Source organism: Staurois parvus, unplaced genomic scaffold (assembly GCF_062004578.1).
Source record: "Staurois parvus isolate SC_StPar_1 unplaced genomic scaffold, SC_StPar_1.0 ptg000803l, whole genome shotgun sequence".
In the NCBI taxonomy this organism is placed as follows: Eukaryota; Metazoa; Chordata; class Amphibia; order Anura; family Ranidae; genus Staurois; species Staurois parvus.
The window spans coordinates 23,018-279,540 of NW_028318599.1; the positions used below are offsets into that span (position 1 = coordinate 23,018).

At 45.0% G+C, this 256,523-nt stretch overlaps 4 protein-coding genes across 5 annotated transcripts; 2 read left to right on the forward strand and 2 right to left on the reverse strand.

Annotated features, from left to right (window-relative positions):
- Positions 1-10,790: 10,790 nt before the first annotated feature.
- On the reverse strand, positions 10,791-55,936 carry LOC149444199 (keratin, type II cytoskeletal 8-like). The gene is made up of 9 exons (XM_089654824.1): positions 55,624-55,936; positions 37,763-37,971; positions 34,974-35,034; positions 32,858-32,953; positions 29,724-29,888; positions 28,176-28,301; positions 23,810-24,030; positions 17,515-17,564; positions 10,791-11,208 (listed from the first exon to the last, which is right to left on the reverse strand). The coding sequence occupies exons 1-9, from the start codon at positions 55,909-55,911 to the stop codon at positions 11,066-11,068; spliced, it is 1,359 nt and encodes a 452-aa protein (XP_089510950.1). The 5' UTR covers positions 55,912-55,936; the 3' UTR covers positions 10,791-11,065.
- A 2,822-nt stretch (positions 55,937-58,758) lies between these two features.
- On the forward strand, positions 58,759-92,656 carry LOC149444200 (keratin, type I cytoskeletal 18-like). 2 transcript variants are annotated; one of them, XM_089654826.1, is made up of 8 exons: positions 58,759-59,261; positions 71,208-71,290; positions 71,565-71,721; positions 74,019-74,183; positions 80,889-81,014; positions 87,886-88,106; positions 88,887-88,930; positions 91,859-92,656. In XM_089654826.1, the coding sequence occupies exons 1-7, from the start codon at positions 58,890-58,892 to the stop codon at positions 88,921-88,923; spliced, it is 1,161 nt and encodes a 386-aa protein (XP_089510952.1). In that variant the 5' UTR covers positions 58,759-58,889; the 3' UTR covers positions 88,924-88,930; positions 91,859-92,656. The 2 variants fall into 2 exon arrangements, with proteins under 2 accessions (XP_089510952.1, XP_089510951.1); XM_089654825.1 differs by having other exon boundaries at positions 88,887-88,915.
- Positions 92,657-94,508: 1,852 nt separating this feature from the next.
- On the reverse strand, positions 94,509-147,271 carry ARPC2 (actin related protein 2/3 complex subunit 2). The gene is made up of 10 exons (XM_089654827.1): positions 147,113-147,271; positions 140,807-140,841; positions 134,260-134,372; positions 121,178-121,223; positions 117,413-117,599; positions 115,635-115,728; positions 115,404-115,530; positions 113,711-113,811; positions 105,490-105,590; positions 94,509-94,850 (listed from the first exon to the last, which is right to left on the reverse strand). The coding sequence occupies exons 1-10, from the start codon at positions 147,184-147,186 to the stop codon at positions 94,826-94,828; spliced, it is 903 nt and encodes a 300-aa protein (XP_089510953.1). The 5' UTR covers positions 147,187-147,271; the 3' UTR covers positions 94,509-94,825.
- A 57,646-nt stretch (positions 147,272-204,917) lies between these two features.
- LOC149444202 (C-X-C chemokine receptor type 2-like) lies at positions 204,918-210,165 on the forward strand. Its single transcript, XM_089654828.1, has one exon. The coding sequence runs from the start codon at positions 204,923-204,925 to the stop codon at positions 205,982-205,984; it is 1,062 nt and encodes a 353-aa protein (XP_089510954.1). The 5' UTR covers positions 204,918-204,922; the 3' UTR covers positions 205,985-210,165.
- Positions 210,166-256,523: the final 46,358 nt, after the last annotated feature.

A 256,523-nucleotide genomic window follows, 5' to 3' on the forward strand; every position in this document is an offset into this window, starting at 1 on the left:
CATTAAAAATAAAATTAGTGTATTTGTGTTTGAAAAAAACCCACCAATTTATTCTGTAGGGCCTCTGCTTTAAACAAAATATATAATTTTTGGGGGTTATAAGAAATTTTCTAACGAGAAATACTGATTGTTACATGTAACTAAAAGGAGCCAGAAAAGGCCGGGTCTTCCAGAGGTTGTAGTAAGTGCTTGCTTCCTTTTTTAGAGAAATGTGAATGCCTACAAATTAAATTTTGTTCCCATTGTTCTCTGTTTTTATTCTTTTTATTTATTTATTTTTTTAACATTCCAAAAAATGATGCCTTACGCATTCCCCGACTGAAGATATTCAGAAAGTTTTATACTTATGTTATACTTACTAAAGGCTCATGTACACGGGGTGTTTGAAAAACTTTTCTGACCGATGGAAACTGACTGCAAGAAAACGTAGGTTAAAAACGTCAGTTTAGCCGTGTTTACTTACCGGGTTTATGTGCGTTTAGAAGTGTTTTTAAAAGATAACCTCAGGAGACCCTCAAATTATTATTATTATTATTATACAGAATTTATAAAGCGCCAATAGTTCGCTCAGCGCTGTACATTACAAAGGGGGGCAGAACATGTGACAGAACAACAGCAATACAATGCAAAACATGAGGGGTTCGAGGGCCCTGCTCCTTGGAGCTTACAATCTAGGAGGGAGGGGATGGTGGTACAGGAGGAGATAGCTGTGGGGGGTGGAGTGGTAGGAAGAGTGGAGGAGGTCGGCAAGTTAGCAGGGGGTGGGGTAGGCTTCCCTGAAGAGATGGTTTTCAGGGTGCGCCTAAAGGAGAGGAGAGTAGGTGATAATCTGATGGGTTGGGGCAGGGAGTTCCAGAGGATGGGTGACACCCTGGAGAAGTCCTGGAGGTGGGCATGGGAGGAGGAGACCAGGGAACTAGAGAGAAGGAGGTCTTGTGAGGAGCGGAGTGTGCGTGCTGGGCGGTACTTGGATATTAGGTCAGTGATGTAGTTCGGGGCAGTATGGTGGACAGCTTTGTACGTCAGTGTTAGGATTTTGAATTTGATCCGTTGCGCAATCGGAAGCCAGTGGAGGGATTGGCAGAGGGGGGTGGCGGAGATGGAGCGGTTGGAAAGGTGAATGAGTCTGGCAGCCGTATTCAGGATGGACTGAAGCGGGGATAGCCAGTGGCGAGGCAGGCCAGTGAGGAGGGAGTTGCAGTAGTCGAGTCGTGATATGATGAGGGAGTGGATGAGCTGTTTAGTGGTTTCTGGGGTTAGGAACGTGCGGATTTTGGCGATGTTGCGGAGGTGGAGTCTGCATGAGTTTGTTAAAGATTGGACTTGGGGCTGGAAGGATAGGTTGGAGTCCAGAATGACACCAAGGACTCTGGCCTGCGGGGCGGGTTTGATGGTGGCGTTGTTGGATGTGATGGAGAAATCAATGGGGGGTGGTGTCCGGGCTGGGGGGGAAGACAAGAAACTCGGTTTTGGAGAGGTTCAGTTTAAGGAAGTGGAGCGACATCCAATCTGATATGTCGCTCAGTAGGTGTGTGATTCGGGCTGAGACCGAGGGGGTGAGGTGGGGGGTTGAGAGATAGATTTGTGTGTCGTCGGCATAGAGGTGATAGTTGAAGCCGTGAGAGTGTATGAGTTGGCCAAGGGAGGAGGTGTAGATGGAGAAGAGAAGGGGCCCGAGGACGGAGCCTTGAGGGACCCCAACAGAGAGGGGGAGTGAGGGGGAGGTGGTAGCATTATAGGTAACGCTGAAAGAGCGTTGTGACAGGTAGGATGAGAGCCAGGAGAGAGCAGAATCTCTGAGGCCCAGAATGCACTGAAAAATAGTAAATAATAAACTATTTCAGACATTTTGAGAGAAACAGAGAGAGCAGAAGCAGAGAGCGCTACTTTCTGATGGGTGTTGCAACTGTAGCAAAAGTGGCTCGTAAAACATGCTTGGCGCTGTGGGAGGAGCTACATAGTGCTGTAATGCCTGTAATGCCTCCGGATGCATTCTGGAGTGCACACCACACTCCTTGTGCTTTTTTTGCTGTGTTTCAATGTGTTCCAGTACAGTTCTGTGCCGAAATAATGCAGCGCGTTCTACCATTTTGTCCTGCACGCAAAACCTGAAACTGACTGCACTGGTGTACCGGATCCATTTGAATACATGGAAAAATGCTGTGCGTGGATTTTTTGATGAAGAAAAAAGGGTCTGGACAGCATCTGGATATGGACCAGCCCAAAAATGCTTCTAAAAGCAAACACGCATAAACGCATTTACAAGCGGTTGCCGTTTGAAATACCAGTAAACTCTACTCCTGAACGCAATTTTTGTGCTTTCAAAAAAATGCCTGTAACCTCAAATGTCTGTAAATGACTGTGTGTACATGGACACATAGGAAGACATAAAGGAGAGTTCAGGGGCTGCTGAAAAAAAAACACAGAACTGATCCTAAACTTCAGTGTAGCAGCTGCAGTGTGCATGAGCTCTAAGTAGTATAGCTGGACAACAGTGCCACCTGCTGTTTATTCTCTGCACTGCCCTCTGCTTGTCTATCTTGAATTCTCTTATACTGTACATTCATACACTGTTCAAAAAAATTAAAGGAACACTTTGAAAACCCATCAGATCTCAATAGGGAAAAATCTCCTGCTGGATATCTACATTGATATGGACGGGGTAATGTGTTAGGAACATAAGGATGCCCCATCGTTTGATGGAAATGAAAATGATCGACCTACAGAGGACTGTAGGACTGTAGACATCCCAAAACTCAAAGTGAAAAAATGATGCAGCAGGCGGCTCCATGTTGGTGAAATGTCATTGCAGCAATTCAGAACAGTCCTCAGTAGGTTGTATGGCCCCCACATGCTTGTATGCATGCCTGACAACGTCGGGAGAGGCTCTTAATGGGACTATGATGTCCTGGGGGATTTCCTCCCAGATCTGGACCAGGGCATCACTGAGCTCCTGGACAGTCTGAGGTGCAACCTGGTGGCGTCGGATGGACCGAAACACGATATCCCAGAGGCGTTCTATTTGATTTAGGTCAGGCGAGTGTGGGGACCATTTAATGGTATCAATTCCTTCATCCTCCAGGAACTGCCTGCATACTCCCCCCACATGAGGCCAGGCATTGTTGTGCACCAGGAGGAACCCAGGACCCCCTGCACCAGCGTAGGGTCTGACAATGGGTCCAAGGATTTCATCCTGATACCTAATGGCAGTCAGGGTGCCATTGTCTAGCCTGTAGAGGTCTGTGCGTTCCTCCATGGATATGCTTCCCCAGACCATCACTGACCCACCACCAAAACAGTCATACTGAACGATGTTACAGGCAGCAGAACGTTCTCCACGGCTTCTCCAGACCCTTGCACATCTGTCACATGTGCTCAGGGTGGACCTGCTCTCATCTGTGAAAAGCACAGGGCGCCAGTGGTGGACCTGCCAATTCTGGTGTTCAATGGCAAATGCCAATCCAGCTCTATGGTGCCGGGCAGTGACCACAGGGCCCACTAGAGGACGTCGGGCCCTCAGACCACCCTCATGAAGTCTGTTTCTGATTGTTTGGTCAGAGACATTCCCACCAGTGGCCTGCTGGAGGTCATTTTGTAGGGCTCTGGCAGTGTTCATCCTGTTCCTCCTTGCACAAAGGAGCAGATACCGGTCCTGCTGATGGGTTAAGGACCTTCTACAGCCCTGTCCAGCTCTCCTAGAGTAACTACCTGTCTCCTGGAATCTCCTCCATGCTCTTGTGACTGTGTTGAGAGACACAGCAAACCTTCTGGCAATGGTACGTTATTATTGATGTGCCATCCTGGAGGAGTTGGACTGCCTGTGCAACCTCTGTAGGGTCCAGGTATGGCCTCATGCTACCAGTAGTTACACTGACCCTAGCCAAATGCAAAACTAGTGAAAAACAGTCAGAAACAATGAGTAGGGAAAAAATGTCAGTGGCCTCCACCTGTAAAACCATTCCTGTTTTGGGGGTCATCTCATTATTGCCCATCTAGTGCACCTGTTGTTAATTTCATTAACACCAAAGCATTTGAAACTGATTAACAACCCCCTCTGCTACTTACCTGACCAGATCAATATCCCAGGAGTTTCATTGACTTGATGCTAGACTCTGATTAAAAAGTGTTCATGTAAAATATCCAGAAACTAAATACTTATCAGCAATCAACTTTCTTTCAAACCCAAGACAAAAATCTTAGAAAGTCCATTGATCATTATAACATACAACTAGTTGAGATTAAAAATAAGGCATTTTCAAGAGATGTAACTGCATTTGAAACAGGCAGAGCTTACAAATGGAACACAAATTGTCAGATATAATATGAACCATCCGGGTAATCGCAATGAATCTAATGATGGTAATATATCCGACACTTCCACTTCATCATTTATTGTTTCTTCACAGAATTCCTTTCATTCACAACAGGAATATGGTTATTCTTACAGACCGACACCTCTACCTGCAGTAGGTGATGGCAAAACACTTGGTGAATCATTTAACACCTCTGTTTCTCATTTACCTCCTACCAAGAGGAAACCTGTATTATTATACAGGATTTAAATAGCGCCAACTGTTTGCTCAGAGACAACACAGCAACAATACAGTTCAATACAAGAGGGTTAGGGGGGCCCTGATCCTTGGAACTTACAATCTAAGAGAGAGGGGCTGGTGGTACAAAAGGTAATAACTGTGGGGGATGCACTGGTAGGAGGAATTATTACCTGAGGGCAGGATAGGCTTCCCTGATGAGATAGGTTTTCAGAGATCGCCTAAAAGTGGGCAGAGTAGGCGGTAGTTTGATAGATTGGGGTAGAGAGTTCCAGAAGATGGGGGAGGCTCTGGAGAAGTCCTGGAGATGAGCTTCGGAGGAGGAGACAAGGGAGCTAGAGAGCAGGCGGTCGTGGGAGGAGTGGAGAGGGCGGTTTGGGTGATATTTGGAGACAAGATTGGTGATGTAATTTGGGGCAAAGTTATAAATGGTTTTATATGTTATTGTTAATGTTTTGAATTTTATTCGTTGGGCAATGGGAAGCCAGTGGAGGGATTGGAGAGAGGGATGGGGGACACTGAGTGGAGGCCAGTGGAGGGATTGGAGAGAGGGATGGAGGACACTGAGTGGAGGCCAGTGGAGGGATTGGCAGAGAGAGGTGGAGGACACTGAGTGGAGGCCAGTGGAGGGATTGGCAGAGAGGGATGGAGGACACTGAGTGGAGGCCAGTGGAGGGATTGGCAGAGAGGGGTGGAGGACACTGAGTGGAGGCCAGTGGAGGGATTGGCAGAGAGGGGTGGTGGACACTGAGTAAAGGCCAGTGGAGGGATTGGCAGAGAGGGGTGGCAGATACAGAACGGTTAGTAAGGTGGATGAGTCTGGCAGCAGCATTCATGATAGACTGAAGAGGGGATAGCCTGCGATGAGGTCGGCCAATGAGGAGGGAGTTACAATAGTCAAGGTGAGATATAACCAGGGAGTGAATAAGTTGCTTAGTGGTTTCCGAGGTTAGGAACGGGCGTATCTTGGAGATGTTGCGGAGGTGAAGTCTACAAGTTTTGGACAGTGATTGGATTTGGGGCTGAAAGGACAGATGGGAGTCCAGGATTACACTTAGTACCCTGGCATGAGGGGAGGGACTGATGGTTGTATTATTGTATTGATCTTGATGGAGAAGTCGGGGGGGGGGGCATGGGCTTGAGGGAATACTAGGAGCTCAGTTTTGGAAAGATTGAGTTTGAGGAAGTGGAGTGACATCCATGCCGACATGTCGCTTAGCAGGTTAGCAATGCGAGAGGAGACTGAAGGGGTGATGTGAGGAATAGAAAGATAGATTTGTGTGTCAAGTCCCCCTGGCACTTCCTCACCATCACCATCCACTCTTGACATATCAATCTTACAGATATCACCTTTCCTGAGGCAGAGCTATCAGTTCTACGACTAGGCCTCAATTTTTGTCCATCTACAAATCTAGACCTTTTTGAAGTAATCAAAGACTTACAGTTATTTGCATGGAAATTGAATTTCAAGTCCTTCTATGAAGGGCAACAACAAACTTGGGAAGTGTGTGAATTGACTCTGTATCAAAATTATACTAGAGCTGATTTTAGAGCCCTTAAAACATTGGCATTATTAGAAAATGAAGGTGGCATTTGGAATCAACCGAATGTCCTCCTTCAAACGGATATGGCACTGATAAAATAATCAACGGCACATAAACAATCTATTTTTAAGGAATATAATAACAAATCATGTAAATTTCCAACTTCTAACAACCCCAGGGTTAAATTGTTTTTAAATGTTGTATCTAAAGACATTGAAAAAATTACTGTGGCCTCTAATTTATCAAATCTAACTCATGCCTAACAATGTGCTTTTCACCAACTTCAACAATGAGAAGGGATCGTCATCAAACCCTCAGGTAAGGGAGGCAACATTGTTTTTATGTCAGAAGAACAATACATGTCCATGTGCCAAAATATTTTACAAAATGCAGACTGGTACCATAAAATTGAACCATCTGCTGCTGTCATCTTTCAGAGACAATTTGAAGCTATAATTGATAGAGCACATTCTATTAATCTCATTTCCTAGAAGACGTGCGACTTTCTGAAGGTCAAATTTCCAGTCACTTCCACCTTTTATGCTTTACCTAAGACTCACAAAGATCTGAAAGTGCCACCAAGTAGACCAACGATATCAGGTATTAATTCTCTTACACACAAAGCTAAAATGGTAGATGACTATCTTCGTCCTTATGTGGAATTGCTACCATCATATTGTAAAGATCTATATCATCTCCTAACAATTTTGGACAATTTACATGTTTCTGAACGAACTATTTTGGCCCCGATAGATGTGGAGGCTCTATATTCTAGCATCCCTCACACATCTGGTTTGAATATTACATCTGTCTTCTTGAAAGAAAGGAGCATTGCTTATGATCAGTATAATCTTTTTATTTTGGAACTTTTGGAATTTATTCTGACTCACAATGTGTTTTTAATTGCTGGCTCCCACTACCTCCAGGTGCAGGGGGTTGCGATCGGGAATACGTGTGCCCCATCGTATGCCAACCTGTACCTGTGGGGGGTGGGAGCAATCTATTTTCTCTTCGGATGACTTAATGATATATCTGCACCACATTACCCTGTGGTGCAGGTATATCGATGATATACTTATATTCTGGTCGTGGCCGGAGGCCCTTCTGATTGAATTTGTCGATCGCCTTAACAAGAATGATTTTAATTTAACATTCACCCTCTCTTATCATACACATTCCCTACCAGAGGCGGACTGACAACTCATGGGGCCCCCGGGCAATAAGGGATCATGGGGCCCCTGTGTCCTTGCCCAAACTCAAAAAAGCCTATGAAAAAGGTACCAGGGGCATCTCATGGGGCCCTCTACTGACCCCAGGCCCTCGGCAGGGCCGAGTTTCCAAATGGTCAGTCCACCCCTGTTCCCTACCATTCCTTGACCTCTTAATTATAAATTATTTCCTTTTTTAGGAAACCTATGGCTGGTAACTCTTTTCTGCGTTTTGATAGTGCTCACCCACTTCACCTAATCAAGGGTATCCCGAGAGTCCAGTACATGCAGGTCCGTCGTAATTGTGTGGACCCAGCTAAGTTTAAGCGACAGGCACAACTACTTCAAATGGGGATTTTACAAAGAGGTTATAGTAAAAAATCCCTTAAGAAGGCGTACCAACAGGCGAAAAATAGTCCATGTAAACTATTACTCTTTCAGGGAGGTAATATAACTGATGATGGACTGACAATCTGCCCCATTGTCAAATTTAACAACCAATCAGACAAAATTCAATCGATATTGGACAAACATTGGTACAATCTTACGGATGATCCAGTCATTAGTACATTTATTGATGCCAAACCCTGGCCCCTATTCATCCCCCACCACAGGGAGGTGACTTCGATCGTACCATCCTGCAAGTTGAGGCAAGATGGATTTATCAACTAAAGGCCACCATACTCCCCAGGCTCAATGATACAATCAGCTTTGCTCCATTTCTCTATCTGGACTGAACCATTTTTCATGTTATTTGTGGCCCATCTTTACAGTTTCTCTATCTGGATCAAATTATCCTTCATGTCACCTGCTTTTACATTCATTTATTCTAAAATTTAAATATTACCATAATCGTTATAGATTTTGGCCAAGCCCTACCATGATCATTCTTCCTGTACTCTATAGATATTTCAGAGATACATTACGAATTAGTTTATTTTATGTCTTTTTGTTACATTTTTACATCATTTTTTTGTTATTTAATTTACATTTGGATTTTTGTTCATCCTTCTTCATGGCTTTGAGATCCAGTTTTCGGTGTCCTTTTTTGTGCTGCTGGTTCACGTTCCCCCCTTGCTACCTTGCTTTATTACAAGTTTTTCCACTCTATTTTATCTACCAAGTAGATTGTTTTAGTGATCACCTAGCTCATTCTATTCTTTATTTGTTCATATGCCTGGTATCGACCTCTTTTATGCGATCCATTCTCAATTAGGAGCTTTTTTTTTCCACTGAAGATGTTTTCCTGGGTCCTCTTTGATTACGTAACCGGATATGACTTTGCATCGCGCTTGCACTACTTCTAGTCATGCGCACTGCGACCTGCAACGCCATCTTGGAACCTGGCATGGATCGTTTGGCAGGGAGCGGCCCTCCCACACGCCGTGGATACACCTGTTCCCCATTTGGGGCATGTCTGCAACGTTTGGGTGGCCCCTGGAGTCATTTCCTTATATATATCTGAGGCTTTCTGTTGTTTATTCTTTTCCTCTGGCTTTATGTAGAACCTATTGGCAGTCTGATGTGTGTTTCCAGAAAGAGGTAATGAGGCCATACTTATGGTGTCATTCAGGTCTGTCCAAAGGGGATATAACACCGGTACTAGAATATTGGGTCCTTTTTTTAAATATTTTTTATAGTTATGCAGACTGAATTCCATCCACTACCAGGCATTCCTTTTCTATCTTGGATTATAGTTACCTCCTATTACTACTGTGGGCCCCCGGGGGGGAGCAGATTTGCCCTATCCTTGGACTACAGCCACCTCTTACTACTAGGTAAATTAATTTGGCTGTTAACCAATGGACATATACACTTTTTGTTTCTGGGAGTTCTACCTCGTGACTTTTATTTTACTAGTCTTCAATCATTCTCATTGTTCCTACGCGTTTCGGAGTGATTCCACTCCTTCCTCAGGGAAAAGAGAAAAACTCTGCATATGGATGACATCATCTACAAGATTACACATGTTTGTTTGGAACAGATCTTATATCCACAACAACATTTAGTACCTCGTAATCTGTGGATAAACTTACAATATTGTAAGTATTTTTTTGCACTTTCACATATTGTAAGTATATCTACAGATTACGAGGTACTAAATGTTGTTGTGGATATGAGATCTGTTCCAAACAACTATGTTTAATCTTGTAGATGTCATCCATATGCTGAGTTTTTCTCTTTTCCTGAGGAAGGAGTGGAATCACTCCGAAACGCGTAGGCACAATTAGAATAGTATCTCTGCAGTTTTGTACATCTATGATGATACCGATCTATATTTTTTATGGCCAGTCAAACACAAATACTGGGTATCCTTATCATGTAATTACATATTCTGATTTTGATGCTGTATTATGACTCTGTATGATGTATTGTTTTGTATGTCTATGTGTCAATACTATTTTTTGACAAATAAAAATTTGTACTTTTTGAATACTTTTGGTACTATTTAAGCCTTTAAACCTCCCTAGTGGTCTGATTATGTCATTATTTCTGTGCTCAAAGCGGTACATTTTTTTGCATGGAAATATGAATTTTTTTATTGTAGGCCTGTAATTTTTAGGAATAACTCACTGAAATCTGTCCGAACAAGAATCTAGTAAGTATCCCGGGTAGGATAAATTTGAAACACGAAATCATAAATTATAACATAATAAATAATCATAAAAAATAATAATATAATAATAATAAATTTAATTCAATAACATAATCAAACCAAAAACACTGAAATTTTAAATATAGCGCCAAGTTCGCACATCGCTGAGCAAAGTCGCAGAATCGTTTTCAGTGTCTGATGAGGAATTTCCCCCACGAATCATTATCACTCAATTCTGCAAGTGGTTCTGATTTACTATCGCTGTTCTCTAGCCGGTCTAAAACCGCTTTTGACCTAAAGGGACGCTTTTTGGACGCCATGGACGTTTCTCAGTTTCCAGGCAGAAAGAACAGTAAAAATGCAGGCAGGGTGCTGGACAAAGCACTCGGGACAAAATGTATGTGAAATGGTTTGATACAGGAATGTTATACTATGTGATTTTAGTGTATTTAGTGAATGTCACTTTTTGTCATTTTCAAATTTCCCGCCGTTCCGTCTCCCTGTACGTCCTGACGTCGCAGGGAACGGAACCCGGAAGACAGATGCCGGCATCGGCTGGAGGACATTACAGGGGACACTGCAGGGGGGACATCGCGGGAGCGCAGGACAAGGTAAGTGAAGAACAGATGCCGGAGCAGCGCCGCATGGTAATCCCAATTGTAGCTCGGGGTTACCCCTTTTGGTACTGAAACTTTACCCCGAGCTACACTTGGGAATACCGTCAGGGAGGCTACAGTCCCAGTCCCAGGGGGTCCCTCCTTTTTCCAATGTTGTCTTTGGGATGTTGGCTTATAATCAGGAATTTTCCCTTTCTCCCTTCACTGGGAATATGTAAGGGTTTACAACCACTTTAATGATTCCATACACGAGAGTAAGAGACACAACAACATGAGACATTGTAAAACATTTTTCTCATACAGTTTATTTGCAGGTTACAGATATTGAGCATCAATTAGAAACTGTTAATGGGAATTATTTCAACATAAAACGTAAAGGGTCTGCATTGCTTGTGGCAACAGCTTTTCTTGGAGGAGGACAGAAAAGAAGATCCCCCCCAGTTGATCGGTATGGCAGACGGCAGCATTTCCCCTTTGTGTTAGTTGTCAGCGCAGAAATCAATGTTTTACCCCCCCTCAACACTAGCAGACAAGACAGCTCCGGTCTGGTTCACTCCTCCGAATAGTGACTGGCTTCCGACAATTTCTTACCATCGGTGGTCTCGATAGTTTTAACAAGAACGACTTTCTTTGGGTTGGTTGGTGGTTTGCGGGGCGGAGGAGAGGATTTCATGTCAACGTTCAGGAGATTGGCTGCAGACACAAGTTTGGGCAACGCATGGTAAGACACATCGAGAAAGGCAAGATAAATCATACAATCAGGTCGATTGAACAGAACCACAGCCCAGAGGCCAATGGGATTTATTTAAAGTGTTACTAAACCCACAACAGTAAAATCATTCTGTAGATGCAGTAAAGCATGCTTGTTATACTCACTGTGGAACCTAAGGGGTTAATCCTCCGCATTGTGTAAAAGGGCTGTTTGATCCTGTCTTCTCTGATCCTCCCCTTCTTCTACTTTCCCCAATCCATCTACTGATAATACAGGGCTCTGGGAGTCTATCCGCACATGCTCAATTTAGTGTGTATTGCTAGAGAGTTTTTTTCAACACTGGGCCAATCAGCACTGTCCAGACAGAGGGTCAGGGGTCATGCAGCCTCATAGGACAGTCAGAGCAGAATGAAAACTCCTCCTACAAGCTGTAACCAGTGCTCTGTTGGACACGTATAGAAGTCACAAGATTGCTATATACTGCTGATGAGAAAAAGGTATTTAGTAGTATATATTTACTAAATTAATTACATTTTCATGTTGTGTGTACTGTGGGAGACCATATATAGTGAATGCAGGGTCCGGGGAGACCAGATATAGTGAATGCAGGGTCCGGGGAGACCAAATACAGTGAATGCAGGGTCCGGGGAGACCAGATATAGTGAATGCAGGGTCCGGGGAGACCAGATATAGTGAATGCAGGGTCCAGGGAGACCAGATACAGAGAATGCAGGGTCCGGGAAGACCAGATATAGTGAATGCAGGGTCCGGGGAGAGCGGATATAGTGAATGCGGGGTCTGGGGAGAGCGGATATAGTGAATGCAGGGTCTGGGGAGACCAGATATAGTGAATGCGGGGTCTGGGGAGAGCGGATATAGTGAATGCAGGGTGCGGGGAGACCATATATAGTGAATGCAGGGTCTGGGGAGACCGGATATAGTGAATGCAGGGTCCTGGGAGAGGGGATATAGTGAATGCAGGGTCCGGGGAGACCAGATATAGTGAATGCAGGGTGCGGGGAGACCAGATATAGTGAATGCAGGGTCCAGGGAGACCAGATATAGTGAATGCAGGGTCCTGGGAGAGCGGATATAGTGAATGCAGGGTCTGGGGTTTAGCAACACTTTAAAGCTCAGTTCCCACTTTGTGAAAGGTTTCAGGGATAAAAGGAAGTATGAAAATCATCAAGAAGATCACAATACACAACATTGTAACAATGTAACCGTTCCCATATCCAGGACTTTTCCTGCTATCTCTGTTCTCTGCCCTTTGCTTTCTTCCATCTGCCAAAAAAAAAAAAACACAATGGGGGAGATTTACTAAAACTGGTTCACTCAGAATATGGTGCAGCTGTGCATGGTAGCCAATCAGCTTCTAACTTCACTTTGTTCAATGAAGTTTTGGCAATAAAACCAGGAAGCTGATTGGTTTTTAAACAGAGCTGCACCAGATTTTGCACTCTAAGGTTTTAGTAAACAACCCCCATTGAGGACAATTTACTAAAACCGGAGCAGACAGAATTTGGAGCAGATGTACATAGTAACCAATCAGCTTCCATCTTTAGCTCGTTCAGTAAAACTTTGAAAATGAAAGCTACAAGCTGATTGGTTGTAATGCTCAGCTGCACCAAATACTGACTGCTCCAGTCTTAGTAAATTCCCCTCATTGTCTTCTGATATTTTTTATTAGTTAAAAGCAGACTTGTTTTTACATTATTACTTTTCTCTTGTGGATTACATTTTGTTTCAGTAACGCCTTCTGTTCCTTCACTTCTGTGCTCCCAACCCATTTAAAGCAACCCCCATCCCATCATTTTGTGGGCCCTGCTGGCTATATTTTTTTGGTTTTATCTGGTCCACTTTCTGGGCAGTCCTTACTGATGACATCAGCATCCCTCTCTGCACCAATACAGGATGAATCAAGGGCACCGTGTTGGTGGCAACCCCATGGGGGCAGGGCCCTGACACCTTACACTTACAGTATTGTGCTCAGTTATGCTGGGTGTCATTCAGCTTGGAAGACTGAGGACATCTTGTGGTGGAGAAGAGGAATTGTAGGGAGCAGCTCTGGATTGAGGTGTAAGCTGCTTTTTTTTTTAAATAACTGTTGTAGGACCTGTCAGCCCAGAGTTTGTTTTAAAGCCAAACTTATAACTACAGCCCATAATAAATTATCTTGAAGAGTAAACTGATATATAGAAATAAATAAAAGAATAAGGAATGTAGTGTAATTAGCATATTTGACACCAAAGGCTGCTGTATATGACAAAAGTATTTTCAGTATTAATACTGATATTATGATAATAAAGACCAGAAAAATGCAGACAGAGAATTTCAAATTTTAAATTCTCTTACATTGGGGGTCAAGGGTAAAGTGCCATCTGACATTGTCGGTAGAGGAAGAACTGCCCCCCTCACATTGATGGTCAGGTGACAAGCACTGCACCACCTTACATTAGCAGTCACTGGAGAAGTAGCCTCTTGCATTGGTGATAAGTGGAAAGAATGCTTCTTACATTGGTGATCAGTGGGTAGAATGCCACCTGGAATCTTCTGGACAGCCAGGGACACTAGGAATCTTGAGGTCATTTGGAGTATCCCAGAAAGCCAGGGACCCTAGCAATCTTGGGGACACTCAGAATCTTTCAGAAAGCCACCGACTCTAGGAACCATTGGATCACTTAGAATCTTCTTGGAATGTCAAGGACTCTAGGAACCTTGGGGTCACTTGGAATCTTTCAGAAAGCCAGGAACACTAGGAATCTTGTGGTCCCATGGAATCTCCTGGAAAGCCAAGAATAGTTGAAACTTTGGGGGTCACTCAGAATCCCTCAGAAAGCCAGGGACACTAGGAATCTTAAGGTCATTTGGAATCTCTTGAAAAGCCAGGAACACTAGGAATCCTGGGGTCACTTGGAATCTCTCAGAAAGCCAGGAAAACTAGGAATCCTGGGGTCACTTGGAATCCCTCAGAAAGCAAGGGACACTAGGAATATTAAGATCATTTGGAATCTCTTGGAAAGCCAGGGACACTAGGAATCTTGAGGTCACTTGGAGTCTCTCAGAAACTCAGGGACCCTAGGAATCTTGGGGTCACTCTGAATCTTTCAGAAAGCCAGGGACTCTGGGAACCTTGGGGGTTACTTGGAATCTGCTTGGAAAGCCAAGGACTCTAGGAACCTTGGGGTCACTTGGAATCTTTCAGAAAGCCAGGAACACTAGGAATCTTGGGGTCCCATGGAATCTCCTGGAAAGCCAAGAATAGTTGAAACTTTGGGGGTCACTCAGAATCCCTCAGAAAGCCAGGGACACCAGGAATCTTAAGGTCATTTGGAATCTCTTGAAAAACCAGGAACACTAGGAATCCTGGGGTCACTTGGAATCTCTCAGAAAGACAGGAAAACTAGGAGTCCTGGGGTCACTTGGAATCCCTCAGAAAGCCAGGGACACTAGGAATATTAAGATCATTTGGAATCTCTTGGAAAGCCAGGGACACTAGGAATCTTGAGGTCACTTGGAGTCTTTCAGAAACTCAGGGACCCTAGGAATCTTGGGGTCACTCTGAATGTTTCAGAAAGCCAGGGACTCTGGGAACCTTGGGGGTTACTTGGAATCTTCTTGGAAAGCCAGTGACTCTAGGAACCTTGGGGTCACTTGGAATAGAATTTTCTTGGAATGCCAGGAACTCTAAGAATCTTGGGGTCACTTGGAATCTCTCAGAAAGCTAGGGACACTAGTAATCTTTGGTTCACTTGGAATCTCTTAGAAAGCCAAGGACAGTAGGAACTTTGGGGTCACTCGGAATGGAATCTTCTTGGAAAGCCAGGGACACAAGGAATCTTGGGGTTACTTGCAATCTCTCAGAAAGCCAGGAACACTAGGAATCCTGGGGTCACTTGGAATCTCTTGCAAAGCCAAGGACAGTAGGAACTTTGGGGTCACTCAGGATCCTTTAGAAAGCCGGGGACACTAGGTATCTTGAGATCACATGGAATCTCTCAAAAGGCTGGGGACCCTAAGAACCTTGGAGTTACTTGGAATCTTTTTGGAAAGCCAGGGACTTTAAGAACCCTAGGGTCACTCAGAATGGAATTTTCTTGGAAAGCCAGGAACACTAGAAATCTTGGGGTCACTTGGAGTCTCTCAGAAACCCAGGGACCCTAGGAATCTTAGGGTAACTGAATCTTTCAGAAAGCCAGGGAGTCTAGGAACCTTGGGGTCACTTGGAATCTTCTTGGAAGGCCAGGGACTCTATGAGCCTTGGGTTCACCTGGAATCTTCTTGGAAAGCCAGGGACACTAGAAATCTTGGAGTCACTTGAAATCTTTTGGAAAGCCAGAGACACTAGGAATCTTGGCATCACTTGGAATCTCTCAGAAAGACAGAGACACTAGGAATCTTGGTATCACTAGGAATCTCTTAGAAAGCCAAGAATAGTGGGAACTTTTGGGGTCACTCGGAATCCCTCAGAAGCCCAATGACACCAGGAATCTTAAGGTCTTTTGGAATCTCTTGGAAAGCCAGGGACACTAAAAATCTGAGAGTCAGTCAGAATTTCTTTGTTAAGTCAGAGACACTAGGAAACACTGGGGGACCTGGTGCTAGGAATACTAGCTGTTGCTCTGGCAATGCCTAAGTGAATGAGCCCAGCTTAAATAGAAAGGGAGATGGCCTGGCTGAGCTTGTTGTGTAGCTAATTAAATCAACAGAAATTGAATACCAGTCTTGAACACAAGTTTTATGGAATAACAGGTAACAGCAAAACCTGCAAGTTAAAGCTAAGGAACTAAATGTACCAGCATGCTTTCTGGCCTTTGCGAATAGAGATGCAAGATCAGCAGCAACATGGGAAGTGGGAACCCCTTGAAAGTGGTCCAGATCACTCAAGACACCAAGCTAGGTGAGAACAAAGCCTGGAACAAACTGGCAGAAGTGCCTTGCTGCTGGACTCCACCTATAACTAAGAGATAACTTTTGAGTTGACAAGCCTTTTAATACCTATGTAAATAAATAATGCACGTGTCTAATGTTCTTAGGTTGTTTGTTTAGGGGCTGCATTCAGATTTTATGTGTCCCACACCTTTCTGTATATTGGTTTTAGGTGAGCATGACCTCTGTAAATCTCAATAAATCCGTTTAATAAACCTCACCCATTATTTAATCTGAAAGACAAATACAACAGTTTACACCCAGGAATAAAGAGCCCTAATAAACAGAACTTTGTGTAAACAGGACCTACAAACCTGATTACAGCAATAAATACTGACACATTTGGCATCACTTTGGGATCACAAGTTGACTGTTAAAAAATAATAGTCTGTAGAAATGTGTGTGCTCCACAGTGAGGACTTTATTGTCTACTTCCGGATCTATGGTTGTATGGGAGATAAGAACCGCTTGGACCAACTGATCAGAAAGTTTCCTGATTGAGAAAGCTAGGCACAGTAGGAATCTTGGGGTCTCTTGGAATTGCTTAGAAAGCCAAGAACAGTAGGAATTTTGGGGTCACTCAGAATCCCTCAGAAAGCCAGGGACACTAGGAATCTTAAGATCATTTGGAATCCGCTGGAAAACCAGGGACCTAGGAATCTTCAGGTCTCTTGGAGTCTCTCAGAAAGCTGGGCACCCTAGAAATCTTGAGGTCACTCAGAATCTTTCAGAAAGCCAGAGACACTATGAGCCTTAGGCTCACTTGAAATCTTCTTGGAAAGCCAGGGACACTAGGAATCTTGAGGTCTCTTGGAGTCTCTCAGAAAGCTGGGCACCCTAGGAATCTTGAGGTCACTCAGAATCGCTCAGAAATCCATGGACACTAGGAACCTTGTGGTCACTTGGAATCTTCTTGGAAAGTCAGGGACACTAGTAATCTTAGGGTCATATGGAATCTCTTGCAAAGCCAGGGACACTAGAAATCTTGGGGTCACTCTGAATATCTTGGTCTTTATTGTCTACATCCGGCTCTATGGCTGTATGGGAGGGAGGAGTGGCTCGGACCAACTGAACAAAAAGTCTCCTGATTGATTGTACTGGGGAAAGGTGACATCTCTCAGGGGGCGGAGTTCTGACCCCCCAAGTGCTACAAATTCAGGTTCAGATAAAAGAGGTCACTGTCTTCAGTGAAAGGTGATTTTATAGTGTGAAGGGCAAAACAAACACCAGAAACAAAGACCTGGCTACATAGAAGGAAAGAATTGTACTGGTAGCAAAAGATCATAATAAAAAAAATTAGAAATATACATATATATAAACTTAATATTGAGTTGAATATTTAGAGGTTCAGTACTCACCCAGCTTGTCTATGGCACTATTCTTGGCATTTGAAGGGTGGTTGCTCAGTCTGCAGGGAAGAAATTCATGCTGGTTAAGTAAATAGACAAGTATGCTCTGCCTCTCACCTGCACATGGCGAGAAAAGCCATCTTTAATACCTAAGGTATACCGCCGATCACACCTCCCTACAAGCATGCTGCAGAAAATGCTCTCTCTCTCTTTCTCTCTTTTCCTCTCTCTCTACCTCTCTCTCTCTCTCTTCCCCTCTCTCTATCCCCTCCTCTCTCTCTCTTCCCTCCCCCCTCTCTCTCCCCCCTCTCTTCCTCTCTCTCTCTTCCCCCCTCTCTCTCTGCCCCCCCTCCCCCTCTCTCTCTCCTCCTCTCTGTCTCTTCCCCCCTCTCTTTCTTCCCCGCTCTCTCTCCCCCTCTCTCTTCACCTCTCTCCCTCCCTCTCCCCCCTTCTCTCTTTCCTCTCTCTCTCTCCCAGTTCTCCCCCCCTCTCTTCTCCTCTCGCTCTCTCTCTCCCCCCTCTCTCCCCCTTTCTCTCTCTCTTCCCCCCTCTTTCTCACTCTTCCCCTCTCTCTCTTTCCCCCTCTCTCTTCCCACCCCTCCTCTCTCTTCATCTCTTTCCCTCTCTCTCTCCCCATCTCTCTCTCTCTTCTCCCCCTCTCTCTCGCTCTTACCCCCCTCTCTCTCTTCCCCCCTTTCTTCCCCTCTCTCTCCCCCCTCTCTCTTCCCACCCCTCCTCTCTCTTCACCTCTTTCCCTCTCTCTCCCCATCTCTCTCTCTCTTCTCCCCCCCTCTCTCTCTCTTCCTCTCTCTCTTCCCCTCTCTCTCTTCCCCTCTCTCCCCCCCTCTCCCTCCCTCCCTCTTCCCCTCCCTCTCTCTCCCCCCCTCTCTCTCCCCCTCTCTCTCCCTCTCTCTCTCCCCCCCTCTCTCCCCTCCCTCTCTCTCTTCCCCCCTCTCTCTCCCCCCCTCTCTCTCTCCCCCTCTCTCTCCCTCTCTCTCTCTTTCTCCCCCTGCTGAGTCAAAGCTAGAGCTCTCCAGTCAGTATCCTTTACTGACAGGGCTAAGCAGGCAGTATGGGACCTCTGCAGAGAGACCACTGCTTTCACGTTCAAGAGTTCTTTCTGCAGCATGCTGACAGGGGACAGGCTTTTCTACCCAGGCTGTGGCTGCTTTCTAAAGAAATCCTACTGTAAGGATTTGCACAGCCTCTGTTTTCATGCCCCTAGTAATGTATTTAACAGATTTGACTTGAAGAATGAATTGGGCTTGACACCCTAGTCACACTGATGCCGACTTTGAAATCATATGACTTAGAGTGAAGTCGCACGATTTCAAAGTCGGGTGACATGCCGATCTGAGATTCCACTTGCAAGACATCTGACACAGATGTCTATGCAACTTGCAACAAAAGTCGTGCATGTACTACTTTAGAAATCGGTGCGGCTCTGACCAAGTTGGAACGGCACCGATATGACCGCTGTAATTGCGGACAATAGGGTGCGACTTGCCATGCGATTTTCAAGTCGTATGGCATGCAAATTGCATGCCAAGTCGCACCCAGGATGACCGGGACTTAGGCCTGGATTCAGCTTTGTGAATTGACACAGTAAGCCCAGGTTCACACTAATGCGGCGCGGCATATCGCATGTGATTCGCACAGGAACCGCACTGCATTCCCGTGCAGATCACATGCGATTTGTGTGCGGTGCGATCGGAGCCGTACAGCCATACCAAAAAGGTGCAGGACCCGTTTTTGGTCCACACTAGAATCGGATTGCATGGGTATTCACACCTATGTGATCCGATTCTGCACATCACACTACGTTCTGCGGACCAATTTCGGGGTGTTGTTATCTTAACATACACACTCGCAGCGGTTTGCAAGAACGGGTGCGATTCTGATGCGGTGCGGAATTCACACAGAAAATGTTTCAAATTCCGCACCGCGTCAGTGTGAAGCCGGGCTATAAGTCACATAAGCTTCCCTTTTTCTTAATGTGATAATAAAAGTCCCTTTTTAAATAGAAAAACAAAGTAACAGTCACATCATACTCACCTGCTCTGTGTAATGGTTTTGCACTGAGCAGCCCCAATCCTCCAACTCTTGGGTCCCCACCAGGGGCGGACTGAAAACTCATGGGGCCCCCGGGCAATAGGGGATCATGGGGCCCCTGTGTTCTCACCCAAACTCAAAAAAGCCTATGAAAAAGGTACCAGGGGCATCTCATGGGGCCCCCTACTGACCCCGGGCCCTCGGGCAGTGCCTGAGTTTCCAAATGGTCAGTCCGCCCCTGGTCCCCACTCTGGTGCTCCTGGCTCCTCCCACTATGCTGAGTGCCCCCATAGCAAGCCGCTTGCAATGGGGAACTTGTGTGTGCTCGCTCCTGGGCCTCGCTCTGTGCATCTATAAGACACACAGAGCACAGCTCAGCCCCGCTCCCATGCTCTCTCCTCACTGGCTGTGATTAACAGCAGTAGGAGCCAATGGCTCGTGCAGCTGTGTCTTAACCAATGAGAAGAGAGAGACCCGGGAGAGACACTGCTCCCATGCACAGCGCTGGATCTAGATTGGGCTCAGTTAAGTATTGGGGGGCTGTGGGGGGAGCAGCATAGAATGCACTCTAAAGCGCTGAATTACAGAGGAGGGGCATGACAGAAAAGAGAGGCTTGTATTTAATTATAATAAATATTTATTTCCTAGGCTTGTCAGCACCATCTAGTGGTAATAATACTGTATTTTCCTGAGATACAGCTATCAGAAAAAAATGCAATATTGCCACTAGATGGAGCTGCTGAGCCTAGGAAATAAACGTGTCATGTCAGTGAAGATTCGTTATGCCTGTGTGAACTATTGACACTATTGATATTTCTTATTCAATGACCAATATGTGTGCAATAACTTAGCTCTGAGAAACAATAAGCAGCATTATCCTCCCACAGGACATTCAGTTTTGGCAGTTTATTGTAAGTCAAAATATTAACAGTGGACTTCTCAGTAACTTCACACATCTAGAATAAATTCCTGTCACAATATACAACAACTAATTCATTTTTCAAAAAAGCGCCACCTTTATTTTTGAAAAAAAAAGACCCTGCGCTTCTGTCCAGTGATTTTTGATGGGCTAAGATGATGCCAACATTGTATCTTTGTAGCAAGTCATAGGGTGAGAGGCTGCTGCAGGGGGCTGATCTGTGTCAAATATTTGTGAACCAGGGGCGGACTGACCATTCGATCACTCGGGCACTGCCCGAGGGCCCGGGGTCAGTGGGGGGCCCCATGAGATGCCCGGGGTACCTTTCATTGGCTTTTTCATAGGCTTTTTTGGGTGTGGGCGAGGACACAGGGGCCCCATGATCCCCTATTGCCCGGGGGCCCCATGAGTTGTCAGTCCGCCCCTGTTGTGAACACATTTGTGAACATTGATGATGACCCTGAATGATGCTTTAACAAAGATGTGCCGTACTTCTGGAGAGAAAAGCAGATATAGACACTTTCAGGGGGAGTGCTGTGATCTCTGCGAGATGAAGTGTTACCTCCTCACAATAAATAGTATGATTAAAGTGTTCCTGAACCCACAGCAGTACAATCAGTCTGTATTTGCAGTAAAGCATGCTTGTTATACTCAGTGTGGAACCTAAGGGGTTAATCCTCTGCATTGTGTAAAAAGGATGTCTTCTCTGATCTTCTCCTACTGTCCCCAATCCATTTGCTGATAGTACAGAGCTCTAGGAGTCACTCTGCACATGCTCAATTTGGTGTGTGTCGCTAGACAGTTTTTTTTTAGTCTTAGGAGCAGGGGCGGACTGACAACTCATGGGGCCCCCGGGCAATAGGGGATCATGGGGCCCCTGTGTCCTTGCCCAAACTCAAATAAGCCTATGAAAAAGGTACCAGGGACATCTCATGGGGCCCCCTACTGACCCCGGGCCTCAGGCAGTGCCCGAGTTTCCAAATGGTCAGTCCGCCCCTGCTTGGGAGGGTGCATGTAATCAGCACAGGGCCACTCAGTGTTGTCTAGACAGAGGGTCAGTGGTTCTGCAGCCTCATAGGGGAGAATGAAAACTCCTCCTACAAGCTTTAACCAGCACTTTGCTGGGCACTGATAGAAGTCACAAGACTGTTCTAACTGCTGATGAGAAAAGGTATTTAGCAGTTTATATTTACTAAAATAATTGCATTTTCATGTTCTGTGTACTGTGGGAGACCAAATAGTGATTGCAGGGTGCGGGGAGACCAAATATAGTGAATGCAGGGTCCGGGGAGACCAAATATAGTGAATGCAGGGTCCGGGGACACCAGATATAGTGAATACAGGGACCGGGGAGACCAGATATAGTGAATGCAGGGTCCGGGGAGAGCAGATATGGTGAATGCAGGGTCCAGGGAGAGCAGATATAGTGAATGCAGGGTCCGGGGAGAGCAGATATACTGAATGCAGGGTTCGGGGAGACCAGATATAGTGAATGCAGGGTCCGGGGAGACCAGATATAGTGAATGCAGGGTCCGGGGAGACCAGATATAGTGAATGCAGGGTCCAGGGAGACCAGATATACTGAATGCAGGGTCCAGGGAGACCAAATATAGTGAATGCAGGGTCCGGGGAGACCAGATATAGTGACTGAAGGTCCGGGGAGACCGGATATAGTGAATGCAGGGTCTGGGGAGACCAGATATAGTGAATGCAGGGTCCGGGGAGACCAGATATAGTGAATGCAGGGTCCGGGAAGACCAGATATAGTGAATGCAGAGTCTGGGGAGACCAGATATAGTGAATGCAGGGTCCGGGGAAAGCAGCTTTAGTGAATGCAGGGTTCGGGGAGACTAGATATAGTGAATGTAGGGTCCTGGGGGACCAGATATAGTGAATGCAGGGTATGGGGAGACCAGATATAGTGAATGCAGGGTCTGGGGAGAGCGGATATAGTGAATGCAGGGTCCGGGGAGCAGATATAGTGAATGCAGGGTCTGGGGAGACCGGATATAATGAATGCAGGGTCCAGGGAGACCGGATATAATGAATGCAGGGTCCGGGGAGACCGGATATAGTGAATGCAGGGTCCGGGGAGACCGGATATAGTGAATGCAGGGTCCGGGGCGAGCAGATATAGTGAATGCAGGGTCCGGGAGACCAGATATAGTGAATGCAGGGTCCAGGGAGACCAGATATAGTGAATGCAGGGTCCGGGGAGACCAGATATAGTGAATGCAGGGACCGGGGAGAGCGGATATAGCGAATGCAGGGACCGGGGAGAGTGGATATAGTGAATGCAGGGCCCGGGGAGACCAGATATAGTGAATGCAGGGCCTGGGGAGACCGGATATAGTGAATGCAGGGTCCGGGGAGACCGGATATAGTGAATGCAGGGTCCGGGGAGACCAGATATAGTGAATGCAGGGTCCTGGGAGACCAGATATAGTGAATGCAGGGTCCGAGGAGACCAGATATAGTGAATGCAGGGTCCGGGGAGATCAGATATAGTGAATGCAGGGTCCCAGGAGAGCGGATATAGTGACTGCGGGGTCCGGGGAGAGCGGATATAGTGATTGCGGGGTCCGGGGAGACCGGATATAGTGAATGCAGGGTCCCAGGAGAGCGGATATAGTGAATGCAGGGTCCGGGGAGACCAGATATAGTGAATGCAGGGTCCGGGGAGAGCAGATATAGTGAATGCAGGGTCCGGGGAGACCGGATATAGTGAATGCAGGGTCCGGGGAGACCGGATATAGTGAATGCAGGGTCCTGGGAGACCAGATATAGTGAATGCAGGGTCCGGGGAGACCAGATATAATGAATGCAGGGTCCGGGGAGACCAGATATAGTGAATGCAGGGTCCGGGGTTTAGTAACACTTTAAACATAAAATAAATATCTTTTGGAAGGATTTAATAGTGGTATAGTGATGGGTGATACTTTTTAACCCCTTAACGCCGGTGCCTCCCTGCCCTTTAAGGTGATTCTGATACCAGGATGTGGGCGGGGTTTATGGTTGGCTGTCACAGCAGTCACATGGTTGAAAAGCTCCCAATCACCAGAAGCGATCAGAAGCTTTTCGTTAGGCACTGGTAACTGTGCCGGGCGCAGGCAGGGCGCACGCCCTCGGCACAGGTTTGCTCACATTTTGGTGTGTACCCTCAATGCAAAGTCATGACTTCTGTTGAGACATCCCATAGACGTTCGTTCATTTTCAGCTGTCAGTTTTCAACCCCCATAGGCCGAAATTGGATCTAATAGGGGCAATAAAATAATAAACTAAAAACACAGGATTTCAGTGGGACCGTTCCTTAGTTTGTGGCACGTGGCTCACCTGGTCTCCTCTCCCTCCAGCAGTTTGCGGTAGGTGGCGATTTCGATGTCCAGAGCCAGCTTGGTGTTCATCAGGTCCTGGTACTCTCGCACCTTGCGGGTCATGTCCTGCTTCGCCCTCCTGAGAGCCTCTTCCAGGTCCTGAGCGTGGGACTTGGCGTTCTGGATGGCCTGCTCGCCATTGTCCTCGGCCAGGCTGATGGAGTGCTCTAGATTTGCACGCTAGAAGGAGAAGATCATGACAAGATCCCTTGATGTGGTTTAGAAGAGTAGGCCTGGTTCACATGGGGGGGGGGGGTTAACAACTCTGCCCTGTGTTTACCTGCATGGGGATGCACATGTGTTCCATGCATCCCAGTGCAGGCCATCCCATTCATGTCTACTGGAACAAAGCGGCTGTCACCCAGGAACGTTCGGGGCCGTGCACCCGCACACATGTCATACTAGGGACAGCGGCTCTGTCCGTGCAATTACTGTATCCCAAGAGACGGCTATAGGACTGCATGGAACCCCTGTGCATCCCTGCGCCAGTAAAACACGACCCTGCACGGGACATGGATGTAATCACCCCACCTGAAAAAGTCTGCAAATCTTATATTATGCCAAGTTACTAACATTCAGTCAAACTGCGGCCTTGGGGCTGGATCTTGGGACACTTTTCCTCCCAGTGACACAAGGCACCGTTCTTCCCACTGATACCAATGATGGGGCACTATTCCTCCCACTGACACCAATGATGGGGCACAATTCCTTCCACTGACTCCAATGATGGGGCACCATTCCTCCCACTGATACCAATGATGGGGCACTATTCCTCCCACTGATACCAATGATGGGGCACTAGTCCTCCTATTGATACCAATGATGGGGCACTATTCCTCCCACTGATACCAATGATGGGGCACTATTCCTCCTCCTTGACACCAATGATGGGGCACTATTCCTCCCCCTGATACCAATGATGGAACACTATTCCTCCCACTGATACCAATGATGGGGCACTATTCCTCCCACTGACACCAATGATGGGGCACTATTCCTCCCACTGATACCAATGATGGGGCACTATTCCTCCCACTGATACCAATGATGGGGCACTATTCTTCCCACTGACACCAATGATGGGGCACTATTCCTCCCACTGACACCAATGATGGGGCACAATTCCTTCCACTGACACCAATGATGGGGCACTAGTCCTCCCACTGATACCAATGATGGGGCACTATTCCTCCTATTGATACCAATGATGGGGCACTATTCCTCCCACTGACACCAATGATGGGGCACTATTCCTCCCACTGATACCAATGATGGGGTACTATTCCTCCCACTGATACCAATGATGGGGCACTACTCCCCCCACTGATACCAATGATGGGACACTATTCCTCCCACTGACACCAATGATGGGGCACTATTCCTCCCACTGACACCAATGATGGGGCACTATTCCTCCCACTGATACCAATGATGGGACACTATTCCTTCCACTGATACCAATGATGGGGCACTATTTCTCCCACTGACACCAAGGATGGGGCACTATTCCTCCCACTAATACAATGATGGGGCACTATTCCTCCCACTGACACCAATGATAGAACACTATTCCTCCCCCTGATACCAATGATGGGGCACTATTCCTCCCACTGATACCAATGATGGGGCACTATTCCTCCCACTAATACAATGATGGGGCACTATTCCTCCCACTGACACCAACAATGGGACACTATTCCTCCCACTGACACCAATGATGGGGCACTATTCCTCCCACTGACACCAATGATGGGGCACTATTCCTCCCACTGATACCAATGACGGAGCACTATTCCTCCCACTGATACCAATGATGGGACACTATTCCTCCCACTGATACCAATGATGGGGCACTATTTCTCCCACTGACACCAAGGATGGGGCACTATTCCTTCTACTAATACCAATGATGCAGCACTATTCCTTCTACTGATGCAAAGGATGGGGCACAATACCTCCCACTGACACCAATGATGGCACACTATTCCTCCCACTGACACCAGTGATGGGCACTATTCTTCCCACTGACACCAATGATGGAGCACTATTCCTCCCACTGACACCAAGGATGGGACACTATACTTTACCCTTGAGGGTTAGGGACTGATGTGAATGTACAATATATATGTGTAAAGCGCTGCATACATTGACGGCGCTATATAAGTACCTGAAATAAATAACTAATATTCCTCCCACTGACACCAAGGATGGGGCACTATTCCTCCCACTGACACCAAGGATGGAGCACTATTCCTCCCACTGACACCAAGGATGGAGCACTATTCCTCCCACTGACACCAATGATGGGGCACTATTCCTCCCACTGACACCAATGATGGGGCACTATTCCTCCTACAAACGCCAAGGATGGGGCACTATACCTCCCACTGACACCAATGATGGGGCACTATACCTCCCACTGACACCAGTGATGGGCACTATTCCTCCCACTGACACCAATGAAGGAGCACTATTCTTTCCATTAATACCAATGATGGGGCACTGTTCCTCCCACTGACACCAAGGATGGGTCACTAGTCCTCCCACTGACACCAATGATGGGGCTCTAATCCTTCTAATACCAATGATGGGGCACTATTCTTCCCAATGACAACAATGATGGTGGACTATTCCTCCCACTGACACCAATGAAGGGGCACTGTTCCTCCCACTGACACCAAGGATGGGGCACTATTCCTCCCACTGACACCAATGATGGGGCACTATTCCTTTCAATAATATCAATGATGGGGCACTGTTCCTCCCACTGACACCAAGGATGGGGCACTATTCCTCCCACTGATACCAATGATGGGGTATTTTCTACTCCCACTGGTCCTGGTCAGGCCTCCCTAACATGCGAAGGATAGTAAACTGACCATTTGTTTAGAAAGTTTGGAGACCCCTGGAATAGACCGCTGTATAGAGAGTTGAGGAGCAGAATAAAAAAAGACAATTAAATAATCTTTAAAGAACAAAAAATGAATTGTACCAGCTTACCAAACCCTCCGATGTGGTGGCTGTATTATTTTTCTTTTTTTTTTTTTACACTCTTTTTCCTTCATTTAAACATGGCAATCCTGCCATCAACACACTTCCTATCATAGATTAACAACCATACTGAGCAGTGTTGTCACCCTAGAAAAATGGAGTATGTTAGGACAGTGGTTCCCAACCTGTTTGAGACCAGTCTGGTAAATTCTTCCAAATCCTTCCATGCCCCAATATATTTATACTCATAAAAGTATGAGAATGGGAATGGATGGGGCTGGTGATGTTGTGGTGGAGATGGGGGTTGTCAAGTGTGTTAGGGGACTCTGGAGAAGGCTGGGAAGTATTGTAGGAGGTTGGGGGGGACACTGTGACAAACTGTTACAGTTTGGGGGCCCTATGGAGGTCGGAGGCTGTGCTGCAGGATGGGGGGCACTGTTGGGTTAAGGACTCCTAGGGGGAAACTACGGGAGGTTGGGGTGCACTGTGGGGGCTGAGGGCTGTCAGAGTTGCTAGGGGCACTGTGGGACACTCTTGGACGTTGAGGGGCACTCTGGGGGCTGAGGGCTGTCAGAGGTGCTAGGGGCACTGTGGGACACTCTTGGATGTTGGGGGCACTGTGGGGGCTGAGGGCTGTCAGAGGTGCTAGGGGCACTGTGGGACACTCGTGGAGGTTGGGGGGCACTATGGGGGGTGAGGGCTGTCAGAGTTGCTAGGGGCACTGTGGAACACTCTGGGAGGTTGGGGGGGCACTGTGGGGGCTGGGGGTTTTAGGGAGCCCAGGGACATTGTGGAAGGTTGAGGGGAACTGTGGGCAATAATGGGAGGTTGGGGGCACTGTGGGGGGTGAGGGCTGTCAGAGGTGCTAGGGGCACTGTGGGACACTCTTGGAGGTTTGGGGGCACTGTGGGGGCTGAGGGCTGTCAGAGTTGCTAGGGGCACTGTGGGGGCTAGGGGTTTTAGGGAGCCCGGGGACATTGTGGAAGGTTGAGGGGAACTGTGGGCAATAATGGGAGGTTGGGGGCACCGTGGGAGCTGGGAGGCACCATGGGGGGCTAAAATGATCTGCAGCTGGCTGGAGACCTGGAGGAGGGGAGGCCATGTCTCGGTGGTTGAGGACCACTGTATTGAGGCTACATAAGGCCCCATTCACATTGGCACCGTTAAACAATTTATAATCATTTCGAGGAGATTTCTAAATGATTTTTCAATGGTGTCATTCACGCTGTGCGATCACCTGCGATTATCTGCGGTCAGTTTAGCTGTTTTTACAGAAAATAGAATTGTGTGTTCATGATCCGATTAAACACTCCAAACACCTTTACTGTAAATACCTGATTTTTCAGGGCCTCATTGTCACTGTTGACGCGTTGTATCATGCGGTGTAAATCCGCCAGCTCGTTCTTCAGCGCCTTCAGCTCATCATTGGTGCGTTTAGATTGATTCATCATGTCATCAATCTGAAAAACCAAAACCAAAAATATTATATACCAAATAACACTGGACCTTCCTTTTTTAAAGGATCAGCAGAGCTGGGGGTTACAACTATCAGGGGATCAGCAGAGCTGGAGGTTACTACTGAGCAGGGGATCAGCAGAGCTGGAGGTTACTACTGAGCAGGGGATCAGCAGAGCTGGGAGTCACTACTGAGTGGGAGTTCAGACATAGGTGGGGGTTATTACTGAGTAGAGAATCAGCAAAGCTGAGGGTTACTACTGAGCGGGGAATCATCAGAGCTGAGGGTTACTACTGAGCAAGGATCAGCAGAGCTGGGGATTACTACTGAGCGGTGGATCAGCTGAGCTGAAGGGTCACTACTGAGTGGGGGATCAGCAGAGCTGGGGGTTACTACTGAGCAGGGGAACAGCAGAGCTGGGGGTTACTACTGAGCGGTGGATCAGCTGAGCTGAAGGGTCACTACTGAGTGGGGGATCAGCAGAGCTGGGGGTTACTACTGAGCAGGGGAACAGCAGAGCTTTAGGTTTCTACTAAGAGGGGGATCAGCCAGAGCTGGGGGTCACTACTGAGCAGCGGATCAGCAGAGCTGGGGGTTACTACTGAGAGGGGGATCAGTCAGAGCTGGGGGTTACTAATAAGTGGGGGATCAGCAGAGCTGGGGTTACTACTGAGCGGGGGGATCAGCAGAGCTGGGGTTACTACTGAGCGGGGGGATCAGCAGAGCTGGGGGTTACTACTGAGCGGTGGATCAGCAGAGGTGGGGGTTACTACTGAGCGGGGGATCAGCAGAGATGGAGGTTACTACTGAGTGGGGGATCGTCAGAGCTGGGGGTTACGACTGAGCGGTGGATCAGCAGAGGTGGGGGTTACTACTGAGCGGGGGATCAGCAGAGATGGAGGTAACTACTGAGTGGGGGATCGTCAGAGCTGGGGGTTACTACTGAATGGGTGGATCAGTAGAGCTGGAGGTTACTACTGAGCGGGGGATCATCAGAGCTGGGGGTTACTACTGAGTGGGGGGATCAGTAGAGATGGGGGTACTACTGAGCAGGGGATCTGCTGAACAAGAGTACCAATGAGCTGTGGATCTGCTGAGTGAGGGTACTATAGAGCTGGGGTTAAACTGGGCCCCTTTAAAACAAATAGAAATCAACACACAGAGCATTTACCAAACTTCATTAAGGCTTCAAAAAATAATCACCAAAGCATCACCAAAGCATGCTGAAGCGGTAGGCTCTTTAATGTGCGTTAAATTTGAAGCAAGTGTAAATGAGCCCTTAGAGTAGCGAAAAATAGCCCCCTCTTGTCTCTGGATCTAGCCCTCTCCTCGCCTCTTTAGTTGCCATTTCTTCTATTGCCGCTCGCTGTAAATGTTGAATAATTGAGCATTTCTGGAGCGGGAATCAGCGAGGGGGTGGCAGTACCTTGCTCTTGTACCAGTGCTCGGCCTCCTGGCGGCTCTTCTCCGCCATGGTCTGGTACTGGGCCCGGACATCATCCATAATGTGCTTCATCTCCAGGTCTCGGTTGTTGTCCAGCTCCACGGTCACCTTGTCATTGTGCACCTGGGACTGGAGCTCGTTTATTTCCTAAAAACAAAGAGAACAGCGAGCCAATTGGTGGCCTTGTATTGTGTGTCTGTATATTATTTATTTATTTTAGGTACTTATATATCGCCATCAATTTACACAGCAGTTTACATATATATTGTACATTCACATCTGTCCCTAACCCTCAAGGGGTGTACAATCTAAGGTCCCTAACCCTCAAGGGGCGTACAATCTAAGGTCCCTAACTCACATTCATACATACACATACTAGGGACAATTTAGACAGGAGCCAATTCACCTACCAGCATGTCTTTGGAGTGTGGGAGGAAACCGGAGTACCCAGAGGAAACCCACGCAGGCACAGGGAGAACATGCATGTCCTCTATACATATAAAATGGTATTTTGGATCAGTCATGTGGGCAGGAAATATTGCATACGATTTGTTCATGTTCCGAGGAGCTCCTACAGAACTAGAACCTCTGTTAGGTTTTTATTGTCCTCTCGGTCCCTAATGAGAACTCTTTTAGTTGGTTAAATTCTTGCATTGTGTTAAGCCAGTCTTGTGATCTAGGCACCCCTGCCAGACAGCAACGGAACCTCCACTGCAGTAAAAGCCCAACTCCAGACTTATTTCCTTTGCTCCCAGTGCCGCTTCCCACAACATTATTTTTTTTTATTTGTGTTTTCATACTTAGCTTTCCAGATGTCTCCAGGCAGAAGACAGCTCTCAGTGATGCAGAGAACCCTGTGCACCATTGTATGTATCTAGATGCTCTCCCAAGGGTCGGTCAGAGTTGTTCTGCACTCACAGTAAGCCCTCAGTCCTCCAGGTCATCTGGTTGGGAAGACTGAGGACATCTAGTGGATAATAGCAATTAATGCAAGTTGACAACCCCAGAGAGGGGTTGAGTATTGCAGGCAGAGCACCTGCAGGTTTTTTTTTTTAATGCTTGGGCTTTAAGCAGCTCCGCACTGCCCTATAGCAAAAATACACAAATATAGCATGGGTACGCAAAATCACGTATATATATACCTGATTTTGCCATTCCGCGCCCTCCCCGTGTCGCCATTCACAGCCTTGGCTGTCAATCACGGGGTCCCGGCCGGTGATTCCCAACCAGCACGCGGCCATCTCCGAGTAGTATTACCGACGGAGGAGAGACCTGTATGTAAACAATACAGATCTCTCCCCTGTCAACTCCTGCACACTGCTTTGTATGGCTCTGCATAGCACAGCCATACAAAGCAGTGTGCTTACAGTTTGAAGCACAGCACATAGTGAAACAGCACACAGTTAACCCTTTGATCGCCCCTCATGTTAACCCCTTCCTGCCCAGTGTCATTAGTACAGTGTCAGTGCTTTTTATTAGCACTGATCACTGTATTGGTGTCACTGGGGATGTCAGTGACACCAAGTCAGTTCCCCCCCCCCAGTGTCAGAATGTCCGCCACAGTGCCGCTATAAGTCGCTAATCGCCGTCATTACTAGTAGAAAAAAAAAGTCCAGAATCTATACCGCCATTTGTAAATGCTATAACTTTCACGTAAACCAATTAATTTACACGTATTGGGATTTTTTTTTTTAGCAAAGACACGGAGCAGAATACATTTTGGCCTAAATTTATGACGAAATTAGATTTTTAAAATTTTTTTACTGGACATGTTTAATAGCAAAAAAGTTAAAAATATTGGGTCTTATTTCAAAATTGCTGGTCTTTTTTTTATAGCACAAAAAACTAAAAATGCACAGGTGATCAAATACCACCGAAAGAAAGCTCCATTTGTGGGAAAAAAGGATGTAAATTTCATTTGGATGCAGTGTTGCATGACCGCGCAATTGCCCAACTGTCTGCAGAGTCAATAGCTGAAAACCTCCAAACTTGGTGTGGCCTTCAGATGAGCCCAACAACAGTGCGTAGACAGCTTCATGGAATGGGTTTCCATGGCCGAGCAGCTGCATCCAAGCCTTACATCACCAAGTGCAATGCAAAGCGTCAGATGCCGTGGTGTAAAGCACGCCGCCACTGGACTCTAGAGCAGGGGAGACGTGTTCTCTGGAGTGACTAATCACACTTCTCTGGCAATCCGATGGACGTGTCTGGGTTTGGTGGTTGCCAGGAGAACGGTACTTGCCTGACTGCATTGTGCCAAGTGTAAAGTTTGGTGGAGGGGGGATTATGGTGTGGGGTTGTTTTTCAGGGGTTGGGCTTGGCCCCCTAGTTCCAGTGAAGGGAACACTTAAGGCGTCAGCATACCAAGACATTTTGGACAATTTCATGCTCCCAACTTTTTGGGAAGAGTTTGGGGATGGCCCCTTCCTGTTCCAACATGACTGCCCACCAGTGCACAAAGCAAGGTCCATAAAGACATGGAGGAGCCAGTTTGGGGTGGAGGAACTTGACTGACCTGCACAGAGTCCTGACCTCAACCCCATAGAACACCTTTGGGATGAATTAGAGCGGAAACTGCGAGCCAGGCCTCCTCCCCCGACATCAGTGCCTGACCTGACAAATGTGCTTCTGGAAGAATGGTCCAACCTTCCCATAGACACCCTCCTAAACCTTGTGGATGGCCTTCTCAGAAGAGTTGAAGCTGTTATAGCTGCAAAGGGCGGGGCCAACTCAATACTGAACCCTACGGACTAAGACTGGGGGGCCATTAAAGGTCATGTGCGTGGAAAGGGCGGGGCCAACTCAATATTGAACCCTACGGACTAAGACTGGGGGGCCATTAAAGGTCATGTGCGTGGAAAGGGCGGGGCCAACTCAATATTGAACCCTACGGACTAAGACTGGGGGGCCATTAAAGGTCATGTGCGTGGAAAGGGCGGGGCCAACTCAATATTGAACCCTACAGACTAAGACTGGGGGGCCATTAAAGGTCATGTGTGTGGAAAGGCCGGCGGCCCAATACTTTTGACAATTGAAATCGTTTTTTATCCATAAGTAAAATGGAAAATGTTCTGCATGTGGCCGAGAGCCACCAATCAGAAAAGAGATTCCATTACCTCCTTATAGACCTGCTTTAGATATTCAATTTCATCCGTCAGACTGTCCAGCTTGGACTCATTGTCCACCTTGTTCAGGTAAGTGTCATCGAGATCCTGCCAGACACAGACAAAGAATTCACTTTTACATGATATTACGGAGTATATAGAACCATTCATGTTAGTCCCAGTGACCAAAGGAGCTGACAGTCTAAAGCAGCAATGTTCAAACTACGATCCAATGCAACATTTTATCCAGCCCTCTGATGTAAGGGGGGACTCTGGTGGGGACTCTGATGCAAGGGGGACTCTAATGGGAACTCTGAAGTAAGGGGGAATTCTGATGGGGACCCTGATGTAAGAGGGACTGATAAGGACTCTCATGTAAGGGAGAACTCTGATTTAAGAGGAACTTTCATGGGAACTATGATGTGAGGGTGCTCTGATAGGGAGTCTGATGTAAGGGGGACTCTGATGGCAACTCTGATATAAAGGGGCTCTGGCAGGGACTCTGATGCAAGGGGGTCATTGATGGGGACCCTGATGTAAGGGGGAACTTTGATGTAAGGGGAACTCTGATGAGGACCTTGATGTAAGGGAGGACTCTGATGTAAGGGGAACTCTGATGGGGACCCTGATGTAAGGGGGGGCTCTAATAGGGACTCTGATATAAGGGGGGACTCTGATGGGGACGATGATGTAAACGGGACTCTGACTGTGACCTTGATGTAAGGGGGGCTCTGACAGGGACTCTGATGTGAGGACATTGATGGAGATGCTGAAGTAAGGGGGAACTCTGATGGGGACCCTAATTTAGGGGGGTTCTCATGAGGTCCATGATGTAAGGGGGGACTCTGATGAGGACCCTGATGTAAGGGGGACTCTGACAGGAACCCTATAGTAAGGGGAGACTCAGATAGGACCATTCTGTAAGGGGGCTCTCTGAGCAGGCCCTGATGTAAGGGAGGATTCTCATGAGTCCATGATGTAAGGGGGGATGCTGATGGGGACCCTGATGTAAGGGTGATTCTCATAAGGTCCATGATGTAAGGGGGGACTCTGATGGGGACCCTGATGTAAGGGGTAACTCTCATAAGGTCCATGATGTAAGGGGGAATTCTGACGGGGACCCTGATGTAAGGGGGATTCTCATAAGGTCAATGATGTAAGGGGGGACTCTGATGGGGACCCTCATGTAAGGGGAGACTCAGATAGGACCCTACTGTAAGGGGGAACTCTGATGGGGCCTTGATGTAAGGGGGGATTCTCATGAGTCCATGATGTAAGGGGGGGATGCTGATGGGGACCCTGATGTAAGGGGGATTCTCATAAGGTCCATGATATAAGGGGGGACTCTGATGGGGACCCTGATGTAAGGGGGATTCTCATAAGGTCCATGATATAAGGGGGGACTCTGATGGGGACCCTGATGTAAGGGGGATTCTCATAAGGTCCATGATATAAGGGGGGACTCTGATGGGGACCCTGATGTAAGGGGGATTCTCATAAGGTCCATGATATAAGGGGGGACTCTGATGGGGACCCTGATGTAAGGGGGATTCTCATAAGGTCCATGATGTAAGGGGGGATTCTCATGAGTCCATGATGTAAGGGAGGGATGCTGATGGGGACCCTGATGTAAGGGGTGATTCTCATAAGGTCCATGATGTAAGGGGGGACTCTGATGGGGACCCTGATGTAAGGGGGATTCTCATAAGGTCCATGATATAAGGGGGGCTCTGATGGGGACCCTGATGTGGGGGGAACTCTGATGGGCTCACGTTTATTTGTAATTCTTTTTCTTTGGTTTACTGAAGTTTTTTCTCTGTCACTTTAGTCACATCATCCTCATTAAGGAAAAGCTCTCAGTAATAAATCAATTTTAAAACACATTTTTTTGGTCTGCGAATATTTGTAAAATGCACAAAGTGGCCCCCGTATTGAAAAGTGTGGGGCCCCTGATGAAAAAGGCCAACTGTGCAGAAGCTGGTCATCCTAGTCACATGTTATGGAAGGTGTGAGAAATCTCAGAGATCTCTATAGACAGAGCCCTGGAGGGAACTGAACCAAGGAGCTCAGCGCTGCCAGGCAGCAATGCTGAGAGCGAAGCCCTGGTGTCATGCAGGAGAATACCAACCTTCTTGGTCAATACAAAATCGTTTTCTAATTGGTTCCTTCTGTTAATCTCATCTTCATATCTGCAAAACAGGAGCGGCAGTTATCTGAGGATCACAGTTAGTGTCCTGTCCCGGGGGGGTCACCGAGGACAACAGCTAAAGCTACAAAATACACAAGCGCATGCAACCGTGTCATCATGAATACATCAAGAAACATATGTCCAGGGGCGGACCGACCATTTGGAAACTCAGACACTGCCCGAGGGACCCGGGGTCAGTAGGGGGCCCCATGAGATGCCCCTGGTACCTTTTTCATAGGCTTTTTTGAGTTTGGGCAAGAACCCCTATTGCCTGGGGGCCACATGAGTTGTCAGTCTGCCCCTGCATATGTCACATACAAGCCATGGAAGTACCTGAATGTAACCTGGTATCAGCCTCCTTGTACAGCAGGGCTGCAGCGTGGGAGGAAGAAGCAGTATAAGGAGCCAATCAGCTGGAAAACTGATAGTAGGAGAGAGCAGAGTGACAGAGAAATGAGCTTCTCACTTGCTGCTTCTCCATTCACTGTCCAGTCACGGGCTGGGGCTGAGTTCAGGATGACCTGGGCTCAGAGGTGCTGGTCATCAGACACAGGATATCTAGTGCTAGAAAAAGAGTACTGCAGGGAAAACCTCTGCACGGAAGGTAAATATTTCAGCCAAAGCTGGTTTTATTTGATCTTTTAGCCCCGGTTCACACTGATGCGGTGAGGAATTCGCAGTGAAATTCTCAGTTTTCAGTGTGAATTCCGCACCGCATCACAATCGCACCCACTGGGGGGGGGGGTGGCTAATTGGGCCCAATTTGGACCTTGTCACTTAGGGGTGGACTCACTTTTGTTGCCAGCGGTTTAGACATTACTGGCTGTGTGTTGAGTTATTTTGAGGGGACAGCAAATTTACATGTTATACAAACTGTACACTGACTACGTCACATTGTAGCAAAGTGTCATTTCTTCATTGTTGTCACATGAAAAGATATAATATTTACAAACATGTGAGGGGGGGACTCACTTCTGGGAGATACTGTGTATGTATGTATATGTATATATATATATATATATATATATATACATACATTGTATACAGTCCGGGGGAGGGGTGGACTCACTTCTGGGAGATACTGTATGTACTATTGGAATGTTGAAATATACTGGAAATCTTTTACTAATATTAAAGTGTATAGCCAAAACTTTTTCTTTTTTGTTTTTACGTAGGGAAGGGTCAAAACCCATCAATTGTTTTTGTTTTTTTTGCTTTTTTTTGTCTGTGAGATGTTCGTTTCACTTCATGCATCTAGGATTCATTCTGCTCTCAACTTTGCAGCCACCCATTGAAAGATCAGTTCCCCAGCATTCCTTTAGATGAGCATGTTCCTTCTTGCTGGCCACTGGGTGGTGCAGATTTTGTCCCCTTTCACATGGGCGTTCCCTTTGTCCATTTTTCATCTGTCCATTTACGGATGAAAAACGGACACCAATGTATTTCTATGGATTTGCAGATGTAAACAGATGATCAACTGTTTACATCCGTTAATGTCCGTATCTGTTAACATCCCTTTTTTTTGAACGGAGGAAAACCCTATTTTTCTTTAACCACTAGGAGACCGCCCGCAGTACATATACTGCTACAAGGTGGACTCTGTGTGCAGGATCACGTATTAAATGCGATCCTGCATTTCCGGGTAGGGAGCACGCGAGACACGCGACCGCCCTACCTGTGGCATCGATCAAGGCCACAGGTCCCGGCTGGTGATTACCCAGCGGAGCCCGGCGATTGCTGGCAAACACTGACGGGGAGGAAGGCTGCATTGTTTTCAATACAGCTCTTCTCCCTGTCAATTCCCAGCACACTGTCCCAGATCGCTGATCACAGCCTTCCGGAACAGTGAAGTACACACCCCCTCTCCCTAGTGAAACACTCCCCTCACACAGTTAACCCTTTCATTGCCTCCCAATGTTAACCCCTTCCTCCCCAGTGCCATTAGTACAGTGTCAGTGTTTTTTTTTTGCACTGATCACTGCATTGGTGTCACTGGGGATATCAGTGACCTCAAGTCAGTTCCCCCCCCCAGTGTCAGAATGTACGCCGCAGTCCTGCAGTCCCTCCATAGGTCACTGATCGCCGCCATAGGTCACTGATCGCTGCTATTATTAGTATAAAAAAAAAATCCAGTATCTTTCCCGCCATTTGTAAACGCTATAACTTTCACGTAAACCAATTAATTTACACGTATTGGGGGATTTTCTTAGCAAAGACATGTCGCAGAATACATTTTGGCTGAAATTTATGAAGAAATTTGATTTTTTAAATTTTTTTCCTGGACATGTTTTATAGCAAAAAGTCCAAAATATTGTTTTTTTTCTCAAAATTGTCGGCCTTTTTTTTTTATAGAGCAAAAAATTAAAAAACACACAGGCGAACAAATACCACTGAAATAAAGCCCAATTCGTGGGGGGAAAAAAAGGACATAAATTTCATTTGGGTACAGTGTTGCATGACCGCGCAATTGTCAGTTAAAGTGATGCAGTGTCGTAACACAAACAGCTTCTGTAAAAAAACGGATGTAAATGGACAAAAACATGTAAACGGACAAAACCCAGATTTAAACGGGACATGTAAATGGATGCAAATGAATGTAAACAGACAAAACACAGATGAAAAACGGATGAAAAAATAGATAACAACAGATGTAAACTGATCTGTTTTTTCTTGGAAAAACCATGACTAAACTGATGAAAAAAATATAGAAAGACTAGCACAGCAGTTACCGGCTCTTCAGCTCCTCCACCACAGCCTGCATGTTCTGCAGCTCGGCCTGCAGCTTGTCCTTCTCATGCAGCAATGCGTCTATCTGCTGCTTCAGGTGGTTGCTCGACGCCGACGTCATCTGGTCAATGTTGGACTTGTAGCTGTCTTTGTCCTTCAGCAGCTTCAGCTGAGTCTTCAGGATCTTGTTCTGCCTCTCCAGCTCCCGTACCTAGAAGTAGGCAGATATCAGTTACTAGAATCCCGACGGCTGCAGGACTATTGAAGACTAAGGGGCAGGGGTGGACTGACAACTCATGGGGCCCCCGGGCAATAGGGGATCATGGGGCCCCTGTGTCCTTGCCCAAACTCAAAAAAGCCTATGAAAAAGGTACCAGGGGCTTCTCATGGGGCCCCCTACTGACCCCGGGCCCTCGGGCAGTGCCCGAGTTTCCAAATGGTCAGTCTGCCCCTGCTAGGGGGGCAACTAAAGTCAGAGCAGACCATGCATCTGCTATGGGGCCCAGAGGCACAGCACATTGTGCAGGTGGCAATCGCATTACGCAAATACATAGTTACATAGTTAGTCTGGCTGAAAAAAGACAAAAGTCCATCCAGTTCAACCATAAAAAAAAAAAGTTATAATCCTACACCCACAGTTGATCCAGAGGAAGGCAAAAACTCAGCAAAGCACGATCCAATTTGCTCCTGCTGGGGAAAAAAAAATCCTTCTTGATCCCCCGAAAGGCAATCGGATATTCCCTGGATCAACTTTCCCTATAAATGTTATATCCAGTTATATTCTGTGTATCCAAGAAAGAATCCAGGACTTTCCTACAGCAATCCACTGAGCTGGCCACAACCAACTCTTGAGGGAGTCTATTCCACATTTTCACAGCTCTTACTGTGAAGAAACCTTTCCATGTTTGGAGATTAAATCTCTTTTCCTCCAGACGTAAAGATCGCCCCCTTGTCCTCTGTGATGACCTCAGGGTGAATAGCACAAAAATTACATTTAAAGTAAAAGAACCAAATTACAACCCGGATCTGGTGTGTGGCTCAGGCACAAGTGTTAGAAGACAAGGAAGCAATGGATATATAAAGTGTATCTATGACAAATTATACTGAGACTCCTTTCACACCTATGCATTTTTTAGTGCCTTTTTCTTTTTTGCAGAAACCCATTACAGTCCATTTACCATGGTTTCCTATGGAACACGTTCACATTGATGCTTTTTTGAGCTGCTGCATTTTTGGAAAGGGTCAGGGACTTTTTTAAAAGCAAAAAGCAGCATTTTTGCTACTATAAACCGTATGGAAGAAAAATATATTTGAAATATATTTTAAAAATATTCTTCCCAAATATGTTGACATATATTTGAAATGCTACAATTTTGGCCATAATTCAATATATTTAAAAATATATTTCAATATATATACATACAAAAATGTAGATTTGTATTTTTAAAGACATACAGTATATTTGAAATTTATTTTTAAAAATATTTTTCATTTACTTTGTAATAAAAACTCATTTCAACACGCAGTGTATATATATATAGATATATATATCTATATATATAGATATATATATATCAGGGGCGGACTGACAACTCATGGGGCCCCGGGCAATAGGGGATTATGGGGCCCCCGTGTCCTCGCCCACACCCAAAAAAGCCCATGAAAAGGCCAATGAAAGATACCAGGGGCATCTCATGGGGCCTCCTACTGACCCTGGGCAGTGCACGAGTGGCTAAATGGTCAGTCCGCCCCTGATATATATATACTGCGTGCTGGACAGCACTCAATTGCATCGCAAGTCCTCACTGCAATGTAAAATGTATCCACTAGATGGCACTGAGAATCTTTTTTTTATAATTATGGTTATGCAGGATTCTGAATATTCGGTTTATTTATTGGAAAAAAAGAAGAGACCGCTCAAGATATTAAAAATAAAATACATAGTTACATAGTTAGTCTGGCTGAAAAAAAGACAAAAGTCCATCCAGTTCAACCATTAAAAAAAAAAAAAATGTATAATCCTATACCAGAGGAAGGCAAAAAAATACAATTTGCTTCCTTCCCAAGTCTATTCTGACACTTCTCACATAAATGTAAAAATCAGCTTTTTGGCTAGAAAATTACTTAGAACCCACAAAAATAATATACACTATATTGCCAATAGATTGTAAGCTCCAAGGATCAGGTCCCTCCTATCCCTCTTGTATTGAACTGTATTGTTGCTGTATTGTCTCCCGTTATATTGTAAATCGCGGAGCAAACTGTTGGCACTATATAAATCCTGTATAATAATAATATATAAATCCTGTATAATAATAATATAAATCCTGTATAATAATAATATAAATCCTGTATAACAATAATATAAATCCTGTATAATAATAATAATATATATATAATTCCTGTATAATAATAATAATAGTATTGGTCAGCCGGCCTTTACACACACATGAACTTTAATGGCCCCCCAGTCTTAGTCCGTAGGGTTCAATATTGAGTTGGCCCCGCCCTTTGCAGCTATAACAGCTTCAACTCTTCTGCGAAGGCCGTCCACAAGGTTTAGGAGGGTGTCTATGGGAAGGTTGGACCATTCTTCCAGAAGCACATTTGTCAGGTCAGGCACTGATGTCGGGGGAGGAGGCCTGGATCACAGTCTCCGCTCTAATTCATCCCAAAGGTGTTCTATGGGGTTGAGGTCAGGACTCTGTGCAGGCCAGTCAAGTTCCTCCACCCCAAACTGGCTCCTCCATGTCTTTATGGACCTTGCTTTGTGCACTGGTGCGCAGTCATGTTGGAACAGGAAGGGGCCATCCCCAAACTCTTCCCACAAAGTTGGGAGCATGAAATTGTCCAGAATGTTTTGGTATGCTGACGCCTTAAGAGTTCCCTTCACTGGAACTAGGGGGCCAAGCTCAACCCCTGAAAAACAACCCCACACCAGAGTCCCCCCTCCACCAATATTTACTCTTGGCACAATGCAGTCAGGCAAGTACCGTTCTCCTAGCAACTGCCAATTCCAGACACGTCCATCGGATTGCCAGACAGAAGCATGATTGGTCCCTCCAGAGAACACGTCTCCACTGCTCTAGAGTCCAGTGGCGGCGTGCTTTACACCACGGCATCTGACGCTTTGCATTGCACTTGGTGATGGAAGACTTGGATCCAGCTGCTCGGCCATGGAAACCCATTCCATGAAGCTCTCTACGCACTGTTGTTGGGCTCATCTGAAGGCCACACCAAGTTTGGAGGTCTTCAGCTATTGACTCTGCAGACAGTTGGCGACTTCTGCGCACTGTGCGCTTCAGCATGCACTGACCCCGCTCTGTCATGTGACATGGCCTACCACTTGGTGGCTGAGTTGCTGTTGTTCCCAGTTGCTTCCACTTTGTTATAATCCCACTAACAGTTGAGCGTGGAATATTTAGTAGCCAGGAAATGTCACGGATGGACTTATTGCACAGGTGGCCACCTATCACGGGACCACGCTTGGAGTCACTGAGCTCCTGAGAGCGACCCATTCTTTCACCAATGTTTGTAGAAGCAGTCTGCATGCCTAGGGGCTTGATTGTATACACCTGTGGCCATGGAGGGAATTGGAACACCTGAATCACATGATTGGGAGGGCGGGGACAATACTTTTGGCAATATAGTGTATGTTTTTAAGCAGAGCCATTGGAGAAGAAAATGGTGGGCGTTGCAATTTTTTATGTCACGCGGTCTTTGCGTAGCGGTTTTTCAAACACAATTTTTTGAGCAAAAAATACATTTTAATACCTTTTTATTGCAAAAAAACACAATATGACATCCAATTGTTTGGTAAAGTATAAAAGTGATGTTATGCCAAGTAAATAGATACCTAACACGTCACGTTTTAAAACTGTGCACGCTCGTGGAATGGCGACAAGCTATGGTACTTAAAAATCTCCACGGGCAATGCTTTAAAACCCTTTCTAGGTTACCAGTTTAGAGTTACATGGAGGTCTGGTGCTAGAAATATTGCTCTCGCTATAACGTTTGCAGTGACATCTCACATGTGTGATGTGAACACCATTTACATATGCGTGCACGACCTACATATGCATTCGCCTTTTTTTAAAATCAACTTTATTGCTATCACAAGGAATGAACAACATCCCTTGTGATAGCATGAGCAGTGACAGGTCCCTTTTACTGAGACATCTGGGGTCTATTAGACCCCTCGCCTCTCCTCTGCCTTCAAAATCATCTGGTAATGGCCTGTGTACATGGGACTGAAACAGGAATTGACAAAATATTCATCACTTCCCGTTTCTTAGACCATAGAGATGATCAGGGATGTTCTGCTCCTTGGTCATATCTACGGTCAACCAGCAGAACCACCAGCTTCAGTCCCGGGCTTGCCAGTGGGATAGGAGAGCCCTGGAAGGTAGAAGAAGGCTGCGGGGGAAACCCCCTTCCCCCGCTTGTAAAAGCAATCCAGCGACTAATTAGCCACTAGGATCACTTTTACATTACAGCCCACTGCCTACATGATTCCGGGAGGATGCATGAAGCTGCAGCCATGGCCCCGGTATACCCAGAGGACATAGAAGGACATCCTTTTGGGCGAAGTGGTTTAAAAAAAAAAGCAGCTCTAAAAGTTATACTCACCCGAATGCCGAAGCTGTTACCCTGCAGACTCTCCAGTCCATGCTGCTTGTCTTCTGGTTTGGATGGCGCCCAGCAGCACTCAACTCACTTCCTGTGAGCCCAGAGTGTCACGGCTCCACCCCCAACCCAGACTCATAGGAGAATGCTGCAGAGAGCAACACCGAATTATCACATGGCAATGTCATTCAACATCAGCTCACTATTTAGAGCGGGGTCTCCAAACTTTCTAAATGAAGGGCCAGTTTACTATCCTTCAAACTTTAGGAGGACCGGACTGTGGCCAGCTGGAGTAGAAAATGTCTTGGTGTCAGTGTAGGTTAACAGTGTCCCATCGTTGGTGTCAGTGGGAGGAATAGTGCCCCATCATTGGTGTCAGTGGGAGGAATAATGCACCATCATTGGTTTCAGTGGGAGGAATAGTGTCCCATCGTTGGTGTCAGTGGGAGGAATAGTGCCCCATCGTTGGTGTCAGTGAGAGGAATAGTGCCCCATCGTTGGTGTCAGTGGGAGGAATAGTGCCCCATCGTTGGTGTCAGTGGGAGGAATAGTGCCCCATCGTTGGTGTCAGTGGGAGGAATAGTGCCCCATCGTTGGTGTCAGTGGGAGGAATAGTGCCCCATCGTTGGTGTCAGTGGGAGTAATAGTGCCCCATCATTGGTGTCAGTGGAAGGAATAGTGCCCCATCGTTGGTATCAGTGAGAGGAATAGTGTCCCATCGTTGGTGTCAGTGGGAGGAATAGTGTCCCATCATTGGTGTCAGTGAGAGGAATAGTGCCCCATCATTGGTGTCAGTGGGAGGAATAGTGTCCCATCATTGGTGTCAGTGGGAGGAATAGTGCCCCATCATTGGTGTCAGTGGGAGGAATAGTGCCCCATCATTGGTGTCAGTGGGAGGAATAGTGTCCCATCATTGGTGTCAGTGGGAGGAATAGTGCCCCATCATTGGTGTCAGTGGGAGGAATAGTGCACCATCATTGGTTTCAGTGGGAGGAATAGTGTCCCATCATTGGTGTCAGTGGGAGGAATAGTGTCCCATCATTGGTGTCAGTGGAGGAATAGTGCCCTATCATTGGTATCAGTGGGAGGAATAGTGTCCCATCATTGGTGTCAGTGGGAGGAATAGTGTCCCATCATTGGTGTCAGTGGGAGGAATAGTGCCCCATCATTGGTATCAGTGGGAGGAATAGTGTCCCATCATTGGTGTCAGTGGAAGGAATAGTGCCCCATCATTGGTATCAGTGGGAGGAATAGTGCCCCATCATTGGTATCAGTGGGAGGAATAGTGCCCCATCATTGATGTCAGTGGTAGGAATAGTGCCCCATCATTGGTGTCAGTGGGAGGAACAGTGTCCCATCATTGGTGTCAGTGGGAGGAATAGTGCCCCATTGTTGGTATCAGTGAATGAAATAGTGTCCCAAGGATCCAGATACAAGCAAGCAAAGGGCCACATCTGGCCCCAGAGCCGCAGTTTGGAGATCCACTACTATAGAGGGATATGCTTTGTTCATATCTCATGTCTGAGGTTTACAGCCAATTGAAAGGAATCGAATCCTGTGCAAAAAAGGAGGTTTAGAATTTTTTTTCTCTGAACTGTTGCTGAAATTCAGGAGAATTCTGAATTCTCAGACAAGCTTTATAACTTCAGCACTTTGAACATATTTAAAGAAGGGAAGGAGGCAAATAAACCGGTACAACTTATGTAGGAGGATTAGTTTCATCTCTGTGTATCACTTGAGGCCAGTCACATCACCAGGTATATGTAAGACTTTACAACCACTTTAAATATGTGCATGGAGGGACAGCCATTGTATGCTCAGACTCAGCTTCCTGTTTTGCACACAATTTCACTGAGCTATTGAGAGCTCCCTCTAGTGGTTGTTCTACAAATGTACAAAAACAAGAGCATGGAATTGTAGTCCTTGTAAAAAAAAAAAGAAAAGAAAATCATGTTAAAAATTAAGATACATATTTAAAAAATTACAACAAACTTTTTTTTTAAAAAAAAGGAATGGCGACAAATTGGCAACTTTTATTGAAATTTTCTGATTTGCAGCAACATTTCAGAGAAATAAAGACTTCTAAACCTCCTTTTTCACGTAACAGAATTCCTTTCAGTATGTGCATGGAGCGGCATGCTCAGATTTAGCGTTCTGCTTGGAACACAAGTGATTGCACTGAGACATTGAGGGCTCCCTCTTGTGGCTAAACTGCAAATGTACAATAACAAGAGTATGGAAATGTAAGCCTTGTATAATAATAAAAAAAAAAGGGGGAAGTCCTTGTGCTGGATGCCAGGGATGGGTCCTACAAGGCAGATATATGCCCCCATTATTTGGGGTGTAGTCCCTTTAAAGGGGATGAAAACAAGCACAGTTGAAGCACTCAGGGGTTCTCACCCATACAGGGTGAGTGGTTCCGGGAAGGTCCAATAGGGAGTGAAAGTTGATTTGCCACTTTCCCAGGATTTTTTAAATCCTCATATGTGACCTGGAATTTGGAGCCTTGGAGAGATTTTGGGTGGGAAAGAGTTTCCAACCTTGACTATTATTATTATTATTATTATTACTACGAGTTTATATAGCGCCAAAGGGTTTGCTCAGCGCTGTACAATAGGGGGGGACAATACATGGCACAGTACAACAACAACAAACAACGTACGAGGGGTAAGAGGGCCCTACTCTTACGAGCTTACAATCTAGGAATGGGTATCTTGGTCCTGAAAGGGTTAACCTGCCCGCAAGAGTGGGTCAAAAAGGGCAGGAAACTGCCACGAGGTGTGATGTAGAGCAGAACACACCTATGAGAGGAGCTGTTGGATGACTGAGACACTACTGAGCTAGGGTGAGACTGATGATGTGCCTTAGCACGAAAGGCCTCAGGAGGAACTGACAGCCTGTGACGCCTTATTGCCGCACAGACCACAAGGAGGTCTGGCGGCCATCTCATTCAGGGTCAGTAATCTGTGTTTTTTATGTGATTTTATGTTTGGGCACTTGCCAGCACTGTTACTGAATCACCCTGCACTTAGTCTGTTATTAATAAAGTTCTCTAAGAAATACTGCACTATGGGTACTCTCCTACTCTTTGCCCCTTATTGAGGGGCCAGCAGACACAGCTCCCAACTTTATCCAGAAGAGGGAATCCTTTATCTGGATCCTTTTATCCGGCCGACCCATTCCGATCCTTAGGAGGTTCTGTGAGCCCAGCTGACCATCGCTTGGTAACACCCCTTTCCTGAGGGAGATCGGCATTCTGTGGAATTTAATATACATATGCGCATTTCCTATGCGCGGTCGGTGAGTGCGCATTTCTGCCATTTGTTCCGGATTCTTCATAGCTGTGTCCAATTTTTTGCATTGATCATTTAATGAACATTTTATTACCTATCTTAGATCGAACTTTTTCAGATCAAAATTTTTTTTACATCGAACTTTCTGTGTGTTATTTTTAGCGCTGCACTTTTTATATATTTATTTTTACTTAAGGCTGTTGTGATCTCCTTTAGTGCTATTAGCTGCTTAGTTTACTGTCATAGAAGAAGCGCTCACCACATCTTTTATATTCAGCAAAAACATAGCAAAAGCGCACTACATGCTTTTCTGCAGCGTTTCCATTGAAGTATATAGAAACAAAAAGCAACTTTGTGTGTTCAAAAAGGTCCCTGACCCTTTCCAAGAAACGCAGCGGGTGAAAACGCAGAGATGTGAACGTGTCCCATAGGAAATCATGTTAATTGGACTGTACTGCGTTTCTGCAAAACGCAAAATGATGCATAAAACGCTTAAGTGTGAACCTGGGTTAGCCCCATATACATGCTGAGAATATCAGACGAATGATCGTCCATTTTCTTTCTTTTTTTTTGCATGCTGCCCACATGGAAAAAAATATATTTTAAATATATTTTAAAAAATACATTCTTAATATATTCTTCCCGAATATATTGACATATATTTCAAATACTAAAATTTGTTTCCATATTCAATACATTTCAAAAATATATTTCAATATATTTGTGAATATATTATTAAAAATATATTCAGAACACACGCTGCAATATATATCAAAGTGTCATTTGGAATGCATTTACAAGTATATTTAAAAATCTATGATTAAATGCATTTTTTTTAGATGTTCAAAAATATCTGGAAAACATATTTTAAAAAATATATTTTTAAATATACGCCTTTGGAAAATATATTTTAATGACATTTTTGGAATACGTGTTAAAATACATTCATGTAGGCCAATATATTGTAAATATATGTCACATGTATATAATTTTTTTTTCTAAATATATTGGAAATATATTTCTCTTGCATATGGGTCCAGGGGCGGACTGACCATTTGGAAACTCGGGCACTGCCTGAGGGCCCGGGGTCAGTAGGGGGCCCCATGAGATGCCCCTGGTACCTTTTTTGAGTGTGGGCAAGGACACAGGGGCCCTATGATCCCTATTGCCCGGGGGCCCCATGAGTTGTCGGTCCGCCCCTGGTGGTGTCATATCGATAATGAGGAGGTTACTAAAGTTCCAAAGATTCTCATACGACAGAATAAAAATTGTATGGCCTGGTATCGTACGATAACATTTTTCGTGCTGGTCAAGTTATTTTGGATGATTGCTGCGTACTGACAATCAGATTATCGCACGATCGCTTTGAAAGCGGCATTTTTCATCCGATTTTCTGCTCGTGTGTATGGGGCATTTGACTGATTTGTGTCCTTATCAGATCATTCTGTACACAGGAGTCTCTGCAGGTTTCTGTACACTGAGATCAAATACAAATATACTCAGAGATTATATCAATCCACCAACCCACAGCCAGGGGGGGGGGCGCCATGCCCAGGTGAGCGGGGAGTTGGCACGGCTTGGACAATATTTGGATGGGCACACAATCAGGGAGGTTCCGTGGCCGGGGATTATGCCGGCTGTGTTTGCCGAGAGCTGCGATCACAATGGGCAGATAATGAAATAAGATCGCTCCATTATTTGCCGGATCCGACCTTCGCTTTCCCACCATTATCCTGTGTCCTCCCTCTGCCCAGAGTCCCGCCAATCCCTCTCCTGCGGTTATCGGGTCACACGGGTTCAAACAGCAACACTTGTTCCCAGGTCTGCCGGGAGCCCAGTGCCAGGCTGGGAAGATAAACTGCGACTTTAATTCAATGTATACAAAGTAAACAGACGTTGGAGAAGTTTGTTCAGGGCGAAATATTGGGATGACCGCAATGGTAGGCAGGAGGAGACCAAACCTGGCCCAGGGCTTTGGTGTTCTAAAAGAGGGGCACTAAACTCCAAGAAAATCTATTCCAGTCTGCAGAGGCGTCCCTAGGGTTGGTGTCACCCGGTGTGGTAACACTTGGTGACACCCCCTCTGACGATCCCCGCAGGATGGATGGGATCTGCGGATTGGGGAGCATAATGGATCAGACTCCGATCCGTTATGCTCAATCTGCAGATCCGATCCATCCTGCGGGGATCGCTGGCTTTCTTTACAACTTACCTTTTTGTGGAGCGGGTCCGCTCCAGTTGGTGTCACCTTGTGCGGCGCCCCAACCCCCACCTGCCTCGGGACGCCACTGCCAGTCTGTATTCATAAGGGTCCCTTCCAACGGGCATTCCATTTTTTTTTCTTCAGTTCAGTCATGTTTTTTCAAAGAAAAAACGGATGAGTTTACATTCATTTTTCATTAGTTTACAATGGTTTACATCCGTTTTTCATCTGTTTCCATCTGTTTTTCCATCTGTTTTTTTTTCATCCATTTTACATCCGTTTTTCAGCCATTTACATTGGTTTATATCCATTTTTCATCTGTTTAGATCCATTTACATCCGTTTAGATCTGTTTTCATCTGTTTACATTGGTTTACATCTGTTTTTCATCTGTTTAGATCCGTTTACATCGGTTTTCTCATCCGTTTACATCCGTTTTTTTCATCTGTTTTTTACCTGTTTTTTCATCATTTTTTTCATCTGTTAACATTGTTTTTCATCTGTTTAGATCCATTTTCATACGTTTTCATTCGTTTACATCCATTTTTCATTAGTTTACATTGGTTTACATAAGTTTTCTCATCCGTTTTCATCCGTTTTTTCATCTGTTTTTTATCTGATTTTTCATCCATTTTTTATTTGTTTACATTGTTTTACATCTGTTTTCATCTGTTTGGATCCATTTTCATCCATTTACATTCATTTTTCATTAGTTTACAATGGTTCTCATACATTTACATCCGTTTTTTCATCTGTTTACATCTGTTTTTTCATCCTTTTACATCCGTTTTTCATCTGCTTACATTGGTTTATATCCGTTTTCATCCGTTTACATCCATTTTTCATCTGTTTAGATCTGTATACATCCATTTAGATCCGTTTTCATCCATTTACATTGGTTTACATCCGTTTTTCATCTGTTTAGATCCGTTTTCTCATCCTTTTGCATCTGTTTTCTCATTTGTTTACATCCGTTTTTTCATCTTTTTTTATGTTTTTTCATCCATTTTTCATCTGTTTACATTGTTTTACATCTGTTTTTCATCTGTTTACATCTGTTTACATCCGTTTTTTCATCTGTTTACATGTTTTTTCATCCATTTTTTATCCTTTTACATCCGTTTTTCATCCGCCTACATTGGTTTACATCTGTTTTTCTTTAGTTTACATTGGTTTACATCCATTTTTCATCTGTTTAGATCTGTTTACATCCATTTAGATCCATTTTTTATCCATTTACATTGGTTTACATCCGTTTGTCATCTGTTGAGATCCATTTACATCTGTTTTTTCCATCTATTTTTTCATGTTTTTTTATCTTTTTTTTATCTGTTTTTTTTATCCGTTTTTCATCCATTTACATCCATTTTTCATCCATGTATATTGGTTTGCATCCCTTTTGTCATCCGTTTACATTGGTTTACATCTGTTTTTCATCTGTTTAGATCTGTTTACATCTGTTTAGATCCGCTTTCATCCACTTACAGCCGTTTTTTATATCTGGTTTTTCATCTGTTTTTTCATTTGTTTACATCCGATTTTCATCCATTTACATTGGTTTATATCTGTTTTTCATCCGTTTAGATCCGTTTACATTAGTTTAGATCCGTTTTCATCTATTTACATCCGTTTTTCATCCGTTTACATCCGTTTTTCATCTGGTTACATTTGTTTTCATCCATTTACATTGGTTTACATCCGCTTTTCATCTGTTTAGATCGTTTAGATCCATTTTTATCCATTTGCATCCATTTTTTCATCTGTTTACATACGTTTTTGTCATCTGTTTTTTCATCCTTTTTTTCTTCCACTTACATCCATTTTTCATCCATTTACATTGGTTTACATCCATTCTTCATCAGTTTAGATCCGTTTTCATCCATCTACATCTGTTTTTGGTCCGTTGACATCTGTATTACGTCTGTTCAAAAAAATCGGATGTTAACTGATGCGGACATTAACGGATGTAAAAAAATGTTCATCCGTTTACATCTGCAAGTCCATAGAAATACATAGGGGTCTGTTTTTCATCCGTAAACGGAGAGATGAAAAACAGACATACGGAACGCCCGGGTGAAAAAGGCCTAACTGAGAGAAGTCTCTTCTGTTGCTCTCAGCTTCCTCCAAACCTTCCTGTTAGAAGGTGGCTACATTCATTCTCTATGGTCCCACTGTATGTAGAAATGGAGCCACCCTCTCTTGCTCGCTCCTGAGATGGCCAATGGGATATGCAGTGTGCATAGAGCACTGCCAACGATCACAACTAACATGCACTGATCATTCTAAACAAACGGAAGTGAGAAGGAAAAGGAGAGGCTCGGGAGCTGGTAGAGGATGTTACAAGGAGGTAGCAAAAAACGCAGTCACCCTATGTTCACGCCTAAGCATTTTCCACAGCGTTTTGCAGAAAGGCACTACAGTCCATTTAACATGATTTCCTATGGGACAGGTTCACATCTCCGCGTTTTCACATGGTGCGTTTTTTGAAAAGGGTCAGGGACTTTTTTCAATGCAAAAAGTTGAGTTTTGGCTCTATAGACTTCAATGGAAATGCTGCAGAAAAGCATGTAGTGCGTTTTTGCTGCATTTTTTCCATGTTTTTGATGCGTTTTGCGTTTTAAATCTGCCTAGCAACAAGAACAATTTTAAAAATTAACAAAAAAACACAAAAAATGAAAAACGCATCAAAAATGCGTAATAAACACAGGTGCAAAAACGCAATGCAGAAAAGGCTCAAATGCAATCTGCATAGGCGTGAACCTGGCCTTAGAGTGATTTTATGAAAAATTGACTACAGGGCCATTAAAAGAGAATGTTTTTTTTTCAGAAATCATACTTACCTAGGTGGATGTAGCATCACTCCGATGCTGCCCCTGTCCCCCGCCGGCAATAAGAACTGAGTGATCAAACACAGCTGATCACTCAGTGCTCTGTGAGTGGTGACTGTCAGTCTCTGGCTCTCTGCTCTGCCCCCCCAAGCTGCGGAGGGGGTGGAAGCGACTGGTTCAGACTCTCACTCTCACTTTAATGTCAGGATCTTTCCCCAGTGACGTCAGCCAACAACGGACTTTAGCCCACTGTCGGCTGAAAACGGGTCACAGGAGTACAGAAAGAAAGAAGTGCACTCCTATGATCCACAGGAGAAGAGCATCCAAAGGAGCTTTGGCTGTACTTCTCCTTTAAGTAGTGGATGTGTATGGATTATTTTTAAACCTCTACCACTCTCCTCTCCTCTCATCCTCTGCACTTCTGGAGGACTCCGCTCCTTCCTCTATAACTCTCCTCTCCTCTCATCCTCTGCACTGCTGGAGGACTCCGCTCCTTCCTCTATAACTCTCCTCTCCTGAAATACTCTGCGCTGCTGGAGGACTCCGCTCCTTCCTCTATAACTCTCCTCTCCTGAAATACTCTGCGCTGCTGGAGGACTCTGCTCCTTCCTTTATAACTCTCCTCTCCTGAAATACTCTGTGCTGCTGGAGCACTCCGCTCCGCATCAGATGTCGTGGTATAAAGCACGCCGCCACTGGACTCTAGAGCAGTGGAGACGTGTTCTCTGGAGGGACCAATCACGCTTCTCTGTCTGGTGATCCGATGGACGTGTCTGGGTTTGGCAGTTGCCAGGAGAACGGTACTTGCCTGACTGCATTGTGCCAAGTGTAAGGTTTGGTGGAGGGGGGATTATGGTGTGGGGTTGTTTTTCAGGGGTTGGGCTTGGCCCCCTAGTTCCAGTGAAGGGAACTCTTAAGGCATCAGCATACCAAGACATTTTGGACAATTTCATGCTCCCAACTTTGTGGGAAGAGTTTGGGGATGGTCCCTTCCTGTTCCAACATGACTGCACACCAGTGCACAAAGCAAGGTCCATAAAGACATGGAGGAGCCAGTTTGGGGTGGAGGAACTTGACTGGCCTGCATAGAGTCCTGACCTCAACCCCATAGAACACCTTTGGGATGAATTAGAGCGGAGACTGTGATCCAGGCCCCCTCCCCCGACATCAGTGCCTGACCTGACAAATGTGCTTCTGGAAGAATGGTCCAAGGGCGGGGCCAACTCAATATTGAACCCTATGGACTAAGACTGGGGGGCCATTAAAGGTCATGTGTGTGGAAAGGGCGGGGCCAACTCAATATTGAACCCTACGGACTAAGACTGGGGGCCATTAAAGTTCATGTGTGTGTTGAGCCAATACTTTTGACAATATAGTATATATTGATCCAAGCTGGACCAATGGAATTGTGTAAAAATTTCCATATCTGGAATTCAGCTTTAAAGTCTAACTCCAGACGATTAGTTTTGGATAAAGTCGGGAAGAGTTAAGGTGTCCTTTCCTTTTATTTCTATCTGTGACCACATAGTGGAGATTTCCCTTCACTTCCTGTTTTTGGGACACCCATAAAAGAAATAGGAAGAGAAGGTCAGGCGTTCTAACCCCTCCTCCAATCTAATAATATTGTGATCTTGTCTTTGTCCCCAACTGGAGAAATTGGAGGGTAAAAGAATGATTGATCCATGGGTGTCCCTGTCCACAACATTCAGCTAGACAAAAGTCCCTAAAATAACTGACTTTTCCAAAAGGGGTGAGGTGGAAATTTGTTGGCCAGATAGCTTCTGCATCCAGTTAAATGCAGGCACTGTTCGGGTATTCTGCCTCTACAGCTGGCTATCAGAATACAATAGATTCTTCCATCCATGGTGTTTAGTGAGCTATAAAGCTCACCATACATGTTACAATCTGATTGTACAATCTCATTTAGATCCACCAACAAGTATGTAGTACAAGGACTTGCCTGATTGGATACAAACTGATTAAGGATCAGGTGAGGCCGCCTCCCCCTCCCACCGCACACTCCCTGTCACATGTCCAAGGAGGCTGCAGGACTAGTCATGGAGCATCACGTGAGCTCACTCCTGCGCAGTGGGAAGCTGGCTTTGGCTGCTCAGCAGGGGCATCCCGAGGCAGATGTGGGGGTTGTGCACCACACCGGGTGACACCGGACCCGCTCTATGAAAAGGTAAGTTGTAAAGCAAGCCGACGATCCCAGAAGGATGGATCCGATCCATTACGCTCCCCAATCTGCAGATCCGATCCATCCTGCGGGAATCGTCAGCTTTCTTTACAACTTACCTTTTCGTGGAGCGGGTCCGGTGTCACCCTGTATAGGTTGCATGCTGATGATCCCTGCAGGATGCGGATTGGGGAGCGTAATGGATCGGATCCATCCTTCTGGGATCGTCAGCTTGCTTTACAACTTACCTTTTCATAGAGTGGGTCCGGTGTACAATCTACAATCTAAGGTCCCTAACTCACATTCATACATACGCATACTAGGGACAATTTAGACAGGAGCCAATTCACCTACCAGCATGTCTTTGGAGTGTGAGAGGAAACCAGAGTACCTGGAGAAAACCCACGCAGTCACAGGGAGAACATGCAAACTCCAGGCAGGTGGTTCCGGGGTTGGGATTCGAACCAGTGACCCAAGTACTGCCAGGCGGGAGTGCTAACCATTTAGCCACTGTGCTGCCCATCTGATCCACTCTGCGGGGATCATCAGAGGGGGTGTCACCAAGTGTTATCGCACCGGGTGACACCAACCCTAGGGATGCCCCTGCTCCTCAGTAAAATCCAGCTGCCTCCCATAGCCAAGATGGAGGAGCTGGTGACCCTCAGAGGTTCTGATTTTTAGAAGTCAGCAGCTACAGTATTCGTTGCTGCTGTCTTTTAATTAAAAAAAATATTATAATATAATATTAATATAATATAATATTAATATATGTAATAAATGAATGACATTCGATCTGGAAGGAAAATGGCCTAATGGCATTCGTTTTTTCCCCCATTTACACAGAATATATTGTACATGCAGCTTCACAGGATAAATAACTCTGATAGGTGTTTTATAAATACGTCACTTATAATATTTATTATTGTTATTATTAATATTAGATATTTGCCAAATGGTTTTGTTACCAAAGCTCTTTAGCCAGACAGCCCTAAGCTCCTGTACTTCTGGGCTCCGTAGCCATTGCTTGGTCCTCTCTGGCTAGGGATAGTCCCTTGCCTCAACTTATCCATATACTGTAACATGAGCTGTTCCAACCAGCTGCTGATGGACTCGGCACTTGTCCAGCTAAAATATTGCATAACTCCCATTATTCAGTCCAGCACATATTATTCTCTACCTTCAAGCCTTGATGAAGGGATGTTGTTTGGCCCCAAAGCGTGTTGGCTCATTTTCCTAATTCATATTGGAATACATTTATATCTGGACAATTAATTCTCAGCTTTGAGCTTCAATTTAAGGACCACCAAATCAAAGAAATTCTTTGGCATGGAGAAGGTGCCAGTTCTGAATCCATTCAATCACCACTGCCACTACTATACTAAGAGGATAACTCTGGTGTTTCTTCTTTGGTTTCGGCCAAGGATACAATGTATTCTGTGTTTGGCGTTTCAATCTAAGATGCACCAAACCAAGGAAACGGTGTCAATTCTTTGGCATGGAGAAGCTGCCAGTCCTGAATCCAGATACCCCATCCAGTCACCACCACTCTTTTATTAGGAAGATAACCCTAGGGTTTAGATATTACTTTTATTTGGTTTCAACCAATGTAACAATGTATTCTTGGTGTTGCGGTTCAATCTAAGATTCACCAAACCAAAGAAACAGGGAAAATTCTTTGGCATGGAGAAGCTGTCAGTACAGAATCCAGATACCTCATCCAAACACCACCACCACCCTTTATTAAGAGTAATACTGCATAATTCCCATTATTCAGTCCAGCACATATTATTCTCTACCTTCAAGCCTTGATGAAGGGATGTTGTTTGGCCCAAAAGCGTGTTGGCTCATTTTCCTAATTCATATTGGAATACATTTATATCCGGACAATTAATTCTCAGTTTTGAGCTTCAATTTAAGGACCACCAAACCAAAGAAATTCTTTGGCATGGAGAAGGTGCCAGTTCTGAATCCATCCATTCACCACTGCCACTACTATATTAAGAGGATAACTCTCGCGTTTCTTCTTTGGTTTCGGCCAAGGATACAATGTATTCTGTGTTTGGTGTTTCAATCTAAGATCCACCAAACCAAGGAAAGGTGTCAATTCTTTGGCATGGAGAAGATGCCAGTCCTGAATCCAGATACCCCATCCAGTCACCACCACCACTCTTTTTATTAGGAGGATAACCCTGGGGTTTCTGTGTTACTCTTCTTTGGTTTCAATCAAAGTAACAATTTATTCTTGGTGTTGCGGTTCAATCTAAGATCCACCAAACCAAAGAAACAGGGAAAATTCTTTGGCATGGAGAAGCTGTCAGTCCAGAAACCAGATACCTCATCCAAAAACCACCACCACCCTTTATTAAGAAGATAACCCCAAGGTCCCAGTGCTACTTTTCATTGGTTTGAACCAAAGTTCCAATGTAATGTGACACTCCTACGTTGTCTATGAAGTTGAAAAACTGATTGTTGAGCCCTTTGATCAGTCCGGAATCTAGATACCCCATCCACACACCACCACCACTCCTTTATTAAGAGGGTAACCCTGAGGTTCAAGTGCTACTCTTTTTTTTGGTTTCAACCAAAGTTGCAATTTACTCTCGGTGTGGCAGTTCAATAAAAGATCTACCAGACCAAAGAAACAGGCAAAATTCTTTGGCATGGAGAAGCTGTCAGTCCAGTATCCAGATACCTCATCCAATCACCACCACCAACCATAACCCTAGGGTTCCTACCTTGTCTATGAAGTTGACAAACTGATTGTTGAGTCCTTTGATCTGCTCCTTCTCCTCGTTCCTCATCTGGTGCAGTTTGGGGTCCACCTCCAGGGTGGGCAGGGAGGACAGCAGGAAGGTGCTGGACCCAGGGGTCATTCGAGAAATGTTAAGGCCACTGCTAGCTCTCTGTAGCCCAGGTTGGTAGCCTGTGCTGGCCCGGAATACAGAGGGTCTTCCAGACAAAGAGCCATGGGAGCGGCTGCTGAAGCCCCTGGAGGTGGCATAGCGGTTGTTGTACAGACTCATGGCAGTGGTGGTTGGATGGCAGTCTGTTGGACAAGGATGGAGCACTGCGGCAGTGAGACGTGAAGCTGTGGCTCTGGCCAACCAGGCTCATGTGTCACCTGTTAGTCTTTCCTTCTTGTTTATTGACACAGTATTTGAATAAGTATTCCTCTTATGGAGGCTGGACCGGTTTCTGGCCCCTGTCCCACTCCCAGGTGACACCGCCTTATCAGCAAATATTACTTGTCTACACAGTCCTGGCTTTGGCAGTGCTCCATGGGACTAATATGGACCACCAATGATGACCACCGCCTCCAGTACAAGATCTCAACTGGAAGCACGAGTATAGGAAAAGCTGCTAGATAGAAAGCAAAGTCCCAAAAAAGATTTTGATGCTGCTAAAGTCTAACTCCAGCTTTTGCCTCCCCCAACACTACCTCTGCTTCAATGAAATCCTAAGCAGTGTTGTCAGAACACTACAGACTACAAAACACCTCACACTTATGTTATAGGGATAACGAGAGGAGAAGGTGTTCTGGAAGGTAGGGAGGGCTGACAACACTGCTTGGGATTTCAATGCTGCACTGGCAGCGTTGTCAGCCCCCTACAGGAAGTTAGGAGCTCACAGGATTTCTGGCAGATTAATTTTTATATATATATATATATATATATATATATATATATATATATATACACGGTATTTTTAAAGATACAAGAGGCGGGGATATGTTCAGGTATTGGCGAGATGTACTGCATGTGGTTGTTGCTTGTTTTGACCAGACATACACTTTAACCCCTTGCCGACCATGTAAAACATATATGAGGCAGCAAGAAAAGCAGGCTGTAACACCTTCTGATCATGTGACTACTATCAGAGCCAATCACAGCGGTCACATGATACAGAAGTCATACTGCCTCCTGGATCCTGGTCCGGGATTATCATGTGTATTCTTTCTTGAATTTCGGTGTTCTTTGTGTATTTCTTCCAGATCTGTGCAGTAATCCAGTGTGAGACTTCCTGTAATAAAGAACGCTCACTGCTGCTCTCTCCCCTTGTGCAGGATGACTGGTCTTGTCTCCGACCCCTCCTGTAGTTTTCTATAATGGGTGGAGCCTGCTGGGACACTCCCACTGCTCTGCTGTGTGCACAGGCTATGTACTGCACATTGATGATGTCACTGCTACTTTACAAGGTAATATCTTGATTTGCAAAGGAAGCTGGTGCACACCATAAGGATTTATATCCTTTGTGGCTATTGAGGAGTGCATTTAAATAAAAGTTCTGGTGCCCAGAGTTTGGTTTTAGGATTCTCACTCTACTACTTAAGATACCAAAGACTTTAGGGCACTGTGGATTTATTATGATACATTTAGGATTAGAAAACATTTTTTCTTGCCTTTAAATTTCTCCAAAATTATATGACTATATTTTATAAAGCTGGTTAAAAATTAAAGTGACACTAAACAATACCCTTACCTATATGGAAGAACAATATATTTGAAATATATTTTAAAAATATTCTTCCCAAATATATTGACATATGTTTGAAATGCTACAATTTTGGGCATATTCAATATATTTAAAAAAAATAAAAAAATCAATATATATATATAATTTTTTTTATATATATATACTGTATATTGAAATGCATTTTTTTTTTACAAAATATATGAAAAATATTTTTAAAAATATATTTCAAATATACTGTATGTCTTTAAAAATACAAATCTACATTTTTGGAATCCATTTACAAATATATGTTAAAATTACTTTTTCATATGTTAAAAAAAAATCTGAAAAATATATTTAAAAAATATATATTTTTAAAAATATATTTTTTTTAAATATATTCTTCAGATCTTTTTTAACATATAAAAAAGTCATTTTAACATATATTTTTTACATATATTTGTAAGTGCATTCCAAAAATGTAGATTTGTATGTTTAAACGCATTTCAACATACAGTGTATATATATCTATAATATAATATATTTATTGAACTATATTTTGAAATATATTGAATATAGCCAAAATTGTAGCATTTCCCAAATATATTTGGGAAGAACATTTTTAAACTATATTTCAAATATATTTTTCTTCCATGTGGGTATTCTCCAAAAATAATCCATATACATCTTTTACTTAATGGCCCTGTCATCTATTTTCATGAAATTGTTTCTTACTCTGTTTTTCTGCCTCCTTTGAACTACCGAACCTCTCCCTTTCCCTGTCAATTTCATTTGTCTGCAACAAGCAGTGCTTTATTAGTTGTGGTCATGTGCACTGTTCTATGCACGCTACACATACCACAATCTATCTCAGGAGAGAGCAAAAGAGGGTGCCTACGTTCCTCCCTACCAGGGCGGACTGACCATTTGGAAACTCGGGCACTGCCTGAGGGCCCGGGGTCAGTATGGGACCCCATGAGATACCCCTGGTACCTTTTTCATAGGCTTTTTTGAGTTTGGGCAAGGACACAGGGGCCCCATGATCCCCTATTGCCCGGGAGCCCCATGAGTTGTCAGTCCGCCCCTGCTACCTACAGTGCAACCATAGAGAATGAACATGGCCACCCTCTCTCTATAACAGCTCTATGGAAGGACATGCTGGAGCTTGTAGTTCCCTGCAGTGCCAGGTATTCCGGGATTTGTGGTTCAGGACATGCTTGGTCTATTCCTAACAGAGAGAGGACAGGACATGCTGGGATTTGGATTTCTCTACAGATGGGGGTGTCAGATGGCTAAAATATTTCACATCTCACCTCTACATGGAGGCGGGGTCATACATGAGACAGGCCCGCCCACCCATTCCAATGACAGTATATGTACACAGCACCTGCTGGTATTCAAACACAGGCAGTCATAGCTCTCTGTCCTGCATGCTTCATCTGTTCCAAGTGTCCGTACAAATCCAGGCACACCTGTTCTGTCTGTCTGCGTGTGGGCATTGTCCTGTTACTGTTCATCCCCAGTCCACAGACACCTGAATACACCAGCCATGTCTTTCCAAATGCCTTCAGGTGCCCCCAGTTGGAGGAGCAGTGCCTCCAGCCAAACTGGAGAGTACAGGCTGTCAGGGTCCAGGCTTCAGGCTTTGCGCTCTGGGATGGATCTACCCACCCTAAGGTCCTCCATGGATTCTTCGCTCCTCACCATGCGCTCTGGCATGGACTCTCTAGTCCAGAACAACCACCAGGAAGCCATGCAGGAGCTCAACGAGAGGCTGGCCGGCTACCTCCAACGTGTTCGGGGGTTGGAGGAAGAGAACCACAAGCTGCAAGAGGAGATCGATGAGCTGTCGGCGCAGAAGAGCTCGGTGGCCCGGGACTGGGACACGTACCAGGCACCACTGCAGCAGCTCCGCAAACAGGTAGGACAAAGCCATAAATGTCAAGTTGACCACCAAAAAATTGTCCAGCTCAAATACCTCCCATTCATCCTTCGGTCAGTTGTCCTCCAACAATACGTGCCAGCCACTTTTGGAGAATATTTCATATCTCACTCAATGGAGCAACCCCAATAGCAAAATTAGGGGGCGACACCACATAGATCAACCACTTTCGCTGGTAAGCCGACAGTGGCTTCAGCAAGAATCCCTGCATTTTAGCCACATCCCTTTGACGCGTTTCACCCTGATTGGGCTTAGTCATAGAGATTGACCAGACACAGGATGAAGGGCCCCCATCACTTCTGTTCCCAGCCCGGGCCGATGGATAAATGTCACCAATATAGGTGACTGGCATGGGTGGCATGCTCCAATACCTGTGGGGGACATCAGAAGCTATTTCTGGAGCCAGGTGGGTGAAGCCGTCAAATGATTCCATCTTCCATCCCAAGTAGGTCCCTTTGTGAAAACCATATGACTATTATGGTGCTTCTGTAGGTGGGGTCATGCTCCAATCTACAAGAGTGTGGTTTTACTTGAATCCATTGGAGTGTGGTCTTACTCTATTCCAGGGGTCTCCAAACTTTCGAAACAAAGGGCCAGTGTACTGCCCTTTAAATATTAGGGAGGCTGGACTGTGTTCAGAGGAAGTAGAAAATGCCCTGGCAACGGAGGGAGCAAACAAAGCCATAGGCTTGGTGGTCAGTGGGAGTAAAAAAAATGAAATTATTGGTGTCAGTGGGAGAAATAGTACACCATCTATGGTGTCAGTGGGAGGAATAGTACCCCATTGATGGTGCCTGTGGGAGGAATAGTGCCCTGTCTGTGGTGAAATTGGAAGAAATTGTACCTTATATTAGTGGAAGGAATTGTTTCCCAGGGGCCGGATAAATGTGAGCAAAGGGCCACATCTGGCCCTTGGGCCACAGTTTGGAGACCCCTGCTCTAATCCATGGAAATGTGGTCTTACTCTAATTCATGGAAGTGTGGTCTTACTCTAATCCATGAGAGTGTGGTCTTACTCTAATCCATGCGAGTGTGGTCTTACTCTAATCCATGGGAGTGTGGTTTTACTCTAATCCACGGGAGTGTGGTCTTACTCTAATCCACGGGAGTGTGGTTTTACTCTAATCCACGGGAGTGTGGTCTTACTCTAATCCACGGGAGTGTGGTCTTACTCTAATCCACGGGAGTGTGGTCTTACTCTAATCCACGGGAGTGTGGTCTTACTCTAATCCACGGGAGTGTGGTCTTACTCTAATCCACGGGAGTGTGGTCTTACTCTAATCCACGGGAGTGTGGTCTTACTCTAATCCACGGGAGTGTGGTCTTACTCTAATCCACGGGAGTGTGGTTTTACTCTAATCCACGGGAGTGTGGTTTTACTCTAATCCACGGGAGTGTGGTTTTACTCTAATCCACGGGAGTGTGGTCTTACTCTAATCCACGGGAGTGTGGTCTTACTCTAATCCACGGGAGTGTGGTCTTACTCTAATCCACGGGAGTGTGGTCTTACTCTAATCCATGGGAGTGTGGTCTTACTCTAATCCACGGGAGTGTGGTCTTACTCTAATCCACGGGAGTGTGGTCTTACTCTAATCCACGGGAGTGTGGTCTTACTCTAATCCTTGGGAGTGTGGTCTTACTCTAATCCTTGGGAATGTGGTTTTACTCTAATCCTTGGGAATGTGGTCTTACTCTAATCCTTGGGAGTGTGGTTTTACTGTAATCCACGGGAGTGTGGTTTTACTGTAATCCACGGGAGTATGGTTTTACTGTAATCCACGGGAATGTGGTTTTACTGTAATCCACGGGAGTGTGGTCTTCCTCTAATCCAGAAGTGTGGTTTTACTGTAATCCTTAGGAGTGTGGTTTTACAGTAATCCTTGGGAGTGTGATTTTACTGTAATCCACGGGAGTGTGGTTTTACTGTAATCCACGGGAGTGTGGTTTTACTCTATTCCACAAGAGTGTGGTTTTAGTCTAATCCACGGGAGTGTGGTTTTAGTCTAATCCACGGGAGTGTGGTTTTACTGTAATCCATGGGAGTGTGGTTTTACTGTAATCCACGGGAGTGTGGTTTTACTGTAATCCACGGGAGTGTGGTTTTGCTGTAATCCACGGGAATGTGGTTTTACTGTAATCCACGGGAGTGTGGTCTTCCTCTAATCCAGAAGTGTGGTTTTACTGTAATCCTTGGGAGTGCGGTTTTACTGTAATCCTTGGGAGTGTGGTTTTACTGTAATCCTTGGGAGTGTGGTTTTACTGTAATCCACGGGAGTGTGGTTTTACTGTAATCCACGGGAGTGTGGTTTTACTGTAATCCTTGGGAGTGTGGTTTGACTCTATTCCACAAGAGTGTGGTTTTATTCTAATCCATGGGAATGTGGTTTTACTGTAATCCACGGGAGTGTGGTTTTACTGTAATCCACAAGAGTGTTGTTTTACCCAGATCCAGGAGAAAGTGGTCTTTCTCTAATCCACGAGAACACAGTTTTGCTCCACTCCCTAAGAGTACCATCATAAAAAGAAATAAGGAATGGTAGATCAAACCTACATGAAGAGACGTTTGACCCTTCAGAATGGTTGGGTGGCATGAGAGACCAGACTGGTAATCTGAGGACCTCTCAGGGGTTGAACAGAACATGTACTACTAAGAGAAACAGAACTTTAATGATGGTGACCCATATCATGGGAGAAATATTAGGAAATGCCATATGTAGGGTATGTAAGAGGTCACCTCAATAATTTTTTGGAGGCATAATGACCCCCATTGATGCTGGCTCTGGGGTACAAGAGAGGACCACGTTTGGACGTTTAGCAAATCAAACATAATTTAAATCTAGCTCGTACTTTGCCTGGGCTACACAAAGTAAGATGATCTCCCTCTAGAATACAACACAAGGAATTTATATTCACAATTAATTTCCAGTCAAAATTTTGTATATAGTTTAGGATTGAGCAATGGAGGGTTAGAGCCTCTGTCAGGTTGAATTGCTTCATTGCTGTGGAAGCTACCTACCTACCAATCAGATGCCTTACAGGGACCTCAATAGTGTCATTAATTTGAATTAAAAACGGTCACCTACAGTGAAGGAAATAAGAATTTGATCCCCTGCTGATTTTGAATGTTTGCCCACTCACAAAGAAATGATAGTGTGTTACCAATTGTTTTCTTGGTGACTTGGGTGAGAACCTTCTTCCCTCAGCCAGGGCATTGAAAATGGGTCGTGGATGGGTCAGATGAGACCAAAATCAAGCTCTTTGGCTTCAACTCAACTCGCCGTGTTTGGAGGAGGAGGAATGCTGCCTATGACCCCAAGAACACCATCCCAACTGTGAAACATGGTGGTGGAAACATTCTGCTTTGGGGGTGTTTTTCTGCTAAGGGGACAGGACAACTGCACCGCATCAAAGGGACGATAGACGGGGCAATGTACCGTCAAATCTTGGGTGAGAACCTTCTTCCCTCAGCCAGGGCATTGAAAATGGGTCGTGGATGGGTGTTCCAGCATGACAATGACCCAAAACACACGGCCAAGGCAACAAAGGAGGGGCTCAAGAAGAAGCACATTAAGGTCCTGGAGTGGCCTAGCCAGTCTCCAGACCTTCATCCGATTGAAAATCTGTGGAGGGAGCTGAAAGTTCGAGTTGCCAAACATCAGCCACCAAACCTTAATGACTTGGAGAGAATCTGCCAAGAGGAGTGGGCCAAAATCCCTCCTGAGATGTATGCGAATCTGGGGGCCAACTACAGGAAACATCTGACCTTTGTGACTGCCAACAATTGATTTGCCACCAAGTACTAAGTCATGATTTGTGAAGGGGATCAAATACTTATTTCCCTCATGAACATGCAGATCAGTCATCATTTGTTAGACATGCATTTCTGCTGAATTTTTTGTTGCTATTCTGTCTCTCATGTTCTAATGGCACACCGCCCGCACTGGAAAATGCAATCGTACTGGAAACCTAGGTTCCTGTGCGGGCTGCATATTCAGAAGAAGTGCAGGGATTTCTTCCCTGCGTGTCACGGGGCAAGGGAGTCCATTCAAATGAATGGGCTCTCATGCCCGCACAAAACGCGACCCGCACAGCCGCATATATGGGGTTACTGTGTGCTGTGTTTGTTCTTCACTGTAAGCGAACTGCTTTGTATGGCTGTGCTGTGCAGAGCCATACAAAGCAGTGTGCTGGAGCTGACAGGGGAGAGATCTCTATTGTTTACATACAGTTCTCTCCCCCCATCAGCACTACTCGGCGATCTCCGGGTGCCAGTGAATAATCACCGGCAAGGTCCCGCAAACAGCGGCGCGGATAGGGCGTGCGTACCATACTCGGAAATGCAAAATCCCATGTATATATATGTGATTTTGCGCACCCGTGCCACCCTGTAGCAGTATATCTGCTATAGGGCGGTGGGGAAGCGGTTAATTGTACAACTTGCTGCACGCACAGTAACTCAACTAAGGCTGATGCTGGGATCCCAGGACATTGCCCAAGACACAGCAATATTGGGACATGTGCATTCCAGTGTGTTTTTGGTGTTTTACGGTGCATTTGTTTTGCGTTTTACTGCGTTCCAGTACAGTTCTGTGCAGAAAAAAAATGCCGCCTGTTCTACTTTTTTTTCTGCAACCGGAACGCACTGGAACTACAAGCACTGATGTGAACTATGACACTGACATCCATATCACCTACTTTCTGTGCGTTTTGGATGCAGAAAAGAAGCAACTGAAACGCATGGAGTGTGAACTGGCCCTGAAACAATAACTATCTCCTATATTCTGTAACGTAGATGGTGTCAGGATCCGGGCGGAGGGTATGGAGGAGATTCAGAGGCATCCATTCTATTATAATAACTGGTTTGTCCAGTCGTCTGTTTGCTTTTCTTTTCTGGGATGAAGGATACAAGCGATTCGTATCACAAAGGTGGGAAGAGGTGATCTCAGAGGCAACTCCGGGCAAGGCAGCGAGGGAGGGAGAATGGCACTTTCACTCTATTTATCAATTCCACTTTATTTATTTTTTTGTAAAAAACTTAATTGAATTTTTTTTATCTTTTTAAAGATTGTAACGAGAAAGAAAAACATGAATACAATGAATGTCATCTACATTTAGTTAGTGTTCCTAAACCCTGGACTCTGCATTCACTATATCCGCTCTCCCCGGACCCCGCATTCACTATATCCGCTCTCCCCGGACCCCGCATTCACTATATCTGGTCTCCCCGGACTCTGCATTCACTATATCTGGTCTCCCCGGACCCTGCATTCACTATATCCTCTCTCCCCGGACCCTGCATTCACTATATCCGCTCTCCCCGGACCCTGCATTCACTATATCCGCTCTCCCCGGACCCCGCATTCACTATATCTGCTCTCTCCGGATTCTGCATTCACTATATCTGCTCTCCCCGGACCCTGCATTCACTATATCCGCTCTCCCCGTACCCTGCATTCACTATATCTGGTCTCCCCGAACCCTGCATTCACTATATCTGGTCTCCCCAGACCCTGCATTCACTATATCTGGTCTCCCCGGACCCTGCATTCACTATATCTGGTCTCCCCGGACCCTGCATTCACTATATCTGGTCTCCCCAGACCCTGCATTCACTATATCTGCTTTCCCCGGACCCTGCATTCACTATATCCGGTCTCCCAGGACCCTGCATTCACTATATCTGGTCTCCCCGGACCCTGCATTCACTATATCTAATCTCCCCACACCCTGCATTTACTATATCTGGTCTCCCCGGACCCTGCATTCTCTATATCTAATCTCCCCACACCCTGCATTCACTATATCTGGTCTCCCCGGACCCTGCATTCTCTATATCTGACCTCCCCACACCCTGCATTCACTATATCTGGTCTCCCCGGACCCTGCATTTACTATATCCGCTCTCCCCGGACCCTGCATTCACTTTATCCACTCTCCCCGGACCCTGCATTCACTATATCCGCTCTCCCCGGACCCTGCATTCAATATATAATCTGTCTCCTCGGACCCTGCATTTACTATATCTGCTCTCCCCGGACCCTGCATTCACTATATCTGCTCTCCCCGGACCCTGCATTCACTATATCCGCTCTCCCCAGACCCTGCATTCACTATATCCGCTCTCCCCGGACCCTGCATTCACTATATCCGCTCTCCCCGGACCCTGCATTCACTATATCTGCTCTCCCCGGACCCTTCATTCACTATATCCGTTCTCCCCGGACCCTGCATTCACTATACCTGGTCTCCCCGGACCCTGCATTCACTATATCCGCTCTCCTCGGACCCTGTATTCACTATATCTGGTCTCCCCGGACCCTGCATTCACTATATCTGGTCTCCCCGGACCCTGCATTCACTATATCCGCTTTCCCCAGGCCCTGCATTCACTATATTTGGTCTCCCCGGACCCTTCATTCACTATATCCGCTTTCCCCAGGCCCTGCATTCACTATATTTGGTCTCCCCGGACCCTTCATTCACTATATCCGCTTTCCCCAGGCCCTGCATTCACTATATCTGGTCTCCCACAGTACACAGAACATGGAAATGCAATTATTTTAGTAAATATGAACTGCTAAATACCTTTTCTCATCAGCAGTATATAGCAGTCTTGTGACTTCTATCAGTGTCCGGCAGTGCACTGGTTAAAGCTTGAAGGAGGCATTTTCATTTTGCTCCAGGAGGATGCCGAACCCCTGACCTCTGTCTGGTCAGTGCTGATTGGCGTTGTGCTGATCAAATGCACTCTCACAAGAAAAAAAAAACCTCTCTAGCAATACACACCAAACTGAGTATGTGCAGAGTGACTCCACACGATATGTCTTATAAGGAGATAAGAAGAAAGAGCTGATCAGAGAAGACAGGATCAGAAAGCATTTTTGCACAGTGCGGAGGATTAACCCCTCAGGTTCCACAGTAAGTTACATAGCCTGGCTGAAAAAAGACAAAAATCCATCCAGTTCAACCATAAAAAAAAAAAAGTTATAATCCTATACCCACAGTTGACAGTTGGATTAACTTTACCTATAAATGTTATATCCAGTTATATTCTGTGTATCTAAGAAAGAATCCAGCACTTTCCAACAGCAATCCACTGAGCTGGCCACAACCAACTCTTGAGGGAGTCTATTCCACATTCTCACAGCTCTTACTGTGAAGAAACCTTTCCGTGTTTGGAGATTACATTTCTTTTCCTCCAGATGTAAAGAGCGCCCCCTTGTCCTCTGTGATGACCTCAGGGTGAATAACTCTACACAGAGTTCACTATATGAACCACTGATGTATTTATACATGGAGATCATATCCCCCCTTATGTATTATACATGGAGATCATATCCCCCCTTATGTATTATACATGGAGATCATATCCCCCCTTATGTGTTATACATGGAGATCATATCCCCCTTATGTATTATACACGGAGATCATACCCCCCTTATGTATTATACATGGTGATCATATCCCCCCTTATGTATTATACATGGAGATCATATCCCCCCTTATGTATTATACATGGAGATCATATCCCCCCTTATGTGTTATACATGGAGATCATACCCCCCCTTATGTATTATACATGGAGATCATATCCCCCCTTATGCATTATACATGGAGATCATATCCCCCTTATGTATTATACATGGAGATCATACCCCCCTTATGTATTATACATGGAGATCATATCCCCCCTTATGTATTATACATGGAGATCATATCCCCCCCTTATGTATTATACATGGAGATCATATCCCCCCTTAATCTCCTTTTCTCAAGAGAGAATACATTCAGTTCCTCTAATCTTTCCTCATAGCTGATCTCCTCCATGCCTCTTATCAGTTTGGTTGCCCTTCTCTGTACTTTCTCCAGTTCCCCAATGTTCTTTTTGTGAATTGGTGCCCAAAACTGAACTGCAGTTTCCAGATGAGGTATTACTAAGGATTTGTACCGGGGGGGGGGGGGGATGATATCTCTCTCTCTGGAGTCTATACCTCTTCTAATACAAGAGAGGATTTTGCTCGCTTTAGAACCCGCAACTTGGCATTGCTGCCATTATTAAGCTTGTGATCTACCAGAACCCCCAGATCCTTCTCCACCAATGACCCCCCCCAAATCCTTCTCCATCATTGACCCCCCCCAGTTGTACCCCCCTAGTATGTATGATGCATGCATATACTTAGCCTCCAAGTGCAGAACCTTACATTTATCAACATTAATCCTCATTGGCCACTTAGTACATATAACAAGCATGCTTTACTGTATATACAGACTGATTTTGCTGTTATGGGTTTAGTAACACTTTAAGGGCTAATGTACATATGCATTTGGGACGGGTTCACCATGTACAGTTGTGCTCAAAAGTTTACACTCCCTGGCAGAAATGGTGGAATTTTGACATTAATATTGAAAATATGACAGATCATGCCAAAAAACTGTCTTTTATTTAAGGATAGTGATCATATGAAGCCATTTATTGTCATATAGTTGTTTGGCTTCTTCATTAAACCATAATAACAGAAATCACCCAAATGGCCCCGATCAGAAGTCTCCGCCCCCTGGATCAGAAGTCTCCACCCCCTGGATCAGAAGTCCCCGCCCCCTGAAATGTTTGACCTTGGTACAGACACACAAGGTGACACAAAGGGGTTAAAATGGCAATTAAAGGTTAATTTCCCACATCTGCGGCTTTTTAAATTGCAATTAGTATCTGTGTATAAATAGTCAATGAGTTTGTTAGCTCTCACATGGAAGCACTGAGCAGGCTAGATACTGAGCCATAGGGAGCTAAAAATAACTGTCAAATGACCTGCGTAACAAGGTAATGGCACTTTATAAAGATGGAAAAGGGTTTTAAAAGCTGTCCAAAGCCTCAAATATACCTTTTCAGTACTGTTCAATCACTTATTAAGAAGTGGAAAGTTCATGTATCTCTTGATTCCAAGCCAGGGTCATGTAGACAAAGAAAGTTTGCAGCCACAACTGCCAGAAGAATTGTTTGGGATGCAAATAAAAACCCACAGGTAACCTCAGGAGAAATACAGGCTGCTCCGGAAAAAGATGGTGTGGTTGTTTCAAGGAACATGATATGATGGTACCTGAACAAAAATGAGCTGCATGGTTGAGTTGCCAGAAAAATAGCCTTTACTGAACCAATGCCACAAAAAAGCTCAGTTACAATATGCCTAACAGCACATTGACATGCCTCTTCTGGCTTTTTGTGGCATTGGTGTCTCCTGTCTAAGGAATAAGTGTCAGATCAAAGAGTAGCGACTTTAAGAAGTTAGTCCAACCAGGAGCGGACTGACCATTTGGAAACTCGGGCACTGCCCGAGGGCCCGGGGTCAGTAGGGGGCCCCATGAGATGCCCCTGGTATCTTTTTCATAGGCTTTTTTGAGTTTTGGCAAGGACACAGGGGTCCCATGATCCCCTCTTGCCCAGTGGCCCCATGAGTTGTCAGTCCACCCCTGAGTCCAACCAACATCAGTACTGCAGTTATAGGTGAAGCCTCCTGGGCTGAGTAACCCACTGGCTTCTTATACTGTCTTGCAAAACTTTCATCCTGTTTCTCACCTGGAGTTTTGGGTTTTCCAATCTTTCTGTTACACTGTCCTTAACGTAAAAGTGAAAATAAAAATCTGCCAGGAAGATTGTAATGGGCGCACTTGGTGGAAGGTCAATCACACAGATCTCATCACTAAAAACCATGAGAGATAACTGTCTGGTGGTTGACCTTCTAGGAATGTATGATCATCCAACAAACACGAAAGAGTTTTTAGGGAGTTGACCCTTAAATATTATATGGTAGAAATATCCATAAGTAAAAAAAACTAGTTGGGCAGGTTCGAGAACGCCATCCAATTTCTATTGGTAATCATTGCATCCTAGCCCGACTATCCTCTTCCAGCCTTGTCTTTGTAGAGCCAAACTGGCAAGTTGATGGCACTTGGAAAATGGGATCTCCCAAGGGTGGTCAGATGGTACCTTTAGTCCATCATGGACTCAATGCTGGAGTCAGAACTCCTTTCTCCCAGTACAGGTCTATGCCAATCCAAAAGCAGCTTGAAACAGAACAGATGAAGCTGTCAATTCTGATTGACCTCAGAAGTATTTCAAACTAATGTCAACATGGGCCCTTGGGATGCTTAGCCATCATGAGCAGAGAGCAAAATGATAAGGCAGATAAAGACCAGAGCATTACCTAGGCCAGAGCAACCACTGTCCTATTGGCTGGCATTTTTTGTATTTTAATTACCAATCCTGTTAGCATTCTCTCCTGTAGAGTAAACCCAGATACAATGTCTTCCCCAAAATAAATAACACGCCCACACAAAACAGTTCTGTCATGTGGTGTAGCTCCAGGTCTTCCCACATCTCTTGGCAAGACAAAACCTACCTGACTCCTTTTGTAAGGTCTGGACCAACCTTCCTCAACCCTTTTAACATGGAAGTATCCCTAAATTTAATTTCAGGTCTCAGGGAACTCTGCAAACAATTTATATATCTACATCATCATCATCATCATGGTACATTAGTGTGGTGGTCAGTGGGAATAATGTCCCTTACATTGGTGGTAAGTGGGAAGAATGTCCCTTACATTGGAGGTCAGTGATAAGAACTCATCTCACATCGGAGGCCAGTGGGAAGAATGCCCCTTGCATCGATGGCCAGTGGGAAGAATGCTCCTTACATTGGTGACTAGTTGGAAGCATGCCCCCTACATTGGAGGTCAGTGATGAGAATTTATCTCACATTGGTGGTCGGTGGGATAAATGCTCCTTACATTGGTGGTAAGTGGGAGGAATGCCCCCTACATTGGAGGTCAGCGATAAGAATCCATCTCACAATGGGGGTAAATTGGAAGAAGGTCCCTTAAATTTGTGGCTACTAGGAAGAAATGCCCCTTACATTGGTGATCAGTGGGAAGAATGCTCCTTACATTGGTGATCAGTGAGAAGAATGCTCCTTACATTGGGGGTCAGTGGGAAGAATGCTCCTTACATTGGGGGTCAGTGAGAAGAATGTCCCTTACATTGGTCGTCAGTGGGAAGATTTCCCTAATAGAGATAGGTAAAAATATCATTGATGTCAGTAGTTACATATCATATTGTTCCTTGTTCATTCCTAGCAACCTTTGAAAGCACCCTAGTGTTTCACGGAACCCTGATAGAGAAAGGCTGGTCCAAACAGAAGCTGTGAAGGAAGTTTATACTCAGAGGAGGAATAGAGAATGTGATGCACATAGGTTGCCGAGATCAGGCTAAGCTGACATGAAAGGCAGCTGTAGGTCACTTACTAGGTAGTTGTACATTTTTTGTGTGCTCCCAGAATCACCAATGACTACTTTGAGTGTCTACTTTTGCCCTGGCTTACCAGAATCCACACACTCCATAGTTCCTGGGAATCCTAGGCAAAGGTGTGGCAATAGAACAGTAAATGCTCCACTTACCTTAAAGGTAGGTCTCTGGAGAGTTGGATGGGTTGCTTGATGTACAGCCATTATAGCCAATCATGGAATTTTCAGGGAGATATTAAAAAAGATTGTAGCTTTACTTACTTTCTCAAGGGCGACTGTAGGGTTGAGAGGCTCTCTGAGGTCACACAGCTCTCGCCCTATCAATGGCCTTTAACCCAAGCTGTGTGTGCAATATCAATCAACAGAATGGTTGTTATTTCCTCTGGACTAGCAGGCTCTGATGTTGGATATTATGTACACTCAGGTGTCGGGAGACAGCACAAGGTCAGGCAGTTAGCAATGTAGCAGCTGTCCTACGTCGGAGGACCTCTCAGCCTTAGAGTCGTCCTGAAGTACGGGAAGCTAAAATGGCAAATGATAACCTTCACAATTCTTGATCAGTGACTATTACAATCCTTGCATAGGCTCAGTGGTGACAGGTGCTCTTTAATCAATGCTTCTCTATTTGTAGGCAGAAGATCTGAACATGGACAACGCTAAGCTTCTCCTGCAGATTGACAACGCCAGACTGGCCGCGGATGACTTCAAAGTAAAGTAGGTATTATGTAACCATCAAAAAGTTGCTCCACTCTCCAATTTGAATGTAAATCCTTTTGCTTGCCTTTGACCCCCATTTCACCGTAATAGGGTCTTGTCCCATTTCCTATCGCAGTTCCTGCCTGACAAAAGTATACGGATGTCACCTTGTGGTCAAACATGATATTTACCCCCCCCCCTTCACTCCTCACCCCCTCCTCATCAATAGAGAGGGCACAGTTCTCTATAAGCCTCCCTTGTGTCTCGATATATTAATGGCGTCTGATTGCAGGTTGGAGGCAGAACAAGCCATATGTGATGGGGTCCAAAAGGACACACAAGGCCTCCGCAAGATGATCGATGACACTAATTTCCAACGGATGAAGCTGGAGTCTGAGGTGGAGGCACTGCGAGAGGAGCTGGCCCACCTGACTCGGGATCACAAGGAGGTGAGAAAACAAAAAGTTTTGCAACAATGTATAAATATATATCGTATGCAAACTTTATTTTCCAAATGAAAAAGTAATGCATGACAAAGGATTTCTAGAGAACTGCGGGTTAACTTAGGTCAGTTTTTTTTTTTGCATGCTAGTATCATATCATATTATATCATATCTGCGGAGGGGGTGTGTACTGCACAGGGTGACACCTACCGCATGGGGTGACACCGGACCCGCTCCACGAAAAGGTAAGTTGTAAAGCAAGCCAACGATCCCCGCAGGATGGATCGGATCTGCAGATTGGGGAGCATAATGGATCGGACTCCAATCCATTATGCTCAATCCACAGATCCGATCCATCCTGCGGGGATTGTCAGCATGCAACCTATACGGGGTGAAACCGGACCCGCTCCACAAAAAGGTAAGTTGTAAAGAAAGATGACGATCCCCACAGGATGGATCCTACCGGGTGCCCCCACAGTAAGCAGCTTGCTATGGGGGCACCCGCTGCTCTGCGTGTCCATTCGCACGGTGTGTCCAATCTTCGACTTTAAAATAATCACCACTTGTGCTCCTCCACCTGCCAGCATTCACGCTCACCTTCGCATAAGTGGTGGTTATTTTAAAGTCGAAGATTGGACACACGGAGCAGCGGGTGCCCCCATAGCAAGCTGCTTACTGTGGGGGCACCTGGCAGGAGGGAGGGGCCAGGAGCACCAGTGGAGGACCGGAGAAAAGGAGGATGTTGGTGTGGAGTGGTGATTATTTTAAAGCCGAAGGTCACCAGTGGATTTAGTTGAAGATTGAAGACTTTTTCACAATAGACTATTTGGAACAAAATATTTTTGCTGTTTGCACATTTGTGGCACTTGTATGACTTTTTATCTGTTATAGGTGAGGAACTCAGCCGGGCCAGTGGCGTCCCTAGGCAGGTGCGGGGGGGGGGGGGTGCGCGCTGCATAGGGTGACACCGGACCCGCTCCACGAAAAGGTAAGTTTTAAAGCAAGCCAAGGATGGATTCCGGATCTGCGGATTGGGGAGCATAATGGATCAGAGTCTGATCCATTATGCTCAATCCGCAGATCCGATCCATCCTGCGGGGATCGTCGGAGAGGGTGTCACCAAGTGTTATCGCAGCGGTTGACACCAACTCTAGGGACGCCCCTGCAGCCGGGTGTTTACTATATCCATATAGGCCATTTATTTATGGTTATAGGCATGCACTTTATTACATGTATTTATTGTGACTATTTTATGATTGCCCAGCCGGGTTTTCACTAGAGTTTTCTGATCTTTATATATTCGTTCACTACTAAAGCCTGCCATACACAGGTCGAATTCCGAAATAAATTTCTTTCTAAGAAATTTTGTTCGAATTTCGCACCATTACTGGCTCACAGAAATTGACGATTTTCATGTGACCATCGAATTTAATGCCAGCCATACATGGGTCGAAATTCGACCAATTTTTCATCTGAAAATCGGACTGTTAGTGGGGTCAATGGCACCGGCTGATTTTCCTGGTTTCGGCGATCGGACATGTTGGAAAATTCATGAAAAACAACTGATTTACGACTCAGTGATGGTCAAATCGTACGATCATTTTTCCTAAAAGAATATGCGCATGAGCTGTGACCTGGAAGGAACAGACGTTTTGCCTGTTATATGGGGAGAACTTTATGACTCGGTCGGCCGATTTTCTAAATCATTGATGGCACCATTGGATTACTGAGTGAACAACGTTTTTGATTTTTGGACTAAAAATCATTCGGAATTCGACCCGTGTATGGCCTACATAAGTGATCAGGCATGTTGGAAATTTTTTGATTAACTAACCAGTTTTGAATCAACGATGGGAGAATTGTGCAAGAAATATAAAGCTGTGACCTGGAAAGAAGAGAAAATTCTTGGCCACGAAAATTCTTTTCTGCAGCAACATGAGGACAAATTAAAGGCTTGGTTGGTTGAATTACAAAACGCACAAAATTTCTGATTTTCTAAAGAAAATTCGTTCGGAATTCGACCCGTGTATGGCCTGCATAAGGGGGACGCTCAGCAGGCATTTCCTTTTTTTTTTAATTGATATATTTATCAATTGTTTGTTTCATTCGTACTCACTCATCGCTTTATTTATTATTGCACTTGGATTGTATCTATGAAGTGTAGGGAGAAGCGCAGCAACATTTTATATTTATATAAATGGCAATTAATAATATACATATTATCAAATTTTGGGTGAAATAAGCAATGTTTGTGTATGAGGTTCATGTTGACAATCACCGTCTATCGTTTCCATCTATTGCAGGAAGTAGGCGCTCTTCAGGACCTCATTGCCAACAACAATGTGAAGATAGAGGTGGACGCCCCCAAGAAGCCCGACCTGAACGAGAGCATCGCTCACATCCGCAGCCAGTATGAAAAGATGGCCGAGCAGAATCGCTTGGAGGCAGAAAATGCCTACAAAACTAAAGTAAGAACCCTGCTTGTGTCTGTCATCTCCATGTAGCCAATCACAATGGACATTTCAGAAATTAAAAACAACACTTGAACCCATTCTGCATCTTTCTGGCTTCCCACATGGAAGAAAAATATATTTTAAAAATATTCTTCCCAAATATATTGACATATATTTGAAATACTACAATTTTGGCCATATTCTAAAATATATTTCAATAAATATATATACACTGTATGTTCAAATGCATTTGCATTTTTATTATAAAATATATGATTTTTTTTTTTTTAAATACACACACGCACACACATATATTATATATGTGTGTGTGTATTTTTTAAAAGTAAAAATTCATATATTCTGTGATAAAAATGCATTTCAACATACAGTGTGTGTATATATGTATGTGTATATATATATATATATATATATATATATTGTGGCAGTGCGGTGTCCTGCCACGGTCAAACTCAAGTTGAAAACCCTGGATTCTCAACCAGGCAGGTTGAGGGGCTCCAGAGAGTTAATGTATTGCAGAGGAAACTGACTTTTCGGTTTCCTCATTTATTCAGTAAGTTTGTTTTGGGATCTGGAGCCTGGAGATTTCGAAGAGATCTGGGAGGGATGAAATCTCCAATCCGGGTTCCGTGTTTTGAGAACCCCCAGCACACTGATTGCACAGGTGTGTGCAGGCCTTTTTATAGAGGACTAACCATAGTTCTGGGCTCCACCCCGGCAAACGGAGGCAGATGGGCTACACCTAGGAGAGGTGGAAGCCAAAAGCAGCAAGGGGCTGCTACAGAATAGCTGTGTGCTAAAGGTTCGCTGGGTGCCAAAAGAACCTTTTGGGAAGAGTCTGCAGGAGGCAGACTTAAAACTGCTTGCAAGCCAGGAGGCTGAATACTATTAATTTGCTTGATGATGGATACCCCTGCGTGGGAAGAATTCTTGTTTATTTGAACTTTCTTGTAAATAAAAGTGGGCTAAAAAGGCCCTTAAAGAAAGCGAGTAGCTGTGTGCGTTTAAAAGGCTCTACTACCTTGAAGCGAGTTCCCACATATGGTGGAGGACGCGGGCAGAATTGGAGATCTCAGCGATTGAAGTAAGTTCATCAGTTATATGAACGGTTTGGTGCATAAGTCTGCACTATCTGTGTGTGCAGGTGAGGAGAACCTGCTAAAGAAAAGGACTTTGCCTTAAAGAGACAGTGTTCCATGGTGTTGCTGAACTGTGTAACACACTGCTGTGTGCATGACTGCAAAGATGGGGAGGTCAAAGCAGAAAAAGGAGGCAATGTTTGCTGAAATAAGAGAGAGAGCCCTGTGGCTAGGGAGTTATGTACCGCATGACCCAGCCAAGCCGGGAAATTTAGATGTGGGTGAGTCTGCTGTGGACTGGTGCAAGCGGCACCTGGCAGCATTGAACCAACCTACAGAGGAAAGCAAGCCAACCTTCAGTGCAAGGAGAGATCTGCAGGATGTCCGTACCTGGGAGAGGGGTGTTGTTGCCCCTGGCAACGCTGCTGCAGTTAAACCAGTAGCTGTTGTGAAAAATGTGAATGTGTCACGGCATGAGAGTTGGTCCAGCAGAGAGAAGCCGTGGAAGAGCTCATTGACACTGAGCCTCAGAATATTTGGGTGAATCCCACACCTGGTTACGCTCTGGGAGAGCCCCAGGTTATTGTATTGGGTACCTCCAGCCAAGAGGAAGCCTCTTTAAGAAGCACCACCTCTGAGGCATCAGTAAATGAGTGTCTCCATGTCTCCAGGAAGGTCTTATGTGTGGAATCGGGCTGTCTTTTTATAACAGACCTGCTGAAGGAAATGTTAGCCTTCTGGAGTGTACAGCCGGTGTATACCTTGCTGTCTCTTCCATGTTCAGGAGAGCTGGTACAGTGGAGTCCCGCTAATCGGAGCTTGGTATTACGGGCTATACAAAACAAAGATGGTCAATATAGGAATTCTGTGATACCATCCTTGTTGGTGATAGTGAAAATTGTCTTTCAGTGCATTGCTGGGTTGCTTCATAGCAGTAATCTGTATGAGAGGCACACCAGAGTACTGTTGGACAGGACAGAGGTTTGGGCAGAAGTGCCAGAAGACACATGTATATGTGATGTGGTTGGGGTCGTCTACCCAAGTGCAGAATCATGTAAGGATGGTTTGGCATCAGGACAGTTGCTGGCAGAGTCTTTTGTGACAGTGAAGTCGGTGAATAGTGACGTTTCCATGGGAGATGCCTACTTCACTGTGGGTAATTCCTCTCCAGAAACTGCCCTGCCAATTACTAGTGAACTTAGTTCTGACAAGAGTATTTTGGCTAATGATAAAAAGGGAAATGTGTTGATGAATTTGGATTGTCTGATTACTATGTGTGATAACAAAAAGAAGGGTAGACCTGGTGGTCAAGTTGACATGGTAGCTGGTCGTCCTGAAAGAGGTAATGAGTGCTTAACAGACACAAGGGAGGTTAAGAGTCTAGCACTAGGCCCCCTACAGGATCGGGAAGGTAATTTTGGGAAAGATTTCCAAAGGTCCAGGAAACTCCCAAGTTTTAAGGATGAAAGGTCTAAGGGAACTGGCCCAAAGCTTAACAAGGGGATGTTAAAACTGTTTGATTCCCAAATAAAAGAGCCCACCTCTATTACTAAAGGGTTTAAAAATATAACCCCATCAAAATTAAATAAAGCAAAAAGAGATGATCTAGAGGAATTTGAGGGAGCATGTTGTAATGTTACAGGTACCAGGCATTTAAAGCTTAGGAGTCAACCCCAGGTTACAAAGGGTACTGAGATTTGTAAACCCCCTAGTGGTAAAAGGACTAGCATAGTCTTAAGGAAATTAGAAAGGCCGCGCTTTTGGAAGCACACTCGTAAAAAGGCACGGGGATGTCCTAGAGCCCAAGTAAGGGTAGCAAGAGGAGACAAGGGAAGTCACCTCTTGGGGCAGGGAGTAGTGTCTCCCTTTGAAGAAAACAAAGTCAGCCAGGATTGGACCTCTACAGGTGATAGCCCGCACAGAAGGTCTAAAGCAAGGGTTTTAGGTTTGTGTGTTCCGCCCCCTACGGGGTCAAAACAAAGGGGGGGGATATGTGGCAGTGCGGTGTCCTGCCACGGTCAAACTCAAGTTGAAAACCCTGGATTCTCAACCAGGCAGGTTGAGGGGCTCCAGAGAGTTAATGTATTGCAGAGGAAACTGACTTTTCGGTTTCCTCATTTATTCAGTAAGTTTGTTTTGGGATCTGGAGCCTGGAGATTTCGAAGAGATCTGGGAGGGATGAAATCTCCAATCCGGGGTCCGTGGTTTGAGAACCCCCAGCACACTGATTGCACAGGTGTGTGCAGGCCTTTTTATAGAGGACTAACCATAGTTCTGGGCTCCACCCCGGCAAACGGAGGCAGGTGGGCTACACCTAGGAGAGGTGGAAGCCAAAAGCAGCAAGGGGCTGCTACAGAATAGCTGTGTGCTAAAGGTTCGCTGGGTGCCAAAAGAACCTTTTGGGAAGAGTCTGCAGGAGGCAGACTTAAAACTGCTTGCAAGCCAGGAGGCTGAATACTATTAATTTGCTTGATGATGGATACCCCTGCGTGGGAAGAATTCTTGTTTATTTGAACTTTCTTGTAAATAAAAGTGGGCTAAAAAGGCCCTTAAAGAAAGCGAGTAGCTGTGTGCGTTTAAAAGGCTCTACCACCTTGAAGCGAGTTCCCACAATATATATATATATATATATATATATATATATATATATATATGTATATGTGTGTGTGTATATGTGTATGTGTGTATATATTTCAAAATATATGAGAATTAAAAAAAAAATACGCGCGCACACACACACACACATATATATTCCAAAATATATGAAAAATATTTTTACATTTAAGCTACATTTTTGGAATGCATTTACAACTATATGTAAAAATATATGTTAACATGAATTTTTTATGTTAACAAAAATCTGAACAAAAATCTGAAGAATATATTTAAAAAAATTTTTTATAAAAATATTTTTCATATATTTTGTAATATATAAAAAACGCACTTCAACATGCAACATCATTGGGAGGAATAGTGCCCCATCATTGGTGTCAGTGGGAGGAATAGTGCCCCATCATTGGTGTCAGTGGGAGGAATAGTGCCCCATCATTGGTGTCATTGGGAGGAATAGTGCCCCATCATTGGTATTAGTGGGAGGAATAGTGTCCCATCATTGGTGTCAGTGGGAGGAATAGTGTCCCATCATTGGTGTCAGTGGGAGGAATAGTACCCCATCATTGAAATCAGTGGGAGGAATAGTGCCCATCATTGGTGTCAGTGGGAGGAATAGTGTCCCATCATTGGTGTCAGTGGGAGGAATAGTGCCCCATCATTGAAATCAGTGGGAGGAATAGTGCCCCATCATTGGTGTCAGTGGGAGGAATAGTGCCCCATCATTGAAATCAGTGAGAGGAATAGTGCCCCATCATTGGTGTCAGTTGGAGGAATAGTACCCCATCATTGGTATCAGTGGGAGAAATGGTGACCCTTCATTGGTGTCAGTGGGAGAAATAGTGCCCCATCATTGGTATCAGTGGGAGGAATAGTTCCCTATCATTGGTATCAGTGGGAGGAATAGTGCCCCATCATTGGTGTCAGTGGGAGGAACAGTGCCCCATCATTAGTGTCAGTGGGAGGAATAGTGCCCCATCATTGGTATCAGTAGGAGGAATAGTGTCCCATCATTGGTGTCAGTGGGAGGAGTAGTCCCCCATCATTGGTATATGTGGGAGGAATAGTGCCCCATCATTGGTGTCAGTTGGAGGAATAGTGCCCCATCATTGGTGTCAGTTGGAGGAATAGTGCCCCATCATTGGTGTCAGTGGGAGGAATAGTGCCCCATCATTGAAATCAGTGGGAGGAATAGTGCCCCATCATTGGTGTCAGTTGGAGGAATAGTGCCTCATCATTGGTGTCAGTGGGAGGAATAGTGCCTCATCATTGGTATCAGTGGGAGGAATGGTGACCCTTCATTGGTGTCAGTGGGAGGAATAGTGCCACATCATTGGTATCAGTGGGAGGAATAGTTCCCTATCATTGGTATCAGTGGGAGGAATAGTGCCCCATCATTGGTGTCAGTGGGAGGAATAGTGCCCCATCATTGGTATCAGTAGGAGGAATAGTGCCCCATCATTGGTGTCAGTGGGAGGAATAATCCCCCATCATTGGTATATGTGGGAGGAATAGTGCCCCATCATTAGTGTCAGTGGGAGGAATAGTCCCCTATCATTGGTGTCATTGGTGTAAGGTTCCGATTATGTGATCACTGATTGGCCAACCAGTGATCACATGAATAGTAGTAAGCAAGATGTGACTTCTGACATCATTGCTTACTACTAGTGAAATCTGTGAATGATCACAGAGGTCACCTGGTACAGGGCTATTCACAACAGCCTTGTACCATGTGACAAGCTGTGACCAATCACAGCTCACACAGTATTTCTCAATGGCTGCAAAAATGCAGCCAGAGGAAAGGAGAAATGATTGCTCTTACAGCCTTTATGGGTGTAAAAGCAATCATTGTAAAAAAAAAAAGAAAAATCTTCATCACCCCCCACAAGTAGTACAGTGTCATTATGGTGACACTGTACTGCTAGGGTGATGATATGTTAAAAAAAAAACAAAAAAAAAACATTTAATAATATAAAAAAATAAAATAAAAATGTAAAAAAAAAAAGTTGAAAAGTTATCATTTTTAGTTATAAACTAATTTGGGTTATTTTTTTTTTTACTAAAAAGATAACTGAATAGATTTTGGCCAAGATTTATGATTAAATATTATTTATTTGCAAAATTTTATAACAAAAACACTTTTTTTTTTCAAAAATTTTGGACATTTTCATTTATATAGCAAAAAAAAACAAAAATCCCAGTGTGAATAAATACCACCAAAATAGTTTTATCTGTCTCAAAAAAATGCTAAAAAATTCATATGGGTACAGTGTTGCATGACTGCGCAATTGTCATTCAAAGGGCGACAGCACTGAAAGCTGAAAATTGGCCTGGACAGGAAGGGGGTGAAAGTGTCCGGACATGAAGTGGTTAAAAATGAATGAAATAGAATTTTTGCTCGGTGGTGCTCAGATGCAGTTTAGTGTAGCGTACCCTTAGTAGTTACACATGGCCAGGGCTTTTGCTCCTGATAGGTTTACTTTGAGGGCAAAACAGATTTAAAAATACCTAAAACGTGACCTTTCTGTTTCCATCATCCCCCTGCTGCTGCCTTTCATACTATCAGGGGCGGACTGACAACTCATGGGGTCCCCCGGGCAATAGGGGATCATGGGGCGCCTGTGTCCTTGCCCAAACTCAAAAAAGTCTATGAAAAAGGTACCAGGGGCATCTCATGGGGCCCCCTACTGACCCCGGACCCTCGGGCAGTGCTCGAGTTTCCAAATGGTCAGTCCGCCCCTGCATACTATGACTTGCTACAAAAGTTACAATGTTGAAATTTGTTGATTGGGAAAGAGGAGACTGAGGAAATGCTTCCTCCTGCCTGCAGCAGACTGATGACATCATCCCAGCCTAGGCAAAGTCCCTGGACTGAAGCTCAAGGATGGCTTTTTAATGATAAAAGGTGTACATTTTCAGAAAATTGATACTGTTGCTGTATATTGTGACATGTTAGGAATGTAATTTTTTGGACTCGTAATTACTATAAGGCCGTTTTAACTCCTCCTTTCAGTTTGACGCCTTGTCCCAGGAGGCGAACTCCAACACGAAATCCCTCGAACAGGCCAAGAATGAAGTGGCGGACCTGCGCCGTCAGCTGCAAGCTTTAGAGATGGAACGTCAGACCCTGCAGAAGACGGTTAGAATTGTATTTGTGTTTTCACCCCCTGCAACAAAAATGTCATTTTTGGTCAAATACTCCCTATGAGAAATCATGTCTAAGGGCCGGTCCACACTCCATGCGTTTCAGTCTTCTTTTTTTTCTGCATCCAAAATGCACAGAAAGTAGGTGATACGGCGATCAATGTCATAGTTCACATCATTGTTTGCAGTTCCAGTGCAGGGGCGGACTGACCATTTTGGGTCTCGAGCAGTGCCCGAGGGCCCGGGGTCAGTTGGGAGCCCCATGAGATGCCCCTGGTACCTTTCATAGGCTTTTTTGGGTGTGGTTTGAGTGTGGACGAGGACACAGGGGCCCCATGATCCCCTATTGCCCGGGGGCCCCATGAGTTGTCAGTCCACCCCTGTTCCAGTGCATTCTGGTTGCAGAAGAAAAAGTAGAACAGGCTGCATTTTTCCTGCACAGAACTGCACTGGAACACAGTAAAATGCACCAAAAATGCACCGGAACACCCATGTCCTTGTTACAATTGAAGAAAATGAGAGGGGGGAAAAAATGAACTGGAAAGCATCAAAAACCCACCGGCGTGTCAAAAACGCGTCAAAAATGCACATGCAGAAACGCATCCGGAACGCATCTGGACTGCAATTCTATGGTGTGAACCGGTCCTAAAGGGATGCAGACCCTGCACATTTCTTCACCAATACCCTGCAGGTTCAGCAGCTAACTGATAATTAATCAGTCACTCCCATACAGATTCACTCTGCACATGGACACAGACAAACAAACATCTACTTCTTCAGAATAACAAAAGGTAGGAATCTGCAACAAAGTGTGTAAAAATCCTTGCAGTGTGCATAGATCACCGGGAGGGGAGGGTTTTTTTTCTCAACAAAAGTGGAGTTACTCTTTAAGTTCTAATTCCTACCCTGTCTCTTCTGCTCTTCTTTTTCACTATACCCCCCCCCCCCCCCCTCACTTAGTCATCCCTTTTCAAATTTCTACTTCCTCACATCAATGACCCGCCCACTCCCTCTATATTTTATATATTTGGGACAGACCGCCTGGCACCCTGCTTCGGTCAGAGAACTGCTTCCTGGGACACAGGACCGAGGTATTATAGCTGGGCATTGCACCCAAGTAGTAGACAACACTAGCTTAGGTGCAAAATGGTACTGTTTAGTGAACAGAAATACAGGTTTTTTTTATACACTTCAGGAATAGGGGCAGTCCCCACATGAACAATAAAAATAAATATTACACATTGGGATGAACATCCCACACTGACTGGATAACGAGGATAAGTTGACACAAGACTAATCCCCATCATGTAGGAACCTCCAGGAGGACTAGCCAACAGACAGAAACAATAGGTGACTAAATTAGCTCAATTAACAATGGGACAAAGACACAACAGTAAACGCATTACACATTAATAAACAGATTACAGTAAAAGACTTCAGGATCAGGATGTTTTGAGCTGATTATATTAACATCTTCTTAGGGTCTCTGAGTCTAAGAGGGGGGTTGAAGCAGTCAATGCTGGTTTGGGCACAGAGACCCCAAAAGTTGTATCCTGGTCCTTCTCAGAGTCGATGTGTTTTGGGGAGACATGGACTTAAATACAAAGTAAAATTACAGGCGTACCTCGGTTTACGAATGCCTTGGTTAACCTCCCTGACAGTATTCCCGAGTGTAGCTCGGGGTAAGGTTTCAGCACCAAAAGCGGTAACCCCGAGCTACACTCGGGCTTACCATGTGGCGTTGCTCCGGGATCTGTTCTTCACTTACCTTGTCCTGCGCTCCCGCGATGTCCCTCTTTCAGTGTCCCCTGTAATGTCCTCTGGCGGATGCCGGCATCTGTCATCTGGGTTCCGTCCCCTGTGAGCGTCGGGACGTACGGGGGACGGAACTGGCGAGAAATTTGAAAATGACATAAAGTGACATTCACTAAATACACTAAAATCACATAGTATAACATTCCTGTATCAAACCATTTCACATACATTTTGTCCCGAGTGCTTTGTCCGGCGCCCTGCCTGCATTTTTACTGTTCTTTCTGCCTGGAAACTGAGAAACGTCCATGGCGTCCAAAAAGCGTCCCTTTAGGTCAAAAGCGGTTTTAGACCGGCTAGAGAACAGCGATAGTAAATCAGAACCACTTGCAGAATTGAGTGATAATGATTCGTGGGGGAAATTCCTCATCAGACACTGAAAACGATTCTGCGACTGAGCTCAGCGATGTGCGAACTTGGGGCTCTATTTCACATTTCAGTGTTTTTGGTTTGATTATATTATTGAATTAAATGTATTATTATTATTATATTATTGTTTTTATGATTATTTATTAAATTATAATTTATGATTTCGTGTTTCAAATTTTATCCTCCCCGGGATGTTTACTAGACTCTTGTTCGGACAGATTTCAGTGAGTTATTCCTAAAAATTACAGCCTACAATAAAAAACTACATATTTCCATGCAAAAAATGTACCGCTTTGAGCACAGAAATACTGACATAATCAGATCGCTAGGGAGATTAAACATAATTTTCAGTTTACGAATGAAAATCCATTGAAAATAACGCCTCAGTTTACAAATTTTGTTTCGCAATACGAAGTAAGTTTCCCCAGCATGCATTGTGCCTGGGAGGTTTATAGCGCCAGCTCTATGCCTTTAAAGTTCACTTTATAAAGATTTTTTAACAGATAAGACTTTTGTTTTTACTTTTTTCTGACCTCCGGAACTGATTAATTGGTTTTCAATGCATTTACAAATTTTTTTCGCAATACAAAGCAAGGTTCCCCAGGATGAATTGCGCTCCTGGGAGGTTTATAGCGCCGGCCCCATGCATGCAGGAGTCTGTGAGTAGCACATGGCGTCAAGTGTGGAGGTGTTGTAGTTGTTTTTGCATCGAGTTTTGGACCCAGTCTGGAAATTTTTTATCATGTCCCTGTACAGTATTTATGCCTTTAAAGTGCAAATTTTGAACAGATAAGACTTTATTTTTTACTTTTTTTCTAACCTCCGGAACAAATTAATTGGTTTTCAGTGCATTTACGAATTTGTTTCGCAATACAAAGCAAGTTTCCGCAGGATGAATTGCGCTCCTGGGAGGTTTATAGCGCCGGCCCCGTGCATGCTGGGAGTCTGTGAGTAGCACATGGGGTTGAGTGTGGAGGTGTTGGAACGGTTTTTGCATCAGGTTTTGGACCCAGTCTGGAAATTTTTTATCATGTCCCTGTACAGTAATTATGCCTTTAAAGTGCACTTTATAAAAAATTTTGAACAGATAAGACTTTTTTTTTTTTTACTTTTTTCTAACCTCTGGAACAAATTAATTGGTTTTCAATGCATTTACGAATTTTTTTCGCAATACGAAGTAAGTTTCCACAGGATGAATTGTGCCTGGGAGTTTTATAGCTCCGGCCCCATGCATGCAGGAGTCTGTGGGTAGCACGTGGCGTTGAGTGTGGAGGTGTTGGAGCGGTTTTTGCTTCGAGTTTTGGAGCCATTCTGGAAATTGTTAATCATGTCCCTGTACAGTATTTATGCCTTTAAAGTGCACTTTATAAAGAGTTTTGAACAGATAAAATCCTTTTTTTTTTTTTCTGACCTCCGGAACGGATTAATTGGTTTTCAATGCATTCCTATGGGAAACCGCGTTTTGGTTTACAATTTTTTTGCAATACGCAACATATTGGAGAACACATTAAATTCGTAAACCGAGGTACACCTGTACTCCAAAAGGTCCCCCAGGCATACACCTCCTAAAGAATAGAGCCCCCTCAAACGCCAGGGCCCATAGTCATTAGTCAAGAGGCTAGCCTGCAGTTTCCTCCATGGACCCATTTGGGTCCATCACAATATTTATATGCATTTAGTCCAAGCAGTCACCACACGCCTTGCCCTGCCCTTCCTTAGTACATATGTACCCAACAAAGGGAGGGGATGCCTGAAACTGCTGTATTGTACATTCCTGTGTCCTGGATAATACATTGGTACAAAGACTGAGCAAGAGAGGGTGTGCAGTGACTGCCTGGACAATGCAGGTTATGATTTGTGAGAGATTGGAGCTGCTCTGTCTTCTATCCCTTGTGGGTGGTTTAATGACTACACATGTATACCATCCCTTACTGACTAATACACAGGTGAAACTCGAAAAATTAGAATATCGTGCAAAAGTTCATTTATTTCAGTAATGCAACATAAAAGGTGAAACTAATATATGAGATAGACTCATTACATGCAAAGCAAGATAGTTCAAGCCGTGATTTGTCATAATTGTGATGATTATGGCTTACAGCTCATGAAAACCTCAAATCCACAATCTCAGAAAATGAGAATATTCCATGCAATCAATAAAACACGGATTGTACATAGAACAATATGGGACCTCTGAAAAGTAGAAGCATGCATATGTACTCAGTACTTGGTTTGGGCCCCTTTTGCAGCAATTACTGCCTCAATGCGGCGCGGCATGGAAGCTATCAGCCTGTGGCACTGCTGAGGTGTTATGGAAGACCAGGATGCTTCAATAGCGGCATGCAGCTCTTCTGCATTGTTCGGTCTCATGTCTCTCATCTTTCTCTTGGCAATGCCCCATAGATTCTCTATGGGGTTCAGGTCAGGTGAGTTTGCTGGCCAATCAAGCACAGTAATCCCACGGTCATTGAACCAGGTTTTGGTGCTTTTGGCAGTGTGGGCGGTGCCAAGTCCTGCTGGAAAATGAAGTCAGCATTCCCATAAAGCTCGTCTGTGGAAGGAAGTATGAAGTGCTCCAAAATCAAATGGTAGACGACTGCATTGACCCTGGACTTAATGAAGCACAGTGGACCAACACCAGCAGATGACATGGCTCCCCAAATCAACACAGACTGTGGAAACTTCACACTGGACTTCAAGCATCTTGCAGTGTGTGCCTCTCCATTCTTCCTCCATACTCGGGGTCCTTGTGCCTCTCCATTCTTCCTCCATACTCGGGGTCCTTGTGCCTCTCCATTCTTCCTCCATACTCGGGGTCCTTGTGCCTCTCCATTCTTCCTCCATACTCGGTGTCCTTGTGCCTCTCCATTCTTCCTCCATACTCGGGGTCCTTGGGCCTCTCCATTCTTCCTCCATACTCGGGGTCCTTGTGCCTCTCCATTCTTCCTCCATACTCCGGGTCCTTGTGCCTCTCCATTCTTCCTCCATACTCGAGGTCCTTGGGCCTCTCCATTCTTCCTCCATACTTGAGGTCCTTGGGCCTCTCCATTCTTCCTCCATACTCGGGGTCCTTGGTTTCCAAATGACATGCAAAAGTTGCTCTCATCAGAAAAGAGGACTTTGGACCACTGAGCAACAGATCAGGTCTGTTTTTCTTTAGCCCAGGTAAGACGCTTCTGACGTTTGTTGTTCAGGAGCGTCTTGACAAGAGGAATACGACATTTGAAGCCCATGTCCAGGATCCTTCTGTGTGTGGTGGCTCTTGATGCACTGACTCCAGCCTCAGTCCACTCCTTGTGAAAGTCCCCAACACTTTTGAATGGCCTTTTCCTGACAATCCTCTCCAGGCTGCGGTCATCCCTGCTGCTTGTGCAGCTTTTGCTTCCACACTTTTCCCTTCCACATAACTTTCTATTAATGTGCTTTGATACAGCACTTTGGGAACATCCAACTTCTTTTGCAATTACCTTTTGAGGCTTTCCCTCCTTATAGAGGGTGTCAATGATGGTGTCAGGTCAGCAGTCTTTCCCATGATTGTGATTCCTACTGAACCAGACTGAGAGACCATTTAAAGGCTCAGGAACCCTTTGCAGGTGTTATGGCTTAATTAGCTGATTAGAGTGGGACACTTTGAGCCGAGAATATTCCACCTTTTCACAATATTCTCATTTTCTGAGATTGTGGATTTGGGGTTTTCATGAGCTGTAAGCCATAATCATCACAATGATGACAAATCACGGCTTGAACTATCTTGCTTTGCATGTAATGAGTCTATCTTATATATTAGTCTCGCCTTTTAAGTTGCTGCACTGAAATAAATGAACTTTTGCACAATATTCAAATTTTTTGAGTTTCACCTGTATACTCACCGCCCACTTTATTAGGTCCACTTGTTCAATTGCTTGGTAACACAAATTGCTAATCAGCCAATCACATGGCAGCAACCCAATGCATTTAGGCATCTAGACCTGGTGAAGACGACCTGCTGAACTTCAAACTGAGCACCAGGATGGGGAAGAAAGGGGATTTATGTGACTTTAAATGTGGCATGGTTCTTGGTGCCAGACGGCTGGTCTGAGTATTTAAAAAACTGGCATTTTCACGCACAACCATCTCTAGGGTTTACAGAGAATGGTCCGAAAAAGAGAAAATATTGTTGCGTGGATGAAAATGCCTTGTTGATGTCAGAGGAGAATGGGCAGACTGGTTGCTGCAACATTCAGATGGTAGGGTCAGAATTTGGTGTAAACAACATGAAAGCATGGATCCATCCCGCCTTGTATCCCCGGTTCAGGCTGATGGTGGTGGTGTCATGGTGTGGGGGAAATTTATTGGCACTAGCAAGGTGGACCTTATAAAGTGGCCGGTGAGTGTATATGTATGAAACATCTGTACTTTACCTTAAAATGTTTTATGAATTTCTAGAAAAGGAGCTTATAGTACACATTGAAGTGGAATATTCCTTTAATTTATGTTGGATTCCAGGCTTTAAGGGCCACATTCAGAGCAGAAATATATAATAAATTATATATATATATATATATATATATATATATACATATATACACACATACATATTTGTGTTTCACAAAATCCCGGCCTGAAAGTGGCCCTTGGCAGTGGCCCGGCACCCACGGCTGCCTAATTCTCGATGCCATATTTTCAATCACTCTGATTTCCTCCAGGCGGATTCTCTAGATCACGTCCTGAAAGACACAGAAGATCACTACGCCTCCCAGTTAATGGAACTGAACCGCGTGCTTGCCCGACTCCAAGACGAGCTGGCCGCCTGCCGTTCTGACATAGAGCGCCAAGTTCGAGATTACGATGCCCTGCTGAACTTGAAGTCCAAGCTGGAGAATGAAATTCATGACTACCGAACGTTGCTGGAGGGTGTCACTGACAGGTGAGGCAATGGAGGGTTCCCAGTTTCTGTGGGCACTTTGGGCTGCCATTAACTTTGAAGCCAAAGCAACTTTTTCAAAATTCGTTGCAAACCTAACTCCCTAATCTATGAGTCTCTTGCCATTTACATTATGGCTGCACAATCGGCATGCCTCAGGCACTAGATCTCCCTTCCAGTTCCTGGGGACTGTAGTGGAGGCAACGCAATAAAATGGTGGAGTCCATTTTATGACAGCCTTCCAGTGCTGCCTAGGCTCAGAGTGTGTTAGGGAGTGACACCGTCAAGTGACATCATTGCATCTCATAGCATAGCCCCTAACCTTTGTCCTTTATATCAGCCTTTCTCAACCAGGGTGCCCAGGCACCCTGGGACGCCTTGAGGTTTCTTCAGGGGCGCCTTGGCAAAATGTGTAAAAATTGCCTAAACTAGTATACAGTACAAGCCAGCAGGTTGAACAAGCCGGCCTTTTAGGTACAAAAAGCCACAGGTTTTCATTGCGCACCATTACAACCTTCTTGCCGTCGGCATCCTGACAACCAATGACATCATCATTCGATAAGGAGGATGTCGATTGCCTGCAGTGAAGTCAGAGCCCCTGATCAGGCCATTTTTTTTCCAGTTCAATGACTCAAAGTATTAATATAAGCGATTCATCGCGACAGCCAAATAATTAGCATTTTCAGCAGTAGGTTATCACATTTCATTCTTGGCGAATTTCCTTCCTTTTCTAGCAATGTTCCATTATGAAATATAGAACTTAACAGATATTTTCTATTGCAGAGATGGACCCCAGACCCCAGGACAAGGGGGTAAGTGACCTTTTGGTAAGCTGGAAAAGAAGGTAGTATTCTAAACATGTAAAGCTGTTTGGATCAGTGGTGCACTGAAATTAATATTCTGGACTGAAACCGAAACTTCGGTTAAAAAACAAAAAAAAAATACTTTTTTATATATAAAATTGTATTATATTTGGCTTTTTAATTAATATCATGAATTTAAATTTTAATATGAATTTATTTTCAGCACCTTTTCATCCAATAAGTTGCTTTTTTTTTAAGCTCTGTATTAAAAAGAAAAAAAAATCTCAAGAAAAAATGTATCCCTTTAAATTCAATGTATGTCTTCACACTGGTCTGTTGCGCTTCCCTTCCATGGACATGCACTGGGTCATTGGTATTTATTGATGATGTGACAGAAGCAGCCAGATGAATTCTGTAGTGTTTACAGATATATTGTCAGCCCAGATTCAGCCAAATGCAGCAAAGTTGATTGGATGGCGCTTCACAGTACAGATGGACAATGATCCAAAACACACTGCAAAAGCAACCCAGGAGCTTTTGAAGGAAAAGAAGTGGAATTTTCTGCAATGGCTGAGTCAGTCACCTGATCTCAACCCAATTGAGCATGCATTTCACTTGCTGAAGGTTTGAGGTGATTGTAGCCGTATTAGTGCACTTGCGACAGAAACAATTGAGTACTAACGTGATACTTTTTTTATTTGCACTAACATACAATTTTGAGGACAAGCTTTCGGGGAGTGTCTCCTTCTTCAAGGTCCAAACTGCAACCAAATCAATCCATCAAAAAGCGTCAGACACTCAAAAGGGATCTTCAATATCTCCGGATCATACAGCTGCACCTCTAGTCATGTTGTGTACCTTATCCAGTGCGGAAAATGTAGCAAAGGATCTTATGTAGGCGAAACGGGACAAAAGTTGCAAACAAGGATGAATTTGCACAGACACACCATCAAGGAACATAAAGAAGATGACCTCTGCACACCTGTGGGACACCATTTCACACAACTTGACCACATTATGGAAGACCTCAATATTTTAGTTCTTAAAGAAAATTTCAAATCCATTCTGGAAAGAAAAACTTTTGAACTAAGAATGATAATTCTATTTGACACAAGAGATAACGGCCTTAATTTGGACATGGGATTCCTCACTCATTATCCAACAGTTTTACAACCCCCTCTGTGAGTGTTGTTCTCCCCCCCCCCAATCTTTGCTTTTGCTGTGTCTTATCTCTAGTCTAATCCTAGTCTTATAACCATTGCTATGTACATTTGTCTGTGTGTGCTTCTTGCTGGGTTTTTTTTTTCTTTTTTTTCTCTCCCCCTTTCAACGTCTCTTCTAACATTCTGCTAAAACTTTGAGAAGTAGTACTGCCTGGACCTTGAAGAAGGGGACATACCCCAAAAGCTTGTCCTCAAAATTGTATGTTAGTGCAAATAAAAAAAGGATCACGTCAGTACTCAACTGTTAGGCTGGCCATACACTATACAATTTTCTGTCCAATTTCTGCCCAAATTCTTTTAGATTTACCTTCAACTATGTAATACAAGGGCTTGCCTAACTGTATACAATTGAAAGTTTTGTTTAGGTTTGACCTCGTATTATATGTTTTTTGGTAAATCTAAAGCAAAAATCTCAAGAAAATTGTATAATCTATGGCCAACTTTACTCTCTGAAGGCAAAACTAAAGGCAGAAAGACCCACAAAGAACAACTGAAGACAGCTGCAGTTAGAGCCTGGCAAAGCATTAGAAAGGAGGAAACCCAGTCTTTGGTCATGTCCATGGGTTCCAGACTCCAGGCAAAGCATCAGAAAGGAGGAAACCCAGTCTTTGGTCATGTCCATGGGTTCCAGACTTCAGGCAAAGCATCAGAAAGGAGGAAACCCAGGCTTTGGTCATGTCCATGGGTTCCAGACTTCAGGCAAAGCATCAGAAAGGAGGAAACCCAGTCTTTGGTCATGTCCATGGGTTCCAGACTTCAGGCAAAGCATCAGAAAGGAGGAAACCCAGTCTTTGGTCATGTCCATGGGTTCCAGATTTCAGGCAGTCATTGCCAGTAAAGGATTCTCAACAAAATATTACAAATGAACATTTTATTTATGATTATATTCAATTGTCCAATTACACTTGAGACCCTGAAAATGGAGGGACTGTACATATAAATGGTTGCAGTTCCTAAAATTTGTACTTGATATTTATGTTCAACCCCTTGAGTTAAAGCTGAAAGTCTGCACTTTATAACAGTGCAGTTCCATTCAGGCTACATCCGTTCCATTCCAACAGATCTGGACTTTGGCTGTTCCATTAACAAAAAAAAAAGAAAAAAAAAAGAAAAACCAGACCTGAACTGAAATGAATGTAGGCAGATGTAAACTGATGATCATCCATTTACATCCGCCCACCCATAAACATACATTGTAGGTTTATCTGGATCTGTCTGAAAAACTGACAGACGGATCTAGACTGAGCCCAGGTTCACACTGATGTGGTGCGGAGTTCGCAGCGTTTTCTGTGCGAATTCCGCACCGCAACAGAATCGCAACCCGTTCAAGCAAACCACCGCCGGTGTGTATGTTAACAATGCCCCGAAATCGGTCCGCAAAATGCAGTGCGATGTGCAGAATCAGATCACATAGGAGTGAATACCCATTCGATCTGATTCTAGTGTGGACAAAAGGGTCCTGTATCTTTTTGGTGTGGGTGTGGTGTGATTAGAGCCATACAATATGTATGGCTCCAATTGCGCCGCACACAAATCACATGTGATTTGCACAGGAATGCGATGCGGTTCCTATGCGAATCACATGCGATATACCACACCGCACATATGTGAATTCAGGCTGAACGTCCATGTGAAGAGGCCCTTGGATAGACTCTTAATCGTATTTTGATGTGGTGATAGATTACAGCTACTGAAATGGGAATCCTGACAGCTTCTCTCTGTTCTGCAGCACCGGCGACTGTTCAGAAAGTGAGAACAACCCAGCAAGAGATCATCGATGGGAAAGTTGTGTCCTCATCTTCAAAGGAAGTTGTTAAATAAAACCGTTGTGATGAACGAACGGAACTTCTGTAAATAAAAACTGTGGTGCAATTATTTTTTTTTCTTTTTATTTGGCTTCATGACCTTCTTTGTTAGTTGATTTCTAGCCCACAATAACTCTTGGTTCTTTATTTTGCACAGAGTTGCTACAATACACGAGTAATATTAAAATGTTGTTTATTCAGTTATAAAAAGCCTTTCAGTGCCCCTGTGACATGCTCATAAACAGTACATGTTCTGAACATGTAACAAAACAAGCCCTTATTCACCTCTGTAGCTATAGCCACTGTGAAGGAATTAGTCTTATAAAAAAAAAAAAAAACTTACAATGGGAACACCAAAATCACAACTCCTTTCCGCTTTTACTGTGGCAGCAGAAACTTGGCAGCCTGCTTGTCCTCAGCTGTGAACAATCAGCAAGTGTTTTAAAATGTCAGAAACAGACCTCAATCTTTAATTAAATTGAATTAATGACTTCATGGGACCTGCATCTACAGAGGCCTGTGAGGGCTTGTTTACCATGTATGAACTTGCCACTCTGATACCATTCCAAAGTCACTGCACCCCAAAATTTTCTTGCATACACAACAGATTCCAGCCTCATGGCTCTTCCTCGTGAGCATTGTATCCTATAAAGAGCAGTGAGGCTTGTTGCATCTTTCCTGCTTGTAATGACAATAAAGAGATTGGTGATTCAACCAAGAAACGTTTGGATTGTGAAGATTCTTTGGAGAATATGTATGTCCATACTACGGGCACAGGCAGACTCCAGGAGCCATGCACACCATTGCACCGCTTCAGGTGCATGCGCATACCCTATGTCATATCGGCCCGTTTAGTTGACTAGGCTGCCCTAGAAGAGAAGTTCACCTTTTGGAAAAAAAAAAAAAAAAAAAAATGCACATTTTTTGCAGGTTTAAAAAAAAAAAAAAAAGTGCATTTATTATTTTTGGTTGCAGGAGCCTGTAAAAAATTGCACCATCGATCAGCCGATATCCTGCTGATCTGTCGGTATATCCTGTACGGGCAAGTAGATATACTGACAGGGAGAAACAATGAACTATCACCGCGCTCCACAGCGCCATGATAGTTCATAGAAATACAACTGGTAGTTGTAGGGCAGCACAGTAGCTAAATGGTTAGCCCTTCCGGCTGGCAGTACTCGGGTCGTTGGTTCAAATCCCAACCACAGCACCACCTGCCTGGAGTTTGCATGTTCTCCCTGTGCCTGCGTGAGTTTCCTCCAGGTATTCCGGTTTCCTCCCACATTCCAAAGACATGCTGGTAGGTTAATTGGCCCTAGTATATGAATGTGAGTTAGGGACCTTAGATTGTACGCCCCTTGAGGGTTAGGGACTGATGTGAATGTACAATATATATGGAAAGCGCTGCGTAAATCGACGGCACTATACAGTTGTGTTCAAAATAATAGTGTGTTGAAAAAAGTGAATAAAGCTCCAAATCCTTCTAATAGCTTTTATTTCCATCCACACAAATGCATTGGGAACACGACACATTCTATTCCAAATCAAAACATGAAGAAAAATACATCAAAATTTGTGTTGTTCCTCTAAAAAAAATTGAAGAAAAGTGAATATTAGACGGTTCAAAAAAATCGCAGTGTTTGTATTCTTCTTTACAAACTCAAACATTCACTATATAAACTGAAAAATGTTTGAAGATTTTGCTTTCCTTTGAATGACTTCATGAATATTTGGTTGTAGTCGCACTGTTTCTGAGAACTGCTGTACATCTGTGTTGCATGGAGTCACCCAACTTCTGGCCCCTGTGATCAGGTATTCCAGCCCAGGATGATTGGACCACATTCCACAATTCTTCTCTATTTCTATTAGAGAAAGCTATGCACAGCCAGGCAAAGCAGCGTGCAGGAGCTGACAGAGTAGAGAACCGTTTTGTTTGCAAACGGTTCATCCCACTGTCGGAGATGCTCGGCAATCACTGGGACCTGGTGATTGACAACCGAGGCCATGAATGGCGGCAAGAGTAGGGCGAGCATGCCTCCTATCCGGAAATGCAAAATCACACACACACATACTATAGAATATATATATATATATATATATATATATATATATATATATATATATACACACACACACACACATACATATACACACACACACACATATATACATACACACACACACACACACACACATATATATACACACACACACACACACATATATATATATACACACACACACACACATACATATACACACACACACATATATACATACACACACACACACACATATATATATACACACACACACACACATATATATATATACATACATACACACGATTTTGCGCACCGCTGCCAACCTGTAGCAGTATTTCTGCTGTCGGGTGGTAGTAAAGCAGTTAAATTCCCCCTCTGTGCTTCTGTGGAGTTGGCCATCTTGGTGGGGGCAAGTCTCTGCTTTCTCATGTCAGAGCTGAACCCCCCATAAGTTTAACAAATCAGGTCTATTTCAACTAATCAGGCCTTTTTCTCTCCAATGGCAAAAAAAATAAAAATACAACACAGGAACTGGATAGAAAGATTTATTTAACAATTTGAAAAACATACCATTCTCGATTCTTACAACTGTATGCTCACCAGGACTTTGTCTTTTCGATAAGAAAACAAAAAAATGACAGAAAGCAGGACATGGCGGGAAAAAAATATTGATAAAACAGGAGATAAAAGGTCACCGGTCTGTTTTATTACTTTTCAGTCTTGGCAAAAGCACAGCTTCAAATACATGGAATTTCACGGAATTGTGCCCCAGATTGCACGCCCTAGGGGAACCGTTCCACCCGGGAGTTCTGACGCTTAGGCAGTGAGGAGCGGCTAATCTTGGGGTCAGCGAGCAGCAAATGTCTTCCCCCTGTGAAGAGAGAGAAAAATCAGTTTTGCTTTGCATGAGAAGAAAAAAAAAAAAAGGGGAAGAACAAAGTGGTTTAGCAATTAGCTTTGTACATAGGTCCTGTATTCAATTCCCACCAGGGGCACCACAGAGAGTGAGAAGGTTCTTTCCCCACCTACTGACTTCTATAACCTAAAAGGCTACTTCAATCACAGTAACACAATGAAATGGACAATAAAGAGCCACTTGCTCTCAATTTTGTTTTGTTGTTTTATTAATCACTTGCCTTCCAGAGGATCCCCCCCCCCCCCTTCCTGACCAGGCCATTGTTTGCAATACCACGCTGCGTTAATTTAAAGGACAACCGCGCGGTCATGCAACCCTGCACCCAAATTAAATCTATGTCCTTTTTTTCTCCACAAATAGAACTCTTTCAATGGTATTTGGTCGCCTCTGCGTTTTTTATATTTTTTTGCGCTAGAAACGAAAAAAATACCAAATGAGAAAACAACATTTTGGACTTTTTACTATTAAATATAGCCAGTAATTTTTGGTTTTTTTTTTAAATCTAAATTGTCATAAATTTAGGACAAAATGTATTCTGCTAAAAAAAAAAAAAAAAAAAAAAAAAACACTAAAAAAAAAAATAAAATGTAAATTAACTGGCTAACGTGAAAGTTATAGCGACTACACATGGCGATATATATACTGTATTTTTTATTTATTTTTTTATACTTGTAATAGCGGTGATCAGCGACCTATAGCGGGACTGCAGTGGGCATTCTGACAATGGGGGGGAACTGACTTGGTTTCACTGACATCCCCAGTGACACCAATAAACCCCCCCAGTGCTAATAAAAAAAACACTGAAAAACTTTACTAAATGACACTGGGCAGGAAGGGGTTAATATCTGGGGTGGTCAAAGGGTTAACTGTGTGTGTTTTACAGTGTAAGCACATAGCTTTGTATTGCACAAAGCAGTGTGCAGGAGCTGACTGAATAGAATAAATTCACACGCCTTTAAATTAAAAAGTAAAATATAATACAATTCTATATAAAAAATATAAAAAAAAAAATACATTTTGGTTTTCGGCCAAACGAATCCTGAATTTTCAGTTTCGATCCAAGAATTTTAATTCTGGTGCGCCACTAGCACAAAGAATACAAATCCAATGTGTACACCAAATGTCAGTGCAAACTCAGATGATATTACATACTATCCTCACTGTGCTGTACATAGCCTGTGCCAAGAGCAGAGCTGTGGGAGGGGCCCAGCAGGTCCCACCCACTACAGGCTGCCTGCAGAAAACTACAGTAGTGGGCGGAGACAAGACCAGTCCTCCTGCACAAGAAGAGAGGGCATCAGTGATCAGTCTGTATTACAGGAAGTCTCACACTGGATGACTGCACAGATCTGGAAGAAATACACAGAGCTCACCGAGATTCAAGAAGTACAACTTTAAATATATTAACACGAGCCCGGTAGGATGGGGATTATACAAGAACGACAGTCCCTACTTATCAGGACATTGTATTGCACAGCGGAGTTCTGTGACGTTATTACAGGCAATCACTATCTGGTATTTACCATAAAATGAAATCTGAAATATTACCTGATACCCATTATATGTGTATACACCGTGCCACAACCCCCCCACACCTGGATTGGGACACATACATTGTATGTTTATACAGATATGAGGGAATATTATCAGACACTCCTGTAATATTGTAATGAGGAACTTGCATGTCTAAAAAAACACTAGAAACAAACATTATTAATCATAGATTTACCAAAAGATAACAACTGATGCACCATATCCGTGGTTAACCACTTTACATCTGCCCTATAGCAGATATACACACACACACATTCGCTCCATAGGACGCACCTAGGTTTTAGAGAAGGGAAAAAAAAAAAAAAAAGGATTCTGAACCAATGGACTGCAGACACAGTACAGGGGATGACCAGAGACTGCGGACACAGTACAGGAGATGACCAGAGACTGCGGACATAGTACAGGAGATGACCAGAGACTGCGGACACAGTACAGGAGACGACCAGAGACTGCGGACACAGTACAGGAGACGACCAGAGACTGCGGACACAGTACAGGAGATGACCAGAGACTGCGGACACAGTACAGGAGATGACCAGAGACTGCGGACACAGTACAGGGAATGACCAGAGACTGCGGACACAGTACAGGAGACGACCAGAGACTGCGGACACAGTACAGGAGACGACCAGAGACTGCGGACACAGTACAGGGGATGACCAGAGACTGCGGACACAGTACAGGAGACGACCAGAGACTGCGGACACAGTACAGGGGATGACCAGAGACTGCGGACACAGTACAGGAGATGACCAGAGACTGCGGACACAGTACAGGAGATGACCAGAGACTGCGGACACAGTACAGGAGATGACCAGAGACTGCGGACACAGTACAGGAGATGACCAGAGACTGCGGACACAGTACAGGAGATGACCAGAGACTGCGGACACAGTACAGGAGATGACCAGAGACTGCGGACACAGTACAGGGGATGACCAGAGACTGCGGACACAGTACAGGGGATGACCAGAGACTGCGGACACAGTACAGGAGACGACCAGAGACTGCGGACACAGTACAGGAGACGACCAGAGACTGCGGACACAGTACAGGAGATGACCAGAGACTGCGGACACAGTACAGGAGATGACCAGAGACTGCGGACACAGTACAGGAGATGACCAGAGACTGCGGACACAGTACAGGAGATGACCAGAGACTGCGGACACAGTACAGGGGATGACCAGAGACTGCGGACACAGTACAGGGGATGACCAGAGACTGCGGACACAGTACAGGGGATGACCAGAGACTGCGGACACAGTACAGGGGATGACCAGAGACTGCGGACACAGTACAGGAGACGACCAGAGACTGCGGACACAGTACAGGAGACGACCAGAGACTGCGGACACAGTACAGGAGATGACCAGAGACTGCGGACACAGTACAGGAGATGACCAGAGACTGCGGACACAGTACAGGAGATGACCAGAGACTGCGGACACAGTACAGGAGATGACCAGAGACTGCGGACACAGTACAGGAGATGACCAGAGTTCTTCCAGCAATGCACAGATGTACAGTTTGTGAAAAACAATCTATTGGGGGCAGAAAATACCCGGCCAGCCGTGCTCAGCATCCTCTCTGAAGTCCGGGGGCGGGACTCTCGCTCACATCAGAACTTCTACTACAGCAGATCCCTCTCAAGCTTACAGGCTGTATAGGGTTTGGTCACTGGAGCTTCTGGCCCCGCCCACTCCCTGCTGGCTGGCCCTGTATTCTAACACGGTGGTGGCGACCTAGTCAATAATCAATATATATATATATATATATTTATATTTATTAACCACAAGCCTACAGGGCACTTATACCCCCTTCCTGCCCAGGCCAATTTCCAGCTTTCAGCGCTGTCGCACTTTGAGTGACAATTGCGCGGTCATGCAACACTGTACCCATATGACATTTTTATAATTTTTTTTGTGACAGATAGAACTTTATTTTGGTGGTATTTAATCACTTCTGGGATTTTTTTTTTCTTAAACCAAAAACCACTGAAAATTTTGAAAAACAAAAAAGGTTTTTCTTAGTTTTTGTTATAAAATTTTGTAAATAAGTGATTTTTCTCCTTCACTGATGTGCACTAATGAGGCTGCAGTGATGGGCACTGATGAGGAGGCACTGATGGGCATTGACAGGCACCACTGATGGGCACTGAAAGGCAGCACTGATACAGGGCACTGTTAGGCGGCACTGACTGGCACTGATAGGTAGCACTAATTGGCATTGATAGGTGGCACTGACTGGCACTGATGGGTGACACTGAAAGGCAGCTCAGATGTGCACAGATATGTGGCATCGATGTGGCACTGATGGGCACTGACAGGTGGCACATGGGGCTACACTGATCATCAGTGCCCTGATGATCAGTGTACATGTCCCCTCTGAGGAATGCCAATTATCGGTTCTCCTCTCCTCTGTCAGCGTGACAGCTCAAGAGCAGAGAAATGCCGATAACCGGCATTTCCCTGTTTACATGTGATCAGTTGTGATTGGACACAGCTGATCACATGACCGAGCTGACATCTTCGGCTCTTTCTGTGATCAGTGATCTGCTGTGTCCGAGTGACACAGCACACCACCGATCGCTGCACACTCCCTGAGCCGCGCATGCACGGTGAGAATGGGAGGACGTCATATGACGTCCTCCCAGAACGAGAGAACTGCCTTGCGCCCGTCATATTAATATATGGGGGGCGGGAGGTGGTTAAAGCCAGACACACCTGGAGCAAATTTTGGCTGGTTTAGCAGAGGCCGACTGAATTTTAATCTATGTATGGGCAGGCTGGTTGTACTGATAATCTACTGATAGACTTCTGTACAACCAGCCTGTTGGAAAGTTTGCACACAATCAGCACCGCTGGCTATAGCCAGCAGCGCTGATCAGTGTATTCTGATGGCAGGGAAGTCTCCCTTGCTGTCGGAATACAATAGCACAGCAGGAGGATTCCCCATCCATTTTGAGTGTGTGGATGGGGAAATAGAGCCTTTTTTTTTTTTTTCTTCAACCTTGTTCCAGTTTGCTGAGGTTTGTAGATTTAAAAGGACAAAAAGCTGCGTGATGTTTGTGCATACCATCTACATAATAACTAAGCACACATGAAATATCCCCGACCACAAATATGTGCTGATAAGATCCATATCGCCTTTCACAACAATGACAGAACGCGGCAATCCCTACAGAAACCAATGTTCCCCGTATAGAAACATGTCAGGGTGTAGAATAAAGAAATGTCGTCGGGAGTACAAAGACCTTACAGCCAGTAAAAGTTCATTTTAACCACAGATCAGATCTGGAAACTGTGCAGTTTATACTCCAATGACAATTCTGGCAGAGCAGAGGTAGATGTATGAAACGGTCATATCTGGACACGATGCCCTGTATACGGCCCCTGATATGTAGCCGAGCCCCTTCCTAGTCTGAATAGTTGCAGCACTTAAGAGTTTCGTGGCCAGCTTTGCTGCCAGTCTGGTATTCTGCCAAGCTGGACTTGGTATTTCCTCGCCAATTACAAAGGCAGTGGAAGAAAACAATCCTTAAAGTGATCGTAAAGTTTTTTGTTTTTTTTAAAAAAAAAAAAAAAAAAAAAAAAAAAAAACATGGACACACTTACCTGCTCTGGTTTTGCACAGAGCAGCGCCGATCCTACTGTTCTCGGGTCCCCCACCAGCGCTCCGGGCTCCTCATCTTCTCCATGTGCCACCATAGGAAGTGGCTTCCTATAGTGGCACACAAACTGGCTCGATCCTAAGCCATGCTGTGTGCATCTATAGACAGACACAGAGCAGCTATTCAGGTAGGGGTGTGGGGAACTACAGGACAGATAGGATTCCATGTTGAAAAAATGTGTGCTTGGGTGCTGAAAAACATGCATGCATCTCCAAGATACGCCCGTTCCTAACCCCGGAAACCACTAAGCAACTTATTCACTCCCTTGTTATCTCTCGCCTTGACTATTGTAACTCCCTCCTCATTGGCCGACCTCATCGCAGGCTATCCCCTCTTCAGTCTAACATGAATGCTGCGGCCAGACTCATCCACCTTACTAACCGTTCTGTATCTGCCACCCCTCTCTGCCAATCCCTCCACTGGCCTCCACTCAGTGTCCTCCACCCCTCTCTGCCAATCCCTCCACCCCTCTCTGCCAATCCCTGCACTGGCCTCCAATCAGTGTCCTCCATCCCTCTCTGCCAATCCCTCCACTGGCCTCCACTCAGCGTCCTCCATCCCTCTCTGCCAATCCCTCCACTGACCTCCACTCAGTGTGCTCCACCCCTCTCTGCCAATTCCTCCACTGGCTTCCCATTGCCCAACAAATAAAATTCTAAATATGAACAATCACATATAAAGCCATTTAAACTCTGCCCCAAATTACATAACCGATCCTGTCTCCAAATATCACCCAAACCGCCCTCTCCGCTCCTCACACCACCTTTTGCGCTCTAGCTCCCTTGTCTCCAGGACTTCTCCAGAGCTTCCCACATCCTCTGGAACTCTCTACCCCAATCAAACTATCACCTACTCTGCTCACTTTTAGGCGATCTCTGAAGACCTATATCTTCAGGGAAGCCTATCCTGCCCTCAGCTAATAATGGAATCTTCTACTCTTCCTACCAGTCCATCCCCCACAGTTACTACCTTTTGCACCACTAGCCCCTCCCTCTTAGATTGTAAGCTCCAAGGAGCAGGGCCCTCCTAACCCTCTTGTGTTGAACTGTATTGTTGCTGTATCAGCCAATGAGGAGAAAGAGTCCCTGGAGAGCCGCTACCCTTGTGCACATCGCTGCATTGTAATAGGGACCAGGTTAATATTAGGGGGGCTGCAAAAGGTGCTGAACACAAAGGGGTTTTTACCTTCATGCATAGTTTGCATGAAGGTAAAAAAAAAAAAAAAAAGCTTTGAGCCTTTACAACCACTTCTTTGAATCAGGTAATATATTCCACATGCCTCAAAGTCTTACAGTTCGTAGGACCTTTGCAGAGAGACCACTGCTTCCATACAGAGCAGAGGTCTGACAAACCTGCTGGCAAGTCAGGGCTAGAGCGCCCCAATCAGCAAAGCTCATAAACGGGTGTGTTGGACTCAACTGGAGGAACGGTCACCTTTTTGAATATGAGGGAACCTATTCTGGTGTTTCAGCGATGTGGATTGAGCCTCTTCTGCTTTGATGTGCCTGGAATGTGTAAAGCCCATTTAAACTGAAAGTTTAGTTGGACTTAAAAGGAGGAGTTGAACTTGTTAACCACCTCCCGTCCTCCGGACACAGTGGAACACCGATCGTCGTACGGGACCTCTCTGCGAGGTCCCGATCATGTGATCACTGATTGGCCAATCAGTGATCCCATCAGAGTTGTAAGCAAGATGTCACTTCTGACATCATTGCTTACTACGTGTGAAATCTGTGATCAATCACAGAGGTCACATGGTACAAGGCTATTCACAACAGCTTTGGACCATGTGACAAGCTGTGACCAATCACATCTCTCACAATATTTCTCAACGGCTGCAAGAATGCAGCCAGAGAAGGAGAAATGATTGCTTTTACAGACTTTATGGGTGTAAAAGCAATGTAAAAAAAAAAAAAAACTTAATCACCCCCCCCCCATGGTGACACTGTACTGCTAGGGTGACAGTATGTAAAAAAAAAAAAAAAAAAAAGTTTAAAAATTATAATTTTGGTTATAAACTAATTTGAGTTATTTTTTGTTACTAAAAAGATAAAACGGAATAAATTTTGGCTAAGATTTATGATGAAATACTATTTATTTGAAAATCTTTATAAGAAAAAACACTTTTCTAAATTTTTGGACTTTTTCATTTATATAGCAAAAAAAATAAAAAATCCCAGTGGTGAATAAATACCACCAAAATAAAGCTTTATCTGTCTCAAAAAAAAAGCTAAAAAAATTCATATGGCTACAGTGTTGCATGACCGCGCAATTGTCAAAGTGTGATAGCGCTGAAAGCTGAAAATTGGCCTGGACAAGAAGGGGGTAAAAGTGTCCGGACTGGAAATGGTTAAGTGTTGGTCCTGCCAGGAATATCGTGAACCGATAACGTCCTGTGCTCACCGCCTGTGCTGCACACACTGTTCACAACTATCTGTATGTGAACTACAGAACAGCTCCACCCCCCATGTTATGGATAAGAGAGTGGGAGATGTTCTGTAGTCCTGTCCCAGTGTGAAAACTGTGCTTCTTCATAGATAAAGTACAGTGAGTGAGCATGGTCATCCTAGGACAAGATATGTGTTACCGGCAGGATCACCAGGTGAAAATTAGGCCTGGTTCACTCTAATGCGATGCTAATTCGATCCGATTTCAGCCGCAATTTTGTAGTGCGAGTTTGATGACAGTTCTGTGCGTTTTTCATTCAATTTCGCCTACTCTGTTTTTGATGCAATTTTAGATACTACTACCCTGGGAGGCACTTGAGGGTTAAACAAAAATGAAACCGCTTTCAGAATTGCATACATGTGTAGTTTTGGTTCTTCTTTATTCAAGTGTATAGGGCACAAAAGTACCCTCTTCCAAAATTACACTGTACTCTGCTGCACTGAAAATAAATGTGACCTTCATTGTCATGCGATTCTCTGCAACTCACGCTGCATAACAAATCCCACTAGTGTGAACCAGACCGTAAAACTGAACACAGATAGGAAAATATCATCTAAATCCATTCATTATGTGGATTCTTCTTGAATCTCGGTGAGCTTTGTGTATTTCTTCCAGATCTGTGCAGCAATCCAGAGACTTCACCTCTGCACAGAAGCTTCCTGTTATAAAGACCACTCACTGCTACCTTCTCTATATGCACACAGTCTCTAGTCTTGTCTCCGCCCTCTCCTGTATTTTTCTGCAGGCAGCTTGCAGTGGGTGGAGCCTGCTTGGTTCCTCCCACAGCTCTGCACAAACTACATACAGTACAGTGATGATGTCATTGTTATATTACAAGGTAATATTTGCATTTACAAACACATTTGGTGCTCAGAAAATGGATTTATATCCTTTGTGGTTTTTAAATGAAAAAGTTTTTGTACTCAGTATACCTTTACAGTATGAATAAAAAAAAAAAGACAAACTAATGCAGCCACCACACCTGAGGACTGGAGAGCTGTAGGCCTCATGCACACAGAGCGCTTTTGCAGCCACTGCTTGTAAATGGCCCTCCATGTAATCCCTATGTGCCCATACACACATATACTTTTAGGAGCTTTTAGTGGCAGGAAAGTTTAGCAGCAGGAAAAAAAAAATTTAAAATTAAATATAAAAAAAAAAAAAAAACAAAAAAAAAAAAAAAAAAAACGCACAGCCAGTGCACGTCCAGGAGCAGCAGCGTTTTGGCAGAAAAAAAAAACCTGACACATCTAAACGCGTGTTAACGCTAGGTGTGTTTAGCACTTGAGTGTTAATTTTAATGGCCAGAATAAATTACTATTCTAGCCAATTAAATGAATGCCCAAGCGTTATACAAGCGTCAGGCGTTTTTTCGGCAAAAATTCTGCAGCCAGGAGAAAAGCTTCTAGGTGAGTTTTTTCCTTTTTTTTTTTCTTTAAAATAACGTCTTCTGAGCATGAGGCCTTACAGTGATACTAAACCCCGGACCCCGCATTCACTCGATCCGCTCTCCCCGGACCCCGCATTCACTCGATCCGCTCTTCCCGGGACCCCGCATTCACTCGATCCGCTCTTCCCGGGACCCCGCATTCACTCGATCCGCTCTTCCCGGGACCCCGCAGTCACTCGATCCGCTCTTCCCGGGACCCCGCAGTCACTCGATCCGCTCTTCCCGGGACCCCGCAGTCACTCTAACCGCTCTCCCGGGACCCCGCAGTCACTCTATCCGCTCTCCCGGGACCCCGCATTCACTCTATCCGCTCTCCCGGGACCCCGCATTCACTCTACCCGCTCTCCCGGGACCCCGCATTCACTCTACCCGCTCTTCCCGAACCCCGCATTCACTCTACCCGCTCTCCCGGGACCCCGCATTCACTCTATCCGCTCTCCGGGGACCCCGCATTCACTCTATCCGCTCTCCGGGGACCCCGCATTCACTCTATCCGCTCTCCGGGGACCCCGCATTCACTCTATCCGCTCTCCGGGGACCCCGCATTCACTCTATCCGCTCTCCGGGGACCCCGCATTCACTCTATCCGCTCTCCGGGGACCCCGCATTCACTCTATCCGCTCTCCCGGGACCCCGCATTCACTCTATCCGCTCTCCCGGGACCCCGCATTCACTCTATCCGCTCTCCCGGGACCCCGCATTCACTCTATCCGCTCTCCCGGGACCCCGCATTCACTCTATCCGCTCTCCCGGGACCCCGCATTCACTCTATCCGCTCTCCCGGGACCCCGCATTCACTCTATCCGCTCTTCCCGGACCCTGCATTCACTCTATCCACTCTCCCCGGACCCTGCATTCACTCTATCCGCTCTCCCCGGACCCCGCATTCACTATATCCGCTCTCCCCGGACCCTGCATTCACTATCCGCTCTTCCCGGACCCTGCATTCACTCTATCCGCTCTTCCCGGACCCTGCATTTTCTCATCATAAGTACATAGCAGTCTTGTGACTGCAGCAGAGCACTGGTTAAAGCTTGTAGGAGGAGTTTCATTTCTACTCTAGGAGGATGTGGAAGTCCTGACCCTCTGCCTGGACAGTGCTGATCACATGCACTCTCCCAAGAAAAAAAAAAAAACCTCTAGCAATACACACCAAACTGAGCATGTGCCTGCAGATTCAGTCTGTACCAGGTGGTCATTTCAACAAGGAGGGGCAGAGAAACAAAACAAAAAAAAAAAAAAAAAAAAAAACACAAAAAAAAAGAAGGATCAAACAGCCTTTTTACACAATGCAGAGGATTAACCCCTTAGGTTCCACAGTGAGTATAACAAGCATGCTTTACTGCATCTACAGACTGATTGTACTGCTGTGGGTTTAGTAACACTTTAATATAGTAAATATTATATCTTGGGTTTGGATACAATTGAATGAATGGAAGACCCCGAGGGGCGGTGATGTAGGCACTTACGATATAGTTTTCATCTCTTTCTTTTCTGCGTCGGGACGAGCGCGGTTCAGGACCTTTAGGAAGTCAGATGTCTTAGCTCTCATTCGGGTGTGGATGTAAGCCTGGTAGAGAAGGAGTGCATGAGAAAAAAAACAGACCACGATGCAAGAAGAGATCACTAAATTTTAGTACTATGATACTTCATACTAGGATGCTGAGGGTCTGATACAGAGATCAGCCTTTCTGGATCCTGAAAAAGCTGTATATAGAAATAGAAAAGAATGACCAAAAAAAAAAAAGAAAAAAAAGACCAAGTTGTCCATTGAGTTTGTCTACCAGGTTTTTTTTTTTTGTTTTTTTTTTAACCGTTGGCCGGGTATTATTTATTTATTTCAGGTAGTTATATAGCGCCGTCAATTTACGCAGCACTTTACATATATATTGTACATTCACATCAGTCCCTAACCCTCAAGGGGTGTACAATCTAAGGTCCCTAACCCTCAAGGGGTGTACAATCTAAGGTCCCTAACCCTCAAGGGGTGTACAATCTAAGGTCCCTAACTCACATTCATACATACACATACTAGGGACAATTTAGACAGGAGCCAATTCACCTACCAGCATGTCTTTGGAGTGTGGGAGGAAACCGGAGTACCTAGAGGAAACCCACGCAGGCACAGGGAGAACATGCAAACTCCAGGCAGGTGGTGCCGTGGCTGGGATTCGAACCAACGACCTGAGTACTACCAGACGGAAGTGCTAACCATTTAGCCACTGTGCTGCCCAATATAGATCTAGGTTTATCCCCAAACATGTTTCAATTCACTGACTGTTGACTGACTCACTGCCTCTGTTCCAAATATCAATTCTAAGGTTACTTTTGTACTTTTCTGCAGCTAGTTGGAGGTCGTGTCCTCGTGTTCTTGATCATCGTTTCACATTGAAAAATAATCAGATAAAACTGCAAACGCGAATGTGCTGCCACCCACACAAAGTGAAAAATACGAGAGACTGCAGCAAGCACCAAACCGTGTTCCCACTCAGTAATTAATATTAAAAAAGAAAAAAAAAATGTTGCGCTACCACACACCAAAAAGGCTTTTCCTGAGGAAGTCACGTGGTTGTCACGCAACGCGTCGGAAGAAATGGAGGCCGGTGACGTCAATGCTGGTCCATATGTTTGATCTGTAATTGCTACCGGCTTATTGGGGTCTGTGGACCCGTAGTTCTATGCAAGTGCATTTGCTTGTGTGCCTTTCGTATTCCAATAAATGATTACACTATCGAAGGCATTTTTATTCATTTATTTATTTTATTTCAGGTACTTATATAGCGCCATCAATTTACGCAGCGCTTTACATATATATTGTACATTCACATCAGTCCCCGCCCCCGAGGAATGTACAATCTAAGGTCCCTAACTCACATTCATACATACACATACTAGGGACAATTTAGACAGGAGCCAATTCACCTACCAGCATGTCTTTGGAGTGTGGGAGGAAACCGGAGTACCCGGAGGAGACGCACGCAGGCACAGGGAGAACATGCAAACTCCAGGCAGGTGGTGCCATGGTCGGGATTTGAACCAGCGATACTAATACTGCCAGGCAGTAGGGTGGACGGGCCAACTAACATGATACATTCATTTTGTATGGCTAAATGATTAGCACTACCACCTGGCAGTATTCGGGTCGTCTGTTCAAATCCCAACCATGGCACCACCTGCATGGAGTTTGCATGTTCTCCCTGTGCCTGCGTGGGTCTCCTCTGGGTACTCTGGTTTCCTCCCACACTCCAAAGACATGCTGGTAGGTTAATTATGCGATTTTGTGCAGCCCTGCAGCAGTATTTCTTCTATAGGGCAGCCGGGAAGTGGTTAAACTGCAGATTTAATGACAGGCAGGGGTGGACTGACCATTTGGAATCTCGGGCACTGCCTGAGGGCGCCGGGATCAGTAGGGGGCCCCATGAGATGCCCCTGGTACCTTTTTCATAGGCTTTTTTGAGTTTGGGCAAGGACACAGAGGCCCCATGATCCCCTAGTACCCGGAGGAAACCCACGCAGGCACAGGGAGAACATGCAAACTCCAGGCAGGTGGTGTCGTGGCTGGGATTCCTTTTTGAGTGTACGTCTCACCCTGGGCTGTGGAGGACTGTCAAAGGAAAGGAACACCTCCATGCACCGTTGTTGGATTGCCCCATCAGGCGATTATAGAGACCAGATGACCATTTAATTTGCAAGCGCTATTTGATCTGTTTGGGCCAAATTTTGAGGTGAGGGAGCAATTTATATGGTGGTGGCACATGAGGTGGATCCACTAACATTTATTCTGGCGCAGAAAGTTTGGAGCACCATTTAGTTGCATTCTGATTGGACTGTTTATTCACTGAACATTTTGTGGCACTGTATGGTTTTCAAAATCAGATAAAACAAATAATTCCTTCAATCACATTTATTCACTGAATTTTTTGGCGCTGGATGATTTAAAATTTCATGTACTGCTGTATTTTAGCAATTATTTATTTATTGCACATAACACTTTGGGGGGGTTAGGAGGTCTGTTAGGTATTTATTGTAGTTATTACTCACAGTTTACACGTGATAATTTAATAATTTATGTACGGCTTTATTTACTTTATGAATTATTTCATTTATTATTTACTTATGGCACTCAGCACTTTTGGGGGTTAGGAGGACTGTTGAGTGTTTATTGTTGATCTGTGAGTTGACCCTATTTCAATGGGTCATTATATGAAGATGGTTTGTTATTTAGTTTTTTGAGTGGTGTGTGGCAGCGTAACACTTTTTTTTTTATTTTTTTTTAACTACTTGCCCTCCAGAGGATTTGCACCCCTTCCTTAGCAGGCCATTTTTTGGCGATACGGTGCTGCGTTACTTTAAAAACTTACAACTGCACAGTCATGCACCGCTGCACCAAAATGATCTTTTGCTATTAAACATGTCCAATAAATAAAAAAAAAATTTAAAAAATCCAATTTAGGCCAAAATGTATTCTGCTCCATTTCTTTGCTAAAAAAAAAAAAAAAATTCCAATGTGTATATTAATTTGTTTACGTAAAAGTTATAGCATTTACAAATGGCGGTACGGATATTGGAATTTTTTTTTTTACTATTAACAGCGGCGTTCAGCGACTTATAGCGGGACTGCGGCGGGCATTCTGACACTGTGGGGGAACGGATCTGGTGTCACTGACATCCCCAGTGGCACCAATACAGTGATCGGTGCTAATAAAAAGCACTTACACTGTACTAATGGCACTGGGCAGGAAGGAGTTAACATTTGGGGTGATCAAAGGGTTAACTGTGTGCTGTTTTACTACGTGGGCTGTGTCTCACTAAGAACACTGCTTTGTATGGCTCTGCTAAGCAGAACCATACAAAGCAGTGTACAGGAGCTAACAGGGGAGAGATCTGTTTAGTTTATACACAGGTCTCTCCCTCGTCAAAGATACTCAACGACCACCAGGTGCCACAGAGTAATCACCGGCCGGGACTTGCTGATTGACAGCCGATGCCGCGAATGGCAGCCGATGCCGCGAATGGCAGCGTGGGTAGGGTGAGCGTGCCCCTACCCGGAAATGCAAAGTCACGTGTGCACACACAATTTTGCGCACCCCTGCCGTCCTGTAGCAGTATTTCTGCTATAGGGCAGAGGGGAAGCGATTAATACTGAAAATATTGCCCTCCTGAACGTTATTCATGCCCTTCGTGTATTTAAAGCTTTCGGTTATTTGTCCATTTCCCTGCCTCTCTCTCGACTGCACATATAAATTACCCGAGTGATCAAAACCGGCAATGGGGTAACCGCTACTCACTCCAGTGCTGCTTTAGACTGACACCCAGTTTAAGTATCTTCTGCAGGTCCAGGCAGCGGTGCTTCTGCATTCTCTTTACATCAGGGAAGTAGTGATGTCATGTCACTCCCATTCACTGCAGGGTCCAGGACAGCACTATTCTAGCTTTTCTGCAGCTACAGATCCCTGCTATAGTAATCTATTGTTGGCAAATCTGCAGCCTGGATGGGTTGAATTTTGGTCCCCAATGATCAGATTCAGACTCCCCAATTTAAAAAAAAAAAAAAAATATTGTATGTTCTTCCCTCCTTTTATTGGACTCCGGGTTCCAACAATGACATCGGATGATCTGGATGGCATTTTCATTCACTGAGCAAGCATGCAATGCTCATGTAAATAGAATGCAACGTTCCAGTTTTTAGCAATTGCAAACCTATGAAAAAGTCACCGCTGTGCTAATCTGTGCCCTTGACAATCCAACATGATCTTATATTACCCTAACATTTTATGCGAAATGTATTTTCCCTGCGTGCAGAATGTAAAATCAAAAAGGGACTAAAGCTCTCCTAAAGTAAAAAACAAAAAAGTAAAAAGCCCATGGTCAGGAGGGTAAGTTAAAGCAGAACGTCATCTGAAAAGCGAAGTCCCGCTTTAATCTTCTCTCTAACTTTTGGAGGTTTTTTGTTTTGTTTTTTTTGTTTTTTTTAAAGGAACAGGTACCTAATTCTGACAGGTATCTGCACCCACTTGGATCCCTGCAGAAGCACTTTTTGTTTTGTTTCTAAGTTCCTGCAGTTTCTCCTGATATAAGCAGAACTGGATCTCCTTCCTCCTGCTGGTGAGCTCTCCAGCGATAACTAAAGCTCTACATTGTGGAATCAAGACCACCTTCTTCCTGTTGCTGATCCTTCCAGTTATAACAAAGAATCTACATTGGGATATCAGGACCTCCTTCCTCCTGTTGCTGATCCTTCCAGTTATTACATAGGATCTACATTGGGACCTCCTTCCTCCTGTTGCTGATCCCTCTAGTTATAACAAAGGATCTACATTGGGAATCGGGACCTCCTTCCTCCTGTTGCTGATCCTTCCAGTTATAAGAAAGTATCTACATTGGGGAATCAGAACCTCCTTCCTCCCGTTGCTGATCCTTCGTTATAACAAAGGATCTACATTGGGGAATCAGAACCACCTTCCTTCTGTTGCTGATCCTTCCAGTTATTACATAGGATCTACATTGGGAATTGGGACGTCCTTCCTCCTGTTGCTGATCCTTCGTTATAACAAAGGATCTACATTGGGGAATCAGGACCTCCTTCCTCCCGTTGCTGATCCTTCCAGTTATAACAAAGGATCTACATTGGGAATCAGGACCTCCTTCCTCCTGTTGCTGATCCTTCCAGTTATTACATAGGATCTACATTGGGAATTGGGACCTCCTTCCTCCTGTTGCTGATCCTTCCAGTTATAACAAAGGATCTTCATTGGGAATCAGGACCTCACTGTCAAGGTCCTACCTTTTCCCTGAGGTTATGTTACTCCATGTGCTGGCGTCCATCTTGGATTCTGCTGTGCATGATGGGTATCCTTTTTATGTCTTTAGGTCTCTGAGGTCCACCCCCCAGAGGGGCGTGGCTGATGACATATAAGCCTGTGGCCCGCACATGCTCTTGGCACTTGTGTAATGTCAGGGCAGGAGCTGAGGAACGGACAGGCAGGCCTAACAACACAACGCACTGGCTGACGACAACCACCACCCACAGACCGAAGTCCCCCAGGGCGCGGAGTCTAAGTCCCAGGCTGACTATTCTCTGTATTCTCCTTTGATCTGACCCTCTGTTGCTGAACCCGGCTTGTGACCTGTGATTCTCGTCTGCTGTCCTGTACTGTTTTGTCCTGTTGTTGTTGACCCCGGCTTGTCTGACTACTCTTTTGTTTCTTCCACCAGCTACACGCCATTGGCGGCGGCCATTACCGCAGCTGAGGTGTCTCGGGGGCCGCGACCTGGTTCCTGGCTGCGTCAAGTCCATCCCCACCATCAGGGGCCCTGGTGAAGGGCAGCCTGGGACTTAGACTCCGCGCCCTGGGGGACTTCGGTCTGTGGGTGGTGGTTGTCGTCAGCCAGTGCGTTACATTGTTAGGCCTGCCTGTCCGTTCCTCAGCTCCTGCCCTGACACTCCTTCCTCCTGTTGCTGATCCTTCCAGTTATAACAAAGGATCTGCATTGGGAATCAGGACCTCCTTCCTCCTGTTCCTAATCCTTTCAGTCATAACAAAAGATCCATATAGAGGAATCAGGACCTCCTGCTGCGGATTCTTCTAGTGACAAATGAAGATCTATATACAGGAATCAGGATCTCCTTTTTCCTGCTGTTAGACATCCTTTAGAGACAGGCATTCTCTAAAAAGTATGCAGAATTCTAGAGTAAACACCCCAGACAGGACTTCCAATGTGCACATTTTGAAAAATAAAGCTTTATGAAAATCAGCGTGCAAACTCAAGAGTGATGAGAAAGAAGAGCTAACCACAGTAATATACATATATTATATACAGTGCATCCAGAAAGTGTTCCCAGCACTTAACTTTTGCCACATTTTGTTATGTTACAGCCTTATTCCAAAATGATTTAAATTCATCTTTCTCGTCAACATTCTACAAACAATACCCCATAATGACAACGTGAAAGAAGTTTGTTTTGAAATCTTTGCAATTTATTAAAAAAAAAAACCAAAAAAACCAAATACCCAAAAAACACATGTACATAGGTTTTCACAGCCTTTGCCACGACACTCAAGATTGAGCTCTGGTGCATCCTGTTCCCACTGATCATCCTTGAGATGTTTCCAAAAGTTGATTGGAGTCCACTTGTGGGAAATTCGGTTGATTGGACATGATTATGAAAGGCATAAACCTGTCTATAGAAGGTCCCACAGTTACCAGTGCATGTCGGAGCACAAACCAAGCCATGAAGTCCAAGGAATTGTCCGTAGACCTCCGAGACAGGATTGTATCAAGGCACAGATCTGGGGAAGGGTAGAGAAACATTTCTGCAGCATTGAAGGTTCCCAATGAGCACAGTGGCCTCCATCATCCGTAAATGGAAGATGTTTGGAACCACCAGGAATCTTCCTAGAGCAGGTCACCCGGCCAAAATGAGCAAATTGAGGGAGAAGGGCCTTCGCCAGGGAGGTAACAGAGCACCCGATGGGTCACTCTGAAAGAGCTCCAGCGTTTCTCTGTGGAGAGAGGAGAACCTTCCAGAAGAACAACCATCTCTAAAGCATTCCACCAATCAGGCCTCTATGGTAGAGTGGTCAGACAGAAGCCACTCCTCAGTAAAAGGCAAATGGCAGCCCGCCTGAAGTTTGCCAAAACTCATCTGAGGGACTCTCAGACCTTGAGAAACAAACTCTCTGGTCTGATGAAACAAAGATTGAACTCTTTGGCCTGAATGCCAAGTGTAATGTCTGGAGAAAACCAGGCACCACTTACCACCTGGCCAATACCATCCCTACAGTGAAGCATGGTGGTGGCAGCATCATGCCGTGGGGATTTTTTTCAGCGGCAGGAACTGGGAGACTAGTCAGGATCGAAGGAAAGATGAATGCAACAATGTACAGAGACATCCTTGATGAAAACCTGTTCCAGAGCGCTCTGGACCTTAGACTAGGGAGACGGTTCATCTTTCAACAGGACAATGACCCTAAGCACACATAATACAGGAGTGGCTACGGGCCAACTGTGTGAATATGCCCTGGAGTGGCCCAGCCAGAGCCCAGACTTGAACCCGATTGAACATCTCTGGAGAGATCTGAAAATGGCTGTGCACCCATACTCCCCATCCAACCTGATGGAGCTTGAGAGGTACTGCAAAGAAGAATGGGAGAAATTGCCCAGAAATAGGTGTGCCAAGCTTGTAGCATCATACTCAAAACGACTTGAGGTTTGAATTGGTGCTAAAGGGGCTTCAACAAAGTATTGAGCAAAGGCTGGGAATACTTATGTACATGTGTTTTTTTTTTTCATTTTTTATTTTTTAATAAATTGCAAAGATTTCAAAACGAACATCTTTCACGTTGTCATTATGGGATATTGTTTGTAGAATGTTGAGGGAAAAAAAATTAATTTAATCCATTTTGGAATAAGGCTGTAACATAAGAAAATGTGGCACAAGTTAAGTGCTGTGAATACTTTCTGGATGCGCTGTATGTGACCTACTTGTGCAGAGCTCCCATTTAAAGTACAAGCTATTGTTTGAAACTGAAAAAAGCTTTTATAAAAAAAGACTAATGTCTCAATAATACTCAGTGAGAATAAAGCCTGAATGTTAGTTTATGACATTAAAAAAAAAAAAAAAAGGAACATGTGCACTTTATTGTAAATCTGATACCTGTACGTCAGAGGCAGTTTTTGATTGCTTACCTTGGAGCACTTGATGTGGTAATGCAGGTAGTCCCGGAATGTGTGAATGAGATTGATGGTGTTGTCCCTTGCATTGGCATTGGTGTGACGAGGAAAGAGCACTGAGGAGGCGGAAACAAGAATTGTTAGGAGTACTGCTTTTATTTTGTCTTTGGTTCCTCCCTCCAACTCCATCATACTAGTGAAACCATTAAATAAAACTCTGCGCTTCTCTATGTAATGTGGGCAGATCATGGCTGGTGGGAGGGGCCAGCAGGGTGCTGTACACAAGTTTCCAGAAAACATCACAAGAGCCCTGAGGTTAGCGGGCTGGCTCTAGGGAGGAGTTATGCAAAAATGTATGTCTTGATGGGTGGATGTCAGTCTAGAGCTGCCTTTCTCAACCAGGGTGCCCAGGAACCCTGGGGTGCCTTGAGGTGTCTTCAGGGGTGCCTTGACAAAATGTCTAAAAATTTACCAAAACTTGTATACAAGCAAGAAGGTGGAACAAGCCTGCCTTTTAGTTACACAAAGCCACAGGTTTTCATTACGCACCATAACGACCTTCTAGCCGCCAGAATCCTGACAACCAATGACATCATCCCTTGATAAGGAAAATGTCAGCTGCCTGCACAGCATCCTAGTTTGACCCTCCCCCGCCCCTCTCCATCAGCACTGGGGTCATATTAGCTCAGTAATGGAGAAAAACCTGAGGGAGAAGAGAAACAATGGAATACTAGTCAGTATCAGTGTGCAAAAGTGTATTTGGTTTGGAAGAATAAATCCCCTCTAATGTTGGGTGTCCTACATCTGTGGATGTTGCAGAGTTATATAAAACTATTAGAATAGTTTTTCACATTTTGGAATGGTGTGCCCTTAAAAAATTATGGACAGTCTTGAGGCACCCCAATCTTAAAGGGTGCCTCGGGGCTGGCCCCAATCTTAAAGGGTGCCTCGGGGCTGGCCCCAATCTTAAAGGGTGCCTCGGGGCTGGCCCCAATCTTAAAGGGTGCCTCGGGGCTGGCCCCAATCTTAAAGGGTGCCTCGGGGCTGGCCCCAATCTTAAAGGGTGCCTCGGGGCTGGCCCCAATTTTAAAGGGTGCCTCGGGGCTGTCCCTAATTTTAAAGGGTGCCTCGGGGCTGTCCCTAATTTTAAAGGGTGCCTCGGGGCTGTCCATAATTTTAAAGGGTGCCTCGGGGCTGTCCATAATTTTAAAGGGTGCCTTGACAAAAAAAAGGCTGAGAAACACTGGTCTAGAATGTTCCAAGGCAAAGTGTATTTGCATGAAGACCACCCTAGGTATCACCCACATGTAATCCTGAGCCAACATGATTGAAGGAACTGAAATCCAATGAATGAAAGAGGAGGGACAGGGTCAGTCATGCTGGGTAGGAAAGGGCTAAATCATGATGGATGTCACCCAAGCAAGGAAATGAGGTGGGCTCTGACTTCCAATAGACACTGTAAGAATCTTTCCAAGATTACAATACAGCACCTTGACATCACCAGAACCTTCAGGAACAATCCAAAAGTCGAGGCTCTAGGGTTGACTTTTAGGCTTTACTGTTTATTTGGAGGTTTCCTCATTTTCATGTAAGGTCTGCTTAGTATTTTGGGTAAAGACTTATACAGATCTTTTTTGCTATGTCCTCCTATGTGAAATAGAAGATGCCACCTTCTAGGACTCACCAGGTGAAGGTGGCGTGTACTTACCAAATGTGATATAACCGATGTTGTCGCCCACTGCTGCGTCTGTGTCCTTTAGTTCCAGAGGAGGCTCTCGATGGCTGAACAAGACCTGAGGTGCTGTGTGACTGGCGCGGCGCCCTTCCTTAAACTCCTAGCAAAAAGGACAAATCAACAAGATGTCAGAGATGGAGGAATCCCACTTTGTTTATAGGGGGAATTACTGGAAATATGCCCGACTTATACAAGCACACTTACCTGCATGAATACTTTTCCTATCACCACATCGTCGTCATCCTTGAACACTGTGCTAAACACCACAGTCACCCGGTCCTTCTTGGCTTCCACATACCTGTTCAATGTTTCAACACATGATTAGAGTCAGAGACTCACATTTAAAGAGTCACCAATCCCATATGTCAGGATTCCCAGCCTTGTTAGCATGCTGTTAGCAAAATGAGGGCTCCCCCCCCACTGTTTTCTTACCTAGCATTCAGGGAGAGGTGAGACTACATAACAAGTATTGCCTAATATTTGTGCCCTTTAATCAGTGATAATATCAAATAGAAAGACTTGAAATTAAGCTTGTGCTGGAAGAGGGGATGCCGAGCGGCTGAGACCTCGCTGGGAGGGGGGGGGAGCTGAGCCCTTTGCTGGGAGCGCAGGGGGTTTAGGGGGTGGAGCCGAACGGCTGAGTCTTTGCCGGGAGCGCGGAGACAAAAAGCGGAGTCCTCAAAGGGAGCGCGGGGGGGTATAGCCGAACGGCTGAGTCCTTACTGGGAGGGTGGGTAGGGAGGGAAAGTGTCATGCGGCTGAGTCCTCGCTTTACTGGGGGGGAAACTGAGTGGCTGAGTCTTTGTTGAGAGAGGGGATGCCGAGTGGCTGAGATCTCGCTGGGAGGGGGGAGCTGAGCCCTTGCTGGGAGCACAGGGGCTTGGTGGGGGGGTTAAGGGGGTGGAGCCGAACAGCTTAGTCCTCGCTGGGAGCATGGGGGGGAGGAGCTCAATGGCTGAGTGCTTGCTGGGGGGGGGTAGGGAGTGGGGGGGGGGGGGCTGGTTGGAAACCGAGTGGCTGGGTCTTTGTTGAGAGACGGGATGCCGAGTGGCTGAGACCTCGCAGGGAGGGGGGGGCTGAGCCCTTGCTGGGAGCGCAGGAGGTTTGGGGGGGGGGGGGGTAGGGAGGGAAAGTGTCATGTGGCTGAGTCCTCGGTTTACTGGGGGGGGGACCAAGTGGCTGAGTCTTTGTTGAGAGAGGGGATGCTGAACGGCTGAGACCTCGGTGGGAGGGGGGTAATGGAGGGGGCTAAGATCTTGCTGGGACCACAGGGGGTTTGGGGGGGAGGGGTTAAGGGGGTGGAGCCGAACAGCTTAGTCCTTGCTGGTAGCATGGGGGGGGAAGCCGAACGGCTGAGTCCTTGCTGGGAACGCAGGGGTGTTGGTGGTGGGTTTTGATAGCTGAATGGCCGAGATCTCACTAGGAGGGGGGTTAAGGGGGCGGAGCCAACCAGCTGAGTCCTCGCTGGGGGGGGGGGGCCTTGGTGTAGGAAGGGAGAGTGTCCTCACTTTACTGGGGGGGGGGGGAACTGAGTGGCTGAGTCTTTGTTGATCCTTTATCTTTTTTTCTTTGGTGGGGGGGGGGGGGGGGGGGGGTTGGCACTTTGAGGGGAATAAAAGGCTTTTAAACCCACTTTTATTTGGGTTGCAGAAGAAAAACACTCTTACTCCAAGAATATTCTATATGGAGTAATGGTCTCCTGGGCAGATCTCCTTCATCCCTCCAATTAAAGTTTCCTGTCTGACGTATAAGGAGGCTGGATGATATTTTGACACAGGGAGGAGATGAACGCTCTCCACTAAAAGAAGGTGGTTTAAAAACCGTATAAATTAAGCAAATATATAATAATAGTAAAATATAATCTTAACCCACACCCTCCCATTCCTTGCAGAGCGACCTCCATGGTTTCATCCTGTATGCATTGGGCACAATGTATGATGGGAGGAGTGAAGTGCGAGCAGAGAAAAGCGGATTAGACTTACATGGTCTCGTCTTCCCGGTAGTGAATGACGGCTCTCTTTTCCCCATCTCTTCCCTCTTCCTGAAACCTGAAGTACTTCTCAAACACGGAGGCAAAGCAGTTTCTCTTTAGCATGCCGGCCTGGTGGATAACGGAGTCTCGGTTTTGAGGCAACGACTCCAAATCATACAGCAAAGATACATTGTAACCTGCACAGAAAACAGTTTCATCTCTTTACCATCGTGTCAGGTGTCATTGACGCAGCACAAAGAGCAATGGAAAGGTGTAGAGGGGACCAACAATGAGAGACAACTGCCAATTGGTTACTTTGCATTACTAACTCAAGTAGTATGAGTACTGCCATTGTTGGCCTCACTCTGAAAATGCTAGTAGCCTGGCTGTCACTGAATTAAAGCGGAGTTCCAGCCTTTTTTTTTTTTTACTCCCTTGAAAGACAATGGTCTCCCTCTTCACAGTCCATGTTGGCAATATATATGTAGATATTTTTTCCCTAAATACCTTTTATTGGTAATTTTTGTCTCCACTTCCGGTCCCAGCCGCCGAGGTGATTACATCATCAGGCATTCCCTAGGGCTTCTGGGATATTGGCGTCATCTATCCCAGCAGTCCTAGGTACCTGATAGCAAAATCTTGCGTTATGAGACCGGAAGAGATGCGGTCGCTGGGATTTCTTCACACTACGCAGGTGCGAGATCGCCCCCTTCTTCGCGCCGCCCAGGTGCGAGATCGCCCCCTTCTTCGCGCCGCCCAGGTGCGAGATCGCCCCCTTCTTCGCGCCGCCCAGGTGCGAGATCGCCCCCTTCTTCGCGCCGCCCAGGTGCGAGATCGCCCCCTTCTTCGCGCCGCCCAGGTGCGAGATCGCCCCCTTCTTCGCGCCGCCCAGGTGCGAGATCGCCCCCTCCTTCACACTGCGCAGGTGCGAGATCGCCCCCTCCTTCACACTGCGCAGCTGCGAGATCGCCCCCTTCTTCACACTGCCCAGGTGCGAGATTGCCCCTCCTTCACACCGCGCAGGTGCGAGATCGCTCCTCCTTCACACTGCGCAGGTGCGAGATCGCTCCTCCTTCACACCGCGCAGGTGCGAGATCGCTCCTCCTTCACACTGCGCAGGTGCGAGATCGCTCCTCCTTCACACCGCGCAGGTGCGAGATCGCCCCCTTCTTCACACTGCCCAGGTGCGAGATCGCTCCTCCTTCACACTGCGCAGCTGCGAGATCGCCCCCTTCTTCACACTGCCCAGGTGCGAGATTGCCCCTCCTTCACACCGCGCAGGTGCGAGATCGCTCCTCCTTCACACTGCGCAGGTGCGAGATCGCTCCTCCTTCACACCGCGCAGGTGCGAGATCGCTCCTCCTTCACACTGCGCAGGTGCGAGATCGCTCCTCCTTCACACCGCGCAGGTGCGAGATCGCCCCCTTCTTCACACTGCCCAGGTGCGAGATCGCTCCTCCTTTACACTGCGCAGGTGCGAAAAACGGGAAGTGCATGCTGGGTAGCCAGCTGCACAATTTCCCGGAAGAATGCCTGAGCAAGCTTCAGGTGCCCACACTTAAGATGGCAGCGTTAACAATATGAGGGTGCAGTAAGTACATTTATTTTTTTATAAGGAAAGCAAAAGGATTACAAGTACAGGTGATCTCAACTTGCATTGCCTAAGCTGCCACTCTCACGTGGGTGCCTTTAGAAAAAAAATAATTAAACAGCTGGGACTCCGCTTTAAGTACTTTTAAAAGTCACAGACTTGAACAAGCAATCTTCCTGTTTCTGGCAAAATACAAAACAATCAGAAAAAAAAAAAAAAAGGGAAAGGGAGGGTACTTGACTAAGGCTACTTTCTCACTATTCCTTTGCAAAATAATAAAAAAAAAACAAAAAAAAAAAAAACCACACCCCACATGCATTTAAATTAAAAAAAAAAAAAAAGGGGGACTCGTGACTCAAGAAACGCACCATAACCAACAGCATTGTGTTTTTGATGCATTTTCCATAGATTTCAATGAGGATTGAAATGGACACCCAACTGACCAGTGTAAAGAGTTCCATAGGAACTCAGTCATGCATTTTTCTTCCAGAAGAAACAACTGATCAGTGTGAAAGCAGCTTTAGAAGCACTAAAACAGCTTTGATTTTTTTCCTATCAAGTCAACTGCAACATAAAATTTTGAAGCAAATTTAGATTTTTTTTTTTTTTTTACGACAGGAGATCAGTCTGTCTTCAGGTTGACACCTTTGTGGAGTTCCACTCCCTCTTAGACCTGGTTGACTGAGAATTCAAGTTTAGTGGTTTTTTTTATAAAATCAGCACCAGGGACAGTACTTACATAAAATGAATACTGCCCCTTGTGCCGGTGGCTGCCGTGTTCCTCGAAATCTTCATTCCTCTGCCCCAGGTACCCCGCCCAGCGGTGATTGTAGGATGCTGCAGGGGTACCCAGAGCCGGAAGAATAAAGATTCAGGAAACACAGCAACCACCAGCACAGTTGTATGAGTCTGCCACGGCCATTTGTCAAATGTGCCAATTATACCCTCTCTTGACACCCTCCTCCTCCATTCACAGAAGCCGTACTATTGCTTCCCACAGTGAAAAGTGCTCTATGAATGGAGGAGGCAGATCTGTCATTCATTCAGATTGCTTTTCGTTGTGGGAACTGATAGCACAGCTTCTATGAACGTAGGCAGATCTGTCATTCATTCACCCATCCTCCATTCACAGAGTGCTTTTCGTTGTGGGAACTGATAGCACAGCTTCTATGAACGGAGGCAGATCTGTCATTCATTCACCCATCCTCCATTCACAGAGTGCTTTTCGTTGTGGGAACTGATAGCACAGCTTCTATGAATGGAGGCAGATCTGTCATTCATTCACCCATCCTCCATTCACAGAGTGCTTTTCGTTGTGGGAACTGATAGCACAGCTTCTATGAACGGAGGCAGATCTGTCATTCATTCATTCACCCATCCTCCATTCACAGAGTGCTTTTCGTTGTGGGAACTGATAGCATAGCTTCCATGAACAGAGGAGGGGTGGAAAGGTGTGTATGATTAGCACCTATGACAAGTGCCTTTGACAGGTGCAGCCACTTGTATCAATCCCCGCCCAGCAGCATCAGAAGATTACCATTGCAGGGGTAGTGGGGGGCAGAGGAGTGCAGATTTGATTCTCTGGGAGCAGAGGACTGAAGGAACACAACAACCACATGGGGCACGCTTCATTCATGTAAATATTAGTACCGATTAAAAAAAAAAAAAAATTTTTTTTTAAAAATCCCTAAACATCAGCTTTAAAGTTTTGGACAGAGTAAAGGAAGCTAGCAAGGGTTCTAACTCACTCCTACTCCTTACCATTATTATCAAAAAGTGAAAGTAAAGTAGCCTCCAAATTTTGGGCTGTCCCTAGAAAAGTAGGAGAGGCAAAATCTTCCAATGGGATACTAGTTCTGGTGACCTGGGGACCAATGGATTCCTTTCATTTGCTGAGATTATCGCTCTATTACGGTTTTAGCTATGGGACAAGAAGTGAAGGGAAATCTCCCCAATAGGACATAGATGGCAAAAACGCCCTTACTTTATCTAAAATTAAAAAAAAAAGAAAAAAAAAAAAAAAAAAAAAAAAAAGGGGGGGGGGTTTGTCTAAGGTTCCGCTTTAAACCTTGTAGCATCAGGTAGACGAACACAGACTTTAAATATATTAAGTTGGGCATTTAAAATGTAGAAAAGGACAGGAAATATAGATCATATAACAGAAAAGAAGATGAAAATCCACACCTGATTCTGGAGCAACAAGGTAATTTCCATACGAGTTCTTCAGGACCTGTCAAAAGGAAGATCAGAGCAGCATAAGAAATGGTTCTATTGTTTACCCCTACCCACCCGGTAGTGCCTTCCCTAGACCCTAACGCCGGAAAGCAGGACGGACCTTGTGATCACAGTGAGTGCGCAAGGCCTTGTTCACATTATACATGCAGAAAACGTATGGGGGGGGGGGGGGGGGACCAAAAAAAAAAAAAGGACAGAATCCACTTGCAGAGACAGAGTTTACATCAGTTTTCAGTGAGTTTTATACACATGGCAGATTCCTGCGCAGAATAAAAAAAAAATCTGCATATGATACTAGTGTTGTGGTATGAACAGGGCACATAGAAAACAATTGTTTTTTGTGCCCTTGCAGAATGCATGCAGAAAAAGTCACATCTCTGCACCGTGGTGTGAACGAAGCCCAATACAGTGGTCACATGACCTGATACCCATCCGCTGGCTCCTGATCATAAACAGACTGGGAGCAGCCTGTGACAGCTCAGTCACCATGTTGGAAGCACACAGTGAGCGCATGTTGTTGTTGAGGCACACCTGTACGGCTGCCACACATATACATTGCATGGTCAGTAAGATATTAAATCGCTTATTTCTAAACACATATACGGTACTGTATGATAATCTATATACTTTATATATTTTTTATTTATATTACAGAGAAAATTATACAGTCATGGCCGAAATTGTTGGCACCCTTGATATTTCTCCAGGAAATCATGTATTTCTCACGAAACGTATTGCATTAACACATGTTTTGCTATACACATGTTTATTCCCTTTGTGTGTATTGGGACAAAACAAAAAAAGGGAGGAAAGAAAGCAAATTCGACATAATGTCACACAAACCTCCAAAAATGGGCTGGACAAAAGTATTGGCACCCTTTCACAACTGCGGATAAATAAGAATGTTACAAGCATGTGATGCTCCTGTAAACTCACCTGGGGCAAGTAACAGGTGTGGGCAATATAGAAATCACACCTGAAAGCAGATAAAAAGGAGAGACGTTCACTTAACCTTTGCATTGTGTGTCTGTCTGTGCCACACTAAGCATGGACAACAGAAAGAGGAGACGAGAACTGTCTGAGGACCTGAGAACCAAAATTGTGGCAAAATATCAACAATCTCAAGGTTACAAGTCCATCTCCAGAGAACTAGATTTGCCTTTGTCCACAGTGCGCAACATTATCAAGAAGTTTGCAACCCATGGCACTGTAGCTAATCTCCCTGGTCGTGGACGGATGAGGAAAATTGATGAAAGATTGCAATGCAGAATAGTCCGGATGGTGGATAAGCAGCCCCAAACATGTTCCAAAGACATTCAAGCTGTCCTGCAGGCTCAGGGAGCATCAGTGTCAGCGCGAACTATCCGTCGACATTTAAATGAAATGAAACGCTATGGCAGGAGACCCAGGAGGACCCCACTGCTGACACAGAGACATAAAAAAGCAAGACTACAGTTTGCCAAAATGTACTTGAGTAAGCCAAAAGCCTTCTGGGAAAACGTCTTGTGGACAGATGAGACCAAGATAGAGCTTTTCGGTAAAGCACATCATTCTACTGTTTACCGAAAACGGAATGAGGCCTACAAAGAACAAAACACAGTACCTACGGTAAAATATGGTGGAGGTTCAATGATGTTTTGGGGTTGTTTTGCTGCCTCTGGCACTGGGTGCCTTGACTGTGTGCAAGGCATCATGAAATCTGAGGATTACCAAAGGATTTTGGGTCGCACTGTAGGGCCCAGTGTCAGAAAGCTGGGTTTGCGTCCAAGATCCTGGGTCTTCCAGCAGGACAATGACCCCAAACATACGTCAAAAAGCACTCAGAAATGGATGGCAAAGAAGCGCTGGAGAGTTCTGAAGTGGCCAGCAATGAGCCCAGATCTAAATCCCATTGAACACCTGTGGAGAGATCTTAAAATTGCTGTTGGGAAAAGGTGTCCTTCCAATAAGAGAGACCTGGAGCTGTTTGCAAAGGAAGAGTGGTCCAAAATTCCGGGTGAGAGGTGTCAGAAGCTTATTGATGGTTATAGGAAGCGACTGATTTCAGTTATGTTTTCCAAAGGGTGTGCAACCAAATATTAAGTTAAGGGTGCCAATACTTTTGTCCAGCCCATTTTTGGGGTTTTGTGTGACATTATGTCATATTTGCTTTTCTGCCTCTGTTTTATATTTGTTCCAATACATACAAAGGGAATAAACATGTGTATAGCAAAACATGTGTTAATGCAATACCTTTTTTGTGTGAAATACTTGATTTTCAGGAAAAATATCAAGGGTGCCAACAATTTCGGCCATGACTGTATATATATATATTTTTTTTTAATTATACATCATCTTTGTAATATGTTAGATGTTGAACAGCTCCCCAAAATAGACTCTTTTTCTCTTAGGCACACTATTAGGAACGCTCTGTAGAGATTTCATTGAGTCCGTACACTGGCTGTGCCCATTATGAAGGTATCCCACTGTCCCTGTGTCAAGTTCCCAGGTCTGAACACCTGCTGTACCCATGATGAGGGGTTCCCACCATCCCTGTGCGGAGTTCCTGGATCTACACACCTGCTTTACCCATGAGGGGTTCCCACCATCCCTGTGCTGGTTTCCCGGGTCTGTACACTTGCTGTACCCATTATGAGGTATTCCCACCATCCCTGTGCTGGGTTCCCAGGTCTGTACACTTGCTGTACCCATTATGAGGAGTTCCCGGGTCTGTACAGTTGCTGTACCCATTATGAGGTGTTCCCACCATCCCTGTGCCGGGTTCCCGGGTCTGTACACTTGCTGTACCCATTATAAGGGGTTCCCACCATGCCTGTACCGGGTTCCCGGGTCTGTACACTTGCTGTACCCATTATGAGGGGTTCCCACCATCCCTGGGCCAAGTCCCCGGGTCTGTACACTTGCTGTACCCATTATGAGGGGTTCCCACCATCCCTGTGCTGCGCTCCCAGGTCTGTACACCCTGCTGTGCCCATTACGAGGAGCTCTCACCATCCCTGCTGGATTTGTATTCAGTGTATAGCACAGAGAATGTAACAGGAGAGCTGGAACATGCAAAGGTTAGCAGGAACACCCAAAAGTCCTGAATGAACAGAGCCAAGCCTTGTGGCAGGGAGATCTCACTGTTGAATATTCTAAACATACAAGAGATGATGGGGACTCATTCAGACCACTAGCCGCCTCCACCTATAACTAAATATCTCTTTTGCGTGGACTAACATAACAAAACAAAATAATATGTGTGAGAACATCAAACTGTTTACACCAGGACTATGAAAGACAAGAAAAAAGGGAGGACAAGAAAAGGGAGGAGAAGAAAAAGAAAAGACAAGAAAAGGGAGGAGAAGAAAAAGAAAAGACAAGAAAAGGGAGGAGAAGAAAAAGAAAAGACAAGAAAAGGGAGGAGAAGAAAAAGAAAAGACAAGAAAAGGGAGGAGAAGAAAAAGAAAAGAAAAGAAAAGGGAGGAGAAGAAAAAGAAAAGAAAAGAAAAGGGAGGAGAAGAAAAAGAAAAGAAAAGAAAAGGGAGGAGAAGAAAAAGAAAAGGGAGGAGAAGAAAAAGAAAAGGGAGGAGAAGAAAAGAGAAGAAAAGAAAAGAAAAGAGAAGAAAAGAAAAGAGAAGAAAAGAAAAGAAAAGAAAAGGGAGGAGAAGAAAAGAAAAGGGAGGAGAAGAAAAGAAAAGGGAGGAGAAGAAAAGAAAAGGGAGGAGAAGAGAAGAAAAGGGAGGAGAAGAGAAGAAAAGAGAAGAAAAGAAAAAAAAAGAAAAGAAAAGAAGAAGAATTGACAAAGGCAAAGCCTGCTTCTGGAAGTAATAAAATCGGAAACACGGGCCAGTAATTCTTCTTTTATTAAGGCGCTATTGCCGCTTCCTTGTTGCAGGAGTGAAGGACGGGACGCTGCGAGTGCTGCACGATCCAGTGGGCTGCGCTCTGCGGGGTGGCGGGATTCATGGTCAAACAATCGGCTCAGTGTTCTGCTATGGAGAATCCCAGCAGCGTTTGGGCTGAGTAGGAGATCTGCATGTGTTACAGGCCGGCTCGGGGCTGTGACTCCGGAAGTCTGACACTTCCTGCTCTGACCGCACTGCTGCGTGTGCACACATTGCTGGAGACAAAGCTCTGCTTCTTCCATAAAAGGCTCCGCGCCTTCCCTTACACGTGCTGAACCCAGCCCTGCCACAATGTGACACTGAATGAACGCAATGCACATGTGCAGAGCCCCAGCTCCAGCCAAGACACACAAAAATAAGTGCCGCCCATAACCAGATTCTAATTGCTGCTACTTGTGCACAGATTTGGAATGGTAAACCTAAAATTAAAAACTGCATATAAACTCCTCACCGCATCCCCCCCCCCCCTCAACAACATGCTAATGAAATTAGTAAACAAAAGCTGTCCATATTACATAACTAATGTTAGACCCAGGGACATCATCACTAAGTCTCTGTGTTATTCTATGAAATGCAGGCAGATCATGGCAGGTGGGAGTGGCCAGCAGGGGGCTGTACATAGCTGTAAACAGGAAGCTGTGGTAATAGGGTTGCCACCTCATCCCTTTGAACCTGAACACATTAATTACACAGGTTCTGTGGCTGACGAAGGTGGTATTTTAAACTCAGTACATTAGCGCCTCCAGGCCCTTTAAGAGTTTCAGAAGCCGGGAGGCAGGGAGGGTTTTAGGGTCATGTGACCGCCATGATTCGTGGTCACATGATCTGAAAAGGTCCCGATCGCAAGGGGAGATCGGGACCTTTCCGTGAGTCACGGGCATATGTGCTCGGAGCGCTCTCAGCACATACGTATTTTCTAATGGCACGCAAATATTCGGGCGCTTGGCGACAAGGCGCAGGAGCCGAGAGGCTGCATATTTGGTTGCACTCGGCATCCAGGAGTTAAATTAGACTCCTCCCCAAACACGTTATTAAATAGGTTCTGAGGTGGCAACCCCAAGATGTAATGTCCACATGCAAATGCTGAGCCTGTATTATTAAAGTGGCTGTAAACCCTTACATATACCCAGTGGAGTGCCTGGTCTCAGGCGATACAGAGATGAAACTAATCCTCCTACATAAGTTGTACCAGTTTATCTGCAGCCCTGTTCTCTACTGCACCCTAAAGCACACATTTTTACACTGCATTTCTGAGTTCCAGGAGGTAGGGGACAGGGATAAGATGTCATACACTGCACAGAATAGGGAGGAGAACTGAGTGTAATTGAGTCCTGAGTGGAGGAAATAGACACGTGCCCCCCCCCCCTACACATTCTCATAGGGAAACATGCACAGCTGTGACTGTCAAACACCTGCTGTGTGCTGGAGGAGGGTGAGGTGCCTTCCGGGATTGTCTGGTGTTGGCGTAGACTGTTAGAAGTGACTCTGCAGATTACAGGTAATTGCCCACTATGAACTAGAGCAGTGCTCTCCAAACTGCGGCTCAGATGTGGCCAATTTGCTCACCTTTATCCAGCCTTTGGGGGTACTGTTCCTCCCACTGACCCCCAACGAGGGGGCGCCCTTCCTCCCGCTGACCCCCAACGAGGGGGCGCCCTTCCTCCCGCTGACCCCCAACGAGGGGGCGCCCTTCCTCCCGCTGACCCCCAACGAGGGGGCACCATTCCTCCCGCTGACCCCCAACGAGGGGGCACCATTCCTCCCACTGACCCCCAACAAGGGGGCACCATTTCTCCCACTGACCCCCAACAAGGGGGCACCATTTCTCCCACTGACCCCCAACAAGGGGGCACCATTCATCCTCCTGCTAACCATGGGGGCACCCTTCCTCCCGCTGACCCCCAACGAGGGGGCACCATTCCCCCCCCTGACCCCCAACAAGGGGGCGCCATTCCCCCCACTGACCCCCAAGGGGGCGCCCTTCCTCCCCCTGACCCCCAACAAGGGGGCACCATTCCTCCCACTGACCCCCAACAAGGGGGCACCATTCCTCCCACTGACCCCCAACAAGGGGGCACCATTTCTCCCACTGACCCCCAACAAGGGGCACCATTTCTCCCACTGACCCCCAACAAGGGGGCACCATTTCTCCCGCTGACCCCCAACAAGGGGCACCATTTCTCCCGCTGACCCCCAACAAGGGGCACCATTCCTCCTCCTGCTAACCATGAGTGCTATGTAATTTTTATTCCCACTGACCACCAAGTCGAGACCTGGTCTACTCCCACTGAAGGAGTTTTATACTCTTACTACCTACGGCCTGGCCCCCCTGAAGTCTGAAGGACTGTAAACTGGCCCTGTGCAGTACAACCTACACTACTATGACCTACAGGAGAAGTACAGCTAAAATAGCTTTGCTATACTTCTCCTTTACATACAAACACATGAAGTCCATCGCCTAAACTTTTAACCTTTTGTTAGGGACAGACAATGTTCAAATCTCCAATGTTCAAATAGGTAAGCTGCAATTTGTACATTTTGTTTCATTTATGCTATGTGAATGGGGACATGTAACAAAATCTAAAAGTAGGTGTTATGCCGAATTGGCTGCAAATGTGGAAACACACATTAAGGCACAGTTGCCTCTGACTACTAGTCTCACCAGATGTGGAGTGAGATTTGGATATGTCACTACCATGCTGTTCACTGTTCTCCTTGCTGGAGAAGAAGCTGTATCGGAAGAGCTGAGGCGCAAAAACCGCCCTGCTCCTGCGTCATCTGATCTGTGCTTTTTCCACCACCTCTTTCGCCATTACCCAACCAGTCATTAGATCACAAGTCATGGGGGGGTTGCCATCCTGAAGAAGAAAAGCCCTGCTTCTAGCAAGATGGCCAACTCCACACAAACACAGCGCAGAAAAAGACATGGCAAGTGAGTAATGGAGAAAAGATCAGCTGCAGGGAGACCACTGGCAATGCTGGTAACTAGCACTTTCCCATATGCTTGCCTTTTCTGAGTACAGCTTCCACAGCACAGGTCCTCTTTATAGAGGAATTTCTGTTTGTACAAATACTGTAGCTGTTGACTATACAAAACCAGGTACTTACCAGTGCCTGGGGTCCAGGATAGTCCTTCCACAGCTGTCATCTTATGGGATTTGGCTGAGGCTTCCCAAAAAACCCACAGATAGCTCCCTCATTGTGCATGTGGGAGCTTGCGCAGAACTTTGTGAACGGCCCTTCACCCTTCTGGGATATGCGACATGTCCCAGGTGTCAGGGCAAGGGACGTCATCATTGCCTAGGCAAGGACTGTGGAAGTGGGAGCGGCTACCAATACACAAATCAGTACTCTCCATGCCCTCCCCCAAAAAAAAACAAAAACCTAGGGGCTGAACCAGCGAGACTTCACTTTGAGGGAAGCTCAGCTTTAAAATGCCAAAAAAGGCTTTCAGTGTCTGTGAACGATCCTCTTTTAGAACATCTGTTTCTCAGACTGGAGAGGCGTACATATACACATCTATAAATAATAGAAGACAATGGCAGTTCTCTGCAGACAATCACATCCAGATGTCTGACCGTCTCCTCTAATCTCACATACACTATTTTCCTATCCAGGGATCCTTCTCCAGTCACCAACACACTTACTGCATGACTCTCGACTTCAACACATTGGGGGAGATTAACTCACCCCCGGTTCACATCTACGTGGCCGTGTGGGCCGCTTTTTGCACAGACACGAAAGCCCATTCATTTGAATGGACTCCCGTGCCCGTGACACGCAGGGAAGAAGTTCCTGCACTTCTTTGGAAAACGCAGCCCGCACGGGAACCTCGGTTCCCAGTACGGTTGCGTTGTCCAGTGCGGGCGGCGTGCCATTAGAACTAATGACACCTGCCCGCGGGTCCACATTTCTCTGTGCGGCTGCACGGATTTTCGTGCGGACCCGCAGCAGCACCACCCGCACAGATGTGAACCTAGGGTAAAACTGGAGCACTCAGAAGCTGATTGGCTACCATGCACAGCTGCACCAGATTCCAGCTTCAGCTTGTTCAATTAAAGCCTTGACAAGAAAACCTGGAAGCTGATTGGTTTCTATGCAGCGCTGCACCAGATTCTGCGCTCTCCAATTTTAGTAAATAACCCTTATTACCCCCCCCCCAATACATATCTAAAGTTACTATGTGAGCCTGAAGTCCTTTGTGATACTAAGCTCACATATTATGGACTGGCTGTTTCATTTTTCATGTAGAGCACATACTTCCTAGAACGGCTGTCTGTGTATGAAACACCTAAGTCACAAAAAAAAAAAAAAAAAAAAAAAAAAAAAAAAAAAAAAAAAAAAGGATAAAAAACCCAAAAGATTCCTCCATCTAAGTTACACAGCCAGGATGAATGAATCTCACGCTGTGGCTATCATATTTCAACAGCAGACCCTGCTAGCAGTTAAAATACTCATACAGCGCCTGCATCCGACTGGATGTTCACTTGTGGAATGGCGTCAAACTGCAGTACTTAATCTCCATGGGTGAGGCTTTAAAATTTCTACAGGTCAGCAGTGTAACGTTACAGAGGAGGTCTAGTGCCAGAATTATTGCTCTTGCTCCGACGTTCATGGCGATACCGCATGTTTGTGGTTTGAGGACCATTTACATATGTGGGCGTGGCCTATGTATGCGTTCACCACTACGTGCAAGCATAGGGGTGGGGTGGGTGCGACAGGTACACTTTAAACATTTTTTAATTTTTTTATAATGGTTTAGGGGTTTTTTTTTTTGCACCATCCCTTTAAAAAAAATTTTTGTTACTTTTATTCATATCACAAGGAATGCATGCATCCCTTGTGATAGAAATAAGCATGACAGGTCCTCTTTATGGAGACATACGGGATCAATAAGACCGCACATCTCTCCTCTACAATGTAAAGCATTAGATAAAAAAAAGCATTGATCTATTGCTTTAACCATTTGCCGCCCGGCCTATAGCCGTTTGGCAGCGGCAAAAATGCATTACCTTTCCGGGGTGTATGCCATTTGGCGTCCTCCCGCACATGTGCGGTTGCAGAGCCGCGCAATGTCACCGGCCGTATACCTCGGACACGGCCGATGACAGATCTGAGTACCGGCCCCCGTTGCCGGTACCATGTGACCTGCTGTGACCAATCACAGCAGGTCACATGACAGTTGTATACAATGGATGGCTTCATTCATGCCATCCATTGTATACTAGTGTCTAGCTGTGAATGGTCACAGGAGGTCACATGCACATGTCATGTGATTAGCTGTGGCCAAATCGCAGCTAAGCACAAAAAAAAAAAAAACACCTGAATGAATCGATTTTATTCAGGTAAATGCTTGCTTATAGCAAAGCAATTCTTTGCTATAAGCAAATTGTGTAAAAAAAAAAAAAAAAAAAAAAAATACTGATCCCTTCCCCATAGTACAGTGTTACTATGGTAACATTGTACTACATTGGTCATAGTAAAATATGAAAAAAATCTTAAAAAATGTAATAAAAAATAAAATAAATAAAATAAAAATTATATATATATATATATATATATATATATATTTTTTTTTTTTTTTTTTTTTTTTTTTTCTTCCATACTGTCACCAGTCAGTGTCCCTGATCACCGCCATGCCGGTTTTATGATGATGCTGTACTGCACTAGTGACAATACATCTCGGCCTAAATTTATGAAGAACAATTATTTATTTGTAAACTTTTATAACAGAAGCAAAGAAAAACGTGTTTTTTTTTCAAAATTTTTGGTCTTTTTTTGTTAATTTCGCAAAAAATAAAAACCCCGGCGGTGATTAAATACCACCAAAAGAAAGATCTAGTTGTGTGAAGAAAATAAAATTTTAGTTTGGGTACAATGTTGTATGACCGCGCAATTGTCATTCAAAGTGTGAGAGCGTTGAAACCTGAAAAAATGGCCTGGGCAGGAAGGTGTAAAATTGCCTGGTATTGAATTGGTTAAACAGGAGAAAAAAAAAAAGCCTCCGGTCCTCCAAGGGCATAGAGATGAGTGGAGGCCATCTTTCCTTCATTGATCTCTATGCCCAGCGCCGGGATCGTTTGATGGTTTCTCAAATAAGGCTGAGAACTACTGAGTGGCGGCAGCGGCGAGCGGTTGGCGGCAGCGGTTTTTTTAGCACCTGTATCAGTGCTTTTTTTCCCATATTGGCCAAACGTGTCGGCCACCGAAATTTCGGTGCACCCCTAGTCTATTCCCTTTGTAAGCACATGTAGTTCGCGGTCATGGCTAGCAAAGGGTAATGACCTTCTCTGCTCACCCACATGTTTGGGTCTCACAAATGGCCACTTAGTCCCCAGCAGTGCAACCTGGGAGAAGGTCCCATGACCCCCCCCCCCCCCCCCCACAAAAAACACACACTTGTGAGCAAGCATGGTGAAGTTATGTATATACAGGAGCAGGGCCTGCCTGACCATCCTCACGTATGATATCTGTACTGTCTCTATTCAAGTTGTAAAGCGCAGCGCAAACTGTTGGCGCCATATAAATCCTGATTAATGATAACAGCAACAACACATTCATTTTATTCAAAAGGCAAGCTGTGCACAAACTCCAGGCAGATTGCAAATTTAAAAAGCAAAAAACGCAGCCAACAAATGAAAGCAGTCAGTGAGCTACTAACATCACCCAGCAAACACTGCAGCTACGCTAAAGTGGAAGCTTTCACTTTACTGTAAATTCTCTGCACTGTGCTGCAGCCAGAAAGCAGCAAGCTCTTCAAGTGATTACTGACAGCATATACTTCTTGAAGTGTGACAACACATTTTGTACTGACTTTTAATTGTGAACATTTTTTTTTCTTCCCCAAACAAGGCAGGGGTTTCTGCGTCAGCAAGCAGTAGGGAAGGAAGGGGGCGCTTGGTCTAGGGAACTATATTAATGCCTGTGTTGGTGGCCTAGGCTCACTGTGTGCAAATCAATAAGGCGCTACAACTTCTAATTGGATGGTACATTTAAACATACAGGTGTACCTCGGTTTACGAACGCCTTGATTAAATGTCATTTTCGGTTTGCAAATGAAAATCCATTGAAAATAATGGCTCGGTTTATGAATTTTTTTTCGCAATACGAAGTAAGTTTCCCACCTGCCAGTGCCCATCATTGCCACATCAATGCCACATATCAGTGTCCATCTGAGCTGCCTTTTAGTGTCACCTATCAGTGCCAGTCAGTGCTTCTAGTCAGTGCCATATATAAGTGCTGCCTTTCAGAGCCCATCAGTGATGTCTGTCAATGCCCATCAGTGCCACCTACCAGTGCCTCCTCATCAGTGTCCATCACTGCAGCCTCATTAGCGCACATCAGTAAAGGAGAAAAATCACTTATTTACAACATTTTATAACAAAAACTAAAAAAAACTTTTTTTTTCTTCAAAAATTTCAGTGGTTTTTGGTTTGTTTAGCAAAAAATAAAAAACCCAGAGGGGATTAAATACCACCAAAAGAAAGATCTGTTTAAAAAAAAATGATAAAAATTTCATATGGGTACAGTGTTGCATGACCGCACAATTGTCAAAGTGTGACAGCGCTGAAAGCTGGATATTGGCCTGGGCAGGAAGGGGGTATAAGTGCCCTGTAGGCGAGGGGTTAAAGTGCACTTTATAAAGAGTTTTGAACAGATAAGACTTTTTTTTACTTTTTTCTGACCTACGGAACGGATTAATTGGTTTTCAATGCATTCCTTTGGGAAACCGCGTTTCGGTTTACAAATTTTTCGCAATACGAAACGTCCCAGAGAACGCATTAAATTCGTAAACCGAGGTACGCCTGTATAGGGGGTTATTCACTAAAACTGCATGGTGCAAAACCTGCAAAGAAACCAATCAGCTTCCGGGTTTTATGGTCAAAGCTTAATTAAACAAGCTGAAGTTAGAATCTGGCACAGCTATGCATGGTAGCCAATCAGCTTCTGAGTGCTCCAGTTTTAGTAAATCTCCCTCTTATGCAGGCCATAGACGGGTCGAAAATTGGCCGATTTTTCTTTTAAAAAAACGAAAAATCGGTCGTTCAAGCGGCCGACGTTACCAGCAACGTTAAAAAAAACGGCCGATTTTCATCCCGTCTACAGCCGGCAAAAAGTGTCCCTGCAGAGAGCTCCGCTATTTCTTTGACAGTTCCTTGACATTTATAGCGGTTGCAACAATGTATCTATTTGTATCCATTTAGGATACAGATGTTTTTATTTGGAAACAAATAGATACATTGTTGCAACCGCTATACATGTCAAGGAACTGTCAAAGAAATAGTGGAGCTCTCTGCAGGGACACTTTTTGCCGGACTGGAATTCCTCTTCTTCTTCATCCTCTTCTTCTTTTTGTCTTCCTCTTGCAGGTCACTGCTCATGCGCAGATTTTTTTATCGGTAAAAAAATCGGCCGATTTGCCCACCATTGCCGCGAAAATCAGCCGATCGGCAAAATCGCCCGACTTTCTTTTCCAACTTTACCGATAAAAAAAATCTGCCAAAATACCGAAAAACGAACAATTAGCCCACTAACAATCCGAAAATCGGCCGATTTTATTTTCGGCTGAAAAATCGGCCAATTTTTGACCCATCTATGGCCTGCATTAGGCTGTTTTCACACGGGCAGACTGATTGGGTCCGCTGTCCGTTTTTTTTAGGCAGACCCGATCTGACCCTGCATTAGTCTCTATGGAGCGGTGGATGTAATTGGTTCTATATCCAATCCTTTCTGCTAAAACAGACAGATGGGGATCCGTTCCCAATCCTCCTAGCAAAATGGATGGCAGTCAGGTGTAAACAGACAGGCAGTCCATTTTAATCTATCCACCCATAGAGAGCAGGCTATGTCTGTGTCCGCTCTGCATAAGCGGAGCACACACTAACAAGCCATCCGATTGCGCAGTGGGGATCAGCAGACTGATTCTCCACTGAGCAAGTGGACTCTGCCCCATGTGGAAGGGGCCTTAATTCAGCTTCTAACATCAACGATATTTCAATATAAAAAAAAACAAAAAAAAACAAACATGTTCCTTAGCTCCCCTAAAGTTCCAGCCAGCCTCAAAAAAAAAAAAAAAAAAAAAAAAAAAAAAAGCCACTGGGGTCCTGATGAAGACCATTTTTAAATCAGGGAGGAAAGTCTCACCTCATCCGCTCCATGGTCCTGCAGCTCTTTGTAGAACTTCAATGAAATACTGATCATCACTTTTCCCTTGTCACCGTTGGGGTTGGAGATGTGATACAGAACGCCATCAAAGTCTAAGAAAAACCAAGACAACATTAGGATTGATTTGCAACAAAAACAGAGACTGTGTGCACACCCAACACAATGTAGGTAATTCCTTAACTGAAAGGGTAAACATTGGGATGGAGAAGAGCAAAAATCAAAAGTGGCCAAGTATACTTCAATTCTTATACTTACCTGAGCACCAACCTCGGTCCAGCAATGTGCACAAGAGCAGCTGTTCTCCCATGCTCTCTCCTTCAATCACAGCCAGTGAGGAGGGAGCAGGGGGCGGGGCTGAGTGTCAATGGACAGGAGCGAGTGCCCCCATAGCAAAAGGCTTCCCATGGGGGCACTCAGAAGGCTGTGGGGGAGACAGAAGCATCAGCAGGGGACCACTACACAGAGCAGGTAAGTATGACATGTTGGTTTATGTTTTTTAAAATTTACGTTTCGTATCACTCTAACCACGATGGCTACAGCATGATCAGCTATTTCTGGGAGGGAGTCTATAACCGTCCTCCCATTACCATGCCCCGAGGTGCACATCAGGCACGAACGGTGATCACAGATTGCGGCAAAGGGCCAATAAGAGTGGCCCTTTACCATGTGACCAGCGGTGTCCAATCACAGCCGATCAGTGTAAACATAAAATGCCAGTCCTCTCCTCACACTGACAGCGCGAGGAGAGGAAAGCCGGTAAGTGGCGATAATCAGGGTAGTGTAGATGTCCCCTGTGATCAGTGTACCCCATCAGTGCAGCCTCATCAGCGCCCATCAGGGCAGCCTCATCCGCGCCCATCAGGGCAGCCTCATCCGCGCCGGAGAAAAATAAATTTACAAAAAACTTTGTATCAGAAACTAAGGAAACCTTTTATTTCGTCAAAATATTGTCTTTTTTTGTTTGTTTAGCAAAAAGTAAAAACCCCAGTGGTGATTAAATACCACCAAAAGAAAGCTCGATTTGTCTCAAAAACAATTATAAAAAAAATTTAGTTTGGGTAGTGTTGCATGACCGCACAATTGTCAAGTGTGACAGCTGAAGGCTAAAAAATTGGCCTGGGCAGGAAGGGGGTGACGTGCCCGGTAGTAAGTGAAAAGCAGACCTTGTACTAAACTCCATCTTACAGAAGGTCTGTATTTGTGGCTTTAAGTGGGTAACATGAATCGGTGGTCTGTGCTTACACAGAAGTTATAAAAATTCTCAAGTTAGTGTTTCTTTAACCCCTTGACGCCAACATCAAACATGCGGCCTCACAGAACTGCATTTTTATCCCTGGAGCCACATATTTGCGGACCTGTCTCACTCCCAGCACAAAGACCGGGGTGTCGCTGAGAGCTCCGGGTCCCGTTCTAATGATCAGGGCCCGAGACTCCCGATTCCGGGTCACATGATCGCTGTGATAGCCCATCAGAGGCTATCACAGCGATCAGTCACTGTACAGCCCGGCCCCCTTTTTTTTTCTCTCTCTATGAATGGAGGAGAGAGATACATTGTATCTCTCTTAACTCCTGGCAAGGGGGGGAAGAAACTTTTTTTTTTTTTTTTTTTAAACAAAGGATAAATAAATATTAAAAAATAAAAAAAAAATACCTAGATCAAGGTTCAGTGCGAGGGTAAGTGTTTGGGTCAGGTTCAAAAGGTCAAGATTTTTTTTTTTTTAAACTGGTATTCGTGTCAGTGTGTTTTAGGTTAAAAAAAAAAAAAAAAAAAAGCGAACTATTGTTTCTGGGCTGTACTACGGGTACAAACAACAAATAACATACACATATATGGTATCGCTGCGATCGCCAAGAGCTGAAAAATTTATTTTGGGTTGTTCTTTGGTGGTAGGTTATGGTTGTAACAAGAAACACAGCTAATTTTTAAAAAAAATATATTTTTTTTTTTACTATTCTGGGCCAGTTTTCCTTTAAAAAAAAAAAAAAAAAAAAAAAAAAAAAAAATCAGGGAGATATCCATTACCATTTACCCCCAAATGAAAGCCCAATTTTTGCCTGGAAAAAAAAAAAAAAAAAAGCGGTATAATCCACCTGGATGTATAAAGTAGTTCTGATGATATGGACGGTTTTACTAACACAGGTCAACGTTGCAAAATTGTGCTTAGGCGTTAAGATTTGTTGTACCCTTAGGCGTGAAGGGGTTAAATTACTAATCTAAGAAGGACTGATGCACCTCTAGCCTCATTTAGTCTTTTATGATTCACGAATACAAAAACGGTGGACCATATGACTGCAATTATAAGAAAAAAAAAAAAAAAAGCCGCTGATACAGACTGTTCCTAGGACTGGGCACACGGTGAATGTGACTCACACTCCATCCAAACATCCCACAAGGAATCTGTTTATCAAAAAAGCTAACCCTTCCCTAGGATGGAGAGCTGTGTGCAGTTTTATATACCGATTTATAAATCCGAACTGCGCTATTTATAATGCTGAAAAGCTCCGCAGGTCTGTTCTCAATCCTGGAAAAGTCACGGCTATTTTTATCAGGAAACCGTGGGAGCTCTCCTGACAGCAGAACAACGGCATGCTACAGCTTTACAATGAGGAGCTTCAATACATTGGATGCCTCATCAGTGCAGCCTCAGCAACGTAGAAGAAAAATGACTTCTTTGCAAAATTTTATAACAGAAACAAAAAAAACCAAACAAAAAAAACAAAAAAAAAAAACCAAACACATTTATTTTATTATTTCAGGTACTTATATATCGCCATCAATTTACGCAGTGCTTTACATATATATTGTACATTCACATCAGTCCCTAACCCTCAAGGGGCGTACAATCTAAGGTAGAAGTGCTAACCATTTAGCCTATCATTGAGGTGTGACATTCATGTGACTTTGGAGGGTTTACATTGAAGTCTATGGCCCTCAAGTCACACAAAGGTCAGACCAAAGTCACATTCATACATACACATATTAGGGACAATTTAGAGAGAAGCCAATTCACCTACCAGCATGTCTTTGGAATGTAGGAGGAAACCGGAGTACCCAGAGGAAACCCACGCAGGCACAGGGAGAACATGCAAACTCCAGGCAGGTGGTGCCGTGGTTGGGATTCGAACCAATGACCCGAGTACTGCCAGGAGGAAGTGCTAACCATTTAGCCACTGTGCTGCCCATTTTGACTATACAAACACTTTAAGAAGGAGCTTCCCTCTCTCAGTCAACATGGGCTGTTTGTAATCCTTATGCCGCTTGCCTTAGTTAACAGATAGGAACGTGTATCATATTTACTTGTGCTTAGCTTTTTTATATTAATTTCTTCCAATACTTCCTGGTTTCCAGGTCTAGGCAAATTATGTCATACATCCCCCCAGATTCATCAGGAGGCTAAGCAAATGCTCCTGCCTGCATGGCTGAGCTAAGGGCAGATGGATTCCAGGAAGCATAAATCTAGGGATGCACCGAAACATATCAGCTGAAAATAGCCCTATAGGCATTTTGCCGATAGGAAACAATTAGCCGATACAGGTGCCCATAGGAGGCTGTGTGTACTGCAGATGTGAGGGGGTGGGGCGGCTGAGAAAGGCAGTGTATACAGGGACTGGATGTCAGTATATGTCAGTGCTGGTTTTTAAATGTAATAACTGGCTTTTTTTTCTTCACCATAGCTCACAGAATTTGTTTCTTTTAGCTGGGGGGAAAGTGACAGCTAAGTTTCCTTTTAGTTTCTTTCCCGAGATAAAAGAAACAAAGTTTTTTAGCTCCGGGGAAAATGAGGGCTAATTCTGTGAGCTATAGTGAAGAAGAAAAAAAGAAAAGCTGGCAATTGCATTAAAAATTGGAACTGACATATAGGGGTTTATTTACTAAAGCTGGAGAGTCCAAAATCAGAATCCCTTCTGCATAGAAACCAATCAGCTTCCAGGTTTCATTACCAAAGCTTCATTGAACAAGCTGAGGTTAGAAGCCGATTGGTTTCTATGCAGAAGGGAGTCTGATTTTGGACTCTCCAGCTTTAGTAAATAAACTCCATAGTGGCAGCCAGTGAGGGAGCCTCTCTGTACACACTGTTCCTCTCCTGCCTCCTCACAAAGAGGACCTGTCACTCATATGCTATCACGTAGGGGACTATTGGTCCCCTATGTGATAGCAATAAACACACACGCACACAAAATTGGAGCCTCCCCAACCCCATATACGTAGACATTTCGGTTTTCGGCCACGTGCATTCTGACTTTTCGGTATCGGTTTCAGCACCAGATTTTCATTTCGGTATACCACTACATAAATCATCTGCCCTTACTCAAGATGGCTACAGCCAGAATTACTAGAGGGTGTCAGTTAAAGCAATGGAGCGCTGCATCACAAAAAATGGCCTGGTCAGGAAGGATTGCGGGGAGGGTAAATCCTCTGGAGGGCGAGGGGTTAAAGTGGTTTCACAGCTAAATAAAGCATGGAGACATGGATGGATGGACGGATGGATGGGGGAGTTAGCTTTGAATATTAAAAATGAATAAAAAAGCATTTTTGTTTTGCAGTGCAAGGCAGCAGTGAATATACACTTTAAAGAGACCCTGTGAGGTCTCTTTAACCACCTCCCGTCTGTCCGTTGTATATAAACGGCCGGACGGTGGCAGTGCAGGGTCGGGTGGTCGTTTATAAACGGCCTCCCCACCCCCTGTTTGTGCGCGCTCCCTGGAAATGCGCAGCACCGCGATCCGGTGCCCGCTGACTCCTCCGGACACAGTGGAAACCCGACCGTCATACAGGACCTGTGTGCGAGGTCCTGATCACGTGATCACTGATTGGCCACTTCTGACATCATTGCTTACTACGTGTGAAATCTGTGAATGATCAAAGAGGTCACATGGTACAAGGCTATTCACAACAGCCTTTTACCATGTGACAAGCTGTGACCAATAACAGCTCACACATTAGTTCTCAATGGTGGCAAGAATGCAGCCAGAGAGAAGGAGAAATGATTGCTTTTACAGCCTTTATGGGTGTAAAAGCAATCAGTGTAAAAGAAAAAAAAAAATCTTCATCACTTCCCACTGCTAGGGTGACAGTATGTAAAAAAAAACAAAAACTATAAAAAAAAAAATAAAATAGAAATGTAAAAAAAAACAAAGTTTAAAAATTATAATTTTTGGTTATAAACTAATTTGGGTTATTTTTTTTTACTAAAAAGATAAACTGAATACATTTTGGCCAAGATTTATGATGAAATATTATTTATTTACAAAATGTTATAAGAAAAACACTTTTCAAAATTTTTGGACTTTTTCATTTACATAGCAAAAAAATAAAAATCCCAGCGGTGAATAAATACCACCAAAATAAAGCTTTATCTGTCTCAAAAAAAAAAATGCTAAAAAATTCATATGGGTACAGTGTTGCATGACCGCGCAATTGTCATTCAAAGTGTGATAGCGCTAAAGCTGAAAATTGGCCTGGACAGGAAGGGGGTAAAAGTGTCCGGACTGGAAGGGGGTGAAAGTGTCCGGACTGGAAGTGGTTAAAGTGTTCCAAGAAGCAGAAGGGGTGATATACTGACCAATCCATGGGACCAGGTCTCCTACCTTCTCTCCGTTCCAGCTCTGCAGCCTCCAACAATGGATGCGTGTCAGATGCCCCTGATGGGTGCTTGTTTCTTCCTTTGACTCTGGTGCAACTGCTGCAGTTCCATGCTCATCCCTTTGTCACCATAGTACCCAGCAGTGTTGTAAAGGAAAGTACCAGTGTGGGAAGGGGGCTACCAGAACCTGACACTTACGGAAATGTCGGATGCCAAAGAGACTAAAAGAGGCTGCAGAGCTTGAAAAGGAGGGAGTTAGGGTAAGGGGAAAGGGAAGTATTCTAGTTCTGCTGCAGGGAACTGGCTTTTGGTTTATAGAGATCTGACACATTTTATTTGTAAATGATTGGAATTAGAAGGAAGTAGATTACCAAGTTTCCATGTCACATGACCATAATGCTAAGGACCGTCACCAATGTCTTATTAGTAAGGCATGGTGAGAACCCCGCAGCAGCACTGAGTGGGTGCAGCCAGGATCTTTATGCACTTTTTGGATATTTCTATGACTTTATAAAGCAATCTGTAAATGGTTAGCACTTCCGCCTGGCAGTACTCGGGTCGTTGGTTCAAATCCCAACCACGGCACCACCTGCCTGGAGTTTGCATGTTCTCCCTGTGCCTGCGTGGGTTTCCTCCGGGTACTCTGGTTTCCTCCCACAAACACATGCTGGTAGGTTAATTGGATCCTGTCTAAATTGTCCCTAGTATGTGTATGTATGAATGTGAGTTAGGGACCTTAGATTGTACGCCCCTTGAGGGTTAGGGACTGATGTGAATGTACAATATATATGTAAAGCGCTGCGGAAATTGATGGCGCTATATAAGGACCTGTGATAAATAAATAATATACCAGACTGTTCCAATCCCCTTTTAGTCTTTTCAAACTAGAGAATTTGCATTGTAGCTTTTAGAATACAAAAAGTGTGACAAAAAATCATTACCTGCAAATGTCATCTCCACCGCCTCTGGTTTATTCCTAAAAAAAGAAAAGGGAAGTTTATTCAACACAGAGAAAAAGACGGCCAAATCTAAAAAGAGCTTCAAAACAAAAAAGGGAACGTTATCTTATTTAACCATTTGCCGCCCACCCTATGCCAAATGGCGGGCGGCAAATGTCATCAGCGTTCCGGGTGGACGCCATATGGCGTCCTCCCGCACATGCGCAGATTGCGCTCCTGCAGAGTGGTGCAGCGGCGCGATCTGTCACTGGCCGTGTATCTCGGACACGGCCGATGACAGATCTGAGTATCGGCCCCGTTGCCGGTACCATGTGACCTGCTGTGACCAATCACAGCAGGTCACATGACAGTTGTATACAACGGATGGCTTCATTCATGCCATCCATTGTATACTAGTGTCTAGCTGTGAATGGTCACAGCTAATCACATGCACATGTCATGTGATTAGCTGTGGCCAAATCACAGCTAAGCACAAAAAAAAAAAAAAAAAATAAAACCCTGAATGAATCGATGTCATTCAGGTAAATGCTTGCTTATAGCAAAGTAATTCTTTGCTATAACCAAATTGTGCAAAAAAAAAAAAAAAAAAATACTGATCACTGTCATAGTGAAATATGAAAAAAAAAAAAATCTTAAAAAAAGAAAAAAAATTTTATAAAAAAAAAAAAATACATATATATTTTTTTCATACTGTCACCAGTCAGTGTCCCTGATCACCGCCATGCCAGTTATATGATGACGCTGTACTGCACTGGTGACAATATGAAAACAAAAAAAATAGTGAAACTAATTTTTTTAATTTCCGAAAAATGACAAAAAAAAAATACAACTTCAAAAAACTCGCCATGCCTGTTATGAAGTACGTTGGACTGTCTACTTTGCAAAAAGGGTTCATTTGGGGGATATCCGTACTGTCCTGACGTTTGGGGGGATATCCGTACTGTCCTGACGTTTGGGGGGATATCCGTACTGTCCTGACGTTTGGGGGGATATCCGTACTGTCCTGACGTTTGGGGGGATATCCGTACTGTCCTGACGTTTGGGGGGATATCCGTACTGTCCTGACGTTTGGGGGGATATCCGTACTGTCCTGACGTTTGGGGGGATATCTGTACTGTCCTGACGTTTGGGGGGATATCTGTACTGTCCTGACATTTGGGGGGATATCTGTACTGTCCTGACATTTGGGGGATATCTGTACTGTCCTGACATTTGGGGGATATCACTTCAGGATTGATCAATATTCAGATCTATCCCATAGTTTGTGAACTCTATAACTTTCCTAAAACTAAATAATACATCCTAATTTGGGTTATTTTCACCAAAGACATGTAGCAGAATACATCTCGGCCTAAATTTATGAAGAACAATTATTTATTTGCAAAAAAGAAAAACGTGTTTTTTTTTCAAAATGTTTGTTTTTTTCTGTTAATTTAGCAAAAAATAAAAACCCCAGTGGTGATTAAATACCACCAAAAGAAAGCTCTAGTTATGTGAAGAAAATGAAAAAAATTTTAGTTTCGGTACAGTGTTGTATGACCGCGCAATTGTCATTCAAAGTGTGAGAGCGCTGAAACCTGAAAACTGGCCTGGGCAGGAAGGGGGTAAAAGTGCCCGGTATTGAAGAGGTTAAATACGGTTTTGGCTAAAATGTATTTTTTTTTTTCAATCTGGACAAGTAGTTTGCCATGAGGGACAAGTGGATTGGGACCCCGATTTGGTCCCTGGACAAGCAGTTTTTTCAAAACTTTCCACACCCCTGAAGCCACACAGTTCAGAACGGCGAGTTGCAAAATGACTGAGGTCACTTCATAAATAGTCATTGGCTTAGCACAGCGTAATAAATGCACCGCTTCAGCCTGTGGTTTCACCACTTCAGTGACACCATCAGAGAATACCAGCAGACAAGACGCTGGACTAGAGTTTAGGTCAGAAAACAAAAAATTTAAACAGAAAAAAAAAAAAAAAAAAAAGAATCTTTCCAGATAATTAAATGAATGACAGATTGATCTGCAGAGGTGCTCCAAGCAGCTGAGTCCAGGCCGGCCGCCCTCTGCGGCTTGTAGCGGCATGTCAGGGAATGTGTGATCTCCGGGCCCGGGCTTGTACTGAAATGTCTCAGAAGAGGAAGTCTGCTCTCATCTTCCTACAACACACAGAAGCAATTTCCCCAAAACGGCTAAACAACCTCACCCTTCATACAGAGATGAAGGCAGACAATGGAACCTGCTGCATAAAGGACTTCACATACAAAGATAATATGTATATTATAAGACTGTTCATTAGTCGATAAAGTTTTTGTTGTTTCGGCATTGAGGCTATATTGACTTGGGTGGCCAGGAGCAGATAGTTACTCTGCTGCATACGGAGGTGGCTAAATAGCGCCTGTGGATGTGTTGATGTGCTGTGATATGACTGCATACAAACCAGCCAATAACCGTCCTCTCCGCTCCTCGCAAGACCTCCTGCTCTCTAGCTCCCTTGTCTCCACCTCCCATGCTCGTCTCCAAGACTTCTGCAGAGTTTCCCCCATCCTCTGGAACTCTCTACCCCAATTTATCAGACTTATTGCCTACTCTGCTCACTTTTAGGCAATCTCTGAAAACCTATCTCTTCAGGGAAGCCTATCCTGCCCTCAGCTAATAATGGAATCTTCTATTCCTCCTACCAGTCCATCCCCCACAGTTACTACCTTTTGTACCACTAGCCCCTCCCTCCTAGATTGTAAGCTCCAAGGATCAGGGCCCTCCTATCCCTCTTGTATTGAACTGTATTGTTGCTGTATTGACTCCCGTTATATTGTAAAGCGCTGAGCAAACTGTTGGCTCTATATAAATCCTGTATAATAATAATAATATATAAATCCTGTATAATAATAATATATAAATCCTGTGTAATAATAATAATATATAAATCCTGTATAATAATAATAATATAGCTGCGGCCAGTCTGTGTGCTGCCAAAACTGCAGAAATGGCGACCTCAGCCACGCATTGGCTCCACCCACGGTCGGTTGGAGGCTCAATTTATGTGTGAGCGGTTAGGGCTCGTTCACACTTGACTGTTTTTCCAACTCTTGTCAAACGCCCCTATAGCATTTGACAAGCGTTGGTCCGGCGTTTGCGGAGAGTTTTTTAACCCGCCGCATGCGCGGTTTAGTGGCAGTTGCAACATGTTACAAATGCCCCACAAACGCCTGTAATGAAATTTGAATGGTGTTACCGCTCCGCAACCGCACCGCAAACGCCGCGTTTGCGGAGCAGCATCATAGACTTGAATAGGAGGCTTTAACTCCTCCTGACTCGACCAGAGGCGTCCGTTTTTCCGCAACGCTAACGCTCCCGTGTGAACAGCACCATGTGCTGCAATGTGCAGAACTTTCCCAGGTGTTTGGGAAGCGGTAAAAACGCTTCCCAAACGCCTGTCTGCCGCTTGCAAACAAGGCTGGTGTGAACGTAGCCTTAGACGGCGCAGGCCTTTGATCTGTACAGGGTACAAATCTAACAGCTGCTGCTGGTCGCACAGAGGGCGCAGGCAGAGTTTGGTACCGCTGGTAAGAATCTAGCGATCGCTGATGGCGGCCACCCCTGGCGCCCCGTAATTGTAATCTCAGGGGGTCCATATATAAAATTTTCATACAAGACTCCCACACCTTTCTCCTGAGGCTCGCTTGTTGTAAGGCATGGGTGTCAAACTGGGGACCCTCCAGCTGTTTCCAAACTACAAGTCCCATGAGGCATTGCAAGGCTGATAGGTACAAGCATGACTCCCAAAGGCAGAGGCATGATGGGACTTGTAGTTTCGCAACAGCTGGAGGGCCGCCAGTTTGACACCCTTGTTCTAAGGGCTCGCTCTCACATGTGGCAGCCCTTACCACACCTCTAAGGGCCCTTCCATACCAGAAACTTTACTTTGTAGTTTTGCATGTACGGCAACACATGTTTGTTTTTTTTAACGTGCATTTGCGAGGCATTTTCAAGTTTGCATTTCCTTTGAGGTCACTTCCGTCATCTTTCTTCTCTGGGCTTTCATGTGCACTTCACAGCATTGTGGTGCATTTTCCACCCTTTACATGCATTTGTGCGCATTTGCAGTGCAGAAAAATGCAGCATGCTGTACTCTCACTGCACTGATGTAGTGTGAACTATGCCCATTGGATAACCTGGATCTTGGACTGTCTGTACAGTTGGAGCGCAATCAATAATGCATCCAACTGCATCTGGTGACAACAGGCCCTAAAAAGTGATCCACAATGAACCACTTTTCAGAGGGCGTTTGACTAGTGGCAATGAGGCGATCTATCCCTGGGAGGTTTCGGTGTGCCCTGTGCACCACGTCCTGTGCACGCCTCTGAATGTCCACCGGGCCCCCCAACATGCCCAGTGCACCCCTCTGCACACCTCCTGAGGTTCATTGTTTGGTGCACCCTCCTGATCATCAACTGGGTCCCCACAAGCCCACTGAGCTCCAACATACCCACCATTCAGCCCTCTGGATTCCTGCTGAGCACCAATGTGCCCGGTGCATTCCTCTGATTGTTGACTTGGCCCCCACAAGTCTAATACACCCTCTGGACACCTACTGGGCTCCAACATACCCGGTACCCTCTGCTGGGCTCCAATGTGCCTGGTGCACCCCTCTGATCATCTGCTGGGCCCCAATATGCCCCATACACCTGTCTGGAGTGCCACTGAGCTTCATCATGCCCAATGCACCCCTCTGGGCATCTGTTGAGCACCATTGTGCCCCGTGCACCCTCCTGATGATCATACCTCAACATACCCCATGAACCCCGCTGGATTTCTGCTGAGCACCAATGTGCCTGGCGCAGCCCTCTGATTGTTGGCTTGGCCCCCACAAGCCCAAAGCACCCCTCCGGACACCCACTGAGCTCCAACATGCCTGGCGCACTCTGCTGGACTCCAACATGCCCTGTGCACCCCTCTGATCATCTGCTGGGTCCCAACATCCCGTGTGTCCTTCTGGAGTCCAGCTGAGCTTCAACGTGCCCAGTGTACCACTTTACTCCTCTACCGGCCCCCTCCATGTCCGGTGCACCCCTCTGGACGCCTGCTGAGCTCCAGCGTGCCCTGGGCACCCCTCTGGACGCCTGCTGAGCTCCAGCCTGCCCGGGGCACCCCTCTGGACGCCTGCGCGGGGCACCCCTCTGGACGCCCGCTGAGCTCCAGCCTGCCCGGGGCACCCCTGATCATCAGCTGTACCCCCATGCAACCCTCTCATCATCAGTTGGACCCCCACATGCCCAATACATCCCTCCAGACACCCACTGAACTTCAAAAGTGCACCTCTTTGATCCCCAGTCATGCCAATTACCAAGTAGACCGCGTCGCCATGACCACACAAATGCACAAGTCGCATCCCTGATGAAGGGATCCTGCGAGGATCAGAAACGTTGCTCCTGCTATAATGATGTGATCGCTTAATAAAGCTTTTGGACCCAGTTTAGAGATCTACAGTGTGCGGGTGACATTCTTCTACCATGACCACACAGGGACCCCACATTCAACAGCCAACCCACAGCTGCCTTCCTGACACCCTCAAAGACTTGGTGCTGCCAGCACCATCCTGCATTACCCCTCCACAGGGGCCCATGGTCTCCCTCAAGGGCCAGCACCCATCTACTCACAGCCCCTCCCACTCATTAAGAGTCCAGAACCCTTTTCCCTCTTTGGGGACCCAGCACCCATGTACTAATTGCCACTCCCCCCATTGAGGGCCCAGCCCACACTCAAAGCCCCTCCCCCCGCTGCGGGCCCAGCACCCACTCAAAGCCCCTCCCCCATTAGGCCCTAGCAACCACTCAAAACTCCTCCCCCCCGTTGCGGGCCCAGCACCCACTCAACACTCCCCCCAGTTGCGAGCCCAGCACCCACTCAAAGCCCCTCCCCCCCCATTGCAGACCAAGCACCCACTCAAAGCCCCTCCCCCATTAAGGGTCCAGCACCCACTCAAAACTCCTCCCCCCATTAAGGGCCCAGCATCCACTGAGAGACCCTCCTCCCCCCACTGAGGGCCCAGCACCCACTGAGAGACCCTCCTCCCCCCACTGAGGGCCCAGCACTCATATACTAAGAGCCCCCCACTGAGAGCCCATTTTCTCTCAAAGGGACCAGCACAGAAGCCACAGTCCCTCAGGACCCTCCTTCCATCCTAATCAGGGACCTCCACCCACTCAGGGCCCCATTCTCACCCAGTCAGAGGACACTGCCTCCACCCACTCAGGGCCACACAGCACATTCAAGGGCCGCAGGGGCCCCTCACACTCACCCGGTCGCCGCATTCTCGAACTTGAGGCCGAGGGTCTCCTCGATGATGCGGTTGTTCACCTCCAGCAGGATCATGTCGGCAGCTCTGCTCTCTCCCCGGTGTCACTCACTGACAGGCCGCCACTTCCCTCTCCCACAGACCGCGAGATGGTACCGCCCACCCCGCCGCTTCCGCCCTCACCCAACATGGCGGCCGCCGCTCAGCCCTGCCCCTCCCCAGCTTGTGATTTCCAGTTCTAAGGATAAACTTTTCCGCCTCCATATTAGTGATATACTCAGTAAAGGGGGCTTCAGCGCTCGCAAGTTCACTTTCATGAGTCTTTTATTCTGGGATAGGAGCTGGAGAGTGCTACTTCCGCCGTACAGCAACATGGCCGCCATTGCCGTACAGAAGCTCGGAAGGCCCCCCCGCGCCCACAAAAAAAGCTGTCCCCGAAGGTGCCTGATTCCCAGGAGCCAGGTACGTCCATGAACAGGGCGTGGTCGGCGGGGCGTGTAAGTTCACGGAATGGCAGACATTTCTTCCTCACCATGGTTACAGGCTGTCCCCGAATTTAAAGGGACAGGCTCAGTGTTTTTATAATTTCCCCTGGAAAAACTTCACAATTTTCAGTATTAAATATATGAAAACCCAATCACTAAACTCTCTTTTACACTTTTACATTTTCATTTCAAAAGTCATTTTTAATCATGAAGAATTAATTCAAATAAAATCTATTGATCCTGCCACGAAATGTCTTGGTCAGTCACTTCCTGTTGTGGGGTGACAACGCTTTTTCCATGCCAGAATATACAATGGTGGGTATTAAGTGTCTATCTGCTGTGTGAAATCGATAATTAGATCCGTAAAGCTTCCAGAACTGGCCCAGAGTCTTCAGTCAATACGTCCCCTCCGGCCCGGCTGTGGATGGTTGTGGCCCACATGTTAACAATTGCCTGTTTGTTGCCCACGCATTGATGCCCATTCATTGTCAATATATTGTCACAATTGCTTGTCTGCATTCCTGGCAACCTTTGACAGTCGTAATTCCTTTAAAAAGGGGGTGGAGTTGTGGGTGTGGCTAACACATAACAGCCTGTATTAAATATTGGGTGTGACCAAATTGACCTTAAAGGATAGATCCAGAGTTTATAGTAAAATACAAACCAATATCAGACTTTTAATTTTTTTTGCAGAGTATTGCCTGATTCCGGTAATGGCTCTGGTTCCAGTTTTGGCAAGTTTCCAAGTGTGCTTGTTTGTTGCCCATGTATTATAACAGACGACTGTTGCTTATCAAATGTTATGATTGCCCCTTTGTTACCCAGCTATTGTTGCAGTTGCCAGTTTGTTGCTCACAGATTACTACAACATCTAATTTGTTGGCCTTGTATTGCCATACTTGACCGTTTGTTGCCTGTGCACTGTCACAACTACAATAGGAACCTCCTGCACTGCACTACTATTTAAGCAATAAATTCTAATAAGGGGGAGCTGCTAACACCTAACCATATACCAAGTGGAACTGCAGTGAACAAATAAATAAATGGCCAACAAACGGGAAAGTGTGACAATACATGGGCAACCAATGGGCTATTGTGACAATATATGAGCAGCAAATGGCAATTTGTGACACAAAATGGCCAGTAAATAGCAAGTGTGATTATACATGGGCAATTGTGACACGGGCAACAAATGAGTAATCGTGATAACAAATGGACAACAAACGGGAAAGTGTGACAATACATGGGCAACCAATGGGCTATTGTGACAATATATGAGTAGCAAATGGCAATTTGTGCCAAAAAACAGCCAATAAATGTTGAGAGTGACTATACATGGGCAATTGTGACAGGGGCAACAAAGGGGTAAATGGGCAACAAACAAGAAAGTGTGACAATACATGGGCAACCAATGGGTTATTGTGACAATATATGAGTAGCAAATGGCAATTTGTGCCAAAAAACAGCCAATAAATGTCGAGTGTGACTATACATGGGCAATTGTGACACGGGCAACAAAGGGGTAAATGGGCAACAAACGAGAAAGTGTGACAATACATGGGCAACCAATGGGTTATTGTGACAATATATGAGCAGCAAATGGCAATTTGTGCCATAAAATGACCAGTAAATGGCAAGTTTGACTATACATGGGCAATTGTGACAGTGCATAGCTACCCTGAATATAATCATATAAACAATATATAATGATAAGAAAAAACTAAAAATAGCAAAAAAAAAGTATGCAGGGAATAAATAACACAATACCTTATCCTCAGTGAATTGATCCTCTCAGGGATCTACAGTGAGTAGGTAAATGTGACCAAGCCTGGTACCGAGACCAGGAACCAGTGACAGCAAAACGTCCAAATGAGACCATATAAATGTGAAAATAATAATAAAGTGAATCCCTAAATGGGATCAATATACTAGTGTGAGTAGAGGCCACAATGGCTAAATTAAGCCATATACATACAGACAAGTGACACTGAGTGGATCCCTAAATGTGGGATCAGATACCTCAATGGTGACAGGTGCCGTGATAACACTCCAAGAAATTGAATCAATAATCAATTAGAAAAAATGAAAGAGTGTGATAAAATAATACAATCGCACCAACAACCCTTAGACATAAATAATCACATAAAACAGTCCAAAAAAAAAAAAGGAAAAGTTCAAAGGTGCGTGAACACCTTAAGTATTCCAAGAGCTTTAGGTGCCAGTGATACTGTGGATGTGCATAACCACCGATCGGAAATAATGCGTGTGGCTAAATTGCCCCCTCACCTCCTTGAAGCGACCCTATAAGGGCCAAATTGCTTATTGGAACTCAGACCGGGGACCTTCCATGATTAGGTTCCCCCTGCGCGGTTGACACCCGTCCAGACTGAAGATATCCCCTTCAGTAATAAAGAGAAGTACACGAGTATATTGATCCCATTTAGGGATTCACTTTATTATTATTTTCACATTTATATGGTCCCATTTGGACGTTTTGTTGTCACTTAGTTCCTGGTCTCGGTACCAGGCTTGGTCACATTTACCTACTCACTGTAGATCCCTGAGAGGATCAATTCACTGATGATAAAGTATTGTGTTATTTATTCCCTGCATACATTTTTTTTGCTATTTTTATTTTTTTCTACTTATTATATATTGTTTATATGATTATATTCACGGTAGCTATGCACTGTCACAATTGCCCATGTTTAGTCACACTTGCCCTTTACTGGTCATTTTATGGCACAATTTGCCATTTGCTGCTCATATATTGTCACAATAGCCCATTGGTTGCCCATGTATTGTCACACTTTCCCGTTTGTTGTCCATTTGTTATCACGATTACTCATTTGTTGCCTGTGTCACAATTGCCCATGTATAGTCACACTTGCCATTTACTGGCCATTTTTTGTCACAATTTGCCATTTGCTGCTCATATATTGTCACAATAGCCCATTGGTTGCCCATGTATTGTCACACTTTCCGGTTTGTTGGCCATTTATTGTCATGATTACTCATTTGGTGCCCGTGTCACAATTGCCCATGTATAATCACACTTGCCATTTACTGGCCATTTTTTGTCACAATTTGCCATTTGCTGCTCATATATTGTCACAATAGCCCATTGGTTGCCCATGTATTGTCACATTTTCCCATTTGTTGGCCATTTACCCATTTGTTGCCCATGTCACAATTGCCCATGTATAGTCACTCTCGACATTTATTGGCCATTTTTTAGCACAAATTGCCATTTGCTGCTCGTATATATTGTCGCAATAGCCCATTGGTTGCCCATGTATTGTCACACTTTCCCTTTTGTTGGCCATTTATTGTCACGATTACTCATTTATTGCACGTGTCACAATTTCCCATTGTATTGCCACACTTGCCTGTTTGTTGTCCATTTATTGCCACGCTTTTCTGCTAGCCATTTTAAGTCACAATTTCCCATCTGTTGCTGATATATTATCACAATTGCTCATTTATTGTTAATGTATTGCCACAGTTTCCCTTTGTTGGCCACATAATGTCACAACTGCCCGTTTGTTGGCCATATATTTTCACAATTGCCCGTTTGTTAGCTATTTATTGTCATGATTGCCTGTTGCTCAAATATTGTCAGACTTGCCCATTTGTTGCCTTTGTATTACCACAAATGTCTGTTTGTTTCCCCATGCATTGTCACAATTGCCCATTTATTGGTCATGTATTGTCACAACAGCCTATTACTTATAGGTATTGTCAGGATTTCCTGTTTGCTACCCATTAGTTGGCCATGGGTTGTCACAATTGCCTGATTGTTGGCAATGTACTATCACAGTTGCCCATTTGTTGCCCTTGTATTGTCATATTTACTAATTTGTTAGTCATGTATTGTCACAATTGCCCATCTGCTAGTTATGTATTGTCAAACTTGCCCATTTGCTGCCCTTATATTACCACAAATGCCCATTAGTTTCCCATGTATTGTTATAATTGCCTTTCTGTATCTCACATAATATATCTCACTGCCCTTGAGATTGCCAATCACTTCAAAAACAAGATTGACACAATTCGCAAGGACATTGCCGCAACTCACACGCCCTCTCAACCCGTCCCCTCTCACACAGCTACCCCCTTATCCCCCCTCCCCCTCAACATAACCCGCAGGGACTTCGTCGCTGCTCAAACTCTCTCCAACCCCCTTCACCCTCACTCAGCTACCCCCTCATCACCCCTCTCCCACGCCCCCACCACTGCTCTGACCTCCTCTTCCACCCCACCCTACATTCCTCATACTGAAGCTCCCCCCACACTCCGCACCTTTGACCTTACTACCATCGAGGAAGTCTCCAAGATCCTCTCTGATGCCCGCCTCACCACCTGCCCCCTCGACCCTATCCCCTCACAACTCCTACGACCTTCCTCCTCCTCCATCCTACGCTCCCTCACCCACATCTTCAATCTCTCCCTCTCCTCAGGCACTTTCCCCTCCCCTCTGAAACATGCACACATCACCCCCATACTTAAAAAGCCCTCCCTGGACCCCAATGACCCGAACAACCTCAGACCCATCTCCCTGCTCCCATTTACATCTAAACTCCTCGAGCGCCTAGTCTACACCCGCCTATGCTCTCACCTCAACGACAACAACCTCCTCGATCCCCTACAGTCCGGCTTCCGTCCCCTACACTCCACCGAAACTGCCTTACTCAAACTCTCCAACGACCTGCTAACCGCCAAAGCTAATGGCCACTATTCAGTGCTCCTACTCCTTGACCTCTCTGCGGCCTTCGACACAGTCGACCACCCCCTCCTCCTCAAAAAACTACACTCCCTCGGCCTCAGAGATTCTGCTCTCTCCTGGCTCTCATCCTACCTGTCACAACGCTCTTTCAGCGTTACCTATAATGCTACCACCTCCCCCTCACTCCCCCTCTCTGTTGGGGTCCCTCAAGGCTCTGTCTTCGGGCCCCTTCTCTTCTCCATCTACACCTCCTCCCTTGGCCAACTCATACACTCTCACGGCTTCAACTACCACCTCTATGCCGACGACACACAAATCTATCTCTCAACCCCCCACCTCACCCCCTTGGTCTCAGCCCGAATCACACACCTACTGAGCGACATATCAGACTGGATGTCGCTCCACTTCCTTAAATTGAACCTCTCCAAAACCGAGTTTCTTGTCTTCCCCCCCGCCCGGACACCACCCCCCATTGATTTCTCCATCACGTCCAACAACGCCACCATCAAACCCTCCCTGCAGGCCAGAGTACTGGGTGTCATTCTGGACTCCAACCTATCCTTCCAGCCCCAAGTCCAATCTTTAACAAACTCATGCAGACTCCACCTCCGCAACATCGCCAAAATCCGCACGTTCCTAACCCCAGAAACCACTAAACAGCTCATCCACTCCCTCATCATATCACGACTCGACTACTGCAACTCCCTCCTCACTGGCCTGCCTCGCCGCTGGCTATCCCCGCTTCAGTCGATCCTGAATACGGCTGCCAGACTCATTCACCTTTCCAACCGCTCTGTCTTTGCCACCCCCCTCTGCCAATCCCTCCACTGGCTTCCGATTGCGCAACGGATCAAATTCAAAATCCTAACGCTGACGTACAAAGCTGTCCACCATACTGCCCCGAACTACATCACTGACCTAATATCCAAGTACCACTCAGCATGCACACTCCGCTCCTCACAAGACCTCCTTCTCTCTAGTTCCCTGGTCTCCTCCTCCCATGCCCGCCTCCAGGACTTCTCCAGGGTGTCACCCATCCTCTGGAACTCCCTGCCCCAACCCATCAGATTATCACCTACTCTCCTCTCCTTTAGGCGCACCCTGAAAACCCATCTCTTCAGGGAAGCCTACCCCACCCCCTGCTAACTTGCCGACCTCCTCCACTCTTCCTACCACTCCATCCCCCACAGCTATCTCCTCCTGTGCCACCATCCCCTCCCTCCTAGATTGTAAGCTCGAAAGAGTAGGGCCCTCAATCCCCTCATGTTTTGCATTGTATTGGTATTGTTCTGTCACATGTTCTGTCCCCCTTTGTAATGTACAGAGCTGAGCGAACTATTATCGCTTTATAAATACTGTATAATAATAATAATTAGCATTGCTTCTCTGCTGCCCATTTGTTGGCCTCGTGTTGTCAAAACTGCCTGTTTGTTGCCCATGTACTGTTACACTTCCCTGTCTGTTGTTCACATATTGTCACAATTGCCCGTTTATTGCCTTTGTTTTACCACAAATGTGTGTTTGTTGCCCATGTATTGTCAATATTGCCCATCTATTGCCCATATATTGTCACAGTTAGTATTTTTATTAATATTATTATTAGACAGGATTTATATAGCGCCAACAGTTTGCACAGTGCTTTACAATATAAAGTGGGACAGTACAGCTACAATACAGTTTAATAAAGAGAAATTAGGAGGGCCTTGTCCTTGGAGCTTAGAATCTATAAAGGAGGGGGAGGTGATACAAATGGTGATAGCTGATGAAGGTGGTTGACGTACAGCTTTTAGGTGGAGGCGAGGTAGGCTTCTCTAAATAAATGAGCTTTCAGAGATAGGTGGACAAGGTAGGAGATAACCAGACAGACCCCAGTTTGGGGTACAGAGATCCAGAGGATGGGAGAAATCCTGAAGGCAAGCATTGAAGAAGGTGACGAGGGAGCTAGATACCTGGAGGTCTTGGGAGGACCAGAGAGGATGATTTGGACAATATGTTGAGATGACATTGGTGACGTAGCTGGGGACATTGTTGTGGATGGCTTTATATTTTGTACATAGGTAGCATTATCAATTTTCTACGATGGGCTAGTGAAAGCCAGTGGAGGGATTGGCAGAGAGGGGCAGCAGCCACAGATCGGTTAGTAAGGTGGATGAGTCTGGCAGCAGCATTTATGTTGGACTGGAGGGGGGATAGGATGTGTAGAGGTAGGCCAGTGAGGAGGGAGGTGCAGTAGTCAAGGTGGGAGATAACCAGGGAGTGAGTAAGTTGTTTTGTGGTGTGGTTAGTTAGGAAGGGACAAATTCTGGAAATGTTGTGGCGCAGGATTTAGCCAGTGATAGGATGTGGGGGCTGAAGAAGAAGTCAGAGTCTAGGATTACACCTAGCACTCTGGCATGTGTGGAGGGACCATTGGTTGTGCTATTGATCTCAGTTAAAGTTGTGAGCAGGAGATTGAGGGCGAGGAAATATTACAAGCTCAATTTTAGACAGATTGAGTTTGAGGAAGCGGTGTGACATCCCTAATAATATGCCGCTCAGTAAATTAGTGACTCATGAGAAAATCAATAGGGTGTGAAGTGGGTGTCGTCGACCTAGAGAGGAGGTATTGAAAGCCATGGGAGGTTATGAAGTGGCCGAGGGAAGAGGTTTAGAGAGAGAATAGGAGGGATTCAAGGACATAGCCAAGGGGTACCCCAACAGAAAGAGGAAGAGGAGTGGAGGAGACAGTGTTGTAGGTAGGTACACTCAAGGTGCAATGAAATAGCAGGAGAACCGGAAAAAGTGTAAAGTCACTGAGGCTAAAGGAGTGGAGTTTATGGAGAAGCGGGTGGTCGACTGCATAAAAGGCAACGGAAAGGTCTAAGAGTATGAGTATGCAGTAGTGGACATTGGTTTTAGGTTAGGAAGTCTGTAGTGAGTTTTAGTCGGGTAGTTTCAGTGGAATGTTGTGGGCAGAAGCCAGACTGTAAGGAAGCCTTTCTCAGCCTTTTTACCCCAGAGGAACCCATTAAATCATTCAATCAGTTCTCAGGAAACCCTTGTTAAACCAATTCATTGGTGGTCAGTGCAAAAAATGACCCTTACATTGGTGGTCAGTGAGAAGAATGCAGCCCTTAAAGGGGTGGTCAGAATGCAACCCCTGTGGACAGCTAAAAAGAACAATGGCTTCCTCCAACTGGTGATGACCACCATCAAACGGGAGGTTAATAACCCTTAGTGACCTCTGGAGGTACCCTAGGGATCTTTGGAACTCTGGTTAAGAATAGCTGCTGTAAGGGTTCAAGAAGGTTGTTATCAGTGAGGCAGCAACTCACACAGTTGTGGACAAGGCGTTCAAGAAGCTTGGAGGCAAATAGGAGCAAAAAACGGAACTTTTTAGGGATGAGGGTAACCAGTGCATGTTCGATAGAGGAGGGAAAGGTGCCAGTGGAGAGGCTGAGATTGAAGATGTGAGTTAGAAGGTGTAGAACAGAGTTGGATGGATGCTGTAGTAGCTGTAAGGGGACAGGGTCCAGGGGGACTCAGAAAGGAGTTTAGAAACTTCCTCAGTGGTAACTAGACATGTGGACGCCAGAAATTTCTGTTGTGTTTTGGATCCATTCATTAATTAAAGAATTTCATTTTGGCATATTTGTTATGTTGAACTGGTTCGTTTTCAGAATTAATTTCGTATTTTTGGCATTCGTTTCCTATATTCGTTAGTCCAGGTGGATTTGAAAAATGTTGCTCTTTTTCCGCAGTATATTTGATCAATTATCGAATCGGATGGATTTGAAATCGAAAGCATTCGATATTTTCAGTCTCTAGGCCAACCCACCAAGAGAAATGGCATGAGCTGATTAGACAATATCGACTGGCGTCATGTGCATCCGAGTTAATGAATCCAACAAAAATCGGATGCGTTTATTATCTGAATTCAAAAATTCGAATGTATTTGAAAATCAAATTTATTTCCCCATGGGCCCAAACTACTATTGCATCATGTGATGTCATCCGAATAAAGCAAATAAATGTGTAATTTTCGGTATAACCTTTTGTTTCTGTGGCCAGTCAGAGATTCGGATGCATCCAAATTTCCGAAAGATGACATTTTCGGCCGAGAAACTAAACAAAATGAAACTAATCACACACATCTAGTGGTAACAGGATGGAAGGAGAAAAGTATTGTGTTGAAGGAGAAAGCTTGGCAGTAGAGATCTCATTATTTGATCAAAGGTTGGCCATGTGTTCTCTCACATGTCCTAGAAAACCACAGGATCAGCTCATTTGTTGCCCATGTACACTATGTTGCCAAAAGTATTGGGCCCGCCCTCCAAATCATTGGATTCAGATGTTCCAATCCCCTCCATGGCCACAGGTGTATACAATCAAGCCCCTAGGCATGCAGACTGCTTCTACAAACATTTGTGAAAGAATGGGTCGCTCTCAGGAGCTCAGTGACTCCAAGCGTGGTCCCGTGATAGGTGGCCACCTGTGTAATAAGTCCATCCGTGACGTTTCCTGGCTGCTAAATATTCCACGCTCAACTGTTAGTGGTATTATAACAAAGTGGAAGCAACTGGGAACAACGGCAACTCAGCCACCAAGTGGTAGGCCACGTCACATGACAGAGCAGGGTCAGCGCATGCTGAAGCGCACAGTGCGCAGAAGTCGCCAACTGTCTGCAGAGTCAATAGCTAAAGACTCCAAACTTGGTGTGGCCTTCAAATTAGCACAGCAACAGTGCGTAGAGAGCTTCATGGAATGGGTTTCCATGGCGGAGCAGCTGCATCCAAGCCTTACATCACTAAGTGCAATGCAAATCGTCGGATGTCGTGGTGTAAAGCACGCCGCCACTGGTCTGTAGAGCAATGGAGACGCTTCTCTGTCTGGCAATCCGATGGACATGTCTGGGTTTGGCAGTTACCAGGAGAACGGTACTTGCCTGACTGCATTGTGCCAAGTGTAAAGTTTGGTGGAGGGGGGATTATGGTGGAGGGTTGTTTTTTAGGGGTTGGGCTTGTCGCCCTAGTTCCAGTGAAGGGAACTCTTAAGGCGTCAGCATACCAAGACATTTGAACAATTTCATGCTCCCAACTTTGTGGGAAGAGTTTGGGGATGGCCCCTTCCTGTTCCAACATGACTGCACACCAGTGCAGAGGTGGACTGACCATTTGGAAACTCGGCACTGCCCGAGGGCCCAGGGTCAGTAGGGGGCCCCATGAGATGCCCCTGGTACCTTTTTCATAGGCTTTTTTGAGTTTGGGCAAGGACACAGGGGCCCCATGATTCCCTATTGCCCGGGGGGCCCCATGAGTTGTCAGTCCGCCCCTGCACCAGTGCACAAAGCAAGGTCCATAAAAACATGGTTGAGCAAGTTTGGGGTGGAGGAACTTGACTGGTCTGCACAGAGTCCTGACCTCAACCCCATAGAACACCTTTGGGATGAGTTAGAGTGGAGATTGCGAGCCAGGCCTCCTCCCCCGACATCAGTGCCTGACCTGACAAATGTGCTTCTGGAAGAATGGTCCAACCTTCCCATAGACACCCTCCTAAACCTTGTGGACGGCCTTCCCAGAAGAGTTGAAGCTGTTATAGCTGCAAAGGGCGGGGCCAACTCAATATTGAAAATGTATATTATATAGGGCGTGCTTGTTGGAGCCCAACCTCTGTAGCTGTAGGATAAAGGTGCCAGATGGATATCAGGGATGGATGGATGGATGGATGGGAGCAGTAACACTGAGGCAGCTCTTCTTAGAGTGGAAGCAAGGCTCTAATGCAGTAACAAGAAAAAGAGAGGAAGGCGCCTCTAAGTGCAGTATTGACAATTTATTTAGTAAACAATGGATAAATTGCATTTACAAGATAAAAAGTTAAAAAGACTCATCGTGTGGTAATTAGATCCAGGTGGGACACCCAGCTGTCCAGCAGCATACTGTCTATAGGATCAGGAAGTAGAGTCCAGGATGTGCCTGTGCAACAAAATGAAGCTAGGAGAGCAGAATCGGATGTAGAAAGTGAAGGGGGCGGTAATGCATTTCGGAGCATGCTCAATAGGCTCCTTCTTCAGACCTCTTGTTTACTAAATAATTTGTCAATACTGCACTTAGAGGCGCCTTCCTCTCTTTTTCTTGCAACTCAATATTGAACCCTACGGACCAAGACTGGGATGCCATTACAGTTCATGTGCGTGTAAAGGCAGGCGGCCCAATACTTTTGGCAATATAGTGTGTATCAAGATTGTTTGCCGCAGGGACACTATCCCCCCACAGACTCTCACGCGCACAAGGTTAATTTCCCAGGTATGTAAATACGTGTTTTAAATGTTAAACATGAACATAGATGGTGGAATGAGCTGACCCCGGGACCCTGAGACGCCTCCAACCCTTGAGTCTGGTGCTCACACCCATTGCTCCCAGGCATGTAGATAAGACATAGTACTGCACCCTTCCATGCACACCCTGGCATTACTCCTGTATTGTACCGGTCACATGCAGTCATAATGCTGATACACCTATTGGGTAAGGCTGCGGTGACCCCACCTTGTGCAGACACTAAAATAAAGTGACCGAAATACTTTTAATGTCCTGAGCACTCCAACGCATCTGCTAATCAGCTCGTGTAAAGTTTACATTCCCATGAAAGAATGACGCCATGTTTGGTGAAGGTTAGGATGGTGCCTATCATTTTTTGAATGCTAACATTTGTTGTTGCAAGCTGTGTAACCTGTTTTCACTTTGAATAATAAATCTGATGTTTAATCCACTTATATTTGCCTTCCCTGGTTCCTCTCTCCCCGTATTAACAGGCTAATAAAGTTTTCCATTGTCATGCCATACCTTATCTTAACCACTTCCAGTCCGGACACTTTTACCCCCTTCCTGTCCAGGCCAATTTTCAGCTTTCAGAGCTATCACACTTTGAATGACAATTGCGCGGTCATGCAACACTGTACCCATATTAATTTTTTTAGCATTTTTTGAGGAAGATAAAACTTTAGTTTGGTGGTATTTATTCATCGCTGGGATTTTTATTTTTTTTTGCTATATAAATGAAAAAGTCCAACAATTTTGAAAAAAAGGTATTTTTCTTATAAAAGTTTGCAAATAAATAATCTTTCTTCATAAATTTTATTTAAATTTATTCAGTTATAATTTTAGTAAAAAAAAATAACCCAAATTAGTTTATAACCAAAAATTATAATTTTTCAAAAAAAGTTTTTACTTTTTATTTTATATTATTATTTATGGGTTTTTTTAACATACTGTCACCCTAGCAGTACAGTATCACCATAGTTTTTTTTTTAATTTTTACACTGATTGCTTTTACACCCATAAAGGCTTTAAAAGCAATCATTTCTCCTTCTCTCTGGCTGCATTCTTGCAGCCATTGAGAAATACTGTGTGAGCTGTGATTGGTCACAGCTTGTCACATGGTACAAGGCTGTTGTGAATAGCCTTGTACCATGCGATCTCTGTGATCATTCACAGATTTCACACGTAGTAAGCAATGATGTCAGAAGTGACATCTTGCTTACACCTATTCATGTGATCACTGATTGGCCAATCAGTGATCACATGATCGGGACCTCACACAGAGGTCCCGTACAGTGATCAGTGTTCCGCTGTGTCTGGAGGACCGGATTGCGGTGCCGCGCACTCCCAGGTAGTGCGCACAGTCCAAAATGGTGGGCGCCGTTTATGAACCAATGTTCAAACAAATGTTCAACAAATACATAAAAACAAGCTGGTCTATACTAAAATGACCAATGAGAGAAGATCAGAACTCTAAATTGTTTTGACATGGTACATGCCATGGCATTCCATTTCACCAAAAACACCCCTACGTTGAATTGCTTTTGGTCAAAACGACTTTTTCTGATCCCCTGAAAATGGGGTTTGGTTTCTCTGCTGATCCGAAGGTACACTTAAGGTCAGTGACATGCAAGTATGCCAGATGAGGACTTCACTGGCTGCATACTTGTTCCTGGATTAGGGACTCAAAAATTGATAAAAGCAGGGGGAGACAGCCAGGCAATGAGCATTTTCTATTGAAGGTCAGCAGTAGCAACCTTCTTTCAGCTTTCCTATTAGGGGTAGAGACAGGGGCGGACTGCCCGAGGGCCCAGGGTCAGTAGGGGGCCCCATGAGATGCCCCTAGTACTTTTCATGGGCTGTTTTGGGTGTGGTTTGAGTGTGGGTGAGGACACAGGGGCCCCATGATCCCCTATTGCCCGTGGCCCCCTGAGTTGTCAGTCCGCCCCTGGGTAGAGATAAGCAGTAGGTACTGTGGAGTGGAATATTTAATATCTGCACTTTGTCTCCATCTAGTGTAAAATCTTTATAATGGCAACCAAAAAAAAATGACTGTCCCTGTATCTGCTACAGCCTGAGCCCTTTGCATTCAGTTTTATAGCAAAAAGAGGAAATCCGAGATAACAACAATTTGTCCAATTGTTTCACATAAGTGACGTGATTCGGTTGCAAGTGATTAATCATTGGAAATACAAAGCACCACATTATAATGCTGGTTAGCTTTCTCAAGATCTGCTTCCTCACTGACCTGAATATTTGCAGCCCTGGGGACACTTAGGGCCCTTTGCACCTTGAAACTGTTTTATCCCAGGTTCACACCTAAGCATTTTCTGCAGCATTTTACAGAAAAGCAAAACAGTCCAGTTAACCTGATTTCCTATAGGACATGTGCATTTTCACCCTCTGCGTTTTTTGGAAAGGGTCAGGGACTTTTTTTTTTATACACAAAACCCCCCCACCCCCCACCCCCCCTATACATGTCTACACAATATTAGGACAGATCACCCTGTACCCCTAACAGGCACAGGGTGGCTTACACATAAGAGGGATATGGGGATTGAGACAGGGGTCTCCCCACCTCTCCAAAGTGATGTGTTCCATGGGCCCCCACCCAAACTGACTCCCGTCACATTGACTCTGGGGGTTGTTGGGAAAAGATTGTGGAAGGAGGAAGTATAGAGAGATCTCATCCATGTGTACTGTACCTGCTACTAATATCAGATCAGGAGAGGTGATTACGCAAGAACTGTATTTCTATGTTCCATTAGATAAACTGCAGCTGCCCAAAGCTTCTTGAGCGTGTTTCTGAATCCTCATCACAAGCAGAGAATGTGAAGCCTATTAATATCTCACATGCACAGCCATGACTGCTCTTAGAAACCACAGCCAACCTGACAGCCCCCCCCCCCCCAAAAAAAAATTTTTTTCACTATGCTTCAGTTATGAATGAACATAGTGAGTGATAGGTACCAATCACTCATTGTGTTCATTCAGGAAAGGAAGGGGCTGGTAAATGTTACATATATACTGGACCCTTCCCCCACTCTCCATCCTGAGGGATCCTATTGTGTGCTTGCAGCTGCCAGTGGGGAGGAGAGGAGGGGGGGGGGCGGTAGCACTGCGGGGTTAGGGACACACAGGGGGGCCCGGGCAGCAGGGGGAAACATATGATACATGGGGAGGGTCATGGGTGTGGTGGGGAGGCAATTACTGGAACTGATCCCCTCTATGGCTCTCTGAAAGCCAGCAGGAGGGAGAGTAGAAGAAACCACCTTTCAGCTGCTGCAGAGAGAGCCATACAGGGCATTGGATCCAGTAATAGCCCCCCACCGTACTGATCACCCTCCCTGCCCAAATCTCATTCACCCAGCTACCTGCCCCCCCCCCCGCTGGCCTGGGTCCTGTACAGGAGGACTGGTGGTATCCCTTTACCCACGGCCCTGTGCACAGTACCAGATGACTAGGACTGCGTTCCAGGCTGGTTGTGTAATGGCTGTAAGGTCTCCTCATCACCGCAGATCTTGTCTTCAGGTCTTCGACACAAAGACAGACGCCGCGTCATCCTCAGGGGCCCCTGCTGCAGCATTTCCTCTGGAGGTATCTCTATAAATAGCTACGGTCATGGCCAAAAATATTGGCACCTCTGCATTTCTGTCAGAAAATTCACCACTTCGTCCAGAAAATTGTTGCAATTACAAATGTTTTGGCATTCTTATGTTTATTTCTTTTGTTTCTATTGATATGACACAAAAAAGTGGAGAAACAAAAAGACAAATCTGACACATTCCACGCAAAACCCCAAAAAAGGACTGGACAAAATTATTGGCACCTTCAATTTAATATTTGGTAGCACACCCCTTGAAAAAAATAACTGAAATCAATTGCTTCCTGTAACTACCAGTGAGTTTCCTACACCTTTCCACTGGAATTTTGGACCAACTGCTCCAGGTCTCTCAGATTGGAAGGGTTCCTTTTCCCAGCTGCTGTTCTGAGATCTCTCCACAGGAGCTCTATGGGATTGAGATCTGGACTCATTGCCGGCCAGTTCTGTCCTCTCCAGCGCTTTGTCTGAAACCATTTCTGAGGGCTTTTTGACGTGCAGTCATTGTCCTGCTGGAAGACCCATGAGCTCTGACGGAGACCCAACTTTCTGACACCGGGCCCTACATTGCACCCGAGAATTCTTGGGTAGTCTTTAGATTTCATAATGCCATGCACACGGTCAAGACATCTAGTGCCTGCAGCAGGAAAGCAACCCCAAAACATCAGTGACCCCCCCACCATGTGTGACTGGAGGGACTGGATTCTTTTCCTTAAAGGCCTCATTGCTTTTTCTGAAAACAGTAGAATGATGGGCTTTACCAAAAAGCTGGAATTTGGTTTCGTCTGTCTACAGCACATTCTCCCAAAAGGTTTTTGGCTTCCTCAGGTAAGTTTTGGCAAACTCCAATCTGGCTTTTTTATGTTTCTGTGTCAGCAGTGGGGTCCTCCTGGGTCTCCTACCATATTTCTGTGTCAGCGGTGGGGTCCTCCTGGGTCTCCTACCATATTTCTGTGTCAGCGGTGGGGTCCTCCTGGGTCTCCTACCATATTTCTGTGTCAGTAGTGGGGTCCTCCTGGGTCTCCTACCATATTTCTGTGTCAGCAGTGGGGTCCTCCTGGGTCTCCTACCATATTTCTGTGTCAGTAGTGGGGTCCTTTTGGGTCTCCTACCATATTTCTGTGTCAGCAGTGGGGTCCTCCTGGGTCTCCTACCATATTTCTGTGTCAGCAGTGGGGTCCTCCTGGGTCTCCTACAATAGAGTCCCTTTTCACTCAGATGGCGACATACAGTGCGAGCAGACACAGCTGTACCCTGTGCCTGAAGGTCGGCTTGAATTTGTCTGGAAGTTGATCGAGGTTCTTTATCCACCGTTCCAATAATCCTTGATCAAATTTTATATATATATTGGATTGGAGTGTCCCTTTAAATTACTGTTAAACCTGCAGTAGTTTCACATATGCAAAATAAATAAAAACCTCACAAGAGAGTATAAGAGGAAGAAGACAGTATTGGGCAATTTACAAAACTTGTGATGGTTACAGAAGACATGGCTGGTCTGGGTCCCGGCCCAATGGGGATTATGCGTTGCACTTGTGTTATCAGGCTGAGCACCTGTTAGTGAATGGCAAAGCCTCGTCTGGTTGGGTAATTCAGGTGTCTGCAATAATTGCAACATAGAAGGAAACCGACTCATGCAGTGCAGGTATGGAAATGGAATAGCAATACCAATCACATCTTATATTGGAAGCAAATTATTATTCTTTATAGGAAGCAATGGAACAATATTACCAAATACAGCAAGAACTGTATGGGATGATCCATTGCTTATCACAACCAGCTCATTGTATGCAGTCTTCAAAGCAGAACTAATTGTGCTTAAGGGATGCCCTACCCCCAGCCCCACTTACACAACCCCCCAGGAACTGTAATCCTTGTCCTCCATGAGACTTTCAAACTAAACCTTCTTATTACCTTAACACCACTAATGCTTACTTGTAACCCTAACACTAACCCTACCTGTAACCTCAACACTAACCCTCTCTGTAACCCCAATACTAATCCTAACACTAACCCTCCCCCTAACACTGATCCTCCCTGTAACCCTAACTCACCCTGTAACCCCAATACTAACCCTCCCTGTAACCCTAACCCTCCCTGTAACCCCAATACCAACCCTCTCTGTAACCCCAATACTAATCCTAACACTAACCCTCCCCCTAACACTGATCCTCCCTGTAACCCTAACTCACCCTGTAACCCCAATACTAACCCTCTCTGTAACCCCAACACTAATCCTAACACTAACCCTCCCTGTAACCCTAACCCTCCCTGTAACCTCAACACTAACCCTCTCTGTAACCCCAATACTAATCCTAACACTAACCCTCCCCATAACACTAACCCACCCCCTAACACTGATCCTCCCTGTAACCCTAACCCTCCCCGTAAGCCTATCCCTCCCTGTAACCCCAATAATAACCCTCCCTGTAACCCCAATACTAACCCTCCCTGTAACCCTAATGCTAACCATTTTTATACCCCCCAACACTAACCCTCCCTATAACTTTAACACTAACCTTCCCTGTAAACCCAACAGTAACCCTCCCTGTAACCCTAACATTAACCCCCCTTGTAACCCTAACACTAACCCCCCTTGTAACCCCAATACTAACCCTCCCTGTAACCCTAACGCTAACCGTTTTTGTAACCCCCAACATTAACCCTCTTCCATAACCTTAACACTAACCTTCCCTGTAAACCCAACACTAGCCTTCCCTGTAAACCCAACACTAACCCTCCCTGTATCCCTAACACTAACCTTCCCTGTAACCCCAACACTAACCCTCCCTGTAACCCTAACACTAACCCTCCTTGTAACCTCAATACTAACCCTCCCTGTAACCCTAACACTAACAGTTTTTGTAACCCCCAACATTAACCCTCTCCATAACCCTAACACTAACCTTCCCTGTAAACCCAACACTAGCCTTCCCTGTAAACCCAACACTAACCCTCCCTGTATCCCCAACACTAACCCTCCCTGTAACCCCAACACTAACCCTCCCTGTATCCCTAACACTAACCCTCTCTGTAACCCCAACACTAACCCTCCCTGTAACCCCAACAGTAACCCTCCCTGTAACCCTAACACAAACCTTTTTTGTAACCCCAACAGTAACCCTCCCTGTAACCCCCAACACTAACCCTCCCCGTAACACTAACGCTCCCTTTAACCCCAACACTAACCCTCCCTGTAACCCCAACAGTAACCCTCCCTGTAACCCTAACACAAACCTTTTTTGTAACCCCGACAATAACTTTCTCGGTAAACTTTACACTAACACTCCCTAAAACCCCAAACTAACCTTCACACTAACCATGTCTGTAAGCCCACCCCACCCCTTCCATGTAACTCTACTGCAATGTTAGCAAAATGTGTAACAGTGTGTGCGGCTGATTCATTGTTACCGTCATGGACTTCACTGTATTGTTTGAAACGTGTATTAGTCAAACTTTTTCTTTTTAATTCCAAAAGCCCCAACAGCAATTGAAAACAGGAAATAAAGTTGTCAGCGTCGTCATGTTTTTGTTGTATATTTAGTTTATAATTGCAGTATTGGGTCCATGAAGGCGTCCGGCAAATTGTGGATAATCTGGTTCTGTAATCGTACATACTGTATCGCACAGCAGTCTTACCCCTGGTTGGTTATGGCCGGCTGGCTGCCATAGGCCAGAGCCTGCAATGAGAGGGACCTGCATGGACTGTTTCTCATTGCAAGCCGAAAGCAGGGAGCCGCTGTGTGCAGAGCAGTATATGAGGAGTGGTCTGTATAGTCCTGGCAGTGATATCACTACAAGCAGTGGTGCAGGGCATGGAGTATGCAAGGTAAATGGCCACTGAACACCAATGATAGGGTACCGATTCCCACTGCACACTGACATGGGGCATGATACGGGGACAGCATTCTTTCCACTAAACAAGAGTATTTATTATTCCCACAGACCACCAGCACAGCGACACCATTCTGATCACTGACATAGGGGCATTAATCACTCCCACTGACATAGGGGGCCGTTCTACTCCCACGGACCACTGACATAGGGGGCCGTTCTACTCCCACGGACCAATGACATAGGGGGCCGTTCTACTCCCACGGACCACTGACATAGGGGCATTAATCACTCCCACTGACATAGGGGCCGTTCTACTCCCACGGACCAATGACATAGGGGGCCGTTCTACTCCCACGGACCACTGACATAGGGGCATTAATCACTCCACCTGACATAAGGGCCGTTCTACTCCCACGGACCATTGACATAGGGGGCCGTTCTACTCCCACGGACCAATGACATAGGGGGCCGTTCTACTCCCACGGACCACTGACATAGGGGCATTAATCACTCCACCTGACATAAGGGCCGTTCTACTCCCACGGACCATTGACATAGGGGGCCGTTCTACTCCCACGGACCACTGACATAGGGACATTAATCACTCCCACTGACATAGGGGCCGTTCTACTCCCACGGACCACTGACATAGGGGGTCGTTCTACTCCCACGGACCACTGACATAGGGGGCCGTTCTACTCCCACGGACCACTGACATAGGGGCATTAATCATTTCCACTGACATAGGAGCCGTTCTACTCCCACGGACCACTGACATAGGGCCGTTCTACTCCCATGTACCACTGACATAGGGGCCACTCTACTCCCACTGACCACTGACATAGGGGGCCGTTCTACTCCCACGGACCACTGACATAGGGTACCGTTCTACTCCCACGGACCACTGACATAGGGGCCGTTCTACTCCCACGGAACACTGACATAGGGGGCCGATCTACTCCCACGGACCACTGACATAGGGGGCCGTTCTACTCCCACAGACCACTGACATAGGGGCCGTTCTACTCCCACGGACCACTGACATAGGGGCCGTTCTACTCCCACAGACCACTGACATAGGGGCCGATCTACTCCCACGGATCACTGACATAGGGGCCCTTCTACTCCCACGGACCACTGACATAGGGGCCATTCTACTCCCATGGACCACTGACATAGGGGCATTAATCACTCCCACTGACATAGGAGTCGTTCTACTCCCACGAACCACTGACATAGGGGCAGTTCTACTCCCACAAACCACTGACATAGGGGCCGTTCTACTCCCACGTACCACTGACATAGGGGCCGTTCTACTCCCACAGACCACTGACACAGGAGCCGTTCTACTTCCACAGACCACTGACATAGGAGCCGTTGTACTCCCACGGACCACTGACATAGGGGCCGTTCTACTCCCACAGACCACTGACATAGGGGCCGTTCTACTCCCACGGACCACTGACATAGGGGCCGTTCTACTCCCACAGACCACTGACATAGGGGCCGTTCTACTCCCACGGACCACTGACATAGGGGCCGTTCTACTCCCACAGACCACTGACATAGGGGCCGTTCTACTCCCACGGACCACTGACATAGGGGCTGTTCTACTCCCACGGACCACTGACATAGGGGCCGTTCTACTCCCACAGACCACTGACATAGGGGCCGATCTATTCCCATGGATCACTGACATAGGGGCCCTTCTACTCCCACGGACCACTGACATAGGGGCCGATCTACTCCCACAGACCACTGACATAGGGGCCGATCTACTCCCACGGATCACTGACATAGGGGCCCTTCTACTCCCACGGACCACTGACATAGGGGCCATTCTACTCCCATGGACCACTGACATAGGGGTCTTCTACTCCCACTAACCACTGACCTAGGGGCCATTCTACTCCCACTGACCAATGACTTAGGGGCCATTATATTCCCACTAACCACTGACATAGGGGCCATTCTACTCCCACTGACCACTGACCTAGGGGCCATTCTACTCCCACTGACCAATGACTTAGGGGCCCTTATATTCCCACTGACATAGGGGCCACTCTACTCCCACTGACATAGGGGCCATTATATTCCCACTGATCTACGATGTCATGGCATATTTGTACTCCTACTGACCACACTCTGCCCCCCCGGACAGTGTGATGGACAGTGCACTGGCCCTTTGTTTCCAATCTTTGGGGACCCCCGCTATGGCAGAAGAATTCCTAAATCCAGATGTTAATGGCCTTTCCCTGAACAAATGAACGTTTCTAATATAACCCAGGTAACTGATTTTGTATTTATTCAGCTGCTGCAGGGAACAGGGGTGGATTGACAACTCATGGGGCCCCCGGGCAATAGAGGATCATGGGGCCCCTGTGTCTTTGCCCAAACTCAAAAAAGCCTATGAAAAAGGTACCAGGGGCATCTCATTGGGCCCCCTACTGACCTCGGGCCCTCGGGCAGTGCCTGAGTTTCCAAATGGTCAGTCCACCCCTGGCAGGGAACCATACAGGGGGTCGGTTCCAGTAATTGCCCCTCACCCACGACTGAGCCAGTCATCCTCCCTGCCCACATCTGCTTCACCCAGCTGCCTTGTCCCCCCACAGGAGGGCTGGTAGTACCGCCTTACCCATGGCCCTGTTAATGATGCAGTCTGCTGGTCGTGTTAACACGGCAGTTTTCATTTTTCTGAATTCCCCTGTAATATAGAAAAAAATGAATGTTACAGGGATTGGGACATACCATACAGCACGGTGGGGCTGCTTACAACAGTCATCTTCTATTCAAATGGCTTAAACCTTTTTACCAAAAGACACAAAAATCTTGTGCTGTAGCTGCTTCAAAAGTGTGATGGCTCCTTCAGGTCGGGGAAGGGGGGGGGGTAAAACTAGATGGCTGAGCCATGGTTTTACCATCCCCGCTTACCCACCTGAACAATAACATACAGCCGCCCTTTGCTGCACACATGCTGAGGTCACAGCAAAACTTAGGGTCCTTTCACGGGCGTTCCATTTTTTGCATCAGTTCAGTCATCAATTTTTACATCTGTTTTTTACATCCTTTACCAATGCAAAAACGGTTGCAAAAACAGACTGTATGTCCATTTACATCCGTTTTTCGTCCGTTCTGTTTTTTTTTTTTTTATGAAAGATAAATAGGGTTTGCTTCCGTTAAAAAAAAAATGGATGCGGACATTAACGGATGTACACAGATGATCATCCGTTTACATCCTCTAGTCCATGGAAATACACGGGTGTCTGTTTTTCATCTGTAAACGGACAGGTGAAAAATGGACATACAGGATGCCTGTGTGAAAGGACCCTTAAAGCGGAGCTCCACCCAAAAAAGGAAGTTCCGCTTTAAGGACTGCTCCCCCGCTCCCCATTAAGGATTGGCACCTTTGGGGGGCGGGGGGGGGAGTGGGTACCCGAATTTGACAGGTACCAGCTCCCATTTGCGGTCAGACCAAATAGGTGTTCGGAAACGGAAGGTGTCCTCCCTCCTTCCCTCCCCGTAGTCTTTGACACGTGACAGGTCCCAGAAGACTACAGGACCATTCAGGAAGCTCAGCGCTACTCGCGCATGCGCAGTGGGCACCCGGCTGTGAAGCCGCAAGCTGTCACAGCCAGGTGCCCACAATGAAGATGCCGGCCTCCAGGAATACAGGACGGCCATGAAATGGGCTGCGGGGGGCACATCCCGCGACCGAGGGACAGGTAAGTGGCTGTTTTTTAAAGTCAGCAGCTACAGTTTTTGTAGCTGCTGACTTTTATTTTTTGACAGGGCGAGTGGAACTCTGCTTTAAACAGCATGTTGCTTTTGGTGGGCAGTGCTGCTGCTGAATGTGACTAATGCAGTTCTATATTGGCACAGTAGTACAGCAATTATAGTGTTACATCTGTGGGCGAAGAGTCCACATATCGCCTCTGCACTGCCTGGAAACCACCTCTGAAAAGTGATCCAAGCGTGGATCGCTTTTTAGATGAGTGTCAGTGCTTTGCGAAACTTGTGAACAAGAGGGACTTTTGGAAAAACTGGTCACATAATAAAAGCTGACTGTTGTACCAAACGTATTTTACAGCATGGCCCAACCCTTGTCACTCTTCCTGGACAGCTTGGCCTGCTACAGTAATTGGTAAAGTTAGGTATCTACTGGTGGAGGGCAGCACAGTGGCTAAATGGTTAGCACTTCCGCCTGGCAGTACTCGGGTCGTTGGTTTGAAACCCAACCACGGCACCACCTGCCTGCAGTTTGCATGTTCTCCCTGTGCCTGCGTGGGTTTCCTCCGGGTACTCTGGTTTCCTCCCACACACCAAAGACATGCTGGTAGGTGAATTGGCTCCCGTCTAAATTGTCCCTAGTATGTGTATGTATGAATGTGAGTTAGGGACCTTAGATTGTACGCCCCTTGAGGGTTAGGGACTGATGTGAATGTACAATATGTATGTAAAGTGCTGTGTAAATTGATGGCGCTATATAAGTACCTGAAATAAATAAATAGTAACAAAACTGTTAGGCCTCGTTCACACCATACGCACAGAAACATTGATGGAAAAAAAAGGTGCAGAGACACAAGTTTACATCAGATTTCAGGTGCGTTTCAGTGAGTTTTATACACATGGCAGATTACCGCGCAGAAAAAATCTGCATGCAATACCAGTGTTGAGGTGTGAACAGGGCACATAGAGAACATACAGAACGCACATTTCTACACGTGATGTGAATGCGGCCTTACAGGGCAGAAAAAAAAAACAAAAAAAATGTATTTTAAAGTGGAACTAATGCCCCGTACACACTGTAAGAAAATCGTACAAACATTTTCGTACGAGGAACAATCATCCGATAATCGGATCGTTAGTACACAGCTTTCGAGAGCCAATCACAAAAATTTGTGCAACAACTTTTCTCGTACAATACTAGATTGTATGATTTTCATTTAATCAGTACAGTAGTCGTCAAAAAAATACAATACAATCCATGACATCACTTTTGAAATTCCTTTCTTCCGTACGAGAATTTTCTTATCTTTAGTAACCTTTTCACTTTCGATGTGAGACTAGCAGGTGGAAAAAAAATCGTCCGATATTCTCATCACGTGTACGGGGCTTAACCACCTCCTGTCCAACCATTGCATATAAACGGCCGGACGGTGGCAGTGCAGGGTCGGGTGGCCGTTTATAAACGGCCTTCCCGCACCCTGCTTGTGCGCGCTCCCTCCCGCGATACGGTGCCCGCTGTGTCCTCTGGACACAGTGAAACACCGATCATCGGACGGGACCTCTGTACGAGGTCCCGATCATGTGATCACTGATTGGCCAATCAGTGAGCACATGCAAAGTAGTAAGCAAGATGTCACTTGTGACATCATTGCTTACTACGTGTGAAATCTGTGAATGATCACAGAGGTCACATGGTACAAGGCTATTCACAACAGCTTTGTACCATGTGACAAGCTGTGACCAATCACAGCTCACTCAATACTTCTCAATGAGTGCAAGAATGCACACAGAGAGAAAGAGAAATGATTGCTTTTACATCCTATATGGGTGTAAAAGCAATCAGTGTAAAAAAAAAAAAATCTTCATCACCCCCCACAAGTAGTACAGTGTCACCATGGTGATACTGTACTGCTAGGGTGACAGTATGTAAAAAAAAAATAAAAATAAAAAATAATAATATAAAAAAATAAAATAAAAATGTAAAAAAAAATGTTTAAAAATTATAATTTTTGGTTATAAACTAATTTGGATTTTTCTTTTTACTAAAAAGATAACGGAATAAATTTTGGCAAAGATTTATGATGAAATATTATTTATTTTCAAAATTAAAAAAAAAACAAACACTTTTTTTCAAATGTTTTTGACTTTTTCATTTACATAGCAAAAAAAATAAAAATCCCAGAGGTGAATAAATACCACCAAAATAAAGCTTTGTCTGTCTCAAAAAAATGGTAAAAGATTAAATTGGGTACAGTGTTGCATGACCGCGCAATTGTCATTCAAAGTGTGATAGCGCTGAAAGCTGAAAATTGCCCTGGTCAGGAAGGGGGTAAAAGTGTCCGGTCTGGAAGTGGTTAAAGCTACAAATATAAAAATGGGGACAAGAGGCATGACTACAACCCTGTATATCGCTGTTCCAGGTGAGTAGTCTCTAATGATCTCTTTACAACTCCTCTAGTTAGGTCCCAAAAAAAAAAAAATTTGGGTCATGATTAAGCGCGAACTTCAGCGCGAAACGCGTTTACCTGCTTGTCCCCCACTGTACTTGTTCCATCTGTCATTTGGTTTTAATGCTTATACCAAATAAAGCGAATTGCTGGAGTGCAGCCGTCCAGATTTTCCTTGTCTTCCAAGAGGCATACTACATCTCTTCTGCAAAAAAGACCAACTTACCCGCCTGCTCGCCATCTTCTTTTGAATGTACACTGAGCTGTGCATGCGCAGCCTAACATGCATTCCCAAAACTCTGTGACTGTGCGCATGCGTGGTATCATGTCATCCTCTGCCAGCTAATTAAGAGGCCGAGAACCCAGATGACAGCGGCTCTTGTGGGATGTAACCGTCACATCGCTGGAAGGTGGAAGAGAATATCTTGTGAATTTAGAAACTCTTTAATTCTGGTGAGAGGCTGCAGTGTATAAATATGGAAGCCTTTGTTCCTGGTAGGAAAAAACAGCCGCTGTAAAAATGTCCCGTGTGCATGAGGACTAAACCTTGCTAAACTGTGGTAAACCTTTCATCCAGTTTCTAAATTGTTGCATTTGTAAATTTCAAAAGCCAGTATAAAGGAATAGTAGAGGTAAAAACAGCACTTGTGGGTTTAATGAATCTCCTAGATTGTAAGCTCCCAGGATCAGGGCCCTCCTAACCCTCTTGTATTGAACTGTATTGTTGCTGTATTGTCTCCCAATATTATTGTAAAGCGCTGAGCAAACTGTTGGCGCTATATAAATCCTGTATAATAATAATAATATATAAATCCTGTATAATAATAATAATAATATATAAATCCTGTATAATAATAATATATAAATCCTGTATAATAATAATATATATAAATCCTGTATAATAATATAAATCCTGTATTATAATAATAATAATAATAATAATATATAAATCCTGTATAATAATATAAATCCTGTATTATAATAATAATAATAATATATAAATCCTGTATAATAATATAAATCCTGTATAATAATAATATATAAATCCTGTATAATAATAATAATATATAAATCCTGTATAATAATAATATTATATAAATCCTGTATAATAATAATAATATAAATCCTGTATAATAATAATAATATATAAATCCTGTATAATAATAATAATATATAAATCCTGTATAATAATATAAATCCTGTATAATAATAATAATATAAATCCTGTATTATAATAATAATATATAAATCCTGTATAATAATATAAATCCTGTATAATAATAATAATATATAAATCCTGTATAATAATAATAATAATATATAAATCCTGTATAATAATATAAATCCTGTATAATAATAATAATAATAATATATAAATCCTGTATAATAATATAAATCCTGTATAATAATAATAATATAAATCCTGTATAATAATAATAATAATATATAAATCCTGTATAATAATAATAATAATATATAAATCCTGTATAATAATATAAATCCTGTATAATAATAATATAAATCCTGTATAATAATAATAATATATAAATCCTGTATAATAATATAAATCCTGTATAATAATAATATAAATCCTGTATAATAATAATAATATATAAATCCTGTATAATAATATAAATCCTGTATAATAATAATATAAATCCTCTATAATAATAATAATATATAAATCCTCTATAATAATAATATATAAATCCTGTATAATAATAATAATTTTTTTTGTATAATTCTCCTTTAATTTGGTGTGGCAGGGGGTGTGTCCTATGCTTTAATACTTTTTGTAATAGGTGTCCCTCATTCACATCTCATAAAGTTGGGAGGTGTGGTTTTTGGATGGACTGTGACCCTTTGGCCCACCTGCATTCCTCCAAAATTGAAATATATCATTGGTTGAACTGACCCATTCTGGTAACAGTCAATGATGGCGGTAAGGAACCTCAGCACAGTTTTACCACCAGTGGCATTGCTGGTGGTAGCTGGATGAGAGTTGAAAAGGATTTTTTTCCCCAGTGTCGCAATGCTCAGGGTGCTGGTGGAGTTTAGAGCTTCACGGAGGATTTTAGGCTCACACCACAGAGAGATATGGCCAGTGTGGCAGACCGCACATTTACAACATGAGGACATTATGTGCTGATAAGGAGATAATTACCAAGAAGTGGTTACATCTCTCTGTGGGAAAAGATTAAAACTGCCCCCCCCTGCAGACCTAGCCGAACCCTATAAGAGGAAAGCGTCTGGTTTCTCGAGCTTGCCATTTTCCCCTACACTCCACTAAAGAGAAGACAAGGTTGTGAAATTCAAGTTCCTCTTCCTAAGTCTGCCTTTCCAGAAGTGAAGGAACATCTGCAGCAGCTGGACATCATCTCATCAACTCCACAGGTAAGGACCATTTCTCCTAATAGTTTGTGCTAAACATGGACTATTTGTTATTTATTTTATTTTTACTCATTTATATGATCCCGGCACAGCAAACATTGGACCAGCCTGTCACTCCATGTTGTAAAAGAGCTTACAGTTGAAATGAACCTGCAGCAACATCCCAGGTTGAATGAAGGTCAAATGTCCTGCTAGTCTGGGGTCAGACTTCAGGAGAACGTACTAATGTGTGCAGTTAGTGCCCTTGGAAATGGAACCCAGAACCCCGACGCTGTTACACGGGTGGACTGACAACTCATGGGGCCCCTGGGCAATACGGGATCATGGGGCCCCTGCGTCCTTGCCCAAACTCAAAAAAGCCTATGAAAAAGGTACCAGGGGCATCTCATGGGGCCCCCTACTGACCCCGGGTCCTCGGGCGGTGCCCGAGTTTCCAAATGGTCAGTCCGCTCCTGCGTTGTTAGGAATGCCGGCTAAGCCACTGTATCCTACGGTTCATTGCAAGGCATCTCAGCCAATGCTACATGTACCCCAGGGAGCAAGGGTGTATCTTCAGCGAGGCAGACAAGGCACTTGCCTTGGGTGGCATTTTTCTGGGGTTCCCCCCGAAGAAGGGACTCAGGTGACTGAGGATGGGGACCAGGCATGACACTACATGGGATCCAAGAGAAGGCGCGGCACTACATGGGATCCAAGAGAAGGAGCGGCACTACATGGGATCCAAGAGAAGGTGCGGGAGGGTATTGTCCATATACCTGCCTGAAGGCCCCCCACACAAGTATGACACTAGCCTTTCCTGATCATATCTCTGGTAATGGTCGGATGGTTTCATTCTGGAGAGCTGTGAAGGTGAATGCTGGAAGAATCTCTCTCTTGCTCCCCCCCAATATGAGGGGGCGCACAATTTTTTATTTGCCTAGGGCGGCACAAAATCTAAATACACCACTGCCGGGGAATATATCTGGTTCAGGAGGAACTTCTTCCTGATAAAGTTATATTGTATCTAGACCCAAAACCAAAATGTATTGATTCTTAGATGTGGTGACTGCAGTAGATTCCTTTCTTTTTAAGTCTTTTTTTCTTTATTTTCTGTTGGTGATCCTGCCAGTAACACACTCCCTGTCCTGGGGTGACAACGCTCTCTGACTGTAAAACTATGAAGGAGCAGTGTTGTCACCCCAGGCTGTTTGCTCACAATTTGGACTGCAGGTTGGAGTACCATGGAGGGGCATATTGGAAACTTTTCCAACGATCAGCAGCTGCAGCCACTGATTACTTCCAAATGAACTAATGGCTCATACTGTCCCTCCATGGGATGGGAAAAAAGAAAGGAAAAGGGGCGAACAAGCCTTGCGCATTACCGCAATAAAATCTTAAATCGTACAAAGTAGCAGATGTATACTCACAAACAACAAATGTACACAGGCATATCATGACCGACAATGGTCCATGGTCTGAAATGGTGCATGAGCCCCACGTGTAAAAGGACGCTAGATCATTTCTGACGCGTTTTAAGGGGTCTGATGAAGAGGGGACCGTTCCTCGAAACAAGTCAGCCATTCTCTAGCATCCTTTTACATGTGGGACTCGTGCACAATTTCAGATCATGGACCTTTTCTCTTTTTGCCTCCATGGGATGTGATGTATCAAGGACTTGAAGCTGAAATATTATGACAAGCTTTCATGTACCTGTTGGTTTGTGAGTACATCACCTACTACTGTTTTTGACCAGTTTTTCCTGCTATTCACTTTATGGACTGTTATTTTGGACTGTTTTAATGCTATTTGATTTTCATTATATATACATAGTGAAGGAAATAACTATTTGCTCCCCGGCTGATGTTAAATGTTTGCCCACTCACAAAGAAATGATCGGTCTAAAAATCGAATATTCGGTGTATTGTAACACTGAGAGACAGAATAGCAGCAAAAAATTCAAAAGAAATGCATGTCTAACAAATGATGACTGATTTGTATGTTCATGAGGGAAATAAGTATTTGATCCCTTATCATTCAGCAGGATTTCTGGCTACCAGGTGTCTTTCATACAGGTAACAAGCTGAGATTAGAAGCGGTCTCTTAAAGGGAGTGCTGCTAATCTCACCTGTATAAAAGACACCTGTCCACAGGAGCAATGCTTTCCAGATCCTACTTTTAAGATCATTTGGGGTCCAGTACATTGTTTATGCATTTTCCCGCGTTCTGGTGTGTTTTTGATGTGTTTTTACCACGTTCCAGTGCATTTTTTATGTATTTCACCATGTTCTGGTGTGTTTTTTTCGATGCATTTTTACTACGTTTCGGTGTATTTGTTATTATTATTATACAGGATTTATATAGTGCCAACAGTTTGCTCAGCGCTGTACATTAAATGGGAGACAATACATGAGACAGTACAGTAACAATACGAGTCAATACACGAGGGGTTCGAGGGCCCTGCTCCTTGGAGCTTACAATCTAGGAGTGAGGGGATAGTGGTACAGGAGGGATAGCTGTGGGGGATGGAGTGGTAGGAAGAGTGGAGGAGTTCAGTAATTAGCTGAGGGTGGGGTACGCTTCTATGAAGAGATGGGTTTTTAGAGTGTGCCTAAAGGTGAGGAGAGTAGGTGATAGTCTGATGGATTGAGGTAGGGAGTTCCAGAGGATGGGGGAAGCCCTGGAGAAGTCCTGGAGATGGGCATGGGAGGAGGAGACCAGGGAACTGGAGAGTATTACCGCTTTCCAGTACAGTTCTGTACAGGCAAAATGCAGCCTGTTCTCCTTTTTGTTTCTGGAACTGCAAGCACTGGTGTAAACCATACCTTTGACAACCATGTAACCTACTTTCTGTGAGTTTTGGATGCAGAAAAAAATGCACTGGAATACATGTAGTGTGAGCTCGCCCTAAAAGATATTATTGAGGATAATGCACTATATGCTGGTGCATCCTCTGCTTCTTCTATGGTATCTACTGATTAGTGCAGGGTTTCTCAACCAGGGTTCCATGGAACACTAGGGTTCCTTCAGAGGTTGCTGAGGGTTCCTTGAGTGATGAGCAATTTCTGACTCTCAGATAAGTTCCCACTGACACCATCAATCTTTTTAGCTATCTGTAATGGGGAATTCTTCCTAATGACCACAAGTGTAAGGAGCATTCTTCCCACTGACCATCACACAAATGTATCATGAGTTGTAGGTATAGTCATTATTAGCCGGGGTTCCCTGAGACCGGAAAGCCATTTCAAGGGTTCCTCTGTGTTGAAAAGGTATTTAGCAGTTTATATTTACTAAAATAATTGCATTTCCATGTTGTGTGTACTGTGGGAGACCAGATATAGTGAATGCAGGGTCCGGGGAGACCGGATATAGTGAATGCAGGGTCTGGGTAGACCAGATGAATGCAGGGTCCGGGGAGAGCTGATATAGTGAATGCAGGGTCTGAGGAGAGCGAATACAGTGAATGAAGGGTCCGGTGAGACCGGATATAGTGAATGCAGGGTCCGGGGAGACCAGATATAGTGAATGCAGGGTCCGGGGAGACCAGATATAGTGAATGCGGGGTCCAGTGCGACCAGATATAGTGAGTGCAGGGTCCGGGGAGACCGGATATAGGGAATGCAGGGTCCGGGGAGACCAGATATAGTGAATGCCGTAACCAGGGAGAGCGGATATAGTGAATGCAGGGTCCGGGGAGACCAGATATAGTGAATGCAGGGTCCGGTGCGACCGGATATAGTGAATGCAGGGTACGGGGAGACCAGATATAGTGAATGCAGGGTACGGGGAGACCAGATATAGTGAATGCAGGGTACGGGGAGACCAGATATAGTGAATGCAGGGTCCGGGGAGACCGGATATAGTGAATGCAGGGTCCGGGGAGAGCAGATATAGTGAATGCAGGATCCGGGGAGACCTGATATACTGAATGCAGGGTCCGGGGAGACCGGATATAGTGAATTCAGGGTCCGGGGAGACCGGATATAGTGAATTCAGGGTATGGGAGACCAGATATAGTGAATGCAGGGTCCAGTGCGACCGGATATAGTGAATGCAGGGTCCAGGGAGACCAGATATAGTGAATGCAGGATCCAGGGAGACCAGATATAGTGAATGCAGGGTCCGGGGAGACCGGATATAGTGAATGCAGGGTCCGGGTAGAGCGAATATAGTAAATGCAGGATCCGGGGAGAGCAGATATAGTGAATGCAGGGTCCGAGGAGACCGGATATAGTGAATGCAGGGTCCGGGGAGAGCGGATATAGTGAATGCAGGATCCAGGGAGACCAGATATAGTGAATGCAGGGTCCGGGGAGACCGGATATAGTGAATGCAGGGTCCGGGGAGACCGGATATAGTGAATGCAGGGTCCGGGGAGACCAGATATAGTGAATGCAGGGTCTTGGGAGACCAGATATAGTGAATGCAGGGTCCGGGGAGACCGGATATAGTGAATGCAGGGTCCGGGGAGACCAGATATAGTGAATGCAGGGTCCGGGGTTTAGTAACACTTTAAATAAAAGCAAGATGCTTTTGCTTGGATTGTAGTTATATTTTCATTATTCCTTTTAGATTAGTATCAGTATCCTTGAAAATGTCCTAATCATCTGTTAGAATGAGCCCCTTTCATACCACACAGAGGTGCACAATATTGCGCATGCACAAGTGTGTGATGTGAACGCATGCAGCCATGTGCTCCAGTGCTTTGTTTTTTTCTTTCTTTTTTTTTAACCTCTGCAATCCTGTGCACCATAGCTTGTTGAAATGGGTTTGAATGCCTCCCAATACAAAGTGTTTTTTTGTGGTGCAGTGCATCCAGTGCAGTGTACCGGTGTAAACTGAAGCCAGAGGAGATCAGGCAAATTGCCTTGGGATTGCATTGGACAATATAACCCAACACAGCCCAACACTGCTGGTGGGAATGAACCCCAAGTCAGTAAATGTAACTCAGATGAACCAGCCATATTGATCACGGAGGTAGGAAAGCCAATGTAGTCATAGAAGAAAGCAGGAGAGACACTGCATGGCTTGAGTTGACCATCTGTTGAAATGCAGGGCTGGTGTTACCACTGTAGGGATTTTGGCTTGGTAAGGGGATCGGTCACAAACCAGTAGCAGCAAGGTCTGTGAGAAATTCATATTAGATCAGCTTTTATTGCAACATATGCTGTGCAAGCCAAAGAAATACAAGATTACAAGTCAAAGAACTGCCAGAGTCCCCTAAGACCACATAGGTTTTATACACTCAAGATTAAGGCCATTCTTGGACATCATTGGTTAATGATTAATTACTTCGTATTTATTCAGTCATAGGATAGTATTATGTCAATTTCTATGTTCATCAGGCATGTCCTCCAAAGTAAGGCTGGTAGGGTGTTGGTCCGCCTGGTGACTCTTGAAGTCCTTGGTGATGTGCCATAAGTCTTGAGATGAAGACTTTGCAAAATTCCCCTCATAGACATATTCACTAAGTTTCAGACTTTTCCAGACCTGGTTTCTACAGTTAGTTTTAATATATGTATTGACTTAAAATGGAGTCATCAGATGTCTGACATTTTTACAAAATGGCGAGTGATGTGGTGATTTAGAAAGGATCATCTATAACAGCCATTCTCAACCGGGGTTCTGTGGAACCCTAAGGTTTCTTCAGAGGTTGCTAGAGTTTCTTTGAACTTTGGTTAACTGAACTTCCATCTGATGGTGTCTGCACGGTTCCTGTTCTAACCTCAGACAGGTGGCCAATCAACTATTTTCAAGCAGGGTTCCTCTAGAGGTTACTCGAACTGGGGATCACTAACCTCATACCTGTTGGAGTCTAATATCAGATGTGGGGATTCAGAAAGGATCATCTATAACAGCCATTCTCATCCGGGGTTCTGTGGAACCCTAAGGTTTCTTCAGAGGTTGCTAGAGTTTCTTTGAACTTTGGCTTACTGAACGTCCATCTGATGGTGTCTGCAGAGTTGCTGGTCTAACCTCGGATAGGGGGGCCAATCAACTATTTTTAAGTAGGGCTACTCCAAAGGTTGCTCAAACTGTGGATCACTAACCTCATACCTGTTGGAGTCTAATATCACCTGGAAGAGCCATTGGCATGCCACCTATGATCTCTTTATCTGGCCACAGATGGACATTTGGCTTGTCAAATGGACAAGCTGGAAAACATTTGCCCATTGCTGGCTGCCACCTCTGATTAGTGTATTTTGACAGCAGAAAGTCCTGCTGTCAGAATATAATGTCCCAGTAGGGGGGATTCCTCCATCCACCTTGCTTGTGCGGATGGAGGAACCTGTTCGTGGATCGAAGTCCGATCCATTATGCTCCCCAATCCGCAGGTCCGATCCAACCTGCGGGGATCGTCGGCTTTCTTTACAACTTACCTTTTCATGGAGCGGGTCTGGTGTCACCCCATATAGGTTGCATGCCGACGATCCCCGCAGGATGGATCGGATCTGCAGATTGGGGAGGATAATGGATGGGAGTCCGATCCATTATGCTCAATCCGCAGATCCGACCCATTCTGCGGGTATCGTCGGAGGGGGTGTTACCAAGTGTTATCGCACCGGGTGACACCAACCCTAGGGATGCCCCTGCCCATGCCATTCCTTCAGAGCACTGTGCCGTGCCCCCGGACTCCCATGTGCACTCATGCCCCAGATGACCGGAGCTTATGAACCTGGAAGGAAGACCGGGTGAAGGTGGACAGCGTGCCGCTGGAGGGCTTTGTTTTAAGGTAAGTGCTTCATTATGTGCATTATGACATTACCTTGCATTGGTTTTTTTTTTTTTAAGGTGGGGTTTACTACCTCTTTATAGGGCATTTTCCATTGTTTGGTATGGGGACCTTGCCTTTTTGTAATTTATTATATTTAAAATTTCCAAATATCTATATCTATCTATCTATCTATCTATCTATCTCTATCTATCTACGTATCTATATCTTATCTATCTATCTATAACTATCTATCTATCTATCTATCTATCTATAACTATCTATCTATCTATCTATCTATCTATCTATCTATAACTATCTATCTATCTATCTATCTATCTATCTATATCCTATCTATCTATATCCTATCTATCTATCTATCTATCTATCTATCTATCTATCTATCTATCTATCTATCTATAACTATCTATCTATATTCTATCTATCTATCTATCTATCTATCTATCTATCTATCTATCTATCTATCTATCTATCTATATCCTATCTATCTATATCCTATCTATCTATCTATCTATCTATCTATCTATCTATCTATCTATCTATCTATCTATCTATCTATCTATAACTATCTATCTATATTCTATCTATCTATCTATCTATCTATCTATCTATCTATCTATCTATCTATCTATCTATCTATCTATATCCTATCTATCTATATCCTATCTATCTATCTATCTATCTATCTATCTATCTATCTAGTCTTTGATTTTTTTTATTTCTCTTTGTTTGACTGTTTTTGTTGACCTGTATACGTTCCCTCAGCTGTGCCTGAGCTGCCTTGTGCTGATTGAAGTGGCTGTACATTAAGATTGTGTCTTTTGCAAAATAAGGATTTTGTTTTTAAAAAGTAATTTTCACATTTTTCACAGATTAATTTATTTTAGCTGGGGTTCCCTGAGACCTAAAAATTATATTAAGGGTTGGATCGAGATCTAAAATTTCCCTACACAGGGTAAATTTGACAGCATGTTATAGGACACAGAAGGAGGGATTTAAATGAAGGAGGATACGTCATTTGGCAGGGAGGGGATTCTGAAATTCTGGAGTTCCGCTTTAAAGCAACGTATGATAATACACGATGCAATGTGAATAGCGCACCGCGATGAAACGCGCGTGTATGAAACCGCTGTTAAACTGTCTAAGATCAGACTTTTTATTTTGAATAGTGTAGAATGATAATACTCCCATTTGTTGCCATCTGCGTCCCATTGAGGAGATTTCCCTTCACTTCCTGTCCTGGAGACACAACAGAAATTGTTCGGAAAGCTCTTCAATGTGAGTCCCTCTCTCAGACAGATGTCACTCTTTGTCTCTCTGACAGTCTTCAGCGTGACAAACCAAGAGGGGGAATCTCCCCAGGAAGGACTTGATGCAATAAAAGCCTGTCAAGGGTTGCTAACAAATAAAATAATGAAATAGAGAAAACATATATAATAAATATATAATTAATAAATATTTACATAAGCAAATAAAATAAACAATACAATAAAAGCCTGCCAGGGACAAAACATAAAATAAGTTAGTAAAATAATAATTAAATAATAAAATAAACACATACAATAAATAAAACAATAAAATCCTGTCAGGGTTGCAAACAAATAAAACAATAAAATAACTAAAACATATAAAATAAGTCAATAAAATAATAAATACATAATAAAATAAACACATACAATAAATAAAACAATAAAAGAATGCCAGGGTTGCTAACAAATAAAACAATAAAATAGACAAAATGTATGCAATAAATAATAACATAAGCGAACAAAATAAACAATACAATAAAAGCGTGTCAGGGTTGCTAACAAATAAAACAATAAAAATAACTAAAACATATAAAATAAATCAATAAAATATTAATTAAATAATAAAATTATCACATACAATAAATGAAACAATAAAAGCCTGCCAGGGTTGCTAACGAATAAAACAATAAAACAGATAAAACGTATGCAATAAATAAACAATAACATAAGCAAATAAAATAAACAAAACAATAAAAGGCTTCCAGGGTTGCTAACAAATAAAGTAATAAAATAACTAAAACATATAAAAAAGTCAGTAAAATAATAATTAAATAAAATAAACACATACAATAAATGAAATAATAAAAGCCTGCCAGGGTTGCTAACAAATAAAACAATACAATAACTAAAACATATAAAATACGTCAATAAAATAATAATTAAACAAAATAAACACATACAATAAATAAAATAATAAAATCCTGCCAGGATTGCTAACAAATAAAACAATAAAATAACTAAAACATATAAAATACCTCAATAAAATAATAAATGAATAAAATAAACACATACAATAAATAAAAACAATAAAAGAATGCCAGGGTTGCTAACAAATAAAACAATAAAACAGATAAAAAGTATGCAATAAATAATAACATAAGCAAATAAAATAAACAAAACAATAAAAGCGTGTCAGGGTTGCTAACAAATAAAACAATAAAATAACTAAAACATATCAAATAAATCAGTAAATAATAAAAATAAACACATACAATAAATAAAAGCCTGCCAGGATTGCTAACAAATAAAACAATAAAATAACTAAAACATATAAGATAAATAAGTAAATAATAAAAATAAACACATACAATAAATAAAAGCCTGCCAGGATTGTTAACAAATAAAACAATAAAATAACTAAAACATATAAAATAAATAAGTAAATAATAAAAATAAACATATACAATAAATAAAAGCCTGCCAGGATTGTTAACAAATAAAACAATAAAATAACTAAAACATATACAATAAGTCAGTAAAATAATAGTAAAATAAACACATACAATAAATAAAACAATAAAATCTTGCCAGGGTTGCTAACAAATAAAACAACAGATAAAATATAGTACAATAAAAAATTCATATAAAAGAAATGAATAAAATAATAAATAAATAATACAATAAATAAATAATATGATCAAACAAATAAACCACTAAAAGCCTGCAAGGATTGCTAAAGTACTTTATTTGAACACTTGACAATTAATCTAACTATTAAATAATGCTGAAAGTGAAAAATTGAACGTTTCCTGTGTCTGCTTTCATTATTATCCACATTTTAAATTTAGCGTGTCACGTCCGACGGATTGGAGGAAAACGAAAATGCTTTTTTTATGGTTTCTGCCGTCCCAAATATAACAGGTAAACTGAGCCAGGCTCACCATAGATTATAGACTGGCTCACCATAGATTATAGCCTGGCTCACCATAGATTATAGACTGGCTCACCATAGATTATAGACTGGCTCAGCATAGATTATAGACTGGCTCACTATAGATTATAGCCTGGCTCACCATAGATTATAGACTGGCTCACCATAGATTATAGACTGGCTCACCATAAATTATAGCCTGGCTCACTATAGATTATAGACTGGCTCACTATAGATTATAGACTGGCTCACCATAGATTATAGACTGGCTCACTATAGATTATAGACTGGCTCACCATAGATTATAGACTGGCTCACCATAGATTATAGACTGGCTCACCAAAGATTATAGACTGGCTCACCGTAGATTAGAGACTGGCTCACTATAGATTATAGCCTGGCTCACTGTAGATTATAGGCGGGCTCACCATAGATTATAGCCTGGCTCACTATAGATTATAGCCTGGCTCACTGTAGATTATAGACGGGCTCACCATAGATTATAGCCTGGCTCACTATAGATTATAGACTGGCTCACCATAGATTATAGCCTGGCTCACTATAGATTATAGACTGGCTCACCATAGATTATAGCCTGGCTCACTATAGATTATAGACTGGCTCACTATAGATTATAGACTGGCTCACTATAGATTATAGACTGGCTCACCATAGATTATAGACTGGCTCACTATAGATTATAGACTGGCTCACCATAGATTATAGACTGGCTCACCATAGATTATAGACTGGCTCACCATAGATTATAGACTGGCTCACTATAGATTATAGACTGGCCATACTGGTGAAGTGCACACACCTTGTGATACCTACACTTTTTTTCAACCAAAAGTCCCGCCCTCCCAGTTCTAAGTCCCACCTTGTCATCGGCTGTCAAATACCGGCCTTTTTTTGGTCTGTAGAGCAACAAGAGGCGGTGCTTAGCAGCAGCAAGGTTTGCAAAGTTGCAGAAATGTGAAAATAAATGAGGGTTCCAAGAAGGAAAATGCTGGAAGCACGGGGAACTTGGACATTATGGATGGGTGGCACTGGAGGCCTACGGTGGTGTCAGTGGAAGTAAATAAAAAAACATGGTACCTGAGATCAGTAGGACAAATAATGACCCATCATTAATAGTAGTGGGAGGAATAGTGCCCCATCATTGGTGTCAGTGGGAGGAATAGTGCCCCATCATTGGTGTCAGTGGGAGGAATAGTGCCCCATCATTGGTATCAGTGGGAGGAATAGTGCCCCATCATTGGTGTCAGTGGGAGGAATAGTGTCCCATCATTGGTATCAGTGGGAGGAATAGTGCCCCATCATTGGTATTATTGGGAGGAATAGTGCCCCATCATTGGTGTCAGTGGGAGGAATAGTGTCCCATCATTGGTGTCAGTGGGAGGAATAGTGTCCCATCATTGGTATCAGTGGGAGGAATAGTGCCCCATCATTGGTGTCAGTGGGAGGAATAGTGCCCCATCATTGGTATCAGTGGGAGGAATAGTGCCCCATCATTGGTATCAGTGGGAGGAATAGTGCCTCATCATTGGTATCAGTGGGAGGAATAGTGCCCCATCATTGGTATCAGTGGCAGGAATAGTGCCCCATCATTGGTATCAGTGGGAGGAACAGTGCCCATCATTGGTATTAGTAGGAGGAATAGTGTCCCATCATTGGTGTCAGTGGGAAGAATAGTGGCCCATCATTGGTGTCAGTGGGAGGAATAGTGCCCCATCATTGGTGTCAGTGGGAGGAATAGTGCCCCATCATTTGTCTCAGTGGGAGGAATAGTGCCCCATCATTGGTATCAGTGGGGGGAATAGTACCCCAATCATTGGTATTAGTAGGAGGAATAGTGCCCCATCATTGGTGTCAGTGGGAGGAACAGTGCCCCATCATTGGTGTCAGTGGGAGGAATAGTGCCCCATCATTGGTATCAGTGGGAGGAATAGTGCCCCATCATTGGTATCAGTGGGAGGAATAGTGACCCATAATTGGTATCAGTGGGAGGAATAGTGCCCCATCATTGGTATTAGTAGGAGGAATAGTGCCCCATCATTGGTGTCAGTGGGAGGAATAGTGCCCCATCATTGGTGTCAGTGGGAGGAATAGTGCCCCATCATTGGTATCAGTGGGAGGAATAGTGCCCCATCATTGGTATTAGTAGGAGGAATAATGCCCCATCATTGGTGTCAGTGGGAGGAATAGTGCCCCATCATTGGTATCAATGGGAGGAATAGTGCCCCATCATTGGTATTAGTAGGAGGAATAGTGCCCCATCATTGGTGTCAGTGGGAGGAATAGTGCCCCATCATTGGTGTCAGTGGGAGGAATAGTGCCCCATCATTGGTGTCAGTGGGAGGAATAGTGCCCCATCATTGGTATCAATGGGAGGAATAGTGCCCCATCATTGGTGTCAGTGGGAAGAATAGTGCCCCATCATTGGTATCAGTGGGAAGAATAGTGCCCCATCATTGGTATTAGTAGGAGGAATAGTGCCCCATCATTGGTATTAGTAGGAGGAATAATGCCTCATCATTGGTGTCAGTGGGAGGAATAGGGCCCCATCATTGGTATCAGTGGGAGGAATAGTGCCCCATCATTGGTGTCAGTAGGAGGAATAGTGCCCCATCATTGGTATTAGTAGGAGGAATAGTGCCCCATCATTGGTGTCAGTGGGAGGAATAGTGCCCCATCATGGGTATCAATGGGAGGAATAGTGCCCCATCATTGGTGTCAGTGGGAAGAATAGTCCCCCATCATTGGTGTCAGTGGGAAGAATAGTGCCCCATCATTGGTGTCAGTGGGAAGAATAGTGCCCCATCATTGGTATCAGTGGGAGGAATAGTGCCCCATCATTGGTGTCAGTAGGAGGAATAGTGCCCCATCATTGGTATTAGTAGGAGGAATAGTGCCCCATCATTGGTATTAGTGGGAGGCATAATGCCATATGGTTGGTGTCAGTGGTAGGATTAGCGCTCAATCTTTTATATCCATGGGAGGAAATATGCCCCATCATTGGTGACAGTAGAAGGAATAGTGCCCCATTGGTCTGGTGGAAGAATGGTGTCCCATTGTTGATGTCAGAGGAAGGAATGGTGCCTCATCATTGGTGTCAGTGAGAGAAATAGTACCGTACTGTTGGTGTCAATGGAAGAATAGTGGCCCAAGGTCCAGATAAGGGCAAACAAAAACAATCCAGCCTGGGCTCCACAGTTTGGAGACCACTGCTGTAAAGTGTTACTATACCCACAACAGTGAAATCAGTCTGTATATGCAGTAAAGCATGCTTGTTATACTCACTGTGAAAACTAAGGGGTTAATCCTCTGCATTGTGCAAAAACGCTGTTTGATCCTGTCTTCTCTGATCCGCCCCTTCTTCTGGTGTGCCCCTCTTATCTCCTGATAAGACATATCATTTGGAGAAACTCTGCACTTGCTCAGTTTGGTGTGTATTGCTAGAGAGGGATTTTTTTTTCCTGGAGAGTGCATGTGATCAGAACAGGGCCAATCAGCACTGTCCAGGCCGAGGGGTCCTGCATCCTCCTAGAACAGAATGAAAACACCTCCTACAAGCTTTAACCAGTACTCTGCTGGACACTGATAGAAGTCACAAGACTGCTATATACAGAGTCTGAGATCAGTCGTTGAGCTTGGTTTTGTAATTATTTTTAGAGGATTTTGAATTGGAATAGGGTGAGGGGTGTGCAGGATGCCCAAGGGAACTGGTGAACTGAGGACAACGTCCTGGAACTACTTACAAGCCTTCTCAGTTGGAGAGCTAGCCATCATCTCCCAATGTACCACCCCAGACCCTAGATGACCTTCTCCTCCTCACCCAGCAATCTGGAGGTGTCCCTGAACAGGGGATCCGGTTCCTGTCACTTTAAGAGATGAACAGTCACTAGTAGGGGGCTAATCTGGTGCTCCTTCCCCTATCTGCCCAGGGGGTGTGGGTGTACTCACCCAGATTCTCTCCTATACCACTGGTGGGTTGGTGACTGCTACCAGGTCTATCAGCTGGGCCGCTCCTTCCCTGCCATACAGGTGGTCCTCACTCTGGAGGCCAGTGTAGCTCTGAGCTTTCTTCCTTTCCAACTCCAGGCCTGCAGGTAGTCCCCATCGCACTGGGCCTCCTCTCAACCTCCTTCTTTCAGCCTCACATCTTCCTCACTGCCTTCCATCTGACTCGCTCCTGCAACTGAGCAGGCTTCACCACCTTTAACCTTCAAGTCCAGAACCTTTTACCCCCTTCCTGCCCAGGCCAATTTTCAGCTTTCAGCGCTATCACACTTTGAATGACAATTGCGCGGTTATGCAACATTGTACCCATATGAATGTTTTAGCATTTTTTGAGACAGATTTTTTTGTACATTTTTTATTTTTTTATATTATTATTATTTTATTTTTTTTGTAACATTCTGTCACCCTAGCAGTACAGTGTCACCATAGTGACCCTGTGCTACTTGTGGGTGTGGGGGGTGATTTTTTTTTACACTGATTGCTTTTACACCCATAAAAGCTGTAAAAGCAATCATTTCTTCTTCTCTCTGGCTGCATTCTTGCAGCCATTGAGAACTACTGTGTGAGCTGTGATTGGTCACAGCTTGTCACATGGTACAATGGTTGTGAATAACCTTGTACCATGTGTCCTCTGTAATCATTCACAGATTTCACATGTAGTAAGCAATGATGTCAGAAGTGACATTTTGCTTACTGACTGGCCAATCAGTGATCACATGATCGGGACCTCACACAGAGGTCCGATACAACAATTGGTGTTCCGCTGTGTCCTCCGGACACAGCAGGCACGAGATCGTGATGCTGCACGCTCCCGGGGTGCGTGCACAAGCAGGGGGCAGGGAGGACGTTTGTAAACAGCCACCCGCCCGTGCACTGCTCCATTTATATACATGGGCCTGACGGAAAGTGGTTAAGGGTGTCCGGGACCTTGCCAAGAATCCTGTTGGGGATTGGCCAGGATCCCTCTTCAGATCCACCCACTGCCTCTAGGCCTTCCTCCAAAGCTCTAGAGCAGGGGGAAATTCCAGAGGGGCCGGCCTGCAGAGCCTCTCAGCTTCTGACCACAATTTTACCCCTCTGACTAGTACTGCCAGGCTACTACTCAGCCCTCCTTACTGACAATCAGGACTCTAGCTCCCCCTAACTAACTAGGAGGGCGCTACAAGGGGTAGAAGTCATTTAACGGATAACTCAAAAACATTACAAAATCTTGTCTTGGAGACACGTTTGTGCGGGAAATGTTGGTATTCGCACGGTGGCATGCAGGTTCATTTTGGTAGATTAGCTCAGCTGAGAAGATGGCTGCACTTTAGTGGCGTCAGCAGTTCTAAGTGAATTGACAGGCGAAATATCATTTTAGGTTGCAAATTGCCTGCTTTGACTTTTCTCAGGGCCACTGAATGCTTTGGATGTGGGTAATATGTGACCTGCAGCCATGTTGTTGACGGGGGATTTCCTTTAAGGGGAAGGTAACAGTCATATCTAAAGCTTGATTGAGAAAGAGGACCTTTCCTCATCCAGCTGCTACATTGTATTTCACAAACACCTACTTCACTTATTAGAAGTGCAGGTCCTAGAAGGAGCTCTTTGTGTGGGCGGTATGTCTACACCTTGTTGACAAAAACATTTATGAAATGTTATTAAAGATTACGTTCATCATGGCAATCCGTAAATAATAATAAATATCTTAATGAGAAAATGATACTTCCATACGGACCTTCAGTTTTTGCTTAAAGTGTTACTAAACCCACAACAGTACAATCAGTCTGTAGATGCAGTAAAGCATGCTTGTTATACTCACTGTGGAACCTAAGGGGTTAATCCTCTGCATTGTGTAAAAAGGCTGTTGGATCCTGTCTTCTCTGCCCCTCCTTGTTGAAATGACCACCTGGTAGAGACTGAATCTGTAGGCACGTGCTCAGTTTGCTGTGTATTGCTAGAGAGGTTTTTTTTCTTGGGAAAGTGCATGTGATCAGCACTGTCCAAACAGAGGGTCAGGACTTTCAAATCCTTCTAGCGCAGAAAGGAAACTCCTCCTACAAGCTTTAACCAGTGTTCTGCTGAAGTCACAAGACTGCTCTATACTGCTAATGAGAAAAGGTATTTAGCAGTTTGTATTTACTAAAATAATTGCATTTCCATGTTGTGTGTACTGTGGATATAGTGAATGCAGAGTCCAGGGAGAGCGGATATAGTGAATGCAGGGTCTGGGGAGAGCAGATATAGTGAATGCAGGGTCCGGGGAGACCAGATTTAGTGAATGCAGGGTCCGGGGAGAGTGGATATAGTGAATGCAGGGTCCGGGGAGAGTGGATATAGTGAATGCAGGGTCTGGGGAGAGCAGATATAGTGAATGCAGGGTCCGGGGAGAGTGGATATAGTGAATGCAGTGTCCGGGGAGACCAGATATAGTGAATGTAGGGTCCGGGGAGACCAGATATAGTGAATGTAGGGTCCGGGGAGACCAGATATAGTAAATGCACGGCCCGGGGAGAGGGGATATAGTGAATGCAGGGTCCGGGGAGAGCAGATATAGTGAATTCAGGGTCTGGGGAGACTGGATATAGTGAATGCAGGGTCAGGGGAGACCAGATATAATGAATGCGGGGTCCGGGGAGACCGGATATAGTGAATGCAGGGTCTGGGGAGACCGCACAGCAGAGAAATACACAGTAGCATGTTTCCCTAGTAAAACACACATGGCACACAGTTAACCATTTGATTGCCCCAGATGTTAACCCCTTTCTGCCCAGTGCCATTAGTACATGTCGGTGCCCGCTGCAGTCCCGCAGTCCCGCCTTAAGTCTCTGAACGCCGCCATTACTGGTAGTAAAAAAATTTAAATTCCAGTACATTTTGGCCTCAATTTATGACAAAAATTAGATTTTTTTAAATTTTTTTATTGGACATGTCTAATAGCAAAAAGTAAAAAATATTGTTTTTTTAAAAAATATTTTGTTTATGGCACAAAAAATAAAAACCGCGCAGGTGATCAAATACCACCGAAAGAAAGCTCCAGTTGTGGGGAAAAGAAGGACATAAATTTACTTTATGTACAACATTGCATGACCGCGCAATTTTCATTTAAAGTAACGCAGCGCTGTATCACAAAAAATGGCCTGGTCAGGAAGGGGGGTAAATCCTCTGGAGGGCAAGTGGTTAAACCTATTCTCCCTGGAGAAGAGGCACTTAAGAGGAGATATGATGGCGATATACAAATATCTGAAAGTCATTCTAAAGGCTTTTTTTTTATAACAAAAATGTCTTTACTTACCTACTGTGTGCTGTGGTTTTGCACAGAGCAGCCCTGATCCTCCTCTTCTTGGGTCCCCCGCAGGCTCTCCTAGCCCCCACAGCAAGCGGTTTGGCATGGGGACACCCGCTGCTCTGTGTGTCCATTCACACACAGAGCCATGGCTCTGCCCTGCCCCCTCTCTCTTCTCATTGGCGCACTGGCTGTGATTGACAATGGCTCCCATTTCTGTCTCAGCCAATGAGAAGAGGGAGTCCCGGGATAGCCAAGACTCCAGTGCTTGTCGCTGGATCGAGAGGAGGCTTAGGTGAGTATTAGGGGGCTGGGGGTGATGCTGCCAACAGAAGGTTTTTTATCTTCATGCACAGAATTCATTGAAGGTAAAAAACCTTGAGCATTTAGAACCACTTTAATGGGGATTCCAACATTGGAAGGAAACTATTCAGTCTCACGTCACTCAAGAATACACGTAGCAATGCAACAAAGTTGGAAGAGAAGTGGTTTAACCTTAACCTGCACAGTGGGTTCTGTACGGAAGGATACGGAACTCCCTTCCAAAATCGGTGGTTTCAGCGGCAAGTGTCTCTAATTTAAAAAAACCCTCTAGATGGGCATCTTATTGAAGACAATATACAGGGATATGGAAAGTGGTAGAAATATAAATGCACACTCACATTGGGCTAGATAGACTGATGTCTTTATTCAACCTTACCAACTATGAAACTATCAATCCAGTAGGCATGCATTGGTGGGTATAGAAACCAGTCTAAATATTTAAGAGGTAATGGGCACTGTGTGGTCAAATGGTAACAGTCAGGTATCTGTTAACATGGCCTGTGGGATCTTGGAGGTTGGATATAAAGGTTCCATAATTGTTACCATGAAGAAGGAGAAGGCTTAAAAGTAAATTAAGAGCTTTCATCTGAATATATATAAATATATACTGTATTTATGTATGTGTGTGTGTATATATATATATATGTATAATGTTGGGTTTAACTCAGGGGCGGACTGACCATTTGGGCCCGGAGTCAGTAGGGGGCCCCATGAGATGCCCCTGGTACCTTTTTCATAGGCTTTTTTGAGTTTGGGCAAGAACACAGGGGCCCCATGATCCCCTATTGCCCGGGGGGCCCATGAGTTGTCAGTCCGCCCCTGGTTTAACTCACATCAGTTGGATTGGGAGGGGAGGTCAGGGATCCCATGATTCCAGCTGTCAAGTTTTCCATCCTTCTATAATATTTTTGGATAGGTATATCTAAGATGGCACCGTAGATTTTCACCATCGGAGAGCAGTCTGTCTTCTAGCTGCCATAAGAATCTTAGAATATTTGGGTATGCCTGGAAAAGGAAGCCCAAAAAGGAAAAATGATTGGGTCAAAAGGAAGTATTACATCCAGGGCTTATAGTGAGTCGATAACGCTCTTCCAGTAAACTTGTATCAATGGGCATTGCCAGCAGATGTGGTAAAACGTGCCTGTTGATCGCCCACATCACTGGAAGATTTTTTTATTAATGGCTGATGGATGCACAGCTCTTGAGAATCGTAGAAGTCCACCAGTAAGGTTCATGTATGTATTGACCATTTCTAGTAGGACAGCACTGTACTTTCCAGAAACCTAGTACGAAATGAGGAACACTAGACTCTAAAATTAGCAACTATCACTTTCTGTATGGAAGAAGCAATCCAGTATATCATCTGAATCACTGCTACTCACGATGAATATTAGCTTTCCCAATAAAAAGAGGACCAGTTCTTTCGAAAAGGAGTTATCATCTGACTAGATTTCCTACATGAGGGGTCAGGTCCAGGGGCGGACTGACCATTTGGAAACTCGGGCACTGCCCAAGGGCCCTGGGTCAGTAGGGGGCCCCATGAGATGCCCCTGGTACCTTTTTCATAGGCTTTTTTTGAGTTTGGGCAAGGACACAGGGGCCCCATGATCCCCTATTGCCCGGGGGCCCCATGAGTTGTCAGTCCGCCCATGGTCAGGTCTCAGGTCTTCTGGACTGGAGAGGTGCCCATGTCCAGGAGCGGACTGACCATTTGGAAACTCGGGTACTGCCCGAGGGCCCTGGGTCAGTAGGGGGCCCCATGAGATGCCCCTGGTACCTTTTTCATAGGCTTTTTTTAGTTTGGGCAAGGACACGGGGCCTATGATCCCCTATTGCCCGGGGGCCCCATGAGTTGTCAGTCCGCCCCTGCCCATGTCGCTCCATGGTGGAGTGGACACTTCCCATTGGATGGTCCATCAGAACAGTCCAGAAGACTCCAGGTGTGTGATGATGTCACACAAAAGGTTGGCAACAAAACTGGACAAGGCGTGAACTGCAGTGATGGATCACTAGTCTTTACTAGTGGAAGAGACCTTGCTGGGGGTCAGGTGATGCTGGTGGACTCTGGTAAATAAAAAAGAGGCAAGACTTTTTTTGAGTAAATGCTTTTGAGTGGCTGAGGTGGGAGAGTCAAATATATGCTATGCCTGCTGCATGCTTTGACTACTCAAGTTGGCTCATGGGTACTGCAGTGACGTATGAGATAGCAAGAGGAAATATGGTATACAGCATGGGGAATAGATTAACGCAAAATAGGTTCTGAGCCAAGGTAGCAGCTTTGGTCCACCATCCTTTTAAATGACTTTAATAAGAATAGCAGTAGGCACAGGAAAGATACGCTACTTTCACTGTCTCTACTAGCATGACTCCACAGGACAATAAATACCTCCAAGTCCATCCTCCCTTGGAAAGGACAAGCAGGTGCCCAGTTTTGGCCAATTGCATTATTTCGCTGGTTTACTGCAGGGCAGCTGGGCCTCCTGTTCTAGACATTTCCTGGGCCTCAGGCGCCTGGAAGTGTGGAATACCTGCAGCTTCCTGGCAGTGGATTTGAAGACACAAAGGTAAGTATAGACAGACTTTCTTTACAAGTGTTGAGTTTACAGATAAGCATCTAATACAAGGTTTTGCTTTGGCAAAAGATTTAAAGTTCCTTGATAAGAAAAAAAAGTGTACCTGCAGGATAAAGGTATCTATATACTGTATGTTGAAATGCATTTTTATTACAAAATATACGAAGAATATTTTTAAAAATACATTTTCAAATATGCTGTACGTCTTTAAAAATACAAATCTACATTTTTGGAATGCATTTACAAATATATGTAAACATACAGTTGCAAGAAAAAGTATGTGAACCCCTTGGGATTACGTGGAGTTTTGCATGAATTGGGCATAAAATGTGCTCTGAACGTCATCTAAGTCACAACAATAGAAGAACACAGTCTGCTGAACATAATACTACACAAACATTAGATGTTGCCATGGTTTAATTGCACATAACATGTAAACATTCACAGTGCAGGGAGGAAAAAGTATGTGAACCTTTGGACTTAATACCTGGTTGACCCTCCTTTGGCAGCAATAACCTCAACCAAACGTTTCCTGTAGTTGCAGATCAGACCTGCACAACGATCTGGAGTAATTTTGGACCACTCCTCTTCACAAAACTGTTTCAGTGTAGCAATATTCTTGGGATGTCTGGTGTGAATCGCTCTCTTAAGGTCATGCCACAGCATTTCAATTGGGTTGAGGTCAGGACTCTGACTGGGCCACTCCAGAAGGCGTATTCTGAGCTGTTGCAGCCATTGTTTTGTTGAATTACTTGTATGCTTTGGGTCATTGTCCTGTTGCATCACCCATCCTCTGCGGAGCTTCAGTTGGTGGACAGATGGTCGTACGTTTTCCTGCAAACTGTCTTGATAAACTCTGGAATTCATTTTCCCATCAATGACAACAATCCGTCCAGGCCCTGAGGCAGCAAAGCGGCCCCAAACCATGATGCTCCCTCCGCCATGTTTTACAGTGGCGATGAGGTTTTGATGTTGGTGTGCTGTGCCTTTTGTAACCCTTTCCAGCTTAATGCAAGTCAACAATTCTTGATGGTAGGTCTTCTGAGAGCTCTTTTCTGCGAGGCATGGTTCACATCAGACAGTGCTTCTTGAAACCAGTAAACCCAAAACAGGTGTTTGTTTTTTAAGGGCAGGACAGCTGTCAGCAACACATCCAATATCATCACACTGATTGGAGTCAAGGTTGGCTCACTCCTGGCTCCAATTAGCTCTGGGAGAAGTCATTAAGCTAGGGCCTCACATACTTTTTCCTCCCTGCACTGTGAATGTTTACATGTTATGTGCAATTAAACCATGGCAACATCTGTTTGTGTAGTATTATGTTCAGCAGACTGTGTTCTACTATTGTTGTGACTTAGATGACGTTCAGAGCACATTTTATGCCCAATTCATGCAAAACTCCATGTAATCCCAAGGGGTTCACATACTTTTTCTTGCAACTGTATATGTTAAAATTACTTCTTTATATGTAAAAAAAAAATCTGAAGAATATAAAAAATGCATTTCAACATGCAGTATATATATATATATATATATATACACATTCCAAAAATGTAGATTTGTATTTTTAAAAACATACAGTATACAGTTGTGCTCAAAAGTTTGCACACCCTGGCAGAAATTGTAAAATTTTGGCATTGATATTGAAGATATGACTGATCATGCCAAAAAATGCACTTTTATTGAAGGATGATGATCATATGAAGACATTTATTATCAAATAGTTGTTTGGCTGCTTTTTAGATCATAATGATAACAGAAATCACCCAAATGGCCGTGATAAAAAGTTTCCATACCCTGGAATGAAAAAAGGCTGTTCACTTTGCAAGGGCGGGCCTAGCAGTGCATCATCACGGGGCCCTCAACTGAACTCGGAAAAGCCAGCGGGCCCCACGATGGCTTCATATGGAGGTGTGGGACGGAGTGGGGCAGAATTCTGAGAAGAGCACCCCTGGATCCTCTGGGTGGGTGAGTATCTGAAATGCTCAAAACTCACATCAACGTAGGCAGGGGTGTCTAAAAAAAATAACAGGGGGGGAGCCTGGAGATCCGCTTTAACCACTTGCCACCCATAGGACGTCATATGATGTCCTGGGCTTTCAGTGGCTTTACGGGATGATGCCTGCAGCCACATCATCTCAGTATCTTTCTGTTCAGCCAGCGATTCCCTACAGTGGAAAAGCCATCCTAGTGGCCAGGACTGCTGTTAGAAGCCACGGGGCCCCATACAGCTGACCTGTGAGGGTCCCCATCCCTCTAAAAAAAACACAAAACGTTTACTATGCTGCAGGTATGAGTTAACACAGTGAGTGATCGGTACCAATCATTTGTTGTGTTCATTTAGGAAAGAAATGGGCTAGTAAATGTGACCCTTCCCCCAGTCTCCATCCTGAAGGATCCTATTGTGTGCTTGCAGCTGCCGGGGGGAAGAAAAGAAGGGAAGCACTGCGGGAGTGGAGGGACACAGGGGGGCCCTGGGCAGCAGGGGGGTAATTACTGGAACAGATCCTCTGTATGGCTTTCTCTGCAGCAGCTGAAAACCAGCGGGAGGGAGAGCTGAAGAAGCCAGCTTTCAGCTGCTGCAGAGAGAACCATACAAGGGATTAGTTCCAGTAATTGCCCCCCCCACCCGTCGCTGTCTGCCCTCCCTGCCCACATTCGATCCCCCCCAGCTGGCGTGGACCTCATACAGGAGAACCAGTGGTACCCCCTTATCCATGGCCCTGCTAGTGGCTAATTAATTGGTGCCTCTGCAGGCTCCCCGAGAGATCAGGATGTTCGGGCTCTGATCCTGCGGTGCCGCCGGAGTGTCATAGAGCTGGCCGTGGTCCAGATGGTCGCCTATGGAGATTTCTAAGCCTCGTAGTTTGGCGCCATTCCACGAGCGTGTGCCATTTTAAAACTTGACATGTTAAGTATCTATTTACTCGGGTTATATATTGTGGGGGGGGGGGGGTTGCATTAAAACTCATTAAAGTATTTTTTTTAATTTTTGATAAATCGCTGCGCAAATACCGCGTGACATATAAAAAATTGCAACACCCACCATTTTATTCTCTAGGGTCTCTGCCTAAAAATATATATATATATATAATGTTTGGGGAGTCATTTTCTTGCAAAAAAATATGATTTTTATTTGTACTAGAGAAATATCAGAATGATTTTATATATGTTGTACCCATGTGGTACCTTTTTACCATCCGGTCATTTTATTTTTTATGGTGGTATTTTGATTCATTGACCGATGTGGTACTAGGTTGGCCCTTACTCATTTGACATCCTTGGGGGAAATGTAATGTTTACCGACCAATGGACAGACGCATGAACTGTAATTGGTTTGGAAAGAAATTGTCACTGTTTAGAATGGGTGAGTTCATCGAGCTGCAATGGTAGGCTACAGAGAAAATGAATAGAGATCAACACTTGTGTTTCAAAACTGCGAGTTACATCACAAACGCCAGGAAATCTGCTGGTTTATGCAATGCCTGAGGCGGTGGGGCAATGTGTTTTGGCCTCGCTGGGATTAAAGAAGAATGTCAGGTGTGGCTGTATTGACAGTCCAGCTTGGCCCAATGTAAGTATGTATGTGCCATACCTGCGGAATCCCGCTGAAAGCTGGAAATCAATGTAGCAGGCGCCGCTCCTACCATGACTGCCGCTCGCTGCCAGGTCTTGTGCAGCTGCCTTGCTGCATTGTGAACACAGGAGGTCTCTCGCTTGGCACAGGTGCCATTCACAGATCACTTTGCATTTTCTCAATGAATGCAGATGCTGTCATTGGATGAGGTGGAGATTGTGACATCAGCATCCAGCCTCTCTAAATCATCCAATCAGAGAATGCTTTGCATTTAATAAATTGACCTTTGTACTATAGGTATAGGTAATACGTGCTGGCCTGTATATTACACACCTCTGCAGTGTGAACGCTGTGCATTATGTGCTCCTGACCACTGATATCTGTGCATTATGTGCTCCTGACCACTGATATCTGTGCATTATGTGCTCCTGACCACTGATATCTGTGCATTATGTGCTCCTGACCACTGATATGTGTGCATTATGTGCTCCTGACCACTGACATCTGTGCATTATTTGCTCCTGACCACTGATATCTGTGCAATATGTGCTCCTGACCACTGATATTTGTGCATTATGTGCTCGTGACCACTGATATCTCTGCATTATGTGCTCCTGACCACTGATATCTGTGCATTATGTGCTCCTGACCACTGATATCTGTGCATTATGTGCTCCTGACCTCTGATATCTGTGCAATATGTGCTCCTGACCACTGATATCTGTGCATTATGTGCTCCTGACCACTGATATCTGTGCATTATGTGCTCCTGACAACTGATATCTGTGCATTATGGACTCCTGTCCCCTGCACTGTGTGCATTACTTACTCTTGACAGCTACACTCTGTGCAATACATACTCCTGGCTCCTGCATTCTGTGTGTTATTTACTACAGACCCCTGAATTCTGTGCATTATGTGCTCCTGACCACCTCCCACCATTCTGTGCATTACATACTCCTGTCCTCTGCACCCTGCGCATTATGTACTCCTGTCCCCTGCACTATGTGAATTATGTACTCCTGGCCCCTGCACTCTGTGCGTTATTTACTACTGACCCCTGAATTCTGTGCATTATGTGCTCCTGACCCCCCACTCTGTGTATTATGTACTCCTATCCTCTGCACTCTGTGCATTATGTACTCCTTGCCCCTGCACTCTGTGCATTATATCCTCCTAGCCCCTGCACTCTGTGTGTTATTTACTACTACTGACCCCTGAATTTTGTGCATTGTGTGCTCCTGACTCCCCACTCTGTGCATTACATACACCTGTTCCCTGAACTCTGTGCATTATGTACTCCTGGCCCCTGCACTCTGTGCGTTATTTACTACTGACCCCTGAATTCTGTGCATTATGTGCTCCTGACCCCCCACTCTGTGTATTATGTACTCCTATCCTCTGCACTCTGTGCATTATATCCTCCTAGCCCCTGCACTCTGTGTGTTATTTACTACTACTGACCCCTGAATTTTGTGCATTGTGTGCTCCTGACTCCCCACTCTGTGCATTACATACACCTGTCCCCTGAACTCTGTGCATTATGTACTCTTGGCCCCTGCACTCTCTGCATTATGCACTCCTGTCCCCTGAATTCTGTGCATTATGTACTCCTGTCCCCTGCACTCTGTGCTTTGTGTACTCCTATCCCCTGCACTCTGTGCATTACATACTCCTGGCCCCTGCACTATGTGTGTTACACACCCTTGACCTCTGCACTTAAAAGCATTTGTGGGTACAAGGACTGTTCTTGGTTGTGTTTACAAGGGTCCCAGTCTAGACCTGCCTTTTTATACCAAGGTTTAAAAGAACTCTGGGGTTCCTCCTAAAGGTTCCTTTCTTTGCAAGACTATGCATTATGTACTCCTGTCCCCTCAACTCTGTGCATTATGTACTCCTGTCCCCTGAACTCTGTGCATTATGTACTCCTGTCCCCTCAACTCTGTGCATTATGTACTCCTGTCCCCTGAACTCTGTGCATTGTGTACTCCTGTCCCCTGAACTCTGTGCACTACGTACTCCTGTCCCCTGAACTCTGTGCATTACGTACTCCTGTCAGAAAAAATGAGGAAGGGTTGTAACAGCGCAAACACTGCAAAGTCCTGGGAAATGGTAGTATGGGTGATGGTGGTATTAGTGGCTACTGTATGAAGAGCGTAGGATTCCGTGTGGCATTGAGGGCAAGGCTTCCAAATAAGCTGTAGCAACTTCTGTAGATGAGAAAAAGGAGAGAAGCGCCTCTAAGTGCAATAAGTCTTTTAATTCAAGTCTAAATGTAGAAACACACATGTGTGAAGTAATCATAAGCATAAGCTGCTTGAAAAAGGAGTGCACTTCCGCCTTCCACGGCCAGTGCATGCTCCGAAACGCGTCACAGTGCACCCTGGGATCTGACGTCATCACGGCCACGCCGCCGCTACGTTCCAGCGTGCGTTCCATCCGGCTTTGAGGGAGGACGTGCATGAAGGCTGGCCTCACCACTGTTCCCCCACTGTTCCCCCTCCAGCCACCACGCTGTTCCAGCCGAGAGCTGACCTCCCCACATCGCAGAGAGATGACGGCTCTTCACCCGGGTTACCACCCCACCGTTAACTATTGTTAACCACGGTTTTTATGCTTATGATTACTTCACACATGTTACGTACTCCTGTCCCCTGAACTCTGTGCATTACGTACTCCTGTCCCCTGAACTCTGTGCATTACGTACTCCCGTCCCCTGAACTCTGTGCATTACGTACTCCTGTCCCCTGAACTCTGTGCATTACGTACTCCTGTCCCCTGAACTCTGTGCATTACGTACTCCTGTCCCCTGAACTCTGTGCATTACGTACTCCTGTCCCCTGCACTCTGTGCATTACATACTCCTGGCCCCTGCACTATGTGTGTTACACACCCTTGACCTCTGCACTTAAAAGCATTTGTGGGTACAAGGACTGTTCTTGGTTGTGTTTACAAGGGTCCCAGTCTAGACCTGCCTTTTTATACCAAGGTTTAAAAGAACTCTGGGGTTCCTCCTAAAGGTTCCTTTCTTTGCAAGACTATGCATTATGTACTCCTGTCCCCTCAACTCTGTGCATTATGTACTCCTGTCCCCTGAACTCTGTGCATTGTGTACTCCTGTCCCCTGAACTCTGTGCACTACGTACTCCTGTCCCCTGCACTCTGTGCATTGTGTACTCCTGTCCCCTGAACTCTGTGCATTACGTACTCCTGTCCCCTGAACTCTGTGCATTACGTACTCCTGTCCCCTGAACTCTGTGCATTACGTACTCCTGTCCCCTACACTCTGTGCATTACGTCCTCCTGTCCCCTGCACTCTGTGCATTACATACTCCTGTCCCCTGCACTCTGTGCATTATGTACTCCCATCCCCTGCACTCTGTGCATTACGTCCTCCCGTCCCCTGAACTCTGTGCATTATGTACTCCTGTCCCCTGCATTCTGTGCATTACATACTCCTGTCCCCTGCACTCTGTGCATTGTGTACTCCTGTCCCCTGCACTCTGTGCATTGTGTACTCCTGTCCCCTGCACTCTGTGCATTGTGTACTCCTGTCCCCTGCACTCTGTGCTTTGTGTACTCCTGTCCCCTGCACTCTGTGCTTTGTGTACTCCTGTCCCCTGCACTCTGTGCATTGTGTACTCCTGTCCCCTGCATTCTGTGCATTACATACTCCTGGCCCCTGCACTGTATGTGTTACACACCCCTAACCTCTGCACTTAAAAGCATTTGTGGGTACAAGGACTGTTCTTGGTTGTGTTTACAAGGGTCCCAGTCTAGACCTACCTTTTTCTACCAGGGTTTAAATGAACTCTGGGGTTCCTCCTAAAGGTTACTTTTTTTTGCAAGAACAAAAAAATAGCTGTTGATTTTGCCAGTATTCCAGTGTCCTTGTACCATCATATGCTCCGAAATGTAATCTCAATGTTATCAGCTTTCCCAGTTATCTTATGTGACCCACAGAACACTTCCCACCAATGTAATGGAGATGAATAGAGGAGGAGGCATCCGTCTTCAGGAAAGAAGCCTGGAATGACAACGCTATTCCTCCACAGAGAGAGTGAGTGTGAGCGTTGTCACTTCATGACAGGACGAACATTCCTAACTAAGTTATTGGGTGAAAATAAATGACAAGAAACCTAGAATAGGTTATTGCAGCCACCACATCCAAGGTCTGATGAGCTATACGCAGTATTTAGATATATTTTATATATACAGTGCTGTGAAAAAGTATTTGCCCCATTCCTGATTTATTTTTTTTTTTGCATATAGTATTTGTCACACTTAAATGATTCAGATCATCAAATAAGTTTTAATATCACACAAAGATAATCCGCGTAAATATAAAATGCACGTTTTTTAAAATGATGATTTCCTTTATTAAGGGAAAAAAGCTGTCCAAACCTGCCTTGCCTTATGTGAAAAAGTAATTGCCCCCCTAAACCCCCTGCTGTATAACCCCAGTGCGCTTGAGCATGAGGTCACAAACTGATGGCTGGACATTCTCCTGCAAGATTTTCAGGTGGAGCGCAGAATTCAGGGTTCCATCAATTATGGCAAGTTGTCCAGGTCCTGGTGCGGCAAAGCTGCCCCAGACCATCACACTACCACCACCATGTTTCACTGTTGGTATGATGTTCTTTTATGAAATGCTGTGTTAGTTTTTCACCAGATGTAACGGGACACACACCTTCCAAAAAAGATCAACTTTTCTCTCATCAGTCCACAGAATATTTACCTAAAAGTTTTGGGGAAAATCAAGATGTTTTTTGGCAAATGTGAGATGAGCCTTTGTGTTCTTTTTGGTCAGCAGTGGCTTTCTCCTTGGAACTCTCCCATGGAGGCCATTTTTCCTAGTCTTTCTTATTGTTGAATCTTGAACACTGACCTTAATTGAGGCATGTGAGGCCTGCAAGTTCTTTAGATGTTGTTCTGGGTTCTTTTATGACCTCCTGGATGAGTCGTTGTTGTGCTCTTGGAATAAATTTGGAAGGCCAGCCACTCCTGGGAAGGTTCACAGCTGTTTCACATTTTCTCCATTTGTGGATAATGGCTCTTACCATGGTTTGCTGGAATCCCAAAGCCTAAGAAATGGCTTTGTAACCCTTTCCAGACTGATACATGTCAATTGCATTGTTTCTCATCTTTTCTTTTTTTTAGATTGCAGCATGATGTGTTGCTTTTTGAGATCTGTTAGCATGCTTCACTTTGTCAGACAGCTTCTATTTCAGTTTTTTTCTTGATTCAACAGGTCTGGCAATATTCAGGCGTGACAGGTGAAATTTAACTCCAAAAAATGTAATTTCCAAAAAATGTGGCTAATCACAGTTCATTCATGATTTAGCAAAGAGGGGGCAATTACTTTTTCTTATGGGGTCAGGCAGGTTTGGAGAGCTTTTTTCCCTTAACCGCTTCCCAACCGCCCTATAGCAGAAATACTGCTACCGGTGCGGCATGTGTGTCGAAAATCACGTATATATACTTGATTTCGCATTTCCGGGTAGGGGGTGTGCATGCGCCCTTCCCCTGACCACCATTTGCGGCCACGGCTGTCATTTACCGCGTCCCGGCCGGTGATTACTCGCCGGCGCCCGGTGATTGCCGAAGATCTCCGACAGGGAGGAGAGCTGTTTGTAAACAAAACAGTTCTTCTTCCTGTTGGCTTGTGCACACTGCTTTGGATGGCTGTGCACAGTACAGCCATCCAAAGCAATGTGCTTACAGTGAAGCACGGACACAGCCCCCTAGTAAATCACACCCAGCACATTTGATCGCCCCTCTTGTTAACCCCTTCCTGCTCAGTGCCATTAGTACAGTGTCAGTGTTTTTTTTTAGCATTGATCACTGTATTGGTATCACTGGGGATGTCACTGACACCAAGTCAGTTCCCCCCGTGTCAGAATGCCTGCCACAGTCCCACAGTCCCACTATAAGTCGCTGAACACCGCCATTACTAGTAAAAATAAAATGGAAAAAAAAAATCCCAGTATATATACTGCCATTTATAAACGCTATAACTTTCACGTAAACCAAATCATTTACACGTATTGGGATTTTGTTTTTTAGCAAAGACATCAAGCAGAATACATTTTGGCCTAAATTTCTGACGAAATTAGATTTTTAACATTTTTTCACTGAACATGTTTAATAGCAAAAAGTCAAAAATGTTGTTTTCTCAAAATTGTCGGTCTTTTTTTTATAAAGCACAAAAGATGATCAAATACCACAGAAAGAAAGCTCAATTCATGGGAAAAAAGGACGCAAATGTAATTTGGGTGCAGCATTGCATGACCACGCAATTGTCAGTTAAAGTAACGCAGCGCCGTTAAGCAAAAATGTTCTGGTCAGGAAGGGGGGTAAATCCTCTGGAGAGCAAGAGGTTAATAAATAAAATCATCATTTAAAAACTGCATTTTGTTTTACCCTCCTCTTTGTGTAAAATTAAAATTTGTTTGATGATCTCCATCATTTAAGCTTGACATACAGAATCATCAAGGGATTAAAATGTTAAACTTTCTGTAGAAATCTAAAAAAAAATAGGTTGTATATAAATAAAGTGTATGATATATCTTTGTTAAGCGAATGCAAAATTGTTCTATAAGATTTACCTCATTTAATTGTTTTCCTGTATCATTGTATAGGCTCAAAGGACAGACATGGCCAAGTTATCCAGCGGGGACCTGGACTGGCTTGATGACCTGTTTACAGATGTTCCTACCTCCTATTACCCATCATTTGATGCAGCCCCTTGTAAGCCCCCAGAGAGCGTGAACAAATATATATATGTTGTGGTGTACTCCATAGTTTTCCTTCTCAATGTAGTTGGCAACAGCCTTGTCATTTTAGTAATTTGGCACAACAAGCTGAAGAGATCGTCCACGGATGTCTACCTCCTGAATCTGGCCATTGCCGACTTGATGTTTGCTGTGACTCTGCCCTTTTGGGCGGCTTACAAAGCCCATGAATGGGTTTTTGGGATCTTCATGTGTAAATTTGTGTGTATACTACAGGAGGTCAACTTCTACAGCGGGATCCTGCTGCTGGCTTGTATAAGCGTGGATCGATACCTGGCTATTGTTCATGCCACAGAGGCCGTAACACAGAAGAGGCAGTGGGTCAAGTACATTTCCCTCTCTATCTGGATATTTTCCTTTGTTATAGCCCTTCCCACCATCTTGTTTAAGACTGTGTTTTTGAGCCCGAAAAATGGTTTTATCTGCCATGAGGACATTGGTGCTGAGAACACATACCATTGGAAGATCATCATAAGAATTGGACGCCACTTGGCTGGATTCTTCATACCTCTGCTTATCATGCTCTTTTGCTATGGCTTTACCATCAAAACTCTTTTTCAGACCAAAAGCATGCAGAAACAACGAGCCATGAAGGTAATCTTGGCAGTAGTTCTGGTCTTTTTGATCTGCTGGCTTCCTTACAATATCACTGTTATTGTGGACTCGCTAATGAGGACAAGCTACATCAATGAAACATGTGAGCTCCGGGACAGGTTGGACTTGGCCATCTCTGTGACCGAAATATTTGGTTACTCCCACAGCTGCATCAACCCAATTCTCTACGCCTTCATTGGCCAAAAGTTCAGACAAAGCTTCCTCAGGATCATGGCCGGCAAGGGTCTCATCAGCAAGGAAATCGTGTCTCGCTATGGCCGGAGCTCCTCTATCATGTCAACTTCTGGAAACACATCAACCACGATCTAGTGGGATGAACATAGAATATGGGCAGTAGTTCAAGAGATGCAGTGAAGCCATGCAGATCCTGCAATCACCTCCAAATATAGAACTTAAAGAGAAAACTAAAAGCTAAGTGTTAAAAGAGAGGTGGGGTTTACTTCCCTTTTTGGGGCTTTATTGGGGTCTGTTAATCTGGCGGGAAGATCTCCAACTGCCCCCAGACTGACTGTGACAATCAGGTCATTGCTGTGAGCTGAACAGTCAATTCCCATCTCTGGGCTGTGTTCTTTCTATATTCCAATGGAAAGTCTGTTAGAAACGCAGTGACATAAGGACCATGATGTCACATATTATGATGTCACTGCCTCCTAGAGGATTTACCATCAGAATATATGACATGTGCCCTCCATAGAAAGGGAATCAGGAAATTCTGCTCACAGCCAGGTCCTGGAGTGAAGATGGTAGTAAAGGTAGAGATGGTACTTGGGTCCTTCACTAATTGGGTTTTAAAGTGCAGCTGTGCCCAGACTATGGACAGTAAAGCTTTTACACATTCTTAAAGTGAATCCCTTGGCAAATCCTAGGCTTTTTTCTAGTTTTGGTAAGAGTGGGAAGGGCCTAGACTAGGGTTTTTCAACCAAGGTTCCATGGAACCCTAAGGTTCCTCCAGAGGTTGCTGGGAGTTCCTTGAGCAATGACCAATTTTCACAAATCAGATAAGTTCCCACTTACACCATTGATCTGTTTAGCTATCTATAGGGGCTTATTTCTCCCAATGACCACCATGATGTAAGAAGCATTCTTCCCACTGACCATCACACTAATGTATTAAGAGTTGTAGATATAGTATTTTTTTAGCAGGGGTTCCCTGAGACTGGAAAATTCAAGTTTCAAGAATTCCTGTGTTAAAAAGGTTGAAAAAGACTGGCTTAGACCCTCTCTTAATGTTTTTCTGCTGTATGTGACCCCATTGGGTAGAACTACCCCCCTATTTGTACTCATCAGAAAGTGAAGGTAAATCAAAAATTTTATAGTTGAACCCAGAAGAAGAGTAAGGGAATAAATCTTCAAAAAAGGAAATCTGTTCTGGGAAAAACTGTATATGAGGGATTCCCCACTTTAAGAGATTTCCACTAGTTATCTGTTGTATTGTTAAGACAGGAAGTGAAGGGAAATTTCTCCAATGGTAAAAATAAAGCTTGGCTATACATACATTTTATGAAGCAGTTAACACATGTGGTGGTGGTTCTAAATACACCACAGTGAATCGCCTTTTCAGAGGTGATTTAGAGCTGGTTTACAGGCAACAGTGTTGCCTCCTAAATGCCTGTTTTTTATATCCAAATGGGAATTTTACTTCAAAATACAGAGCAGCAACTACAACCCAATCATTTGGCAAGTGGTTCTGGCGTGGTCCCGTTGACTGTGGTTAAAATTCCAAGAATCTTCCTGTTTTTACTGCCTCTTTACCACATGTGTGAACTAGGCCTAAAAGAGTTTTAGAACAAGCTCCCACTGATCTCTCTAGCTGTACGTACTGTGAAGTAATTCATTCTCATTGAGCACAACAGAGACTCGAGTTTAAGTCAGTTTTTACAGCTTACAGCACCTGCAGTTTGTTTATATTAGAAGTCTAGCATGTTGCTAGTACTGCTTTCATAGAAAAGAATGTGAGGGGAGCAGAGATTTCAGGGCCCTTGTTGAGAAATTAGGAGATATGTTATCTCCACAATGCCTATAGCTACAGAGCAAAATGAAGACTTATTTTTAAGGTATTTTTGCTTGTTCAAAATATATAAATATTTTAATAGGTATAGTCTGGGCACAGAATTACTTTAAGTGTTTTTTTGAAGGGTGATATTTAGGACTGGTGAGTGTCCAACCTAAGATTTCCTCACATCCCTTCATAATAATGTTTAGAGGTTACGTTGTGTTAGGATTAGGTGAATGTTATAGAAAGAAGGGAAGTTACAGAGAGGAAGACCTGAAAAGAGAACTATTCGGCACTTTTGTGCTTAGTTTTTATCTCTTCCTTCTCTCTGTCTCTTCAGCACAACTGCAAGTAACACCTAACTTTCCCAAAACCCAACCTCCCAGAGACACCTAACTCTCCCACAACTCAACCTTCCAGAGACACCTAACTCTTCAACAACCCAACCTTCCAGAGACACCTAACTCTTCCACAACTCAACCTTCCAGAGACACCTAACTCTCCCACAACCCAACTTCCCAGAGACGTCTAACTCTCCCAAAACTCAACCTTCCAGAGACACCTAACTCTTCCACAACTCACCTTTCCAGAGACACCTAATTCTTCCACAACCCAACTTCCTAGAGACATCTAACTCTTCCACAAGCCAACCTTCCAGAGACACCTAACTCTTCCACAACTCAACTTCCCAGAGACATCTAACTCTTCCACAACGCAACCTCTCAGAGATACCTACCTCTCCCACAACCCAGCCTTCCTAGAGACATCTAATTCTTCCATAGCCCAACCTTCCAGAGACACCTAACTCTTCCACAACCCAACCTTCCAGAGACACCTAACTCTTCCACAACCCAACCTTCCAGAGACACCTAACCTAACAACTCAGCTTCCCAGAGACATCTATCTCTTCCACAACTCAACTTCAACCTAACTAAGATATTTAGGACTGGTGAGTGTCTAACTCTCCCACAGCCCAACCTTGGCTGTGGCCAATCACAGCACAGAGTTCCATGTTTGCAAACACACAGAACTCTGGCTGTTTCTGCCCCTTGAAATCAACTATAAATTCAGGGAGAAAAAACAGCCAGATCTGTGAGCAAAAGTAGCATTACACACGTAGCACTTGTTAGGCACACAGTTAACCCCTTGATTGCCCCTAGATGTTAACCCCTTCCAGCCAGTATCATTAGCACAGTGTACAGTATTATCACTGATCACTTTATTAGTGTCACTAGCGACATGAATGTCAGTAATTTAATGTCCCTCCCAGGGGCTGACTGACAACTCATGGGGCCCCCGAGCAATAGGGGATCATGGGGCTCCTGTGTCCTTGCCCAAACTCAAAAAAGCCTATGAAAAAGGTACCAGGGGCATCTCATGGGGCCCCCTACTGACCCCGGGCCCTCGGGCACTGCCTGAGTTTCCAAATGGTCAGTCCGCCCCTGGTCCCTCCCAGCCAGTGTTTGTTAGCGCCAGATTGCCCGCCACATGATCAAAGTCACACTATAAGTTACTGATCACCGCCATTACCAGTATAGTGTGATAGCTGCATAAATTCCAATATATATACCATAGTTTGTAGACGCTATAACTTTCACACTAACCAGTTAATGCACACTTATTGAGATTTTATTTGTAGAGGAATATATTTTGGCCTAAATTTATGAAGAAATTTGCTTATTTTATTATTGGATATGTTTTACAACAGAAAGTAGAAAATATGCATTTTTTCAAAATTTTTGGTCTTTTCTTGTTTGTATACCGCAGTGGTGACCAAATACCACCAAAAGAAATCTCTATTTGTGTGAAAACAATTATATAAATGCCATTTATGTACAGTGTTGCATCACCGCTCAATTACCAGTTAAAGTAGCACAGTGCTGAATACCAAAAAATGCCCTGATCAAACCCCCCGGAGGTCAAGTATTTTTTTAGTTATTGTTTTTGTAAAAAAGTACAGTTTTTTAATTTTGCAGTATTTTCAGTCTTCTCCTGCCTTCAGCCCTTCCCATCGGAATTAAAGACATTTGTCATTGTTTATATACATGAAGACAATGCAGAATGCATATGAATAGGGTGGGGGCCCATACAAAGCAATCTCTAAATCCTCATCGGTCCGTGATGAAGTTGTATGGAGTGATGTACACATTGCATTCACCTGCTGCAAGAAATCCCATTTCTACTTCCACAAGTCAGATCAAGGAGAGGAGACTTCTGATTGGATGTCAGATTGTATGGAGTGATGTACACATTGCATTCACCTGCTGCAAGAAATCCCATTTCTACTTCCACAAGTTAGATCAAGGAGAGGAGACTTCTGATTGGATGTCAGATTGTACTGCTTGTCGTTCCGTTCTTTTCTTATTAATTGCAACTTATTTACAAATATTTTGTCATATTTAGTTACTGTTGTGTTTCAGATTTTTATGTATCGCGTTACTTTGTACATTCATAATAAATAGAAATGTTGCAAATTTTGCATGCCAATAAAGGAAAACCCTGGCTCCTCTTTTTCTAAGGAATATTAGGCCTTTTGAAAACAGTCGCCTGAGCTGGTAAATTTGGATGTTTCTCCCCCCCTTCCTGGGCAGACCAGACAGTGCTGCTGTTAGAAACCACGGGGCCCCATACAGCAACCCTTACAGGGCCCTGCCCCCGAAAAAAAACACTGTTTACTAGGGTTCAGTTATGAATGAACACAGTGAGTGATTGGTTCCAATCATTCATTGTGCTCATTCAGGAAAGGAAGGGGCTGGTAAATGTGACATATTTACTGAACCCTTCCCCCACTCTCCATCCTGAGGGATCCTATTGTGTGCTTGCAGCTGCCGCTAGAAAGGATAGGAGGGAAGCCAGCAGCACTGTGGGGGTGGGGGCACACAGGGGGGCCTGAGCAGCATGGGGAGATGTATGGTGCACAGGGAGGGTGATGGGTGCGGCGGGGGGGGGGGGGGGCAATTACTGGAACCGATCCCCTGCATGCCTCCCTTTGCAGCAGCTAAAAGCCAGTGGGAGGGAGAGGAGAGGAAGTCAGTTTTCAGCTGCTGCAGAGAGAGCCATACAATTCCAGTAACTGCCCCCCCCCCAACCCCTACTGTGCCTATCACCCTCAATGTCCACATCCGATTCACCCAGCTGCAGGCCCCCTGCTGTCCTGGGCCCTGTACAAAAGGACTGGTAGTACCCCCTTATCCACGGCCCTGAGACCAGGGGCTGCATGCAGCCTCCTGTAGACATAAATGGCTGTACAGCTGGTATATGGTGGTGCTATCATAAACACAAGTATGACGTATGCAGAAATGGAAAATGTTTTATTGTTCTGCATATACGTGCTAATGTGGGGACCGCCACATATCCATGAGTACAGCTGCACACAGCCATTCATGTCTATGAAGGGTGCCAAGACGGGGGAGGGGAAAAACAACATTTACCTTGAACAGGCTCAGATGCCCATGTGTATGCGGACTTAAAGTATTACTAAACCCGGACCTTGCATTCACTATATCTGGTCTCCCCGGACCCCACATTCACTATATCTGATCTCCCCAGACCCTGCATTCACTATATCCACTCTCCCCGGACCCTGCATTCACTAAATCCACTCTCCCCGGACCATGCATTCACTATATCCGGTCTCCCCGGACCCCGCATTCACTATATCTGGTCTCCCCGGACCCTGCATTCCCTATATCCACTCTCCCCGGACCCTGCATTCCCTATATCCACTCTCCCCGGACCCTGCATTCACTATATCCACTCTCCCCGGACCCTGCATTCACTATATCCACTCTCCCCGGACCATGCATTCACTATATCCGGTCTCCCCGGACCCCGCATTCACTATATCCGGTCTCCCCGGACCCCGCATTCCCTATATCCACTCTCCCCGGACCCCGCATTCACTATATCCGGTCTCCCCGGACCCTGCATTCCCTATATCCACTCTCCCCGGACCCTGCATTCCCTATATCCACTCTCCCCGGACCCCGCATTCACTATATCCGGTCTCCCCGGACCCCGCATTCCCTATATCCACTCTCCCCGGACCCCGCATTCCCTATATCCACTCTCCCCGGACCCTGCATTCACTATATCTGGTCTCCCCGGACCCCGCATTCACTATATCCGGTCTCCCCGGACCCTGCATTCACTAAATCCACTCTCCCCGGACCCTGCATTCACTATATCCCTCTCCCCAAACCCTGCATTCACTATATCCGCTCTCCCCAGACCCTGCATTCACTATATCCAGTCTCCCCGGACCCTGCATTCACTATATCCGGTCTCCCCAGACCCTGCATTCACTAAATCCACTCTCCCCGGACCCTGCATTCACTATATCCCTCTCCCCAAACCCTGCATTCACTATATCCCTCTCCCCAAACCCTGCATTCACTATATCCGCTCTCCCCGGACCCTGCATTCACTATATCCGGTCTCCCCGGACCCTGCATTCACTATATCCGGTCTCCCCGGACCCTGCATTCACTATATCCGGTCTCCCCGGACCCTGCATTCACTATATCCCTCTCCCCAAACCCTGCATTCACTATATCCGCTCTCCCCGGACCCTGCATTCACTATATCGGCTCTTCCCGGACCCTGCATTCACTATATCGGCTCTTCCTGGACCCTGCATTCACTATATCCGCTCTCCCCGGACCCTGCATTCACTATATCCGCTCTCCCCGGACCCTGCATTCACTATATCTGCTCTCCCAGGGCCCTGCATTCACTATATCCGGTTTCCCAGGACCCTGCATTCACTATATCTGCTCTCCCCGGACCCTGAATTCACTATATCTGGTCTCCCCAGACTTCGCATTCACTATATCTGGTCTCCCCGGACCCTGCATTCACTATATCTGGTCTCCCCGGACCCTGCATTCACTATATCTGGTCTCCCCGGACCCTGCATTCACTATATCTGGTCTCCCCGGACCCTGCATTCACTATATCTGGTCTCCCCGGACCCTGCATTCACTATATCTGGTCTCCCCGGACCCTGCATTCACTATATCCGCTCTCCCCGGTCCCTGCATTCACTATATCTGCTCTCCCCGGACCCTGCATTCACTATATTTGGTCTCCCCGAACCCTGCATTCACTATATTTGGTCTCCCACAGTACACAGAACATGGAAATGCAATTATTTTAGTAAATATAAACTGCTAAATACCTTTTCTTATCAGCAGTATATAGCAGTCTTGTGACTTCTATCAGTGTCCAGCAGAGCACTAGTTAAAGCTTTTTAATTTTGCTCTAGGAGGATGCAGGACCCCTGTCCTCTGTCTGGACAGTGCTGATTGGCCCTGTGCTATCACATGTACTCTCCCAAGAAAAAAAAAAGAAAAAACCTCTCTAGCAATACACACCAAACTGGACATGTGCAGAGTGTCTCCACGTGATATGTCTTATCAGGAGATAAGAGGGGGGCACTGGAAGAAGGGGAGGATCAGAGAAGACAGGATCAAACAGCCTTTTTACACAATGCAGAGGATTAACCCCTTAGGTTCCACGGCTTCTAAGGCGCACCAAAGCACAGGAGTTTTATGTTAGTGGACTCTCCCAGTACATGTGCATGGCCTTATGTAGCACTCTGGACAGTCAGACTGCTGGCCTCCAACACAACAGAGAGGCCGGGGTATCCGGGGGTCCGACAGCCCCCCTCCTGCACACATTTCTAAATAACAGAACTTGCATTACTGATTAGAGCAGTGTGCAAGGGGGGGGGGGGTCGGACTGCTGGAGACCTGGGCAGCCGTGTCCTGCGAGACAGCAGCGGTCTGACTCTCCAGCATGCTGGCAGCACACGGTATTCTAACCCTTGCTGCAGCATGTTGTATTTAGGACAAAGAGCCCATTTACACTGGGGGTCAAAAATCACATGACAAAATGCACCCCACGTTTCCCAATGAGTATTTCATATCTGTGCGCCTTCAAGTCGCAGCCACTTGAAAGTAGTTCCTGCACTACTTTGGTCTGACCTACGTGTGACTCGAGGGCCATAGACTTCAATGTAAACCCTCCAAAGTTGCATGAATGTCACACCTGAATGATAGGTTAACTTGTTGCCGACTGCAGATAGCCGAATGACGGCTGCACTGCGGCCAGCCAGTTCTGGGTGCACGTCATATGACGTCCCCCCAGAACTCGCTCTCCTGCGCGCCCCAGGGGGCGCACACCCGGCGATCTCCGTGATCGCTGTGTCCTACGGACACAGCTGATCACGTAATGTGGTAAAAGGCCAATCACAGCGGCCTTTTACCACCTGATCAGCGGTGTCCAATGACACGCTGATCAGAGGGAAATGCAAGTGCCGGTTCTCGGCTGCACTTTCCTCACGCTGTCAGATCGTGAGGAAAGTACTGCCGAGAACCGGCAGTTGTCAGAGCGGGGATCGGCACCGATCATCAGGGCACTGATGATCAGTGCCCTGATGATCGGTGCCCAGCAGTGCCACCCGCAAGTTCCGCCCACCTGTGCCCAGCAGTGTGCCCACTAGCTCCGCCCACCTGTGCCCAGCAGATCACCCACCTGTGCCCAGCAGTGCACCCACCTGTTCCACTCTGCAATGTCACCCACCTGTGCCCAGAAGTGCCACCTACCTGTGCCCAGCAGTGCCACCCACCTGTGCCCACCCACCTGTGCCCACCAGTGCCACCCACCTGTGCCCACCAGTGCCACCCACCTGTGCCCACCCACCAGTGCTGCCCACCAGTGCCACCCACCAGTGCAGCCCAGCAGTGCTGCCAGTCAGTGCCACCAGTCAGTGCCCAGCGGTTGTGCCAGTCAGTGCCGCCAGTCAGTGCCCAGCAGTGATGCCAGTCAGTGCCGTCTATCAGTACCCATCATCAGTGTCACCTATCAGTGCCGCCTATCAGTGCTGCATATTAGTGCCGCCTATCCGTGACACCTCATTAGTGCTGTCTATCAGTGCCGCCTATCCGTGCCACCTCATTAGTACTGCCTATCAGTGCCCTTTAGTGCTGCCTATCAGTGCCCATCAGTGCCGCCTATCAGCGCCCATCAGTGCTGCCTCATCAACGCACATCAGTGAAGGAGAAAAATTACCTGTTTGAAAAATTTTATAATAGAAACAAAGAAACTTTTTTTTTTTTTTCAAATTTTTGGCAATTTTTTATTTATAGCGCAAAAAGTAAAGCGCCCAGTGGCGATTAAATACCACCAAAAGAAAGCTCTATTTGTGAGAAAAAAATGATCAAAATTTCATATGGGTACAATCTTGCATGACCGCGCAATTGTCAATCAAAGTGCGGCAGCGCTGAAAGCTGAAAATTGGCCTGGTAAATAAGGGGGTATAAGTGCCTGGTAGGCAAGTGGTTAAAGCCAAAGTGGCACCAAAGTTGAACTCATCCAAAGTCGCGTCAAAGTTGCATCAAGTCACACTGAAAAGTCCTTTTAAACACAAAACACCAGCGCTAAAATTCGTGAAAATTATATACCAAATAAATAAATGCTGCTGCTCATTAGTGTAAACACCAAAAAATACATAAAACATCAAAACAGCGCAAATATGTAAAAATAAATAAATACACACTGCAACAAAAAATGAAAAATAATAAAAAGTAAGTCCCACTCCAAATCGATAGTGACAAAAAAATTTATAAAATAAAAAAATATATAAAAAATATATTCATGAAAGTCCTCTTCCCAAAGAAACTTTTAGCCCGCGCTTCCACCAAAATAGCGCTCAAATACTACACCGCACTCAACAGATATTGGTGAAAAAAATGCCGTTTAGGGTTTTTTTGGGATCCTAGACCCAGTCAGCATGCCTCCAAATCCAGGAATATCTGGTGATTCGAGGCATACTGGTTCTAGGATCCCAAAAAAACCCTAATAGGCATTTTTTTCACCAATATCTTGTGAGTGCGGTGTAGTATTTGAGCGCTATTTTGGTGGAAGCGCGGGCTAAAAGTTTCTTTGGGACTTTCATGAATATATTTTTTTTATATTTTTTCATTTTATATATTTTTTTGTTACTATCGATTTGGAGTGGGACTCAATTTAAATTTTTTTTTTCATGTTTTGTTACAGTGTGTATTTATCTATTTATTTTTACATATTTGCGCTCTTTTGATGTTTTATGTACACTGAAAAGTCCGAATGAAAATCGCACGATTTTGAAGCTGCACAATGGAGCCTTAAGGCAAGCGCACGAATGGCTGAATATGCTTTTGCAGCAATAAATGAAGACGTGTCAGTAGGGATTTGAGCTTGCAGCCCTTACAGTTTCTCCTAAATCAGACATTGCATGCGGGGTCGTTCTCTTGCGATCAACAACGTCACATGACTGCAAGCTAGTTGGGTAATGCTCACCCTTTCCTTTGCTGCAAATTTCACAAAACCTTTCCCCTGGAGATTACACAAATGTCAGAAATGTCCCATAACTTGCGGTCAAGGTTTCAAATAAGGAAGGATGCCATGTGACACATACAGATTTAGAAAGAGATTTCCTTCTGTATCTCCCATTAACCTCTTGCTGTCTTTCTGTTGTCCATAAATAGCCGGCCAAGCTCCAGCCTGAAGGTGGGAGGTAGTTTTTAAAATGGCCTTCCCTTTGCAGAGCTTGTGTGCACCCTCTAGTGCGCCCGCAAGCACAGTCTGTGTGGACACAGCACATAAAAGCTGGCCCTGTACCGCTTGATCACTGTGACCAATCATTGTACCCAGTGGCATCACAAAGCAGGTGCGGGGGGGTGCGGTCCGCACCGGGTGACACCGACCGCACGGGGTGACACCGAACTTGCTCCACAAAAAGGTAAGTTGTCAAGCAAGCCGAGGATCCCCGCTGGATGGATCTGATCCAGCCTGCGGGGATCGTCGGCTTTCTTTACAACTTACCTTTTCTTGTAGCGGGTGCGGTGTCACCCCGTATAGGTTGCATGCCGACGATCCTGCAGGGATCGTCGGCATGCAACCGCTAAGGGGTGACACCGCACCCGCTCCACAAAAAGGTAAGTTGTAAAGCAAGCCAACGATCCCCGCTGGATGGATCCGATCCATCCTGCGGGGATTGTTGGCTTTCTTTACAACTTACCTTTCTTGAAGCGGGTCCGGTGTCACCCTGTATAGGTTGCATGCCGACGATCCTGCGGGGAATCGTCGCCATGCAACCGCTAAGGGGTGACACCGCACCCGCTCCAAGAAAAGGTAAGTTGTAAAGAAAGCCGACGATCCCCTCAGGATGGATCGGATCTGCGGAGTGAGCATAATGGATCGGAGTCCAATCTATTATGCTCAATCCGCAGATCCAATCCATTCTGCGGGGATTGTCGGAGGGGGTATCACCAAGTGTTACCGCACTGGGTGACACCAACCCTAGGGACCAGGGGCGGACTGACAACTCATGGGGCCCCTGGGCAATAGGGGATCATGGGGCCCCTGCGTCCTTGCCCAAACTCAAAAAAGCCTATGAAAAAGGTACCAGGGACATCTCATGGGGCCCCCTACTGACCCCGGGACCTCCGTCAGTGCCCGAGTTTCCAAATGGTTAGTCCGCCCCTGCTAGGGACGCCTCTGATTGTACCATAGATTGTACACCCCTTGAGGGTTAGGGACTGATGTGAATGTACAATATATATGTAAAGTGCTGCGTAAATTGACAGCACTATATAAGTACCTGAAATAATAATAATTGTATCATATATGAAAGGTTGCATTTTGCGGCCAGTGCTCTGTTTCCTCTCGTGCCCATTTTGACAGTTCCTTGGGCATCCCATGTATCCCTCATCCCCATCCAAGTTCAAATCCCCCTAATAAAGTCTAAAAAAACAGATTCAAGGCTGTTTACTGTCTCTGTAGTTTAGGGCTGGAAGGAAATGTGTGTTGCCTGGCTGTGCAGAACTATAGGAGGACCCAAAACTCAACAACTCCTAAGGGGGTAGTGCTACATATGAACACAGTCTTACAATGAATGGCACCCAAATGCACCACAGTGCGTTTTTAGTGCATTCAGGAAACACAGACAGGATTACATGATTCTGATCCCCTCAGATGTGAATGGGGCCGGTGAGCGCAGTCTTACTTGTGTCTGATTATCATTATAACTCCCATGTGGTTTCATGTGTCTCCATACTCCTATAAGCAGGGTCAGGACAAGGGGGACATGACCTGGGCACTGTGCTGGGGGGCAGGGCACTGGTGACAGCTGCATATTCCCTCTCCTAGCACCTCCCCCACAATGCTACAGTAGAAGGTTCATTTATTTATTTCAGGTACTTATATAGCGCCGTCAATTTATGCCGCACTTTACATATATATTGTACATTCACATCAGTCCCTAACCCTCAAGGGGCGTACAATCTACGGTCCCTAACTTACATTCATACATACACATACTAGGGACAATTTAGACAGGAGCCAAATCACCTACCAGCATGTCTTTGGAGTGTGGAAGGAAACCGAAGTACCCGGAGGAAACCCATGCAGTCACAGGGAGAACATGCAAACTGCAGGCAGGTGATGCTGTGGCTGGGATTCGAACCAATGACCCGAGTACTGCCAGGCAATTCACATCAGTCCCTAACCCTCAAGGGGTGTACAATCTAAGGTCCCTAACTCACATTCATACATACATATACTAGGGACAATTTGGACAGGAGTCAATTCACCTACCAGCATGTCTTTGGAGTGTGGGAGGAAACCGGAGTACCTAGAGGAAACCAACGCAGGCACAGGGAGAACATGCAAACTGCAGGCAGGAGGTGCTGTGGTTGGGATTCCAACCAATGACACTCGTACTGCCAGGTGGAAGTGCTAACCATTTAGCCTATCATTCAGGTGTGACATTCATGTGACTTTGGAAGGTTCACATTGAAGTCTATGGCCCTCAAGTCACACAAAGGTCAGACCAAAGTCATATGCATACATACACATACTAGGGACAATTTAGACAGGAGCCAATTCACCTACCAGCATGTCTTTGGAGTGTGGGAGGAAACTGTAGTACCTTGATGAAACCCACACAGACACAGGGAGAACATGCAAACTCCAGGCAGGTGGTGCTGTGGTTGGGATTTGAACCAACGACCCGAGTACTGCCAGGCGGAAATGCTAACCATTTAGCCACTGTGCTGCCTCACTTCTTTTCCACCTTTCTTGTGCACAGGGCAGTCCATTGAAATCAATGGACTTCCCTACACGTGACGCGCGGAAATGAATCCACGTTTGGATGTACCTGTAGTGATATCTTCAACTTGAATAACTCTTAAAGTCATTATATTCATTTATCTAAATCCTCCACCATGGACCACCAGATGTGCCCTCACCTGGAGTATTTGACCTCCCGTCAAGTTTGGTCAAAAAACGCATGCGTCCCTTGAATTGGACATGAACCGGCAGGTGTGTCCCAGATTAAGATTCCTCCTCCAGAGTTGAACACTTCCTTAATCTCTCCTCCTCCATTCAGTGTATATGTTAAAAAGATAGGAAACACAATAGCAGGGGCGGACTGACAACTCATGGGGCCCCTGGGCAATAGGGGATCATGGGGCCCCTGTGTCCTCGCCCACACTCAAACCACACCCAAAAAAGCCTATGAAAGGTACCAGGGGCATCTCATGGGGCCCCCTATGGACCCCAGGCCCTCGGGTGGTCAGTCCGCCCCTGTTACTAACCTTACCCTAGAGTCATTCTTCAATTTACTTTACTGAAAAGTAACAAATGTCGATCCTGATTTTTGTTCAAGCAGCAATGGCTGTATCCTCTTTGGCGTAAGTGAGTATAAAGAAGATTGGCTTCTTTAACAACTTCCCGTCCGGCCGCTGTATATATAAATGGCCAGACGGTGGCAGTGCAGAGGCGGATTGCTGTTCATAAATGGCGTACGCCACTTTGGGTTGTGCGCGCTCCCTGGGAGCGTGCAGCACCACAATCCGGTGCCCACTGTGTCCTCCTGTGCAAGGTCCCAATCATATGATCACTGAAACATCAAAATGGTTCAGTCTGCGGCCAGTCCTGGCACAGGTTTTGGTAAAACTCCTTTAACCACTTCCCGTCCGGCCGCTATATATAAACGGCTGGACGGTGGCAGTGTAGGGGCGGGTTGCCGTTCATAAACGGCGCTCGCCATTTTGGATTGTGCGCACTCCCACCGATCGCTGTACGGGACCTCTGTGCCAGGTCCCAATCATGTGATCACTGACTGGCCAATCAGTGATCACATGAATAGGTATAAGCAAGATGTCACTTCTAACATAATTGCTTACTACGTGTGAAATTTGTGAAGGATCACAGGGGTCACATGTTACAGGGCTATTCACAACAGCCTTGTACCATGTGACAAGCTGTGACCAATCTCAGCTCACACAGTAGTTCTCAATGGCTGCAAGAATCCAGCCAGAGAGAAGGACAAATGTTTGCTTTTACAGCCTTTATGGGTGTAAAAGCAATCAGTGTAAAAAAAAAAAAAAAAAAAAAATCTTCATCATCCCCCTCAAGTAGTACAGTGTCACTGTGGTGACACCGTACTGCTAGGGTGACAGTATGTAAAAAAAACCCAAAAACAAATAATAATATAAAAAAATAAAATAAAAATGTAAAAATTATCATTTTTGGTTATAAACTAATTTGGGTTATTTTATTTTTTTACTAAAAAGATAACTGAATACATTTTGGCCAAGATTTATGAAGAAAGATTATTTATTTTCAAAATTTTATAAGAAAAACACTTTTTTTTCAAAATTTTTGGACTTTTTAATTTATATAGCAAAAAAAAATAAAAATCCCAGTGGTGAATAAATACCACCAACATAAAGTTTTATCTGTCTCAAAAAAAAGCTAAAAAATTCATATGAGTACAGTGTTGCATGACCGCGCAATTGTTATTCAAAGTGCGATAGCACTGAAAGCTGAAAATTGGCCTGGACAGGAAGGGGGTGAAAGTGTCCGGACATGAAGTGGTTAATGAAGTCTGAATTTTTGATGCGGTTATGTTTAAGCTGAAGATATTGACTATAAGGAAGGCTTGGGGATGAGAACTTGAGGCGTGTAAGAAAGTAAGATGGTATTGCCAGCAGATGGCTTCCTATAGAGTGATGAGCTCAAGGAGCCATCTGGTTCTAAAGATATTTCTACATCCAAAAATGTAATTCTTTCTTGGTGACAAGTCAAGATGTATTTCAAATTATAGTCATTGAGGTCCAGAATGGTCATGAATTGGATAAGTAACGTGTGAGTACCCGACCATGACATCAGAATGTCATCTATGTAGCGGTACCATGAGATGACATGTTCAAGGTACAGGTCAAGGTCCTCACGTGCAAAAAGTTCCCTCTCCCACCCCCCAGGTACAGGTTGGCATACGGTGGGGCATAACAAGTTGCGCAGTTGTATGTCGGATGTCCGCTCCCTGCCTATGACGTCACACACGTCGGACAGGGTGGAGGGTATAAAATAGGGCGGGAATAAAGATATGGCCCTTTGGCTAATCAACTGTGCACATGTAGGATCTCACAAGACGTTTTGAGACCCCCTGGAGGTAATTTGAGAGACTTGTGTGGACAGGAGGGCACCTGGGTGATTCTGTATACTGCATTGTTCTGAGTACTGTCTGATTTTTACAGCTAACATTCTATGAACTTGTGACCTCTTCTGACATCTTGTGGCTGAATTGTATATCAACAATTTGAGTCAAAAATTGCTTTCTTGTATCTTCTATTGCCTGAATTGTGATAATTTAAAGGTAAATTCATTTTTCATTTTTTTTTTTTTTTTTTAATTATTGCATTTATTGACATCATCTGATGCTCTTTCTCTCCCTATCTAATTCTCATTTTGCCCCATATTGATAAAAATGTAATTAATTCATTTGCACTTATTTATACCTATTAGAGATGAGCGAATCGAACCAGGCGAACCGGAATTCGAGTCGAATTTCAGGAAATATTCGATTCGCGTCGAATCCGAAATTTTGCCTACTTCGGGTGCGCGAATCAAACATTTCCCGATCAGCCGGCAAAAGTGTCCCTGCAGTGAGCTCCGCTATTTCTGACAGTTCTCTGACAGAAGGAACACATGTTTAGCGGTTGAAACATTGTATCTATTAGTTTACATTTAGGATACAGATGTTTCAACCGCTGTACATGTGAAGAAGCTGTGAGAGAACTGTCAGAAATAGAGGAACTCTGCACATACACTTTTTGCCGGCTTGGAATTATTCTTATTTTCATCCTACTTCTTCTTCTTCATCCTCATCCTCATCCTCAGAAGAAGAAGAAGAGGATGAGGATGAAGAAGAAGAAGAAGAAGAAGAAGAAGTAGGATGAAAATAAGAATAATTGCAAGCCGGCAAAAAGTGTTTGTGCAGAGTTCCTCTATTCTGCAGATACACTTAGAGGAGCTCTGCACATACACTTAGAGGAGCTCTGCACATACACTTTTTGCCAGCTTGGAATTAATCTTATTTTCATCCTACTTCTTCTTCTTCTTCTTCATCCTCATCCTCAGAAGAAGAAGAAGAGGATGAGGATGAAAAAGAAGAAGAAGAAGTAGGATGAAAATAAGAATAATTCCAAGCCGGCAAAAAGTGTATGTGCAGAGTTCCTCTATTCTGCAGATACACTTAGAGGAGCTCTGCACATACACTTTTTGCCGGCTTGGAATTAATCTTATTTTCATCCTACTTCTTCTTCTTCATCCTCATCCTCAGAAGAAGAAGAGGATGAGGATGAGGATGAAGAAGAAGAAGAAGAAGAAGTAGGATGAAAATAAGAATAATTCCAAGCCGGCAAAAAGTGTATGTGCAGAGCTCCTCTAAGTGTATCTGCAGAGCTCCTCTAAGTGTATCTGCAGAATAGAGGAACTCTGCACATACACTTTTTGCCGGAAACCGCTGTATGGAGGGAATGTCCCAGAACTGTCAGAAATAGACTATTTATGACAGTTCTGGGACATTCCTTCCATACAGCGGTTGAAACATTGTATCTATTTGTTTCCATAAATGGATCCATTTATGGAAACAAATAGATACAATGTTTCAACCGCTGTATGGAAGGAATGTCCCAGAACTGTTAGAAATAGTCTATTTCTGACAGTTCTATGACATTCCCTCCATACAGCGGTTGAAACCGCTGTATGGAGTGAATGTCCCAGAACTGTCAGAAATAGACAGAAACTGTCACAGAACTGTCCTTCTCATCCTTCTCCTTCTTCTCATCCTTCTTCTCATCCTTCTCCTTCTCATCCTTCTCCTTCTCCTTCTTCTCATCCTTCTCCTTCTCCATCTTCTCATCCTTCTCCTTCTCCATCTTCTCATCCTTCTCCTTCTCCATCTTCTCATCCTTCTCCTTCTCCATCTTCTCATCCTTCTCCTTTTCCTTCTTCTCATCCTTCTCCTTCTGCTTCTCCTTCTCCTTCTTCTCAGCCTTCTCCTTCTTCTCATCCTTCTCCTTCTTCTCATCCTTCTCCTTCTTCTTCTCATCCTTCTCCTTCTTCTCATCCTTCTCCTTCTCCTTCTTCTCATCCTTCTCCTTCTTCTCATCCTTCTTCTCCTCATCCTTCTCCTTCTCCTTCTTCTCATCCTTCTCCTTCTTCTCATCCTTCTCCTTCTTCTCATCCTTCTCCTTCTTCTCATCCTTCTCCTTCTTCTCATCCTTCTCCTTCTTCTCATCCTTCTCCTTCTTCTCATCCTTCTCCTTCTTCTCATCCTTCTCCTTCTTCTCATCCTTCTCCTTCTTCTCATCCTTCTCCTTCTTCTCATCCTTCTCCTTCTTCTCATCCTTCTCCTTCTTCTTCTCATCCTTCTTCTTCTTCTTCTCATCCTTCTTCTTCTCCTTCTTCTCATCCTTCTTCTCATCCTTCTCCTTCTTCTCATCCTTCTCCTTCTCCTTCTTCTCATCCTTCTCCTTCTTCTCATCCTTCTTCTCCTCATCCTTCTCCTTCTCCTTCTTCTCATCCTTCTCCTTCTTCTCATCCTTCTCCTTCTTCTCATCCTTCTCCTTCTCCTTCTTCTCATCCTTCTCCTTCTCCTTCTTCTCATCCTTCTCCTTCTCCTTCTTCTCATCCTTCTCCTTCTCCTTCTTCTCATCCTTCTCCTTCTCCTCATCCTTCTCCTTCTCCTTCTTCTCATCCTTCTCCTCCTTCTTCTCATCCTTCTTCTTCTCATCCTTCTCCTTCTTCTTCTCATCCTTCTCCTTCTCCTTCTTCTCATCCTTCTTCTCATCCTTCTCATCCTTCTCCTTCTTCTCATCCTTCTCCTTCTTCTTCTTCTCATCCTTCTTCTTCTCATCCTTCTCCTTCTTCTTCTCATCCTTCTCCTTCTCCTTCTCCTCATCCTTCTCCTTCTTCTCATCCTTCTCCTTCTTCTCATCCTTCTCCTTCTTCTCATCCTTCTCCTTCTTCTCATCCTTCTCCTTCTTCTCATCCTTCTTCTTCTCCTCATCCTTCTCCTTCTCATCCTTCTCCTTCTCCTTCTTCTCATCCTCCTCCTTCTCCTTCTCCTCATCCTTCTCCTTCTTCTCATCCTTCTCCTTCTTCTCATCCTTCTCCTTCTTCTCATCCTTCTCCTTCTTCTCATCCTTCTCCTTCTTCTCATCCTTCTTCTTCTCCTCATCCTTCTCCTTCTTCTCATCCTTCTCCTTCTCCTTCTTCTCATCCTTCTCCTTCTCCTTCTCATCCTTCTCCTTCTCCTCATCCTTCTCCTTCTCCATCTTCTCATCCTTCTCCTTCTTCTCATCCTTCTCCTTCTCCTTCTTCTCATCCTTCTCCTTCTTCTCATCCTTCTCCTTCTTCTCATCCTTCTCCTTCTTCTCATCCTTCTCCTTCTTCTTCTCATCCTTCTCCTTCTTCTCATCCTTCTCCTTCTTCTCATCCTTCTCCTTCTCCTTCTTCTCATCCTTCTTCTTCTCATCCTTCTCCTTCTCCTTCTTCTCATCCTTCTCCTTCTCCTTCTCATCCTTCTCCTCCTTCTTCTCATCCTTCTCCTTCTTCTCATCCTTCTCCTTCTTCTCATCCCTTTTTTTTGTATGATTAAATAAAATTTATTGTGGTTTTTAAATCTGTTTATCATTGTAAATTTGCACCCTGAAAATCCCACACTATCTAGTTCAACATTTTCTAATTCTAGGGATGAGGTGCGATTTATATATTTTGTCACTCACTCGCCACTTCTTGACAATCCTACTAGCAATTACAGAAACCTGGCTTCAAGGATCAGATTCTGCTTCTTCCACAACCCTCTCCCATGGAGACCTCCACTGGACCCAGTGGTCGGAAAGGAGTTGGCGTTGGTTTTCATCTAGCCCCATTGAACACCTTTCAAGTTCTTCCTACCCTCCCTCCATCTCTATCCTTCTCTTCTTTCGAGACTCATTGCATTTGGCTGTTTTCTCCCATTTCTCTGAGGATTTTGGTGATCTATTGGCCTCCTGGACCGGTGTCCCGCTTTTTTGATGACTTCTCTGCCTGGCAACCCTACTTTCTCTCCTCTGAAATACCCACTATCATTTCTGGTAATTTTAACATCCCCATTAATGTGAACAACCCGGCTACATCCCAACTCTTCAACCTAACCTCATCTTTTGCCTTAACGCATTGGACACAGTCCTCCACTCACTCTGATGGGAATACATTAGACCAGTGGTTCTTAACCTGGGTTCGATCGAACCCCAGGGGTTCGGTGAGTCAGTCTCGGGGGTTCGGCGGAGGTGACCCACACCCGACTCATATGATTTGTGATGACATGCCCAGTGGTCGGCAAGCCGCGGCTCTTGTGTGCCGGGCGCCTGCTCCCCTCCCTCCTCTCGGGCGGCAGGGACTCAAATGCAATGATTGGCCAGTCTCGCTGCCACTCACATCCTGATAGCCCTGAAGACCGGAACGGCGCGGGAATACAGCGAGAGGAACGCGCGGAGCAAAGGTAAGTGAATTGACACAGGGGGGACTTGGGGACTTAATATGGGGGATGAATTAATATGGGGAATGAATTACTATAGGGGGGATGAATTACTATATGGGGGATGAATTACTATATGGGGGATGAATTATTATATGGGGGATGTATTACTATGGGGGATGAATTACTATATGGGGGATGAATTACTATATGGGGGATGTATTACTATATGGGGGATGTATTACTATATGGGGGATGAATTACTATATGGGGGATGAATTACTATATGGGGGATGAATTACTATATGGGGGATGTATTACTATGGGGGATGAATTACTATATGGGGGATGAATTACTATATGGGGGATGAATTACTATATGGGGGATGAATTACTATATGGGGGATGAATTACTATATGGGGGATGAATTACTATATGGGGGATGAATTACTACGGGGGATGAATTTTCATACCGTTTGTTACAACATATCTTTGTGAGCAATCCTTTTCGAGGATGCTGGACATAAAGACGAAGAAAAGGAACAGACTTTGTTGCGAAAATGACATGAGAGTGGCACTTGCCAAGGTAATGCCGCGCATTTCTGAACTGGCCTCTGAAAGACAACAGCAGAAGTCACACTGATTTGCGGTAAATATTCATTATTTTGTTTTTGTGTGAAAATCATGTTTTAATGGTTTTGTTCTTTGTTCTTAATGGTTTTGTTCATTTTGTGCACCTATGTATAAATATATACCTATGTTTTGAATTTTAAAAATCATATTTTATTTTTCCAATTAAGAAGGGTTCGGTGAATGCGCATATGAAACTGGTGGGGTTCAGTACCTCCAAAAAGGTTAAGAACCACTGCATTAGACCTTGTTTTCTCCCATCTTTGCACTCCCTACAACCTCTCAAACACTCCCTTTCCTCTCTCTGATCACAATCTCATCACCTTCTCAGTGTCCTCATATCCCTCCAAGCAGCAAACAATTACCCGCAGAAACCTTCACAACTTGAACCCGGCTCCTTTCTACTCTGCAACTGACCAACTCTATGACAGAATCTCTCCCCTGTCCTGCCCTGACCTGGCCACTGCTTGTCTACAACAGTTCGCTTTCATCCACACTAGACTCACTTCTTCCTCTAACTACACAAAGTATCAGGCCCCGACCATTACAACCGTGGCAGACTGACGACACCAGAAATCTTAAGAGATACAGCCCTGCACTGGAGCAATTGTGGCGCAAAACCAAATCTCAGCCAGCATTCACCCGATATAAATCTGCTGTCTTAACATACAATTCCTCCCTCCATGCTGCCAAACAAGCCTACTTTGTCACTCTCATCAATAGCTTGTCATCCAGTCCTAGTCGTCTCTTCTCTACTTTTAACTCTCTACTTTCACTACCTCCACCTCCACCCAGTAACTCACTCACTGCTCATGAGTTTGCCACTCATTTCAAAAACAAGATGCAATTAATGGGGGCATCGCCACTGCACAGACATCCATCCCACTTAGCATACCTTATACTAAACCTCCATTCACTTTCCTCTTTTGACCTCGTTACTACCAAAGAGGTCACTAAAGTTTTCTCAGAGGCCCGTCTCACTACCTGCCCCCTGGATCCTGTCCCCTCACAACTACTACGGTCACCCTCTTCTTCCATCCTATGCTCCCTCACTCACATCTTCAATCTCTCCCTCTCTACTGGTGCCTTCCCCACCCCTCTAAAGCATGCGCACATTATTATTATATAATGTTTATATAGCGCCAAAGGGTTTGCTCAGCACTGTACATTAGAGTGGGGGGACAGAACATGAGACAATACGGTAACAATACAATACATGAGGGGTTCTAGGGCCCTGCTCTTTCAAGCTTACAATCTAGGAGGGAGGGGGTAGAGGTACAGGAGGAAGTGGCAGTGGGGGATGGAGTGGTAGGGGGAGTGGAGGAGAATGGCTGTTAGGTGAGGGTGGGGTAGGCTTCCCTGAAGAGATGGGTTTTCAGGGTGCGCCTAAAGGTGAGGAGGGTAGGTAACAGTCTGATGGATTGGGGTAGGGAGCTCCAGAGGATGGGGGAAGACCTGGAGAAGTCCTGCAGCCGGGCGTGGGAGGAGGAGACCAGGGAGCTAGAGAGTAGGAGGTCTTGTGAGGAGCGAAGGGCACGGGTAGGGTGGTATTTGGGTATCAGGTCAGTGAGGTAGTTTGGGGCAGTGTTATGAATGGCTTTGTATGTCAGAGATAGTAATTTGAATTTGATGCGTTGGGCAATTGGGAGCCAGTGAAGGGATTGGCAGAGGGGGGTGGCAGAAGAGGAGCGGTTGGTGAGGTGGATGAGTCTAGCTGCTGAGTTCAGGATAGACTGGAGTGGGGATAGCGTTTGTTTGGGTAGGCCGGTGAGAAGGGAGTTGCAGTAGTCCAGGCGTGAGATAATAAGGGAGTGTACGAGTTGTTTAGTGGTGTCTGGGGTGAGGAACATACGTATCTTGGAGATGTTGGTGGAGCCTGCATGAATTTGATAGTGATTAGACATGAGGTTGGAAGGAAAGGTTTGAGTCCAGGGTAACACCCAGGACTTTGGCATGTGGGGTGGGATTGATGGTGGTGTTGCTAGTCGTAATGGAGAGGATGGGGGGGGGGAAACACGGGCTGGGGGGAAAACTAGGAGCTCGGTTTTGGAAAGGTTTAGCTTGAGGAAATGGAGCGACATCCAGTCTGATATGTCGTTTAGGAGGTGGGTGATACGGGCGGACAATGAGGGGGTGAGGTGAGGGCTGGAGAGGTAAATTTGTGTGTCATCGGCATAGAGGTGATAGTTGAAGCCGTTGGAGTATATCAATTTGCCAAGGGGAGAGGTGTACAGTTGTGTCCAAAATTATTCAACCCCCAATGCTGTAAAGGGGTTTAGGGACTATAGTGTACATTTGGAATTGTATTCAGAATCAAATCCTACAAGGACGTTGTAACTACCCAAATGCAACTAAAATGACATCAATTGTTTATGTAATACAGTAGTAAATGGTTCTTATGTGGTTTCTTCATTGCCACAATTATTCAACCCCTTAAAGACTACCACTCTGAAGAACAGAGGTTCATACAGGTGCTTTCCATCAGGTATTGAAAACACCTGTGGATGTCACCGAGCAGCAATCAAGCATAATAAGCACCAATTAGGCAGCTTTAAAATGACTGTGATACTCAGCTCCTTCTAGACATTTACTGGTGTGGTTACAAACATGGTGAAGGCAAGAGAATGGTCCAGGAAGACAAGAGAAGAGGTGATTTCTCTTCACAGGAAGGGCAATGGCTATAAGAAGATTGCAAAGATGTTAAACATACCAAGAGACACCTTAGGAAGCATCATTCGCAAATTCAAGGCAAAGGGCACTGTTGAAACGCTACCTGGTCGTGGCAGAAAGAAGATGCTGACTTCGACTGCTGTGCGCTACCTGAAGCGTAGAGTGGAGAGAAGTCCCCGTGTGACTGCTGAGGAACTGAGAAAAGATTTGTCAGATGTGGGTACAGAAGTTTCAGCCCAGACAATAAGACGCACACTGCGTAATGAAGGCCTCCGTGCCAGAACTCCCAGGCGTACCCCCTTGCTGTCTCCAAAGAATAAGAAGAGTCGACTGCAGTATGCCAAAAGCCATGTGGACAAACCACAAAAGTTGTGGGATAGTGTTCTGTGGACTGATGAAACAAAATTAGAACTGTTTGGGCCCATGGATCAACGCTATGTTTGGAGGAGGAAGAACAAGGCCTATGATGAAAAGAACACCTTGCCTACTGTGAAGCATGGTGGAGGGTCAATCATGCTTTGGGGCTGTTTTGCTTCTGCAGGTACAGGGAAGCTTCAGCGTGTGCAAGGTACCATGAATTCTCTTCAGTACCAGGAGATATTGGATGGAAACGTGATGCAGTCCGTCACACACCTGAGGCTTGGGAGACGTTGGACCTTTCAACAGGACAATGATCCCAAGCATACCTCCAAGTCCACTAGAGCATGGTTGCAGAGAAAAGGCTGGAACATTTTGGAGTGGCCATCGCAGTCACCAGACTTAAATCCGATTGAGAACCTCTGGTGGGACTTAAAGAAAGCAGTTGCAGTGCGCAAGCCTAAGAATGTGACTGAACTGGAGGCCTTTGCCCATGAAGAATGGGCGAAGATACCCGTAGATCGCTGCAAGACACTTGTGTCAAGCTATGCTTCACGTTTAAAAGCTGTTATAACTGTAAAAGGATGCTGTACTAAGTACTAAGATTGAATGTCACTTGGGGGTTGAATAAAACTGATAATGCTGTGAGCACAGAAAAGACATTTGTGGTTATTTCATTATAACTGTTATGTTATATTTGTCTGACCTACAAGTGCCTCTTTAATGTAAATGTAAGCAAGATGACTGAATGATCAAAAGCAATGTCAAACTGGCCAAAACACTCAATTTCAGTGGGGGTTGAATAATTTTGGACACAACTGTAGATACTCCCATACTTAAAAAGCCCTCCCTGGACCCCACCAACATGAACAACTTAAGACCCATCTCCCTGCTCCCGTTTACCTCTAAACTCCTAGAAAGTCTACAATGGCCTGAGCTCCCACCTCACCGACAACAACCTTCTTGACCCTTTACAGTCTGGCTTTCTCTCACTACACTCCACTGAAACTGCCCTACTAAAACTCACTAAAGATCTACTAACTGCTAAAACCAATGACCACTACTCCGTACTCTTACTACTCGACCTCTCTGCGGCCTTTGATACTGTTGACCATCCCCTCCTCCTCAAAAAACTTCTCTTGGCCTCCGAGACTCTGCTCTCTTCTGATTCTCCTCCTACATATCGCAGCGCTCCTTCAGCGTTACCTATAACTCTGTCTCCTCCTCTCCACTTCATCTTTCTGTAGGGGTCCCCTAAGGTTCTGTCCTTGGCCCCCTTCTCTTTTCCATCCACAACTCCTCCCTTGGCCACTTGATTAACTACCATGGCTTCAAGTACCATCTCTATGCTGAGAACACACAAATCTATCTCTCGACTCCTCACCTCACCCCTTCAGTCTCCTCTCGCATTACTAACCTACTAAGCAATATATCGGCTTTGATGTCACTCCACTTTGTCAAACTCAGTTTTTCTAAAACCAAGCTCATACTATTCCCCCCAGCTCGTGCCCCCTCCCCTGACTTCTCCATCAAGATCAATAATACAACCATCATTCCCTCCCCTCATGCCAGGGTGCTAGGTGTAATCCTAGACTCCAATCTGTCCTTCCAGCCCCAAATCCAATCACTGTCCAAATCTTGTAGACTTCACCTCCGCAACATCTCCAAGATACGCCCCCTTTTAACCACTGAAACCATTAAGCAATGTATTCACTCCATTGTTATCTCTCGCCTTGACTATTGTAACTCCCTCCTCATTGGCCAACCTCATCGCAGGCTATCCCCTCTTCAGTCTATCATGAATACTGCTGCCAGACTCATCCACCTTACTAACCGTTCCATATCTGCCATCTCTCTCTGTCAATCTCTCCACCGGCCTCCACTCAGTGTCCTCCACCGCTCTCTGACAATCTCTCCACTGGCCTCCACTCAGTGTCCTCCACCACTCTCTGCCAATCCCTCCACTGGTCTCCACACAGTGTCCTGCACCCTTCTCTGCCAATCCCTGCACTGGCCTCCACTCAGTGTCCTCCATCCCTCTCTGCCAATCCCTCCACTGGCCTCCACTCAGTGTCCTCCATCTCTCTCTGCCAATCCCTCCACTGGCCTCCACTCAGTATCCTCCATCCCTCTCTGCCAATCCCTCCACTGGCCTCCAATCAGTGTCCTCCACCCCTCTCTGCCAATCCCTCCACTGGCCTCCAATCAGTGTCTTCCACCCCTCTCTGCCAATCCCTCCACTGGCCTCCACTCAGTGTCCTCCATCCCTCTCTGCCAATCCCTCCACTGGCTTCCGATTGCCCAGTGAATAAAATTCAAAACATTAACAATAACATATAAAACCATTTATAACTCTGCCCCAAATTACATCACCAATCTTGTCTCCAAATATCACCCAAACTGTCCTCTCCACTCCTCCCATGACCTCCTGCTCTCTAGCTCCCTTGTCTCCTCCATCTATGCTCATCTCCAGGACTTCTCCAGAGCCTCCCCCATCCTATGGAACTCTCTACCCCAATCTGTCAGACTAGCACCTACTCTGCCCACTTTTAGGCGATCTCTAAAAACTTCTCTCTTCAGGGAAGCCTATCCTGCCCTCAGCTAATAACGGAATCTTCTATTTCTCCCATCAGTCCATCCCCCACAGTTATTACATTTTGTACCACCAGCCCCTCCCTCTTAGATTGTAAGCTCCAAGAATCAGGGCCCTCCTTTCCCTCTTGTATTGAACTGTATCCTTTTTGTATTGTCTCCCTTTATATTGTAAAGCGCTAAGCAATGTCTTCGCGCTATTTAAATCCTGTATAATAATATAATAATATAAACCCTGTATAATAATAATAACCTGATGTAATGGGGTAATGAGGTCAGGAGTGAGGAATGCAGAGTGTGCAGAGGGCAGGAGTGTGTAATGCACAGGGTGCAGGGTCGGGAGTGTGTAAGGCACAGAGTGCAGGGTCGGGAGTGTGTAAGGCACAGAGTGCAGGGGTCAGGAGTGTGTAATGCATAGAGTGCAGGAGTCAGGAGTGTGTAATGCACAGAGTGCAGGGTCAGCAGTGTGCAATGCACAAAGTGCAGGGGTCAGGAGTGTGTAATGCACAGAGTGCAGGGTCAGGAGTGTGCAATGCACAAAGTGCAGGGGTCAGGAGTGTGTAATGCACAGAGTGCAGGGGTCAAGAGTATATAACACACAGAATGCAGGGATCAGAAAGAGGTAAGAAAAACACAGAATGCAGAGGTTAGGAATGCATAATGCAAAAATCACAGAAGTTAGGAGTAAGTAATGTACAGAGTGCAAAAGTCAAAAGTGTCTTCCAAGCACAAATTCCCCCCTCCTCCTAAAACATCCCCGACTATGACAACAATAAATAAATAAAGTACATGTATTCTGTGCATATACTGCAGGAAACCCCTAACCCCTGGAGGACTGAATCCCGGACGATTCTAATCCCAAAGGGATATTATTATTCACCCATCAGACAGACCGGATACCAGTCTCTCCTCTCAGTCTACCAGTCAGCTTGGTTTTAAAACTTGTTCTGTTCCTAAAAAAAAGAGATAATTTATTAACTCCAGGTTCACACCTAAGCCTTTTCTGTTGCGTTTTGCAGTCCATTTAACATGATTTCCTATGGGACAGGTTCACATCTCTGCGTTTTCACCTGGTGCGTTTATTGGAGAGGGTCAGGGCTTTTTGTAAATGCAAAAACTTGAATTTTTGGTTCAATAGACTTCAATGGAGATGCTGTAGAAAAGCATGTAGTGCATTTTTAATGTGTTTGTGATGCGTTTTGATCTGCCCAGCAACAAGTTGGAAAATAACCTGCAAAACGCATCAAAAACGTATGTGTACAAACACAAAACGCACCACAAATGCACTGCAGAAACAGATCAAACGCAAACTGCATAGGTGTGAACCTAGCCTAAAGGAGTAGAGGATGTCAATTTATCAGTGTTGTACTGTGCAGAGAGAATTACACCCAGCACGATCACGAGAGAGGCGGTACTGTTTTTTTGTTTTTTTTTTAATATACTAACACATGATTGGGTATGCCACAAGAACACAATTTCTTTTTATTTCACTATCCATCACCCTGGTAATTGAACAGTTTCCTCTCCTTTAGAAAACCAACTGAAGTTTGAGTGTCAGTCAATGTGGCTCATTACACATAATGGCCAGTAGAGGGAGACGATGCAGATGTATGTAAAGCATACAGTGCAGGAAGCATGTGACAAGTGAAGGTTACACTGTACATTGATAATTGGAAGAGCTAAGGAGTCAGTCAAGGGTAAGGGTTCCTTCATACTAGTCTGTACGCTAAACTTCTGACTTTTTAATTTTATTTATTTTAAACTTCTCATAATGAGGCTACATCCATTTCTGTTCAGCGCGGCTGGCCGATGCGGTGACCAATGGTAAGGCCAGCTCCGATGCTTTGCATAAAAATATCATATATGCTGCCTTTTTTTGCACCACACTGCTCTGCGCCTGTCGGCTCGGTCATGGTCCATGTATAATACATAAGGGGGATATGATCTCCATGTATAATACATAAGGGGGATATGATCTCCATGTATAATACATAAGGGGGATAGGATCTCCATGTATAATACATAAGGGGGGATAGGATCTCCATGTATAATACATAAGGGGGGATATGATTACCATGTATAATACATAAGGGGGGATATGATCTCCATGTATAATACATAAGGGGGGATATGATCTCCATGTATAATACATAAGGGGGATATGATCTCCATGTATAATACATAAGGGGGATATGATCACCATGTATAATACATATGGGGGGGATATGATCACCATGTATAATACATAAGGGGGGATATGATCACCATGTATAATACATAAGGGGGGATATGATCTCCATGTATAATACATAAGGGGGGATATGATCACCATGTATAATACATAAGGGGGGATATGATCTCCATGTATAATACATAAGGGGGGATATGATCTCCATGTATAATACATAAGGGGGGGGGATATTATCTCTTTGTATAATACATAAGGGGGGGATATGATCTCCATGTATAATACATAAGGGGGGATATGATCTCCTTGTATAATACATAAGGGGGGATATGATCACCATGTATAATACATAAGGGGGGATATGATCACCATGTATAATACATAAGGGGGGATATGATCTCCATGTATAATACATAAGGGGGGATATGATCTCCATGTATAATACATAAGGGGGGGGATATTATCTCTTTGTATAATACATAAGGGGGGGATATGATCTCCATGTATAATACATAAGGGGGGATATGATCTCCTTGTATAATACATAAGGGGGGATATGATCACCATGTATAATACATAAGGGGGGATATGATCACCATGTATAATACATAAGGGGGGATATGATCTCCATGTATAATACATAAGGGGGGATATGATCTCCATGTATAATACATAAGGGGGAATATGATCTCCATGTATAATACATAAGGGGGATATGATCTCCATGTATAATATATAAGGGGTGATATGATCTCCTCTATAATACATAAGGGGGGATATGATCTCCATGTATAATACATAAGGGGGATATGATCTCCATGTATAATACATAAGGGGGGATATGATCTCCATGTATAATACATAAGGGGGATATGATCTCCATGTATAATACATAAGGGGTGATATGATCTCCTCTATAATACATAAGGGGGGATATGATCTCCATGTATAATACATAAGGGGGGATATGATCTCCATGTATAATACATAAGGGGGATATGATCTCCATGTATAATACATAAGGGGGGGATATAATACATAAGGGGGATATGATCTCCATGTATAATACATAAGGGGGGATATGATCTCCATGTATAATGGCTGGTTCACCCCACTGCATTGGGATGGTGCACTCTGAAAGAGAGTACTTCATGCACTAATTTTTTTTCAAAGAAGGCCTATACAACTTAAAGTGATATTTAAGGCTGATTTTGTTTTTTTTAAATAGTATAAAGTCATGCTTACCTGTGTTGCACCCTCCTAGTTACACTGGGTGGAGCTAGTTCCTGATGGCTAGAGAGGAGCTGATTAGCAGCTCAGGTGAGATAGCCAGAGGGGTCGAAGTTTGGTCAGGACTGAGAGGCTCTGCAGACCAGCCCCTCTGGAATTTGCCCCTGCTCTGAGGCTTTTGGAGGAGGGCCTTGGAGGCAGTGGGTGTGACGGAACGTGGCGCCTGTTCCCAGCCCTTCTCACCAACTCGTGACCAAAGGACCAGCCGATCTCGTACTGAGCTGTCACTTGCGTAACAATGCCACTCTCAGCTGCGCCCTGCACAAAGATTTTCCAGCTTGCGGGACTACAATCTATGTGCCAGCAGCCTGAGAGCGATTGTTACTGGGTCCCAGCCACGGCACCACCTGCCTGGAGTTTGCATGTTCTCCCTGTGCCAGCGTGGGTTTCCTCCGGGTACTCCGGTTTCCTCCTACACTCCAAAGACATGCTGGTAGGTAAATTGGATCCTGTCTAAATTGCCCTAATATGTGTATGTATGAATGCAAGTTAGGGACCTTAGATTGTACACCCTTTGAGGGTTAGGGACTGATGTGAATGTACAATATATATGTGTAAAGCTCTGCGTAAATTGACGGCGCTATATAAGTACCTGAAATAAATAAATAAATAAATAAAATTGTGCAATTTAAATATTTACAGAAAAAGATGTAACAAAGATAAAAAGAGTTGATACATAATGATCGTGAAGCTCTATAAATGAATACAATATATAATAATAAATAAATACTACAAAGTGCTAAGTGCGCGACAGTACAAGTGATATTCTGCAAAAAAACTGGTACAAAATAAGGACCTTTACAAAGTGCAAATACACACACATATACTCCCAAATTGGGATACAAAGTGATGTAATAAAAATCACTGCAAGTGACTGGTGCTATAAATCCCCAAAACTAATAAATAAAAATAGTGAACAGTGATACTGTGCAAAAAACTGGTCCCAAAATCTGGACCTAAATAAAGTGCAACAATACCTCCCTCAATCCCAAATAGGGACAATTAAGTGATGAAGTGAATAACAATCAACTGAACTGGATAAAAGTGGCTAGTACTGATTTGTATAAACCAATATATAAATATTAGCAATAATAATGTGCAAAATTATATGTGCAAAAGAAGATCCATGCATGAATTCCAGATATATGTGCTTCAGTTTTCACTCCAAAAACTTTCTGTGCTTGTGCAACACTCAGATGGGTCAATATCCTTAAATGGCCAGACTGCCTCCTCACCTCCTTACCACGACCCCTAATGCAGGCCATAGATGGGGAGAAAACCGGCCGATTTTTCTTTAAAAAATGAAAAATCGGTCGTTCAAGCGGCCGACATTACCAGGAATGGTAAAAAAATCGGCCGATTTTCATCCCGTCTGCAGCCGGCAAGAAGTGTCCCTGCAGAGAGCGCCGCTATTTCTTTGACAGTGCTTTGACATTTATAGCGGTTGCAACAATGTATCTATTTGTATCCATTTCGGATACAGATGTTTTTATTCGGAAACAAATAGATACATTGTTGCAACCGCTATAAATGTCAAAGCACTGTCAAAGAAATAGCGGAGCTCTCTGCAGGGACACTTTTTGCCGGACTGGAATCTTTTTCATCTTCATCCTCTTCTTCTTCTTCATCTTCTTCATCCTCTTCTTCTTCATCCTCTTCTTCATCCTCTTCTTCTTCCTCTTTTTCTTCTTCCTCTTTTTCTTCTTCCTCTTCTTCATCCTCTTCATCCTCTTCTTCTTCATCCTCTTCTTCATCCTCTTCTTCATCCTCTTCTTCTTCTTCCTCTTCTTCTTCATCCTCTTCTTCTTCATCCTCTTCTTCTTCATCCTCTTCTTCTTCATCCTCTTCTTCTTCATCCTCTTCTTCATCCTCTTCTTCATCCTCTTCTTCTTCATCCTCTTCCTCTTCTTCATCCTCTTCTTCTTCTTCATCCTCTTCTTCCTGTGCTTCTTCATCATCTTCTTCTTCTTCCTCTTCTTCTTCTTCATCCTCTTCTTCTTCTTCTTCTTCATCCTCTTCTTCTTCTTCATCATCTTCTTCAACCTATTCTTCTTCTTCATCCTCTTCTTCTTCTTCATCCTCTTCTTCCTCTTCTTCATCATCTTCTTCATCTTCCTCTTCTTCTTCTTCCTCTTCTTTTTCTTCTTCTTCTTCATCCTCTTCTTCTTCTTCATCCTCTTCTTCTTCTTCTTCCTCTTCTTCATCCTCTTCCTCTTCTTCATCCTCTTCTCCTTCTTCTTCATCCTCTTCTCCTTCTTCTTCATCCTCCTCTTCCTCTTTCTTCTTTTTGTCTTCCTCTTGCAGGTCACTGCTCATGCGCAGATTTTTTATCGGTAAAAAGATCGGCCGATTTGCCCATAATTGCCGCGAAAATCAGCCGATCGGCAAAATCGGCCGATCTTTTTCCAACTTTACCAATAAAAAAAATCTGCAAAAAGCGTCAGATTTTATTTTCGGCTGAAAAATCGGCCGATTTTCGACCCATCTATGGCCTGCATAAGGGCCTCAACGCTATACACAGCAAACTACTCCACACCATGCGTCATCACTTGAACCTGGCTCCAATGGCTCCACTTAACCTCAGCTTTGGCTCTCCTTTCAAATGGTGGTCATCGCAGTACAACTCATTGGTACATACATTGTACCAGGGCCATGGAAAGATAAGCAGAAGAAACCTCCATAGTGTAACTCTGTTTATTATGTATATGCCAATAAAATCGCCAAATGAACTCTCACAGTATAGTAGATTCACATCAGCAGTTTTCCCATATGCTATGGGTGTATTGCAGGGAAACGAGTGTAGCAAGATGGCGTCGACCGGAAGTGCGTCACCGCGCTCTATGCGTTACGTCACGATTCTGTCACGTGACTTCCTCAAGAGAGAACATGGCTGAGACCTAACAAGATGGCTGTCATGTACAGCGTCCATGTTTCTAGTGCGCACAATCATCACACCTCCCCTCTCAGGTGGTTGCATGGGAGGGAACTGCAATTTCCCTCCTTACACAACTGACTCCTACTGGCTCGACCTGTCTCGATAACCCATCAGCATTGCCATCGCCCTTCTTATGCTGTATGGTGAAAAAGTATTGTTGAAGAATTAGGCACCATGGAAGTAGTTTGCCATTCTACCCAGCAACACGATTTAACCAGCTCAGAGGATTGTGATCGGTGATCACTGTAAAGTGCCACCCATAAAGGTACATTTGCAACTTCTGGAGAGCCCACACAATCGCAAGACACTCTTTTTAGATTGAGGCGTATGGTACCTCCCTGGGAAGCAGCTTCCGGCTCTCCTGCACCTTCCACCTGGCTCAGGACTGCACCCAATCCATATGCAGAGGCATCTGTCTGCACTAGGAAACGGCGGGTGAAGTCTGGAGCCTGTAGCAAAGGGGCACTGGTCAGCGCCTCCTTCAAGGCCTGAAATGCCTTCTCACAATCTGGTGTCCAAGACACCACCTTGGGTAGTTTCTTTTTGGTTAGGTCAGTCAAAGGTTTTGCCAGGCTACTATAGTTACATACAAACTTCTTATAGCAACCGGCTGTCCCCAGGAATGATATAACCTGCTTTTTGGTTTGAGGGGTAGGCCAGGCCAGGATGGCCTCAACCTTTCCTGTCTCAGGCCTCAGGGTTCCTCCTCTTACCTGGTGTCCCAAATACTGGACATCCATCATGCCTATCTGACACTTACTGGGTTTGACGGTCAGATTGATGGCTGTCAGTTTGTCCAGAACCTGTGACAGATGCACCAGATGTTCTTCCAAGGTGGGGCTGAACACGGCGATGTAGTCCAGGTAGGCTACTGCAAAGGGTTCTAGCAGAACATACACCTGCTGACCAATGTTGTATGTCCGCTCCCTGGCGTTAGGGTCATACCAACTTTTCTGCCTGGTCTGGGCCTGGGCCATATTTTCCCGTACCATTCCCACCAGCGTCTCCATTTTATCCCTGAATTTTAGCACATAATCCACAACAGAGACCTCTGGGTCAACAATTTTGCCCTCCCAGGTCTCACGGATTAGGTCCAGAGGACCTCTCACTCTCTGCCCATACAGAAGTTCAAAGGGTGAAAAACCTGTCGACTCATGAGGCACCTCTCTGTAAGCAAAAAGCAGATGAGGCAGATATCGTTTCCAGTCCTTTCCCTGGGATTACACACAGGTGCGCAACATTTGTTTCAAGGTACCATTGAAACGATCGCACAAGCCGTTTGTTTGTGGATGATAAGGACTGGCCATGATATGCGTCATCTGTATCTTTTGACAGAGAGCTTGCATCAGGTCTGACACAAACTGGGGCCCTTGATCGCTAATGAGCTCGGCCGGAAATCCAACTCTTGTGAAAATCCCCAGCAAGGCATCCGCAAACTTGTCTGCCTGGAGGGAGGAGAGAGCCACAGCTTCGGGATACCAGGTGGCATAGTCAACCACTGTCAGGATATAACGTTTGCCTGAGCTGCTAGGGATGGCTAGAGGCCCCACGATGTCCACTGCCACCCTCTTAAAAGATGTGTCAATCACAGGCAGAGGTTGTAGTGGGGCCCTGTGTACATCTCCTGCCTTGCCAACTCACTGGCAGGTAACACAGGACTGAAAGAGCCTGTGTCTTAGCCACCCTTGCAGCACTGTGGGTGACCACTAATATTGGTAATGCATCATCATCATCATCATCACCTTTAACATTTACATTTGTAACATCAATGACACAGGAGTTCATTACCTCCCCATACAAGGGGGTCTCCTCTTCTTCTCTAGGCGATGGGGAATTCTGTAACCCCACTCTATTCCCAGTCCCCCTCCCTCTGTCCATCCACAGGTTGCCCAGATATTAACCCAACATCTGCACACAGTACCTTGGTATGTTCAGAGAGTTCCAGGGGGGCAACTGGGGTGTTCTTAGCAGGTGCATAGTAAGAGATAAGAGTACCTAAATCAGCACCCAATAGAACGGCTGTGGGAATTTCATCTGAGACTCCCACCTCTCTCATGCCACTTCTGGCACCCCAATCAATAAACACATAGGCACGGGGTATGCGGGAACGGGTCCCCCCCTCTCCGGTGAGGGTATGGAACTTCTCTGGGATGATGTCCTTTTCCTCTATCACCTCTGGTCGGACTAAGGTGACTTCTGCCCCAGTGTCACGGAAACCAGTTACGGTCCGGTTGCCGACTATGACTGGCTGCAGGTTGGTGCTGGTTCCCAGAGGTTTACCACTGACAAACAGCACGGAGGAAGAGTTGCTGGCCGGCTGGCCAGGTGATGTCATCTTCTTCTGCTCAGGGCACTGCGTCCTGAGATGTCCGGGTTTCCCACATCCCACATGTTACATCTGCGATTGTCAGTCAGGAATGGCTTGGCCCCAAGTACTGCAGGTGTTGGGTGATGGGAAGCTTATCTCAACCGGCGTAGGAGGGGTTGCTATGGGTGATATCCCTCCTTTCCAGCCATTCGGAGGAGCCTTGTGATGGTCAGATACCCGCGTGTGGACATAGGTATCGCCCAGTTCTGCGGCAGCTTTGGCAGATGCTGGTCCTCTCTTCAACACAAACTGTCTGACGTCTACCGGGCAGAGGTGCAGCAGTTGATCTTGGATCATGAGATCCTCCAGGGACTCGAAGGAGTCAGCTTTCAGTCCTCTGGTCCACTGCTGGAATGTGGTGTTTAAGCAACTTACCACATTCGTATAATGGTCCTCCAGGGACTCGAAGGAGTCAGCTTTCAGTCCTCTGGTCCACTGCTGGAATGTGGTGTTTAAGCAACTTACCACATTCATATAATGGTCCCTTTTGCAAGGACCTAAATTGCTCTGGTACAATTCCGGGGTTAGCTGGTACTTCTGGACAATTGTATCCTTTAGAGCTCCATAATCGTCATCCTGCTCCGCTGGCAATTCAACAAAGGCATCCAGGGCCTTGCCTCGTAGCCCTGGTGTCAGGTACCGAGCCCTTTGTGCTTGGGGCAGATATACTGACGGCAAGTTTTTTCAAATGACAGTAAGTACACGGCAATGTCACTGTCCTTTTCCATTACTGGAAATTTGGCTGCTGTGCCCATGGGCAGAGAGGCGTCCCTGTGCTCTAGGGACCCGAGGTTCTGAGCCTGTTGCTGCTGCTGGAGCCTAGCTATCTCCAGTTCATGCCGACGATCAGCCTCCCTCTGATTCTGGTGGTCCTCTCTCTCAGTTGCTGCCTGGCGTTCCTCTCTCTCAGCCGCTGCCTGGTGTTCCTCTCTCTCACCCGGGCGTTCCGCAGCTTCTCTCTAAGCCTGGTGTTCAAGGAACTGCAGGTATACCAGAGGATCTGTCTCCATGATGCGTTTCAGGGCTTCCTGTATCTGAGGAGAGTCTCTGCTGGTTACACGCACTCCGGTGCTGGCCTGCTCCTGCTGTGGCATGGAGGTGACATTCTGTGGTACTCCAGTGTCAGTCTCTGTATGCCCATCCTGCGGGGCCGTATCTGAGCCACTGGGATCGGAGATGGGGGGAACTCCTTCAGTTTCAGATTCCCCGGGTTCTGCTCTGCCCGGATATCATACTCCTGTAGGGCATGAATCACACTTTCACGATTTTTGCCACCGATGTCAATTCCTCTTGCTTCACACTCAGCACATAACTCATTTTTGCTAAACCAGGCATAATTGCAAGAAAATATAGAATAGAAAGCAGAAATAGGAAGGAGCTGTTGCTGTATGTCTCTTTTATAAAAAAAACAAAAATATGCCACGCTTGTCTCTAAGGACTGTTTCCACAAAGGTTACAATCCTTCAGTGCAGAGCTAATTCCTAACAATGCACTGAATGCTCTAATGCATAACTATCCCACGTACGCTGCAAGCTAATATGTGATGGCGCGTGGCGTCCAGCCCTTCTCACCAACTTGTGACTGAAGGACCAGCCGATCCCAGACCGTGCTGTCACATGCGTAACAATGCCACTCTCAGCTGCGCCCTGCACAAAGATTTTCCAATTCGCGGGACCACAATGTATGTGTCAGCAGCCTGAGAGCGATTGTTACTGGGTCAGGTTAATTACGCAATTAACCCTTCACATTGCCACCACCACCTTTTTACAGAGAAGGAGGAAACTTACAAATCTTAGCAGTAACACTATGATATCAGCATAAGCGTCTGTAACACACACTGTCAACACAGACAGGTATATTCAGAGGATTATTACATACAGTAGCACTCTTCAAGAGACAGGGATTCTTTAGTTTGCATTAAAAGCTTTAGAGACAGTTCAACACTTTTCAGAAAATACGATTTATTACTAAAAAGGTCAAAATGGTGCAATTAAAATTTTTACAGAAAAAGATATAACAAAGATATAAAGAGAGCAATAAAACAACAGAGAAATAAAAGAAAGGAGGTCAGAAGGCAGAATACTTGCAAAAGTCCTTGGTTTGAGCAGAGTCCAATTGTCCAAACAAAAGGTTGCCTTGGCTCTCAAGTCTCTTAGAGGGTTCTGGATACATGTTAAAGGAGAGATTCCTTTCTCAGTCTTTTACTATTATCTCAAAGGGGGGTCTCCTGAGAACAGATGACCAATCATCCAGTTTGGTGATGGGTGTTAGGTGGTAACCAAGGTTATGACCAAATCCCTTACAATTTCATACTAAGGTCAATAACCTTCAATAGGTACAGGTAGCATCCTAGCAACTGGCAGATTAATTTTAGAATTATATTCCAAACGCAAAGATACCAAACATAGCGTACCCTTGTCACACAGGAGGGAAGAGACTGCTTCTTCTCTCTTGTAGGTACTAGTATAGTGATGTAAGGTCTTGTGCAGGGGCGAACTGACCATTTGAAAATTCGGGCACTGCCCGAGGGCCCGGGGTCAGTAGGGGGCCCCATGAGATGCCCCTGGTACCTTTTTCATAGGCTTTTTTGAGTTTGGGCAAGGACACAGGGGCCCCATGATCCCCTGTTGCCGGGGGGCCCCATGAGTTGTCAGTCTGCCCCTGGTCTTGTGTGACTCATATTAAAATTATCTGAATATATACTTCATATTAATGTGCCCAGTTCCTGCTGAAGTTTATGAATTTGTATGAAAAATGACTCATGTGGAATGTACGTTTTATGGCACGCTCTAGCTCTAACGGCCTAACAGGTCATGACTGACTGAGTTATTGTTTTACGATCAGGCAGAGGAAAGTGGTTTTCAAGCAGACCCCCTGGAACCAGACTAATTAGCGGTTTACAGGCCTGAAGCTCATCTAGCTGTGTTTTATTTAGGATAAGAGGCCCTTTTGACTTCCATTCACTTACAGCCTCACATTCCATTCAAAAGCCAGGAGGGAGGACAGGAGAGAACATGGATGAGACCTAACAAGATGGCTGTCATGTACAGCGTCCATGCCTCTATTGCACACAATCGTCACAGCCGTCACATCTGAGAATTGGTAAGCCACAATATAATAAATGTTGGCTTTTGGGTTTACTATTGCTGGAAGCTCCTTTTTAACCATTGATTGAAATTTACTTCCACATGTGTGGCATATTGATCAAATGGGTTGTCAACTACATATCGATTTTTACTCATTGGCTGGTAAAGACGGAGTAACAGCCTTTCCTGCATTGGGGTCTATTTACTAAGGATCGGTTGACACTGTAGAAATGCAGTCCAGTTGTGTTCCAGATGCATTTCCGCATGCGCATTTTTGACGCATCTGTTTTGATGTTTTTGATGCGTTCCAGTGTGTTTTTGCTGCATTTCAGTTAATTTTTTCCCCTCTCTTTTTCTTCAATTTAAATAGAAACTTGTGCATTCCGGTGCGTTTTTGATGTGTTTTGGTGCGTTCCAGTGCAGTTCTGTGCAGGAAAAATGCCGCCTGTTCTACTTTTTTTTCTGCAACCAGATCGCACTGAAACTGCAAACACTGATGTGAACTAGGACACTGGCAACCATGCATTATTATTATTATTATTATACAGGATTTATATAGCGCCAACAGTTTGCTCAGCGCTTTACAATATAACGGGAGACAATACAGCAACAATACAGTTCAATACAAGAGGGTTAGGAGGGCCTGATCCTTGGAGCTTACAATCTAAGAGGGAGGGGCTAGTGGTGCAAAAGGTAGTAACTGTCAGGGATAGAATCGTAGGACGAGTAGAAGATTCCATTATTAGCTGAGGGCAGGATAGGCTTCCCTGAAGAGATAGGTTTTCAGAGATCGCCTAAAAGTGAGCAGAGTAGGCGATAGTCTGATAAATCGGGGCAGAGAGTTCCAGAGGATGGGGGAAGCTCTGGAGAAGTCCTGGAGACGAGCATGGGAGGAGGAGACAAGGGAGCTAAAGAGCAGGAGGTCATGCGAGGAGCGGAGAGTACGGTTGCTTAGTTGTTTCTGAGGTTAAAAATGGCCGTATCTTGGAGATGTTGCGGAGGTGAAGTCTACATGATTTGGACAGTGATTGGATTTGGGGCTGAAAGGACAGATGGGAGTCTAGGATTACACCTAGTACCCTGGCATGAGGGGAGGGGCTGATGGTTGTATTATTGATCTTGATGGAGAAGTCGGGGGGGGGGGCACGGGCTGGAGGGAATACTAAGAGCTCAGTTTTGGAAAGATTGAGTTTGAGGAAGTGGAGTGACATCCATGCCGATATGTCACCTAGTAGGTTAGTAATGCGAGAGGAGACTGAAGGGGTGAGGTGAGGAATAGAAAGATAGAGTTGTGTGTCATCAGCATAGAGATGGTACTTAGAGATGGGAGATGGGTCTTAAGTTGTTCATGTTGGTGGGGTCCAGGGAGGGCTTTTTAAGTATGGGAGTGATGTACGCATGCTTTAGAGGGGAGGGGAAGGCACCATTAGAGAGGGAGAGATTGAAGATGTCAGTGAGGGAGCATAGAATGGAAGAAGAGGGTGACCGTTGTAGTTGTGAGGGGACAGTAGTTGTGAGGGGACAGTAGTTGCTTCTGAGAAAACCTTAGTGACCTCTTCGGTAGTAGCGAGGTCAAAAGAGGAAAGTGTTGAGGGAGGTTTAGTATAAGGCATGCTAAGTGGGATGGATGTCTGTGTAGCGGAGATGCCCCTACGAATTGCATCAATCTTGTTTTTGAAATGATTTGCAATCTCATAAGCAGTGAGTGAGGTACTGGGTGGAGGTGGAGAAAGTAGAAAGTTAAAAGTAGAGAAGAGGACTGGATGACAAGCTATTGATGAGAGTGACAAAGTCGGCTTGTTTGGCAGCATGGAGGGAGGCATTGTATGTTAAGAAAGCAAATTTATATCGGGTGAATGCTGGCTGGGATTTGGTTTTACGCCACAATTGCTCCAGTGCACGGCTATGTCTCTTAAGATTTCTGCTGTCGTCAGTCTGCCAAGGTTGTAACGATCAGGGCCTGATACTTTGTGTAGTTAGAGGAGCAAGTGAGTCTAATGTGGAAGAAAATGAACTGTTGTAGACAGCAGTGGGCAGGACAGGGGAGAGATTCTGTCATAAAGTTGGTCAGTTGCAGAGTGGAAAGGAGCAGGGTTCAAGTTGTGAAGGTTTCTGCGGGTAATGGTTTGCTGTGTGGAGGGATAGGTGTTTGAAGATGAGGACACTGTGAAGGTGATGAGATTGTGATCAGAGAGAGGAAAGGGGGTGTTTGTGAGGTTGTAGGGAGTGCAAAGATGGGAGAAAACAAGGTCTAATGTATTCCCATCAGAGTGAGTGGAGGACTGTGTCCATTGCAAAAGATGAGGTTAGGTTGAAGAGTTGGGATGTAGTTGGGTTGTTGACATTAATGGGGATGTTAAAATCTCCAAGAATGATAGTGGGTAGTTAAGAGGAGAGGAAGTAGGGTAGCCAGGCAGAGAAGTCATCAAATAAGCGCAACACCGGTCCAGGAGGCCGATAGATCACTGCAATCCTCAGAGAAATGGGAGAAAACAGCCGGGTGCAGCGAGTCTCGAAAGAAGAGAAGGATAGAGAGGGAGGGTTAGGGAGGACTTGAAAGGTGCTCAGTGGGGATAGAAGCAAACCAACTCCACCACCTTTCTGACCACTGGGTCTGGGTGAGTGGGTCCAGAGAAGGCCTCCATAAGAAAGTGCTGCAGGAGAAGAAGAGTCTGATGCTTGAAGCCAGGTTTCTGTAATTGCTAGGTTAAGGGAACGGGAGACAAAAAGGTCATGGACAGAGGTGAGCTTATTACAGACAGAGCGGGCATTCCAGAGCGCACATGAAAAAGGGAGGGTGGTTTTTAGGAGCACGGGGATTGAGATTAAATTGAGGGGATTGCGGCTATTCCCGGAGGAAAGAGGGTGCATGGTGTGGGGATGAGATAGTGGAGGACCAGGGTTTGGGGAGATATCCCCAGAGGTCAGAAGTAGAAGAAGGGTGAGGAAAGTAACATGGGAGTGGGATGTACACGAGTGCATATGCCTTCCAGTCCTGGTGTTTGGGTCAGCAGGTGAGTAAATTATCAGCAGGAGGTGACGAGAGTAGTAGTAGGGAGATGGTAGCAGTGAGGGGGAGATGTGTAAGCTTTGAGGTGGAGCAGAGGGGTAAAGAAAGGAGATTTTGGGAACACAGGATAGTAATATGAAAAGGAGGAGTAGAGGAGGCATATTAAGCTCCCTAGCGGTCTGATTATGTCAGTATTTCTGTGCTCAAAGCGGTACATTATTTTGCATGGAAATATGTCGTTTTTTTATTGTAGGCTGTAATTCTTAGGAATAACTCACTGAAATCTGTCCAAACAAGAGTCTAGTAAACATCCCGGGGATGATAAAATTTGAAACACGAAATCATAAATTATAATTTAATAAATAATCATAAAAAATAATAATAATAAATGTAATTCAATAATATAATCAAACCAAAAACACTGAAATGTGAAATAGAGCACCAAGTTCGCACATCGCTGAGCAAAGTCGCAGAATCGTTTTCAGTGTCTGATGAGGAATTTCCCCCACGAATCATTATCACTCAATTCTGCAAGTGGTTCTGATTTACTATCGCTGTTCTCTAGCCGATCTAAAACCGCTTTTGACCTAAAGGGACGCTTTTTGGACGCCATGGACGTTTCTCAGTTTCCAGGCAGAAAGAACAGTAAAAATGCAGGCAGGGCGCCGGACAAAGCACTCGGGACAAAATGTATGTGAAATGGTTTGATACAGGAATGTTATACTATGTGATTTTAGTGTATTTAGTGAATGGCACTTTTTAACATTTTTAAATTTCCCGCCGGTTCCGTCCCCCGTACGTCTTGACGTTGCAGGGAACGGAACCCAGAAGACAGATGCCGGCATCGGCCGGAGGACATTGCCGGGGACACTGCAGAGGGGACATCGCGGGAGCGCAGGACAAGGTAAGTGAAGAAGAGATCCCGGAGCAGCGCTGCAGTGTATTCCCGAGTGTAGCTCAGGGTTACCGCTTGTGGTGCTGAAACTTTACCCCGAACTACACTCGGGAATACCTCCAGGGGGGTTAAAAGGGAACATGGAGTGGGACTCAGAATTGTAGGAAATGTTTATAACCTTCTTTCTGTGCGTTTTGAATGCAGAAAAAAAGCAACTGAAACTCATGGAGTGTGAACTGGCCCTAAAACTGGAGAGTGCAAAATCTGGTGCAGCTCTGCCTAGAAACCAATCAGCTTCCAGGTTTTATGGTCAAAACTTTGTTGAACAAGCTGAAGTTAGAAGCTGATTGGCTGCAATGCACAGCTGCACCGGATTCTGAGTGCTCCAGTTTTAGTAAATCAATCATTCACCGCGATTGTGCGCCCGTCTAACCTTTATTGGGTCAAGTATGTGAATAATGTTCTCTTTGGCTGCAATTATGGCTTAATGTAACATTTACAGATGTTTTTGGAAGATACGGATAAAAATAAACATATTTCTCAGAATTCTCATTCCCGTAAATAGCAAAAATTGAGTTCGCCCTTTAGAATGCGAGCGCGGTGGGAGAGCATGGGACTGATCGACATTTAAAGAAGTTTTACCAAAACCTGTGCCAGGAATGAACCATTTTGACATTTCAAAGTTTTTCCAATCAGGCTCTGTGCACACTAGCATTTTTTTTAACCTCTTGCCGTCCGCCTGCTGTTTATAAACGGCAGGGCGGTGGCACTCCAGAGGCGGGTTGCCGTTCATAAACGGCACCCGCCTTTTCTAGCTGTGCGCGCTCCTTGGGAGCGCGCAGCACCGCGATACGGTGCCCGCTGTGTCCTCAGGACACAGTGAAACACCGATCGTCGGACGGGACCTCTGTACGAGGTCCTGATCATGTGATAACTGATAGGCCAATCAGTGATCACATGCAAAGTAGTAAGCAAGATGTCACTCGTGACATCATTGCTTACTACGTGTGAAATCTGTGAATGTTCACAGAGGTCACATGGTACAAGGCTATTCACAACAGCCTTGTACCATGTGACAAGGTGTGACCAATCACAGATCTCACAGTATTTCTCAATGGCTGCAAGAATGCAGACAGAGAGAAAGAGAAATGATTGCTTTTACATCCTATATGGGTGTAAAGGCAATCACTGTAAAAAAAAAAAAATCTTCATCACCCCCCACCATGGTGACACTGTACTGCTAGGGTGACAGTATGTAAAAAAAAAAAAAAACCCATAAATCTTGCCCATATATCTTGCTCCCTGGTCTCCTCCTCACACGCACGTCTGCAGGTCCTCCCCCATCCTCTGGAACTCACTACCCCAATCCATCAGACTGTCACCTTCCCTCCTCACCTTCAGGCGCTCCCTGAAAACCCACCTCTTCAGGGAAGCCTACCCCACCCTCACCTAACTGCTGCTCTCCTTCATTCCTCCTACCACTCCATCCCCCACAGCCACTTCCTCCTGTACCACTACCCCTCCCTCCTAGATTGTAAGCTCGAAAGAGTAGGGCCCTCTAACCCCTCGTGTGCTGTTTATAGTTGCTGTAATGTTTCATGTATTGTCCCCCCCCCTATTGTACAGCGCTGAGCAAACCCTTTGGCGCTATATAAACTCGATGTAATGTAATAAATTATAATAAAAAAAATAAAAATAAAAATGTAAACAAAATGTTTAAAAATTATAATTTTTGGTTATAAACTAATTTGGCTTATTTTTTTTTTACTAAAAATATAACGGAATAAATTTTGGTCAAGATTTATGATGAAAGATTATTTATTTGCAAAATTTTATAAGAAAAACACTTTAAAAATGTTTTGGACTTTTTCATTTACATAGCAAAAAAAAATAAAAATCCCAGCGGTGAATAAATACCACCAAAATAAAGCTATCTGTCTCAAAAAAATGGTAAAAAATGAATATGGGTACAGTGTTGCATGACCGCGCAATTGTCATTCAAAGTGTGATAGCGCTGAAAGCTGAAAATTGTCCTGGACAGGAAGGGGGTGAAAGTGTCCGGACTGGAAGTGGTTAAGCTCAAAAAACGATCGGAGAAATGCTGGATAAAAACCGCTGGTAATAGCATTTTTTAGTATCGTTTAGGAGCGTTAACGTTTTATTAGCGTTTTTACAGTGCATGAGGTGTCAAACTGGCAGCCCTTCAGCTGTTGCAAAACTACAAGTCCCATCATGCCTCTGCCTTTGGGAGTCATGCTTGTAACTGTCAATCTTGCAATGCCTCATGGGACTTGTAGTTTGGGAGCATTTAGTGTGTTTTTTTCCCTATTGATGATGGGGCAATATTTCTCTCGCTGAGGGAAATATTTCTCGCATTGACACCTACAATGGGGCACAATTCCTTCCACTGGCACCTACACTGGGACACAGTTCCTCTCACTGACACCAGTGCTGGGATACAATTCCTTCAAATGACACCAACCATGGGGCATCATTCCTCTAATTAGCACCAGTGGTAGGGCACTGTTCCTCCCACTGACACCAATGACAGGCCACTATTCCTCCCACTGACACCAATGATGGGGCACTATTCCTCCCACTGACATCAATGATGGGGCACTATTCCTCCCACTGACACCAATGACAGGCCACTATTCCACCCACTGACACCAATGACAGGCCACTATTCCACCCACTGACACCAACAATAGGCCACAATTCCTCCCACTGACACCAATGATGGGGCACTATTCCACCCACTGACACCAATGACAGGCCACTATTCCACCCACTGACACCAACAATGGGCCACAATTCCTTCCATTGACACCAATGATGGGGCACTATTTCTCCCACTGACACCAATTATGGGAAACTAATCCACTGACACCAGTGATGGGTTACTATACCTCCCCTAATTCCATCATTGGTGTCAATGGGAGGAATAGTGCCCCATCATTGGTGTCCATAAGAGGAATAGTGCCCCATCATTGGTGTCAGTGGGGGGAATAGTGCCCCATCATTGGTGTCAGTGGGAGGAATAGTGCCCCATCATTGGTGTCAGTGGGGGGAATAGTGCCCCATCATTGGTGTCAGTGGGGGGAATAGTGCCCCATCATTGGTGTCAGTGGGGGGAATAGTGCCCCATCATTGGTGTCAGTGGGGGGAATAGTGTCCTATCATTGGTATCAAGGGTGGAAATAGTGCCCCGTTATTGTTTTCAATAAAAGGAATAGTGCCCCATTGTTGGTGTCAATAGGAGGAATAGTGCCCAATTGTCGATCTCAGTGGGAGAAACTATGCCACCCTGTTGCTTTCAGTGGAAGGAATAATGCCTTGAGGGCCAGATAAAAGCAAGCAAAGGGCCACATCTGGCCCCCGGGCCACAGTTTGCAGACCACTGGTCCAGACCACCAGGCAAAAAAAAGAGAGGAAAAAAAAGCTTAAAAAAAACTAATGCAGCCACCACATCTAATGACTGGTAAGCTAAATTTTTGGTTTTGGGTTTAATATCGCTTTAATGTACAAATGGAAACTATTTAGAACAGCAAGATTCTCATCAAAGATAAAATAAGGAAATAGGAATTTATTTTGGCCCTTGAAAAGGCGAGCGTGGTGGGAGAACTGGGGGGGAAGGGGGGCTGTCCGGTCGGGTCCATCTGAAAGGGACCGCTGCGATATGTCAGACGGACGTAGTTTACATTGAGATGAAAGATTCGTTTGTTATTGATATTGATAAAAATAGCATCCTCCCTCCGTCTGGACCTCCGACTTATCGGGGGATGGCATGCGCCTCCCGGACCTGTTCTGGCACTCAAAGCCTTATAAAGGAATAGACTATGTGTGGGGGGGGGGGGTAAATGATGGATAATAAGCACAGGGGACACTGATGTCCCTCCCCTCCATTGTGTGTGAGTGGTACTTCTATCAGTTAACTTGTTACAAAGAAAATGGCTAATGAAAAACGTTAATTTTGGAACACAGCAACTTTAAATCTGAAAACTTTGGGCACAAAAACTTTATTAAAACAAAATATGTCTAAATGTAATAAAATATTTGTATTTATTTAAATATACAGGTGTACCTCGGTTTACGAATTTAATGCGTTCTGCGGGACGTTTCGTATTGTGAAAAATTCATAAACCGCGGTTTCCCATAAGAATGCACTGAAAACCAATTAATCCGTTCCAGAGGTCAGAAAAAAGAAAGAAAAAAGTATTTTCTCTGTTCAAAACTCTTTATAAAGTGCACTTTAAAGGCATAAATACTGTACAGGGACATGATTAAAAAAAAATTTGTAAACCCATTGAAAACCAATTAATCTGTTCCGGAGGTCAGAAAAAAGTCAGCAAAAAGTCTTTTATCTGTTCAAAACTCTTTATTAAGTGCACTTTAAAGGCATAAATACTGTACAGGGACACGATTAAAAAAAAATTTGTAAATGCACTGAAAACCAATTAATCCATTCCGGAGGTCAGAAAAAAGTCAACAAAAAGACTTATCTGTGCAAAACTCTTTATAATGTGCACTTTAACAAATTTTAGCCAAGATTTATGAAGAAAGATTATTTGCAAAATTCTATAAGAAAAACACTTTTTTCAAAATTTGTGGACTCTTTCATTTATATAGCAAAAAAAAAAATACCACCAAAATAAAGCTTTATCTGTCTCAAACAAATGCTAAAACATTCATATGGGTACAGTGTTGCATGACCGCGCAATTGTCATTCAAAGTGTGATAGCACTGAAAGCTGAAAATTGGCCTGGACTGGAAGGGGGTAAAAGTGTCCGGACTTGAAGTGGTTAAAGGCATAAATACTGTACAGGGATATATTTTAAAAAAATTTTGTAAATGCATTGAAAACCAATTAATACGTTCCGGAGGTCAGAAAAAAGTCAAAAAAAGTCTTATCTGTTCAAAACTTTTTATAAAGTGCACTTTAAAGGCACAGGGCCAGCGCTATAAACGCTTCATATTGCAAAACAAATTTGTAAACCGAGGCATTATTTTCAATGGATTTTCATTCGTAAACCAAAATTAGTAAAAAAGTAAACCTGAATTCCTTAATAGCCTCAAAGGATAGAAATCCTCTTTGTGTGCACCAAGTGTCTTTCCAAACCCAGATATTACCTTGTAAATGTAGCGGTGACATCACTGTGCTGTACATAGCCTGGGCAGAGAGCAGAGATGTGGGAGGGGCCCAGAAGGCACCACCCACTACAGAAAATGACAGGGGGGTGGAGACAAGACCAGTCACCCTGCACAAGGAGAGAGCAGCAATGCGCGGTCTTTATTACAGGAAGTCTCACACTGGATGACTGCTCAGATCTGGAAGAAATACACAAAGCTCACCGAGATACAAGAAGAACACACAGGAGGAATGGATTTAGATATTTCCTTATCCCGGAGTTCAGTTTTAAATAGTTTGTGTCGGCCAAGCTGGCCCAAATTACCTATATCCTTTCCTTAGTGCTGTGAATGCTAGCATCAGCTACATACAGTAGATGGCACCGTGTTCCGGTAGTGGTACAGGGACTTCCTGTCTGCTGCCGAAACACAATCAAGTTGGGCTGAGCGCTTCTCAGCCATTCACATGTAGCCAGAAAAGGCAAACTTGTCTGCCCTCAGAGGTGACTCCATCTGCTGGATGAACTTCGGGGTTCCATGCTCACTCTCAACTCCCTGGCTGGTTGCCGCTGACAAATCCGCAGCCTGACATGGGGGGGAGAGACACTGAGGTAGATGGAGCCGGGTCATCCATTACCTGAGGCTGCTGATCCACAGAACTCGCTGATGTCTGGTTGACAAATCTCTTTTCATTATCAAACTTCTCTGCAAATGCTCCACTTCTGGCTTTCAACTTTTCCAAAAATGAAGATTGTTTCATTGCTTTTTCCTCCATCCTCTGGCATTTCCTTCAGTGTGTCCTCCTCCTTCTCCCACTAACCACCAATGTAAAGAGCATTCTTCCCTCTGGCCACCAATGTAAGGGGCATTCTTCCCACTGACCCCCAATGTAAGGGGCATTCTTCCCACTGACCCCCAATGTAAGGGGCATTCTTCCCACTGACTCCCAATGTAAGGAGCATTCTTCCCACTAACCCCCAATGTAAGGAGCATTCTTCCCACTGACCCCAATGTAAGGGACATTCTTCCCACTGACCACCAATGTAAGGGGCATTCTTCCCACGGACCCCCAATGTAAGGGACATTCTTCCCACTGACCCCCAATGTAAGGAACATTCTTCCCACTGACCCCCAATGTAAGGGACATTCTTCCCACTGACCACCAATGTAAGGGACATTCTTCCCACTGACCACCTATGTAAAGAGCATTCTTCCCACTGACCACCAATGTAAAGAGCATTCTTCCCACTGACCACCAATGTAAAGAGCATTCTTCCCTCCAACCACCAATGTAAGGAGCATTCTTCCCACTGACCCCCAATGTAAGGGACATTCTTCCCACTGACCCCCAATGTAAGGGACATTCTTCCCACTGACCACCAATGTAAGGGACATTCTTCCCACTGACCACCAATGTAAGAAGCATTCTTCCCACTGACCACCAATGTAAGAAGCATTCTTCCCACTGACCACCAATGTAAGGGACATTCTTCCCACTGACCACCAATGTAAGAAGCATTCTTCCCTCCGACCACCAATGTAAGAAGCATTCTTCCCACTGACCACCAATGTAAGGGACATTCTTCCCACTGACCACCAATGTAAGGAGCATTCTTCCCACTGACCCCCACTGTAAGAAGCATTCTTCCCACTGACCCCCAATGTAAGGAGCATTCTTCCCAATTTTTCTTTATTAAAAGTCTCGCAATCAATAAACATAAAATATTATACAGAATATAAAAAAATTATATATATTTACAGCAAAACGAAAATAAACATAGCAAATTCTGCTGTCAGACAAAAGCAAACGCCTCAGAAATGAACTTGACATAATTGGGGAAATAAATCGTACTACCACTCACATCACTACACCAGACATCAAACCTGTGAGGTCAAGAAACCACCCCGCCCCCCTTATGCATGCAGCCCTTCTTCAAAAAAGATCTTAATCAACAAAAACTACGGGAGTGAAAAGAACAGTATAAGGAAAGAGCCCCTCACCCAGAGATGGACAGTTCACCAAAGGCAGGTCTGATATTCCTCCACGCCCTTATCCAGACCGCCCGAGGCTCTCTGACCCTCTCAAGACCCCGAATCTTCCCAACCTCACCCAGAATATCGTGCACCACCACCTCTACAGGGAGGACTTTCTTCCGGATGGTAATCTGACACCATGCGTTCCATGTGAAGTAACGGACAACTATACTAACTAGAAAAAGTGTATCCAAATCAAAGTCCCAGCGAGCTGGGAATGCCCCGTACACCCACTCTGCATAACTCATGCGATAGAGAAAGGGGATGCCCAGAGCCCTCCCCACCCTTTTATACACCTCTATGTTAAAGGGACACAGGAGCAGAAAGTGGTCCATAGACTCCACTTTACCAACACACTCTGCTCTAGGACAATCCCGATCATCCACAGGGCGGTGCTTCAGGGTCCCTCTCACATAGAGCCTTCCATGGAAAGCGAGCCAGGCTTGATCCCTAAACTTCAAAGGGATTCTCTCCAAGTTAATTAAACGCAATCCCTCCCTCATTACGGAGCCTGGGCAATCCTTTAAGGCCAGTGACACACTGAAAGCAAAAGCCAAAATCCTCTCCCCCAGAAGCTTCCTGGGAAGGGACCTGATATCCTCCACTGTCACCTGCCACTGCCGAAGTATTTTCAGACACGGGGCAACATAAGCCGGGAGCTTGCCATGTCGGACTCTCAGACTTTTCACTGGGCCGCCATCTTCCCAGCAATGCAGAAAAGGCCTAAACCAAGACTGAAAAATACCCACCCATCCCGGCGGGGTCTCTGCTAACATATTACCAAGATTGTACTTTAAAAAGAGCAAAGAAAAGAAAACTATCGGGTTGACCATTCCTAGGCCACCCTCCCGCCTGGACAGGTAAGTTACATTGCGTTTGATCAAGTTCAGCCTATTTCCCCATAACAGTTGGAAAAAACAGCTGTAGACCCGTGCATAGAGAGATACCGGCAAGATACAGACGAAGCTGACATATAAAAAGATCGGGATCAGGTAAGTTTTGATCAAGTCAACCCTCTCTCTTAAGGAAAGCCTCCATCTCTTCCAGCTCCCTACTTTGGCATTGGCAACTACCAACCTGCTTTCCCAGTTTCGATGACCATAGTCACCAGGACCAAATTTGATGCCCAAAATTTTAATTTCCTGCTGGGGCTCTGGGAAGGCATCTGGAAGTTCGAAGCTTTCACCCTCCTCACCCATCCAAAAAAGTTCACTCTTTTCATGGTTGACTTTAGAGCCAGAAGCCTCCGTGTACTGCTCTATCACAGAGACCACCTCCTGCGCCTCCTCAGTCCCAGAGATAATAACAGACACATCATCAGCATAGGCAATGACCTTCAAAGGCGGCACACCAGCAATGCCCAGAGGCACCCCGCACAACGATGCGCCCTCTAGCCTTCTTACAAAGGGGTCGATTGCGAAAGCATATAGCAGGGGGCTCAAAGGACATCCCTGGCGCACACCAGAGCCGACCTCAAAAGGCCGCCCAACCCAACCATTAACAAGTGGGAAGCTCTCAGCCCCTCTATATAATGTCTTCAGCCAATCTATAAACCTCCCCTGCAGGCCGTATCTTCCAAGCAGCAACCACAGATATTCATGATTCACTCGATCAAAAGCTTTCGCCTGATCCAATGCCAGCAAGTACTTTCTCCATCCAGCAGCCCTGCATCGTTCCAAAGCCTCCCGGATAGCCAAAACAGCTGAAAAGGTACTTCTACCTTGGACCGAACAGTGCTGATGGCTGAGCAACAAATCGCCTGCTACTGACGACAAGCGCCAAAAAAGAATCTTTGCCAAGATCTTTCTATCAACA

Coding starts and splice junctions, on each gene's coding strand:
- LOC149444199 (XM_089654824.1), bottom strand. CDS start 55,911: ATGAGTCTGTACAACAACCGCTATGCCACCTCCAGGGGCTTCAGCAGC. Junction 37,972..55,623: donor TTGTCAACTTCATAGACAAG/GTAGGAACCCTA, acceptor GCCTACTTCTAG/GTACGGGAGCTGGAGAGGCA. Junction 17,565..23,809: donor CTGGAGGGAGAGGAGACCAG/GTGAGCCACGTG, acceptor TCTTCCCTGCAG/ACTGAGCAACCACCCTTCAA.
- LOC149444200 (XM_089654825.1), top strand. CDS start 58,890: ATGTCTTTCCAAATGCCTTCAGGTGCCCCCAGTTGGAGGAGCAGTGCC. Junction 59,262..71,207: donor TGCAGCAGCTCCGCAAACAG/GTAGGACAAAGC, acceptor CTCTATTTGTAG/GCAGAAGATCTGAACATGGA. Junction 81,015..87,885: donor GTCAGACCCTGCAGAAGACG/GTTAGAATTGTA, acceptor GATTTCCTCCAG/GCGGATTCTCTAGATCACGT.
- ARPC2 (XM_089654827.1), bottom strand. CDS start 147,186: ATGATCCTGCTGGAGGTGAACAACCGCATCATCGAGGAGACCCTCGGC. Junction 140,842..147,112: donor TTCGAGAATGCGGCGACCGG/GTGAGTGTGAGG, acceptor TTCTTTTTTTAG/GAATAAACCAGAGGCGGTGG. Junction 117,600..121,177: donor CCTTGTTGCTCCAGAATCAG/GTGTGGATTTTC, acceptor TTTTCTGTGCAG/GTTACAATGTATCTTTGCTG.
- LOC149444202 (XM_089654828.1), top strand. CDS start 204,923: ATGGCCAAGTTATCCAGCGGGGACCTGGACTGGCTTGATGACCTGTTT.